Source organism: Pleurodeles waltl, chromosome 3_1 (genome assembly GCF_031143425.1).
Source record: "Pleurodeles waltl isolate 20211129_DDA chromosome 3_1, aPleWal1.hap1.20221129, whole genome shotgun sequence".
Classification (NCBI taxonomy): domain Eukaryota; kingdom Metazoa; phylum Chordata; class Amphibia; order Caudata; family Salamandridae; genus Pleurodeles; species Pleurodeles waltl.
The window spans coordinates 1,926,966,064-1,927,254,421 of NC_090440.1; positions in this window are offsets into that span (position 1 = coordinate 1,926,966,064).

Sequence of the window (288,358 nt, forward strand, 5' to 3'; positions counted from 1 at the left end):
TGGCGGTAGCAGTGCCCCTTCCCGTTCCCTGCCGGATGACCTCCTCACCAGACAAGGTAAGTCGGGTGTCTGAGAGGGGAGGGGGCTGAGGGTGGGTGGGTGTGTGTGTGCGTGTCTGCGTGTGTATATGAATGTGTGCGTGTGTGTGAATGCATCTGTGAGTATTGTGGTGTATGCGTGGCTGTATGCATGTGAATGCATGCGTATATGAATGTTACAGTGAGTGTGTGACAGCATGTCAGTGTGTATGCGTGTGAACATGTTAGTTTGGGTGTGTGTGAGTAAATGCGTGCATGGATGAGTGTGAGTGAATGTGTGTATGAAAGTGGAGATGAATGGGTGCATGCGTGGTGCGTGTGGGTGTGTGTGTGCATGATTGCATGGAGGGGGTGAAGGCGCTGTGACTCAAGGGGGTGGAGGCGCTGTGACTCAAGGGGGGTGAGAGGTGCTGTGACTCAAAGGGATGGTGGGGGTCTGGTGATTGTTGGGTGGGTGGGGGAGCCATCTACCGGTGACAGGGAAGAAATTCCCTGTCACTGGTAGCCCTACCTCCACTGTTTTCGTGGCAGTGCTACTGCTGCGAAAACCATGGCAGTAGGCCGGCTCACTTTACCGCCAGCGGTCTTGTGTGGACCGCCAGGTCAGAGATGCACATCTCCCGCCCAGTGGTTCATACAGCCATCGCGGTATGAGTGGAGATGTGGTGGGTTGGCAAAGGCCAACCTGATACACTCATAATGTGGCGGTATACACCGCCAGCCTGTTGGCGGTGATATCGCCACATTAACCCTGGCGGTCAAAAGACCGCCAAGATCAAAATTAGGGTATTTGGCACAACAATCCACTGTTAGAGACCTATTGGCTTTAACATATGCTGTTCACAATAAATGAGCAAGGATTATTGCCTTTGTAATATCTCTTCATAATAAGCAGGCCAGAACTATGGCATCGAGCATAACATTTCCCAGCACACCAGTCAAGCCTGTAGCTGTTATTAGTGGCTTGGCACCACAACTATCTCAAACCTACTGTACTGAGAGTAAGCTTTCCCACAAGGCAAACATCAGGCAAACGGCCATATAATTGCAAATGTAAGGAAAATTATGGCTGGCATAGTAAAATTCTACTATCTCCTAACTGGCTTACAAAGAATCCACTCCAAATATTCTATACCTATGGTTTGTCAGAAGGAGTAACAACACCAAAACCCTTGCCTACTAAGGTAGTAATACCAATCCACTCTTAAATACCTATTGAATTTAACATATACTTTTAGCAATCAATATGCCAGGCCTAAAGCCTTGATTGTAACTATTCATTATAAACAATCAACATATAGCCTTTATCATTGGCTTGTCACTGTAACTAACTCAAGCCTGAGTTTATGCTTTCCACAAGACAACCATCCGACATAGTCATAAAAGTATAAATGTATAAAATTACAGTTTGCAAAGCAAAATACTAGCTCTCGTAAAACATCCTATGAAGGATTACTATAGTGCATATCTTCTATCTCCACCATTTGCTCTGGTGGATCAGTACAAATCTGCCTACTACAGTACTCTCTGAAATGTCATGTAACAAAATACCTGCCTATAGGCTTTAGCACAGTGCAGTAAGAATCCATCTTTAAATGGCTACTGTTTTAATGCATGCTTTTCATGATAAGAAGCTCAGGCCTACTGGCTTTGTCATAACATTTTATAAGAAACATATCAAACATATGAATTCTGGCATGACTTTTCATGAGGAAACAATTAAGTCTTTATCATTTCACATTGGCTTAACAGTTGACCGAACACTGGCCTATTCAAGTGCACATAAACTACCAACCTTCATACATACAGTTATGAAATTACAAATATGTAGAATAATACACCTTACAAAACAACACATGTCCTTCTCAATAGGGACAAACAAGAATCCTCATAGTGAAAACTCCCAGGGTTTCTCAGGGTGGGTGGCTAATGCCAAAAAACCCTTCCCTACTACAGTAAACTTTGGGATTAAAAGTAGCAAAATACCTGCCTATACCCTGTAAAACAATGTGAAAACAACCAACTGTTAGAGACTTACTGGCTTTAATACATGCTTCTCACAATTAATAAGCTAGACCAAATGCCTTTGTCATAATGTTTCATAATAAGCAGGCCAAACCAGTGGCACCAGACACAGCGTTTCCAGTGCATCGAACATGCATATAGCTTTTCACCATAACCAACTCAGACTTACAGGTTTGAGCGTAAGCTTTTCCACAAGGCAACCATCAGGCACAAATTCATAAAATTAGAAAGGTATACAAAATTACAGTTTGCTAAACAAAATACTATTTCTCCTTCAACGGTATAGCAAGGATTCTCACGGAGCTAACATTTTATACCCATGGTTTGTCACACTGGATAACCAGCACCACAATCACTACCTTCTAGGGTAATCTATTAGATTCCATGTAACAAAATACTTATCTGTAGACTCTAATATGAAGTAATAACACTTCTCTTTTAAATGCTTATTGACTGTAACATTTGCTTTTCACAATAAATATGCCACATCTGGTGCCTTTATCCTAACATTTCACAATAAATATATCAGGCCTATAACCATGATCACTGGCTTGCCCCCATAACCAACTCAGTCCTTCTGTATTGAGTGTAAACTTTGGCACAAACCAAAACGAACAATACAAGCAGTCTTTATAGTGGAAGAACAAAAATTTCGCTCAATCATATCCTGCACTTTGGGAACCAACATGTGAATGGAGCCTAAGCCCCTCTCTCAGTAGGAATCTGAAAGCTCATTTATCTTGCGCATATAAGGTCATAGACATTTGCACTGTCCAGCCAGACCTAAAAATACACATAGATAAATGTAGCCCCTGGGATCTCAAATAAAAGACTGTATTCTGAACTCTAAAGTTAATGACTGCTCTCCTCTCATCTGTGCTGCTGCCAGAGAAAAACAAACACCGTCAATTATCTAGCTATCTAAAACACTTTAATAGCTTTACAGTGTCATGTAAGTGCTCCGAAAAGTTGAAGCACAGCTGCTTACTGCTTCTGGCTCAGGCAGCTGGATAAATACACAAACGTATCACAGCTGTGTAGATGGCTAGCACTTCCTTGGGGAAGCATACAACTTCAGCCCAATCAAAACATATAATTCTGGTTAACAACAAGTGGGTGGAGCCATACTCCTCTCCCGGGAGTGCTTCCTAAAGCCCTTTTTTTAGATTACACACATAGGGCCTCATTATGACTTCGGCTGTCGAAGCCGCTGCAGGCAAAAGACCGCCAGTTCTGGAGGTCTTATGCCCGCCATATTAGGAGTGTTCCGCTGCACCGGCGGGCGAAAACAGCGTTTTCACCTGCTGGGCCAGTGGAACACTCACCACAACACTGACAATTTTGAGCCGGCGGCAATGTTGTGGTGCGACAGCACCTGCCACACATTTTACTGCTCGTAATTCGGGCAGTGAAATGCGCGAAGGGGCTGTGCATCGGGGCCCACCCCCATATAAAAGTGATCTCTTTACATATACATATATATATATATATATATATATATTCGCCGCCACCAGTTCTCTTGTAGTTGCAGTTTGTGTCTTCAAAGCAATGCACATACTTCAACTGACACGTTTCAACTGTAGCTTTTAGGCAGCAATAAAAAAGTCAAGTAACTTTGGTGAATATGTTTCTGCAACAAAAGGATCTGACTTTTGTCTAGTGGCAGTTTTGATGCCATAAAGTAGCGCAGAAGGTTTATATGCCTACTGCAAAGATCAAATCTGTACTTTATGTAAATAGCTGAGTGGAATAGTAAAGCCAGCCATAACCTGCGCTATAATACAAATGGAATGTATGTGCGAGAGGGGCTATGGAGAGATGACGGGCATTTTCTCTGGGTGGTAGTGAGGGAACCCGAGGAGGAGGTCATGAGAGTGAGAGCATCAATAATGATTGTTGGACTGGGCGCCAGAGGCGTTAAAGACTGTGACAATTGCTATGTGACAAGGTGAAGTAATAGTGTCTTGAGAGAACGTGCTGATTGAGGGAAGAAGCGAAGGTAAGGTGACTGACTTTTACTGTTGCACACATCTCACACACACCCAACAGCAATTTTGTGACTGTCTACATAGGCTAGTGTTTTAGAGCAAGAGTTTTGCCAGCAGCAGAGATGGCGCCTCATTGGATGACTGCTGCTCAAGCCCTAACTTGGGTTATACAGGCCAGCTCTGACACAGGATCAGAGACTGAAACAGCAGATACTGAGACAGCATCTGACGGATAGGACAATGACACAGACTCTGGGAGTGATTTTTCCGACATCTTCTCTCCCAGTGATTTTGAGGGCGGTGATGAGGACAGTTCTGCTGTCCCTTTGCAAGCACTGTCTGTGCAGCGGGACAATAGCAAGTTAGCCCAACCCAGAGAGCAGGTGCATGTGGTGGCAAGCACAGAGAGAGAGCTCTCTTGGGAGCCCCCTAATTTAGTTCAGCCCCAAATTCCACCACCCAAATCGTATTGTGAAGACATCAAAAATATCTTTCACAAAACAACCTGGTTTTGTAAGGCAGGCACCTGAGTTTTTGGTCCCGGGCTCGGCGGCCATAGAGGGAAACCTACCAGACCCAGACATTTCTGGGAACTAGACACCCGAGGTAGTCCACAGAGGTGTGACTTGTGTGGATTACCCAAAGTTGTCTTACCCAGAATACCCTGCAAAGGTGAAATGTTGAATAAAAACTCTATTTTGTCTTACATTTCTATCACATAAACTACAGGAATATGCTGGGATCCACACAAATCCTACCATCCAGTGTTTCTCCAACTATCCTGATAAAAACGCTACCAACACTTGAGTGCCTGCACCTAGTGCCTGCTTCAGGAATGGGTCACCCGAGGGTCAACTGTTGCACTCATGTAACAACTAACATTGACCATTGTGTGATACATTCCTGACATGGGCACTAGGCCTACACACACAAATGAGGTACCATTTTTATTGGGAGACTTGGGGGAATGCTGGGTGGAAGGAAATTTGTGGCTTCTCTCAGATTCCAGAACTTTCTATCACCGAAATGTAAGAGAAACGTGTTTTTTTGCCAAATGTTGAGGTTTGCAAAGGATTCTAGGTGGCAGAACCTCGTGAGAGCCCCACAAGTCACCCCATTCTGAATTTCCCTAGATATCTAGTTTTAAAAAATGTATAGGTTTGCTGGGTTTCCCTGGGTGCCGGCTGAGCTAGAGGCGAAAATCCACAGCTCGGCACTTTGCAAAAAACAGGTCAGTTTTCTTTGGGAAAATGTGATGTCTCCATGTTGCATTTCCTGTTACAGGCTCTAGGCCTACCCACACAAGTGTGGTACCATTTTTATCGGGAGACTTGGGGGAACACAGAATAGAAGAACAAGTGTTATTTCCCCTTGTCTTTCTCTACATTTTTTCCTTCCAAATGTAAAACAGTGTGTAAAAAAGAAGTCTATTTGCGGAATGGCTTGTAATTTAAATGCTAGTATGGGGACCCCGGGATTCAGAGATGTGCAAATAACCACTGCTTCTCAACACATTATCTTGTGCCCATTTTGGAAATACAAAGGTTTCCTTGATACCTATTTGTGACTCTTTATATTTCACCAAATTAATTGCTGTATTCCCAGTATACAATGACAACCCATTGCAAGGTGCAGCTAATTTATTGGCTCAGGCACCTAGGGTTTTTGATGAACCTACAAGCCCTATATATTCTTACAACCAGAAGAGTCCAGCAGATGTAACAATATATTGCTTTAAAAAATCTGCCATAGCTGGAAAAAGTTATAGAAGAAAACATGGACAGAAACGGTTCTTTTTTCACCTCAATTTCAATATTTTTTAATTTTAGCTGCTACTTTCTGTAGGAAAACCTTGAAGGATTTACACAAATGACCCCTTGCTGAATTCAGAATTCTGCCTTCTTTTCAGAAATGTTTAGCTGTCTGAGATCCAGCATTGGTTTCATATCTGTCACTAACTAGAAGCAGGATGAAAGCACAAAAAATAGTAAGCAGCACTCAAAGTAAGTTGTCGGAACATCCTGTCAATCTGCTGGTATTACAGCTCTAATGCACCTTTTAGCAAAACTGCCCCGATTTGAAAATGCGAGCTACGTTTCCAGCTGATTCACTAATGATGGGCACTTTAGTTTGGTGCCTATACCTATTTTCTGTCCCAGTCCAACCCTGCGGGGGTTGCGGTCTTGTGCCATGAGTGCCACAGAAGAGGTGCATAGCCAAGCAGTGCCTGCCAGGGTCGAACTGGGACAGAAAATAGGCATATAAATAAATGTGCCCCCCATTAGTGAATTATATTACTAATAAGGTTGTCCATGTTTTCACACTGGGGCAGTTTTGAACTTGTACAGACAAGTTGTATAAGTGTTTTCCAAAGTATGGAAGACCACACAGAATTGAGCTTGCTGCAGGCAATATTGGTTTTAATACCATGGAAATTAACAGTGAGTAAAAACGGCCCAGCAGGCCATAAAACAGGCCCATAAACAACCAAAAAACTGGCCCACACTGGCCTGTTAGATCAGCCCGTTGGGCACTGCCTGGTGGCCCTATAGGCCTGCCCAGCCCTTGTGCCTGACTTTGTATGTCAACTGAGGGGAGAGTTGTTAGTGCCCCTGGTAATGAACTGGAAATTAAAAATGTCATTCTCTCATTAGCCAAAGCTGGTAGAAACTTCAATAGAAACCGCCAAAGTTATACGACTGGGAAACAATATGTCTGCTGGGCTGGCGGCAGAACCTGTCAAGAGTCTCGTGTAGGGCATAATATGACTGACCCTATCCAATCCTCATTGTCTTTCGGACTAGCAGGCCTATCGGTCCTTATCAAGTGGCGCATGTGTAGGCCAGCCATCTTATGAGAGATCAAAGGGAGACAAGTGACCATGAGGTGAGAAGGGAAAGAAGGAAGAAGAGGAAGGACACGAGGGAATAGCAGTTTTGAGGTTATCACTAGAAGGATAGAGATAAATAAAGAAGGAGAAAGCTTTCGACACGAAGAAAAGAAAGGAAAATTAGCAGCTGGGGATATAGTCTGAGGTGTAATGAAGACAAACAGGAGAGGACTGGAGTAGAAGAGGACTAGAGAAAGGTAAGTAGGGGAAAAGGTTACGAGGGTTAAGAAAGACAAGCATTTAGGCGAGTAAGTGAAGATGGGAATAGAAGCAAGGAGGTGGAGAAGAAACAAGGACAAAACAACAAAGAAATAGTAAAAAGAGTGAGGCACAGAGGGGAGAAAGTAAAATAAAAAAGTGGTTAGAGAGATGAGGGAAACTGAAGAGTTGGCAGAAAAGAGTGAAAAGAAATATGAAGAGGGTTAAGTAAAATACCAAAAGGGTAAAGGAAAATGTAGACCTGGTAGATAAAGGAGCCTCTAAGGGGAAATGCATAAGGACTGTAGACAGAAATAACAACTCTGATTATGAAACGATTAGAAAACGATTAGAAGAGGACGACTGGCAAATAATATTCAGTTAAAGCTTAGCACCACCGCTAGTGCGCGGCCCAGTGGGTTGAGTACATGCACTTATTTTTCTCCATTTAAAGCACTGAGGATTACTATTTTAAATGGCCGCGTCTGGCAATAACTGGAACTTCATATTCTTAGAAAAAAGGGAGATTATTTCTCCGGTAACACGGCGGTATCCCTGAGGGACTCTCGTCTCTTGATAATACTTGCAAGAAGCGAGAGCCTGGAGCTTGGAAGTTGTCCCCGGCAGCCAGTGGTACTTCGCTGTGCTATGAATCCATCTCCCGCTGACAGTGTTATCATTTTGCATACCTGAAAAATGCACTGCTCATTAATCATTCTGTCTGAGAATCAAACAGCAGCCAGCAGGGCCTTTCCTTTTAAGCAGTCTGTGACATCGACAGCTCTGCACAAGTACGTGTGAGAATCCTGCACACGTTCTGACTAGCAGCGTTTGGTGAATGTACATGGAAGATGTGAGTATACCCATAATCTTTACCAAGTACTCACCAGTGCTGAGCGTGTAGTGAAAGTGGACTGCCGTCCACTGATTGGCGTGTGTAGTCTGACTCGTATACTGCTTATTTGCGCAGTGCCCACGTCTCGTGCCGAAGTGCGTACTGGAAGAAGGGTGGTTGAGGACGAGTGTAGGTATAGAGTTGCTTCCTAAAGGAGGGTGGAGGCGGGGGGTGCCTGGAGGTAGAATGCCGTGTTAAATCGGACTCAGACGCTGCAGGAAGCCGACATAAGAGAAAGCATATCAGGTGCTAAGCGAAGGCGTGTTTCCGGAGCCTCAGTCTGATGAAAAGAGGCTTACCGGAAGTCTGGAGAGAGTGTCAAAAGCAACCCCTAATGTATACGACCTCAAGACCACTGTAAAGTAGGCCTTACCTTTATTGCATAACTCTAACAGAACTAACATTTTCTCAATCATTTAAAATTCGATCTACTAAGCTGATTTACTTAAATACTGTTAATATTTAACGACACTTTGCATTCTGAAGAGACTTTAAAACAAGATAGGGGCTATAATCCCATGATAGAACCTAAAAATGCCCAACGGTATGGAGGTTAAACATAGCAGCGCATTTTTATGATGTGAAATTGAAAAGAAACAACACCCAGGTATATTTAAAAACATACACTCTTTCTCATCTCGACGTTACAGAGGATTTTATCCGCAAATCCAACCCACGTGCTGAATCGTTAAAAGGTTGCGAGCAATGGGCTGGTTTAATTTTTCACACTGTCAAATATGGCGGAAAGCACAACGATGGTTTGAGTGACTATCTTGTGATAACAATAATTATGTAACAGATCCTAATGATTTCAAGTAAGGAACAGGCAACCGAAGAGGTTTGTTGCACTGTCAAAAATCAGAGAATCTTTTTTGACAGCTTAAGACCTGAGAGAGACATACCGGGAGGCTGGGGTTCATGGCCATGGCAACGGTATCGACGAGAGCCGAGCTAGCTTTGCTGAGATTAGATATAAATGCTTACGCCTCCTTGTAGGGTCTGGGAATTAGGACCAAGGTGCTGACTGAACACGTGCAAAAGATGAAGCCCCTAACTGCATTTAATGGCGTTGACCTGTCTGAGAAAGAAAGAGTTGTCGAATTGTTTGAACGTTTCTTCCCTGAGTGAAGAGTGGACAGTTCGCCTTCTTGTTCATGTAGGAGGATAAACTCAAGCAGCCATTACTACTGTTTTTGGATCTTGGTCCTTATTGTCTAATGAAGCTGGCGTTTCAGTGCTGCAGCAATTTTTCAGCTGCTTCCTGCTGATTTGGATCTGAGTTATCAGGCGAGTCCAACTTGTCCTCCTTGGTAACAACTTCACTGAGAAGGGACCAGGTAATGGAAAAAGTGAAAATGATTGATATCTGAGAAGACAGATAGTGATTACTGACTGGTACTCCAGAGGCCTTGTACCTGTGATTAAACTGCTAATCTGAAACAAGACACTGCTGTTGCAAGATCTTGAATAGTAGGGAGGACACTAAGATCATGTACTCTTGGGGATAATACTCTTGCGTTCTTGGGGCAACCTTCCAAGTAGACTGCTGTAGGTGACAAATATTAGAGGTAGACAAGTGTCTCTACGTGCTTCACTTCTTCATGTACTATTTTTGTTTCAGAGGTCTAAAATGTGCCCGAAAAGTGGTGAGGCAAATCTTCCTCAACAGTTCTTGCAACATGACTTGTTTTGCTGGCTGATGGTTGGCCTTCACTCTCTGAATAATCCCTATGTCTGTAAAATGCTCAACCCCAGCAGCAGAAGGTCAGTCAGAATTTGGACTGGTCCAGTCAGGTCAGGACTGCAACAATAGACGTCCCCAGCAGAAGGGAGATTTCAATCCCTGTCCAATTTACCCAGCCCCACAAGGCGTAACTCACGCCTGGTCCCTAGACCCAACGCAAGGAGGCCCTGCTAAAATTCTTGATGCAACAGCTAGTCGAACTGTGTCTAACAGGACGGATGTGTGAAATTTCACAATGTAATGGTGGCTTAAGATTCCCATAAAAATTAAAACAGCAGTTTGATGAAGAATATTCTTGAACTTTTCACTTGTCAGTGACTGGACAAAGTAAGTTATTGTCTTGTTTCCTTCCAAATTGACTCTTTCCATTAACCAAGGTCCCACCCGAAATTAACATACATGTGAAAGCTGTCAGGACTCTCTCCTTATGACAGTCCCAGTTAGGAGGAAAAAGCGCAAAGGGCAGAAAAAACCCTCTAGGCAATATGAGCAGCACTTGATTGACGAAGAAGAGCTTTACTAGAGTTGGGAAGCAAGATGCCAAAACTACCGCAAGTCAGAGTAGAGAAAGAGTCTGTTATAATCTCCTGGAAGAAGAATACAACAGGGAAAAACAGTTGCAGAAAAAAGGAGCACATATAAGGAAAAAAGAATTTGTGGTCTAGCATTGTAATGGAAAATGATGCGACCCTCCTGTAGAATGTGATGAGGGGCTCCTGTGTCTCCCGTATTTCACAGTTATTTATTAGCCTTGGGCTGAATGAGCCCCCCACCCCTGAAGAGTTGGGGCACACTGCACCACAGGGGTTGTGGGGGCTTGTATTCACACCTGCTAAGGGGGTCAATGAACACAATGTATAGGAAGATATAAAAGTGTTAAGATGGATCCTCCTCTGGCAGCACAAACTGGGAAGAATACCATCTTGGATAGAAATTAATATAGCCCTAACCATACCCTAGAGAGCTTGAATGCCCAAAATTCTGCCCTTGATCCTTCTGGTGTCTATCATCTTGCGTGCTACCATACTTCTATTCCAAAATTCTCAGCCCAACATTCTGGTCCATGTGCAGAGTACCGTGCCCCAAAGCAAGTCAATGCCCAGTACGCAGGACTGGGCGAAGGGGTCAGGGAAACCTTCATGCCTCCAAGTGCACCACCTCCAAAGGGCTGCAAGTTTCAGTGGCAAGCATTTAACAAAATGAGCCAGCATGCCTGCTTACAAAAGCATTTTATATTTTTGGTGTCATTAACTACAACAACGTATCTAAGCATTATTACTGTAAGAAACGATTATCTTGCCTGGCACAGCCATTTGTTTGCAGCTCCTTCATAATTTACTAAGTTAATTGCCAGGTTTACAAGTTGCCACTTATGGGATGTCTGTAAGATTAATAGCACATGAGCCATGGTGACAAAACTATACTACAATGCTTGCACAATATACATATATGTCTGCAACAGGTGCCTCAACATCCCTGATCTGTCTTGAAATGCAGTCTGTCACAGATTAAATGTCAGGATAGCCTTGTTAGAACGTTTCCTTTTTCATAAAATAAATGCATATGTACTGCCAGGCATTACACTACACTGTCTTTGACGCTCGTAAATCGTGTGCACTGGGTTTCTCTCACCCCTCAAGACCATTGCTACTGCCCCGGATGCATGCATGTAATCTCAATTCTTCATCCTTTTGATGGAGAGCTAATTTGAGTGACCTTAAATTGTCTAGTAGTAGCAACTTTCAGTAACTTCACTTAGAAATGGCTAGAAAGCAATGTGGTGCCTGTATAAAAACATGTTGTCATTTTTAAAATGCAAAAGTGATCAAGGAATTGGGGCCCTAATGTTCGAAAAAATGGAGCTGCAAATCTGTTCACGACTGCAAAAGAGGTCCTATGTACTGAGAGGTTGAATTTGTTGATTCTTAAAAAATGTACACTGAAGCGAAAAATTAGAATTCGCAAAACTGTGACTCTTATTTTGATTCTAAAAAGGCGAGTGATTAATAGCGAGTAGCACGTTCTGTGTGCATGAAAGTTTAAAATTACGAATAGTAGCAAAACATCCACATTGGGTTTGCAAATTACTACAAACTGGAGCCAGGTGGGAACCAGGAGGAAGGTATAAAAGCGCACCTAAAATCCAGCACAAACATCCACAATAGCTGCCGTCATGCGATGGTAGCAAAGAGGCTTGCACTGGGAGGCCCTACACTGAGAAGGCAAAGATAGAAGCAGATTTCTAGATGGAGAGTCACCCTATTTGATCAGGCAAAAGTGGAAGCATACGCCCGATACAAGATGAGCAAGGCAGTCGTACTTGATATAATTAATTAGTTGTAGCCAATGCTAGTAAGGCAGACTGAAGGCAGCCAAGCCATCCCTATATGTGTTCAGAGTTTGTGCTCCCCACGTCTCCCAGCATCATGGGGTTATGAAGGCACAACCACAGTAGCACAGTACAGAGTGCTGTTTCAAGGGCTTTTAGAAATGTACTGACTACAGTGCTGACCATGATGAATACACATCTCACTTTACCAAGCACACCCGGTGATTTGCAGACAACAAACGTGTATTTTTTTTATCAAACTGCATGTTATCCTAACATCATAGGATGTGAAGATGGCACAAAAATACTCAGATGTCCTGCCAGCTACAGAGTCCATATAGGAATACGAGAAAACAGCACTCATTGAACAGCCATATGGCATGCAATGCAGAATACGTCATTCCAGACATTGTTGTTTGTTACCCTGGGTGTACACACAACGTATTCATCATTCATACCTGCATTTTGCAATTGTTTTACAAGGGCTCGCTCTGTGAGTGGCACATTCTGTGTTGCTATGTCACTCATCCAACAACCTATCATTCATACCTATATTTTTGTTTTAGGTGACAGTGTGTACGCCATCCTCACACCAAATTTACATCCAGAAACAAAAAGGGAGAGCCGCTACTGTTAATATCGGCTCAATCAATGCACATGGCAATACATCTTTATACACAAACAATACATTTTCAGACACAAATCAAGTCACATCAACCCTGTTGGGTTCCCCCATCATGAACTCTCTGTCAACCCCAGCACGTAGGTGCGTGGCCAGGCAGTCTCTGCGGCCAAGGCCTGAAGGTTAATGAATGACAGGTCACAGGTGGGGTAACACTTAACCAATAGCCAAACACATAAGCTTAGTTTAGACCACACAGATAGGCAGCACCACTACAAATGTCCCCAGAGATTAGCCCCTATAAAGCACAAATGGCCAGAGGGACGCATGCATTCCAAAAACGCCATAAAGTTGGATGCCACACGTAGGAAGGCACACTTAGCCAATCAAGATACAGCACACACAGCACATGCCACAACCATGCGCCCCTCAGGCCAGACATCTGCACACGTACTTGCTGGTCCACATAGTGTCCAGGCGAGGTGGAGCGCCCCTGCATTCTCTATCTGGAAATTGTATCTACGACTCCTTGTCAACTGCTCCCATATTTCACCTGGGGAAGATTGTTTTATATATTTATTGCTCCCAGAGAAATGGATAAAACATGGGTCATTTCAGCATGATATTTCAATGTGCTATGAGAGACAGTGCTCAAACCCCGGTGCTGTAGCTGCTCTACGAGCTATAATGTTTAATTAAATGATCCATTTCCTGTTTTGCCAGACGTCTCTTGTCTTTTGTTTTTTAAGGTAAAATCTCATTCGAGCAACACTACCACTTAGCACATCAGCAGACATAAGCAGTCATTGAAGGAATCTTTGGGATTTTATAACAATTTTTACTGTTTTTTCTAAGAATTGAACACTTGAAGAATACAATCATGGTGTCAGCACAGTATACATTATTCCAGACAGCCATTAATAAACAGAAGCACTCTTGCTGTTGTGCAACAAACCACATTTTTGGAACTTTACTTTTGTGTGGCTAATGTGTACGATGTAAGAGGTTGCTCTCTTGGATCCTACTCGAGTTGGTCATTCTCTGTGGGCGTTGTCCTGGCCCCTAACATCTCAAGCAAACCTCACTCCAGATCATGCAACTCACACCATTTAACCAATACTTTTTAAAACTTCCATGGGCATGTTCTGCTCCTATATATTTCTTTCTCATCAAGCACATGCCAGTCCATGTCACAAAGCTATTCTCTATAAGGGGGGACATTCCTCCCACCCCATAATCTGGTGATATTTCTTCTACCACAACCAGACCTATGTCACAGAGCAATGTTTTGTATTATTTGGGTGATTGTTTGCTCCATATTCGTGGAAGCATAATTTTGATGCTCTACTCTATCTGTATCTTTATTGCTTCAGTCTGTTATGCTCCAAATTGTACACAAGTATTTGGAGATTATTGGGCATTCCCAACCGAGTTTACAAGAAGGATCCTTGTTGGCCATATTCCCTCACAGTCCTGCTCTTAACTGGGCACTACTGTGGTATAATCAGTGTGATAGCCTAATCTGTATTAGGCGAAATCTATTTTGATCACCACTTCTCATATAGTCAATTTAGCCTCCTTCCATTCTTCATCATGCTGCAGACATATGTCCTTTTCCCACTCAGCATTTGACAATGCTAATTCTTCTGGTGAGTAATTCACTGGTGTTGTACACACATTTGATATTACTTTACACTTCAGGAGTTCAGTTAATTCTTTGTTTTTGGGGTGGGGGCACAGGGTTTTCAAACTCAATCCCTGTGCTTTATATCTGCCCAGCGTGTGTCATAATGGTACATATTTAAAGAACTGTGTGTTATGTGGGTCATGTTTATTTTTAAGCTGATTGTATGATTCCATTACTTTGCCTCCTTACATGACCCCCCACTCTGGAGATCCCTGTTGTGTCTCGTTTTCTAAAATGCTTGCCGGAGGTAAGTTCCCTCAGGGCATAGCTTTTTACAGAGCGTTGTTTCCGTAGTGATTGTTCCCTGCCCTCCCATCGTCTGTGGGGCCACCCTACAGGCAAGTCTTACCATTCGTTTGGGCTCTGCTATGTGCATGTTGGGCCTTTACCAAGTAGTACAGCCTAGTAACCCTTATTTTCCCATCATTCTCTGATATAACAGAAAAGCCGGATCATCCATGGATGAAACTATTCAGTCATTTACATTTAATACCAACTTTTGAGTGGAACAGTGATATTTTAAAATATCTTGGGGTCCTATACCCCTGTCGTATATATGCACAGTTTTGTTAAGGACATCCGGGGTGGGGGCTTCCTGTACCACAGCATCATCCTTAGTAGCCCTTCTCTCTGAAGAAATAAACCATTTTGCACCTCAAATGTTCAGTAGTGTATTGAGAAACTGTGACAGCCTCACCCAGCAGCAATAGCTGAAGCTTCCACCAGTGTGTCATGTCTGCCCTGAATCTCTCTAATGCAATCTGTAGTTTATGGCTGTAGCGTTTGTTTTCACATCTCTTGTAATATACATCACAAGATTTTGAAAACCTTCCTTTTGGGCTATTAGGTGGTGGAATTTATCCTAAATCCAGTGTTCCATTTATGCGCAGAAGATATCTAAAAAACTGAAAATGTTATTCTTAGGCATCATGCTCAGCATGTATTCAACAATATATCATCCTGGTAAAGTGAAATTCTAGAATCCCAATCTCCATCACAATTTAATTCTGTGATTAAGGTGGGCCCTCGAATCCAGCTTGCCAGTGATTCTAGGGTTAGCTCTGTTGTGCGTCTCGTGAAGTGTAAACACCCCACACATTGTTCACTCAGTCCAAGCTTTTAGGAGCTTATGACATAACTAAGTCCAGTGTTTAAAATTAGTGCTAAGGCCCATCTTTAGGAGAACAACTGCTTTCTAAGAACTCTTGGCTCCATCCCTGTGTGTGCATTTTCTAGGGTCATATTTAGGCTGCACAGATTATGTTTTGTTACTGTATTGGGCCTGAACCCTGACTGGTTTTAGTGCTTTAATATATCTGGGCAGGTGTATGGTTTATTCGCCAGCAACTTGGCCAGGAGCTTAGTCTTCACATTTAGTAGTGAAATGGTATGTAAGAGGACTAGTCCCCCCTGGGGTTTATCTGGTTTCTATATTAATGTTGTAACCTTTAACATTTTAACAGGTTGATTCTGATGCTTACATTAAAGTGGAGATGACTTGGAATGAACCTCCAGTTGGCCCACAGGACTTCTTGAGGACCTCGACCTAAAAGCAAAAGGAGACATTGGTAAACGCATTGCCTAATTTTATATGTATTTTTAAAGTTTTCTCCTATTGATGCCTCTGGTGCGTAATTACACATAGAAACAAGATATTTTCTGAAAATTGAAAAATCATATCTTAAGAAGTAATTACCCGATTTTTATGATCTTGGTCTTAAAAATGTTATAAAAAATTAAAGTATTTTAAGTATTTTTGTAAATTAGTCTTGAGTTTTTCCTTTGAGGGTGTGTCTTTGTTTATTGATACTGTCAGAACACCAAATGCTTTTCACTTCTCCAAGACTGGCTTAACTGCTTGACCAAGCTACCATAAAAATTAGAGCATTAGGTGGTCTGGTTTGTACCTCTGTAAATCAATGTGTGGTTGCCTGGACTCTCTGCAAAGTGTGCCTGGTTTTGTACCCTACATGAAGAGCCATCCTCCTACAACTTGCCATACTTAAAGTTTTGTGCTGGTTCACTGAAAAACTCAGGACTTCTGGTAGTCTCCTCTCTTCACTAAACCAGTGTGACTTTCGGAATTTGCAAATTTTCCAAATCACTGAATGAGATAAGGTATTTTGTGATTGAGAATAATTAGGTATCACAGTACATGCTACATTTGTACATCTAAATGAATGATTCCTATCTTGCATATCACAAATTACGACTTGTTAATTTAGACTTTGATACATTAGTGATGAACAGGGCTGCTCAGAGGAGTGTTCTATGGGACATACTGTTTCCTAGAATCTGGATTGATGCAAAGTAGAATGAAAATCTTAAAGAAGAGCCACAAAATCAACTTCCTAAAACCAAAAAACATTTCTGATTGATTCTGCACAGCCTGCATCATCTCCACGTATTTCCAAGGGAGGATCAGGTAAACTACAACACAATAAAAAAACTTTGAAAATACCACTAACTGAATCCACAGGTTCAAGGATCTCGAACTCAGAAAGGGGACACTTTATGACAGGTTACATAGATGGAAATGTGCAGTTTTTTGCAACAACAAAAACCTGAAAGTTAAAACGTATTTCCAAGTCAAAAATAAACATAGATTTCTTATGGATTGAAAAGCTAGTGAGAGGCTTACAAAGATGAAGGGCAATCAAACTCGAATGAAGAAGTTCTATACTTATCAAGAAGATGTCCGTTTTTCCTGCATTTAATTATAGATGAAAATCATCCAGGTTTTCACTTTCTGTAGACAAGACATAATTGAGTAGCGATCGAACATGGATTTACTAACATCTAGCAAAATCATCAGCGTCTGTAGACCACAAATCGCAATTAGTTGTGCTGGTGGGTTCATGTAGGTATTAAATAGTAAAAGGGATTTTGCAGAAATCCTGATGGGATGGCACATGATGTACAATAAATGGGACAGAAAAATATCGCCCCCACCTCGCTGACAAGGCCTAATCAAGGCAACACTGTTCCTCCACTGGCAAAACGTAATCCAAATGAGCCCAGAGATGCCGGTCGTCTACAGTATCATATTCCACCAAGAAAACTAAAAGAATGAGAGCTGTTGGACCTTTTTTGAGCACGTCGAGTTGATGAAGCTGTTCATGTATGTCCAAAACAACTCTCTCTCTCCTTATACAGTGCCAGACCCAAAACTGAAAATCAGAAATGACGTATTGAACACAGAATAATGTATTAACCTTAAGTAGTTGAAACATATCAGGATAGAGGTGGTGAGAGATTGCACCAGTTTGTACATAAGCAGACTTGAAGTTGCTTACAGAGTGCTGTGGCATCCATACAATTGGAATTGTGATGATAATATACATATATAGTTCATAAGTAGATGTGCAGAGTGCAATATGTTACTTAGTGTGACGAGGGTTCATTTCTCACACGAGTCAAAGTTTTGGGTGTGTGATGCTGCCTCTCCCCTCCCTGACCAATGGTTCTAAATAGCATGTTACAGTCTGGGCATATATGATTTATGTCATGGGGTTTAGTCATGTGCAGCTGTTAAAAAAACAAAGGTTTTAACCAAGACAGGAACAACAATAACACTGAGACTAATCACACTTAGTAGGGCTTATAACTGTTAGCAGTGTTGTTTTCCTGTGTAAAGTCCTTTTTGCATGCAATATGATAATTGTTACATAACCTGTTGAATAAAAAGCAGTATTTTCTTACAACAATTATTCTGTACTGTGGTAATAACACGGATTTTTAAAACTGAGCTAATAAATGTGTGTCTACATGTACACTTTCTATAAATATCATAATGCATTGTCATATTTATTTGCACTGGTATTTCCGTCCATCCATCAGTCCGTCTATATATCTATCTATCTAGTCACAGAAATCCATAAATATACATACACATACCGAGCGGTCACACACACAGAGTGACCTAATTATTCATGACTATTGTAAGCTAAGATATACATATGTGTGTTAGCTAAACCTGTAGCATACGTATGCCTTTGAGCAGAAATTCTGCTGTATGAGCCTGCAAGATGTGCAAAAAAGAAAAAAGTATTCTCAATGTAATTACCTGGGATCTGGAATAAAATCCCCCATACACAACGGGAAAATCAGACTCCCCATTCACCTCTCAGCACATCTGAGTCAAGGGTGATGGATGAGGACTTGTCCTTGACAGCCGGGTATCAAATTAAAGCTACCCCACTTGGGGCATCTGGATCTGATTTCGATTGGGCAGTTTTAAAGAAACTGCCAGCACAATTACGTCTGGTTCTCGCCTAGACTCGATTCCTCCCAGGATTTGGGAAGAGATCTTCTTAGTACTAGCCGAGCCACTCTTAGATGCGCGCAGTCGTTCCTTTCCTGATGCTTGGATCCTTAAAAAATGAAAAAGCCTTGATTGTTCCAATTGCTGGAAAATTCGAAAGCTGATCATTCTGTCCTTCGAATTTTGACCGTTTTTGCTACTGCCTTTTCCCAATAAAAATTCTGGAAAAGCATGCTAAGTTTCATCTCTGGCTTTTCAGAGGAACATCAGATCCTAGACGCCACATAGTCTGGCTTTTGACCAGCACGCAGTATGGAAACATCGCTGGTGTCAGTCCTTGATGAGCTAAAGATATCAGCAGATACAGATCATCCTATGGCTCTGGCATTATTAGATCTATCTGCAGCATTCGATACAGTCTCGCACAATGTCTTGCTAGCCCACCTGCTTCTTCTTGCTCCCGGTGGTGAGGAAAATTCTCTCCCTTCTTTTGCTTTCTTTGTGCTTTGTGGTGGTACAGGTTACTATGAACCATATGTACTAAAGCATTTTCCCATAGGCACAGAATGGGTAAAATCCCTATTCTCCTACACTATTGCAATGCCCTTTGCTTGGAATGCTGACAAGGCCCCAGCAGATTCAAAATGTAGCTACAAGGTTAGCCTAAGGTTTGCCATTCTACGCTCAGGCATTGGCAGTGCTGGACTCCTTACATTGGTCAGGTCAGCTTCAAATCCTTGTGTCTTGTTTACAGAACATTTTATAGCACAGGGCCTGCCTGTTTTAAAAAGAAATTCTCTCATTATGCCCCTACTAGTAATTAAAGAGCTTCCAATAATTTTCTAGGAGTGACCCCAAGTTTAAAGGGGACAAGGCTATGGGGGAGGTCTTTCGCAGTCTCAGCTGCCAAAATGTGGAATGGGCTTCTGGTGGCACAGAGGAAAGCTCGTAGTTCACTATGTTTTTGCGAGGGGCTAAAAGCCTGACTGTATTCACAATAATCTGCTCAGGGCTATTGTTATACCCAGTACCAGGACAACTGTGTAGAAAACAAAGCATTAAAAAATGTATTACCATAGAAGAACAGAAAGTAATATCACAGGAAGGTATTTAAAAAGTCCATGCACGCATACAATTACTATTATCAAATCAAAACAAATACAAACGACTGCCCATTTCTTAAGTGGATACATCTTATGTACAGGTTTACTGAATTATTTCAGTTACTGCCAAAAGCATCATCACTACAGCAAGCAACAGTTGACCTTGTATGGGTTGTGATAGAAGTGAACAAAATACACATTCATTTCAATATAATTTCACCCAGGCAACGTCTAAGTATCACTGTGTAAAAATACATTGCCATCATAAATACACATATCATCAGATCATTGACTTCAACTCGATATGAATAGAAAATACGATTACAACTCATAGTATGTTGTAATAGGCAAATACTGTCTGACTGGACTAACTAACACTACTTCCAGAAGGGGCGTCTAATGATGCTAAGCAGACCAGCAGTAATAACTTGTGCCTTTAAGTAAACAGGTTACAAATATAGAGAACATTCTGATGCTAAATCTTGGCTGAAGGAAGGCTATACGCTTGTTAGAAACGAAGAACAAATATTAAAGAATAGCAAATATATATATGTGTGCCAATAGGTAAATAATAACTATGCGCTCTCGTTAAAAACACTATTCAGAATAAAGATATCTGATACTAGCAATAAAAAAATCTTCCTCCATGAAATGTTTTATTCCCATTTTATGTGTGCAAAGACAGATCAAGTCCCCTAGAAATGTATTGGAACCTAATGGCCAAAACCAAAGCACCATGCAAGATATACTAATGTGAAAGGTGATCCGAACATCTGGGTATAGTTTATTTGCAGGAAGCTCAACAAATAAAATATACTGGCATAGGCAAGTGTGTGCTAGTAGTACTTCAGAGCATATGAATATATATCAGACGTCAAGAAAGCAGGAAGATGCTAGTACATGAATAATTGACAAGTATGGTACAATTAATTAATTTTGGTAATGTTCTTTGGATTGTACAGTGCTTCTTGAAAAAACTCTTCTCTATCATCCATTTTTGCCATTGTAACAAAATAGAATAACAAATGAATGCCCTCCTATGCATGAGATGCTCTCACTCAACCAACTCCTAAATGAGACTCCCCAGCACTAGATTTGTATATGGAATAAAAGGTGCATACCATTAATTATATAAAAGGGCTTACATTGATTAGCAATGTTTGAACTTATGAAAGCGCAAACGTGGACCAGTTGTAATCAGAACATCAATACTTAGCAGCAAACTTCCACTGCTTCTGCCTATCAACCTTGGGAAAACTTTTGAGTGCCATCAATCCCTTCTCCCCGCACTGATCTCACATTACCAACCCTCAAATGAGACTTTATTTAGCTATTATGTTTACATAAAGAATAACACGTGTATACTGTTAATCCTGTAAAAGGGCTTACAGCGAATAACCAAGGTTGAGCCTTTAGAAGTGCAAAGGTGTACTAGATGTGATCATGATTACATGCTTGCAAGTTTATTGTGGTCTTTTCCACGCAGCATGTTAAACAGACTTAAAAGACTGAAAAAGTGTGCGTATTATAAACTTGCAGTGACTGCCCATAAACCTTGTGGAAACATTTGGCAGATGCCTCACACACGAACTATCAATCACATTCAATGGTTTATCTCTGGCCTGCTGCAAACGAGCCTGCAGCCATAATTCCCTACAATCACAAGTAAGAGAAACTCATTTTACAACTAGAAACATCAGTGGCTGGATCACAAAACAATAATTAGGAGCTGGTCATCATGGGATCACATGTGATTGTTGTGAAGGATCACAGGAAATTTTGAAAGGAATCCACGGTTCAGCCGTTACAAAGGAAAGTGAGAAAAACAAGATGGATGCAGGTATGACACCCAGGGCCTCGGTTGGGACAGCATGAAAAGTCAATCAGTGAGTGTGTGCACGACGAGTGTGTCTGTGGTGCAAATCGACATGCCAGCCTGGGGCCTAGAGCTGGGAACGGTAGCAGTCAGCGGCTACAAACCAAAAGCTGCGCCCACTAAGTAATGATTACATTTGGTACATGATGAAGGAGTTGTGTGTGTCCTTTACACAAACACCAGACATCAACAATTTTCATGGAAAATCCCGTTTTCAAACAACCAACATTGGATGCATGTTTACAAACCTTTTTTATTTTTACTTAAAAAGCAAAAATCCTAAAAATGTAAGGAATCCTTACAGTAAGCCACCTCCGTGTTGTGGCACATCAGGGGACAAAGAGGGGTCCATCCGGCGCTCGCCCACATTTAAGGGGGGATAATACTTTACTCCCTCCCCTCCATCGCATACCCCGTGACCACTTCCGGTCACAACCCATTTCAGCCCCCTCCCATGGTGGAGCGACTAATGATGCCCACCAGCAAAATGCGATGGGCTGTTGGCCATGAACTTGTTGCATTATAAATTAATGAACACGAAAGAAAGCTAACAGCTTATCAGTTGTTTGCCCATCCTCCTCCTATGTCCCACAGAAACGGTATCCAGCAGCACTCCATAAGGAGCAGAACTGCTTCCGCATCAGCTCCTCCTCTCCTCTCTGTTTCAGAGAACCAGGGCTCATCTGTGGAGGGCACTGACCTGGATTTCGAGGACTCTGAGTGAGTGTTCTAGTCTACATAAACTCCAGTGGGTGAAAGGAAGGCTGCAGAGCCTTTGTACAAGGCATGAACTCATTTGATTTGTATTGTTCTGACCTTCCAGTGTGTGATGACGCAGAAATGAAGGTTTTACATTTATTAGCGCATAAACGTAGTGCCGCAATAATCAAGTGTGACTTTAACCGAACTAATAAAGATTGTACGGGGACAAATGTGCCCTCAGAGTAGTTCGCCAACATTTATAAGCGTGCTATATATAACGTGATGTATTAGAATTGTACTAATCTGACATAACCGTAAACGTGTGCCATGATTTGCTTGTTTGAAATGTTTTAACTTAGCATAACTTTAGTGGAGGCTTCGGCCTAGTTGCCTTGTCTCACGGTTTAGATGCTCGTGTTTTTCTAATGTGCTAATAAAACGTGTATTCTTGCTTGAAGCTGTACTTTTCCAGTGAGATCGGTTCACATGCTTATCTTTAAGGTTTCGTGCCAGCCTGGCATCTTCTTCTTTGCTCCAAGGTCAATCTGCAGGTGCAGACAATGGAAGCTCTGAAAGTGAGTTAATTGGTAAAATATGTTGCAACTTACGTTCCCGACTCCAAGGATAATGTATGCCTAGATAGAAGCTTGTGAATTGTTGTTTTTGATTGGACAATTTGAAGCCAACCTATGAACCCTCCAATGGAAGACCCTACTGGATTTGAACTGTTGTTTATTTAAACCTGGTGCACAAGAAGAAAGCAGCCATTAGCCATGAGCCATTACCCATTGCACCCATTGAAGAAAACGGACATTATTGCCCATTGCAGCCATTATGGCCCATCTTGCCGACCTCGTCATTTTGCCATCTTCTACGATGCCAATTGATGTTCGACGCCATTTTGAATGAGACTTTGATGCTTTCTCTAATCGAGAGAAAGAGACTTTAAGAGATTCTCGCTCTAGAGACTTTAACTTTGATTTGCCCCTTTGCATAAAGTAGTAGTTTTGTCCTTTTATCTTGCCGCTGTGAGGCAATTGCCCCGTCCACCCTGCCCCTTTGCCCCCGTCCCATGCTGATCGAAACCGGTACCTGTGAGACGAAGACTTCCTTGAATGCTGATTGAATTTGGTAAATATGAAAGGAAAATATACAATTGCATTGTGTTTCTTTTTAGGTAACCAACTGCTGATTTTTGATAAGAGCCCTAGTTAGGAGTTTTCCAAATCAATGTTGCTAAATTGTTTTTGCATGAAGTCCCACATGCAGATGCTACTTTGAGGTTAGATGAGGATTCATTTGTTGCACGATGCAATTTGAGACCTTGTTATGCTGACTAATGTATGCAATTAGCCCATTACAGATTATAGTTTTAGTGGTTTGCGTTGCTATTATCGAATGCATTGTTATTCAAATGTTGCATAGATTGCATCTTTTTCGCCGTTATGGACAGCTATTAATGTTCATTTACATATATCATTTGGTGTTGAGACACATTTATATCGTGCTAGCTTTGTTAATATAGGGAAATAAATTCATTAACTTTGAATGAACTGGTGTGGTTATTCATGGCCGAAAGGTCATGGTTCGCCGAAATGTTTTCTGGATTAATTGTGAAGTGTTATGTTGATCAGGGCATTGCTTATGTTCGTTATTGATTATTGATTTGATTAAATTGACTAATCTCGGGTGAAGAGAGCCCCACTTGGTCAAAGGATTCATCGACCCAAGAGCGTCCAAATACAGGTAATTTATTAGGATGGAACGCTCTATCAGTAGATGGTAGCAGAGGACGGTTTCGCCCTTTGGGACCCCACTCGAGAGGTAACGGTTTCGCCCTTTGGACCCCACTCGAGAGGTAACGGTTTCGCCCTTTGGGACCCCACTCGAGAGGTGACGGTTTCGCCCTTTGGGACCCCACTCGAGAGGTATATGGTGTTGAATTGAAGGTTTCGCCCTTTGGGACCCCACTCGAGAGGTATATGGTGTTGAATTGACGGTTACGCCCTTTGGGACCCCACTCGAGAAGCATATGGTGTTGAATTAGATTTTTCTTGGGTAAAACAGATTGAGAGAATGATGATGCCCTAAGTCCCCCGCGACTTTCCCGGGATCTCGGAGCTTGCGAATGGAGAGAATGGAGGTGTGAAATCGGCGTTGGCGGTACTAGTGACGGTATGAGTGAAGTCAGGATTTTGCGCTTGCACAGCTTATTGCCGCAGATTGTTTGAAAAGGTTGCGAGGATTTTAGAGAATAGCGGAGGTGCGACTCCGAGTGTGAGAGTAGGGAAGTCGTCGAACTTCATGTGCATGTGGCGCTTTGTGCAGAAAAAGGTCCACGTGGTTGTTGTTGTTGAGACGGGCCCTGCGAGGTCAAGAGACTCCGGAGTATGTTGAAAAGTGTATGAGACACTTGTTTTATGTTGTGGTCTGGTCGGTTTAATAGGTTGACCGGGCGTGGTCAACGAGTCGGTACGTGTGTTAAGGGAGTGAAAGAAAACTTCGACTTCGGGCTTTGACAAATTCTAAGTGCACTAGAATAGATCACTGACAAGTTGAGAGCAGAGTCTGCGGGTCAGAATTTGCTTGCGAAAGTGGGGACCGAGAAAGATGGAATAACTGCCGAGGCTAGTGAAAAATCCCTAAGGTCCTGAAGCGATTGTGTTACCCTTCCTGTAGTAAACCGACAGATCTGTTTTATTATTATTTGGTTGCTCGCGATACATGCCAGAAGTTGTTACGAGAGGAGCTGAGTGCAGGAGGACAAGCCGCGAGGCTTTGTCAGCCGCAGTGTGTGTGAGTGTGACGTCACTAGGAGCCGCGCTGGGATAGGTTGGTTGCAGAGAAGGGCCGCGCACGGATTGGACGCAGTCCGTGGGGCTCGATTGGAAGGGGAAAGGCAAGCGAAGAGTATTCCGGGAATTAAAGTCACTTATTGATTACAAACTTTGTGAAATAAAAGATGAGAAAATGAAATTTTTTAAAGCATTAAAGAGTGCGATGAAGGGGGAGTCTTACATTAAAGCGAGCGTAGGAGAGGAGACACCACCCGAAGGTACACCAGCTTACATTGTAATGGAGGAAAGGGGGGTAGCTCCGTGCCTTTGGCTAAAGCAATGGCACAAGCTGACAGAGAGACATGGGAGCGTAGCGTTCCCGATCCATGGGACATTCAATATAAGGATCCTAGAGAATTTGAGATTCGCGATGTACGACATGAAGGTACCTCCAAGGCCAGCACAGTTTGAGGCTCTAGCGATTTGGGAACTAATGGCTAGACAGCAACAGCAAAAGAAGTTCGAGACCAGGATATGAAAGGTAGAAAAGACACTAGCGGACGCTAGGTGGGATAATGCACAGAAGGTGTGGAGGTCAGATATATTGCAGGGGATAAAATTGTTTCCCGCAATTGCTAAGGAAGAAGAGGCGACAGGCAAGAAAGCTACCTGTAAGACAAACAGGAGGTGTTCCAAAGATAGAGAGGACGAGGAAAAGTTAAGGAGAGAAGACGAGTCAGAGGATGAGGAGTTCATCATGCAATTGCTGAACGACCGTCCACCACCTTATGTAGAGAGTGAACAAGGTCCAAGTACCAGTTCTGCCCCTCCGGTACAGAATAATGAAACTCCGAATTCAGAAACGCCATCGGGATCTAAGGACCCGAGTTTACTGTTTACCCCGCAGATACCGCAGGTTAGGAGAATATATCCAGATGTGCCTATATTGAAAACATCAGAAAATTATCAGCCGCAGGTCCCAAGGTACTACAGCAGTGACAACAGTATGGGAATGATTCTAGATCCAACCGTAATGGGAGTACAGAATGGTCGCAACCCAACATTGGCACAAGCTGAATCAACCCAGCTTTTGATGCCTCAAAAGCAGATGCAGGGGGGAACCGCACATGCTCAGATGACGGGGAGTCAGACGGGCATGCCGGCAATGATGACCCATAGTGTGGGAATGAACATGCCTCAGAACCTGGGGAATGGACAGAACCCAGATGCGATATCCCTACCCATTACTGTAGGTCCACCGATACCTTTGTACATTCAGCCTAACTCAGGTATGGGTGGTCAAGGATCAGTGGTGCAGAATGGGACGGAAAGGAGGTGCATAGAAAACACTCCAGAGACAACTCCGATAGCGGCTCTGCCAACTGGATCTGGGTCCTTGATGGAGTTTAGTCCCATATGTGCTCAGTCAACAGTGGTGAGGTCGAGTCCCCCACTGATGATACCGCTATCATCGAACACTGAAAAGTTGCCGCAACCATCAATGGCAGTCGATGTGAATGCTAAACTGATGGGGTTGAATGCGCAACAGCTGACGCAGTGGTTCAACAGTCTGAATTCCACACAAAGCTCAGCCAGTGGGAAGGGAGAAGACTATCTGAATAGGGTCAGGTTGAACATGGAAGCAGAAGAATTGGTGGAAGGGACTATGGGTTTGAATAGGTTAGAGTCCTACTCGGAAGAAGAGCTGAGGTATCTATGTCCCAGGATTACGAGAGAAGTGAACAAGGTACATAGAAGGTTGCAAGAAATAGCTGACAAAAACGGGGTTGAGATAGACAAGACAAAACACTTGAGCAGGAGCTATAGATTGGATTTCGGGACCACAGACTTTGAACACATGAGGTCAGCAGGCATGAAAACGCACCTTAGAGAATTGCTGCAGAGTGCACAAGTGGGGAGGTGCTTAGACAAATGGGAAAGTAGATGGGCAAAGAAAAAGGAAAAGAAGAAAGATAGTGTCCTAGAGCATAAGGAGAAAATACCACAGAGTAGTGATGCAATAACCATGTTACCAATGAGGGAGACAGCAGGGGGAAAATTAATACATGTACCGTGGCACAGAAGCGACATTCAGTCTTTTACGGATGATTTTCCCAAACTGAGAGAGAAACCGATTGAATGGTATCAACAGACTGATAGGTTTGTGAAGCTTGCAAAATGTCTTTGGGAAGACCTGAACACCCTCTTTGAGATTGTGGTTCCGGCAGATTTGTGGGAAGACTGCAAAAGGGCTGTAGGTTGGCCGACAAGTGAACCAGAGAGAGACAGGGATACGGGTGCACCATCACCTATGGTAATGAGCTTGTACTATAAGGTGATTGAGCATTTGAAGACGAAGGTTGCCGCGAAAAATGTGGATTGGCAGAAGATTGATCGAACTGCCCAAGAGGCTAAAGAGTCGATTCATGGTTACTATGAGAGGTTGTTGAAGGCGTTCAAGAACTACAGTGGCACGGAAACAATAGAGGCGAAGGACATGCTTCATTTTGTGTTTAGATTTGTGGAAGGGCTGAGACCAGAGATAAGTCAGATGATAAAGACGCATTTGATTTGTTGGCAGTCGAAACCGATTGATGAGGTGTTGAATTATGCGAAATACTGTAGCGACGAAATTGAAGTGAAACAGAAAAGGTTGAAAGAGAAAGTGATGGTGATGCAACTTAAAGCAGCTCAGACAGGTTTGCAAGGGTTGCAAGGGTTCCAACAGCGGATGCCGCAGCCGCAGCCGCAGGGAAACATGGTGTGTCAGCCACAGGCGAGAGGCAGAGGCAGAGGAGGTTTTGGGAGTAATGGTCCGGATTTGAACACTGTTGCGATTCCGAATGGTGTGCAGGCAATGAAAAGGGTGATGCCGTGTCACGTGTGAGGAATCGTCGGGCATTGGAAACGCGAGTGCCCGATGGTGGTGCAGGAAGGTGCAGGTGTTGGTCAGCAAAACAATGATGTCAATGCATTCCGGACAATGAGGGGACCGAAAATGAGAGGTCCAAACCCAAATTTTCAGACCATAAATCAGCTGCAGGGATTACAGCCCATGCAGCCGCAGCAGATGCAGATGCCCCGTATGCAGATGACGCAAATGCAGCCAATGCAACAGCAGTTTCCCATGGTACCTAATCAGCAAATGCAAATACCTTTGGCACCAGTGAGTCAGCAGCAAGTGATGGTTCCTCCACAGGTCTCGGGTCAGGTGATGAATACAAATGGCACAGTACAACAGTTCCCATTACACAGTGAGAGTGGAATAAACAATGCATGGGAGAGTGAAAGTTCAGATGAGGAGGGAAATTGTGTGCTTGCAGCATCCTTGGAAGTTGATCAAAAGGGTCCATATGTGGAGGGAAGAGTTATGGGTCATCGTGTTTCATTCTTGGTTGACACAGGAGCCACACGTTCAACTGTTAGGAGCATTGAAGTACCAAATTTGCCACTCTCAGGGAGAACAGTTCAAGTAGTGGGAGTAGCAAACAGGCACCTGACGAACCCAATCACAGATCCAGTACAAGTCAGAATTGGTAACTATCAAGGGTCACATAATTTTGTGGTATGTGGCTCAAGCCCGATATCACTGTTAGGGAGAGACCTATTGTGCAAATTGGGATGTTCGATTATGTGTTCGAACGATGGAATTAGAATTCAGACGAGCAGTGATGGGGAAGAAGAGGACAGTGTAGAAGGGGATGAGATGGAAACTGTTGATGAAGAATATCCTCTGATTAACCTTTTTCCGATGATAACTGAAGAAGATATTCCAGCTGAATTACGGGAAACAGTCGGAAAGGAAGTGTGGGATATGACAGGAAAAGAGGTGGGATTGGTGAAAGGAGTGGAACCAGTGAAAGTGACCGTAAAACCCAATGTAACCTTTCCCCAGACCCCACAATACCACATGGCACAAGACACCCTCATGAAAGTCGCCCAACTCATTGACGAGTTTGTAAAACAGGGAGTACTGAAAGAAGTGTTAAGCAGTCCATGTAATTCACCAATCATGGGACTAATAAAGCCGAGTGGAAAGGTCCGAATCGTGCAGGACTTGAGGAAAATAAATGACATCATAATTAAATGCTGCCCTGTAGTACCGAATCCAGCTGTGATAATGTTTCAAGTCCCTTGCGATGCCGAGTGGTTCCCAGTCATCGACTTGTCCCAAGCATTCTTTTCGGTGCCTCTTCATGAGGACAGCCAATTTCTCTTTTGTTTCAAATTCTTAGACAGAGTTTACAGTTGGTGTCGAATTCCTCAAGGGTTTTCTGAGTCACCGTAAATTTTCAATCAGATTCTAAAGAAAGACTTGGAAGCGTTAGAATTGCCATTCGAGTCAACCCTAGTACAGTACATTGATGACTTATTGATTGCATCTAAGACAGAAAGTGGCTGCACAGCCGACACCATTGCTCTACTGAACCATTTGGGAAGGAATGGACACAAGGTGTCTCCTTCAAAGTTGCAGTTCTGTCAGAAGAAAGTGAAATACTTGGGTCATCAAATAGAGAAAGGGTCACGGAGAATAATGAAGGAAAGAATAACAAGTGTACTTCAAATGAGTCCACCAAAGACGAGGAGGGAGGTGAGGAAGTATTTGGGGATGGTGAGCTACTGTCGCCAGTGGATTCCCAACTTCTCAACTCTAGCAAAGCCTTTACTGAAACTGACCCAGAAGGATGCCTTGGATGAAATTGAGCTGAAAGGAGATGAGATGGATGCTTTTATTGAATTGAAAGAATGCATGTGCAGGGCTCCAGCTTTAGGTATGCCTGATTACACAAAGCCTTTCACATTGTTTTGTCATGAACGTGATGCATGTTCTTTGTCTGTCTTGACCCAAGCCCATGGTGGCATAAACAGACCAGTAGCGTATTTTTCAGCTACTTTGGATCCGGTCGCAGCAGCACTGCCAGGGTGTTTGCCCGCCGTAGCAGCAGTTGGTATCAGCCTCACTCAGAGTGAAGGAATAGTGATGGGACACCCATTAACAGTCATGGTCCCTCACTCAGTTGAGATACTTTTGACCCGCTCCCGAACGCAACACATGACTGGAGCAAGACTCACAAGGTATGAAACAATAATTCTGGGCTCACCGAATGTGCAGGTGAAAAGGTGCACTACGTTGAATCCAGCAACCTTGCTTCCCAGTGAAAATGCTGAAATTGAGAACGCTGAAGACGTCGAGCACGACTGCCTTCAGGTGACTGAATTTTGCACAAAACCCCGACCTGATATTAGGGATACTAAGCTTGATGAAAATGACCATATTATTTTTGTTGATGGTTCATGTCTAAGAGAGGGGTTGGGAATTTTGAAAGCAGGATATGCTGTATGTACTGTAACAGGTGTCTTGGAAGCGTCCTGGCTTCAAGGAGTCTATTCCGCACAAGTAGCAGAGCTTGTAGCCCTTACAAGAGCATGCCAACTGTCTACATTGATGAAGGTTACCATTTACACTGACAGTCAGTACGGGTTTGGAATTGTGCATGACTTTGGGCAACTATGGTCACAGAGAGGTTTCCTGACCTCTTCAGGGTCCCCAGTGAAAAACGGGGAGAGAATAAGGGAATTGTTACACGCCATTCAGATGCCAGCCGAAATTGCAGTGGTAAAGTGTAGTGCTCATACAAAAGGACAGGACTATGTTTCCCTGGGAAATGCATATGCGGATCAAGTCGCAAGATTTTGTGCCTTGAACTGTATATTGCTCAGGGATGAATGGAATTTGATAAGTGAGCCAGAGCTCGAACCAGCTGAAGCATTTGCCTTGAAGGTCGTGGATACAATGGATGAACTAAAAGCATTACAGAATAGCGTCAGGGAGGATGAAGGAGTTTCCTGGATTAAGTCACAATGTACAAGGAGACCAGATGAGTTATGGGTTTCAAATGAAGGAAAATTTGTTTTACCAAATAGTCTCTTATCGCAGCTAGCGCGGTTCTATCATGGGCAGGCTCACCTAGGGAGAGATGCCATGATAAGATTGTTCAAAACTGATTGGTTTAACCCCAGATTCCGTCAAGTTGCAGAAGCAGTTTGCCATCGTTGTGTCATTTGTCAGCAGATGAACCCAGGAAAGGGAACGGTTGTGAACGTGAGCCACATTGGCAGGGCGGGTGGCCCGTTCAGCAGAATGCAGATGGACTTTATTGAGATGCCTGTGCATGGAGGTCTGAAGTATGTGTTGGTGATTGTGTGCATTTTTAGTCACTGGATTGAAGCATACCCCACACGTAGAAATGACAGCCTTACAGTTGCAAAACTATTGTTGAGGGAGTTGATACCACGTTTCGGATTCCCGATCTCTTTAGAATCAGATAGAGGAAGTCACTTCAATAACGAGGTGATAAAGTTACTTTGCGCAGCGCTGAACATTGAGCAAAAACTGCATTGTAGCTATCGCCCTGAAGCCTCAGGACTGGTGGAACAAATGAATGGTACACTGAAAGCAAGAATGGCGAAAATATGTGCATCGACAAATTTGAAATGGCCTGCCGCATTGCCTTTGGTGTTAATGTCAATGAGAAACACCCCTGACAGAAAGACTGGATTGTCCCCGCACGAAATTCTCATGGGCAGGGCCATGAGACTTCCTGCAGTTCCCGCAAACACGCTTTTGAATATTACAGATGATATGGTGTTAGACTACTGCAAAGGTCTGGCTGACGTGGTTCGCTCTTTCTCTCACCAGGTGGAAGCAACCACCTTGCCACCGATCCCAGGTCCAGGACACACACTGAAAGCAGGTGACTGGGTCGTGATAAAGAAGCACGTGAGGAAGTCGTGTCTGGAACCCCGTTGGAAAGGCCCTTTCCAAGTGATCCTGACGACCACTACCGCTGTGAAGTGTGCGGGAGTTCCCAACTGGATTCACGCCAGTCATACAAAGAAAGTGTTGTGTCCCACAGATGAGGAAGTTGAAGCGCTGAAACTGCCAGTACCTGATAACAAAGTGCCGAGCGCTGAGACAGAGCAAAACAGAACTAGAAGCGAACAGGCAGAAATAGAGGAGAGAGAAATATTCTCTGAGGACGAAACAACCGATTCACTTGGGGAAGACCAAGGAGAAACCTCAGACAGCGACGAAGCAGCTGAAGGTAACAAAGAGCCTGAAGCAGCTGAAAGTGACAAAGAGCCTGAAGAAAGTAACGGTGACAAAGGGCTCGAAAGAGGTGAAGAAGCAGGAGAGCCTGATCAGAGGAGGGCTTTCCCAGAAGCAGACGGTACAGAAAAAGAAAAGGAAAACCTGATAGACTCCCCAGAAGGAGGGGACAAGGCAGAACAGAACGAAACTGTTCAAACTTTCTCAGAAGAGATCGCAGGTCCATCAAGTGGACACAGTGCAAAGAGAAGACCAAGTATATCACCAGTAAAACTAAGAACTAGAGAAACGTTGAACGACAGTGAAGGGCCAAGAGTGAAAGAGAAAAGAAAGGAAGTGTCTGTCGTGGTACCAACATCAAGTGAAGAAAAAGACTTGGCCAAAGAGGAAAGTACCAGTGAGGCAGAATCGAAGAGAGATGCAAAATTGAAAAGGAAAAGGATGCCAAACAGGAGATATTCCGGTCCAGAATGGGCATATGTAGTCAATGACGATTGGACCGACGAATTTGTATCTCTTAGCCTCGAGAACGAAGAAGAAGAGATACCAATAGAAAAGAAAAGTTTTATGGACACTATTGACTGAAAAACTGATAAATGACATTGCTTGCTATAATCTAACGTGATACAACCAGCTGAGACATTGCTAAATCGGATGAGACATTTGCTAACTTGATAAGACTTTGATAACCTGATTGACTGTTAAACCTGATTTGAGACAACGTTGCTAACTGATAAAAGACTGAGTTATTGCCGAATTGAGACAAATGCTGTTAACCGATAAGTGACTGGGCTCCTGAAGAAAACTGTGTGAACATTGCGCTCGTTCAGCTTTGTAACTAATTGCTAAATCGTTTCTTTATAGGTGCTTCTAGCTCTCTGATTCTATACAGATCATGACTAAGTACGCTACACAAAACAGTAGAGTGAAATATTGTAAATATGCGTGTATAGGCTTGATAACTGCATGTGTACTAATAATAATAGCAATAGTGCTTGCAACGCGTGGTAAGGGTGAGAATGAGAAAATTGATGCTTCTACTTCTGCTCCTGTTACTGTCACTGAACTAACCGCATTGAAAAGACTAGAATTAGATGAGAGACACTTGCATGATAAGAAGGAACTTTCGTATAATGTTTTCTATCGCCTACTAACAGAATATGTTGAGACTATGGATGCGAAAGATTGTTATGTGTGTACACAGATACCGACATCGGTAACGGAAGGGGTGACTTATCACCACATGCCTCTTACATATGGGATTACATGTAGTTTAGTAACTTCTAGATTTTATGGTCAAACTAACATACAGTATTTTTATTCAAATTATGATGTTACCTTTGCATATGTTCCTATAATAACGCAACTAAGCCAGATTGCTAAAGATTGGGATGCTAAAATAATGAGGGAATTTTTCGAGCCAATGCAACCTTTTGAAACAGCTCACGCTCATAGGGAAAACCTTACCTGCTCGCTCTCTGCAGTAGAAATAAGCTTTTTAGATCGCACAGATGATAGAAGGGCACAAATGAATGCGAAATTAGAAAAAGAACTAAGTAAGAGGACTTCAGTAGATAATTATGCTTTTGCCGCAATAAAAACACAAGGAAAAATAGCTTTAGACGCTTGGCATGTAGGGAAATTTTGCATATATCGTGGTGAATCTTATTATGATAACATTTTCGTGGGAGCGAGTGAATGTAAACATACGTTTATCTTTAAGGCCAAATGGACATTCATGCTGAACGGACTTGACCCTGTCATACCTGGTGTATATTACATTTGTGGGCATAATGCCTATTATCGTCTTCCAAAGGGATGGTGGGGGAGATGTTATTTGGGTATAGTGTTCCCAAAGGTTTATCAACTGGATGACCTATCGGTGATTCCAAAGACGCCTGGATCTCATCGTATCTAGAAAAGAGAGACCGCAGCTGCTGTGGTAGGAGATATATTTGGAGCCATGATTCCTTCATTGGGAGTTTTGTTGAATTCCATCAAAATAAGAAAGTTGTCTACTATAGTGGATAACATGTTGACAAAGTTTTCAGGTGCTATAATCCTGATGGATGCTGAACTTGCAGCAGAAAGAGCTATGACTCTTCAAAACAGGCTTGCCCTAGACATTCTTTTAGCAAAGGATGGCGGCGTTTGCAAAATGCTTGGTGCACGTCACTGTTGCACGTATATACCAGACAACAGTGTGAAGATTAAAACAATGCTTGCAAATCTAACAAAAGAGAGTGCAGACTTGAAGGAATTGAAAGAACCAGGAGTTTGGGAGAAGGTTGGAAAGGGAGTTGCTTCAGTGGGAAATTGGCTTGGTGGCATTTGGAATGGAATATTACTAAAAATAATACAGGGAATACTAATAGTACTAATTTGCATCTTTGGGATTTGGGGAATAAAGAGGGGAATACTAATGATCATGGCAAGAATTAAGAGGAGGAAGGAAGAGAAAATGATGAAAAGAATGGCAGAAGAATACAAGGCAAGAACAAGGGTAACTAAAAGGCAAAGAGAACTGACAGAATTTTAATGGAATAAAATTTGTGGGAATAGTTTTGTGTGATGACAAATAGTCATCAGAGGAGGGATTGATGACGCAGAAATGAAGGTTTTACATTTATTAGCGCATAAACGTAGTGCCGCAATAATCAAGTGTGACTTTAACCGAACTAATAAAGATTGTACGGGGACAAATGTGCCCTCATAGTAGTTCGCCAACATTTATAAGCGTGCTATATATAACGTGATGTATTAGAATTGTACTAATCTGACATAACCGTAAACGTGTGCCATGATTTGCTTGTTTGAAATGTTTTAACTTAGCATAACTTTAGTGGAGGCTTCGGCCTAGTTGCCTTGTCTCACGGTTTAGATGCTCGTGTTTTTCTAATGTGCTAATAAAACGTGTATTCTTGCTTGAAGCTGTACTTTTCCAGTGAGATCGGTTCACATGCTTATCTTTAAGGTTTCGTGCCAGCCTGGCATCTTCTTCTTTGCTCCAAGGTCAATCTGCAGGTGCAGACAATGGAAGCTCTGAAAGTGAGTTAATTGGTAAAATATGTTGCAACTTACGTTCCCGACTCCAAGGATAATGTATGCCTAGGTAGAAGCTTGTGAATTGTTGTTTTTGATTGGACAATTTGAAGCCAACCTATGAACCCTCCAATGGAAGACCCTACTGGATTTGAACTGTTGTTTATTTAAACCTGGTGCACAAGAAGAAAGCAGCCATTAGCCATGGGCCATTACCCATTGCACCCATTGAAGAAAACGGACATTATTGCCCATTGCAGCCATTATGGCCCATCTTGCCGACCTCGTCATTTTGCCATCTTCTACGATGCCAATTGATGTTCGACGCCATTTTGAATGAGACTTTGATGCTTTCTCTAATCGAGAGAAAGAGACTTTAAGAGATTCTCGCTCTAGAGACTTTAACTTTGATTTGCCCCTTTGCATAAAGTAGTAGTTTTGTCCTTTTATCTTGCCGCTGTGAGGCAATTGCCCCGTCCACCCTGCCCCTTTGCCCCCGTCCCATGCTGATCGAAACCGGTACCTGTGAGACGAAGACTTCCTTGAATGCTGATTGAATTTGGTAAATATGAAAGGAAAATGTACAATTGCATTGTGTTTCTTTTTAGGTAACCAACTGCTGATTTTTGATAAGAGCCCTAGTTAGGAGTTTTCCAAATCAATGTTGCTAAATTGTTTTTGCATGAAGTCCCACATGCAGATGCTACTTTGAGGTTAGATGAGGATTCATTTGTTGCACGATGCAATTTGAGACCTTGTTATGCTGACTAATGTATGCAATTAGCCCATTACAGATTATAGTTTTAGTGGTTTGCGTTGCTATTATCGAATGCATTGTTATTCAAATGTTGCATAGATTGCATCTTTTTCGCCGTTATGGACAGCTATTAATGTTCATTTACATATATCATTTGGTGTTGAGACACATTTATATCGTGCTAGCTTTGTTAATATAGGGAAATACATTCATTAACTTTGAATGAACTGGTGTGGTTATTCATGGCCGAAAGGTCATGGTTCGCCGAAATGTTTTCTGGATTAATTGTGAAGTGTTATGTTGATCAGGGCATTGCTTATGTTCGTTATTGATTATTGATTTGATTAAATTGACTAATCTCGGGTGAAGAGAGCCCCACTTGGTCAAAAGATTCATCGACCCAAGAGCGTCCAAATACAGGTAATTTATTAGGATGGAACGCTCTATCATGTGCTTGCTGCCACAGATACTGAACCACTATGGTAGAGTTTTATCCAAAGTCAGGAGCTGAAAGTAGACGAGAGCCTGCCTCCGACTCCAGGATCAATGCTTAGATCATCCATCACCCTCCTGCCGCTTCTTAGGGTTGCACTGTGGCTTGTCTGGTTGGAGAGTGATAGAAGGGACAAGGGAGACTTGCCTGAGTATTCTCATCTGCTGATAAATGGCACTCCTCAAGTGCTCTCCTGCAGATAGTATCCAGAGAAGGCTTCTCTGCAGCAAACTGCACACAAAAGGGTTTACTTTGCCGCCTTTCGATTTGTAAGAGCTCACCGGGCTAGGTGCTTTCCTCACTGAGGTGAATGCATAGGTGTTGCTATGTGACAAGGGCAGCGTATCACTCCTGCTCCTTATTCTGCTGGTCTTCTTATTGACCCTTTGTGGCTTCTTTTATGACTACAGCGGGTGAAGGAAGGTTGCAGAGTCTTTGGGAAAGGCATAAACTAATTTGTTTATGGCCGGTTTCCCAGCACCCCGCACATCTCCTCTCAATGTTAATTTCTCAACACCTCCGACCTCCCCTTCCTTGCGGCAAATCACTTTGGAGGTGAAAGAGGCTGTCCTCAGTGACTACTAATGCACACCCCTGTTTTGTCTTAACACAATGTACACAGGCTGTGCGAGACACGCAGAGTGTTCACGTATGCCCCGCATTAGCACAGCCATGCTTGTTCTGTAAATAAGAGCAACTGCCTGGTCCCAGGCTGTGGTTGCTGCCCCTTCACTGCCCTCCCAGACAGGCTTCACGTGCCCTGCTCAGGAGCTGGCACTGACCAGTGAATGGGGCATTCCTCTGGTGAGTTATAATGTAATGCACCTGCCTACACCTGGCGAGCAACAGAAACAACACATGCTCTGGGGGCAGACATGCAGAGATTGTGAACATGCATGTTTTTCAGAATGTGCTCCTCACATTGCAATAGTTTCACTATAGAGGCGGTTTAAACCTATGCCTGTGTTTGTGTATATGTTTGCATGTTGGTACATCTGTGTGTATGTTTGTGTGTGCATGTTTGGCACGCACTTTTATCTGTGTGTCTGGGTATATGTTTGTGTGTGCATGTTTGTATATGTTTAAACTTCTGGTGTGTGCTTGTATGCATGTTTCTTGTGCACACACCTCTGTGTTTCTGTGTGCATGTGAGTAGAATGAAGGGATACCTCAACTCATCAAACTCAAAAGTGACAGGTGCTCTGCCCCATAAGTGATGTCATCAATGACTTAGAGCCCTCTCCGGAACTGACATGGGCTATGATATCATTTGAACAATTGCTAGTCACATGTCGGGGTTCTTGCCATAGTGTGTAGGGCTATGGGATATGTAAAATTCTAACCCTACCAGTGTGCGCAGTGTTTGTGAGCCTAAGAAGGTATGCCTGGACATGTTCAGACAGTCACAGCCCTGTGACAGCTGTCTGGCACATCAGAGCAAGGGTCTGTGTGAATACACAACCAATCCCACTTTTGCTGTCTAACCCAAAGTGGGGCTGGTCAAATGTGGCTTTTGAAAAAAAGATGTGTCTTTAATTAGAACCAACCCTAATGAAACCTTAAAACTCAGATACTTGCTCCAAACTTCCCATGAAAATGATCAAATGTGATTAGCAGATGTGAAAGTATAAAGTGACCACAAAGGTTTACACAATCAATGATTGAAACAGACAGAAACTGTGAAATGAAACCCTATAACCCAATGTTTGCTCCAAAGTTCCTACGAGAATGGTCAAATGTGATTAGCAGATGTCAAAGTATAAAGTGACCAAAAAGGCTTACACATACAAAATGTTGAAGCACACAGAGGCTGTGAAATGAAACCCTAAAACACAGATGCTTGCTCCAAACTTCCCACGAGAGGGCTTAAACATGATTAGCAGATGTCAAAGTATAAAGTGACCACAAAGGTTTACACAATCAGTGGTTGAAGCACAGAGAGGCTGTCAAATGAAACCCTAACACAGATACTTGCTCTAAACATCCCACAATAATGGTCAAATGTGCTTAGCGGTTGTCAAAGTATAAAGTGACTACAAAGATTTACACAATCTATGGTTGAAGCAGAGGCTGTCAAATGAAACCCTAACACAGATGCTTGCTCCAAACTTCCCACAAGAATGGTAAATTGTGATTAGAGGATGTCAAAGTATAAAGTGACAACCCAGGGTGACACAATCAATGGTTGAAGCAACCCCAATGCTATGAAATTAAACCCCAAAATACAAACACATATTTCTGTGCCCAATCCCTCCACAAAGAGAATCCTGTGCATATTTAGCATGCTGTAACAAGTTTAGACCTACCCCCAGGGTCATACAGAAAATCACATTCACAAGCCGCTTTGAACTACTTATTTGAAGTTTGCGGAGAGCAGGGCTTCCCCAGACCATCAAGGAGAAAAAGTATGGCTCAGAAGGGCAGGGCGCAAAGTAAATAACTATGGCATGTTTTATATTTACAATGTAGGTTTGAAAGGTTTTTAACATGGGGGGGGTATTGTATTTATTGTCATGATTTTTGATTGACTATACTATCGCTTCATATTTAATAAGAATCTAAGACCCATATAATGTGCACAGGAAAGCTGACTTGCCTCTTCATTCACTAATGGCGTCGTCGTGGAGGTTCCTAGGAATGTTGCTAAGTTCAAGGTGCTGGGCTCAAGTTTAAAAATGATTGCTTTAAATAACTACCTCTCAAATCACTGATATAATTTCTGATGTATCATAATGAAAAGCTTCAGCACATTGAAGAAATACACTTTTAAGAGTATTTATCATATTTTACAAGATCTTTGTTGCATGACTTGCATACTAAATATTTCCACAGCTGGCTGGGCTGGTGCACAGACTCTTAGAGCCATGTCAGACCGTGGCTGTCCATATTTATTTGTTACCTGGCTCACCTTTAGACATGGGCTTTTAGTTTTACTAATGTTTATATCAGGAATTGGAGAAGCGTCCAATGCTAGGCATTGTGCTGGGCATAAAGGAAAATCCACTTTGCCTTAACGTGTTTATGTAGAGATAGTTTCTTTATACCAAATTCCTCTGCTCATGCGAGGTATCACACAGTTCGCAAGCAGGCAAGCGCTTCAACGCCTCGTCAGGGTCAGTAAGCACTATACAAATGTTTAAGTACAATACAAACAATACAGGCCTTCCGGGTTCTTAGAATGGTGAACGGTCATACTAATCCATGCGTGTATGAGTAATTGCGTAAAAGGTCACAGGGGTATGTCTAGAAGATCTTAATTGCATCATTTCAAGAAATCTTAAAGTTGATATACCCCTCAAAGATCATAGATCAAAGGGTTGTTTGCATAGTACATAAAGAGGTTATTTCACTAACAACTTGGAGAAAGTTGAAGACCGTTATGGACGGATATCTGTGAATGAAATACCACTACTCCACGTTTGGAGGAAGCACAAATAGTTAACTACAACATGGACAGATGATTCAACTTTGTGTTTTCTTTCTCACTTCTCTTGTTCCTTATTTCCTTTCTCTGCAAATTTGTGAGAATGAAGATATGATCTATGTGCTGTTTCTAAACTTTCACATAAGGTGATAGGGTAGGCGACCAGGTGTTAATGTAAACAAGGCCAAATTCGGATTGTTTAAACTAGCACAATGTTAAATCACAGTGCGTCATATCTGAATCCTAAATCAAGAAATGATGGCGAGAAAGGAATATTGGTGAATGCTTACGAAGTGCAAGCAAAAACACTCCATTGTACACCACTGAGTCACTCGTGCTTTATGGGCGTAAAATAATTAGAAAATAAAATAATTTTAAGGACCTTTGAAATTTTTGTTCGTGTGCTGAGAAATTTTACCAGACAGAATTTCGAAAATGCAGTCTTCTGGTTTAATTGTTTTATCTTTTATTTACACATTGTAAACTAGATGTGACACAGTGAATATAATCTGATCATTATAAGAATCTTTACCTGAATGCCTATAAAGCTATACATTTTAAATCAAACTGTGATAACCCAATGGAATTTGGCTCGCTCACTCAGGGAGAGCTCTCCTGCCGAACTTGATTTGTATGCATGGCAACCCTTGCACTGCTGTTGCCTACACGGTATCTGTGCTGTGTGTCTGAATGAAGCTTGCATTTGTGTTGTCAAGGCGAATCCTGTCTTGAGTGCGCAAGGACATTTACAATGCTGATACTTTTTGTTTGTGCCCCTGTGTAACAGTTTAACCATCTTTTTATATTTTCATAGTCTTTTTAATACATGTGTCATGTGCACAATAAATCTCTTAAACAGAAAAGTATGTGTGGTGCAGGGTCTAGCCAGGATCATAATTTAAAACAGCAGTTGAAAGAGACTTCTTAAGGGTCTTGTGTTCATATGCTTAACTTTTCCTGAAAAATATATGGATATAGTTCTGAACCAATAGTGTAAAAACATCATGGCAATAAGTGCCAATTATTTTTAAACTGCATGTGTTTTACTTAACCGCTCAGTCTCCTGGGAGTGGTTGCTTTTCCAGATTATTGAGCTATGGTTTTTAGCAGTATATTACTCTTGAATATCACATAACTCAAAATGAGTCATCGTCAGATGATTATAAACTGTGGCAGAAAATTAGTTATGGTCTAAAGCCACCTGTGCCACAAGAAAAGTGGCACATCACAAGTGATGTGCCACTTTCTTGTAAATATGGCCCCAAGTTTGAACACTTGCACTGCTGTAATCTGGTGAAGGCGCAATATGTTGAAAACTGCAGCTTTGTTATGAGATCCGTTTCGGAGCATGAGTGGCCAGATATGCTAACATCAGATGCGGAACTCACCTCTTTCATTAGGAGTCACAAGATACAGGAACCAATATAGCCCTGCAATGCCTTATTTGGGGGTCGTATAAAAGCTTTATGGCTGTACAGGGCCATGGGTGAAGGTGAGAAAATACATTATTACCATTTCAAGAGTCTGTATCCGTTTGTGAACAAACTGAAGTTATACCCCTTTGTCCATCCCACCATCATATATAGGGACTCTAAACCCATAGGTGAATACTTTGGGCTAGTTAAATGCCAAATCTCTCCACCCCAGAGGCTTTACTTCCCAGTGCTACAATACAGAGTCAATGGTAATCTATTGTTCCCACTATGTCGAACATGTGCCAAAAGTAAAGACACTAGCGAGTGCAGACACAATGATGAGCAAAGAATGCTGGTGGGAACCTAGTGTAGCATTGAGGTACAAGCCAACTTGGTAAGAAAGGATGCCAACTTGGTAAGCTACTGGAAATGTGGCACTTTGAAAGGACTACAACCCAGCTCTTTTGAGACTATATCAATGTATTTCTCAGAGACAAGCAAGGGGCACTGGAATTCCAGAATGGTGTATTAATAAGACCTCTAAGCAAAAGTACATCAGTGACTACTACAGTCATGAGGGTATAAGCTTGAGACCCAAGTTCATCGAGGTCAACCCAGCCACTCCCCAGTTAGCCAAGCTCTGCTTCAACTCCTCTTGGGGAAAATTTGCACAGTGTACAAACTTGTCAAACACAACCATAATAACAGATCCTGCCAAGCTGTTTAAGTACCTTTTTGTGCCGTGTTAGAAGGTCTCCAGCTGCAAGTTTATTGATGATGAGGCTGCAGTTCTGTGTTGGAAATACACAAAAGAGTACCTCACAAAGTGTAACAATATGAACATCTTCATAGCCTGTTTCATAACCGCTCATGCTCGTTTAGAGCTTTACAGGTGGTTGGATAAATTTCAGGACAGGTCTTTGTATCACAATACCTACTCTGTTATTTTTTTTTCTCGCAAAGTAGGGGATGAAAACCCTCCACTAGGTGATTATCTAGGAGATTTGACCAGTGAGCTAGAAACAGGCGAGTACATAGTCAAGTTCATCTCAGCCGGACACAAGACTTATTCTTACAAATCATCTAACAATGTAGTGTGTATGAAAGTAAAAGGCATCACCTTAAATGTTCATAATACAGTCAAAATCAATCAGTCTAAAGGATCTGGTGAATTAATACACTATATTGAGCAACCGTCAAAATGATAAAACAATTGTAAAACAGCCTAGCATAGTCCTGTCCAAAAACCGGTGGGAAATTACAACTCAACCACTGCATAAAACCTTCTGCGTAGTGTTTGATAAAAGGGTCCTGACTGAAGACTACAAAACCTTACTGTCTGGTTATTAAAGGTACATTAAGGGGGTCATTCTACCGCCAACAGGCTGGCAGTGCTCCGCCGGGCATTCTGACCGCGGCGGTACAGCCGCGGCCAGAAACAGAAAGTCGGCGGTGTACCGCCGACTTTCCGCTGCCCATGGGAATCCGCCATGGCGGCGCAGCTTGGGGATTCCGACCCCCTCACCGCCATCCTGTTCCTGGCGGTTCCGCCCGCCAGGAACAGGATGGCGGTGAGGGGTGTCGTGGGGCCCCTGGGGGCCCCTGCAGTGCCCATGCCAATGGCATGGGCACTGCAGGGGCCCCCGTAAGAGGGCCCCACTTTGAATTTCAGTGTCTACTCAGCAGACACTGAAATTCGCGACGGGTGCTACTGCACCCGTCGCACATCCTCCACTCCGCCAGCTCCATTCGGAGCCGGCATCCTCATGGAGGGGTGTTTCCCACTGGGCTGGCGGGCGGCCTTTTGGCGGTCGCCCGCCAGCCCAGTGGGAAACCCAGAATACCCGCGGCGGTCTTTTGACCGCGCAGCGGTATTCTGGCGGTTCCCTCCAGGCGGGCGGCTCCCGCTGCCCGCCGGGGTCAGAATGACCCCCAAAGCCTTGTATCCGCCTGACTATGGACACCAGATTGCAACATCCGTTCTCCTGCGTTTTAGCAGGTCCCTCAGATTGGGGCAAAAGTAATTTTATAAAGAAGCTATTAGAAAATGCTCCTGTGGTTTTATCCCAAATCCCTAACAATATTGTATGGCTTTATTCATGCTGGCAAGATCTTTATAGGGAACTATCCCTAAGGTTCCCCTTCTTCAAATTTATAGAAGGCATACCTAATGATCTTACCAACAACGCATTACTACCTACAAGCCTTGTAAACATGGTAATTGTAGATGATCATATGCGCAAAAGTGGGGATCACCCTGAGATAGAAAAAGCTTTTACTCAATATTCACACCATCGCAAACTTAGCATATGCTACATTGTGCAGAATTTGGTTTACAAGGGTAAGAACAGCTGTTCTATAGCTCTTAATGCCTCATACCTTGTTGTATTTAAACCCTCTATGACAAACAACAGATATTTACCATAGCTAAACAGATGTACCCTGGACACACACAGTTTTTCTTGGAAGCCTTTAAGGACGGCACACGAAACCCCACAGATACTTACTGATAGACTTAAAACCCAATACTCTAAAAGACTACAGACTACGCGCTGGTATATTCCCACCCAATCTCCCCATAGCTTACACACCCAAAACCAAACCCAGAGCCTATAACATTAATTGTTAAAAAGACTTTCGTAACATTTACACTCTAAACCTCATAATGTAAGGTGTTGACCATGTCTGCGTGTCTACGCCATGATTTAGACCTCCTAAAAATGCTTGTCACAGCTAGCTCCTAGCAGAGAAAGGGCTCCCCTCATTTCTAAGAAGAAACTGGTAAAACATTCTGTGGTTTTATAGGTTCTTTGTTGGGCATAGCTATACCATTAGTTACAAGCTTCCTAGCAGGGAATTGATGAATTACGCCCAAAAGATGTACTTAGTGCTGCGCCGGAAGCTGGAACAGTTGGGCCCGTCTACGGGCGACGCCTGGGATATACGGAAAAATGAAACGCTATGTCTAGATGCCAAGATTAAAGAAATTTTGAACCATACTGGTTCAAAACCTCACGACAAAGTAGGTCTTCACTCCAGAGCTCTTCAAAACTTTTTACAATATTACAAGTAACGGAATACTGAAAAAAACAAGCTGATTCTATATATCCCTGACTCTGAATGGCCTCCACCTACCCCTGCAACGCCTGAAGATCAACAAACATCACCACCACCATCCTCAGATGTCTTTGTTGAAGAACTTAAAAAAAATATAAGTCAAAGGTATAGAGGGGCAGTGCAAATGTTGCTAAGTAAAATGTCAGCTTCTAAAGACTTGACCTTGTAGAATGAGCGTGGCAAATTCCTTTACAGAAGTCAGACGGTTGTTGGGTCCCACATGTACGACCTAGTCAAAGGTCTCACACATCCCAAAACACTAGTTCTCCAGAATGCTCCTAGAGGTTGGGGCCAGTTGCTGTGCGCCTCCGCATAACTCAACTTTCCTTCAACTATCGTTGGGAATGCCGATCACAGACATATGCTTAAAAAGTTTGAAAGCCCACATCCCCCAGTCGCCAGCAGCATCTTTCATTGCCCGGCTATGACCTGTCTTTGGAACTTAAAAAAAATTAGATCCTGTCCAAAGCACACCAGTGGCTTACAGCCCTAGTTTATTATTTTTTTTCTAACTTTTGATTCGATGTATATGTGTATAGTGTGTATAGTTTTGCTATAGATAACATATTGAAGGATTTTTCTTCTTTTATTTCTTTAGTAAGTTTATCAGAGTAATGTTTGTACTAAAAACTGATTGTAATAGACACTTTCAACTTTTCAAAACACTCTGTCATCTTTTAAAAGCCTTTAAAAATGTGTGTCCTGGTGTCAGGATAAAGATGTATGTTCTGAATTCAAGTTTAATTTTTTTATTGTAGACATTCATCATTACACAAACAGGTGTTACATGACCTTACACTTTTGACAAACACCGTATTCTGTTTTAACAGAGCTTGATGCAGACATGGTATTTTCTTTCACATATTTCACAACAATACTGTCATTGTTTACTAGATCGCTCAAATGTAGATTTAAAACATTTGTAAACATCATACCCTCAGACATTACACCAATAAAATATATACAATGTTCCCCACTTGTGATGGCTAGACAAACCAGTAACTGCATCTTGTTATACTCTACCCTAGCAGCAGCTTTTTTTACATACTTACTTGAATATAGGTTTTGTGTTGATATGATGTTCGGGGAACACTGCTGAACTGTCGAACACTGTAACCTTGTCGATATCCAAAAATAGGGCCACCCAGTGTGTTCCACCCTTGTAATGCGGATCTGTGTTAAAGATGAGCATGCTGGTCTTTCTACCTCTATTTCCACACGTAGTCCACCACTTGGAAAAACACATGTAAAGTATTTCTTAGCGTATTTAAGACAGCATAAGAACTTGCATAGCTGAACAGTTTCCATTGCTCAATATTTTAAAGATAGTCAACCAGAATCTGTCAGACGTGGTTGACCTGAATGATGCAGTCGAATACAGAGAATACAACCATGTTCACATTCGTAGCCAAGGGTTGACTAAAACGTATTTCAGCTTTTGGATTGCCGTTTTTGATCAAATTATAGTGGTCGCTATCTTACATGTCAGGTGTCAGATAAAAAGCAAATAGTGTGTAGCCAGCTGCATATACTTCTCTTGATACAAGGACTCCTGATTCCCACAGGTGTTTCCCAGTTATCAAAACCAGACCGAGATATTCCCTGATAAAATTAGCTGTTCCAAAACTAGGTGTGAACAGTTTTACAGGAATCACAGACCCCTTATGGACCAGCGCAGTGTAGTTGATGTTGTAACATTTGAAATTCATAGGGTTTTGAGGTATAGAGGCCACTAAAAGCGTTATTGTCCACAAAACCGATGATAATAGGTTTCTGTAGTTGCCCCAGGAATACATTTTGCTGCTGGGTTTATCTGGTACCAGTTGGGATGCTGAATATCTTCAGAACTACTCTTTCAATAGCATACTTGGCGTTCAATAGCTGTAAAGCTTTGGCTTGAGTCAGTCTGACGTTTGGTGACACTTTCACTCTCTTTACGAACAAGCTAGCTGACTGTATGACCTGCTTATTCTGCTCCCATCCCCACTGATTAGACAGAACGAGTTCCTGTTGCGGTTAAGTTTGATCTTAAGATCGATACCATAGACGAGCAGTTTATCTTGGAAGAAAAGGTCCGAATGTTATGTCCAAGGAGGTCAAACTGTCTACTACCTGCGGCAAAGCTTGCTTTTTTTACAAAACCTCGATTGTACCCATTTAGCTCCTTGTCTTCAAAATGTCTGTAAGTATCTTTATAGAAGAGCCCCACTGAAAACTTGGGGGCATATTTATACTCTGTTTGCGCCGAATGTGCGTCAAAAATTTTGACACACATTCGGCGCAAACCTTGCCCCATATTTAAACTCTGACGCCCGACCCCGCGAACGTCAAAATTCCCTGTGTGCGTCATTGTTTGGAGGCGGGAAACTGCCCTGCGTTAATGATATGCAAGGTAGGCGTTCCTGCCCAAAAAATGACTTTAAGGCCTGTGTGCCTTATTTATACTCCAGCGTCATTTTGACGCACAGGAGGGGGCGGACCTTAAAAAACGGCGCACAGCCTGATGTGTGCCGTTTTTTAACACCTGGGTCAGGGCAGGCGTTAAGAGACCAGTGGGCTTGGAAGGAGTCCAGAGGTGCCCTTCCCTGCCCCCAGGAACACCCCCTGCCACCCTCGCCCACCCCTGGAGGACACCCATGGATGGGGGGACCCATCCCAGGTCAGTACAGGTAAGTTGGTGTAAGTATTTTTTTAATTTTTTTAAAGTGGCATAGGGGGAACTAACTTGGGCCCCTGTACATGCCACTGTGCCCAATGACCATGCCCAGGGGACAGAAGTCCCCTGGTCATGGCCATTGGGGAAGGGGGCATGACTCCTATCTTTGCTAAGACAGGAGTCATTTCAATGGGGGTTGTGTATAAAAAAATGGCGCAAGTCCGGTTTGAGGCATGATTTTTGACTGACTTGCACCATTTTGTGACGCACAACCCCCGTTTTCCCCTACGCCGGCGCTGCCTGGTTTGAGTCATTTTGTTTGACTAATATCATTCCTTAAATAAGGCACCTGCATGGCGCGTAGGAATGGCGTTAGCCGGCGGTAACATTTTTGACGCCAGCGCTGGTTTGCGTCAAAAAGTATAAATATGGGCCTTGGTATCCAGGGCGCCACGTCTCTAATTTAGAATACTCTCGATGTAGGCCCTACATGCGTATATGTTGTCACTTTGCATAATAAGTCGGTCGCCAAGGGTGATGTCCACCTGAAATGGGGTAAGCAATTGTTGCCACTTTAGCATCATCTGCTATGTTGGAACCATCCGCTTTTACGATTTTACAGATAAGGTGCAGCAGCATATTGTTAAGATCCGGATACATATCTGTGGACCTGGACACAAAAAAACTCTCAGCGCCAAAGGCGTCAAAGCAGCGATACTTCCATGAAAAAGCTGTTTTAGATGCTGGTCTGGGTGTGTTTTAGAGAAAACAAGTCTAACCCTGATTTGGTGCATTTACGCAATGCACATTGTACGAAGGCAACATTTTAGGTTGTTGCGCTTTAAGAAATATTTACGCTAGTGACCGTCCATCTGCGACTCTACAATGGTACTATACGCATAGAGTGCATAGAAACCACTGTTATTATCAGGGCACGACGGGTCCGGTTCTACTAGGCTTGTTATATGTTGTACTGTTCCTAAAACCCGTCGTAATTTACCCGTACAGCTAAACACGGTATCACAATTTGGAGCTTTATGAAACACCTTCTTTCTAATGTTATCAGGGCCTGTCACATGTAACTCCCAGTAAGAGACCTAGTCCAGGCTGTGGGAGAGTCACTGTGGCTGTGCAGATGTAGGACTGTGCCCACTCCTCGTATATACCAGCAGATCCTGGTATGTGGACAATATAATGCCCTAGTGGCAAAACTTGCCATGAATGTCTCAGTCCATTTACTAGATTAGAAAGATCACAAAGGTCCAGCAGGGGCTTTCCTCCCAATGTGGGTGGGGCGCACATCAGACCATAACCCCCTATTGTCCTGCATCTTGCTGCTGGTATACCCAGCCCTTGAGGGGAGCACAGCAGCCACAAAGGGGTGAATACAGGTCATATTCCTGTCTGTCACATTGCCAAGTTAATGTGTTAGGTTCTGACATCTCCAACTGACGATTAAGGATGAGCCATGTGTGACACAGAAGGTGTGCAGATGTGTCATGTGGTGCATACTGATGTGCCTTGCCTATTGACCCAGTGACCTAGCACACAACTGGGTACAACCCACAAACAATGTGCTCTCCAGGGACAACACATGGCTGTGTACACTGAACAATCAAATTATGTTTGTTGTTGTTGTGAGTGTAAGTTCTATGCTACATACCAGTACTCCTCAGTGTCACAGGCCAAAGGAAAGGAAGTGATGGATTACTGTCCTCAGCCATGTGTCTGGTCAACTGAGTATATTGGTATCTGCCACCAAGAGGCTACTTTTCTTCAGCGTCTGACGGATGCTGGTGCCTCACTATTGTCTGTAATATGAAGGTGGCCCTCATACATGTGACAGAGCATACATTGCTCTTTGGGTGAGCTACAGATCAATACCTTACCTTGGTAAGTGGGAAATGTCAATTGACATGGTTTGTGTGTCATCCCCGTTGTCAACATTCATTGTGTCTACATGTTAGCATGTCTCCCTTTCTCTTTTGAAAACATTTCATGCATGAAACAGCAGTGTACACATTTTTTCGAAAGAGAAAGGGAGACATGCTAACATGTATATACCCCCACTGCAAATGTCCTATTCCAAACACGGGTTGGCATGCAAATATATGTGAGGGAATATAGAAATCATCCCATTAACACAGGACATTTGCAGTGGGGGTATATTTCATGTGGTGCTACAGACAGGAGTGTGTCACCATTGATAGTTGGCTTACACATATCCTCAACTGTTATTGCATGTCATTAGGCATGTCCAACCGCAGTAGCAATGAGGGACATGGCGTGTATGACTAGATTGTTTAGCCACAATGTGCATTTCCATGCCATTGATGTGGTATCATGTGCAAAAGTGCACTGCACATGTGTAATGGGGAAGGGTTGTAGCATGACTGTTGGCATGCATCATGGAGTGACTTGTAGTTATGTTTGAATCATACGTGTTAGGGGACAACAATTCATCCACAGACATCTGAGTTCATAAGACCAAAATGGAGACAGTGATGTAGCTTCTCATTGGGCAACATGTTGAGGGCCTTCTACAAGTACTTGCAAATATCTGTGCCACTCCAACATACAAAGTACTAATGGCATCTACTGATGCAATCGGAGTATGTCATCGTAAGGGGTACCAGACATTAGTGGTGATTTCCCTGATTCATTTTGTTGTGGATTTTAGGGTCATATCTCCCTCAATTTGCACATTTTGTCAAAAGTGTACATTTCCATGCCAAACGTGTGGTATGTCTGAGCAATATTAGTACTACCTCCATGACTTCATGTGGACAAATTTCACTTGGTGAAGTGTGCATTGTTGATATGGTTCCAGTTAAACATGAGTATTACCATGTCACCTTCTCCAGGCTACTGTACTGTTGTCAGCAACATGGCATGTTCTGGGAGCATCATTTCACATTGTTGTGGTGTTATGTATGTGACAAACAAATGTCTGCATGACCTTGTGTGGGATCCGTGTAAATGAACTTGGCATTGGGCTACCATTGTATTACAACAGGTAACTGAGGTATGCTCAATGAGGCAACGCATTGAAGATAATGTGGTCTCCTACTTGTTCAGTAGTTACTGTGATTGCACAACTTCAACCATGCAATTGTAGTTGTTTGGGATCCTGATTTTCCTGTGGGCAACTGTTGACAGTTCAGCTGGCATGCATGCTTATGGAATGGTACATGTAGGAGACACTTTGATGTAGTTTGTTGCTGGGGCCTACTGGACGTCATGGAAATGTTTGCTAATCACAGCTGTTGTTCAAGTGTACTCATAAACATGTGGTGACCTTTTTTTTCTTTGTATTTGCAGCATCATCCCAGGCAAGCAAAGGAGACAGGGCACAATCAAGTGGGGAAGCATCCAGCCATGGTACCTCCGGTCAAGACACCACTGGCAAGGAGGGACCCAGTGGCCCGAAGGGTGAGGGGAGTGCCAAGGAAGGAGACCAGATCTTCATCCTCATCATCGGATTGAATCTCCAGGGGCACTCCCTAGTGGTGGCGGGGCAACTAGGACCTACTCCTGTACCATCTTTGTCTGCCACCCCCAGTTCTATTGCCATCCTCCCTGTTGCTCCCCACCCACTTGGCTGTGCCTGCTCATCCAAGAGGGTGGGCATCCCCTTTGTCATAGGCACCTCTGGCCCAGCCTATGTAACCCCTGCTGCCCTGTGTAAGGAGGCGATTGATCTCCTGAGGAGCATCTCTGTGGGTCAGGCTGCCATTGTGAATGCCATCCAATGGTTGGCCAGCCAACTTCAGGAGACCAGTGCTTTCCTGGAAGGCATTCATAGTGCCATGTCTGGCAAACAGAGATCTTTTCAGGCAGTGGCCTCCTCATTGACGGCAGCCATTTCCCCCCCACATTGCTCCCCCCTCCACCTTCCTCTTCCCAATCCAAATTCCCCTTTCCCCTACCTATCCCAAGCACACAGACACATCTGCACAGACCCACCTCAACACACACAAGCAGTACACATAAACACAAACACAAACACCACAAGACAGACGCAGGCACTCAACATACACCCACAAACAAGACATCACCAGACGCCTCCACCACCCACATACCACATCCAGCATGCCCATATGCACCACCACAACAGTCAGTGACACATCCACCACACCCATCATACCCGCAGACACCACCCTAACAGACACACAAACATCTCCCATATCCACCATACACACATACTCCAGCCCAACAGATACACAGACATCCACCACATCCACCATACCTGCAGACACGCCCCCACAGACACATAAATATCCACAACATCCTGCATATCCACATACTCCAGCCCAACAGATACACAGACATCCACCACATCCACCATACCTGCAGACACCACCCCAACAGACACAAACACATCCACCACTCCCACATCACCCAGCACCTCCTCCACCCAGCCGCAAGACACGCAAACTCCATCACTCACACATGCAACAAGCACCACCTAAATGAAAGCATACCTCACACATGCACACACCCAAGACATCCTCACTCACACACCAGGCGACTACTCCCTCAACATTCAAATCCCCAACCCCTTCTGATGTTCCAAAGGAGAGTTTCCTTTTTGACCTTGCCTGTTCTCCTGTTTCCTGTTATCTCCAAATCCCCTCCCAAACTCAAGAGGACCCCACCCACACCCCAACCCATCTCTTCCACATTCAAGTCCTCCCCTGTCACACCTGCTGCCCCTGCAAGCACCCATAGGCGTCCCCCCAAGAAAAAGCCTACCCCTCCTAAGAAACAATACATCCCTCCCAAACCCACCCATCTCGGATCTGACCCCCTCCACCACAAGGTTGATCCCTGAGGTGCCTGCCTGCCCAATTGATACCCCTACCTGTGGTCAAGCCGATGGCAGGTGAACTGGTACCATGGTTGTGCATGGACCGCCAAACTTGTAATGAGGCCCTAAGTCAATCTAAGCACCTGGTTTTGAATTCACAGTGGCACTTCCCTGGAAATTGTGCCTTTCTGGGCAAATCACTTAGGTCCTCATTATGACCCTGGTGGTCGGCGGTAATATGGTGGAAAGTACTGCCAAAAGGCTGGCGGTACTTTCCACCATATTATGACATTGGCAGTTTGGCTGAAGCCAAACTGCCAATGTACCACACCGCCCACCACAGCGGTAACGGCCGCCAGGCTGGAGATATCAATCTCTAGCCCGGCGGCAGTCACTGTACTGCCTGCAGGATAATAACCCTGCCTACTGCCATGGTTTTCGTGGCTTCTTTACCGCCATGAAAACCATGGCGGTAGGCACTATCAGTGACAGGGAATCCCTTCCCTGTCACTATTAGAGATCTTCCCCCTACACCCATCCCCACATTCCCTCTCACCCCCCTTCCTCTCCAAACCCTTCTCTTCATTCACACCCCTCCCTTCACTCACGCACACACACACACCCATACCCCCATTCATCCATGTATTCATACATCCATTCACACACACATCTGCACACACTTTCATACATACACACACACACACGCATTCACAGAACACAACATACACGCACTCACACATCCATACATGCACACACATATGACACGGAACACACACCTGCATACATGCATGCACATACATTCACACACACACACACAACACCCACCTCCCCTGTCGGAGCACCCACTTACCTGTGTTTTGGGAGTCCTCCGACAGGAGACAGGACGGGGCGCTGCTGCCAGCAGCAGCGTCTGCCAGCAGAACACTGCCAGGACGTATTATTTCTCATAATACGGCTGGCCACAGTCTACTGGCGTGGCGCTGGTACTGGCAGCAGCACCACCTTACCTCCATCTGCTGGCATCGCCACAGCCGGATTTCCACCATGCTTCTGGTGGAAATCCGGCTGTGGTCATTGTATGGCAGACGGCTGGTAGCTGCGGCGACGGTCTTTTGGTGGCTGTCCCCGCGGTGTTAGGCAGTTTTTACCGCCAATATCATTATGAGGGCCCTCATTACAACCCTGGCGGTCGGTGCTAAAGCGGCGGTAATACCGCCAACAGGCCGGCGGTACAAAAAAATTGAATTATGTCCACAGCGGAAACCACCAACACATACAGCCACTTTAACACTCCGCCCGTCACGGCAGAGGCAACAAACACCTCGGCGGTAACTGCCAAAAGTCAGGCGGAACACAATGCACCGCCCACAGCATTACAACAAGCCAATCTGCCAGCTTTTCCGGGGCGGTACCAATGCCATCAAAAGCTCGGCGGAAGCAGTACACAGAAGGGAAACGGCTCACCTCTGGACAATCAGGGAACAACCACGATGCCATGGAGCCCGAACTGCAGATCTTCCCCATGTTGGTACACCTCCCCCTACACCAGGAACACGAACGCCGGCGAAGACGACCACAGTGAGTACGGCACATAGCACACAAGGCAGAGGGGGAGGAAAAAGAGAGTGACACACACACACAACACGCAACACTCCAAACCCCCACCCCCAACACCATACCCACAAATTGATGCAATCACATTACTTATACACCCCGTAAATCCCAGGAATAATGCAAGGGCAAAAGGAATTGATTAAATTGAGTGTAATATTGTAAATTTAGAAAAATACGTTCTTAAAGCAATAACCAGGATGTACAATAAATACAAATGGAGGGACAATGCCCACTTCAAAATGTCTGTGGCCCACAGGGCCATAACACGTAGGCCAAGGCCACACTTGACTCCTGCCTCAATAAGGAGAGAACATTGCAGGGGCATCAGGTCGAAAACACACAGGCACCTCAGGGGGACGGGGAATGGGTGAGCACCTCAACCGGAAGATGGTACAACGCCACTGCTCCTGGAGGGGGCTACATGCCCTCTGCGATATCCTGGGGAGTGCAAGGCCACAGTCTCTCAAGTGGATGGTTTGCCCACTGCTTGGTCCTGGGGAATGCAAAGCCACAGTCTTGCAGGTGGATGGTTTGCCCACTGCTTGGTCCTGGGGAGAGCAAAGCCACAGTCTCTCAAGTGGGTGGTTCGCCCACTGCATGGTCCTGAGGAGTGCAAAGCCACAGTCTCTCAAGTGGGTGGGTTGCCCACTGGTTCTGGAGTGGGCCTTGTGCCCAGTGTGCTTCATCCAGGCAAGGAGGGGGCGAGTGGATACCCTTCTTCCACTGGTTCTGGAGGGGGCCTTGTGCCCAGTGTGCTTCATCCAGGCAAGGAGGGGGTGAGTGGATGCCTTCTTCCACTGATTCTGGAGGGGGCCTTGTGCCCAGTGTGCTTCAACCTGCCAAGGAGGGGGTGAGTGGATGCCTTCTTCCACTGGTTCTGGAGGGGGCATTGTGCCCAGCGTGCTTCATCCTGGATGGTGCAAGGTCACAGTCTCTTACCTGGGTGCCACACCTACAGGTGTTGCAGGGGCCAGGAAGCACTACAGCCCATGTAGTCACGACTACACACTGCTCATCAGGGGTGACGGCTGCTCAGTGGATGGCAGTTGCGGGGCTGGCAGCGGTGTTGTCAGTGGTGGGGGAAGGCTCCAGCCATTCCCCTGCAGCTTTGGACGGCTGCCCACTGGGGCTGCTGCTGCTGGCAGTGGTGCTGCTGGTGGTGCAGGTGGTGGTGCTGGCGGCGGTGCAGGTGGCGGTGCTGGCAGAGGTGCAGGTGGCGGTGCTGCCAGTCGTGGGGTAGGCTCCAGCCCTTCCCCTGCAGCCTCGGATGGCTGAAGTGCCATGGCTGGTCTTGTCTGACCAGATGCAGCTCCAGGCACCAGATCCATCCTGCCTGCGGCGTCAGTTCCTTTCACATTGGCCTTGGCAGCTGTTGTCCCCATTCTGCCCTTGGCAGATGGTGGTGCCTCCTTGCTTCAGCCAGCTGGTGTTCCCTTCCTCCCCCTGCTGGCTGGTGGTGCCTCCTTCCCCTTGCTGGCTGGTCGTGCCTCCTTCCCCTTGCTGGCTGGTGTCCCCTTCTTGCCCTTGCTAGCTGGCGGCCCCTTCTTGCCTTTGGCAGGTGGTGCAGGCACACTGGCTGTGCTGACGGGTGCCTCTTTGAAGCCTCTCACACCTGCAGTAGCTGCAGAAACTACAGTGGCCATGGACTGGGTGGCTGAGGTGCTGGGCTGGGTTCTGGCCACCCTGGCCCGGAGTGAAGGACAGGGGGTGAGGGCAGGGAATAGGTCAAGGGTGGCGAGGAAAAGCTTTTTAGGGACACTGGGGTGGGAAGAGGGTGAAGGTTTGGGAGTGGAGGAAGAGGGAGTGGTTATAGGAGGTGTCTACTGTGTTTGGGTGCAGGTGCATGGGCTGGATGCTGTTGTGAGGTGGATGGCTGTTGGGTGTCTGAGTGCCTGCGTTTGTGTAGTTTGGAAGGAGGGGGAACAGACACATTGGGAGAGGACACAGGGGATGTGTGCATGCATGTGGGGGTGGTGACTGCCAGTGAGGGGCGTGTTGTGATAGGTGTGCTGCAGGTAGTGGATGAGGATGTAGTGCATGCAGGTGTGAGTGGAGACGCTACTGGGAGGGAGGTGGACGAGGAGGAGGAGGGGCACACAGTGGAGGCAGTGGATGTTGGTGTGTCTGCATCTGGATGGTGCTTGTGTGAGGGCCTGTGGGATGAAGTGTGGTGCTTGTGTTTGCCTGAGCCCCTTCTGTGTGTTGATTTGGTTGCATGCAGGTCTGAAGGTGTGCTTGGGATAGGCTGGTGTGGAGAGGATTGGGACTGGGTAGGGGAAGTTGGAGGGGGAGGCTGGAGACAGGGACAATGGCTGCCATCAGTGAGTTGGCCAGAGCCTGGAATGTTCTCTGTTAGGCCGCCACGCCAGAGTGAATGCCCCCCAGGTATGCTTTTGTTTGTTGTGAATGCCCTGCTAGACCCTGGATGGCATTCAGTATGGTTGACTGCCCAACAGAGAGGATCTCAGAAGGTCAATAGCCTCCTCACTGAGGGCAGCAGGGCTGACTGTGGCAGGGCCTGAGGTGCCTGGGGTGAAGGAGATGCCAACCCTCCTGGGTGAGCGGGCACGGGAAACTCGCTGAGGGGGTTGCTGGGAGGGCGGTGCTGGTACGGATGTTGGCGGCTGTACCTGTAGTTGGGGTGGGCACAGAGGTGTCCGCCACCGCCAGGGAGCTTCCATGTGTCGGTACTGTCCCCTCCTGTCTCCGTCGTGGTCCCACTGGTGCCCTCAGCGTCTGTGGATTCAGCCTCCAGGCCCATGTGGGATGCAGCTCCCTCCGTCGCCGGTGCCTCTGCTCCTCCGCTATATGATGCTGATTCACACAAGGACAGGGTGATAAAACAAAAAGTGGGGGAAGAGACAGAGGATACACTTGGTCAATGCCAGAAACAACACTACTGTTGGCATACACAACTCACAGGGAACAGCCCTGTGCACTAGGCCATGCACTACCAGTTACAATGCTAGTCACCAGTTCATGGGGTACAATGCCTAACACCATTAGCTGCACACTTGAAACCCACAGGACCCTGCCCGGTAGTAAATGCCCACTAACATTATTGGGGTTGGAGTGTATCTAAGCTTGCCCATCATGGAACCTACCCTGCCATGTTCGCCCTGGCCTTGGAGCACCCACAGCCCACAGCCCACATCCCCCAACCAGGTAACACCTTAACCCATGCAAAGTCATGATTCTGAATCTGCACTCACCCCCTTGTGGCTGCTGCGATGCCTTCAAGCGCCCATCCAATTCCGGATAGGCCTCCGCCAGGATGCAGAACATCGGGGGGGTCAGGGTACAATGGGCACCCCTTCCTCGTTGCGAGACCAGCCCCAGCTGGGCCTCCGCTGTATTCCTTGCCCAGCGTCACAGGTCCTCCCGCTGTTTGCGGCAGTGGGTGCTCCATCTGTCAAAGACCCCCAGGGTCCTCACCGCCTTGGCGATGGCACATCAAATACCCTTTTTCTGATGGGGCTGACCTGCAGAAAAAGATACAGCAGAAAAGGTATTATTCATACCGCCGGGACTGTTATACTCATGGCCCAACATATCCCTCCCATCCCCTTACGCACCACCATTGACCAGCACTCTGCCTAGGACCCCTTCAGCCCCCTCCTACACAAGGCTTACACATACAGCACTTCATGCCCCATGCATCATGCTCACAGTGTACTCACCTGTTGGTCTGGAGGACCATAAAGTTAACGGTACTGGGGTAAGACCCCATCCACCAGTCCCTCCAACTCCTCTGAAGTGAAGGTAGGGGCCCTTTTCCCTGACACTCGAGCCATGGTCGCTTCCAGACACAGGTCACAGCAGCACTTGCAGTGTAGGTCCTCTCCTGTTGAAGGTCAGGTAGCAAGTGAGCGAACAGATAGAAAATGGCGGTCACGCCGCAGCGGTGCGTACTGTCACCGCCGGCGTACATCACCTCTGGTTCCTGGAACCCGTAGGCCCCAATAATAACCAATGCAGTGTTGCATGGCAGTCATTGCCCGCCTCCCACAACGCATACAATGCCAGGGGAATTACTTCATTTCCACTTGTCCCTCCTCACAGGTCAGGCTCCTCCTCTGAGAACCTGGGGTGTCTTTGTGGTGCCATGGGTGTAGTGTGAGTGGTGTGTGTGAGGGTGTGTGGGGTGATGTGTTGGGGTGAGTGCTGTGAGGTGCGTGGATGGTGTATGGGTGATGGTGTTTTGTGGCTCTGATTCAGTGGGTGCTCCTGGCTTGTCTCTCTCTCAGTAGTCAATTTCTTTTTTTCGAAAAGGGTTGTGGGTAGTGTGGGTGTGTGTTTTATAGTGATGTGGGTGTGTGGGTGTGGTGTGTGTATCTGCGTCAGGTGTGTGTATTTTAAATTGTCCAATATTGTGGTTTTTTGTATGTGTGTGTGTATTTTGAACGCAGCAGTCTGTACTGCCAATGGTTTACCGCAGTTGAATGTCCACCGCGGTGATTCGTGGGTGATAATGCTGTGGGCGTATTTCTGTTGGCGTAACGGAGTGGGTTTTGGTACTGCCATTTTATCACTGACCTTTGGGCTGGCGGACTTGTGTGTGTGTCTGTATAGTGGCTGATTTCGATGTGTGGGTCATAATACACGCAGCGTTATTCTGCCGCAGTAGGGTATGTTTGCGGCAGTCAGCATGGCGGTAAGCGGCACTTACCGCCAATGTCATAATGAGGACCTTAATCTGTTATAATGGTGTTATTGTGTGTAACTGGATAATTCAAAGATATAAACCTGCATGTGATATATACAGTCTCACTCCCCAAAATGTACAATGCTCCGGTACTTCCCAATTTTGTCTGTGCTATATAAATATAAACACATACATGTTTTACTTTGTTTAGTTATCCCACTTACTCCACTCTGTAAATGCCCCTTCCTTTTAAGATCTTTGGGAACCCCCTCATTTTATGACATTCAATAGAAGCCCCATATAACTTTCTTTATCTCAGTACACATTCCACACCTTTAATGAGGTTCCTAAAAGTATAATGCTTGATGTCTGTGGGAGCACTTCATCTTCTTGTTCTTTGGAATGTTTCATTCTTTATGTGTTATATGCTGCTTTTAGTATGAAATTATACACTTCGATAAGGCTGAAGTGCTTTCTTTTTTAAGTGTCAAACATGCACTCAGACACAAAACCTTCTCTGTACCAAACATCTTGCTCACATCCAATGTTGCAGATCTGGTGTAACTCTTAAAGCTCTAGCAGTGCTTAGTGTCTGAGTGGAAATTATTGGCAAAGCCAATAGATCTGTCATTAATTTGCTGAAGCATGAAAATACATATATAAATATATGCTGTTTGCATGCGGTAGTACAGTAAAGTCAGGCATATTGGCAATGTGTGTTCTCATACGGGCTCTGAGGATATCTCTGCCCGCATCACGTGAAGTGGCAGCTCCACCACTGTGACTTTAAATACTACCTCCCCCAGAATTTGGGTGTGGCTGTGCCCCTGAGCACCACCAGTACATTGGCTGTCAAGACTGGTGCTGGTTATCCAGAAATACCAGATAGTATTTTACTTTTTATATTATTTACAATAATCTCGTCATTTACATTTTTTTAAACATGTTATGTCTGTGATTACTATTTACAAACTGAATGAGCATAGATGGCTGATTCCGCAGTTGAGGTATTAATGTGCTAACTGCTTGGTTTGCTGCTGAGGCAGTGACTATAGCATCAGTAGTTATCATCGCAGTACAGGAAACTCAGAAACATTGTGATGTAACCTGAAACCTTTTCTTAATTCAACAGCGTGACAAGGTGGCAGACAATCCCTATGCATAACGAACTGCAGGCCATGAGGATCCCTAGCACGGCTGACTCCACTTCTATTCTTCTCTAGTGGATACATCAATTGCCATTATCTTGGATAATAGAAAAATGGGTAATGCACATCAGTAGCAGATGTGCGCATGAAGTGATATATAAAAATTGCAATTATTAAAAAATCTGGGGAGTGTGGAAGCATTGTACATTTCTGGGAGTGAGACTGCAATCTTTGAATTGTCCAATTACACACAATTACACCATTATAACAGATTAAGGTCCTCATTACAACCCCGGAGGTTTGTGATAAAATGGCGGTAATACCGCCAACAGGCTGGCGGTAACTACCACCAAATTGTGACCATGGCGGAAGATCTCAGTTAGACAGCCACTTTACCACACCGATCGCCAGGGTGGAAACAACAGGCATCACGGCAGTAGCCGCCTATAGCCCACCATATTATGACCCCTGAAACCGCCACCTTTTCTGGGCCTGTACCAACAACATCAAAAGCCTGGCAGAAACAGACCTCAGAAGGAAAAGGACTCACCTTTGGAGACATAGGGAAGAACCACAACATCATGGAGCCTGAGCTGCATATATTTCCCATGATATTTTACGTCCTGCTCCTTCACGAACATCAACGATGGGGAAGACGACCACGGTGAGTACAGACGCCTAGCACAAAGGGGAGCGGGTGAGAAAAAAGAGAGTGACACACACACACACACAACCTCACCCCCACCCCCAACACCATACACACAATCAGATGCAGTAAGACAACATATTTACCCCGTACCCCTCAGGAATAATGCAAGGACAACACGAATAGATGAAAGTGAGTGTAATAATATAAATACAGTAAAAATACGAACATTCAGTCCAAAAGTATATACATATGTACAGTTCAAGGGACACTGCCCAGTCCTCAATGTGTGTAGGCCACCGGGCCACATGACAAAGTCCAATGCCCCACCTGTCTCCTGCACCAGCATGGAGAGAACACTGCAGGGGCATCAGTTGGAAAATAGGCAGGCACCTCAGCCGACAGATGGAAAAAATCCACACGTTCTGGTGGGGGCAGCATGCCCTGTGCTTGGTCCTGGGGAGTGAAAGGCCACAGTCTCTCAAGTGGGTGACTTGCCACATGCTCTGGAGGGGGCAACATGCCCTGTGCTTTGTCCTGGGGAGTGCAAGGCCACAGTCTCTCAAGTGGGTGAGTTGCCCACATGCTCTGGAGGGGGCAACATGCCCTGTGCTTGGTCCTGGGGAGTGCATGGCCACAGTCTCTCAAGTGGGTGACTTGCCCACATGCTCTGGAAGGGGCAACATGCCCTGTTCTTGGTCCAGGGGAGTGCAAGGCCACAGTCTCTCAAGTGGGTGACTTGCCCACATGCTCTGGTGGGGGCATCATGCCCCGTGCTTCTGATCCTTGGGAGGATGGGGTGAGTGGGCGGCATATCCACTGGTTCTGGAGGGGGCATCGTGCCCTGTGCTTCTGATCTTGGGGAGGATGGGGTGAGTGGGGGACTTGCCCACTAGTTCTGGAGGGGGCATCGTGCCCTGTGCTTCTGATCCTGGGGAGGATGGGGTGAGTGGGTGGCATACCCATTGGTTCTGGAGGGGGCATCATGCCCTGTGCTTCTGATCCTGGGGAGGATGGGGTGAGTGGATGACTTGACCACTGGTTCTGGAGGGGTCATAGTGCCCTGTGCTACTGATCCTGGGGAGTGCAAGGTACAGTCTCTCAGATGGGTGTCATACTCACAGGATTGGCAGGGGGCAGGCCACAGAACAGCCCCTGGAGACAGGACTACAGACCATCCGCCAGTGGTGAAGGCTGCTTAGTGGTGGTAGTGGTGCCGCTGCAGCAGCTGGTGGGGGGAAGCTGCTGCCCATCCCCTGCAGCCTTGGATGGCTGCCCACTGGTGGTGGTGCTGGTGCTACTGCTGGTGGCGGTTGTGGGGGAAGCTCCTGCCCATCCCGGGCAGCCTTGGATGGCTGCCCACTGGTGGTGGTGCTGCTGCTGCTGGTGGCGGTTGTGGGGGGAATCTCCTGCCCATCCCCTGCAGCCTCAGATGGCTGCCCACTGGTGGTGGTGGTGTTGCTGGTGCTGATGCTGGTGGCGGTTGTGGGGGGAAAGCTCCTGCCCATCCCCTGCAGCCTTGGATGGCTGCCCACTGGTGGTGGTGCTGGTGCTACTGCTGGTGGCGGTTGTGGGGGAAGCTCCTGCCCATCCCAGGCAGCCTTGGATGGCTGCCCACTGGTGGTGGTGCTGCTGCTGCTGGTGGCGGTTGTGGGGGGAATCTCCTGCCCATCCCCTGCATTCTCAGATGGCTGCCCACTGGTTATCATTCCACGAATGTCCAGATGATGTGCCTGGGGGACCAGTAGATCTCCCGTGTCAATGGCAGGGGCCCGCTGTTGTGAGGCTGCCTCTCTCATAATGTTGGCCATGTCTGCCAGCACCCCTGCAATGGAGACCAGGGTGGTGTTAATAGCCTGCAAGTCATCCTTGATCCCCTGGTACTGTCCCTCCTGCAGCCACCTGTTCTCCTGCACGCTGGCCAGGATCTGGCCCAGAGTATCCAGGGAATGTTGTTATGCTCCAAGGATCTCGGTGAGTGCCTCCTGGAGAGTCGGTTCCCTGGGCCTGTCCTCCACCTGGTGCACAGCACTCCTCCCAGTTTCCCTGTTGTCCTGTGCCTCTGTCCCCTGAACCATGTGCCCACTGCCACTGACCCCAGGTCCCCGATTATCTTGGGGGCGAGGTGTGCCCTGGGGTCCCTGTAGTGGTGGACACACTGCTGATTGATGTGTCCTGGGGACAGAGGTGTGGGTACACTGGGTGGGTGCTGTGGTGATGTTTCCTGATGGGGGAGGCTCTGTGGTGGTGTGTGACTGTGGCTGGGTTACCAACTGTCCAGAGGTCCCTGAGGGGCCAGGTTGGTCATCCAGATCCAGGAGTCCAGAGTCGCTGTCATCACTGTGTGCCTCTTCTGTGGGAAGACTGGATATTGCTGGCACCTCTTCTCCAGTGACATTGGCTGGGGTACCTGTGGGGATGTGAATGCAGTGTTATTGTTTCTGTGTGTGACATATTGTGCATTGGTGGGTTGCCCTCATTGGTTATCATTGCCCTGGCAGCTTTTACTTGTGTAAGTTGTTATGTGGTGGGCTAGCGGATTCTCTTTAGTGTGCATGCTTTGGTGATAGGTGTCCATGCAGGTTTGTGAGTTGTGTCCATGCATTGGTATGGCATGCAGGGCTTGGCATTGGAAGGAGTAAGATGTGATGGCGGGGGAGTCGGAGGTGGTGGAGAGATGATAGTGAGGATGAGGGTGGGGGTATGTGATGGCATGCTGGTAGGGGGTAGAAGTAGTATAAAGTTGACTTAACAAAGTCCAGTCATCCTGCTACTCCTGCCAGGCCCTCAGGATGCATGAATGCCCAGACATGCTCCTCCCATGTTGTTAGTTGTGGGGGAGGAGTTGTGCGCCAGTCCTCTGTACAGCGAGTTGGTGTCTTGCTGCAGTGGAATGTACCTTCCCCCGTAGGTCGCTCCACCTCTTCCTGATGTCATCCCTGGTTCTTGGGTGCTCTCCCACTGTCCATGATCCTCTGCCATAGCTCCATCTTCATAGCAATGGATATCTGCTGCACCTGTGCTCCAAGTAGCAATGGCTCTACCGCGATGATTTCCTCCACCATGACCCTTAGCTCCTCCTCTGAGAATCGGGGGTGTCAATGTGGTGCCATGGGTGTTGTGTGAGTAATGTGAGTGACGGTGTGTAGGGTGATGTGTTGGGGTGTGTGATGTAAGGTGCATGGGTGGTGTATGGGTGATGGTAGTGTGTGGGTATGTTCTTGTCTGTAGTCATGATGCCAGTTTGTTGTCAATGGTTTGGAGTCATAAAGGGTTGTGGGTAATGTGTGTGTGTGTTTGACAGTGGTGTGGGTGTGTGGGTGTGGTGTGTGTATGGGTGTCAGGTGTGTGTAGTTTGAATTGTCCAATGTGGTGTTGTTTTGTATGTGTGTGTGCATTTTTAGCGCGGCGGTGTGTACCACCAATGGTTTACTGCGGTTGAATGTCCACCAAGGTGATTCGTGGGTCATAATGTGATGGGCGTAGTTCTGTTGATGTAACGGTGTGGGTTTGGATACCGCTAGTTTATCACTGACCTTTGGTGTGGCGGACTTGTGTCTGTGGCTGAATAGAGACAGATTGGTGTGTGTGTGTCATTATATGGCGAACGGATATCCGTGGCGGCGGCAGTATGTTAGTGGCAGTCAGCATGGTGGTAAGTGGGATTTACTGCCAATGTCATAATGAGGGCCTAAGTGATTTGCACAGAACTGCACAGCTTATTCATGGAAAAACATATTATAATGAGGACATCAAAAAGGTCGAGCCCATTCTGAAAGGACTTCAAAGATTCTGTGAAATACATTTGTGCATATTTTCAGCAATTTGCTGCATGCGAAAAAAGCAGAGTGTTTCTCCTCCTTGCAAAATCATTTTAGAAGAAACACTCTACCGTGTTTTATCTGTTGTATATGCATTTTTTTCAACAAAAAAATGATATCCCAGAGTTTAAAGGAACTGCACTGTTGGGTGGTTGTTACCCATAACACTTATCTCTAAGATCTTATTTGGTTTCACCAAGGGATTGCCTTAAATACTCCACAAATTAGTTGGAGGTAACCGCTGCAGAGTTGTTAAATGAGACATTTTCTGTCAGAACATAAAATGGTCTAATTAATGACATGCATTGAGCCTCAGTGAAGCTGCCCACTGAAGAGGTGGATGCTCCCATGCTAAAGTGTTCCTTTGTGCTCAGAAGTGAAGGAACTGGCAACAGATGTTAGTAAGCACAGTAGGAGGGGAGAGGGTGTTTAAACAGTCTCCTTCCTGCCCAATTATTAAACTGCAGCGAGTAGCATGTGCACAAAGCAAAGTGAAACTACAGAGTTCTTTCCCCACAGCTTGTGAAAATATAATTTCTTGTCTTCTAACAAAGTTGGATGTGCAGATAGGGATGTTTGTATGTCCCCCGCAGTCCCCAGCCACAGACTGTGGGAAGGAGGAATTCCCCCAACCATCTCGGTTCCTATGGCTATGAGTACTTATGGTAAGTGCATAACTTGTGCTTGTTGTTTCCCGCACTTATTTTGAAGGGCCGGCACTTATTTTTCTGCCTCAAGCATTTACTGCGAGCAAAAGACACATTTGGGAAAGACGGAGGAAGAGAAAAACGACAAAGCGTCTCAAAGGGAGAAAGCAAAAAGCCGCAAGAGTGAGCTGAAGGGGCAGGGAGTGGCTGTCAATGGATTGAAGAGGCCTGAGATGGCTTCAGGATTACCTCACTATTCCGTGTTCGCACATTTAATTGCAACAGCCATGTGCTTAAGAGGAGGGCACCTGCATGTTTTTATTTACAATTTAAGTACTGCTTATGGTAGACCTATATGATACCAAAAAATGTGTTTGCATTCGTTGACATGAAAAGCTGTGTCACTTTAGAACAGGCACACTTCAGCCACTCCAGGTCAAATGCACTGAGTCACAGTGGAAGAACTACCACTCCTCACACAGTTTGTGTGTAGAAAAAACTGCTTTAGTGGAAGCAAGCAGAGCTCGCAACTTCAGCTTCTGGCTTAGATGCACTCTCTAATAACCTGACAATTCTAACACAAATCTCTAAAACTAAGCCCCAGCCTCTAAACATTTCCCACCCCTAACGGCTCTACAGCTACCTTTCCTCTCTTTTTAATATTTCATCTTTTAACCACTGTAATAATACCGAATATTCCACTAGTTTGCCATTGACTCTATCTTCCTTCCTTTTCTACCTGCCTGAATCAGACCCAGACTGCTTCCTCCTCATCTTCAATCATGATTTTCCATCATGACCATCCCCATCTTCTCTTCCCCTAACCTTCCCATCTCTCTCCCTGCCTTATCTTGGGCTCTCTCTTTCCACCTGCTTTCAGTGACTTACTACTCCTTTATGTCCAACAGAACAAATCTACCTTCCCATCTCTAGTGAGCCACCCAGACCCTCCTGTGGTAGCTCACTGCCCAGGATGTGCACCATTATACATCTTCTGTCCAGGCATGGTCAGAGGCTATACAATAAAGGGATCATAGAACGCACAAGGTCTTTCTACTGTACTGTTCCTAGCGTGAGTGTGTATTCATTGATATGACCAGATGTACATGTATAGAGTAGCAGAGGTAGCCATGTGGTGCAAGGGCACCCTGCCAAATTAGTAATGAGGTCTCATCATGCGCTCCCCTGCCATGCCGAGTAAGGTCCATCCAGCAGCGTCCTGTCGGATCAGGCCACACTAGATCACCGTTGCCTCCACAGCCCCACCCCCACTGACACGCAGTCGCTGCACGGAGCTGCTCACACTGTGCCAGGGCACTGCAGAAAAGGCTGATGCCTATCAGCACAACAAGGGTGCTGGGCCTCACCCAGCTCTATATCCCACCAACATCAATTCCTGTCATGACGAACACCACCCTCCAGTTCCAGCAGATGAGACCTCCTACCTGCAACCGCACAACACGTCCCACCTGCAGGGTGACTCTGGGCCATGCTGCACTTGCTGAGACCTAAGCGTGTAACCTTCCCACAAAGGGCACAACCACCTGCCATATTCAAATGGTAAGGCCTGCACATCAGCTGGTCACAAAAGAGAAAAAAGAAATAAAAGTGAACATGAGGAAGAAAAGGAAGAAAGTAGCACAATACCCCACAAAACACTGTAGGCCTACAGCCTTGAACCAAGTGCACGTGCCACAACCCAGCAATCTTCCACATCTAAGAAAGTGAGTGAATAATAGTGAGCCCTGTTGTTGCCCAAGGGATTGATGAATCCTACTCAGAGCACCACACAGCCATGGCAGATGATGCAAGTGCAGTGCTCCTACAAGGGCAACAGCAAAGACAGATCCCCCACCAACATGCACTGGTAGGTGTACTACAACCCCCTTCTGTGAGCTAGTCAACCCAGCTACTGCCTCACCCCAATGGAAAATTTGGGTTGAGAGGCTAGCCAACTTTTTTAATTGCCACCTGAGAGAATAATGGGGTGGTTGAGCACTCACTACTACTCCATTACCTAGGGGAAGAAATGTATAAGCTAGTTAAGCACCTCCCCAACACCGGCGCAGCAAATGACTATGCAGTGAGAGCCCTCAGCACACTTTGACCCACAATTAAACCAGACCTCGAGCGTTTCAAACTTCGCCATTTTTTATGCAAACCTGCATGAACTAGCCACTACATGCACAGCAGACGATCAGTCGAAAGAAATAAGTGCACACATCACACAAGGTTGCTGAGACAATTAGAGGCCTCATCCTAAAAAAACAAAAAAAACATTAGCCTGGACAACATTCTCGTCATGACTAGATCCCACAATCTGTTGCCTGCAACAGCCACCGAGATGGGCATCACTATGATCCAGACACCAGAAAGGACCCCCAATATGAAACTAGAGCGAGCCAACGCTGTGTACACAAGAGGGAAGACAAACAAGCCCAGGATGCCTGCTCCCCCACTGACAGGGTCTTTCTGCAAGTATTGTGGTCACCATGAACATCCCTTAGATGACTGCCCTGCCAAAGGACGCACATGCTCAAATTGTGGCAAGGTCAATCATTTTTTAGTGGTATGTCGAGGGGGGCAAAGAGGAAGAGCTGCCAGAGGGAAGTAGTGCAGCAGCAACACCTGTCCCTGAATGAGCCTGAGCCCCAGGGAACTGCCAAACATCCACAATGACACTGACACCAACTAGAAGACTCGTCATCGGAAGACCAAGAAGAAGTCTTCCTCATCTCATTCACAAATGACCAGAAAAACCACAGAAGGCCAAAATCCACATGCATAGTGGAAATTGCAGGATCTGAAGTCAAAGCTCTCATTGATACAGGGGCATCAGTGAATGTGTTGGGCATTCAGCATTCCTCTAGCCGAAGTCTACACTATCCCTGTCACACTCCAAATATTCACATATGGGAGTGAGTCCCTTCTACCCCATCAAAGGATGCATGACTTTATTAGGGTGATCGAACGACCAAGATATCCTGACAACATTCCATGTAGTCGACAAAGAGATCAACACCCTTCTATTGAGCCATACTGCAGAAGACCTAGGACTTGTATCATTTGCACTAAACATAAAAGAAAATTAAGTCGATGAACTACTAATTTAATTTCCTGAACTATTCAATGTCCTAGGATGTCTGTAGGTCCCACCAATTAGGTTACACATTGACAAATCAGTCAAACCTGTAGCCCTTCGCCATCGATGTGTATCGTTTCACCTGAGTCCACTAGTTGAACAAGAAATGGACAAACTCAAAAGCCAAGGTGTGATCAAGAAAGTGTCCCCCAGGGTTATAGACAAAAAGCCAAAACAACCTGGGAAAGTACGCTTATGCATCAACATGTGCCTCCCAAAAAAAGACCATAAAAAGGGAGAAGCACAGCATACCCACAATGTATGATAATATTGTCAGCGAAGCACGGTGGTTCTCAAAATTAGATTTTTCCGCAGGATACCACCAACTCCTCACAGAAGAAAGCAGGTACATAACATTTTCCATACGCCTTGGGCTACGCGGATACAAAAGACTGAACTTCAGCATTTTCTCAGAGGAAGAATTGTTACAAGATGCCATACGAGAGACACAGTCAGAACTCCAAGGTGTCATGAACGTAAGGGACGATATCCTGATCAATTATACAACTGCTGAGGAGTACTACAAACATGTGGGAGACACACCAGAATACTTATGGGAGCACGGCATTACACTGCACAAAGGGAAAATGCTCATTCTCTCAAACGTCTATAGTATTCTTTGGATACGTTTTCAATATGGGAGGTGTAAATGTCGATCACCGGAAATCACAAGCTATAAAGCATGCACCAATCACCGCATCAGAGGTTCGCACCTCTCTGGGCATGACCACATTTTGCAAAAGGTTTATCCCCAACCTAGCAATGAGCGCTGAGTCCTTGTGAGCCCTTACCAAGGTCGATGCTTGCTAAATGTGGCGCCAACATGAAGAAGAAGCATTCCATAAGAAAATGACAGCTCTCCTGAGCAAAATAACAATGACATCTTTTGACCCAAAGAAGAGAACTGAGCTACTTGTCAATGCAAGTCCAGTGAGCCTAAGGACTGTGCTCAAGCAAGACTTTGAACCAGAGAGATGGGGCCCATTGGCGTTTGCCAGCAAGGAGCTCACACCAACAGAAGCATAGAATGCCCAAATCGAAAGAGAAGCCCTAGCCATACAATGGGCATGTGGACCTTTCCAACTATACCTCTGCAGGAGGCCGTTCACAGTGGTCACAGATCACCAGACACTCGTCCCACTGTTCCAAGGTACGGCACCCCATCCACTCCCTCGAGTCAAATGCTGGGCCATTGAGCTACAACATTACCACTTTGAAGTCCTCTCTCAGTAAGGGTCCAAAAACCCAGCAAACTTCCTCTCATGGCGATGATGGCACAGGGACAACTGAAGAATACATCTGAATGGTGTCCGAAGGCGCATGCCCAAAAGCATTGAGTTTGCGTGAAATCGATGAAGCCATTATGAGTGATGCAGTGCTGACAAAGGTGGAAGCTGCCCTACAGCAAGGCTTGTGGAATGACTTCCTACGTGAATGCCAACAGCTGGCCTGACCCAGATAAATAGAGACTCACACAAATGTGGGGGGGGTGCATGATGACCTCAGCGCCACCCATGTCAGCCTCATACTGCAAGGCTGCAGGCTAGTGATCCCCGAGGGTCACAACACCAAGTAACACTAGCCTATGTTGAGCATCTAGGAACAGCAAAAAAATGAAATCACATATGTAGGAGAAACTGTGGTTCACAAACCACAGTTGATGACTTGGTGTGACGATGTCCTGCATGCCAACTCACAGCTCCCAGGAAGCCTCAGCCACCATCACTACAGAAGAACCCTGCACTATCCCATGGTCCAAAGTGAGTATGGACTTTGGGAGTTTCCCAGACTGGAGAGTTGCTGTGGTTCTATTGGAGCTCATATTTTTGTCCAACCTTCAGCTTAACCACATACTCTAAGAACCACTATCATTATTCTTTAACACCCATTCCTCTACCCCTAAACCTTCCCCATCCATAACAGCTCTACCGCCTCCACTTTTTTTTTAACATCAATCTTTAAGCCTCAGTGGTGGTGTGGTCTGCAAGATGGCAGATGACACATACTGAATGAGGGCTCCAGTTGACCTCTGTAATAGGCCTCAAGAAAAAGAAAGATGGTCCACTCTGGTCAACACATGGCTTAAGAGGGAAACCTGCAGAAGTGTACACTGGGCGAGACAAGTACAGGCCTAAACCTGGGTACCATGTTAGAATGGAGTACAGGGACAGACAGGAGAATGGAGGGGAAGACCAGGTGCAGGGAAAAGCAGTTACAGCCGGTCCTCCCATACCACAGATAATTTAGAAGGTCACACACACGCAAGCAAGCCTCAGTCACTTTCTGATATCAGTGTTAGGAGGAGGTGTAAATCATGGCAGACCTGAAAGGGAGACACAAGATGTTTGTGTGTGTCAAGGTTGGTAGAGGGAGGAGGCCGTAAAACCTTCAGAGCATGGAAGTAGCGTAGGGAGGATACACTTATAGAGTTCCAAGAGTGAGATCAAAAGACACTGTGCTTGTTAGAGGATGCATACATATATGATATATGCCACAGCTGCATTTTAGTGACAAGTAGTCAGATGCTTTTTAGAGAATTATTGCTTGTGCCAAGGATGAATAAGATAACAAAATATCGAGTTACTGTGCTAATTGGGAATATAATAAGGGATGAGAAGTTTCCTTTGTGGACTAAGACTATAAAAGATGCTGTTTGTAAGAGCTGAGTTGAGTGTGGTTTCAGTTACAGAACTGAGGTGTATTCCCAGACGTATTTTTATTTGATATAAACATATACTATATTGCCATCAGAGTTGTGTCACTTCTTTATTTCTTGAAATTCAACTACATTTTGGGCGAGTGGCAGCCAGGAGCCTCGTCTCTTCAAATCCCTGGACTTCAGCTGAAGGAGACACCGCCTGTGTTGCTTGAATAGATTATTGCACTAAAGTCAAGTGAGCATACACCTGCCTATTCGAGAGGGCAGTCGGGGTTCCAGAGGTTGCTGTCCTAAATGGCGAAGAGAGGTTGGGCTTCGAACTTTATTATTTAAACTGCATGATTCTGTGGCAAATGTAATATTGTGGAATTAGTGCATTCGGGATTTGTGTGTTTTTTAAATACAGTGGTGATGCAGAAATGACATGTGATTTCCCGGGCAGGCCGGAAGACTACCTAGTAGGGATTTAGGGATTCCCTAGTAGTGTACTACCCAGGAGATAGCTCCTGGAAGAAATAGTTTTGGAGTAGTGTATTACCCAGGGGACAGCTCCTGGAAGAGGTAGTTTTGTACTAGTGTATTACCCAGGGGACAGATCCTGGAAGAGATAGTTATGTGTACTAATGCATTACCCAGGGGACAGCTCCTGGAAGAAATAGCTAGGTACTAGTGTATTACCCTGGAGGCAGTTCTTGGAAGGGACAGTAGTTTGTTTCCATGAGGTATCCCGGTTCGATCCAGAGGGTTAGAGTAGAGAAAGTGTGGTGAATCGGGTAACGCGCACGTAGTCTGACGCTGCAGGAGACTCTCACTTTACCGGTGCCGGCAGGCCTTTCTCTAAAAGGTCCACAAATCCCCTGATTTAAGATATCGGGAAGGCACCTTTGAGGGAGAGCAATCGAGGCTGAGGTATCAGTGGGGAGTCTGACGTTTAGGTAAGGGGACGACCGAATGGTCGGTGTTAATTGACTTTACCCTGAGCACGGTCAGAGCCTTGGTTGCAAACCTGAAAAAGCGCAACAAATTTGGTGTAAATAATGAGTAATAGGGATGATAAAAAGAATACAATAATTCATAATCATAATAGTCAAATTAAAGAAAAAAGGGAAGGGTATTCGGCAGTGGTTATACAATCTAAGATACGTGAGGAAGAGAGGGTGCGAGATCTCTGCCACATTTTTTATATACCGATAGAAAAACTCAAAGGGTCCTGGAAGGAGGAAATATTAGTGCAGATAAAACTCAAGAATTAAAAGTAGAAAATATAAAAATAAGTGGAAATAACTAAAAGGATCTTATGAGTGAGATTGATAATTCTCTGTGGCTGGAAACAGACACCCTTGACCTAGTTCTAACATTTAAATGGGCTCGTGGCTAACCCCCATGCCCATGTGACACGCCTTGGTTTCACCTAATAACGCAGGAACCTATTGTATTAGAAGCCCTTCTTGATGCATTTTTCACAGACGTGTATGATTCTGGGCTATTAAATGATATAAGGGACACCACATCCCCAGACACCACTAATAGTCATTTATATTTACGATAATGTTATAGCTCGTATTGCGTCAGGCACAACTCCACTTAGGTCCCCCATAAATGCACCCGCAACCAATATCAGCATAGAAGAAGTGCTGCAAAGGTTAGTGATAAGTATCGCTGATGTTCACCAATACGGTCTCACAATGATGTATGTCAAGTCAGGTAACACTGCATAAGAGCACTTTCCCACCCAGATCACTGCTATAGGTTAGCGACATTGATAAGGGCATGTACATAGCAGTGAGGGAGACGAAGGGCAGAGAAGGGACACAAAGAATGGACAGTAGTAAGAGGTATTTATAGGAAGGGCATGTCCTGGGGGCAACCATGGATGCCCCCCTGGAACATATGTTAAAAACCTTCAGACAAAAAGAAAATACAGAAATATTGTAAGCAATGGCACAGAGATTCTAAGGACCATGCCCAGTCATGGCCAAAGGAAGGGACATTTGACAAAGACATAGTTGAACATACACTGACTTACATTAAATCTAAGTATCAGAAGAAGAGGAAGAAGAGGGAAGCTATTCTGTCATTATGGTGGGTCTTCTGTAATACAAAGACATGTAAAATTGACAGTGCCTAGAGAAGCAGAGATGCAGGCGCAAGAGAAACCCACAGAAAAGGCTCTAGAGAAGCCCCCAACATATGGTCTCTACCCTATTCTGCCAGCTGCGGGGTATCAGGATCCAGTACGGGTTGAACCTGAGGAGGAAGGGACAGATGTGAAGGGGGATGGGGAACACCTGGTTCAATCCCAACAGCTGCTCGGGCAGGCCATGAACAGAAGAGAAGAGACAGGGCAACACCTATGTTGCAGGATGCTGGAGAACAGGCAGAAAGATCCAGGAGCCTTGACCCCTTCAAGGGCAAAGGACTACTGGGCAGGTCGTTCTAAAGTTGGGAGACACATCTGCGGAAACACTGAGAGAGGCAGCTGGAGAATGGATGCTGGAAGAAAGGGATTGGGAAGAAGACGTAGAGAGATCACAATATGGCAAACATCGAGTTGAGATAGAAAGGGGAGCAGGGGCAGAAGCAGAAGACGAGGACTGGAACAAAGGGTCTGATATGAATGAGGATGCACAAGGAACTGACAGAAGTCTTTTTTTTTTTTTACCACACCCTATATGAAGGCTACAATTGATAGCAAGAGACCCAGTAGAGACAAAGAGAAGTTCAATTTTAAAAACAATGAAATTGAGTCTGATACCCATAGAAACAATAGAACGAGAAGAGGGTAGTTATTATTGTCAGCCCTTCTCAGACGAACTGGCAACATGGACTGAAAGAAACGGGAGAAAACCGTGGCCCAGACAGGGATCTTTCCAACCCTATGACTTAGCCACGGCAGAAGACTGTATACGGCAGGGATTGGGTGCCCAAGGCTGGAAATGTCCATACATGCAGGAATGCCTTGAAGTCTGGGAGATGTATGCTGAGGACAAACCAACTGAAGTAATGCATAGCAACAGACCAGACCCGAGGTTAAGTCGCAGGCCAACAGGTCTCCCGCCCATCACTCAACTGCCTCTCATTTTTAAGCGAGGGCAAGTACCGACATACATGCCCTGGCCACAGATGGACGAAGAGATTTTAAAGAGAACACTGCCCCCGCTGTCTGAAGGTGCAGGAAAATGGACAGGATGTTTTGAAAAACACACTGCTGAAGTTAACCTTGCTCTCGGCGACATTAAAAGTTTGTTGAGTTCTCTAGAGGAAGATGAGGTAACTACCATATTTGCAAGAGCAAGACTTCCTCAAGTCACATTGACAAACACACAGTTTGACGGGTCTTCCTTTAAAAATGTCCGCCAGCATGTTTGGGATGCGATTCGGCAGATATACCCAGACAGACCAGCTATTGGAACTCTTATGGCAGAAAGCATTAAGCAGGTTGAGAACATTGCAGAGTTTATCATGAGAATGAAAGAACGATGGGTACAGGAGGTAGGATGTAATTTAGAAAATACAGGAGGAAATGCACTTTTATTTTACAATGTGTTGACGAGAGGTCTTCCCACCGAAATACAGTCAAATTTAGATGGAGTAGTTAGAATTGAGGCTAAACCATGGCCAGAGATACAGGCTCACATAATACATTATTTTAAATGAAAGCAAGAAAAGGATAAAGAGAGAACAGAGCCGGTAGAGAGGGCCACAGCTAAGTTGGTGCAACGGAACCTTAAGAAACCGGGCACGGAAGGGGTACTGGTGGCAGTACCACAAGCAACTGCTGCAACGCCAGTGCAAGGGCATGCATCAGGAGGGCTGATAGCAAATGATATGGGGAGGAGACAAGGAGGTCCATCAGGAGAGCAAGGAACAATGCAGGGGAGAAGGCAAGGAGGATATTGTGTGGGACAGCAGTGTTATTATTGCCGCAAGATGGGTCATTTTCCAAGAGAATGCAGGACCAAGAGAATCAATGGTGCAAGGCATGCAAGGGTGGCCTACCTCGCAAAGACAGGCAGCAAGGCTGCCCCAGATGCAATGGGGACCACAATAATATGTGAGACAAGATTACCCACAGACCCCTCAAGCTCAGTGGGTGGCACCCCAGGGGCCACTGCCACAAAATGGGTCCCCGGGTGGCAGCAACACCATGGGAGGACAAGCTCAGGTTCAAGTAGGAGGGGTATTGGTGCAACGAGGTAACCCCTTTTACGCACTGCCCCAAGCATCCAGTAGGAAACTCTGACACCTAACTATGTCCAATGACAAAGCCCACAGGTAACTACTATGTGTCCAATACTATCGGTAACCCACAGGTCAGAAGAGGAACCCACTCTGATGGTAGCCATAGAAGGTCGCCCTTATTAGTTTTTAATCAACACTGGAGCCACTAAATCTTGCATAAAGGAAGGAACACTACCACTTTCGTGCAACTAAATGGACACACAAGGATTTTCTGGGGCTTTCAGACGGGTTCCTTTCACGAGATCAGTAAACATTAGTTTGGGTGATGCACAAATTGACGGGCCATTGTTGTATTCCCCAGAGTCAACCGTCAACCTTCTAATGAGCAAATTGAATATGACCATCTCGTTCCTGGAAGATGGATCGATGGTGTGTTATACACCCGGTATCACGCCAGGCAGGATACTGTCCCTCATAGCTCATGAAGAATAAAGGCAGCAGGTCAAAGCAGTAGCAGTTGATACAGAGGCTTTTTTGCGTGGCATATATGCTCTGATAGCGCACACACCAGCGCTGCAAGGAAGGACAGTGCAGTTACCAAAAGAACTATTGTTTAGACCTTGCAACCCCATGGACCCAATAACAGAACGAGAGATGGTACTGGACATGTCATTTCTCGAAATAAGACCAACATATGCGGTGCTCATCGCATTCAACAGGAGGCAGGTAATGTGGGCATCATTAGTGTTCACAGACCCCGGGGTCAAATTAAGGGATATCTCAGATGATGAATTGTTCGGTGAACACCCTTTGATTGGAACGTCGTATTTGAAATGGATATCTCCATTAGAATGCAGTTGCACTACAGGACAGTGCCAAAATATGCACAAGACACTACAATTGGAGAGAGAGATTTGGCAAAAGTACCGGAAGCGTTATGGACGAAAGGGCCACATGACATGGGACTGATTAAAGGTGCTGAGTCTGTGAGAATTACATTGAAACCTGGAGCTATATTGCCCAGGATATGTCAGTACCCCTTGTCTAAAGAAGTGGAAGAAGGGATCTTACCTGCAATTCAGCGGTTACTTGAGCAGGGAGTGATAAATGAAAGATCAACACCATGTCATATGCCGATTTTTCCGATAAAAAAGGCCAAGGGAGGAACTTGGAGAATGATTCAGGATTTGTGCTCTCTGAACAATATAGTAATTCCCAAATTATCAGTAGTACCCGATTCATCAGTTATACTGACAAATATCCCCAAAGATGTTACTTTCTTCTCTGTAATCGATTTGAAAAATGTGTTTTTCAGCATTCCATTACATCCCGAAAGTCAATATTTGACTGGATTCCCATTTAAAAATAAGCAATATTGCCACCGGAAGCTCCCACGGCTTTTGCAAGTCCCTGACCATTTTTAATCGGACAGTTAAAAAAGACTTAGTGAACATACAATGCAAGAGTACGCTTTTACAATATGTGGCCGACATTCGGGTTTGAGCGCCACTGAAGACATATGTAGAGACAACACCATTGGCCTCCTCTGCACGCTTGCAAACAAAGGATACACAGTCGACAAAAATAAATTACAATATGTGCAGGCAGCGGTCCACTATTTGGGGCAACTAATATCCAAAGATGCGAGAAAGGTGATACCTGACATAGTAGAAAGCATTAGAAACATGCCCAAGCCCAATACTACCAAACAAATGCAGCAATTTTTAGGACTCTCTAATTACGTGAGGCAGTAAGTATTTGATTATGCTACGTTGACAGCACCACTTCTCACTGCATTAAAGGAGTCCCATGCAACTGCAAACAAAATAAATTAGACAGATGAGGGGGAGACAGCATTCCTGGAGCTAAAGAAAGCAACCATGAATGCTCCAGTGTTAGGTACTCCTGACTACAACAAACAGTTCTACCTCTTTTGTCATTGTAATGGAATGACAATGACTGCAGTACTGACTCATAAGACATCTATGGGACATAAGCCAATTGCCTACTACAGTGGGCTGCTAGATCCTGTCATGAAAGGTCATTATCCATGTGAGGAAGCCCTGGCTACAGCAGCATTTGCAGTGTAGAAGAGTACCACTATAGTGATGAGATCACCATTACCACTGTATGTAGAGCATGCTGTACTTGCTATCTTGCAAAGAGGCAAGAGCACTCTCACAACTCAGAGAGCATATGGGTACGAAGTAATACTTTCATTGCCATCCTTGCAAGTGGTCAGATGTCACACAGTTAATCCTGTGATATTCTTTGCTCACCCAGTTACTGACAACGAACAAGTACATGACTGTGCCAATTATGTACCAGAAGAAGAGAGCAAGGTGGGAGAGGACCTCATCCCTGGGAGCATTCTGCTCTTTATGAATGGATCCTCTATTGTAGATCAGGAAACAGGGACTAGACATTCATGAGCAGCAGTTGTAAAAGCCGGACAGCAGGGATCATCTGATACCTTACGGATAGTGAGTCATATACCACTACCCTCTTATTTTTCAGCATAAGCTGCAGAAATTGTAGCCATTATTGAAGCACTGCAGCATGCTGGGGGGTTAGAAGTCACCATCTATTCAGATTCAGCATACGTTACCACCATTGTACATTCTAGCATTCACAAGTGGGAGAGGAGGGGGTTTCCTAAATTTGATGGGTCCCCCGTGATGCACAGAGATTTACTGACAAAATTGATAGAAGCTTTAACTCTGTCATCCAAGGTAGCAGTGATAAAATGTGCGGCACATACAAACAAGCAGGACCTTGTCTCCAGGGGTAATGCTCTGGCTGACTGGGCAGCCAAGGAGGCAGCCAAAACATCTCCAAATTATACTGAATTAGAAGAGCACACATTGGAAATGATGAGTAGGCAACAGAATGATACTGGATTGCTATCCCCGTACAGAGAAACAGCACAATTACATTCATGTGAATTGCAAGAGCAAGCACAACCACATGATAGGGAGATTTTGGAACAGTGAGGGTGCATACAATCATATAGGAAGGAAAGCACAGAGAAACCTGTGATGCCACAAGCCCTGTTGTATACAGCGCTGGAGCAACTGCATCTCCCTCCACACAAGGCCAAAGAATATCTTCTTGCTACATTATAGGTAGATTGTTTTATGCCACAACTATCTGAAATGATTATTATGTATATTGCCGAATGTGCAGTATGCCAACAATACAGCCCAAGACCCATACTAAAAGGTATTACGTCAACAATTCCCAACCCAACAGGTCCATTTAAAAATCTACATTTAGATGTTCTTGACATGATTGATAGATGTATCCACCACAGGTATCTAATTGTAGTTGTCTGTCCTTTCTCAAGGTGGATTGAGGCAGGACCTGTGTACATAATGATGCCAAAGCAGCAGCTAACTTTTTGAAACGAGAAGTAATACCTAGGTGGGGAATCGCAGAAATGATCCGTTCCAATAGAGGGACACATTTTGTTAATGCCACCTGCACCTCCCTGGGGATAAAATATAAATTATCATCTGTCTATCACCCCCAAAGTAATGGTATAGCGGAGCGCCTTAATGGCCTGTTGAAAAATAAGAAAAGCAAACTCTGCTCTACATTGCATACGAACTGCCTCCACTGCCTTCCGTTAGCCTTGTATGCCCTCAAAAATCAACCAGGAAGTGATCATCACTTGACCCCGCACCAGATAGTAACAGGGCGTCCTCTGCCGACCCCCATGACAATAGTATGACAAAAGACAGATGCTTATAAAACAGCTGAGGTTTTGGGGAATGAAATGAGCTGTTATTTGTCTTGTTGCTGAAGTCTAAGTTCTTTTCTAAACAGGTGACACAACAGCAGAAGAGCACCACACCAACCCAGCAGATCAGTCCAATTCCTGTGGATCAACAATTGTACATGCGCAATTTTTAAGGCAATGGAAAGACAGCAAGTTTCAGGGGCCTTATCCAGTCACCCAGAGCACCCCCACCGCAGTGAAAGTGGAGGGCAGGAAACAGTGGATACACCTATCAGACATTCGACTGGCCCCTGCTCTGTGTCAAACATCGCCATTGTTACAGGATCATTTCGAGGAGAGCGAGAGCGTGGAGAAGGAGGAGTGACACTGTTTTCTTTGAAAGAGCAAGTGAAGTACCTCATTGGCTCTGCCAGCAGACATTTATGGATTACTGTTTTGTTACCTTGCTTATGTTTTATCATATTTGCAGCTGTATTACAGTGGTATCTTAATTCATGTATAGTATCATGTCCAAATATTGTGCGCTTGCAAAGAGAAGCATATGAATATAAGAATGCATCTCATAATAATAACAAATGTACCTCAATTTTAATTCTTGGGATAAACACCTCCCCTCCTTACCTGAATAATACTCGTTTGAGGAAGGGATATTTTTACTAATGGTGTTCTGAGACTCCGATCGCATTTGGTGCAGGAAGTTGGGCCGGTTAGAGCCCACTTCCTGTTTCTGGGCAGAAACCGCGGTTTGCGGTCTAGTGGATCTGCCTCATCAAGGGGGGTTAAATGACGGCTCAAACACGGCCGCGCCGCTGGCGCGCCTTCCTGTCCGCGCCAGAACGGGCCAGAGGGCCAGGAATCTTGCATCTTGCACTGGAAAAATTAGATACACCACAGCAGAACTCAAGAATCTGGCTGGCCCCCAGTGCATTCACACACTTATCCCTGACATTACTTATGCCTGGAGGTGTGCGCAGTGTAATTGGATGGTGCCTATACCATCTATGATGGGAAAGCAGAAAACCCAGGGAGTTCGGGGAGCAGGAGGGAACAATTCAGAACATGTTTTGGGTGGAGTTGTAAGGGACGGTAGAGCGGTGGGCTCTTTCGCTCTTATAAATGTTAGATCCCTCCCTAAACACAAATTTGAAATCAATGAACTTATTCTTACTCTCAACATAGACTGTCTCTTCCTAACAGAAACATGGGCGAGGCCTGATTCGGACCCCGATTTTATTGAGGCGGCCCCTAGCGGCTTCTCCTTTCATAGGGTTGACAGGAATACAGGCAGAGGAGGAGGCTTGGCCATTATTTGCAGGTCTGAGTTTACTTGCACCTGGAATAGTGCTAGCCACATACCAGAGGTCTGTGAAGCTATGGCCTTTAAACTACTCCTTGACAAATCTCTAGTCTTTGAAGGCCTGTTAATTTACCGGCCCCCCGGCCCCGTCTCTAAGTTCCTCTCGATATGGACTTCACTATTGGAACCTTTAATTATGGCCCCTAAAGCAATTATCTTGGGAGATTTTAACATCCATTTTGATAATACGAGTGACTTGCTGGTTGTGGAATTCCTCAACCTTATGGTGGTTCTGGATTGGGTCCTAAAGGATGGGATGGCCACTCATAGAGCTGGCCATATCCTAGATGGGATTTTCACCCACCCCGAGGAAGAATTGTATCTCTCAACGACCCCGTTAGAGTGGACGGATCACGCTCTCCTGACGTTTAAATTTCTGGCCAGGCAGCAGCCTATAATACCTATTCCCCAGAAAAAACTGACAAGATCTTGGAGAAATATTGAAGCAGAACCACTGAAAGTAACACTAACACATAATTGGAATGATCTAATGGCGTCCACGTTGTCACCACTTGCTAGATTCAATCTGGGCATTAAACAGGCAATGGACTCGCTAGCACCGGCGAGGATCTCTGTTCCTCGTACTAGGAAAAAACCCAATCAACCTTGGTTCTCTCAAGCCCTCAAACTTTTACAGAGGAAATACCGGCAGAAGGAGCGCTGCTGGAAACTCAGCCCTCAAGAAGCCGAGAGGGTGGAGCTAAAGCTCGCATTAAACATTTACAAAGAAGCCTGTCGGGCTGCCAAATCGGACTATTTTACACGTAAAATTAGCGAAGCAGCCAACTCTTCTAGAGAGTTATTTAGAACCGTTAATGATCTTACCACTCCCTTAGGCACTCCCAAAGTAGAAAATTCCCAAGACTTCTGCAATAAAGTAGCTAAATTTTTTGAATGTAAAGTCCTTGACATCTACTCCAGCTTTAGGTTGGACAAGGAACAAGCCAACCCTTTTCCCTGGTTAATTACACATCTGCACCCTGTGGTGACAATAAACGGGTTGCCAGACAAGCCACTCTTACTCTCAAGGTTTAAGATGCCCTCTCAAGAGGTTTTGTGTAAACTGCTCTTGGAAGTCAAATCAGGTTCCCCTATGGATCCCTGCCCCTCTGCTATCCTCCAATTAGTACCAGAGCTAGCGGTTTCTATGCTGGCCCCGATTTTTCAGGAAGTTCTTGCAACTGGCTTGTATCCTAGGGCATGGAAAGAAACCACTATTATTCCGCTAAAAAAGAAGGCAGCTGGTAAACCCGATGACCTGACGAACTTACACCCTATAGCCCTTCTCCCCTATGCGGCCAAAATCTTGGAAAAACATCTTAATAAAGAATTGGTTGATTTCCTGTCTGCCTCTAAGGGCTTAGACAGCTCGCAACATGGCTTTCGGAAATCTCATAGCACTGAATCAGCTCTCATTGCATCATCTGACACCATACGCAGATTGGTGGATAAGGGGCAGGGGGTCTTTCTGGTGCTATTGGACCTGTCGGCAGCTTTTGACACCATTGCTCCCCACATTCTGCTAGACCGTCTTTATCAGGCAGGTATTAGAGACCAGGCTCTTAAGCTGATTGAATCTTTTTTATCAGACAGGTGGGCCACAGTTAGTAGTGGTGACTTTAGATCCCCTGCCTACCTCTTGCCGTGTGGGGTCCCTCAGGGCTCTTCTCTAAGCCCGACGCTATTTAACGTGTACGTGGCACCGCTGGCAGAGCTGGTTCACTCTTTCGGCTTTATTCCTTCTTCATACGCAGATGATACTCAAATTATCATCCCTATTAATAAAGATCTGGAAGAAGTGGCCATCCGCTTCAATGCCTGTATGACAGCAGTGAATCACTGGATGAAGATCAACTGGTTGAAACTCAATTGTGAAAAAACTGAGATTTTGTGCTTTGGAATTGGAAGGGAACATTGGTCTTCTAGTTGGTGGCCTGAAGAATGTGGGACGGTTCCTGTTCCACGGTCTACCTCAAGAAACTTAGGATTTGTGTTCGATGAGCAATTGTCATTCAAACCTCAGGTCAATCTGATAATCAAGACCTGTATGTGGACTATGAAGAAATTAAAAAAAATATTTCCTTTTATTCCACAAACTTGCAGAACTACCGTCATTTTGGCTTTAGTCATTTCCAGATTGGATTATGGAAATGCGCTTTTGCTCAATCTGGATAAAGAATCTTTGAACAAGTTACAGTTGATGCAGAACACTGCTGCCAGGCTTTTATTAAAATTGCCTCGCGGGGCCTCTGCTAAGAGGTGCCTTAAAGATCTACACTGGCTTCCGGTAATCCAGCGGCTCTCTTTTAAGGCTCTCTGCATCACCCATAAGGCTGTCCATGGGATTGGGCCTAAGGCTTTAACCACCAAGCTGCAATGGTACAGGCCTAATCGGCTGTTGCGCTCGGCCGGTGCCTATCGAATTCAAACATCCCGCACTAAGAAAGTAAAATGGGGAGACAGAGCATTTACTATTGCGGCTGCTAATATCTGGAACTCTTTACCATTGGACATAAGGCAAGAACATAACTATCTTAGATTTAGGAAACTGGTCAAGACTTGGCTTTTTCCGCAATAAGTCTGGGAGTCTCCTTGTTTAGTCAACTCGCCTCACCCAGTTAGCGCTTCGATGCCCTTGGGCCGGAATGCGCTTTATAAATACCCAATACATACATACATACATACATAATATTCATGATAGCTTATTAGATAATATGTGGTATCAGCATATGAAAGAGGTAGGCATGCAAAGCACTAACGAGTCTTGCCTGGTATGCTCCTTAGTTCCGCATGCCAGTGATTCAGATAGATTACATTCATCTAAAGAAGTACTTCTGAATGTCACACAGTGTCTTTTACATCTTTTCCTGTGTAGAATGAGAGCACAGATGCAACCTTCACAGGTAAAACAGGGAACATTTTTTGTAAACATCACACAGTATGAGGAAGAGATAGCTGACATAACTGATGTCTTGACCAACCGTAAAGAAATAGAAGTGAAGGTAGAGGTAATGGCTGGGACAGGGGTTCTAAGGTACAAGGGGGATAGGTGGAAGGCTAGAATATTAGTGCAGGGATTCCTGGGGGTATCACGACCTACTCTCTTATGTAAGGACTATTCAGCCACACCTAGGCCCCATGATTGTCAGGAGAGGCCATATCTTAAGGTAAATGACTCAGTATACGTCCATGGTCAGTGGCACCATAGCACAACATTTGCTTGCAGAGCTCTCTCCTCATGGAGAGGGAGTAAAAGCAACACTAACACACAACAGAACTGTCAGGCTATAGGAAATGTGAATATACAGAGCCTAACCTGTGTAGACACACCTTCAACTCTTTGAGTGGGCCGAACACCCATTGTCTTTTCCTTATGTTTCAGGGGAAATGGAACGGTCTCGGTAGCGAAGAATATCAATTGCATCACCACAAAGTATAATGCTGACATGAAATGGGTCACCTCTAGTGTGATGGACTACTATTGGCAGTGTGGAGAATGGCTATATACGCGACTTCCTGCAGGATGAAGAGGTCTGTGTTCCTTTTTTTTTTTTCATTAGCAGCCGGGACATTTCGGGGGTCATTACAACCCTAGCGGACGGTGTTAAAGCGGTGGTAATACCGCAAACAGGCCGGCGGAACAGAAAAGGGAATTATGACCGTGGCGGAAACCGACAACATAGACAGCCACTTTAACACTCCGACCGCCACGCCGGTACAGACAAGCAGAGCGGCGGTCACCGCCAACAGACAGGCGGAAGACAAAGTACCGCCCACAGTATTACAACAGTCCAATCCGCCACCTTTTCTGGGGCGGATTCACCGTGGATAAAAACACGGCGGAAACAGCTTTTGCAATGGGAAAACGCTCACCTTAACACACTCCAGGACGAAGGAGGGCACCATGGAACTCCAAATACTCCCTGCGCTTGTCTTCCTGCTCCTCTACGAACATCAGCAACGGCGGCGCCGTAGACTACGGTGAGTACTGCACCTACGACATAGGGGAGGCAAAAGTCAGAGACACACACACGCAACACCCCCACCCCGACCCTCGCACACTACAACACACACCAATGCATTTCCAAACATCACAGTAACAACCCACAACCCCCCCGGAAGAATGCAAAGACAAAAAGGAAGTCAGTACAACCATTGTAATGTATCAAAATACAGTAAGCTCATATATACATAAATATATACACATTCCAAATATATATATCAAGATTAGTAGTGCAGGTATGCACATTTAAATGTCCGTGGACCACTGGGCCCAAAATGCATGGGCGAGGCCCACACACGATACCTGTCCAGAAACGGAGAGAACACTGCAGGGGCATCAGATAGAAATACAACAGGCACCTCAGGGGGAAGGGAAAGGGGGTCACCTCAGCCGGATGAGTGCACCACGCTAGATCCACAAGGGGGCTCTATGCCCATTGATGTATCCTGGGGAGTGCAAAGCCACAGTCTCTCAAGTCTCTACAGTGGGTGGTTTGCCCACTGTACCATCCTGGAGAGTGCAAAGCCACAGTCTCAAAAGTCTTTGCAGTGGGTGGTTTGCCCACTGAACCATCCTGGGGAGTGCAAAGCCGCAGTCTCACAAGTCTTTGCAGTGTGTGGTTTGCCCACTGGACCATCCTGGGGAGTGCAAAGCCGCAGTCTCACAAGTCTTTGCAGTGGGTGGTTTGGCCACTGGACCATCCTGGGGAGTGCAAAGCCACAGTCTCACAAGTCTTTGCAGTGGGTGGTTTGGCCACTGGACCATCCTGGGGAGTGCAAAGCCACAGTCTCACAAGTCTTTTCAGTGGGTGGTTTGGCCACTGGACCATACTGGGGAATGCAAAGCCACAGTCTCACAAGTCTTTTCAGTGGGTGGTTTGCCCGCTGTTCAATCCTGGGGAGTGCAAAGCCACAGTCTCTCAAGTGGATAACAGTCTCCACTGGTTCTGGAGGGGGGACTGGTGTCCAGAGTGCTTCATCCTGCCAAGGACTGAGGTAGTGGATGGGATACTCCACTGGTTCTGGAGGGAGCTTTGTGCCCAGAGTGCTTCATCCTACCAAGGACTGAGGTAGTGGATGTATCTCTCCACTGGTTCTGGAGGGGGACTGGTGCCCAGAGTGCATCACGCTCCCCATGACGGTCCCAGTTCCGTCACTGCCCCTGCCGCTCATGGGCAAACGATGCTTGAGTTGGCGGTGCTTGCCCTGTTCAGCGGTGCTTTCCATGGCGGTGCTTGCCCTGTTCAGCGGTCTTTGCCCTGTTCAGCGGTGCTTGCCATGGCGGTCTTTGCCCTGTTCAGCGGTGCTTGCCCTGTACAGCGGTGCTTGCCCTGTTCAGCGGTGCTTGCCATGGCGGTCATTGCCCTGTTCAGCGGTGCTTGCCCAGTTCAGCGGTGCTTGCCATGGCGGTCTTTACCCTGTTCAGCGGTGCTTGCCATGGCGGTCTTTGCCCTGTTCAGCGGTTCTTGCCCTGTTCAGCGGTGCTTGCCATGACGGTCTTTGCCCTGTTCAGCGGTGCTTGCCATGGCGGTCTTTGCCCTGTTCAGCGGTGCTTGCCATGGCGGTCTTTGCCCTGTTCAGCGGTGCTTGCCCTGTTCAGCGGTGCTTGACTTTGCTGTCTCTGACCTGTGCAGCGGTGTGTGCCATGGCGGTCCCTCATTGCCCAGCGGGGCTGTGGCTGCCGGGGCCCTCCTGGGCACTGACTCTGGCGGTGGTCTCCGGACCAGTGACGATTGTGCTGCCCTCCTGGGCACTGACTGTGGCGGTGGTCTCCAGACCAGTGACGATGGGGCTGGCGGTGGCGTCCTAGGCAGCGGGGAGGATGGCGGCCTTCTCCGCCGTGCTGCTCTTCCCAGACTTTGGAGACTTCTTCTGCCCCTTCACCACCTTGGGAGGAGTCACAGCTGACTCGACACTCCCCGCGGGACCCTTGTGAGCGGCTTTGCCGGCAGGAGTCTTCCCCCTCTCCCGTCGGGCACTGTCCAACTTCTGGTGCTTCACAGGGGGTGGACTGGCAGTGCTTTGGCTCCGTGTCACACTGGCTGCCCTGGTGCCCGGTTGCACTCCACATACCTCTAACAGGCACCACTGGTACCGGAATCTTTTTGGCTGAGGTGCTAGTAAGGGACCTATGAATTGGAGGGGGGGTGGTGGGACAGAGGTCAAGGTTGCTCAGGAAAAGTTTCTGACGAACACTGGGACGGGTAGCTGGAGGGGGTCTGGGAGTGGAGGAAGAGGAGGTGGTTGTAGGAGATGTAACTTTTGATGCTTTGGGTGCAGGGGCATGTTCTGGAGGCTGTCGTGAGGTGGATGCATGTTGGGTGTGTGTGCGCCCACGTTTGTGTACTTTGGGAGGGGGCGTCACAGACACACTGGGAGAGGACACAAGGGACATGTAAATGGTAGTGGGGGTGGTGAGTGCAGGTGAGCGGGTGTGTACATCAGAAGAGTGTATCTATGTGGTTTTTCAAATGATGCATGTGCTTTGATCGTATATTTCTGTATATATTCGTTTTTTTTAGAATAGCTTAATTTGTATCTATATGCTCCAGAAATTGCATTTAGACAACTGTCGCCCTGGTTCCCACCTCTCAAAATAGCGAGTATATTTTGTTTTAGTTAGATAGGTCCTCCAGGGGTGACTTCCTACGTGTGGCCAGCTGTTCTTTAACCCTAGTGAACAGATGATTTCACTGTGGGTTAGAACCCCCCCATATTTTATGTATGGTAGTGGGGTATATGCGGCTAAAAATCATTTATTCCAGTATTTCTGATTATTGTTATTGATGATTGATCTTCGTTGATGAGCAGCTGATAGTCACTCTGTATTTGTTAGATAACGTTCAGGGTTGAACGAGGTAGGGATACACTCAACATTCCCGTTATATGTTACACAGGGTGTTTTTTGTTTAATGGGGATGTTTAAGTAAATATGTTTCAACAGTATGCATTAGTACACAATTGTTGCATAGTGCTTGGGAAACGGTATCGTGGATGATCTGCAGCCCAGCCCAGGTACTGACTCTTTCCCAAGATATTTTTTGAGTTTGAATGACAGATATAGGTCAAAGGTTTAGACTCATATCATAGAATGGGAGGGGTTTTAATGATCACATTTAACGGGATAAGGTGCTATCTTATCTTAGAAGACAAATTGTCAAAGTGGCCAAAAGATGCATTGAATTGATGCAGTGTGGGACAAGGTTTGAAAAAATTGAAGAGGACAATAGTATTCTTCCACCTATTTCTCCTTTGCTAGAGGTGTCTCTGTATGGTTGGCACTGGGTGTCCCATTCCTGCACTGTTACATTAAGGCAGACATACCAGGCAATTATATATGTTGATAAATGGCCTTTTAGATGGGCTGGAGCTTAGCTTTATTAATATATATGGCCCAAATGTGGAAGATGGTACTTTTTCTGCGAAGTTATGGGGGTGGTTCTGGGCCTCATTCTAAGAGCCATGTCTTGAGTTTCTTTCTGAAGATGGAGAGTGATGGGCTTTGTCTGAGGTGCATGGGTAGGTTGTTCCAGCTCTTGGCTGTGAGGTAGGTGAAAGATCTTCCTCCAGCGGTGATTTTCCGGATATGTGGAATGGCGGCTCGTGCCTGCTGGGCGGATCGGAGGGGTCTAGCGGGGTTATGAAAATAGATGGGATGATTTAGGTAGGCCGGTCCGATGTTGTGAAGGGCCTTGTAGGTGTGGGTGAGTAGTTTGAAGATGCTTTGTTTCGCCACCGGGAGCCAATGGAGGAGTCTCAGGTGTTGGGAGATGAGTTCCTGGCGGGGAGGTTCAGGACGAATCCAGCAGCTGCATTTTGGATGAGTTGTAGTTTCCTGATGTTCTTTGTCGTGGTGCCGGCATAAAGTGTGTTGCCGTAGTCAAGCTTGCTTGTGACTAACTTGCATCAGTCATCCGGGATCCTTTTGAAGATTTTGCGGAGTTGGCGGAGGGTGTGCCGGCAGGAAGAGGTGATTGTGTTTACTTGTCGAGACATTGAAAGGGAGGAGTTGAGGATGATTCCCAGGTTGCACACATGGTCAGTTGGAGTAGGTGGGACGCTGAGCAATGTGGGCCACCAGGAGTCATCCAAGGCTGAAGTGGAGTTTCCGCAGATGATGAGCTTGGTCTTGCCATATATTAACTCATGGGACTTATAGCAGATTAGACTGCTTCCTGGTAGCTCTAGATATAGTAGTGAAAATAGAAGCCACAAAATACCAATACAGATATTTATTGAATCACTACCCATTGATATTAGAATATTTTGGTGCACTAACTAGACCCCTGGTGCCCCTGTGGAGGTTAAGATGCGAGGCCTTACAGAACTTGTTGTTCTGAAAAGAGATAGGGGGGTTATGGCTAGATCTTTTGAGATAAATTGGGGATTGACACCCACTAGAGTTAATAAATGAGAGGCATTCAAAATAGTGGTGAAGTGCCCGTGCATCAACAAAGTTGTTGAAATACAACAACAACTTGAAATGGTGTTGTTGCACCAGCACAGTGGAGAGCATCTGGATAATGCTGTGAAGTCTGAGTTGCTAACCAAGAATAAAATTGAGTCATATATGGAATTAGCTAGGTTTACACTCATGGAATGTAGACAGAAACTCTACTTGGCTAGACCTCTAGTGTAGGTATTGCGTAGAAAGCAGCCACATCCCCAGATATTATCGCTTGTAAAGCTGGACAGCATGAGAAGAGTATCAACGCTACATTGCAACATTAACTAGAGTAGGTATACAAAAGCCCTACAATGCTACATGACCCTATTCCAGAAGGTTATCTAGCATTGATCTCAGTAATGAAATTCACAAACACACACAAAATTGGAGAAGCTTGATGTGGACATTACAAAAATAGAGCTCCTGGCAGTGTTAAAAGATATGCTCCATAATAAAATACAGGGGTTAGATGGTCTACCCCCAGAGTTTTATCTATCATTTGCACATTTACTAAGTGGACTTTCAGAACTGTATATAGAAGCCATACCTTCAGGATTGCTCCTGGGTACAATGCAGGAAGCAATAATTTTGATGGTCCCCAAACCAGGCAGGGATCCCATGAATATGTGGTCATACTGGTCCATTTCCATGAAAAACACTGAATTTAAGCTCCTGACAAAGATTCTAGTCTATAGACTCCACCTTGTAGTGAGAACATTTGTGCATGAAGACCAGTGTATCTTTATACCAGAGCGAAGCACATAATTTAATATTGGCAGCTACAAGCACCCTCATACTACACTCTACCCAACATATGGACAGAAACAGTCCCTTGGTGGGAGTGGGACAGTTTCGCGACTTAGGCACACAGGTGGCTCATTCCCCGGAGTTGCAGCATGCCAGAAATACAGGTACAATCATCCGGGGACTTTTTAACTCGATTTTGTTTTGGAATACTCTCCCTCTCACACAGTTATTGGCCATGTGGCACTTGAAAAGATGATACTCCTGCCTTGTTGCCTATACCAGCTATATGATTTACAAAATAAGCTATGTGAGATCCAACAATCCAAGTTCAAAGACATACTCTCCTGATCTCTTTGGCTGGGGCAGGCAAAAGAAGCAGAGTATGTCTTGATACTCCTAAATTAGACCGGGAAGAGGGCGCTCTGGGCCCCTCTGATTTGGAGCTGTATTATATGGCAGCACAGCTCCACCATGCAGCACAGAGGTGCAATGAGGAAGAGAAGCATGAGAAGATTCTATTCCATGGGTGTTGCAAGGGAGTATTGTTCCCTGTTTCATTAATGCAAGGTAAGGGAGTGCCTAGACACTACCCTTATGTGGTTCAGCATACTACCACTGTTTGGAAAGTTGTGGAATATAGAGTGATCAAGATTTCTGCCTTCTATTGCTCACTGGAGATTTGGTAGCTGCAGTCCTTTAAAAGAAATTGCACAAGATAGTCTGTGATCTAGTGGCGAGAATGAGGGTGCTCCGCATTGGGTGATCTTTATCCTGTGGATACGTTTCTGACGTTTGATGAAGCAAAATGTCAGTTTGGGGTGAGATCCAGACAGTTCTTTCAGGCAAGGATAAATAGGACGGCATAAGAGATCTGGTTGGGTATTCCGCAGGATCCTGCCACATCGGTAGTGTTGACTGAGCTTTTAGCAACGGTTCAATTTACCCATGCAGTTTTATACAGTACTGAAGGCTGATATTTTTTTTTTACCGGTTTAGCAAATATGGGATAATGAGCTGAAGACGCCACTGACAGACGGGGAGTGGACTCAGTCATGCAGCCATGCCCAGTCGAGTAATGGTCGATTTAAGCTGGGCCATTAACATTTTCTGCTCCGTCTATACTTGACACCTCTGAAGTTGTCTAGAATGTATCCAAGTAGTTCATCTGAGCATCCCAAATGCTGAGAGTGAGCGGCAGATTTTCTGCATATATCATGAATCGGAAAGTCCAGTAAGTGAATTAATGCAACGCAAGGTAACCGCCCAAAATCCGTGTACTTGGAACGATGATTGAATGTCGTAAATTGCAAACAGATGGACCATATCCAAATTGCTCAGTCTGTGTATCTCGTGTCCCAAAAATGAGAGATGGAATAATAGCCCTGCCTCAGTTAGCAGACCATCCAGACAGCAAAGCCCGAACATTATTTGAATATTCAGTATCATAAACGTATTTAAATTTGAAATGAAAAGTAATGTCTAGTTGCATTAAGTAACAACGGATAACCTCACACAGAATGCAGTACTTGGAAAGTTCCTATCAACAAGTGACCTTGATAGTCACGTGTCTATAGTCATACGGGGAAGTAAAACGCGTCCAAAGTTGCGTCCAAAGTTTTTCTCAGAGCAATTTAGATATCGTCCATCTCTTTACAATTAACGATTTCCAATCACCGTTCCAAATACACGTATTTTGGGAGGTTACCTTATGCTTATGCTACATTAATTTACTTACTGACCTTTCTATATACAGTGGCCTTGAGAAAGTCACGCAGGTGACGAAACACATGTTGGCTGTGGATGTATCTACATATGGCCCCTGGGTCCTGTTCCCTGGAGGACAACCTCCTCGCCAGAGAAGGCAAGTTGATTGTCTGATAGGGGAAGGGGTGGGCGGGTGGGGGGTGTTATGTGTGTGTGAGTGGGTGTATGTATGCGTGTGTGAATGTAAGTGTGTATGCATGTGTGTTTGCATGTGTGATTGTGGAAGTGAGTGTGTGTTGGTATGTTTGTGTGAATGTGTGTCTGTAGGTGCGAGTGAATGAGTGTATGTATGCATGTTGGTGAATGAGTGTATGTATGCGTGTTGGTGAATGCGTGTACGTATGCGTGTTGGTGAATGCGTGTATGCGGGGTGCATGTGGGTGTGTGTGTGTATGCGGGGAGGGTGGTGCTGTCATGGAAGGGTGGTGAGGGAGAGGGTGCTATAATGGAAGGGTGTGGAGGGGTCAAGGAATCAAAGGGGGGGGTTTGGGGGAGTCATCTGCCAGCGACAGTAAAGGAATTTCCTGCCTCCGGCAGCCTTTCTGCCAGGGTTTTCGTGGAGGTGCTACCACCACGAAAGCCCTGGCAGAAAGGCAACTCATAATACCGCCGCCGGTCTTCAGTGGACAGCCAGCCCGGAAGTGCTGTCCTACCACCCTGCCAGTACCAGCAGAGATTTGGCGGTTTGGCAGAAGCCAAACCGCCACACTTGTATTGTGGCAGTCTTCACCACCCGCCCGTCGGCGGTGAAACCGCCACTGCGGCCCTGACGGTCATCGGACCGCCAGGATCATAATAAGGGCCTACATGTTTTTTCAGCACATTCAAGGCTATGTATTGGTGCAAACGTCATATCACCATCTCATTGCAACCTGAAGATATAAAACATGTGCATATATTTTCATTTTTAACACATTTGCGAATATTTTGTTGCATTTCTCAAATGGACAAACTTAAATCCCAGACCACTAATTAAGGAATGTTCCCCTGAATGTCAGATGTCTGACAATTCCAAATATACATGAGTGTTCCTAGAGATTGTAGTCTTTGCAATGAATTATGATTTATAAGCACAAATGAGTAAATTGGTGCAGAATGACTGTTATGGTGCATTATTTAATGACAGATATCAATTTTATAGTAGAAATAACACTTTATATATTCTAATTCTGTACCACCTAACAGATCTACCGATGTTTAAAGGTTAAGGGGGTCATTCTGACCTCGGCGGTAAAAGGCCCTTACCGCCGGTCAGAAGACCGCCATAACACCGCCGCGGCCGCGGTCAACCGCCACGGTCATTCTGACCCACAACGGCCAAACCTCCAAAAATCCGTCCTCCACTGCAGCCCGCCACATCAGCGGGCAGCGATAAACTGGAGATGACCAAACCTCCACCGTCACGCCAACAGAAATACGCCCATGCCATTACGACCCACGAATCCACACGGCGGTCATTCAAACGCGGTATTCCATTGGCGCTACACACCGCCGCAGTCAGAATACACACACATCACCAAAACACAGCCACATTGGACAATTTGAAATACACACACCTGATACACATACACACACCACTCCCACACAATCAACCAACTATAAAACACACACCCACATCACCCACAAACCCCTGCGACCATAATTACTGAGAGAAGGAGAGAGAGACACAGTAGACAATCCATAGCAAGACACACTGAGGCACACTACACCATCACACACACCACATAGTAGCACAAAGCACCACTCACCAACATACTCCTCATCACATACACCACCCCACACCTCACCCACACCACCCCATGGCACCCCAAAGGCACCCACGCTTTTCGGACCAAGAACTCCGGGTCATGGTGGAGGAAATCCTAAGAGTGGAACCCCAGCTCTTCGGCTCGCAGGTGCAGCACACCAGTATAGCCAGGAAGGCGGAGCTATGGCAGCGGATCGTGGACAGGGTCAACGCGGTGGGACAGCATCCCAGGAATAGGGAGGACATCCGCAAAAGATGGAATGACCTACGGGGGAAGGTCCGATCGATGGTCTCCAGGCACAACATCGCGGTCCAGAAGACTGGCGGCGGACCCCCACCCACCCCTCCCGAATTTACATCGTGGGAGCAAGACGTCTTGAACATCCTGCATCCTCAGGGCCTCGCTGGAGTAGCCGGAGGAATGGACTCTGGTAAGTCCAATCTCAACTACTATATCCCCCCCACCCCACCAGCATGCCAACCCACACCCCCACCCTCACCCCCAACCCCCCAGCACACATCCTCCCTGACAATGTCTCACCAGCACAACCCACCCATCCCAACACCAACTCCTGCATGCCAACACAAATCATGGGCACCCATCACCTAAGCATGACCACTGCACTAACTCCCCCCCCACTAACTACCCTCACAACACCTCCCTCAAGGGAATGCCTGCACTGGGGGACAAGGGCACCCATAACACGCACGCTATTGCACACACAGAAACAATAACCAAACTCTCTTACCCCATGCAGGACCCGAACGACAACACACCAGCCAGGAGGGTCCAGAAGTGTCCATCCCACCACCGGAACAGGCCCACACTGAGGATAGCAGCTCTGTCGACAGTGAACCTGATGACCAGCCCGGACCATCGGGGACCTCTGGGCAGTCGGTTCCCCTCAGGCAGCCACAGGCCACACCAGACCCGACCCCCTCTGCCAACACCAGCACAGCTCCCACCCAGCGGGCCCATGCCTCTGTCTCTAGGACAGCTCAATCAGCGGTGTGTCTGCCACTACAGGGCACCCAGGCTAACCCAACACCCCAACAACAACAGGGACCTGGGGGCAGTGGTAGCGGGCACACCGTCCAGGGGACAGAGGCCGGGGGAAACCGGGCAGCTCGGAGGGCTGCTGTGCGACAGGGGGGGGAGGAGAGGCCCAGGGAACCCACTCTCCAAGAGGCCCTCACCACCCTCATGGGGGCCTACCACCACTCCCAAGAAACGATGGCGACGGTACTGGCCAGGTTCACTGAGATCCAGGCACAGCAGGAGGAACGCTACATGGGGTTCAGGGAGGAGCTGAGAATCATCGGGACCGCAATGGGGACCATCGTCCTGGCCCTCAACAGGATAGAGGACGCGTTGCGGGACCATGGTGCACCACACAGGGCCCCTGTCACTAGCCCGGACCAGGAACAGCCTACCACCTCCGCCGGCGCTAGTGGACAGGAGGTCCCAACACCTCGACAGCCCCCCAGAACCCCACCTCCTGCTGAAGAACAACCACCACGTAAGAGGAGCCTGAGACCAAAAAGAAAGACAGAGTAGGATGTCAAGACCCCCGCCAGCAGGACATACCCCCTCAAGTGTTCCCACTGTCCCACATTGCCACCCTGTCCAACCATGAACTGCCTATGCTCCATCCTTCCACAGGCAAAAGGACAATGCACCTGTGAGACTGAGATCTGGACTCTGCCATGGATATTCCTCCACCCCCACCCATCACCCTTAGAATCACATGTACCGATGTCTAGCACTGTAAATAAATCACATTTTGCACACAAATCTGTTTTGAGTCATGCTGTATTATTAACAAATGTATTACATATTACTGTTCAATTTCTGTTCTGTCAATTAGTCATGACAACATACCAATGTCAATACGCTGTATTTCATGGGCGAACCAAGCAGAAGTCAGGTACTGAGTCAGACAGCACTGAGAAGGGAAGGGAAAGGCAAAAATTAATGAAAAACATCTGTGGGGAACTACAGAAAGTACAGATGCAGGAGGCTATAAGCAATTGTGAAATGTCGTGGGTGATTCTTACCTGTGTGTTACTGGAAATACTGTTGTATCACTCTGTCCCTATTGTCTGTGTCGTCCTCAGAGTCTTCCTCCTCTTCACTCTCCACAGGCTCCACGGCTTCTACAACACCACCATCTGGACCATCCTCCTGCAGGAAAGGCACCTGGCGTCGCAAAGCCAGGTTGTGAAGCATACAGCATGCCACGATGATATGGCACACCTTCTTTGGTGAGTACATTAGGGATCCACCTGTCATATGCAGGCACCTAAATCTGGCCTTCAGGAGCCCAAAGGTTCGCTCAATCACCCTCCTAGTACGCCCATGGGCCTCATTGTACCGTTCCTCTGCCCTGGTCCTGGGATTCCTCACTGGGGTCAATAGCCACGGCAGGTTGGGGTAACCAGAGTCACCTATTAGCCACACACGCTGTCTCTGTAGCTGGTCCATCACATAGGGAATGCTGCTATTTCGCATAACATACGCGTCATGCACTGACCCTGGGAACTTGGCATTTACATGGGAGATGTACTGGTCAGCCAAACAGACCACCTGGATATTCATTGAATGGTAATTCTTCCTGTTCCTGTACACCTGTTCATCGTCATTTGGGGGGACTAAAGCCACATGGGTCCCATCAATTGCACCACTGATGTTGGGGATGTGTCCAAGGGCATAGAAATCAGCTTTCACTGTAGGCAAATCACCCTCCTCTGGGAAAATGATGTAGCTCCGCATGAGTTTCATCAGGGCAGACAACACTCTGGATAAGATCTTGGAAAACATAGGCTGAGACATCCCAGATGACATGGCCACTGTTGTCTGGAATGAGCCAGTTGCAAAGAAATGGAGGACAGACAGAACCTGCACTAGAGGGGGAATTCCTGTGGGTTGGCGGATGGGGGACATCAGGGCTGGCTCCAGCTGGGCACACAGTTCATGGATGGAGGCTCGGTCAAGTCGGTATCGTAGTATTATATGGCGTTCTTCCATTGTCGACAGGTCCACCAGCGGCCGGTACACGCGAGGATTCCTCCTTCTCATCGCTAGTCCCAGCGGACGGTGCCTAGGAAGGAGAATATGGAGTACAGAGTCAATCCACTCACAGGTACGTACAACACAGCTTGCACAGTACAGGTAAATGTATGGTTTGATATGTTTGTATGTGTGCCATTGCAAGGCCTAGGCCTGTGTGACGCATTAGAAATTAAGCCATGTGGGCCCTTGAAATGGCCGATGCCTGACCTGTGAAGTGGGACAATGGGATGTGAGGTCACTGCGCTGGCGGGGCACACCATGGCGGTAGGCGGTCGAAGACCGCTGTGCGAAGACGCATTGGTTAACATTGAAGCCTATGGGTTTCAGGAGCCAATGACGATGTGCGCCGGCGGTCGCGGTACGCACCGCCGCGGTACGCACCGCCGCGGGCGTGACCGCCATTTTCTATCTGCTCAATCATTCGAGACCTGATCATCCACAGGAGAGGACCTATACTGCAAGTGCTGCTGTGAACTCGGTCTGGAAGTGACAATGGCTGCTGCTACTGGTGAAAGGGCCCCCGCCTTCAGTTCAGAAGAGTTGGAGAAGCTCGTGGACGGGGTCCTCCCCCAGTATGCGCTACTCTAACGTCCTCCAGACCAACAGGTGAGTACACTCAGTGCACATTGAATGGGTTATGCCTGCGTGGAGTGGGGGGGATGTAAGTTGGTGGGGTGTGGAGGGAATGAGGAGTGCAACGCACGACAGATGAGAGAATGGGAACCATGGCAAGGTTGGGGAGGGGGGGCATGTACTCCAAACATGCCGATATGTGACGGTTTCTCTTTCCCACCCTGTACATGTCAAACAGGTGAGCGCCCATCAGAAAATCGATATTTGGCGTGCCATCGCCAAGGAAGTCCGGAACTTGGGGGTCTACAACAGACGGGGTACCCACTGCCGCAAGAGGTGGGAGGACATCCGCCGCGGAACGAGGAAGACCGCAGAAACACTGCTGGGGATGGCCTCCCGACCTAGGAGGGGTGCCAGTCGCACCATGACCCCCCTGATGTCCCGGATCCTGGCGGTGGCCTACCCTAATTTGGATGGGCGCTTGAGGACAGCACAGCAGTGTAGTGCTTTCCTCTTATTTAGTTTCTAAGCACTAACATAACACAACAGAAATGCACTTCTGAGGTCAAAGAAGACTTTTATTGTTGTTAATTCTTCCCCAACCACAATATTTATGAATGACGAATTAGTAGCTTTCAAGTCCGCGTTAATCAAACAAAATATATCAGTTTGCAAGATACACAGCAGGTTATATTTATAAGATATTGAATGCAAAGCAAAACAAATACTTCACCGTGTGGGAACTATCTACAGCTTCATCTTTCTAAGGTCTGCAAGCTGATGACCCCTGTCAGCCGCGAGAAAGAGAGATTCATCTACCCACACGGGATTGCTGGCAGCCTGCGCCAAGCTCCAGCACGAGGTCCGGCAGATTCGAATCTGACTCTCTGCAGCCTGTTACATTCGTTACAAAGGTGTGCCCCCTCCTCTCAGACCTGGGAAACTGAGCAAGCCTTTTGGAGACTGGCCAGGTCTCCAAGACTACTCCTGTTCCCAAGCTCAAGCAGAGAGAACAACACCCATGTACTCTCTCTTATCATGTCTAGTCTACTGTGAGAAAAACATCTTGGTTCTCTTGTGCAAAAACACAGCTTGGAAAAATACAGCTTGGATTCTCAACTGCAATGTCTAACTCCACGTTAAAGGCAATGGGCAGCTAACCTAAATATCAAATGCAATGTCTAGTGTCATGTCAAAGCCAATAAGCATCTAAGCTGAATACAAAATGCAATGTCTTATATCATGTCAAAGCCCATAGGCAGTTAAGCTGAATATAAAATACAATGTATAATATCATGTCAAAGCCAATAGGCAGCTGAGCTGATCATGTCAAAGCCAATAGGCAGCGGAGCTGAATACAAAGTGTAATGTATAATATCATGTCCAAGCCCATAAGCAGAATATCTAATAGCATGTCAAAGTCAATAGGCAGCTAAATTGAATACATCATGTCAAAGTCAATAGGAATGCAATGTCAAAGCCAATAGGCGGCTAGACTGGATACAGCATGTCAAAGCCAATAGGCAGAATACAGAATGTAATGGCTAATGCAATGTCAAAGCCCATAGGCGGCTCAACTGAATACAGAAAGTAATGGCTAATGCCATGTCAAAGCCAATAGGCAGAATACAGAATGTAATGACTAATGCAATGTCAAAGCCCATAGGCGGCTAAACTGAATACAGAAAGTAATGGCTAATGCCATGTCAAAGCCCATAGGCGGCTCAACTGAACAAAACATACCATGTGCTACTGGTGAACATTGAGCAACTAATATGAGCAGTGGTGAAACACAAAGTCATTGGTCAAAACAAACTTTATCAAATGGCAGTACAAGCAGACACAAGGGGGTGAGTATCTGCACATTCTCCTATCTGTATGCGCAGTGGAGGCGTCTGGGTGGGGGAGGAGGGCTGTGGGTGACATTAGGCCAGGGCGCTCTCTGTAGTGTAGTCCTCTCCCTTAGGCATGGCCCTGTGCCCCCGCCCCCCACCTCTGTAGGGTGCCAAGTGCAGCTACCCATGCTCCAGCATCACACATGTGTGCGTCTGTTGTCCCTAGACCTGTTTGCCTAGTCAGAAGTACTGAGTAGTGTACCCCAAGTTCGCGACTTAGTGCACGAGGCACCTGTGTCTGTCCTCTCCGCAAAGGGTATTGCTAAGGCATGCACTCAACTTTGTTTAATTTCTCCCCCCACCCTAAATCTTTGTCTTCTTGTGTTTTAGCATCATCAGGCGGAGGAGATTTGGCGTCGGAGCAGGAGGGAGCTGCAGGTCACCAGGCCCCGGTGGGCACTGACACAGACACCGAGGGCACCAGTGATCCGGAGGGCGAGGGGAGCACCACAACGGGGGCCGGTGGAGACACCAGCGACACGGACACGTCCTCGTTTGGGAGCTCCCTAGCGGTGGCGGCACCATCTGTGCCCCCCGCAACAACAGGTACAGCCGCCACCCAGCGCACCAGCACCGCCCTCCCAGCAGCCCCTCAGTCTTCGCTCCGTGGCCGCTCGGCCAGGAAGGCGCGCGTCTCCTTCGCCCCAGGCACCTCAGCCCCTGCCTCTGTTACCCCTGCTGCCCTCAGTGCGGAGCTCATTGACCTGGTGAGGACGGTCATTGTTGGGCAGACTACCCTTCTGAATGCCATCCAGGGGGTGGAAAGGGAGGTGCATCGGAGCAATGCCTACCTGGAGGGCATTCATTCGGGTCAGGCTGCCCATCAACGAGCGTTCACTGCTCTGGCCTCAGCACTGACGGCAGCCATTGTCCCTGTCTCCAGTCTCCCTCTTCTATCTGCCTCCACCCTTTCTCTGTCTCCTGTACCTCAACCTATCCCATCCACACCATCAGACCAGCCTGCACACACCTCAACACCCAAGGCCAGCTCATCCAAACATAAGCACCACAGAAAACACAAGCATTCACCCAAGCAACACACAGATGCAGACATATCAACAGTCACTACCACCTCTGTGTCCCCGTCTCCCTCCTCCCTCCCTGTGACGTCTACACTCACACCTGCATGCACCCCAACATCAGCCAGTTCTTCCACCACCAGCAAACCCTCCACTACAGTCCGCACACCTGCAGTCACCACCCCCACTGGCATTTACACGTCCCCTGTGTCCTCTCCCACTGTGTCTGTCACCCCCTCTTCCAAGACACATAAACGCAGGCAGACACCCAAACAACAGCCAACCACCTCACCACAGCCTACGTCCCAGTCACCTGCACCCAAGGACAGCACACCTGGCTCTCATACAACCACATCCTCTTCCTCCACTTCTCTCACCACTACTCCTACCCCTTACCTTGGTCCCAAGAAATATTACCTCTCCAATTTTGACCTCTTTCCCTCCCCCGACCCACCCCCTCCAACTGGGAAAAGTCCCAAGGGCACCTCAGCCACCACCAGCCCAACTTCTACAGTGCAAGTGGTGCATGGCATGTGGAGTCCACCCTTTGGCGGCAGTAACACTTCGGTGAGCAGCAAGGGGACAGCCAGCCCCCCCCCAGGCAAGAGGACCCGGAAATTGAAGGGCCGCCGTGAGCGGACAGAGACGGCTGCCCCCAAGGAGGTGACTCTGGCCACTTCACCGGCCACAGCAGCCAGGGGAGGCAAGGGGCCGAGAGCCCCATCTAAGGAGCGGAAGGACAGCAGGGCGGAGAGGACAACCACCAGGAGCGCGGAGCAGGAGGGCCCCACAAGCCCCATCCCGGCTGCAAGGGACAACACCAAAGGGCCCAGGACTCACTCCCCGAAGGGGCCTGACACAGCACGGTCGGAGGGCGAGTGAACAGGGTGTCCAGGCCAGGTCTGACTCCCTTGACATACTGCAAGAGCACCGCTGAACAGGGCCCCGCCGTGAAGACAGGTACCGCTGAAGAGGGCCCCGCCGTGCAGAAGAGCACCGCTGAACAGGGCCCCGCCGTGAAGACAGGTACCGCTGAAGAGGGCCCCGCCGTGCAGAAGAGCACCGCTGAACAGGGCCCCGCCGTGAAGACAGGGACCGCTGAACAGGGCCCCGCCGTGAAGACAGGTACCGCTGAACAGGGCCCCGCCGTGCAGAAGAGCACCGCTGAACAGGGCCCCGCCGTGAAGACAGGTACCGCTGAACAGGGCCCCGCCGTGAAGACAGGTACCGCTGAACAGGGCCCCGCCGTGCAGAAGAGCACCGCTGAACAGGGCCCCGCCGTGAAGACAGGTACCGCTGAACAGGGCCCCGCCGTGCAGAAGAGCACCGCTGAACAGGGCCCCGCCGTGAAGACAGGTACCGCTGAACAGGGCCCCGCCGTGAAGACAGGTACCGCTGAAGAGGGCCCCGCCGTGCAGAAGAGCACCGCTGAACAGGGCCCCGCCGTGAAGACAGGTACCGCTGAACAGGGCCCCGCCGTGAAGACAGGTACCGCTGAACAGGGCCCCGCTGTGCAGAAGAGCACCGCTGAACAGGGCCCGCCGTCTCAAGCACCGCTCCGCTGGGCCCTTCCTCTCAAGCACCGCTCCGCTGGGCCCTTCATCTCAAGCACCGCTCCGCTGGGCCCTTCATCTCAAGCACCGCTCCGCTGGGCCCTTCCTGTCAAGCACCGCTCCGCTGGACATCGCCATGTCATGCACCGCTGCGCTGGGTCCCGCCGTCTCAGGCACTGTTTATGGTTCACTGTGCCCACCATGCCTCCTCCTTGACCAGTGGAGACTGTCATCCACCGGATGGACTGTGGCTTTGCACTCCCCAGGATGGTGCAGTGGGCAGCCCACCCACTGTAGAGACATTGAGAGACTGTGGCTTTGCACTCCCCAGGATGGTGCAGTGGGCAGCCCAACCAATGTAGAGACATTGAGAGACTGTGGCTTTGCACTCCCCAGGATGGTGCAGTGGGCAGCCCACCCACTGTAGAGACATTGAGAGACTGTGGCTTTGCACTCCCCAGGATGGTGCAGTGGGCAGCCCACCCACTGTAAAGACATTGAGAGACTGTGGCTTTGCACTCCCCAGGATGGTGCAGTGGGCATGGTGGCTCCTCGTGGATCTGGCGTCGTGGACTCATGTGGCTGTGGTGGCCCCCCCTTCCCTTCCCCCTGAGGTGCCTGTAGTTTTAACATCAGATGCCCCTGCAGTGTTCTCTCCAAAGGACTCAGGTCTCGTGTGTGGGCTTTGCCCTTGTTTCGCAGAACATTGGCCCACGGACATGTTAGATTCGTAGGATGTGCAGGACTTGTTACTTCAGTGATACACTGATGTGTATATATTTTTGGTTTTTGTAAATATTTTTCACGGTTGCTCAATTATTTCCAGGTGCTTTTTTTGTACATAAATATTTATTCCAAATTTGGTTGTGTCATTGTATTTTTAAAGGGTGTTTGTGTGGTGTCACTGTGACTTCCTGCTCTGCATTGGTGTGTACATATTGGGGGGGTGGGGGGGTCGCATATGTGTATGCCCGTAACCTTTCGTCCTCCCCCCTCCCGTGTGTCGTAGGTGCAGTACTCACCGTTGACCTCTGCGCCGGAGTTCGTACTCGTGGTAGATGAGCAGGTAGACGAGAGCAGGTATGATGTTCAATTCGGGTTCCATGCTGTCCGGATTCCGCGTGGAGTGTCTCGAGGTGAGCGTTTTCCATTGAAAATGTCTGTTTCCGCCGTGTTTTTATCGGCGGGGCTCCCGCCCCGGAAAAGGTGGCGGATTGGTGGGTCGTGATAGGGTGGGCGGTACATTGTCTGCCGCCTGGCTGTTGGCGGTGACCGCCGCGCTGTTTGTTTGTTCCGCCGTGGCGGTCGGAGTGTTAATGCGGCGGGCTGTGTTGGCGGTTCCCGCCAGGGTCAGAATTGCATTTTTTGGACCGCCGGCCTGTTGGCGGGTTGGCCGCCGCTTTATCACCGACCGCCAGGGTTAGAATCACCCCCTAAGTCTTCTTGGTTAAATCTGTAATTGGCTTTGCAATTCAGAAAGAAAATTCTCAATGAATTTCCTGTAAAAGTTGGCCAAACCTTGGAATTTCAGGATCCGTTTACTATTTGTAGTTGCTGATCTTTCTAAAACAACCTTGATCAGGTGATGTCATAGAGCAGAAACCAACATGGCTGCACTTTGAATTTGCTCCATTGTTCAGAGTACATTTCTGCTCACATTCGTCATCCAAAACAGCAATTGGTACCTTTAAAAGCACCACTCAAAACATGGGGAAAGCCGCAGCTGCATCTGAGTAGGTCCTAGCCCGCTGGCCCACTGGGACAATGCGGGAAGAGCTGGAGGAAGTTTCTTCCAAGCAGGGCCTTTTGGCTCCAATCACATGCCTGCTCGAGTTCCCTGCACAACTGCAGGTCATGAGGGCTGAGCTCTACAAAGTTGATGCTTACAGTGTGACTGATGAAGCAGGGATGACTGTCTCATTACCTAATCCCCACACTGGGATTGTGGCAAGGAAGCAGGTGGCACAACCTTTCGCAACGACATGACTGCACTGCATCGCATTGCTCCTGGAGTGACTGGCAAGCGGTTTGCTAGGATGACCGTGGTCGCAGCCAGTGATCTGCACATTGGGAACAGCATCTACCTCTAGGCAATGTGCGGGAACTTGATTCATTTTCTAACAAACGGTTAAAAATTGCTACCCCTGCCACACAAATGTGTCTGCTGCAGAGAACGAAACCAAACTTGAGAGAAAGGTAAGGGGGCCCACCTTTGCTGCTGAGTTTTGTGGATGGCTCTCTTTCGGGTTCCTGTCTGTGGCAGAGGCCTCCTTACTGAGATTGGGGGTTCAATGGCTGTGACATTGTTTGGGCTGTGGAACTCCTCTGTAGACTGATAGTGTAATGGCTTGGCCACTCACCTGAAAAGCAGGTCATCTGCAGGGGTTATGAAAACCCCTCCTGTCCTCTTGGGGCACCTCTCAGCACTGCTGGAATGTCTGAGGACTTACAGCAGGTGTCCCAAAAGGGAAGGGGGATCGGAAGAGAGAGAGAGAGAGAGACACCGTCACTGCCGCCTGGTCCAGCTGGGCACCCAAAGCTTCGGGAGTGCAGGGGGTTGTCAACAATAGTGCAGTTGGAGAGATTCAGCTTCTATGTGGGGGAAAAGAACATAGGTATGAATGATATGCAGGTGCTGCAGAGTGACTAGCACAGACCATACATTTACACAATAATCACCTGATACTCAACACTGTTACATGTACTCTCTCACACAGTAGAAGTGTTTCAGAACAAGATATTACGGCAGTGCCCTGTAAATGCCTTCAGAGGTTTCCAGCTATTTTTATGTCTCAAAGTTGTGGTTTTCTCAGAGTGATTCATGACACACTGCACATTATGACATGAACACAACAACAACAACAAAACATCAGGAGGGGAACACCTCCCTCAGCAGAATGATCAGAGTGTTGCTAGCAGTCTAAATATGGCAAGGCTAACCTAAAATATGCCAGGAGTGTTCATACAATTACCATTATTATTCCAACTTGAATAGTCTGAAAGGCTCTGCTTTCAAAGCGCACTTCGCACAGTTCCAGGATGTGGGTAATAGAAGGGCAAGTCAGTACATCATAGCAAACAACAATTTGAGAAATGCCCTGTAATTCACATGCTAGTATGGGGACCCCAGAATTCAGAGATGTGCAGATAACCACTTCTTCTCAACACCTTATCCTATGCCCATTTTGGAAATACAAAGATTTCCTTGAAACCTATTTTTCACTCTTTATATTTCAGAAAATGTATTGCTGTATACCCGGTATACAATGAAAACCCATTGCAAGGTGCAGCTCCTTTATTGGCTCTGGACACCTAGGGGTCTTGATAAACCTACAAGCCCTATATATCCTGCAACCATAATAGTTCAGCAGATGTAACGGTATATTGCTTTTGAAAATCTGACATCACAGGAAAAAGTTACATAGTAAAACGTGGAGAGAAATGGCTGTTTTTTCACCTCAATTTCAATATTCTTTTTATTTCAGCTGTTATTTTCTGTGGGAAAACGTTGAAGGATCTACACAAATGACCCCTTGCTGAATTCAGAATTTTGTCTACTTTTCAGAAATGTTTAGCTGTCCAGGATCCAGCATTGGTTTCAGACCCTTTTCTGTCACTAACTGGAAGAAGGCTGAAAGCACAACAAATAGTAAAAATGGGGTATGTCCAGTAAAATGGCAAAACTGTGTGAAAAATTTAGTTTTCTGATTCAAGTCTGCCTTTTCCTGAAACCTGGGAAGATGGTGATTTTAGCACCGCAAACCCTTTGTTGATGCCATTTTGAAGGGAAAAAAACATAATCCTTCTTCTTCAGACCTTTTTTCCCATTAATTTTTTTAAGCAACATTTTTGCTGTATTTTGGCTTATTTCTTGGTCTCCTCCAGGGGAACCCACAAACGCTGGATACCTCTTGAATCCCTAGGATGTTGGAAAAAAGGAAGCAGATTTGGCATGGGTAGCTTATGTGGACAAAATATTATGAGGGCCGAAGCGCAAACTGCCCCAAATAGCCAGAAAAAATGCCTGGCACCTGAGGGGGAAAAGGCCAGGCAGCGAAGGGGTTAAACAAAACTTTAATGATTTTATTCATACATCAGTGGAACAAGGCATTGCGGCTTCTATGGATAAAATGTCCAAAAATATTGAAAATTCTGTAATGAATATGATGTCTAAGACTCTGTTGGCCCAGTCTTCGAGGGAAAGCAGGAAACTAAAAATGGTATCCTTACCTATAAAAAGAAAATATATAGATCAGTAAGGCTTCCTCACGTTAGGCTGAGGATGTCGTTCCTCCCAGGCTTCCTTCTAAGGGAGGAAATATTTTGACACACTCAAAATGCGAAAGTAAATCAAAACATATTAATGAGGTGACTAAACAAATAACTATTTCAAGAATTGTGGATATCGATAATGAGATGTGTGATCTAGATGATTATGCAGACAATTTTGGGGACAATGATCCGTCTTCTCCTCCATCAAAGAGAGCAAAACTGCTTCCTTTCACGTCTGACTCTTTTCTTTCCAATAACATTCTGGACTCTGAGGGAACTTCTATGTTCGACCCATCCCTCATTCACCATTCCAACTCTACTTAATGGTTTCCAGCTGCCCATGTAGGGGACCATATATCTTCTAGGCTTCTAGGCACACCAATAGGTAAAGAAGCAAGAAACAAATTGAGGTCAGAGTGCCCTACTCCTTCCCTGGCTTTGAATATTACAGCTACTCCAATTATTGACCAGTCTCTTCTTACCTTCTTTTTTGGCAAAGACCCCAATAAGGGCGTTGATAAAGCCTGGTCAACTTGCCAGGACAAATTGCTTGACTTGCTGGGTCCTATGGCACTCATCTTTGACATGGCGGAAGCAGCCTGATTAGAGAACATGGACATTGATCTGCTAGATCTCTCTTTATAGGCACAAAGAGCATTTTGCTTACTTGCTAATGCCAAAGCAGTAAAAACTCATGAAAGAATAAAGGGTCCATTATTAAAACAGGATCCAAAATGGGCAAATTTAGCAACTCTCAATCCTGGTATCAAAGCAGATGGTCTTCTGATATGTTACTAATTTTTTATCAATTGATAAGGCTCAACAGTCCTTGAAGAAAGTATTGTTTTTGCACGGGCCGGTAGAGGCAGAGCTGTTTTACCAGCCATTCCTATCATAACCAAGGAACCAGAGGCTCCTTCAACACTACCAATGGCTACCAAGACAACAAGCCTCAAATCTATCCCCAAAGAGGGAGAGGATTTCAGGGCTGGGGACAACGAAACGTCAAATCCAACAACCTGCAAGGTAAGCCTACCTTCTTGCCCTTTTCCAGTAGAAGGTCGTCTTAAGTATTTTCAAACAAAATGGCAAACTATAACATCAGATCCTTGGGTTTTAGGCACAATACAAGGTTAACTCATAGAGTTCTACGCAACCCCTTACCAAAATGTATTTCCCCCTCCTCCAAGGTTTTCTTCTGACATGGACAATCTAATCTCTATAGAGATTCATTCTCTCTTACAAAAGAAAGCAATTCAGATTTCCGTCCTAGATCCGTCAGGTTTCTTCAGCTCCCTACTTTTAGTCAAAAACAAAAAGATGAGACTGGTTATCAATCTCAGACTCTACGATCAGTTTGTGGTTTACCGCCACTTAAAAATGGAAATCATTATACATCTGAGAGGCATTTTGCTTCAATCTGATTGGATGGTAAGACTGGATTTACAAGATGCCTACCTCACAATTCCCATTCAGCCATTGCACAGAAAATTCCTCAAGTTGCAGGACCAAACGTACTATTTTTCTTCCCTTCCTTTCGGTCTCTCTTCAACACCTTGGTGCTTTACCAAAATAATGAAGCCTGTAGTTGCACAGGTCTCTGGGTATGAGACTGATAATTGACTTGGATGACATTTTTCTAATGAGCCAGAATGTTCAAACTCTTTATGCTCATCTTGATCTTACTTGTTCTCTTCTTTCTCTTCTTTCAGAGTTAGGTTTCGTGGTAAACACAGTAAATCTCTCAGGACTCCCAATCAAACAAATCGGAGTTTCTGGGCTTTATAGTAATGTCTTCAATCAGTACGCTTCATCTTAACCACACAGAGGTGAAAGCATTCAAAAACGAAATTCTTCACACACTCCACAGCAGTCAAATCTCACTCAGATCCCTGGCAAGAATTGTAGGCCTACTCTCTTCCATTCAAACCATCTTTCCAGGTCCACTACACTAACGGGTTCTGCAACGCCTAAAAATTCATCATGTGCGCAAAGGTCTCGCCTATTCTGATCTTATACACATAGAGCCGGAGTCCCATTTAGAGCTTCAATGGTGAATAGACCATTTAGACCAATGGGCGCCCAATGTGGACCAACCTTGACTTGGGGTAGATGGCCCAGTGTTCCAGTGTCTGTTCAACAAATGGAGTCCTTTCAACATCGAACTTTTTCCATCCCACTTAAACTCTCACTTAGCTCACTTTTTCAGCTGGCACCCACATCCACTGGCCTTAGCAACAGATGCTTTTCTACAAAATTGGTCTATTTCAGTCAACTACACCTTTCCTACCTTTATCATGATCAACAGAGTTCTGGCTCAGGCCAGACGTCAGCAGGCCACCTTAGTGATAGTGGTCGCCCTCTGGCCCCCTCTGCTTGAACTAAAAATTGACTTCCCAATCCTCCTTCTGTCCTTTCCTTCTCTTCTTCTAGATCCATCAAGACTTCCCCACACCTGGTACTCAACAACTACCTCACTCGCTGGGCCTGGAAAATAGCAGGCATTTCCAAGCTGTCAACCTCATTTTGTCAGAAGCTTCAGAATTTATTAGCAAAGCCTGGACCCCAGGAACAAACAAGGCTTACAAATCTGCATGGGCTCTATGGTCAAGCTGGTGTTTGGGAAAATGTCTTGATCCCTTTTCAGCCGATATAGCTTATATAATCAGTTTCCTGGAGGCTGAAGCTAGTGTGGGTAAGTCTTATAGGACCATTAATCTATACAGATCGGCAATTTCCATGAACCATCCCTACATCAATGGAAAACGAGTGGAAGAACACCCACTCATCTGTCCATGTTATTGTGCCTTATTTCCATTAAACGTTTGTCAAATGTCAAAGTATTAGATGTGTCTTCTCGCCAGTACACTCCTACGTGGAGTACTGTTCTCTGTTAATAAATGCACAGCACAAAGACTAACTCACAAACAGTATTTTACCCTTACTTTCAGAATCAACCCAAACTTTCTATTAGACTACGTCTTAAAAAGTATAGACAATTGACTTTTTGTCTCAGAACGTCCTCTCAACCCCAACTCCTAATTTCTTTTAGCAAACCACATATTCCTATATCTTCTGCTGCTTTGGCTTGCTGGGTCAGATGGGTCATGTTCTTAGCAGGCATTGGTATTTCTGCTGTCAGAGCACATTTACTAGGGGTGCCATGGCCTCAAAAGCTTTTTGGGCGGGTTCCAGACTTGAGGACAATCTGAGATATGCTGACTGGTCTAATGATAATGTGTTTAGGACTTTCTATTGCAAACCTGTTCAAACTGCAAATTCTGTTGTCATTAAAATGCTTTAAACAAAGCATAATAGATCGCTCCGGCCTTCACATAAAATTTAGATTTTCCTGATAATTTATGAAGAAAAGTCTTCATTTTATTAAAGACACTGAGGTGGGTATTATCGCACTGCAACACTTGGTAAGTGATGTCGTTTTCCCTCTCTAACAGTGACTCCAGCCTTACCACCTGCTTCCTCCTAAGGACATCATGATACCAACACCATCCTCACCTTCCTCTACTGTCTCCTGAACCTATCTCCTCCTGATTTGTTGGATCATCATAGGAACTTTCTGTTCATGAACTCTTGCCAAGAACCTTTCTTGTTCACTTTAGTAGTTGCTATTATATTTTCTATATTTCCTTTGTTTTCTGTTCCTATTTAACTTCTTATACACAAAAAGTAGGTTTTTCCCAGTCAAGTATGTACGTTCTACTGATTATAGGTATCCTATTGGTGGTTAGTTTGGTTACATTTTTTTATCCCATTGACTGGTCATTTGCAAGGCCTCTTGGAAATTGTAGTTTTCTTGACTGCTGCTATAAGAATAAAGCAAGAATAGAAAAGCATAATATTCGCCTCCGTGTCTTTAATAAAATTAAGACTGTCCTTCATAAAGTACTAGGAAAATCTACATTGTTCGATAAAGGACGAGGCACATTCGCCTTACTCTCAGTCAAAACTGTGATGCCCAGCGTTGTTGGTAGATTGGATTTGTTCCCACACAAATGACTGATGTTTATGTTTTTTGCCAGATGTGGAGGAAAGAAACAAGAGTGGTGGGTTAAATAGTAGCGGGCCAATTTGTGCCCTGTACGTGTGGTTTTCCTGGTTAGGCACTGCCCCCTCCAAATTCACTCATAAGGAACTTCAAGGCACTGCTAGCAGGCAGGCAGCCTGGGACTCATGCATGCTGAACATGTGCTGCATGGGCTAGCAATTCATTGGAAACCACCTCCACCTACTAAAGGGCAGTTAATATGCATTGTGTGCATTAGCACTACCAATGATATCCCCGCTTCAAGTTGCTATCAGGCTGTCCCTTGGTGACACACCCACTGTTTTGAAATTATCTTTTGCATGCCCAGACCCTTTTCCTTTGGACCATGGAGTAGACGACGTGACTTGCAGCAGTTGCAGAGTGTCACAGATGAGACTACCCATGCCCTGCTTCCATCACCCATCCCCTGCCAGACACACAAGTAGAGCTCATGGTCAGGCTGGGCTCTCTGAGGAGAAGGAGTACATGACTACCAGTCACCCACCCCTCACCCAAAATGAGGCACATGTCTGGTCTGGAGCCACTGAGGTGAGGCAGGCACCCTTTCAGTCACTCAGTTCACTTCTTCTCAAAAGCATGACACACACACTGTTGTGTAGTTATGTAATTCTTCTACATTTTTGTGATGTTGTGTAATTTTTCTCCATGATTATGGCATCATTATCCATTCCAGAATCAAAACATTGACTGGAGACCTGATCCTGCAAGTAGAGGCTCTGTATTAATGTCCATATCATTACATAAGAAAGTGTGTGAATTTAAAACTGTCTTTATTCAGATTATACTTCAGAACTGCCAATGAGGGCAGAGGCCTTCACAGAATACCCACGTGTACCTGGTGAAAGATTTGATCTGGAAACACAAAATCTTATTGCGGTTTGATTGATCTGATTCCATATGATTGTGGAAAACTGTTCCTGACTTGCAGGTAGATAGACGTTCAGGTAAAGAGAATAGAATCAGACTCCAGTGGGCCTTACGGTTTGATGGCTCTTGAACGCTGTGGTTGAAGGAAGGCAACAGGTTTCAAACATTCCGGCGACTACTGGCTGTGATGCGTAATTTTACTTCCTTGTGTTCCAGTTGTGTGACGTGAGCTTCACGTTCTACGTGACCAAACGCATCCACCATATTCGGAAAAGCAAATCCAACGAAAGAGTTCTCCAAGTCTAATTGGGTTCATTTTTACTTCCTTACATGAAAATTGAAGTTTTCCAGAGATTTTTATACATATAGGCCCTCGTTATGAGATTGGTGGTCTTTTCCAAAGACCGCTGTGGTGACAGCCGCCAACAGACCGCCACGGAGGTAGAGATCCACCCGCCAGATTATGACACACAAAAACAAAACTGACAGAAAACAGCCACAACAACAATTACGCCAGACCCAATGGATGCGAAAAACTGTCAGATCCACCACCTTTCCCACCACGCCAGCAACACACCCCCTCCAAATTATGGACCACAAATCATTACAGCGGACACTCAACGGCAATCACCTATTGGCAGTGCAGACTGCGGCAGTAGAATTGGGCACCCAACACCAAGAGAAGCTAACACATATACACACACCGTACACACCCACTCACAGCACTATAAAACACACCCCCACACAGCCCACAATTCTTTGCAAACATGAAAAAAGAACTACACCTTGCCAGCAAAAGATGATACAAGAACTGCAACACAAACCACAGCCACCTACTCACCTTTCACGCATCACACACCACACACCATACCCCAACACCCATCACACACTGCACAACACACACATTACACCCACCACACAATAGTAATGTCCCCACAGAAGAGTGATGGTGGAGAAAATCGTCAGGATAGAGCCACAGCTGTTCAGTGCACAGGTCCAGCAGATATCCATTGCCAGGAAGATAGAGCTATGGCGGAGGATGGTGGACAGGGTGGACTCTCTGGGAATCTATCCCTGCACAAGGGATGACATTTGCAAGAGGTGGAATGACCTACGGGAGAAGGTGCATGCAGTGGCCTCCAGGCACCAAGTTGCCATCATGAAGATTTGCGGTGGACTCCCACCTTCACACCCACAGTTGACAGCATGGGAGGAGCACGTCCTGGCAATCCTGCATCCTGAAGGCCTCACTGGAGTCACTGGAGGGCTGGACACTGGTAAGTCACCATTACTACCATACCACCACCGATACCTGAATGGCATGTCACTCCCTCACCCGGACTCCCTTCACCCTACTCCATCCCATACAGTGAACCACCCCCATAAGCTCCCAGCTTTGCATGCACACACAACAGTAATGCATGGGCAGTGTGTAGCACTGCCAACCCCACAATCCACCACCATACACTAACCAAGTCTACCACAGGCCCCCCTCCCCAACCGACTACAACGCCACAGCAGCCACTGAACGTCCCCAAACCTCTGTCCCCAGGACGCGTCGATCAATTGTGTGCCCACATGTACAGAGCCCAGCAAGGTCCTGGTATAAGTGGGAGTAGGCACACCATTCAGGGGATAGAGGCAAAGGGTGCCAGGTCCAGTGGGTGGTTGCAGTGCGCCAGGGGGAGGCCCACCCTACAGAACCGACTGCCCAGGAGGTACTCACACATGTCCTTGTGTCCTACCAACACTCCCAGGACAGGATGGGTGAGGTGATTACCATCTTGCAGGAAATCCAGCGGCTGAAAGGGGTATACCACCAGGAGGTCATGCAGCAGTTGCAGGACTTAAATGCCAACATGGCATCCATTGCAGGGGTGCTGGGTGACATGGCCAACACGATGCATAAGTACAAGCACACCAGCAGGGCCCTTTCACTAGCCAGTGTACTCACCAGCCAACAACATCAGCTGCAGCTAGTGTACTGGAGGACCTGCCATATCACTCACAGGCCACCAGCACCTCTCCCCCTGCAGAAGGTGAACCACCCTACAAACGTTCCATGCGACCCAGACAGACAACGGAGACTGTTGCCAAGACCTGAACCACCACCAGGAAATGAGCCCATCCTGAATGGCTCCCTTGTGTGCCAACTGAGACACCTTGTTCACTTTAGACTGCCATTGCTCCTTTTGCTATGGCCCCATAGACACTGGACCTGTGCTACAAACTAACTGGGCCACTACAGTGAAGATTTTGTCCACTTTCATCCCACTTCATTGCACTATCCCTTCCTTTTTTGTCACTTCAATATACACCCTTGAACACAACTGAAGTGTTTATGCTTTATCATACAATAGTGTGCAATGTCTTGACCTGCATTATCCTGTGCAAATGTCCTGTAATGTGTGATTCCATCCAAACAATGTGAATAAGCAGTCTGTAGTCATCATATAAGTACACAGTTGTGACCACACCAAAATCTGCAAAAGGGGAATGCATAAGTGACAGTCAATTGAGAAGTAAAAGTAGTAGAGCAACATGAGCCCCTGTAACATAACAGCCTACAATCATCTGGTCACTTCTACTCAGTAATTTGCACAGCATTTGCCTCCAGACACCATAAGTGATGAGATACAACTCATTCAGGCCCTCACACAAGATGCCACAGTAGTAGCCATGTTATGTTGTCAGCATGCCAATCCCTCCTCTGGACCACTTAGTCTGGGCCACACTGTCATGGACATTTAAGTCACAAAGCGGTTGTGGAAACACATTGTAAGTCACATGACATTCCTCGTAACATATGCTAAGTATTGCATGGGATGAGGACACAGTTTGCAGTGGGCATGTATCTGAGAAAGCTAAACTACTTTGCTTAGGCAGAATATGCCTATCACCATAACATTGGAATGACTGACCACAGATGGAACAGTGTCAGGTCACATAATGCATACATTTGTGCTTGGCACAACACAGCAGCCACACAGCGCTTAACTGTAATGGAGGTATGAACAGTATTACAATCTTACCTGCGTGTCAATGGAAGTATTGCTGTGTCAGATGTGTCCTGTTGTCCACATCCTCCTCCCCCTCATCCTCATCACTGTATTCAGTGTTCTCTGCTGCCACAGGTGCATTGTCTCCCCCTCCTCTGCAGGAAGGGCACATGGCATCAGAGGGCCAAATTGTGCAGCATGCAGCAAGCCACCACTATCTGGCAGGCCTTCTTAGGGGCGTAGAGTAGGGATCCACAAGTTACATGGAGGCACCAGAGACTGGCTTTTAGTAGCCCAAATGTACATTCAATAACCCTCCTGGTACGCCCATGTGCTTCATTGTACCGATTTTCTGCCCCTGTCCTCGGATTCCTCACTTGTGTCAACAGCCAGGACAGGTTCGGGTAGCCGGATTCACCTGCTCCTATTCCTGTAGAGCTGCTCATTTGTCCTGGAGGGACCAAGGCAATATGGGTCCCGTCAGTGGCCACAATCACATGTGGTATGTGTCCCATGGTGCAGAATCCAGCCTTCACAGTGGGAACATCTTCACTCTGGGGTAATGAGATGTAGCTGCTCATGTGTATTAGCAAGGCAGCCAAAACTCTTTCAAGCACATTCGAAAAGAATTGGCTGCGACATTTCTGTAGCCAAGCCCACAGTTACCTGGAAGGAACCACTTGCCAGGAAGTGGAGCACTGACTTACCTGTACTGCAGGGGGTATTGCTGTAGTGCTACGGATTGCAGGAGTCAGATCTGGCTCCAATTGTTGACACAGCTCAGTAATTGTGGCCCTATCTAGATGATAGGTCATAGTGATGTGCCGTTCCTCCAGTGTAACCAAGTCGACTAGGGGTCTGTACACAGGTGCTTGCCTCCTCCTCAGCAGTGTTAGGTATCTAAGTAAACCAAACATGAGACGTGTCTGACTACAGGAAGGATGGACACACAATATCAAAGTACACAGAGCAGTCACATCCGATTATACCAACAAGATTGTGAAGTGCACTGGTGTCCTCTACATGCAAACAGACTTCCTCAAGTACACCAATTCTTTTAATTGGCCTTTGTGTTTTAGTAGTCAGAGTCATGTGTCATGTGTCGTGATTAGTATATTCCCATAATAAATGTGCTGTTAACTAGTCATCTGCCAGCAGTGCACTGGTATGAAATCTAATTTGAGTGCCAGAGTCTACAAGCAAGCCAAAGTATGTAGCGGACTGGAATTGCCTTGGTGTATACCATCGGTACCTATGACGCACATTAAATTGTCTGCCATGAGTACCAGCATTCGGAATTGACAACCACCTGTCCTGTATGCAGGGACAGGTGGAAGTGACCTCACTCCAGTGGTGTTTGGCGTCATGGCGGAAGGCGGTCTGCACCGCCTTGTAACTCCTCATTGGTTAACATGGAGGTCTATGGGGCACAGGAACCAATGATGATCACTGCTGGCGGTGACGGTGTTCACCACCGCGGATGTGAACACCATTTTCTCTGTCCCACTTCACTTGATTCCTGACTCTCAACAGATCAACTCCTCCTCTGCATGTGCTGCTGTGTCCTGTGTGTGGAACCCACGATGGCCCTTGTTACAGGGGAAAGGGCCCCAGCCTTCACATCCGAGGAGTTAGAGAAGCTTGTGGATGGGGTCCTACTCTTACATTGGCAGTTGTATGGGCCTCTGGAACAGCAGGTGAGTCCCTTATGGGTACTTTGGATACGACATGGCTGTATGAAGATGTATGTGTGTGCTGGCAGTGTGTCATATGTGGAGTGTATTTTTCCTGCATGCAATGTGTATGCAGAGGTACGGGTCATGCGTGGACTTAATTTGGGATCTATGCAGTATGTAAGCCATTTCTGTAACAGAATGGAGTGTTGAGTTCACGGTGACCATTCGTCTGTATTCCCTATGCAGGTCAGCGCCCATCAGAAGAAAGGATTGTGGCATGCCATTGCCAAGGACGTGGTGGTCTATAGCCGGGGGAGCACCAGTGCAGGAAACGGTGGGAGGACCTGAGACACTGGGCCCGGAAGACTGCAGAGGCCCAGCTGGGGATGGCTTCCCAATGAGGGAGGGGTGCCCATTGGACCATAACCCCCTAATGGCCCGCATACTGGCGGTGGCTAATCCAGAGTTGGATGGGCAGTTGAGGGCAGCACAGCAGCCACAAGTGTGTGAGTACACACTGTGTGGAATTATTTTATGATCCCTGCCATCTTGTATGGGTGCAAGGTTCTAGTCAGTGGATGCCTCAAAATGCTGGTTTAGCTAATCCTGTGGAGTCCAGCTTAGCAATGTAGGGTGGTATGTATATTTGATATTGGCAAGTAGCTGGCATACCATGGCTGACATGGCTTAGTGAGTCCCAGTAGGTGTGCAGATGACAGTGTTTGGGTTCATTTCTGCTGTTTTTCCAAGGCAATGGTTTGGCATTGTGATTTATACTGCACAGTGTTAGTCCCAGTAAAAGTAAGTGATTGTGATGTGTATGCCATATGTGCTGTTGTTGCTGTAATTGACCCTGTGCTCCTTTTCTCTCTCTCCCACTCTCTCTCCTTTTCTCATCCTGTTCTTGTGTGCATTAGCATCATCTAGTGAAGGAGCAGGGGCACCGGTGAGTGGGGGAGCTACAGCCCATGGGACTCAGGAGGCACAGTCTACAGATGCCGAGGGGACCACTAGGTTCGAGGGCGAGGGGAGCACCACGAGGTGAGACAGAATCTACGATATCTGACTCTGATTCCTCCTCCGATGAAAGCTCCCTGGTGGTGGCGGACCCCGCTGGGACCACCCCAGCTACATAATCTTCCGCCACCTCCTGTACCAGCATCGCCCTCCCAGTAGCCCCCCGCCCAGTTGCCCGTGGCCGATCATCTAGGAGGGTGGGAGTCTCCTTCGCCCCAGGCACCTCAGGCCCTGCCCTAGTCAGTCCTGCAGCCCTCACTGAGAAGGCTACTGACTTCCTGAGATCAATCACTGTAGGGCAGTCAACCATAGTGAATGCCAGCCAGGGGTTGGTATCCCAGATGCAGCAATGTAATGCTTACCTGGATAGCATTCACAGTGGCTTGGCTGGCCTACAGAGATCATTTTAGGCTCTGCCCTCCTCTTTGACGTCAGCCAGTGTCCCTGGTTCTTCCGCCCCCCCTCCAACTATCTGTTCCCTGTCCCAAAGGCCTCTCCCCCACCCATCCCACGCACACAATCAGATGAGCATGCACCCAAGACAACAGACAGGACTTGCACAGACAAGCACAGGCACCACACTTCACACCTCAAGCATACACACAGCCAACACACAGAAGCACATACAACAACAGCTACTGCCTCCACTGTTTCCCCCTCCTCCTCCTCCTACTCCTCCTCCTTCTTCTCCTCCTCCCTCACAGTCACATCAACACTCAAGCACTGCATCTTCAGTCTCAGATCCTGACACCTATACAGCCTTGCCCACAGTCACCACAATATCAGACAGGCAGACTAGCACCCCATTCACCACATGTGCAGTCACCATCACAACCACATGTAGCACACCCACCTCACTTGAAGACACCACCACAACATACATACACATGCCCTGTTTGTCCTCCCCCAACCTGTCTGCCCACCCCCTCCAAAGACGCATGAACGCTCCCACTCAGACACTCAACAGCCATCCACCTCACACACGCACACTGTACATGTACCTGTAACCCAGTCCAGCACACCTACTCCTCCTTCAACCACTCCCTCTACCTCCACTCCCAAACCTCCTCCGACAACCTGCAACATTGGACCTAAAAAAAAATTCCTTGCCCACTTTGAACTCTTCCCTGCTCCTCCACCCTAGTCCTGCCCAGAAAAGGAAGGTCCCTCTCCCCCAGACCAGTAACTCCAGCTCCCAGTCCACTCATGCCCCCCCTGCAGCTACACCTGCCACCAAAGGGCACAAGACTGGCACTCTGGCCTCCTGCTCCACGCCAACACCTCCGCCCCCTAAACAACGGAGCAAGGTCCTGCCCCCTCCCAAACCCAAGTACCCCCTCAAAAGAAAACCCCCTACCCCCTGAGGTGCCTGCCTACCATCAGCATGATCCCCCTGCCCAGTGGAGTGACTTGGGCTGGCAGGAGTCAAGTTGGGCCTTGGACTTTGCCCTGTGGGTTTTCACATACATTGAACTAGTCAACAGCCCTTTAGGTATATAGTTCATTTATTTTATTGTGGTCGCTGTTCCCACTGACATACGGTGGTTGGACCAAAGGTATGTGTCCTGGCTTTCTTTACTACTGGCTTATGTTGTTGTTGAATTTCTCTGCAGACAGTTTTCGGTGTATGGTATGCCATAATATGGTGGGCGGGTGTGGTGTTCCGCCAGCCTGAAGATGGAAACCGCTGTGGTCAGTGGATGGACCGCACTAGCTGTTCAGGTGGTACTTTGGCTGTCTATGGGAGGGATCACAGCCATGGTCATAAATTGGTGGTCTTCACCGCCAGCCTGGAGGCTGACCTACCGCCATCGCTGTTGTGGCGGTCAGCTTACCGCCAATGTCATAATGAAAGACCATAGTTCTTTTGGATTTAAGGTACTGTTCCTTTGTGATATCCACAAAAGGTTATTTTTACAGCTACATTATGGGAGTTCTTGTTTCCAAGATATCTTTTGAAACACTTTTTTATATTTGATATGTTGGGGTATGTCTGGTGTTGAGTGGCTAATTAAAAATCTATTATGTAAAGAAGAACATTGAATCAGTCCTTTTTCTTGGGTGGGGCAAGGCAACTAAACTAATCCACTCAGTTATTCCATTATGACCAGGTTTCTCAACATACACACCTCAATGATTCTGGCTAGCTCCCAGTGATCTTTGTTGGCAATGAAATAATATTTTTTATTTACTTGGCTAATTTGGAGTAAGGGAATGTCATGTCTGCTGAGCAGAAAAAAGACTTACATTCCCCTGGTCCTGCAGATTGAAAGATTTACAACAAAATTATTAAAGAGTGTCAGCTTTGCTGATTATGATAAATATTTTATGCCAAGAATAAGCATTTTGATTACAAGTTATGAATTCTTTCACAGGAAGCAAGGGAAAGATGATTCAATTGATGAGTACATTTCATCTCTCAAAAAGGTCATTGAATTGTAATTTGGTAATCTACAGGGCAGGATGGATTAATAACGGGTCAAGGAAGAAGGAATACCCGTGACCCTACAACTCAGGAAAGATTATGGATAAATGGAGATTCAGATTTAAAAGAGATGCAGGTGGCCATAGGGGGGCCCCTGCACTGCCCATGCACTTGGCTGTGCAGACAGTGAAAATTGAGAGAGTGCTGGTGCACCCGATTACGAGCCGGAGACAATGCTGTAGCCTGTTTCCTGCTAGGCTGGCAGGCAAAAACCGAGGTTTCCACCCACCGGCCTATCGGGAAACTCTGAATGAGTCCAGTGGGGTGGTCACCACTAGGGCGGCGGCCACACTGTCGGGGGTTTGGTAGACCAGCTTTCCCATCCGCCAAACTAATAATGAGGCCCAAAGTCATTGTAAAAGAGACTGCTGTGCCAAAAGTTCATAAACTTCAGAATCTTCCCTTATCAGCTAGGAATGACATTTCTAAAGAATTAGAAAAATTAGTGGAGTGTAATATTGAAACTGTGGAAGCCTCTGGATTATTTCTGTCATTGTGACTCACCGTGGTAATGGAAAAATTAGGCTTTGCATCAATCTTCAACATTATTGTGAACCTGTTTCCTTTTCTAAAAAAAATATCAGATGATGTTTAGTGACGGATGCCAAATAGTTTTCAGAGACTGACCTGTATTCCGTTTACCACTAAATTCCCTTGGTGAAACTAAATATTTTATTGCCTGATTCAAAATATGAATGACCCTTTCTTTGAGCAATGCCTGGAGGGAACTGACCCAAACAAACCAATGACTGAAAGGGGCTGACCTAGAGTACCTCTCTGTGTATGTTTTTGATGTTGATCTGAAAGCACTCTACTGTCCTTGGGCCATTTCAGAAAGTTATGGAAGCGACATGGAGTGTCCCCCAAAGATCACCAAGTTATGATGGAGCACTCCATCATCACCTCAAGCACAAGAATATTGTATTTGACGTGCTATACAGATAATTGTGTCATTTTGATGGATAGAATAGGTTTTGTTGTTGAACTGCGGTCCTGGTATGGAGAGTTGAGGGAAAAAAGCTAACAAACTAACAGTGCAACAGGCAGATCTTGAGTCATTGGCTGTTCAAGTGGATGTAGAAACATGGGGGCATGACAACACTTAAAGAGTATTTGATAGTTTCTGGGTCAACTGTATTGAACAGGTTATGTGTCATACAGTGGAAGGATTCTCTTTTGTATTAGAGAAGGGTTCCCTTTTAAAGCGAACACAGTGAAGGTAGATAGTGAGTGGGGATATGTGCCAGTGAAAGGCATAATGGATGGCATCAAATTGGTATTTTGCTCTATATGTGCTTGTAATGTAAACCAACACGATTTTTATAAACTGCTAAGCTCTTCTGTTGATATTGGGTGGGCGACTTTAATGTTGTCTTGGTCATACAGCTAGATTATCTCCATTCTCCACTTTGGCACACATCTGTAAATAAAGGGGTTAGAGCATAGGAGGACTGGCTGACAGGCTGGTCCCTACTGGATGCCCAGCCATGCAGGAACTCTTTTGGCAGAAAACAAGAATACTACTAAGCAGTTCAGAAGTTACATGTACAATTGGACCAACAGTGTGCTTCACGGCGCTGCTGGCAGCAGTACGGCACACAATATATTAAGATAAGACATTCTCAAACCACATCCCACAATTGCTGGGGGTTCAATTGCATAGCTATATATCTTTGATACCTTTTTTGGAGGTTGCAGAGAGACAAGCTGTAAGACCTAGCATTTCATGGTACTCAGTCAGAGGCAAAAGGAGCACACTTTCAGTAAGACTCATGGACAGCTTACTCTCCATTGGTCGAATGGGAGACCTTCAAGTTTGTGATTGTGGGCATTTTCTGAAAGCTATGTTTATGGGGTGGGAGGGTTATGGCCCTCATCATGACACTGGCGGTAAATCCCGCTTACCGCCATGGTGACGGCTGCCAACATACCATCACGGTGGCGAACATCCGTTCGTCATATTATGACACACACACACCAAACCGACAGAATACTGCCACATGTACAAATCCGCCAGCCCAAAGGTCAGTGTTAAAGTGTCGGTACGACCACCCATACCGTTACGCCAACAATACAACACCCACCACATTATGACCCACGAATCACCACAGCAGACATTCAATGGCACTAAACCATTGGCGGTACACACCGGCTCTCTCAGAATGGCCACCAAAATACAAAACAACACAACATTGGCCTAAACGAAAATCACACACCTGACACTGATACACACACCACACCCACCCACCCACAGCACTATAAAACACACATCCACATTGCCAATACACACAACCCTTTACGAACACCAATTATTGCCACAAGACTGACACAAAGACCACTGGGACAACTATACAAACACCACAAACACCCATTCATCCGTCACACACCTCACATCCCACACCCCACCACATAACTCAACACCCTCTGCACAACACACACCACACAATACACATGTCCCCACAAAGGCACCCCCGTTTCACTGATGAGGAGTTGCAGGTCATGGTGGAGGAAATAGTCAGGGTAGAGCCACAGGTGTTTGGAGCACAGGTACAGCAAATATCCATTGTCAGGAAGATGGAGCTATGGTGGAGAACATTGGACAGGGTGAATGCCGTGGGACAGCAGCCAACAACAAAAAGGGACAACATCAGGAAGAGGTGCAAGGACCTATGGGGGAAGGTACGTTCAGTGGTAGCAAGGCACCAGCTCGTCATCCAGAGGACTGGCTGTGGACCACCAGCTCCTCCCCCACAGCTCACAGCATGGGAGGAGCAAGTCTTTGCAATACTGCATCCTGAGAGACTCAATGGAGTAACCGGAGGACTGGACACTGGTGAGTCAAGATTTACTACATAGCACCCCCATACCTGCATGCCATCTCACCCCCTCACCCTCACTCCATTACTCCACTCCATCCCACACACTGCACCTACACATATGACTAACCCCAATGCCAAGCCCTGCATGCCATACCACTGCATGGACAGCCCTCCCAGCCCTGCATGTACACCCATCAGCAAAGCATGCACAGCAGGGAGAACTAACAATCCCACAATACATCACCATAGACAAACAAAGGTGGCAGGGCAACAGCAGCGATAGAGGGGAAGCTAGGGATGTACAATTTGTCACAGACATGAAGCATAATACATCACTTACATCCCCACAGATTCCCCAGTCAATATCAGAGATGAGGCGGTGCCATGACTATCCAGTCCCCCAACTGAAGATGCCCCAAGTGATGACAGCAACTCTGGACTTCAGGATCTGGAATAACTACCTGGCCCATCAGGGGCCACTGGTCAGTCGGCTACCCCAGCCCACTCACAGTCCACCACAGAGCCTCCCCTGTCAGTATCCAACACCATAGCACCCACCCAAAGTCCCCACACCCCTGTCACCAGGACAAGTCAATCAGCAGTGTGCCCACCTGTACAGGGACCCCAGTCCACACCTCACCCCCAAGACAATTAGGGACCTGGGGCTAGTGGCAGTGGGCACACCATTCGTGGGACACAGGCACAGGGGAACAGGGACACATGGAGGTCCACTATGCACCAGGGGGAGGACAGGACCAGGAAACCGACTCTCCAGGAGGCACTCACTAATGTCCTGGGGACAAGATGGGCCAGATCCTTACCAACATGCAGGAGAACAAGCGGCTGCAGGAGGAACACCATCAGGAGATCAGGGAGGATATGCAGGCCCTCAACACCACCATGGTCTCCATAGCAGGGGTGCTGGGAGATATGGCCAACATCATGAGGGAATGGACAGCACACCAGCGGGTCCCTACCACTAACCAGTGTGCTGACCAGCCATCCACTTCACTGCAGTTAGTGGGCAGGAGGCCCTGCCACAGGACCGACAGGCCACCAGCACCCCTCCCCCTGCAGAAGGTGAACGACCCTGCAAACGTTCCCTGCGACCTAGACAGAAACCAGAGACAGTTGCCAAGACCAAGACCACTGCCAGGAAATGAGACCTTCCTGAATGTCCCCCTTGTGTCCCATCCTGTCACCTTGTCCATTTTGAACTGCCTTTGCTCCCATTCCTATGGCCCCTTGGACACTGGACCTGTGCTACAAACAGACTGGAACAATACCTGGACTTTCCTCTGCCATCACCCCATTCCATTGCACTTATCCGTCAATTATTTGCACTACAATAAACACCCTTGAACACAACTTAACTGATAGTGTTTTATGTGATGAAAATGTGCAATTATGGAAACAGTCACATCATGTGCAAATGATCTGAATATTGTGATAGCATAAAATTAATGACCTGTAGCTGTCTTTAATCAGTACACTGTTGTTATATCACCAACATCTGCAAAATGAGTAGCCATCGGTGACAGTAGGTTGAGATGCAAAGGAAGTGAATGCCATCCTGCTACAGTCACACAGAAAACATCAATATTCAGGGGAATGGTCAGTTCCACTGTCTCACCTGTGTTTCATTGGAAGTATTGACGTATAATTGATGTTCTGTTATCCACATCCTCATCCTCTGCCTCCTCATCCTCACTGTCCTCATGGTCCACTGCTGCCACAGGGTAATTTCCAGTCTCCTTCTCCTGCAGATAAGGCACATGTCGTCTGAGGGCCAGGTTGTGCAACATGCAGCATGCCACTAGTATCTGGCAGACCTTCTCGGGTAAGTAGCACAGGGATCCACCTGTCAGATGGAGGCAGCTGAACCTGGCCTTCAGGAGGCCGAAGGTCCTTTCCTGGATCGTCCTTGTGCATCATTATAACGATTCTCAGCCCCTGTCCTGGAATTCCTCGCAGGGGTCAGGAGCTACGATAGGTTTGGGTAGCCAGAGTAACCTGCAAATATTGAGGGACAAACATTAGCCTTACACAATGGTAAGTGGTTAACAGCAGGAGACATATACTGACATACATTGGGTGGGGACTCAGGCTCACCTATTAGCTACATCCTGTGCCTCTGTAGCTGTGCCATCACATTTGGGATGCTGCTATTCCTCAAAACAAGGGCGTCATGCACCGACCCAGTATACTTGGCAGTGACGTGGGAGATGTCCTGGTCCGCCAGGCAAACCATTTGCACATTGAGTGAGTGGAAACTCTTACAATTCCTGAACACCTGTTCATTGTGGCGGGGGAGGACAAATGCAATATGTGTACCGTCAATTGCCCCAATAATATTAGGTATCTGTCCCATTGCATAGAATACAGCCTTCACAGTGGCCAAATCTTCCACCTGCGGGAAAGCAATGTAGCTGCACATGTGTTTGATCAAGGCAGACAAAACCCTTGTCAGCACAATGGAGAACATTGTCTGTGACATTCCTGCTGCCAAGCCCACTGTCACTTGGAAAGAACCAGTTGCCAGGAAATGGAGCACTGATGGAACCTGGAGATTAGGCTGCAATTGGGCACACAGCTCTGTGATTGTGGCCCTGTCCAGTCTATAGGTGAGTATTATGTGCCTGTCCTCAAGTGTAGTCAAGTCCACAAGGGGTCTGTACACGGGGGCTTGTCTCCTCCTCCTATTCATCTGCAGTGGTAGGTATCTAAGGGACACAAGAGTGAGTAGGCTGTCACAGTTTGAACAATGGAATCACCACCTCAGTGAACAAAGAGCATTAATGTGATGGGACAATGGAAACGGCAAGGTATGTGCAATTTTCAGCAATGACGCAGTTATGGAATATCTGAATGTTGTCCACCACCATTAAATGGTGACCGCCTGTCCTGTATCTAGGGACAGGTGGAAGTGCGCTAACTCTTCAGACGATGGGCGTCATCGCTAAAGCCGGTCTTGCACCGCCGTGCAACTCCTCATAGCTAATATGGGGCTCCATGGAGTACAGTGGCCAATGGGGATCAGTGGCGGCGGTGATGGTGTACACCGGCACGGACATGATCACCGTTTGCTATCTAAATCCTCATGTGATTCCTGACTTTCCCCAGGACAACACCTACAGTGCGTGTGCTGCTGTGACCTGTGTCTGGAACCTATCATGGCCCATGTGACCGGGGAAAGGGCCCCTCCCTTCACTTTGGAGGAGTTGGAGCACTTGGTGGATGGGGTCCTACCCCAGGATAGACAGCTGTATGGGCCTCCAGACCAACAAGTGAGTACGCCTTGGGCACAATGCATGAGGCAAGGTTGCATGGAGATGTGTGTGCAAGTATCATGTCATTTGGGGGGTGGTATGTCTGGTGGTAGTGTACATGGTGGGCGCCGGGTGATGTGTGTGCCAGTGGAGATGGAAACGGGATTTGTGGGCCATATGGGTGACAGGCTGAATTGTATGTGTAATGGTGTCCTCCTGTCTGTATTACCTCTGCAGGTCAGCACCCATCAGAAGAAGGGATTGTGGCGTGCCATCACCATGGACGTGCAGACCCTGGGGGTCTACAGCAGGCAGACACCCACTGTAGGAAAAGGTGGGAGGACCTGAGACGCTGGGCACGGAAGACCGCAGAGGCCCAGCTGAGGATGGCCTCCCAACGAGGAAGGGATGCCCATCGGAACCTGACCCCCCTGTTGGCATACTGGCGGTGGCCTACCCAGAACTGTATGGGCGCTTGAGGGCATCACAGCAGCCAAAAGGGGATGAGTACAGTGGGGGTTACTAAAATAATTGGTAGAGGGTGGTGGGTGTGAGTTAGTGGGTGCCTGTTATTGCCAGGTCAGACATTACAGCGTGATCCAGCTCAAGGGTAATGGGTGTATAGCAAAATCAGGTAACCTAGCTAGGTTGCATTCCATGACAGACAGGGCTCAGAGGGTCCTAGCAGGGGTTCAGTTGGCGGTGGTTGGCCCTCATCTTACTATGGCACATAGTCAATTGAATGCCAGTGTAGTGCATAGTGCTCACTCCTGATCCCTGTGTGTCATCGTAATGTGTATGCCAACTGTTGTGTTTGTGCTGTAATTGACCCAGTGCTCCCTTTCTCTCTCTCCCCTCCCTTTATTCTTCTGCCATCCTGTCCATGTGTGCATTAGCATCATCTGGCAGAGGATAAGGGGCACCAGTGACATAGAGAGCTGCATCCCACAGGACCCAGGAGCAGAGTAAACCGACGCCGATGGAACCAGTGGGACAGAGGGCGAGGGGAGCACCACAGCAGAGACAGGAGGTGACAACACTGACTTTGATTCCTCCTCCGATGGTAGCTCCCTGGTGGTGGCAGGCATCTCTGGGACCACCCCAGCTACAGGTACAGCCGCCACCCCCAGTACCAGCACCGCCCTCCCAGTAGCCCCTCACGAAGTTTCCAGTGCCTGCTCACCCAGGAAGGTGGGCATCTCCTTCACCCCAGGCATCTCAGGCTCTGCCCCAGTGAGCCCTGCTGCCATGAGTGAGGAGGCTATTGACCTGCTGAGATCTATCTCTGTAGGGCAGTCAACCATTGTGAATGCCATCCAGGGTCTGGCATCCCAGATGCAGCAATGCAGTGCATTCCTGGATGGCATCCACAATGGTATTGCGGCCCAACAGAGATCGTTTCAGGTTCTGTCTCCTCTCTGATGGCAGCCTTTGTCCCTGTTCCTACTGTTCCCCTCCAACTACCACTTCCCAGTCCCAGTCTCCTCAACCCCAACCCATCCCATGCACATATAAAGACAAGCACACACACAAAACATCACACAAGAGTGGCACAGACAAACACATACAGCACACTTCAGGCCACAAGCACTCATAGAAACAGACAGTTGCACACACAACAACATCCACTGCCTCCACTGTCTCCCCCTCTTCCTCCTCCCTCACAGTCACATCCGCACTCACACCTGCATGCAATGCTTCAACAGCCACCACCACCATCACCACACCAAGCAGCACACACACACTAGCAGACACCACCACAACATCCATCCACGCGTCACCGTGTCCTCTCCTACGCTGTCTGTCCCCACCTCCTAAGGGACACAAACACGCGCACTCAGACACCCAACAGCCATCCACCTCACATCAGCACACTACCCATGCACCTGTACCCAAGTCCAGCAGATGTACTCCTCTAACAAACACTCCTCCAACATCCACTCCCATCCCTTCTCCCTCATCCCACCCCACGTCCATAAGAAGCTTTTCCTTGCCCAACTTGACCTCTTCCCTCCCCCTTCTCCCCTCCATCCTGCCCGTCAGAGCAGGGTCACAACGACCTCGCCTAGCACCTCAGCCAAACAGTCCACCGGGACAGTGGAGGCCCCTCCTAGTCATGGAGGCAAGAAAGTGAAGGATCCCACTCCACCAGCCAAGAAGTAGAAGAATCCCACTCCACCAGCTAGGAAAGGGAAGGATCCCACTCAACCACCAATGAAAGGTACCCACTCAACCACCAATGAAAGGCAAGAGGCCCACTCAACCACCAATGAAAGGCAAGAAGCCCTCACCCACCTCCAGCTGAGACACAGCAGCCCTCACCACCAGCAGAAACAAAGCAGCCCTCATCTCCAGCAGAGGCTGCCAAGGAGACACCTCCACCAGCAGAGGCAAAGCAGCACTCATCTCCAGCTGAGACAAACCAGCTCTCACCTCCAGCAGAGGCTGCCAAGGAGACACCTCCACCAGCAGAGGCAAAGCAGCACTCAACTCCAACTGAGGCACAGCATCCCTAACCTCCAGCTGGGACAAAGCAGCCCTCACTTGCAGCTGAGACAAAGCAGCCCTCACCTCCAGTAGGTGGCATGTAGGCCACCCTCCAGGAACTGTTGTACAAGGAGTTCCCTCCAGAACCAGTGGGCAAGTTCCCCACCTCAGAGACTGTGATGTTGCACTCCCCAGCATTGGGAAATGGGCATGTAGCCCCCTCCAGATCCAGTGGGCTAGTTCCACACTTCAGCTGAGGTGCCCCCACCCCATTCCCCTGAGGTGCCTGCCCATTTCCAAAATGATGCCCCTGCACAGTTTAGTGTGGACCTTGTCAGGAACAAGTTGGGGCTTGGACTGTGCCCTGTGGCCATGTGGGCCTTTTGTACTTTGGACTGGCCATTGGCCCTTTCTGGACATTTGTTCATAAATATTTTTATCACATTGGAACATATGGTGGCTGTTGGCATACAATTACATACAATGGCATACAATTACAATATCAGTACTGCCTAAATGCTGTCCTTGCATTATTATGACGTGTGTCCTGTGACATTATTTCCTCTGTAGCTGGTTGTGTGTATGGTATGTGTGTGAATGGTATGTGTTGTGCATGTGTGTGTGTCACTCTCCTTTTCCTCCCTCCCTCCCTTTTGTGCTAGGCGGCTGTACTCACCGTTGTCATCTTCGTCGGCGTTGGTGTTCCAGGTGGAGCATGGGGTAGAAGAGCATCAGAAAGATTCCGGTTCCATAGAGGCATTGATCTTCTCTGTGTCTCTGATAGTGAGTTTTTCATGTTCTCTGTTCTGTTTCCTGAGTCAACAAACACAAGGTCCCTGACCAATTAAGGATTGAGATCCAGGGAAATATACAAAAAGTAAATCCTATATCACTCTCCTATATATACAAAAGAACAGTTAAGTGTTAATAAGACATGGTATTGAACTCTCACAGATTTATTGATACAAAAAAAACCTATATATATATATATGCATACAATATAAATAATATTCAGAAAAATAGAACAAAACCCCCCTTAGATGTCAATCCCAAATGAACTAAAACAAAACAGATATCTGAATAAACAACAAATACAGACAACAAAACCAACACAGGACACACATAAATATACGCAAAGTACTAAAGAAACAAATAAGAGACACACAGACAATAATAAACACATCCAACTAACACCACAAATATTGAATATATTCAGTAGTACATATATTGTATATCTCCTAAATATTGTTATCAAATGACCTTAAAGCAAAACAAACTTTCAATATCAAACTGATGTATAATTCAAGGATATCTTTTCAACCAATGTAATAATGAATGTCCCACAGGCATATGTCAATCATATGCACACAGTTTTAGCAAATATAGTTCAAACCGGCTTGTCCTTAGTATGAAGTTGTCACGCGTTTCGGTGGGCTTACACCTTCTGATAAATTCCAATTTATAAAAACCACCTTCATCAGGGCACTACATCGGGCTTGGGTATCACATCATATGTTTTGATCTGATGTACGCCAAGATGATACGCAGCAACCAAACACAACCTACGTGGGTCGGGGGCTGTAACCCTTAAATACTGGTCTGAGAACCAGCTCCAAACAGCTGGATGAAATGGTCTGACCTGCTTAACATATCCAACGCGGTCACTCTACACGTTGTTTTAAATACTCTCTGTTCTGTTTCTGCCAGGCTTTTGATGGTGTTGGTATCACCCCGGAAATCCTGGTGGTTTGCTGTGCTATGATATGGTGGGCAGTACCTTGTCTTCCGCCTGGCTGTTAATGGCTCCCACCATGGTGTGTGGTGTTAGCGCCCTGGCAGTTGGTGTGGTATATTGGCTGTCTATGGAAGGTACCACTGCCATGGTCATAATTTGGTGGTAATTACCGCCAGCCTGTTGGTGGTATTTCTGCCACTTTAACAGTCACCGCCAATGTCCAAATGACCACCTATATCCTGAGAGTAAAACATGCAAGAAGAATAGCTGGCAAGGCTGGAACTGTGAGGTCTGCTGTGCGACAGGGGGAGGACAGGCCCAGGGAACCCACTCTCCAACATCATGGGAGAGTACCATCTTTCCCAGGAGACGATGGCAACGGTACTGGCCAAGTTTCAGGAGACCCAGCGGCTGCAGGAGGAACAGTATTTGGGGTTCAGGGAGGAACTCATGTCCATCAATACCACCCTGGGCACCATTGTAGGGGTGCTGAAGGGCCTTGTGAGCACTAGGAGGGACACTGTGGCACAACAAGGGGCCCCGGACGCTAGCCTGGACGATGAACTGCCCACCACCTCCGCCGGCGCTAGTGGACAGGAGGCACCGCCACAGGACCACAACACCAGCACCCCACCCCCTGCAGATGGAGAACCACCCCACAAGCGGTCCCTGAGATCCAGGCTGCCCCTGTCAGCCCTGCTGCCCTAAGTGAGGAGACTATTGACCTCCTGAGATCCCTCATTGTTGGGCAGTCTACCATTCTGAATGCCATCCAGGGTGTAGAGAGGCAGTTGCAACAGACAAATGCATACCTCGAGGGCATTCATTCTGGCCAGGCAGCCCAACAGAGAGCATTTCAGGCTCTGGCCTCTGCACTCATGGCAGCCATGGTCCCTGTGTCCAGCCTCCCCCCTCCAACTACCTCCACCCAGACCCAATCCCCAGTACCTCAGCCTATCCCAAGCACACCATCAGACCAGCATACGTACACCTCAACACACAAGGGTGGCTCTGGCAAACATAAGCATCACACATCCCACAAGCACTCACACAAGCATCATACCCATGCACACATACCAACATCAACTGCCTCCACTGTGTCCCCCTCCTCCACGTCTCCCTCCTCCCTCCCTGTCACATCTCCACACACACCTGCATGCACTACATCTTCAGCCACTACCTCCATCACCAGCACGCCCATCACCACACACCGCTCACGTGCACTCACCACCCCACCACCATTCACACATCCCCTCTGTCCTCTACCAGTGTGTCTGTGAGCCCTCCTCCCAAAGTACACAAATGCAGTCACACACCCACCCAACAGCCATCCACATCACGACAGCCTCCAGCCCATGCACCTTCACCCAAAGTCAGCAAACGAACACCTCCTACAACCACTACATCTTCCTCCACTCCCAAACCCCCTCCATCTACCCTTCCCAGTGTGTCTAAAAAACTTTTCCTCTTAAATGTTGACCTCTTCCCTACACCTCCCCCCCCGTCTGTCCCCTAGGGCCCGCCTTTCCAGGTCCCAACCCAGCACCTCAGCCACCACATCACCAGGCACAGTGGTGCCAGCAATACCCGAATTTTGGAGTGCGCCAAGCAACAGGGCTGCCAGTGTCCCAAGGAGCGAGGCCAAGGACATTCCCCCACCTCCAAAACAGAAAAAGTTGACCACATCCCGGAGGGAGAAGGCCAAAACACCTGCCACCAAGAGCTCAGGCAAGACAATTGGGGAGTGGCAAGACAGCTGCGCCACCATCCAAGGTGGGGAAGGGCCTGAAAAATAAAGGCAAGTCAACGTTGCCGCCAACCTGCACGGCGGACAAGACCACCACAGCACCGCCACATGCACCGCCGTCACTGACACCGCCGCGTGAAGCCCATATACTGAGCCCTTCACCAGCACCGCAGACACTGTGCCCTTCAGCAGCACCGCAGTCAGTGAGCCCGACACCAGCACCGCCGCTACTGACACCGCCGCCAGCACCGCGGTCAGTGAGCCCGCCACCAGCACCGCCGCTACTAACACCGCGCCAGCACTGCGGTCAGTGAGCCAGCCACCAGCACGGCAGTCAGTGAGCAAGCCACCAGCACAGCAGTGAGCCAGCACCGCAGTCAGTGAGGCTGCCAGCAGCACCGTCGCAAGCACCGCCGCTAATGACACCGCCGCCAGCCCCGCCAGCGGACCCGCGACAACCTGAGCCAGTGGCACCACCGCAGACATGGCTGCCATCCGCAGTGGTCATCCATACGTGGCTGGTCGTCAGTTCCAGGGGCCTGGGCAGCTTCCATGTTGCCCCACCGTCAGTGGACTGTCACATCCACTACCTCAGTCCTTGGCAGGATGAAGCACTCTGGGCACAAAGCCCCCTCCAGAACCAGTGGAGAATCTCATCCAGTACCTCAGTCCTTGGCAGGATGAAGCACTGTGGGCACAAAGCCCCCTCCAGAACCAGTGGAGAATCTCATCCACTACCTCAGTCCTTGGCAGGATGAAGCACTCTGGGCGCAAAGCCCCCTCCAGAACCAGTGGAGAAAGGCATCCACTACCTCAGTCCTTGGCAGGATGAAGCACTCTGGGCGCAAAGCCCCCTCCAGAACCAGTGGAGAAAGGCATCCACTACCTCAGTCCTTGGCAGTATGAAGCACTCTGGGCACAAAGCCCCCTCCAGAACCAGTGGCGACTGTTATCCATTTGAGAGACTGTGGCTTTGCACTCCCTAGGATAAAGCAATGGGCAACCCACCCACTGGAGAGACTTGAGAGACTGTGGCTTTGCACTCTCCAGGATACATCAATGGGCATGGAGCTCCCTCGTGGAGTTGGCGTTGTGCACTCATCCGGTTGAGGTGCACCCCCTTTCCTTCCCCCTGAGGTGCCTGTTTCATTTAAATCTGATGGCCCTGCAGTGTTCTCTCCGTTTCGATCGGGTATCTTGTGTGGGCCTCGCCCATGCATTTTGGGCCCAGTGGTCCACGGACTATATAGGTGCATTACCTGGACTTGAATTCTTGGTGCACATATTTGTTTATAGTGTATATAAATTTTGGACTAATGGATGTTTATTGATTACAACGGCTACAATCAATTCCTTTTGTCCTTGCGTTCTTCCAGGGGGGCTTGGGGGGTGTAAATGTAATGTTTCAGCATGTATTGGTGTGTGTGTTGTTGTGGGTGAGGGTGGGGGTGGAGGTGTTGCGTGTTGTGTGTGTGTGTGTGTGTCGCTCTCTTTTCCCTCCCCCTCCCCTGTGTTGTAGGTGCAGTACTCACCTTGGTCGTCACCCACGTCAGTCGTGCTCCTGGTAGAGAGCAGGAAGACTATCGCAGGGAGTATTTGGAGTTCAGGCTCCATGGCGTCCTGGTTCCTCATGGGGTGTAGAGGTGAGTGTTTTGCCTTCCAAGTCCTGTTTCCGCCGTGTTTTTGTTCGAATGGAATCCGCCCCGGAAAAGGTGGCGGATTGGCCTGTCATAATAGTGTCGGCGGTACATTGTCTTCCGCCTGTCTGTTGGCGGTGACAGCCATGCTGTTTGTACCACTGTGGCTGTCTGAGTGTTGAAGTGGCTGTCTATGTTGGCGGTTTCCGCCATGGTCATAATTCCATTCTTTTTACCGTCTGCCTGTTGGCGATTTTACCGCCGCTTTCCCACCGACCGCCAGGGTTGTAATGAGGGCCTATATTTTAAAAACAGCAGTAAATTCAAGTCATTGGGTGAAACACTATAAAATTGTGGTTATATGATGTATATTTTCTAATGACCCTAAAATATCGTTCCAGTATGTCCTTCCCCTTAGCTGTCTAATCAGAGGGCGATAGGTTTTCCGCTTACTCTACCCCCTTTATCTAGGATTTGCTACCCAAACTAGTAATAAACTAGGGAGGAGAAACTGGAAGAGAGCGTCTTCCGAAATTCTGATTAAAATTTTAGAAAGTATGTCTCTTGAGTTCTCAGAAAGTGTGGATAAGGGAGCAGTGGAGTTTGCCGCCTGGTTGGATGAGGCTTCTAGTAGGGTTGCTCCTATCAGAAAAATCAAGCTGAGAAGGTCCACCCCCTCATACCCTTGGTTTAATGAACCAGTGAGAACTCTTAGACAGGCCTGCTGCGGCCAAGAGCGTATCTGCAGAAAAAAACCTTGAAGATCGAGAAAAACAGGCAAATAAGAGAAACATAAGGGAACATAGGTTTGCTATTAATCTTGAAAGATTCTTTATTGTTCCATAAAAATAGAAGCTACTACATCCTCTAGAGAGCTCTTTAAGGTTGTGCAGCAGCTCTCTACCCCTCAGTCAGCTGGTGAATCAGAGGGTTCGCAAGTATTCTGCAATCAACTAGCAACCCTTTTCCAAAGTAAAATTACTGACATTTATTAGGGATTGGAGTCTGCTAAATGTAAAAATATTCTTAGCCCTCAAATGGCTAAAGAAAGTCTGGTGTCAGAATTGCTGGGGCCTCAGAGATTTGGGAACCAAGAAATGAAGTTACTTACAGTATTTCCTCCAATTAACACCACAGGGCTTCTCCTTGAGCCAGACACTTTTTAATCTATATGTGTCCCCCCTTGCGGTCATCATTTAGGCATTTGGGCTGAATACAATATAATACGCAGATGACACCCAAATTATTGTATCAATCCCCAGGAATCTGGGTGATGCTGCTCATATTTTCTCTCAATGTATGTCATCTGTGGCTGTTTGGAAGGAATGTAATTTCCTTAAGCTGAATGGGGAAAAAATGAGGTGTTGCATTTTGACACGCAAAACTCAATCTGGAATGGCAGTTGGTGACCAGACCCCCTAGGTGGTCCTGCGACTCCCGTTAAGAAGGCCAAAAACCTTGGGTTACCCTAGACACTGAACTCTTCTTGAACGGGCAGGTGAGTCGTACGGTAGCAAATTGCTTCAGGCTTAGGAGGAAATATTTCCGTTTCTTTCCATACCAGCGGAAACAGGTTGCAGTAGCCTTAGTCATGTCTAGACTAGACTACTATAACTCCCTTTACCTGGAGTCTACCTTGGGCACCGTAGCTAAGCTGCAGAGAATACAGAGCGCACTAGCCAGAGCCGTGCTGGATATTCCAAAGCACCACACGGTCGCTGCTGGGTTGGGTGTGTTGCATTGGCTCCCTGTAAGGAAATGCATTATGTTCAAGGCCATCTGCATTGTGCAAAAGTCGCTTTACCATCATAGCCCTGTAGGAATCAGGAACATGTTCTGTGGTTATTCTGCAGGCAGAAACCTCCATTCAGATGATCATCTTTTGGTCTCCCTGCCTAGAGTTCGGAAGAAGAGATGGGCAGACAGAGCCTCCTCAAATGCAGTAACCAAACATTAGAATGCGCTCCCCCAATCACTGGCTGTGATTGGCAAACATTTTTTCTTGGGAAAGGCACTTAAGATCGGGCTCTACACCTTATAGTTGATGTTAGCTTAGTTGGTGGAATGGCTTTATAGCACTACGCTGCTGATGGTCGGCCCTAACTATAGCATCTTGATGCCCTTGGGTAGATGCCTGCTTTATACATTGAAATCAAATCAAATGAAAATCAACCACAAAAGTATTGTGATACTAACATTCCAAATACAAACACTCAGTACGAAAAAAACAACTTTCTTAAATGCCAATTAATTTATCATTAAAATTGACTGTAAATGTATTGTAAACAAAAATATTGTAAACACAACAATACAGATTACCAAAAACATCAAAAAAGCATTAAAATAAATACAAAGAAACCGAAAAAGGGATAATCAAACTAGCAATGACTAAAACATCATTTTAAGTTACTAAAATAACACATGAAATAATCTATTGAAAAAAAAAATCTCAAAACAAAGTATTCTCTATGGCATGACCAGCCACTAAAGCAGCTAGCCGCACGAGCCTGCCCTCCAGTACCGAGCTCAATAGAGTACTTCTGCATCCCCGGAGTTCCGAACCAGAGGCAGTAATCCACAGCGGGAGCCCCCGGGACCCTAACAGCCATCCGAGAGAGGCTGGGTGGAGACCTAGGGGGTCACCGACCGCCAGGGCCAATGACCGCGGAAGCACCGCCAACAGGCTGGCGGTGCTTCCTGGGCCATTCTGACCGCGGCGGTAAAGCCGCGTTCAGAAAAGGGGAACCGGCGGTTTCCCGCCGGTTTACCCCTGGCCCAGGGAATCCTCCATGGCGGCGCTGCTTGCAGCGCCGCCATGGGGATTCTGACCCCCTTCCTCCATCCTGTTCCTGGGGATTTTTACTGCCAGGAACAGGATGGCGGGAACGGGTGTCGTGGGGCCCCTGGGGGCCCCTGCACTGCCCATGCCATTGGCATGGGCAGTGCAGGGGCCCCCTAACAGGGCCCATAATGATTTTCAGTGCTTTGCAGACACTGAAAATCGCGACGGGTGCCACTGCACCCGTCGCACCCCAGCAACTCCGCCGGCTCCATTCGGAGCCAGCTTCATCGTTGCAGGGTCTTTCCCGCTGGGCCGGCGGGCGGCCTTTTGGCAGTCGCCTGCCGGCCCAGTGGGAAAGCCAGAATGGCCGCCGCGGTCTTTTGACCGCGGTGCGGTCATTCGGCAGTTCCCGCCAGGCGGGCGGCTACCGCCGCCCGCTGCAGTTGGAATGACCGCCCTAATCGCTGTTCTCATTCTCAGCCCGATGATGGAGGCTACTGCGGCTTCCAAAATAGCCACAACTCCCACAGCCACTAGGGCCCAGCCGGCGCCACAGCCAGCAGTTGAGTTGGAAACAGGCAGGAGGGCCCTAAGCAGTGACTATAGAGCCCCCTAAAGAAAGGGGGACCAACCTGACAAAAATACCCATGGCAGCGCAGAAGCGGGGAGATGACCGCTGTGAATGCCGTGGAAAAGCAACCTGAATAGACAGTGGCATCCGAGGACCCGTAGTAGCGACTGAGAGATGTCAGCCCCCCCCTCCCCCCCCTTGAGGTTGACTGGCGATCTACAGAACCAAGAGACTGCGCCCAGCAAGCTGCCTTGGGGATTTTCAGGGGGGCAGAACAGAGGCACTGAAAGACGATGGGGTGGGGATCGACGGTCCCTCTTGAAGAGGTGAACTGTGGTGCTCGTGGCTGCTGGGTGTTCTTTTGTCATCCTCAAGGTTCCTGATCTGTTCGGCCTCTCGGGCCCGGCCTCTGTGGGGCCATCTGATTGGCTCATGGGAGGGCCAGTGCAGAGGGGGCTGGTGTCCTCAGGTGGTGCGGGGGCACCCGGTGTAAGGCAGCTCCGAGAAAGGCAATAGTGTAACGATTGGGAACCCCGTGGATGGGGAGCCACCAGTACGGTGGACTCAGCGGTGGTTCAATGGGAAGCCTACAGAACAGTAATACAGGGACAACTCATTATACAAATAGGGAAGCAGAAGCAGCGTGACAGAGAAACTGAAGACATGGAATCAAGACTGACACACTGGGAAAGGGATTATGTGGCCCCCTCACAGAAGTTGGGACATAAAATAAAAAACCTCAGACAATACCTGCAAAGGCACATCGAACAAGAAATGAGGGTTACATTCCACACGCAGCAGTGCTGATTCTACAAGGGAGGTGATAAAGCAGGGAAAATTCTTGCCTGGCTGGCAAAATAGGAAAAAGGTCAGCAATGGGTGAAGGGAGTGAGGACGGACTCTGGTGACGTAGTTGAAACCAAAGCAGGGGTGACACTATTTGGAGGACCTATATGGTGCTAGACCGGCAGTTGTGACAAGGACCTGGGGAAATTTATAGGAGACCTCCTAGTTCCCCAGCTGGGCCACAAAGCAAGGCTGGGTTTGTAATGGGAGATCAAAGAAGCGGTAGCATCTGAGGGAATATCCCAGATGAAAAAGAGGAAAACCTGCCTACTGAATTCTTTAAATACCCGAGGCCCTGCTTAGTGGGTCCTCTCTGTGAACTGTTTCATAGAGCAAGATGGGCTGGTATACTACCTAAGGACCTGAGGCGGGCAACGATTGTATTGATCCACGAGGCAAGAAACCCACCTACGGATTGTGCTACTTACAGGCCTTTATGAAGATAGAGACCAAGATTCCCATGAAGGTCTTGACCAAACTTTTGATAGAGATGGTCGACTCGGTTGTGAGTCTGGATCAGACAGGTTTTATACCATACAGGGTGAGATGAGACAGCCCGGGCAAACTGGCTGGGTGCTTAGCGCACAGGTGTCATACAGCCGAGCTGGTGGTTTTGCTCACCTGGTACTCTGAAAAGGCATTTGACTCACTAGAGTGGTCACATATGTGGGCGGTCCTATATAAGGTGGCTTAGACCCAGGATATTTGTCCTGGGTGAGACTGCTATACACCAACCCATTGACTAGGTTTAAAGTCAATGGGGCTTTCTCAAGAAGAGTTCATGCTAGACAGAGGCAATCAGCAAGGATGCCCTCTCCCTTCTCTGTTCTTCTCAGTGGCACACGAGCCACTGGCCACAGGTAGGGAGAGACTCAATACTGCATGGGCTACATTGGGGGTAGGGGTGGGAAGATGTAATCTCCCTTTATGTGGATAATATCCTAATTTATCTGGCAGACAGGGCAACCTCCAGGCCGAGGACCCTGCAAACTTAAATAACTTTGGATCCTACTCGGGATTTGTATGAACTGGCGTAAATCTGTGGCATAACCCCTGGCCCCATCTGCACCAATCTGCAATGAGATAACCCCTTCAGACGGGAACCAACTGGTTTCTTATATCTGGGCACCTTCATGACTACGGATAGGGAGGTCTTCCTCCAGAAAAAATGCACCAGAATTCTTGAGAACTATAAAGCAGATGTAAGCTGCTTGAGTAAACTCCCGCTTTCACTGAAGGTCTTGGCAGCTCTAAAGTAAATGATCTACCTGCTGACATTTTTGTATGTGTTACAGAACACTGTTGAAGGTCCCAGACATTTTATCTGGTTAGTGGATGATGTCACAGGAACCCTGCTCTGGGATGGAGGGGTCCCACGGATTGCCCTGGCCACATTGATTAGAAAACCTTTGAAAGGGCGAGTTGCCCTTCCCAATTTACGTTTGTATTACTGGACGACCCAGCAGCAGATGGTTAATGCTTGGGTGTTTTTGTCACAAAAACCACTGCCGATGGCAGACTGATGGGTGATGAACCCGATGGGCTGCATCTGATGCCTTTATGAGGGACAAGGGCCATCACCATCCCTGCTCCAATGGATGTGGTGATAAAAATATGGAACAGGGTGACAGCCACCCTGGGCTTGAGGGGAAAGGTAATGAAGGAAACCCCACTATGGGATTCTGACCTGCTGAAAAGTCAGTGAGTCATTGAAGGGCATAGAAAGTAGGACCAGATGGGGATATCAAACATTTGAGACATATGGCAAGCCTTCAAGATGATCTAAAAAATCAATACCTTAGGTATGGACAGCTAATACACATCTTTGGTCAATACCCAGAGCTACCCAGTGACGTAACTGATGAAACAACACTAGAATACAGGATACTGGGGACATCTCTGACCGGCCCTGTGGTGTCCCAAATCTACTCCATGGTATTACATAACAGCCTCTCAGCACTGGATGTCCTGAGGGGAAAATGGGATAATTACCTGGGCAAGTCAGAACACAACCACTGGATGTGGCATGGCGATACACACAAGAGGTAGCAATAAAAGCATTGTTTCAGTTGATTCAGCTAAAAGTGCTTCATAGGAAATATTATACCAAAACTAGGTCATTCAGTATAAGAAGGAGTGACTCTGACCTTTGCTCATGGGGCGGTAGGCAGAAGGATACACTGCTACACACAATCAGGGCTGCCCAAAAATACAGCCACTCTGGGAAAAGGCTAGACGTAGGAACTCAGAGGTGCTGGAGTTGACAATGGAACTCATGCTGCAGCTGGTGACTTTGGGAGTCTGTGATGTCCAAACTTTTAATAAATACACACTCCTATTTTGCAACGTGGCCTTGATGGTGGCCCAACATGATCGTATCTAGGTGCTACTACAATTCCAACACCGCGAGACAGGGAGAGCAACATGGATTGGTGTATGAGAGCTGAGAGACTGGTCTGTCAGTCCAGAGATGGTCACAGGAAATTTGAGAAAATCTGGGCCCCCAGGATGGCAGCTGCAGGAGCCAAAGTATAATTCTGCACAATGATGATAACCCTCTACAGAGGTTAAAATTGTGGGTGGACACGAGGAGTGGAGTGTCGAAGGGTCGCCTTATGAAAGATGGGTGGGGATGAAAGAGAGCCAGGTAAACTGTCTGTGAGAAAAGCAAATTGTGATGTATTTGAACATGCAACTGGTGTGCCTAGGTTGTTGTGTTTTTTAAATTCCCAGATGCCTGGGTTTTGTTTTACAAAAATCTCAATAAAATGTGATTTAAAAAAAAGGTGTGTTCTAAACAAACCAACAAACATAATTAACACTTTAATTAGCGTCTTCCGTATAAGGAATAACTTGGAAAATATTTCTAAATAAATCTTCATCCAATGGAATCTAAACCCGAACCAGTTGATAAACAGAAAAACAGTTGTAATTCAATAAACACTATACATATAAATATAGAAGACGCCACACACTCCAACTGCTACACATCTAGCCCACACCAAAAGAGACCATCACTCATGCTTGAGTGCAAGCCTGCCAGCATCTTGAAGCCTCACTCTGGACAACTTAGAGAACTGCTTCCAGAAAAAGTAAGATTATTAAAAAAAAAAAAAGAACATGTTCCAAATCAACATAAACTATAATTAACAATAATTCACATTTTAAAAGGCAACTAAAGACATTTTCTTTTTTTCTTTGTGTTTCAAATATAGATTCAAATTTGGAAACAGCAAAAATCAAGCAAATGTTTTTTTTTTTTAAATCCTTTAAATTCCTGTGCAAATCAAAATCACACCATAAAATGAGAAAGAAGAATGTACACACTAAATGAAGACTGTATAAAAATGTATATAATTAGACATAATTTTAATCTTATTCAATTAAATATACATTTTGCAAATTTATGTCATTCACAGATACCACAATGTCTAATGTAGGTTCCCAGATGACTTCACAAAATTTAAAACCACTACTTACATATATGGTTTACAACAACAGAAATGAAAGCACCACTAATGAGTGAACTTATTGAAAATGCATAAAATAATAATATACAAATGGCTGCTATGTTCCTGCAAGTACCATGAATGGTACTGCTGAAAGTATGAAAGAACACCTAATAAAGCTGAGGTCCAAATTTGTAATATAATCCAAAACTTGAAGCAAAAACTAGTTCTATTTTACGAACAAGAACAATACATAAAAGCTGCAGTGTAGCAGTAGTGCAGTAGGACTAATTCACAAATAACAATGCAATTCGCAAACATACAGTTGGAGAGCTCCATTTTTGCCTCTCCTATGTTCTCTGTGAAGAGAGCTCCACCCTGGTGGCAGAGGTCTCAGCACACATTTTAGTAGTAAATGTGGGAGGGGCAAAGGGAAGTGGAGAAAATGGGGAAAAATTACTACTAAATTGGAGGGATTTAGGAAAATTTAAGGAGCTATTTGGGAAGGACATGCGAATAAAAAACACACACTCACATAAGGTTAAACTAATTGCTAGTCACAAAATACACTTCCAATTATAATACAGCCTTTATAGTGAGAAAACAGGCTTATATCTATGCCAACCAAGCTTTGGAATAGTTCAATCACCACATATGTCCAACCACTGGTACTGCAGCACACTGCCACAGAAAACAATAGAAGCTGGTTATAATACCAAGACCCCACAGGAAAAAAATAAAATAAATTAACTTAATTCTAAATTTAAAATATATACATACTTTAAAGTTAAAAACCTGAATATGCTAATATTAAATTGTATATTTTTTATTTAATCTTGCACTTGCATTTTGAGCAAATTAAAGTAAATTTGTAACGGTTTAAAAAGTCATAAAATGATTACAAATAAAGCATAATGTATAACCAATTTTGCTACAAATTAAGTAAATGTAAAAATGTAAGTGAGAATGGGTGATATACTTAAAAAAGTTGTTCAAATATAATATTTAAATAATAATTAGATATTTAAATTATTTAGCAAATTATTGGTTAATTTTCAGAGGTAATACATTGTATCTTGTTCTTCAAGTAGTCCAGTGTTAAAATTGTTTGTTAAAAATGTTTTGAAATTTTTATTTTTCACTAAATTAATTCTATTTACTTTGTTGCTAAAAATTAACTTAATTAAATGTCCTATATTTTCCTATAGGGAGATCACTGTCCCGGTGGTGGAGATCTCCCACAAACAGGTGGAAAGTTACTAATAGTACCTTGCCTCCATAAATATGGGTGTTGCTTAGTTAGTAAGATTGGAAGGGGGTGGTGAACTTCAAATTTCCCAACAATCATGCTGGCATATCAGAGTAAATACATTATTTGTGAAGCAGGGCATGAGAGGGCATAACGGGTGGTGGGAAGGGATAACAATGCAGATTGTTAGGTTTACGTAAAATAACCAACAGTTTTAAGAACAGTTTTAAAAACTTCAAAAAGGAGAGGAGAGAGAAATAATGTATGTGTATGTTCTTGTCTGTGTGCATGTAACAATCCTAGGTGAAATCTATCAGCCTCCTCACCATACTTGACTTGATCTGACCTGATCTGTACCCAACTATTTACTAGAAAATGCACTTATTGTGGGGATATAATACCTTAAACACCCCCTGAAGCTACACCTCTCCTATACATTCAGGTGTAGGATTCTCCGACCCCCTCAGTTGAGGGGCAGAAACACTTAAATCTGCACCTAGATGTGACTCTCCAGTCAGAGAGAGTGAAACCTAGGTGTAGGTGTAGGAGTAGATCTACATGTGAGGAAATGCAAACTTACCTTTGTGAATCAGGCTCTTAAATCTACACTTAGTCATAAATCTCCACTCAGAAACTGTGGATAGTAAAAAGGTTAACAGTTACTCCCAAGTGCAGAAGTAGATTTACATGTAAGGAGAGCAACTCATGTACACTTACCTTTGTGAAAGAGGCATTTTTTACTAGAATTTCTAAAAAAGTAATGGGACAGTTACTCTCATACAAATTTTAGAAAGGATAATGACTAGAACCTGAAGAACAGAAAGACAAGTCACAAAAGCATCTAACAGATTTGAAGAGGTAGATATTACTGAGCATTTAACAGAAACCCATACAAAAGAGAACGCTATTCTATACGATAATGACTCTACAACCAATAGTCAATTATCTTTTGAAATAAAAAACTCATAGCCCTAGCATATGTTACACCAACTAAAGTAACAAAACATTACAACCTACTGCTAGAGTCATCATTTTAGCACACCAATAAAGAAAAACGAACCCCCTTCTTTGATTATTTTGAAGACACTTCTTTTGGTTGCATGTACCCCTCAGGGCACAGGAGCAAATCTAAGTACTTCATACCACAGTAGAATGTGTATTGCGTCTCACGAAATACTATAAACCAAGAAGCAAAAACTAATAATGTAGTGAAAGAGTAGCATAATTATTTCCTTGATACCATCAGAAGAAGCCACCTTACTCAATATCTATAGTTTAAAATATCACTAAAAGAACATTGTTAACAGGACATATGCCAAAAGCAGACCAGACCCCAAATACTACTCCCTGAGCTAACCAAACTAACCAAATGTGGAAAAGATTTACTGCAAGAATCCAACTTTTTGAAAATAAACAAAGACTTCACTGCATGGAAGCCATGGTTCAAACATTACTCTAACCCATTCCATCTAACGGCCCATAGAACACCAGCTTAAAAATGGCGATTCTTTGAGGTTTACTGTATAAAGAATAGTGATTTTTATTAAAGACTAGGGGGCCAGCATTATGCATTAACCTTTTATTTACTCTTTTGAGCAGCAAACCATTGAAAGAACAAAAAAGAACGTTAACAACATCACAAAGAAAAACAGAATGTTCATGTCCATATAATCCAGGTGTCCTCCATTTTCTTCCTCTTTTGTTTGAAAACCTTCTTCATCTCCAAATCTCCCAAACGAAAAATTATCCTCTCTCACGAATCTGCAATAAAGACGAAAAATAAAAAACTCAAACACAGAACACTATTCTCTTTCATTCATCTCCCTTTTCTTTTTTCCCTTTTCTTTTTTTACTTAAAAAAAAATAGACTGAACCAAACCTTTCCTTAATACATTCTAACACCTTTCAGAAAAAACAAGTAAAACACACCTCCTCTACTTCTTGGGAGGGTGGGTGGGAAATTAATAAAATCACAATTCTTTATACAGTAAACCTCAAAGATTCACCATTTTATGTCAAGACAGGAGGCTAGCATTATGCATATTTAAAGTCATGCAACACACTTTTCGAAACATGGTCAATATTCCTGAAATAAAAATTTCTAAACGTTTCTGCAGAAGACCAATCTGCAGCTTTCAGAATAAGATCCAGATTTCCTCCCAATTTAGAAACTTTACTTGCCATTGCTCCCATACACCGAATGTGCTGAGAATTTCAAATATCTACACCAACCTCCCTCATTGCACATTTCACCCATCTAGCAATAGCAGCAATAGTAGCACTTGAAACTCCTTTAAATGATTTTTACCTAAGAAATCAAAAGTTGCTGATTACCTGCTCCCCTTCTTTCCAACATTCTAGTTTCATATTCCTTTATGCAACATACCACACAAATCTTTGGACATTCATCAAAATATGGATAAAAGATTGTTCCAGTCATAGTCTTAGTACATTTACACACCTCAAACAAAACTCCAGTTGATTGAAAAAATCTATGATTTACCTCCAAAGCCCTTACATCTGAAACCCTTCTGAACGAAATTAAACAAAGTAGAGTTGCCAACTTCCAAGAAAGTTCCCAGTCGCCCAAATACTTATTTACTGGCCACCTTAGAAATAAAGCAAGGACTAGATCAACATCCCAAAAAACTTGATACTTTGTGAACGGTGGATGTTTCAATTGAATACCCTTCATGACCCTGCAAATCAAGGGACTCTTACCAATTGAAACCCCCTGACAAAGGGTGTGACCCGCTGCAATTGCAGATCTGTAACAATTAATGGTTCTGTAAGACAAGCCTCAATCAAACAATTCTGCTAGGAAATTCACCACATGAACTTCATCCACCTCCATGGGATCCAAATCCCTTTGTAAGGACCAACTAGACCAAATCTTCCAAATACTTCTATGCCTTCTTTTTGTTCCTGGTGCCCATGACTCATCCAATAATCCTGCAGCTGAATCCGAAAGGCTTCCTAATCCTCCCGAATCCCTGATATCCTCCAGACTAGAAGGTTCAATGGATGCTCCTCTCCTTCTGCCCCTGACAAAGTCCTCTGCAACACCTTATTAGAATCAGAAACTCAACAGCTATCTCCATCACAGATGGAAACCAAGGCTGTGTTTTCCAAAATGGAGTCACTAGAACTAACCGACACTGCTGCCGCCTCACCTGCAGCAAAACTCTCTAGATCATCGAAAAAGGAGGAAATGCATAACCTTTTATTTTCGACCAGTCCTCCATAAACGCATCCACTGCCATAGCATCTGGATCGTGCCTCCAACTGACATACTTTTGCAACTGAAAATGCAACTCAGAGGCGAAAAGATCTACTTCCAAAGGACCCATAACCAGATTTATTTCCTTGAATAGATACTTGTTTAATTTCCAATCGCTGAAATCCCTCATCTGACGAGAATTCCAATCTGCTACTACATTTTGCACACCTGGCCAAAACTCTGCTTTTAAACTGATTTTGTGCTCTAAACAAAAATCCCACAACTCCTTCGCCAATTCTGCTAAATTTCTCGAACAAGCACCTCCCAATTTGTTTATTTATGTCACCGCAGTAACATTGTCCATCTTCAGGAGAATAGATTTCCTTTTTAAAACATCCCTGAAACTTTGTAAAGCAAACATTACTGCTTGCAATTTCAAACAATTTATATGTCTTTTTTTTCCAAATAATTCCACATTCCACCTGTCTCCAAACCCAGACAATGAGCACCCCAACCAAGCTTGCTCGCATCTGTTTCTAATACAAATTCTGTTTTTATGCCAAAAATCACTCGACCATTCCATACCTCCAAATTCTCCTTCCACCAAATCAACTCCTTTATTGCCTCCTGTGAAATCGAAATTCGATCTCCATACCATAGACCTTTCCTTAGCCCAAACATCTTTAAACGCTGTAAGGCTCTGTAATGCATCTGACCTGGAAAAATCGCCTAAATGGATGAAGACAAAAGTCCAATCACACGAGCTAGATCTCTCAAAGTCAAGTCTCGCTTCCTTATCAAAGACTGTACTTCCTGCTTTATTTTCTTCACTTTCCTTGTTGGTAACACTAAATGATATAAATTTGTGTCCACTTCGAATCCCAAAAACTCCAACCTCCTGACAGGAATCCACACTGAGGGCCAGATGTAGCAAAGGTTTTTACCCATTCTGTGTCTATGGGAAAAAGTGTTCTTACATATGGGCCTGAGTTCTCCAGATTTATCATAAAACCCAGACTCTCTAATAAATCCTTTACCAGGCACAACTGTTCCCTTAAGATTCCTTCTTCCTGGTTCAAGACCAAAATATCGTCTAAGTAAATAATCATTCTCACACCTCTTTCCCTTAGAAAACCAACCACTGGTCGGAAAACCTTTGTAAAACATCATGGTGCCAAAGCCAGCCTGAAAGGTAAACTCTGAAACTGATACAACTGGTTTTTCCACCTGAACTGCAAAAACCTCTGAATGCACTGAGCAATTGGAATCGTAAAATACGCATCCTTGAGATCCAATTTCATCATCCAACCCTGTTCCTGCAAAAGATCTTGTAACAGATGAATTCCCTCCATTTTGAAATGATTGTAAGTCACAAATTGATTCAGGTTCCTCAGGTTTATTACCAGCCTCCAACCCTTGTCTTTCTTCTCCACCAAAAACAAAGTGCTTACGAAACCCTTATCCTGATCCTCCAACTTCACAATCGCATTCTTTTCCAACAATTGTCTTATTTCCATACAAACTATCTCCTCCAGCTCTTTCTGGAAGTTTAACTGTTTTGGCTCTACCACCTGCACCGGTTCTTGATCGAACTCTATAACATAACCCTGAACCGTTTGCAGAATCCATGGATCTTGAGTGATTAATTCCCAATTTTCTTTGAAAAATGTCAACCTTCCTCCTACCCTTCATGGGAAAGAAGTAGAAATAGTCTTCGTACTCACCTTGACTTTGCACATGTCCCATACTTCCACCTCTCGATCTCGCAGACCGAGCACGCTCCCTTCCTTTTTGAGGGTAAAACTGTGTACCTACAAAGTTTCCTCTGAAACATCCGGCTCCGTGATATTGGGCTCTAAAATGAGCCCGGCCGGTAAGCTGCCCTCTCCTACCTGCCCTACCATATAAATTATTATTTGAAAAAACTCTTCTCATAGAAAAATGTGCCTTGTCAAGACTCGTAAAAGTACGAACATACTTCGTCAAGGCTTTCACCATGCCGTCTCAGAACAATAATCCTTGAGCCTCCTCTGAAGACTCCTTGCTTGCTAAATCAGCCAATTTGGGATTTATGCGCATCAAAACCGTTTTCCTCCTTTCCACCATAAGCCCTGCATCGGCATTACCAAGAAAATAAATTGCTCTCTGAAACCAACCCCAAAGAAAATGAACATCCAAATCCTTTCCTTTGAAATATGCGTCCTCCACTATGTCAAAAATTCTTGCCAGAGGACCCAAATCATCAAGCAGTTTGTCCTGCACTTGTTTTAATGGTTTTTCCAATCCTTTCCTAGGATCTCTACCCAATTTAAACAAGTAAGTTAACATATCCGGGTCCAAATTAGTATTCATACAGAATTTGTCATCAATCATGGGCCTAGAACATTCCGCCCTCATAACACTTCTCTCATCCTTCTCTAGAGGCTTACACAGCCTGTCTTTAATATAACCTGCCACATGTTCCAATGGCCACCACTCCTTTCCCCGAGGGTGTCTAATATCCTTGGGCTCAAACAGTTTTCCTCCTAAAAGATCCAATAGTTCTTCACCAGAATTTGCCCTAAAAACAGTTCCAAAATCATCTTTCAAATCATCCTTGTACTCCAAATCTAAGACATATTCGTCATCATCCTCAATCATAAAATTTCCACCACAACCCACATTATCAGCGTCGAGCTGACTTTCTATTGCACCGCTTAGGGTACCTTTCGATTTCGAGCCGCCAGGGACTCCTATCTGTCTCATATCCTTTGACAAATGTATTCTTTTATTGTAACATTTCCCACCTGGACCTCTCAAACGGTCCTCATCCTCAGAAAGAGAATAAAACTCTTCCTCATCCATACCTTTTCTTTTGCCCAAGGCCTGCCTCATAGACTCCTGGACCACTGCCTTAACCTCCTCAGAAACGATCCTACGAATAAAATCCTCCTGAGATCCTTCCTTTTTCACATTTAAGTCAGACATGTCTCCAAAAAATCAATATATATAATATATATACAGAATCACAATAAATATAAATTCTAAATAACCTAAAACATCCAAAAATACCAATAGTAACAAGAGATTATCGTCTCCTCGAACCAAAACACCAACAGTGAAAATGACAAACAAAGAGCAATCCGCTTCAGAAACAAGCCGAAATGCTTGAAACGAAGCGGAATGCTCAAACGAAAACAATGTGCATGAGCGCACCGAGGTGCGCAGCTAAAATAAAACAGACGCCATTTAAAAATAACCCTCAAAAGACCTCCGCGTCTCCCTCAGTGCGCGCAGTAAATAGACCAACTACCGTGCTGACGTGCAACAGAATACCTCTATAAAGAATAGCTGCGCTAACAGCACGATCAATAAAATTAACATACACGCGTTGAAGCGTGAAACATTTTCCTAAAGGCGCTCGTTGAAAAACAACGTAGCGCGACTAATAAACCTGAAACATATCGAAATCAGAAACAGACGCGCTATGAACACAGTGCGTCTAACAAGTGACGGCCCTTCCATCTGTAAAAATATTTACTAACTACATAACAAACATCAAAACAACAGCATTACTAAAAATAAAAAACAGCAAATTCATACAACCCATAAATTGGGTTTTCCAAAGATAAAAACAAACATACCAAACTGCTATAAAAAGTATGAACGTTACCAAAAGCATATACTTATCTGCTCAGAAGCAGCAAACAAAAGAGAAGGGACACCTGGATTTTATGGACATAAACATTCTGTTTTTCTTGGTGATGTTTTTAAGGTTCTTTTGGTTCTTTCAATGTGAGAGAGCGTAGTTTAAATATTACATATTATAGACGTGAAATGCTTATGTTTTAACAATGCCGCATTAACAATATTATTCATTGAAACGTATTAAACATGGAGAATTGTTCATATGTGTAAACTAATGTCAACTATAAGAAATAATCATTCATATTATGCCTAATTGAAAACATTAACGTGTATAAAACTGCATTCATTAGAATTCGTATATCTTAAGTTAGCGTGAGTCGAGAACTAGCTGTGTAACTCTCATATTAAAGCGTATTTTTCTGTTTCTCCAGTGTGCTGACTTGCAAAAGACCATGACCCAGCAATTGTTCTTTTCCTCACTTGTTTGCAACAATGCTAGATTTTCTCATCCGCATGCTAGCAGCTTTTAGTATAAAATTATGGACTTCGAAACAAACATGGACACTTTCAAGGACATTAAAGCGTGGAGAAGAGAACTCTTGACCTGATGTGTGTGCCAAGGAAATGAAGTAACCCCAGATATGCCACCTACGAAAAACGTCAATTATGAAGACCAATTAGAAACTCAAGATATATCGTGAAATGACAAATGCATTACTTAATGTATAATTTGATAGGTTACAGATAGTGGGGTGTAGTGACTGTCCAATAGAATTTTGGGGGAATGTATTTTGGAAAAGGGATAAAAACCCATGACACAAGAGACAAAGGGCATTAGGTAGGGAATGATATCGATTGCATCCAGAAACTCTGTCACTCTATTTGGTGATTTGAGACTTAGAAAAATATCCTCACCCATTAGACTGCCCCATTACACTTTCCTCCTTATGAGGGAAGTGTCCCTTGTCCATAGTTTAGATAGACTGACGGCGATCTAACTGATGTCCTGAAGACGAAGACTGATCCTGTATGCTGACCTATTCTGAGGAGGGTAATTATGTAATTGCTAATGGAAATTTTGTTTAATTTGCCTTTTCTTTCTAGGTACCAACTGCTGTGTGTTTTTGATTAGAGACTTTAGTTAGATGTTTTCCAAATTGATGTTCTAAATTGTTTTGCATGAAGCCCAACATGCTAATACTAATTTGAGGTTAGATGAGGCATTCATCTCGACTGACTAAACTGAGGTGACTGACGTAGTGCTATGCTGAACTAAGACCTTTAGGAGGTTCTATGTATCGCGATCTGCTTATATTCACATGATGATCTTATGCTTCTGATCTTTGCATTATTGAAAACTTATCATAGTTGTCGCCTTGTGATTATGTTCATTTGCTTCTTGGTTTTGAGATTAATACATTTGCTATTAGATTGTAATCAATAGGGAATAAAATTCACAAAAACTCCATTAAGGTGTGGTTATTCATGACTGAAAGGTCATGGTTGCGCCGAAGGTTTATTGATGCATAAAGTGAAATACATTTTGGTGCTATATGTTGACAATGTTATTGACATATTGATTGATATATTAATCAGTTATCTCGTCTTACGGTGTCTCACCACTGGGTCCAAAGATTAATCGACCTAAAACGAGTCCTGATGTGTATAAATTAACATAGACGGATGCGTTATCAGTTCTGGTAGCAGAGCGACGGTTTGGCCCTTGGGGGCCCTAGGACGGAGTTTCATTGTTTAATTTGTTTTTCTGTCATAATGCAATTTGGAGAGATGATGAGTTGCTAGGTTCGCCATGGCTTTCCCGGGATCTCGGAGCCTGCCTAAATGAGTTGGGAATGTTCTCGGCGCCATAGTATGCGTGGTTAGGGTCTTTGCGCTTACTAAATCTTATGCATCTTGCAGGTGGTTGTGAAAATGTGCGTGTATTTAGGCCAAATTAAGTGTTGTCTAGCAGGAGTGGGCGTACTCCACAGTGTGAGAGTAGGGAAGTCGGCGTACTTCATGTGAATGCAGCGCTTATTGCTCAAAATTATCCACGTGGTTGGTTGTTGTGTACGGACCTATTGAGGTCTAAGACTACGGAGTATGATGATAAATGTGGTTTATGTTGTAATCTGTGCGGTTTAATAGGTCAATCGGGCGTGGTTGACAAGTCAAGTTTCGAGTTATGATGCATGTGTGAAACCTTCGATGGAGATTTGACAAGTTCTAGAAGGAGTCATTGACAAGTCAACAGTAGGATTTGCAGGTCGAATTCTGCTTGCGTATGTGGGAACTGAGAAGGAGAGAGTAGCAGCCGAGGCTTCAAGTGAAATCTCTGTAAAGTTCTGAAGCGAATGTGTTACCCTTCCTGTAGTAAACCGGCAGATTTGTGTTGTCATTTTAAGTGCTCGCAATAATTCGCATTAGTTTGTATGAGTTGTGTAGAGTCAGTGAAGTGTGGATGAGCCGCAAGACTTTGTCAGCTGCAGTGTGTGTGAGTGTGACGTCAGTGGTGCCGCGCTGAGATAGGTCAGATGCCGAGAGGGGTCGTGCACGGATTGTCTGCCATCTGTGAGAGGCAATAGGTTGAGAAAGGGTAGGTGAAGAGCGTCCTGGGAACTAAGCCATTTTCTGATTAAATATGAAATAAAGAATTGCAAAAATTAATTTTGTCAAGGCATTCAAAAGCGCTTTGAAGGGAGATGTATATATTGTTGCAACCGATGGGGAACCTACACCACCTGAGGGTACTACAGCCTATACGGTTATGGAAGAAAAGGGTGTTGCACCTTGTTTATGGATGAAACAATGGCGCAAATTAACAGAGAAAGAGGGGTGTCTAGCGTTTCCAGAACATGGGACATTTAATCCAAAGGTGTTAGAAAATTTGAGGTGGATGTTAAGTATACAGAAACCGCCTCCGAGACCGGCACAATACGAGGCTTTGGCGATTTGGGACTTGATGGCTCTTAAACATAGGCAAGAAAGGTTTCACAGAAGACTGAAAAGAGCAGAATAATCCTATGCAGAGGCTAGATGGGACAATGAGAACAAAATGTGGAGATGGGGAATAGTAGATGGGTTAAAGTTGTTCCCGGCAATAACGCAGGGAGAAGAGACACAGGGAAAGAAAGCTTCCTGCAAAACAGACAAGGATTCAGGCAAAACCACAGAAAATAAAAGGTCCTGGGAAGAAGAAGATGATTCAGATGATGAGGCGTTTATGGATAGATTGTTACATGATCGTCCACCACCGTATGCGGTGAGTGACAGTGCTCCAAGTACTAGCTTGGATCCTGGGAACCAGACGCAGGAGAAGGGAGTTACTGATACGGTACAGACTAGCGATACAGCCTCGATACAGAATGGTGTCAGTGTACCCACTGCACCAAACTTGCCGCTACAGTTGCAGCCTCCACCGCAGATAAAAAGAATTTACCCTGATGTCCCAGTGCTTGAGACTACTACAAACTTGGTGTTGCCGCCAGACCCGATATATACAAAGCCAAGGTTGATACAGATTGAGTCAACTCCGAAGTTAGTGTCTCAACCGCCACAGCTGATACCTGGGTATAACCCCGTAGCGGGTCCACTGATAGAACTTGTACCAGGTACACTAGAGCAGACCTATGGTGTTGCAGCTCCAAGAAGCTTGGGACCAGGTCAGACACCTGCCGCTATATCGTTACCTATTACTGTTGGTCCCCCGGTGCCGTTGTATGCACAGGATAAAACAGGGACATGTGAACAGGGAGTTATGACTCAGGAAGCGATAAGAGGAGGTCCTATGAGAACTCCACAAATAATGGCCCAGGGAGAACAGGTATGTGAACAACCAAGACCCTTGATGGACCTTAGTCCGGTAGGGGCACCTCTTGAAGCGATGCGTCAAGCAGGGTTGGGAGTCTTGACTCCCCAAACCATGAGTACGAATACCTCACACACTCCAATGATACATGCAGGGAACATTTCACTGCAGGGTTTTACAGTACAACAGCTAAATGAGTGGTTAGAGAAAACTTGTACTTCGCAAAAGACTACAGTGACCACAGTTGAACCGGAGAAAGAAAACCGAGATGAATACTTAAATTTTGTACGACTAGGAGCAGAAGCTGCCGAGTTAGTGGAAGGAACAATGGGAGTGAATAGGTTGGAAACATACACTGAGGCAGAATTGAGGTACTTGTGCCCTAAGATTACCAAAGAGGTAGGCAAAGTACACCAGAGATTAACAAATTTGGCAGACAAATACAATGTCGATATTGGAAACACTAAACATTTGAAAAGGAGCTACAGATTAGATTTTGACACTAAAGATTTTGAGCACATAAGATCTGCAGGCATGATCGCACACCTGAAAGAGCTGTTGCAAAGTGCACAAATTTGGGGTGCACTAGAGAAATGGGAAGGCCGATGGGCAAAGAAAAGAGATAAGGGAAAGGGAGATAGCCCAGGGTCTAATAAAGTCGCGACCACATCCAAACTAGGCACAGTGAAAATCTTGCCTATGAGAGAAACAGCTGATGGTGTCTTAGTGCATGTGCCTTGGTCTAGGGGAGACATTTTATCCTTTGCAAATGATTATCCTAGGCTAAGAGAAAAGCCGATCGAGTGGTATCAACAGACAGATAGGTTTGTGAAGCTTGCGAAGTGTCTCTGGGAAGACTTGAATACTTTGTTTGAGATCATTGTTCCGCCAGATTTGTGGCTCGAGTGCAAGAGAGGGGTAGATTGGCCCACGAAGGAGCCGGCAAGAGATAAGGTGACTGGAGCACCTTCTGAAGAGGTGATGAAATATTATCATAAAGTAATTGAGTTTTTGAAACAAAAGGTGTCGCTGAAGGTGACCAATTGGCAGAAAATCGACCGGACCTCTCAAGAGGTTTAAGAGCCAATACATGCGTATTATGAGAGATTGTTAAAAGCATTCAAACATTACAGTGGTACTGAGACTATCGAACCGAAGGACATGAATTATCTTGTGTTTAGGTTCGTCGAAGTGCTGAGACCGGAGGTCAGCCAGATGATTAAGAATCATTTGATTTGTTGGCAAGCTAAACCGATTGGTGAAGTGTTACAGTATGCGAAATACTGTAGTGATGAGATTGAGTTGAAGCAGAAAAAGTTGAAGGAGAAAGTGATGGTGATGCAGATAAGGGCTGCACAAGCTGGAATACAGGGAAATGGTGTTCAGCAAATGATACAGCAACAACCGCAAATGAATGGTGTGTTTCAGGCACAGCCGAGAGGGAGAGGTCGAGGTTTTGTGAACCGTAATTCGGATATGAATAATGTTGTTATTCAAAATGACGGTCAGGGAATGAAAAAGATGTCACCATGTCATGAGTGCGGGGACATGGGGCATTGGAAACGGGATTGTCCGAATATGGTGCAGGATGGTGCAGTTCAGCAGAGCATTAATGTTGGCACATTACAAAATCCACGAGGTCCAAAAATGAGACATCAGAACCCGAATTTTCAGAATAATTTGGTGCAAATGCCAGGGGTACAACCCATGCAACAGATGCAAATGCCGCGTTTCCAAACAGTGTCAATGCAACCAATGCAGCAGCAGATTCCTATGGTGCCTAAACAGCAAATGCAGTTACCCATAGCTCCGATGGGACAGCAACAGGTGACGCTTCCTCAGCAGGTCACAGGCCAGGTAACAAACCAAAACAACACTGTACAACAATTCCCATTACGAGGTGAAAGTGACATGAATGGGGATTGGTCCGATGACAGCCCAGACAGTGAAGAGTGCAGGCTTGCAGCATCTTTAGAGGTAGATCAGAGAGGCCCATATGTAGAGGGAAAGGTAATGGGCTATAAGGTTTCATTTTTAGTTGACACAGGAGCTACACGCTCTACAGTTCGAAGTGCAGAAGTCCTGAGATTACCTCTTTCAGGGCGTACCATACGAGTGGTCGGTGTGGCAAATCAGTACCTGACTAATCCAATTACTGACCCAGTGCAGGTTAAAATTGGAAATTTCCAAGGCCTGCATAGATTTGTTGTATGCGATTCAAGCCCAGTATCCTTACTAGGGAGAGACTTACTATGTAAGACCAAATGTTCGATTACCTGTTCCAATGATGGAATAGAAGTACAGACAAACAGTGACGATGAGGGAGATGAGGGTCAATTCATAGAAGAAGGAGGAGAGACTAACGAAGATTACCCTTTAATTACTTTATTCCCAGTGTTTACCTTGATCGATCTACCTGCTGATCTACAAGGGTCTGTAACAGAGAAAGTGTGGGATTTGACTGGAAAAGAGGTTGGATTAATCAAGGGAGTAGAACCAGTCAAGGTACAGATAAAGTCAAATGCTGTGTTCCCACAAGTGCCACAATACCACATGACTCAGGATGACCTCATTGAAGTAACGCAGATAATTGCAGATTTTCTCAGACAGGGAGTTTTGAAAGAAGTTTTGAGCAGTCCGTACAACTCTCCTATTATGGGTTTGAAGAAGCCCTGAGGGAAGGTTCGAATTGTGCAGGACTTGAGAAAAATAAATGAAATTGTGATAAAATGCTGCCCTGTGGTACCTAATCCAGCAGTAATAATGTTTCAGGTTCCATGTGATGCTGAATGGTTTACTGTGGTAGACCTATCACAAGCATTTTTCTTGATACCTCTTCACGAAGACAGACAATTTTTGTTCAGTTTCAAATTCCTGGATAAGGTGTACAGTTGGTGTAGAATTCCTCAGGGGTTTTCTGAGTCACCATCCATCTTCAATCAGATATTGAAGAAGGATTTGGAACCTCTTGTGCTGCCTTTCAATTCGACTCTTGTGCAGTACATTGATGATTTGTTGATTGCATCTAAAACCAGAGACAGCTGTAAATATGATACCATTGCATTGTTGAATCATTTGGGAAAGAATGGACACAAGGTGTCACCCAAGAAGTTGCAATACTGTCAAAAAGAAGTGAAATATTTGTGACATCTGATTGAGAAAGGGTCCCGAAGAATATCAAAAGAGAGAATAACAGCTGTTTTGCAAATGAATCCCCCAACAACAAAAAGAGATGTCAGAATGTTCTTGGGAATGGTGGGCTACTGTCGTCAGTGGATACCCAACTTCTCGATCATCTCAAAACCCTTAATAAAATTGACAGGAAAAGAGGTCAAGGACAAACCATACACAATCACTTTGACAAAAGAGGAGCTTGAATCATTTCTAGAATTGAAGGAATGCATGTGCAGGGCTCCAGCATTAGGAATGCCTGATTATGAGAAACCTTTTCTGTTGTTCTGTCATGAACGTGATGCTTGTTCTTTATCTGTTTTAACACAGGTCCACGGAGATGCAAATCGCCCTGTAGCATATTTTTCAGCTACTTTGGACCCTGTCGCAGCAGCCTTACCGGGTTGTTTGCGAGCAGTCGCAGCAGTTGGTCAAAGCCTTTCACAATGTGAAGGCATAGTCATGGGATACCCTCTGACAGTAATGGTTCCACATTCAGTTGAAATTCTGTTGACACGAACTAAGACGCAACACATGACAAATGCACGACTTACTAAATATGAGACGATTATTCTGGGGTCACCAAATGTCACACTAAAGAGATGCACTGTGCTGAACCCGGCAACCTTACTTCCCAATGAGAATACAGAAATCAAAGAGGGGGAAGAATTTGAGCATGATTGTCTTGAGGTGACCGAACTCTGTACCAAACCTCGCCCAGACATACAGGATACCCAGTTAAAAGAAAACGATTGTATTATGTTTGTTGATGGGTCCTGTCTAAGAGATTCAGCAGGAACATTGAGAGCCGGTTACGCAGTATGTACCATAACTGGCATTGTCGAAGCCTCCTGGCTCGAGAAAGTGTTTTCTGCACAGGTGGCAGAATTAATAGCTCTTACAAAAGCCTGCCACGCTGCTGTAAATTTAAAAGTCACTATCTATACTGACAGCAGATATGGATTTGGAATTGTGCATGATTTTGGCCAACTCTGGTCACAGAGAGGTTTCATGACCTCCTCTGGTTCACCTGTGAAAAATGGAGAACAAATAAGAGATTTGTTACATGCGATTCAGTTACCTCTTGAAATTGCCGTGGTGAAGTGCAGTGCTCACACCAGATCACAAGATTTTGTGTCAATGGGAAATGGTTATGCAGACCAAGTTGCAAGATTTTGTGCATTGAACTGTATATCATTTAAGGAGCAGTGGGAATTGTTACCACAACCTGAAAATGACACGAGTTTAAGTCTAGCATTACGAGTGGTTGATACCTTAGATAAGCTAAAAACATTACAAAGCCGTGCTAGCAAAGAAGAAAAACGTTCCTGGCAGAAAATGCAGTGTGTACAAAGAGCAGATGATATGTGGGTTTCAGAAGAGGGAAAATTGGTTCTGCCAAATAGTCTTTTGTCACAATTTGCCCGGTTATATCATGGGCAGGCACATTTAGGAAGAGATGCCATGATCAGATCCTTTAAGATTGATTGGTTCAATCCAAAATTCAGACATGCCGCAGAAATTACTTGCCACAGGTGCGTCATCTGTCAACAGATGAATGCTGGAAAAGGAACTGTGGTAACTTTGAGCCACATTGGGAGAGCTGGAGGTCCATTCAACAAAATGCAAATGGATTTTATTGAAATGCCTGTTTGTGGAGGACTGAAGTACGTGTTGGTGATTGTGTGTGTTTTCAGTCATTGGATTGAGGCATATCCCACACGTAGGAATGACAGTCTTACAGTTGCAAAATTACTACTCAGAGAATTAATACCAAGATTCGGGTTTCCGGTTTCTATAGAATCAGATAGGGGGAGACATTTCGACAATGAGGTGATTAAACTTCTGTGTGCCGCACTCAACATTGAACAAAAGTTGCATTGTAGCTATTGCCCTGAAGCATCAGGACTAGTTGAACAGATGAATGGTACCTTAAAATCAAGAATAGCAAAAATGTGTGCAGCAACAAACATGAAGTGGCCAGATGCACTACCTCTAGTACTGATGTCTATGAGAAACTCCCCAGATAAGAAAACTGGACTGTCCCCCCATGAAATCCTCATGGGCAGAGCAATGAGGTTACCAGCGGTACCTGCAAATGCACTAGTGAATATTACAGATGATATGGTGTTGGATTACTGCAAAGGTTTGGCTGACGTGATTCGCTCTTTTTCTCACCAGGTGGAAGCTAACACGTTGCCACCAATCGGCGAACCAGTACACTCCCTGCAAGCTGGAGATTGGGTGGTTGTCAAGAAGCACATGAGGAAATCGTGTCTTGAGCCACGTTGGACGGGTCCATATCAAGTAATATTGACGACCACTACTGCTGTCAAGTGTGCCGGGGTTCCCAACTGGATACATGCCAGTCACACAAAAAGGGTAACGTGTCCTGTTGAAGAGGAACTTGAAGTTTCTGGTACAGCAACTTCAGGAGGAGAAGTCTCAGAGTCAGAGATCAGTCAAGAAAGATCTGAGACTACAGGAGAGCCCACTGAGAACAGCCTTGTCCCTCAAGCTGTCAATGAGTTCGAGAGAGGTGACAGAGTGCCTATCTCAGTTGAGGCAGCAGGAGAACTAAGTCAAGGAGAGGTTCTCCCAGAAGTAGACGAATACGATTTAGAACCCGAACTCAGCATAGAACCGGAAGACGAAAGAGAAGGAGAAGTTGTTAGTACAAATCAAAACGAGTCAGAGTCTCCTGAACCAGTTGCAGGTCTGTCAAGAGAAAATACCATATCACAAGAGGAGGGTGCTGTCCAACGTCCTGAAGGGAAACACCGAAACAAGACACTCAGAGGCGATAATTGGCCAGACAAGTCACATCCTAGAATAAGAGAGATACCGAACGAGACAATAATAGAAGAAAGCGATACTTCACAGGCAGGTGATCTGAGTGAAGGAGAACAACAAGGTGAACGAAGGCTAAAAAGAAAGAGAATAGCAAACAGAAGATATACAGGTCCTGAATGGGCATATGCTACAACCTCTGAATGGCAACAAGAATTCTTAGCATTCTGCTTTGATCGAGAAGTACCAGGTCAATACTACGGTACCTGAAAATATTCAAAGGGAAAATTCGGATAAGATTGAATTTGTGAAAGCTGAAAAGAGAAAGAGTCTTTTAGAAACTACCGGAAAGTGACACTAAACCTGGATTTGACTTTAAGAAACCTGATTGCGACAAGCTGCTAACCTGAATTGACGAAAAGGGTCCTGGAGTGAGTGAAGACGCTGTAAAATACGCAGAAAGAGTTTTGCCTTCTTAAGTTGATTGTTGATCTGCTATTCTCATTCTATACAAACATGGCTTATAGTAGCAAAGGAAGTAAGGTGTGTGGTTGGTTAGGTCTTATGATAGGTGTTGTATGTGCAATAATGATTGTGGGAGTGATTGTAGGAATGCCATGGAGAGAGAAAGAAACTATTAATGCAACTTCAAAACCTGAGACTACTACTACTAATAAACTATCACCGTGGGAGAGATTTGAGCAAGACGCAAGACATATGCATGAGGGAACTAATGCCAAAGGGGAACTTTCTACTAATGTCTTCTATCGCATACTAAATGAGTATGTGGAAACTATGGATGCGAAAGACTGTTATGTGTGTACTAAAATTCCTTCATCTGTGCAGGGGGGTGTTACTTATCATAGCCTCCCTCTTACTTATGGAATTAGCTGCAGCTTGCTATTAACAAGATTCTATAATCAAGAGCATGTGCAATACTTTTATTCAAATTTGGATGTTCTGTTCTCTTTTGTGCCTGTGATTGAATTCTTAAATAAGTTAGCTAAAGAGCATGATATTAAAATAGTTAGAGGATTCTTTGAGCCAACACTTACATTTGGAACTGCTTATGCACATCGTAATAATTTCACTTGCTTACAAAGGCTTAGAAAAACGTACTTATGCAAATTATTATGCTTACACCGCAATTAAAACCCAAGGCAAATTAGCTGTAGATGCATTACACGTAGGTAGACTCTGTATATATAGACCAAAATCTGATCAAGACAATTTGTTTGTGGGTACGAGTGAATGTAGGCATGTGTTTTTCTTTCAGAGTCAATGGACCTTTATGTTAAATGGACAAGATCCAGCAATTCCTGGAATCTATTATATTTGTGGACTGAATGCATATTACCGTCTCCCTAAGGGATGGTATGGGACATGTTATTTGGGAATAGTATTTCCAAAGATATACCAGATTGATGACTTAAAACAAATACCTAAAACGTCTGAATTACAACATCCTAGACAAAAACGAGAATCAGTGGCGGCTGTCATTGGTGACATATTTGGAGCTATAATCCCATCATTAGGGGTTATTTTAAATTCTATGAAAATTCAAAAGTTGTCTACTATTGTGGATAACATGCTGACAAATTTTACAGGAGCTATACTTCTGATGGATACTGAACTTGCTGCAAAAAGAGCTATGACTCTTCAAAATCGGCTTGCTTTAGACATTCTTTTAGCAGAGTGGAGGTGTGTGCAAAATGCTTAATGAGCGTCATTGTTGTTCATTTATTCCAGATAACAGTAAGAAAATTAGAAGCATGCTTACTAACCTTACTAGAGATAGTACAGATTTGAAGGATCTAAAAGAACTTGGTGTTTGGGAGAAATTTGGAAAAGGAATTGCCCGAGTGGGAAGCTGGTTTACCAACATTTGGAATGGGGTACTTGCAAAAATTATGATGGGTCTATTAATTGTTTTGATTTGTCTATTAGGATTATGGGAGGGATGCAAAATTAATGACAAAGTAAAAAGAAATTGGACTAAAAGAACCAAAAGAAATGAAGAAAGTGAAAGAGAGAAAATGTTCAATGAGATATGGGAAAGCTCACATAAAGGGCAAGATGTTGAAATGCGTATTATGCGTAAGACGCAAAATTAAGATCAAAGATTGTGTGATGACGAGCGTCATCAGAGGAGGGACTGAGAGAGCGTAGTTTAAATATTACATATTATAGACGTGAAATGCTTATGTTTTAACAATACCGCATTAACAATATTATTCATTGAAACGTACTGTATTAAACGTGGAGAATTGTTCATATGTGTAAACTAATGTCAACTATAAGAAATAATCATTCATATTATGCCTAATTGAAAACATTAACGCGTATAAAACTGCATTCATTAGAATTCGTATATCTTAAGTTAGCGTGAGTCGAGAACTAGCTGTGTAAATCTCATATTAAAGCGTATTTTTCTGTTTCTCCAGTGTGCTGACTTGCAAAAGACCATGACCCAGCAATTGTTCTTTTCCTCACTTGTGTGCAACAATGCTAGATTTTCTCATCCGCATGCTAGCAGCTTTTAGTATAAAATTATGGACTTCGAAACAAACATGGACACTTTCAAGGACATTAAAGCGTGGAGAAGAGAACTCTTGACCTGATGTGTGGGCAAAGGAAATGAAGTAACCCCGGATATGCCACCTACGAAAAACGTCAATTATGAAGACCAATTAGAAACTCAAGATATATCGTGAAATGACAAATGCATTACTTAATGTATAATTTGATAGGTTACAGATAGTGGGGTGTAGTGACTGTCCAATAGAATTTTGGGGGAATGTATTTTGGAAAAGGGATAAAAACCCATGACACAAGAGACAAAGGGCATTAGGTAGGGAATGATATCGATTGCATCCAGAAACTCTGTCACTCTATTTGGTGATTTGAGACTTAGAAAAATATCCTCACCCATTAGACTGCCCCATTACACTTTCTTCCTTATGAGGGAAGTGTCCCTTGTCCATAGTTTAGATAGACTGACGCCGATCTAACTGATGTCCTGAAGACGAAGACTGATCCTGTATGCTGACCTATTCTGATGAGGGTAATTATGTAATTGCTAATGGAAATTTCGTTTAATTTGCCTTTTCTTTCTAGGTACCAACTGCTGTGTGTTTTTGATTAGAGACCTTAGTTAGATGTTTTCCAAATTGATGTTCTAAATTGTTTTGCATGAAGCCCAACATGCTAATGCTAATTTGAGGTTAGATGAGGCATTCATCTCGACTGACTAAACTGACGTGACGGACGTAGTGCTATGCTGAACTAAGACCTTTAGGAGGTTCTATGTATTGCGATCTGCTTATATTCACATGATGATCTTATGCTTCTGATCTTTGCATTATTGAAAACTTATCATAGTTGTCGCCTTGTGATTATGTTCATTTACTTCTTGGTTTTGAGATTAATACATTTGCTATTAGATTGTAATCAATAGGGAATAAAATTCACAAAAACTCCATTAAGGTGTGGTTATTCATGACTGAAAGGTCATGGTTGCGCCGAAGGTTTATTGATGCATAATGTGAAATACATTTTGGTGCTATATGTTGACAATGTTATTGACATATTGATTGATATATTAATCAGTTATCTCGTCTTACGGTGTCTCACCACTGGGTCCAAAGATTAATCGACCTAAAACGAGTCCTGATGTGTATAAATTAACGTAGACGGACGTGTTATCAAATGGTTTGCTGTTCAGAAGAGTAAATAAGAAATTAATGCATAATGCTAGCCTCCTGTCTTGACATAAAATCCTAAATGTACAATACAAAAAGAAAACCTGAACAGAGACGTAATATTTTAACTCAAAATCTCTTCATTGAAAATGTTTCAAGTCAGTCAGGCATAATGCAACTGTATTATTACAAACATTGCAATTTAAGTGGTGATCAAATAGCACAGATTAGCCAGGTTAACTGTAAGAGGAAGGGTTCTTTAAAGGAATCATAAAACATTGGCCCTCATTACAACCCTGGCGGATGGCGGTAAAATGGAGAAATGAACTGCCAACAGGCTGGCGGTATATTTCCCCATATTATGACATTGGCGGTTAGGCTCAAGCCAAACCACCAATGTACCATTCCGTCCGCCACGGCAGTAAAAGGAGCCAGGCTGGAGACTAATCGCGGGATTATGACATCGCCTACTGCCATGGTTTTCGTGGCTTCCTTACTGCCACAAAAACCATGGCGGTAGGCACAATCAGTGACAGGGAATTCCTTCCCTGTCACTGATAGGGGTCTTCCCCCCCTCACCCCCCCTGGTTTCCGCCCACACCCCTCCTCTCACTCCAGACTCCCCAAAACATACATGCACCTTCACGCACCATCTAACACATGCATATACACACTCATACCCACATTCATCCATGCATGCATACATACATCAACACACACTCACATACATAAATGCACACACACATTCACACAACACAACATGCACGCACTCACACATCCATACATGCACACTCACATCCACGCACACACAAACATACAGACTCACACCCACACAACACCCCCCACCCCCTCCCCTGTCGGAGCAACCAACTTACCTGATTTCAGGAGGTCCTCCGGCAGGAGACGGGACTGTGCTCTGCTACGAGCAGCAGCTGCCGCCAGCAGAACACCGCCAGGCCATATCATGTGTCATGATACGGTCTGTGGCGGTCTACTGGCGTGGCGCTGCTGCGGGCAGCAGTGCCACCTTACCGCCATCCGCTGGCATGGCCACAGCCCGGAATTCCGCTATCCTTCTGGCGGAATTCCAGCTACGGTCATAATTTGGCGGACGAGTGGTAGCCACGGCGATGGTATTTTGGTGGCCGTTGCCGCGGCAGTAGGCGTTTTTTACCGCCAATGTTATAATGAGGGCCATTGTGAGCACAACACTGTACAAGATCTTCCACAGCATTACAGGTCACCAAATGGAGTAACATACTAATCATGACAAATGAACCAGGGGATATATCCAAGAGATGGTAAGGGGGCTACAGGTCAACACTAGTAGTATAAGGGGGTGTCACTAATGCAGCGATGTCACAATGTGCAGCATAGGCATTCCCTACAGTAAGAAAATGAAATGCTTAGCGATGAAGCAAATCCCCAGCGGTAGTACGTCAGTCAAAGAGCTGGAGTGACCTGAGCCTGGGCAGATTGAAACAAGTAAATTCTGCATGAGTAAGGTAATGTATCAAGGATTGCCGCACAAATTAGAACCTAGTTTCTATCTTATTGAGGTTGTGTGAGAGTTGTTCCATCACCATTACATGTCATAAGCGAGCAAACCACTGAGCAGCAGAAGGGGAGATGCTTTCTTCCATGCCAGAGTCACCAATTGCCTGGTGGCTTAAAGCATTTAACTAATAAGTGTCCATTCTGCGTGGGTTATCGTTTTCAAGGCTAGTGATCAAATCCTAAGGATGACCGTGATTTAGGAAGCGGAAATGGGATATCCCACAGTGTCTCTGATGTGGCTCAAAATTTATTTCCAAAAGGTGGCAATGAGGCTGCAGGACCACCAAACATGACAAAAATCCCCCTTATCGATCTTGCATTGCCAGCAGGGATAGAACGTGCCAGGATAGTACCTCTGGATCATGAGCTGATATGCTGTTTGCTTGAGGGGCATACTACAATATGTCTTGGGAATGTCTCACCACAGTGTATCCCTTTTTGTAGGCGATATGCAGTGAATGAAATTTGCAAATTGAAAATAAAAAATCGGAATGCTATAAAATTCATTAATATTTGGCTTCCTTTAAAATGATATTTTTCTGATAAACCAATAAACATAAACATATCACTAACATTATACAAACAAAAATATAAATAGGATATTTAATTGACGGTAAATTCCATAAATGTATTATTAAAAAACACCTACAAATTCAGATGTTCAACATATATAATACTATGAAATGTACTATATTATCACACAATGCAAACATATCATAGGATACATCTTCAAGTAAAAATAACCAAATAAAATTATATCCCAACTAATCTACAGTGTTGTTGCTGAAGATGCTGTGTAGCACAAATCCTAGTCCAAATTCAGTAATCCACCTTAAAAAAATGCAAAATAATCTCCACTCTTTAAAAAATGACCATATATCAAAACCTTGGAATTTCTCCAAAACCTGTTTTTTTTTTTTTTTAAATAAGTGCCAAATGATAACTGAGAAATCTAAAAGAAAAGTTAAAAATGTTTGGATCTGAAATATGCCAAACTATTTACATTTACTAAAGAAGAAATAAATGCATGAGCAACCTCAAAAGCTTCTTTCAAAGCATTTGGCTGCATCCATCCCAAAATACATTCCCACCCACAAAATTATAAAATCCCATTTTAATAAAAGCATACTGCAGACATGTCCTATATAGTATAACTACATTATTCACAATACCCTAGTAAGAAACACTTACTACAATCTACACTAGGCTGTAACAAACATATAACATGTAATCTAAGACAATTCTAAACTTTACTGACCAAATCATTATCTCTAAAGTCACTAATGTTAACAAATATCCCTATACACCTACCCAACCCACTAATGTAAGTTGAAAAAAATTCATCTCAGCAGATACATAGAGCCACATTTCTGAAACTGCTATCCTCATCAACTGCTGCTACATACTAAATAAGAAAAAAGATTACACAGGAGAAAGCTGTGAAAAACAGTGTCAAAATGAAAAAAAATAAAAAATGGACATACCTCGAAGCTAATGAACAAACGTTTTGAAAAATGTTTATTATTTAGCAAATTTGGTGTATAAAATGCTATTTTGTAAATAAAAAGTAAAAGGTATTGAATGTAAAAAATCATTAATACACTTTAATTTTAATAGTAATAAATGAATGACAAAATTACTTATCTACAGTATTTATTAAATTAATTGTATGGCTTCATTTGTGTTAAATGTGGTTTTAATATTAAAGATAACTACTTTATAGAAAGGTTATATTATTAAAAATACAGTATAAGATTTTTGTACATAGAGTTTTACTGTAGGTAAAATGTTTTCTATTACTCCTAAATATTTTGTTAAAATATATATTATTCTTGTGATCAAAATGTACACATAGGCCCTCATTAGGACCTTGGCGGCAAATGCCGCCTACCACCACGGAGACGGCCGCCAACATACCGTCGCCGTGGCTACCAACCTTACATGGCATTATGACCATAGACGGAATACCACTAGCAGGCTGGTGGTATTCCACCGACGGTCATGGCAGCAGACGGCAGTAAGGTGGCGTGCTGCCAGCAACAGTGCCACACCAGCAAACACCACCTACCATATCATGTTCCATGATACGGCCTGGCGGGGTTTTGCTGGCGGACGCTGCTGCTGGCAACAGCGCCGCTTCCCGTCTCCTGCCGGAGGACCCCCTGCAAGCAGGAAAGTAGGGTTCTCTGACAGGAGAGGGGGTAGGGGGTGTTGTGTGCGTGAGTGGGGGTGTGTGACTGTGTGTGAATGCGTGCATGCGTGTGCTATGTGTGTGTGCATTAGTGGGTGTGGGTATACGTGCATGTTGTGTTGTATTGTAATCATATTTATATAGCGCATACTACCCCTGACGAGGCGTCGAAGCGCTTTTTGGTGAGTAGCACGCTACTCTGGAACCCAACAAGAATTAGTGATGGATTAGTATCGGGAAATAATGAGTACAGTTTTAGTATTATTATGAGTTAATTTGAGCCACGGATATGAGAGTTTGTTAGTTAGATTGACTGGAGTAATGGAGGTGAGGAGGAGGAAAGAAATCCAGAAGTGTTACTTGGGAGTATATCCTTCATTTACTCAACCCAAAGGCTTGCATGAGTAAAGGGGGATGGAGGGGGGAAGAGTATGTGGAAGGGTTAGGGAGAGCATAGTAGCAGGGTGAGATAAATGCAGGAGAATTTAGTAGAGTTGTGTGGGAGGTCACGGTAGTAGAGTGAGGTTTGGTGAGTTAGATGTGGAAGCGGAGAGAAGAGCTTAGGCAGAGTTATTTAGGAGATGAAAGTAGTAGAAAGGATTTGGGATGAGTCAGAGTGAGAATGGAGGATAGTTTGATAGAGACATGACATATGATGATCGGTAGATAAGTGTGATAAGATGAGAGCAGGAATTCATAGATATCTAGTATAACAACCCACCCAGGAGCCATGCAATGACCCACGAACATGCCAAGCACAGAAACAACATATACACATACATACATATATATATATATATATATATATATATACACATACACACATACACATACAAAAACACATGAATACACACACATATGCACATACAATACATAATTAGAACCATGGGTAAAATATACTTAGTCAAACAGGTTTGAAGAGTGTGTGTGTATTTTATTGTTATGACATAGTAGCGATACATATTTTCTAAAGAACTATACATAACTAGAAACATACACATAATCTGAAAAAAAAATATTTATCAACATAGGCATATGCAGTCCATAGTTGTTTGAATATGGTGGTTATGAAGGAAAGAGCCAACTCTTGAGTAGTTTTCTGAAGACAAGAAAGTTATCTGTGGCTCTTATAGTTGGGGGTAGTGAATTCCATAGTTTGGCTGCTTGAACGGAGAAGGATGTACCACCTATAGGGGGTCATTATGACCCTGGCAGAAGGCGGAGAACCGGCGGTAAGACCGGCAACAGGCTGGCGGTCTTACTTGGTGGAATTTTGACCATGGCGGTTACCGCCATGGTCATCCGCCGGTTCTCCGTTCTGCCCGCCTGGGCGGAGACGACCGCTGGGCTGGAGACCTGGGTCTCCAGCCCGGCGGCCGTCACTATACCGCCGGCAGTATTTTGACCCGGCTTACCGCCGTGGATTTCCAGCGGTTTGAACCGCCATGAAATCCATGGCGGTGAGCACTATCAGTGCCAGGGAATTCCTTCCCTGGCACTGATAGGGGTCTCCCCCACCCCCCACTCCCACCCTGATTCCCTCCCCTAAACCCCCACCACCCCTGCCACCCCCAAAGGTGGCAGGGCCCCCCTCCCCACCCGACCCCCAACAGCACATCACCCATACCCACACGACACGCACGCAGGCACCACCTACACACTTACACGCACACACGCCGACATACATGCCTACATCCACACACACAGTCAGACACGCACATCCACATTCAAACATACACGCACACATCCATACAGATATACCCACAGACATACATGCACTCATTCCCATACACACAACACCCCCGCAGGCAAACACGCACTCACACACCCCCTCTACATACACACACGCACACCCCCATGCACCCACACAACACACAACACCCACCATCCCCTCCCCTCATGGACGATCGACTTACCTGGTCCGACGATCCTCCGGGAGGGGACGGGAGCCATGGGGGCAGCTCCGCTGACACCACACCGCCAACAGAACACCGCCACGGCGAATCACAGGACATGATTCGCTGGGCGGTGTTCTGTTGGCGTGGAGGTGGAGCAACCTCCACTTCCCCGCCTCCCGCCAGTATGGCTGTTGGCGGCTCTCCGTCCGTAAAAGGATGGAGAGCTGCCAACGATTATAATAGGCAGAGCGGCAAACCGCCAACACTGGCGGTCTTGCGCACGGCGGACCCTCAGCGGTCTTTAAACTTTAAAAAAGACCGCTGAGGTCAAAATGACCCCCGTAGTCTTTTTCTTGTATGGTGGTGTTCTAAGGCGGGGTGCCAATCTTGAGCGGAGGTTTCTTTGTTGGATGTATTTTGTTATTTTGTTCCTGATAAAAAGCGGTCCTGTTCCATGTATAGCTTTGTGGGTGATACAAAGCAGCTTGAAGGTGCATCTTCTGGCAATGAGTAACCAGTGTAGTGCTCTCAAGGCAGGGGAGATGTGGGCTTGCGGCTTTACGTGTAATAGTAGCCTGGCTGCAGAATTCTGGATACGTTGTAGTTTTTTCATAATAGATAGAGATAATCCATGGTAGAGGCCATTGGCATAATCCAGTTTGTACAAGCGAGATAGTAGCTTGCACCTTGTGTGGAAATCCAAGGTGGGGGAAGATGCGTCGTAAAGTCTTGAAGGTGATGAAGCTTGTTCGTGCTAATTGTGTGATTGCGTGTCTGCCTGGATGTATGTTTGTGAGTGTTGCTGTGAGTGTGTATGAATGTATGAATGCGTGGGTGAATGTGTGTATGCATGTGTGTATGGATGTGTATGTCTGTGCGTGTATGTGTGTAAATTTGCGGGTGGTGTCGGGAGAGGGAGGGGGGAAGGGTGGGCAGGAATCCAGGGAGTGGGAGGGGGCGGGCGAGACCCCTATCAGTGCCATGGAAGGAATTCCCTGGCACTGACAGTGCCTACCGCCATGGTTTCAGTGGCAGTACCGAAACCACTGAAACCATGGCGGTGGGCGGGGTCAAAATGCCATGGGCTGCCTAGTGATGGACACCGGGCTGAAAAGTGACGTCTCCAGCCTGGCGGTTGTTACCGACGAGGTAGGTACCGCCAGCCTGTTGGCGCTAATACCTCCACTATACCACAGACCGCCAGAGGTCGTATAAATAATTAAAATGATATACATAAAACTACTTTTTCTTCCAGACATATCTTTAATTTCACATTTTATATAAGTATGTTTACAGACATATTTAGAATATATTATTCAATTTTAAAATGGTAAAAATATCAAAATGACGAAGATTTTCTGAATTATGTTTTAAAACAATAAATCAATGTTAATAGTTATATATTTCCAAATTACTTGATAGAAATATAACTAAGGGAGTCATTTAGATCCAGGTGAGCTGTATTCAATTCTGGCAGGGCAATAGAGGGATATACTCTGCTGTCAGACTACAACCTGCTATTTAAGTATTTTGTTAAGTAAATTATTTTATTTTTAAACTCTTAGCCTTTATGGTCTGTATTTCTTCATGATTTGACTGTGGCATTACACATAACAATTCACACATTATGGGCCCCATTATGAGTGTAGAGGTCTATTGACTACCACACTAGGGTGGCTGTCTGGACCGCCGCCAATGCGCCAGGGAATAGCCAGCTCTGCCAGGATCCTAGACTCTCTGCACAATCACATTAGTTATTTTAATTCCTTCATTTCCAGTGCTGTTGTTTAACTATGGCTGTTTAAATCCTGCAAAGCGTGAACTTAGTATGGCTATTGTCTTTGGCAGGCATTGAATAGTGTATTTATTTAGAAAGATTTATATTGGTGTGAAGTATGTCCATAATGGCATCACAGCATCAGTGTGCCTCACAAGAATTATGTGAATTTGTAGGATTTACATGCCTATTTTGGTATGGTTGTTACACTGAAAACATTTAGGCCAGGACTAGTAATAAAGAAAAAGGGACAAGGTTTAACATCAAAGCACATACACCTAATACTATCCTGGTACCGCTTCAATTAAACACATTGCCACAGCTGCAATATTTGCACACTATACAAAATTTGAGACAACCCAATAAGATTATTGATCTGACAGGTCAAATCACATTTCAGAACCAGCTTAAATAAATAAACTTTCTCAAAAAATGGTGGAAGCCGCATGTGCCACAAGAAAGCCAGAAAATCATGGTGGTGGTGGAAAAAGATTACCAAAAGCAGTAATATATACAGTCATAAACAAGATACCAAGATTGCCCCAGGAAAGAATGGTGCATTGAAAACAATTCAGTCAGATCTGTGAGTATTCACGGTTCCTGAATAGTTCCAAAAAGACCCCAGAACATGGCATGGAAAACAAGTTAAGATGGGCAAAATAAGGCCCTCGTGAGTAAGCACAGCAGGGAACTTGGCAACAAATGATGGACTCACAACCTCATCTAAGCTCAAGATTACACCATCAAAAGCTAAAGCTACTAAAATGGTGTTATTAGATCTGTCAGCTCTTGGCCTGATTTCCTCTGCCTTTTTGCTTGTGACCTGGTTTTGATCCTATGCTGAATTTAGTTTTTGTTTGCTTTAGGACTCTGAGCAGTTTACCACTGCTGACCAGTTCTAAAGTGCAAGTGCTCTCTGTCTAAATTGTATTGGTGATTGGTTTATCCATGATTGGCATATCTGATTTACTAGTAGGTCCCTAGTAAAGTGCACCATGTATGCACAGGGCCTGTAAATCAAATGCTACTCGTGGGCCTGCAACACTGATTGTGCCACCCACATGAGTAGCCCTGCAAGCATGTCTCAAACCTGCCACTGCATTGTCTATGTGGGCAGTTTTAAACTGCCATTTCGACCTGGGAAGTGCACCCACTTGCCAGGCCTATATCTTCCCTTTTACTACATGTATGTCACCCCTAAGGTAGGGTCAAGGTAGTCCCATTTGCAGTGTGCACTGTATTTAAAAGGTAGGACATGTACTTGTGCTTCACATGCCCTGATACTGAAATACTACTAAATTAGGTTTTCACTATTGCAAGGACAATCTCTTCCATAAGGGGATTGCCTTGAAATATCTTTTTAGTGTAATCTGCCCATTGGTAGCAGATAGGGATATGGAGTTTGGGGCCTCTGAACCCACAATTTAAAAATACAACTTATGGTGAAGTTGGTTTTTGAATTGTAAGTTTGAAAATGCCACTTTTAGAAAGTGGGTATATTCATAACCATGTTGTGCCTTTGCCTGTCTGTGGAATACATGTCTTCGGTCAGGATGACAGTTGGGCTGTTTGTGAATTCACTCTAGACAGTCACACAAAAGGAGAGGAGGTGTGCCCTGCATTTCCTGATGGCTTTCACCTGAACAGTGCTGGGCCTGTCCTCACACAAAGCAGTCTCAACCCCCCTGGGGTGTGTCTGGGGCTCAGGCAGAGAAAGGTAAGGGCTTGTGAACTGCAAAGACTCCTATTTGAAGTTTGCTTACTTTAAAGACAGAAAGGGGTATAAGTACTGGACCGCTGACATCACATAGGGCCTGATTCAGATCTTGGCGGGCGGCCTCGCCGACAAATGACCGCACCGCGGTCAAAAGACCGAGGCGGCCATTCATACATTTCCGCTGGGCCGGCGGGCGCTCTCCAAAAGAGCGCCCGCCGGCCCAGCGGAAATGCCCCTGCAACGAGGATGCCGGCTCCGAATGGAGCCGGTGGAGTTGCAGGGGTGCTACGGGTGCAGTGGCACCCGTCGCGTATTTCAGTGTCTGCATAGCAGACACTGAAATACTATGTGGGGCCCCCAGGGGCCCCGCGGCACCCCCTACCGCCATCCTGTTCCTGGCGGGAGACCCGCCAGGAACAGGATGGCGGTAGGGGGTGTCAGAATCCCCATGGCGGCGGAGCGCGCTCCGCCGCCATAGAGGATTCTGCAGGGCAGCGGGAAACCGGCGGTTTCCCGCATCTGACCGCGGCCGAACCGCCGCGGTCAGAATGCCCTGCGGGGCACCGCCGGTCTGTCGGCGGTGCTCCCGCCGACCCTGGGCCCGGCGGTCTATGACCCCCATAGTTAGAACACTTATGAACTGAGGACATTTGACCAGGAAGAGGAGCTGGATGCAGTAGGAGCGACTGCCACTCTGCCTGTTGCTTTGTTGTGCTGGTCTGCTGCTTGCTTCCTCTGTCCTGGGAGTGAAATGACTGGACTTTGCTTTCTATATCCTGCTTTGCAAGGTTCTCAAAGGGCTTGACAGGAGCTTACCTCCTATTAACAAGTCTCAGGGACATCAACAACTTCATCTGTCAGTGCCTGGGCTCTTCTGCTGGGAGTCCTGACTTCCCAAGTGGTGCCAAATCCAGTCCCTGGGCCCTTGGAAGTGTACGCTGGTGACCTGAAGGAGAAAATCTATGCATCGACGTGCCATGGAGGAAAAATTAAAGCAGCACCTGTCCTGTGGATAGAGAGTTGACGCAGCACCTGTTTCACCAAAGCTCCATCAGCACAGCGTGTCTGGATTTTCCATGCATCGTTCTCAGGCGTCAATTTCTAATAAACCCCGCCCCACAGTAAGAAACTGAGGCTGCAAGTCCAGAAGTCAACCCATCACCTTTCCTGGGAGAAAAGAACTGATGCATCACCTCCCCTGCCAGTTAGGAGCCAATGCATCTCCTCTCCTGTGAGGAAAGAATTGATGTATCACCTTCCCTGCGCAGTAAGGAACCAACACATTGCTATGCTTCTCTGCAGCTCACCTCTTCTGCGGCCCGCATCGTCTTTGTTTTTGACGCATCCCTGGTACTTTAGCTAAAAAGATAGAACCATTGATTTTTAGGGACTGAGGGACATATTACGAGTTTGACGGTCGTACCACCAGTCTGCCATGTTGGCGCTCTTACAGACTGCCCTATGATGAGTCATACAGGCAGGTCCGCCGACCGCCAACCAAAAAAGGCAGACCGGCAGTGGTGCAGAGGGCCAGAAATAGGTGTACTGACCTCCAGCTCCAACAGCCCAGAGACCAACCACTGACCGTATTACAAGACCAGTGTCATAGAGGGGGGCACCCATGGTGGTCAGCCAATGGCAGTCCAAGCCACGGTGGTCCACGGTCCCCAAGGTAACACACAACAGCACATTTGTTGAATTTGAAGACAACACAGCTGACACACTTTACCACACTCAACACCCCTGCAAAGCACACTATAAAACACACCCTTTACACACCACAATCCTTTGCATTTACACAGAAAGACCCAGCAAGACAGAGCACCATCCCTAAAAAAATATAGCGAATAGGCACCCCTTCAACTTTTTCATACAACACATACCACACCCTGAACACAATTTTTCCAGTCACACACTTCTGCAATGCCCCTCTTTAATAAGGCACTGTCACCACTGTTTTTTTGTATCATCGTGCTACCATGCAATATCCTTATTTTTCTGATGATGACTTAAGACTCATCGTGAATGAAATCATAAGAGTAGAGCCACAATTGTTTGGGCAAAAGTCCAGCACACTTCTCTCAGAAAGAAAATCAAAATGTGGGACAGGATAGTCGACAGAGTGAATGCTAATGCCACCACCCTGCACACAAGGGAGGACATCAGGAAGAGGTGGAACGACCTCAGGGGCAAGGTCCGTTCCATGGTCTCCTGGCACCAGCTGCAGCCTAAGAAGACTGGCGGTGGCACCCACACTCTGCCCTTAAAACTCACTTCCTGGGTGTTGGTATTGGCCATTCTGCATCCTGAGGGCTTTACAGGGCGACTGATTGACCAATGACGTTGACGATTTATCTTCACCCAGTAAGTGACTATCTAGCACTTGTTGTTGCATTTTTGAATAGGAGAGGTAGTGGCTACCGTCCTGATGAAGCATCATGGGATCATTTGCTTACTATCAAGACGCGAAACATGTTGACCATATTACTATAGGATTAGGTACACTACCTTTTTCCTCCGTGTAGAGTGTAGTGGGACATTATCCCCGTATTCACTCCCTTTGTCTTTTTAATCTTGGCCTGAACCTTTCCTTGATTCATTAACGTGATGTTTAAGGCTCAGAGCTAATTTTAACTATTTCAGTCTCTCCTATATATGTATATCTTTTCACAGTCAGTATTCGTTTCAGACCTAATTTAAATTTGGGAAACAATCTTCGGTATAGTACCATCCCTATTTTAGGGATGGTCCGCCAGACATTGCAGCACCGGTCTGACGAGGAGATTTCCCAGTGATGAAGCTTGGCATCCTATTGGGTGTTTGAGGGCTCTCCTGATATCACTGACTGATTTCGACCCTGCATTCTCATTACTATTTTTTGGAACAGTGTACCATTTCTACTTTACAGTAAGCCTTGGGAGACTGTACACTGGACCATCAACCTCCCAGTCCCTCTTCTTTTGTTGATAGGCTTAACAGGCATATCTCAGGGAGTGGAGTCTGGTAAGTCACAACAATCATGCAGGCCCACTGCTCACCTACTGCCACCTTTACTATCATCCCACTCACCAATCCAGTGTCCACTTGTCCAAAGACCCCTGTCTGGCATCACACAAGTTAAGTTTACTCACCTGGTAGAATATATGTATAGTGTGTGTAGTACAGCGACTGACAGGACTACAACTCCCAGCAGGCACTGTTATGATGACTCCTTACATCAGCACAGTGTCCTCTCCTCAAAGGGCTCCTGTTTGCGAACCGAGCACTGAAGTGTATACAACTGGGAGGGTAACATATACATAGTGTGTGTAGTACAGGGACTGACAGGACTGTAACACCCAGGAGGCACTGATCCTCCAACTTTAACCACCAGACCAGTGTTCTCACCTCAATAGACACTTGCGTCTCAACTCCCTATTGAAGTTGACCCACCTCTGATGAAACAAATGTATAATGTATGTAGTACAGGGAGTTACATGATTGCAACTCACAGGAGGCTCTCTTACTGTCACTCCAATTACCAGTCAAATGTGTTCTTCTCCAAACACTCATGGTTGGGTATTCACACATGGATTGTACTCACCTGGGGGGATGCCATTTACCAAGTGCATGAGGTAGAGGGAGTGACATGACTGCTAAGACCAGGAGGCTCTGTCTCACCAACTACAAACACATGCCCAGTTTCTCATGCCCAAATACCCCTGGGTGCCATTTCTCAAATGCAGTTTACTCACCTGTGAGGATTACCACTGTATAATGTGTGTAGCACAGGCAGTAACATGACTGCAACTCACAGGAGGCCTTGTGTCTGTAACCCCAGACACCAGCTCTGTGCCCATCTGTCCAAAGACCCCTGTCTGGCATCTCACAAGTGAAGTTTACTCACCTGGGAGAATAGCATCTGTGTATAGTGTGTGCAGTACAGGGACTGACAGGACTGCTTTTGCCAGGAGGGCCTGTGCATGTACTTCCAACCACCAGCCCAGTGTACAATTGCCCAATTATCCCTTTTTGATCAGTACCAATTGAAGTTTACTCATCTGGGAGGATAACATTTGCATAGTCTGTGTAGTAGAGCGAGGTAACTGACTACATCTCCTAGCAGGCACTGTTTCATAAACTCCAAACACCAGACAGTGGTCACTTGTCCAAATACAGCTGTCAGTCAACTCTCAATTGAAGTGTGCTCACTAGGGGGAGAACATTGGTCAAGTGCATTTATTAGAGTGAGTGACATAACTGCAACTACCAGCACACACTGTATCTGTAACTACAAACACAAGCACAGTGTTCTATTCTCAAAACACCACTGGATGACAGTTCCCAAATGAAGTCCCACTGACCTGGGTGGATAACATTGAATGCCATGCACAATGTGCCCTGTTTTGGTAACTACAATTACCACCCATTAGTCCACTTGCCCCAATGCATATGTAAGTGAACTCTTAAGGAAGTTTACTTCCCTGGGAAAATAACATTTGGATATTGTTGGGAAGTAGAGGGAGTGACCTGAATGCAACTCACAGGAGGCACTGCTCAGGTGGCTCCAAATAGCAGAACAGTGGTCACCTGTCCAAAACTCTTGCCTGATCACTTTCAAAAAATAATAAGTGGTTTAACAAAGATTGTTCAAAGGCTAAATCAGCATTAAAGATAACAGTTGTGTCTTGTTCACAGTGGTTGATTAGGTCGGCTAGAGCTGCCTACAATAAAACCTTAGTGCAGGTGAAGAAAAACTGGGGTGTTACTGTTTGGCAGAATTTGCTTGAAGCAACTAGTTTAAATGACAATAGGGCTTTTTGGAAGTTACTCTCCCAAAGTCATCAGAAGGGAGGCAGTCTCAACCATTATCACATCCAACCAAAGAGATGGGTTGGCCACTTTTCCAATCGTTATGCCTTATATAGTGATAAAATTAGTGGTGACTCTTTTTCTTGTGGCAGATTGAACTGAACCCTTTGTTCGGAGAGCCCCGGGAGGCTTTAGTACTCCTGATGACCGCATTGTTTTTTCCATGGGAGAAACTAGCGCTGCAGTTGCTTCTTTGATGTCTTCCAAAGCCCCAGGTTCTGACAACCTACCTGGGGATCTGTATAAATCTGAGCAGGACATCTGGTGTAGTTACATCAACATGTTATCCAATGCTATAGCAGCCGGGGGCCCTATTCCTGCCACCTGGAAGGGTGCCAAAATTATACTTATCTACAAAAAGGGTGAAGTGAGCTCCCCTGCTAACTACAGACCTATCAGCCTTATCAACAACTTACAAAAAATATTTGCAAAGCAGGTCTTGGATAGCCTTTTAGAATGAGTTGATGATAATGATGTGGTGTCCCCCCTTCAGGCGGGTTTTAGACCTCAAACTAGTACTGTAGATCAAGTCTTCTGGCTGGCTCTTTTATATTGGAAATATGTATCACTTGCTAAAAAAAGTTTGTATGTCACCTTCGTGGACCTTCGGTCCGCATTTGATCTGGTTCCCAGATGAAAATTATGAGAGGTTTACGACAAAGTGGGTATACCCAGGAACTTAATTCACCTTCTAGTGCAGCTCCATGAAGGTACAATGCCCAGGTGAGATGGATCAAACAGGGAGAATTAACTGACCACATGCCAATACAGCGGGGGGTTTGACAAGGTTGCGTTCTGGCACCTTTACAATTCACCTTGTACATAAATTGGGTGGTGCAAGTCCTGTCTTCTTGTCAGAATGATGTCCCCACTTTAAATGCTCAAAAGACTCCCATATCATTCTTTGTGGATGACTCTCTCCTCATTTCTAAAACCCCAAAAGGGTTACAGATTCCTGTGGAAAGGTTTACAGCTTTTTGAGCAGACCATGGGCTGGAATTGAATGTTAGTAAAAACGAAATTGATGGTGCCTAGTCCTGGGCCAGCCAAGAGATGCACAACTTTTATAGATGGTGTTGACTTGGATAGGGTTGGCTCCATAGACTATTTTGGTGTTAGGATCTCAAACAATTTTAAATGGGAGGATCAGATAAGTAAGAGCGCTTTTATTTGACAACATAGGTCAGGTACCATTCTGCGTTTGTATAAGAGTACTGGCGCAAGGACTGTTTCCTAAGCCCGAAAGATTTATACAGCAAAAGCACAGAATGCTGCTACTTATGGTGCAGAGGTGTTGGGCTATTGGGAAGCTCATAGATTGTGTGTGAGTGGGAATAGCTTTGTTAGAGGATTAATCACATGTCTATGCAGTACTTCACTGGTTCCTATTTATCTTGGCCTTAATTGGATTTAGATATGTTAGTTTTAAAACCCTTGTTATATTGGATAAGGATATGGACCACCCAGGAGCTTAGTACTTACAGAAACTCACTTTGTGCATTTTTAAAAGGATTTAATGTTGCCTCCATCCCTTGGTTTAAACATGTGTCAAACAGGTTTCATATTTTGGGTCTATGGAGTTTCTGAGAGAATCTCCAGGGATTAAGGAAAGCCCAAATCTTATCCCTGAAATCAGCTTATTGGGCTTATGTTAGGAACAATCGTCTTTTTATCACAGTTCATGGGCGACTGACCAATCAATTTCTTGATCTTAAGTGGTACACCCGGTATAAGTCCTTTTTAGATATCATTCTTGATCCTATTGCCAAGAGCTTATACATTCGCTTTCACAATGGGTGTTTGCCACTAATGTCTTTGATAAGTAGTTGGAGAGCAACACCTGCATCAAATATTTGCACGGCCTGTGGTGCAGCCCCTGAGACTGTTGAACATTTCTTGTTTTTTGTACAGCTTACGTTTTTCCTCGACACAAGTGGATCATACCCATTTGCCGGAACCTGAGCACTAGACAACATGCCACTGCCCTTAGGATCCTAAAAAGTGATACTTCTACTGCTATGGTGCTGGCAGTTGGCAAGTTCCTTGTGGCTGCTTGGTGTACACGCACTCGTTTTTTAAAAGACTGTAAATGAATTATTTTATAACTTGTGCTAATTTCACACGCATGATGCACACACGCTAGTTTCTTTTCTAAAATGTTAAATGAATCATGTTTAGTATGAAATTATGTACGCTTAGTGGCCTGGGCTTGGGAATTGATATGGTTTTATTTTCTTGTTTGTGTTTGAGCTTGGTTCTTGATCCATTGTATTTATTAATGTAAATTATGTGGTGTCCTTTGCTTGGTTGCTTAGATGGTTTAATGACCTAATAAAGCTTTGTATGATGATGATGACTTTCAAATTACATGTGCTCACCTAGGAGGGACAAATAGTCAGAAAAGCCAAAATCAGCAGTTGCTTGAAGTCAATGGAATTTGCATGTATCAATAATCTCAGGTCAATACAACCAATACCATGGGTACCTGTCACAATAGGATACCTGCAAATCAACTAACTACAAGGTCTTTGCTGAATGTCACAGTAAATTTTGGAGGTAGATGTCACAATACAACCAGTAACATCGTACCTTTCATATCAACAGGTCATGCTGCCACTGGGCACACAGAGCACACAGAAGAGTCTGCTACTGTCCCCATGGATAAATCCTCAGTGACAACAACACTTCTGTACATCTGGGCATGGAGGAAAGTTCTGGCTCATCTGGGCAACCTGGTCAGGCAACAACAGTGACTATCAGTGTGTCCACATCAAGACCTCCCAGCCCGGTTGCATCAACCTCACAGGCAGCCATTCACCCCCCAACTTGTGTCCCTAGAACAGTGGCAACCAACTTGTGCCCCCCAGTCCAGGATCCTGAGCCACATCACTACACCTTGGACAATGATGGTCCCGTAATCAGTAGTAGGGGGCACCCTGTGGCAAAGGCACATGCCTGTGGGGATTGGGTGCGTAGGAGGGATGATGTGGGCCAAAGGGCTGTGGGAATTGGGGGTGCCCGTGGCTAGGGCACCATCAGCCAAGTCTTGGGGGTCTATCAAGAGTCCCAAGGCGTGATGGGCCAGGTAGTTGCCGAACTCCGGGAGTTCAAGCAGCTGCAGAGGGACATGCATAAGGAAAAGCTTCAAAAGTGGTAGGCCACAAAAAGCATCCTGGCCTCCCTAACATGGATGTTCTGGGAGATTAGCATTAACGTGATCAAGGATCATGAGTAACACTATAACCCTTCCTTTGGACCAACAACACCAGGCCCTTCATCATCGGTGCCAGCCACTGGAAGGAAGGTCCTGTCAGGGGAAGAACCCACAACAGATACCCCTGCCTCTGTAGCATCACTCCCATACCCTGCAAGTGAGGATGTCCAGCTAAGAATACAGGAGGTGCAGATGGCAAGACACCCACCACTGCCAGCAAGTGACCTCTTCCTGAAGGAACTCATTTGTGTACCACATAATCACTCTGTTGACTGTCTTTCAACAACCTTCCATTTCTTCTGGAAGGGGTACACTGGACGTTAGACTTCAAATGCTGCGGCATCTAATATAATGGTTTTATCAACCATGATTGAACCCCTCACCGTTCTGTTCCATCTTGTACCTTATTTTCATCCTATGCACTTATGCACAATAAATACCACCCAAATGCTACTCAGTGACGTAACTGATGAAACAACACTAGAATACAGGATACTGGGGACATCTCTGACCGGCCCTGTGGTGTCCCAAATCTACTCCATGGTATTGCATAACAGCCTTTCAGCACTGGATGTCCTGAGGGGAAAATGGGAAAATTACCTGGGCAAGTCAGATGGATGTGGCATGGCGATACACACAAGAGGTAGCAATAAAAGCATTGTTTCAGTTGATTCAGCTAAAAGTGCTTCATAGGAAATATTATACCAAAACTAGGTCATTCAGTATAAGAAGGAGTGACTCTGACCTTTGCTAATGGGGTGGTAGGCAGAAGGATACACTGCTACACACAATCAGGGCTGCCCAAAAATACAGCCACTCTGGGAAAAGGCTAGACGTAGAAACTCAGAGGTGCTGGAGTTGACAATGGAACTCATGCTGCAGCTGGTGACTTTGGGAGTCTGTGATGTCCAAACTTTTAATAAATACACACTCCTATTTTGCAACGTGGCCTTGATGGTGGCCCAACATGATCGTATCTAGGTGCTACTACAATTCCAACACCGCGAGACAGGGAGAGCAACATGGATTGGTGTATGAGAGCTGAGAGACTGGTCTGTCAGTCCAGAGATGGTCCCAGGAAATTTGAGAAAATCTGGGCCCCCAGGATGGCAGCTGCAGGAGCCAAAGTATAATTCTGCACAATGATGATAACCCTCTACAGAGGTTAAAATTGTGGGTGGACACGAGGAGTGGAGTGTCGACGGGTCGCCTTATGAAAGATGGGTGGGGATGAAAGAGAGCCAGGTAAACTGTCTGTGAGAAATGCAAATTGTGATGTATTTGAACATGCAACTGGTGTGCCTAGGTTGTTGTGTTTTTTAAATTCCCAGATGCCTGGGTTTTGTTTTACAAAAATCTCAATAAAATGTGATTTAAAAAAAAGGTGTGTTCTAAACAAACCAACAAACATAATTAACACTTTAATTAGCGTCTTCCGTAGAAGGAATAACTTGGAAAATATTTCTAAATAAATCTTCATCCGATGGAATTTAAACCCGAACCAGTTGATAAACAGAAAAACAGTTGTAATTCAATAAACACTATACATATAAATATAGAAGACGCCACACACTCCAACTGCTACACATCTAGCCCACACCAAAAGAGACCATCACTCATGCTTGAGTGCAAGCCTGCCAGCATCTTGAAGCCTCACTCTGGAAAACTTAGAGAACTGCTTCCAGAAAAAGTAAGATTATTAAAAAAAAAAAAAAAAAAAAAAAAAGAACATGTTCCAAATCAACATAAACTATAATTAACAATAATTCAAATTTTAAAAGGCAACTAAAGACATTTTCTTTTTTTCTTTGTGTTTCAAATATAGATTCAAATTTGGAAACAGCAAACATCAAGCAAATGTTTTTTTTTTTAAATCCTTTAAATTCCTGTGCAAATCAAAATCACACCATAAAATGAGAAAGAAGAATGTACACACTAAATGAAGACTGTATAAAAATGTATATAATTAGACATAATTTTAATCTTATTCAATTAAATATACATTTTGCAAATTTATGTCATTCACAGATACCACAATGTCTAATGTAGGTTCCCAGATGACTTCACAAAATTTAAAACCACTACTTACATATATGGTTTACAACAACAGAAATGAAAGCACCACTAATGAGTGAACTTATTGAAAATGCATAAAATAATAATATACAAATGGCTGCTATGTTCCTGCAAGTACCATGAATGGTACTGCTGAAAGTATGAAAGAACACCTAATAAAGCTGAGGTCCAAATTTGTAATATAATCCAAAACTTGAAGCAAAAACTAGTTCCATTTTACGAACAAGAACAATACATAAAAGCTGCAGTGTAGCAGTAGTGCAGTAGGACTAATTCACAAATAACAATGCAATTCACAAACATACAGTTGGAGAGCTCCATTTCTGCCTCTCCTATGTTCTCTGTGCAGAGAGCTCCACCCTGGTGGCAGAGGTCTCGGCACACATTTTAGTAGTAAATGTGGGAGGGGCAAAGGGAAGTGGAGAAAATGGGGAAAAATTACTACTAAATTGGAGGGATTTAGGAAAATTTAAGGAGCTATTTGGGAAGGACATGTGAATAAAAAACACACACTCACATAAGGTTAAACTAATTGCTAGTCACAAAATACACTTCCAATTATAATACAGCCTTTATAGTGAGAAAACAGGCTTATATCTATGCCAACCAAGCTTTGGAGTAGTTTAATCACCACATATGTCCAACCACTGGTATTGCAGCACACTGCCACAGAAAACAATAGAAGCTGGTTATAATACCAAGACCCCACAGGAAAAAATTAAAATAAATTAACTTAATTCTAAATGTAAAATATATACATACTTTAAAGTTAAAAACCTGAATATGCTAATATTAAATTGTATATTTTTTATTTAATCTTGCACTTGCATTTTGAGCAAATTAAAGTAAATTTTTAACGGTTTAAAAAGTCATAAAATGATTACAAATAAAGCATAATGTATAACCAATTTTGCTACAAATTAAGTAAATGTAAAAATGTAAGTGAGAATGGGTGATATATTTAAAAAAGTTGTTCAAATATAATATTTAAATAATAATTAGATATTTAAATTATTTAGCAAATTATTGGTTAATTTTCAGAGGTAATACATTGTATGTTGTTCTTCAAGTAGTCCAGTGTTAAAATTGTTTGTTTAAAAATTTTTGAAATTTTTATTTTTCACTAAATTAATTCTATTTACTTTGTTGCTAAAAATGAACTTAATTAAATGTCCCTATATTTTCCTATAGGGAGATCACTGTCCCGGTGGTGGAGATCTCCCACAAACAGGTGGAAAGTTACTAATAGTACCTTACCTCCATAAATATGGGTGTTGCTTAGTTAGTAAGATTGGAAGGGGGTGGTGAGCTTCAAATTTCCCAACAATCATGCTGGCATATCAGAGTAAATACATTATTTGTGAAGCAGGGCATGAGAGGGCATAACGGGTGGTGGGAAGGGATAACAATGCAGATTGTTAGGTTTACGTAAAATACAATTTCTTGTAAAATAACCAACAGTTTTAAGAACAGTTTTAAAAACTTCAAAAAGGAGAGGAGAGAGAAATAATGTATGTGCATGTTCTTGTCTGTGTGCATGTAACAATCCTAGGTGAAATCTATCAGCCTCCTCACCATACTTGACTTGATCTGACCTGATCTGTACCCAACTATTTACTAGAAAATGCACTTATTGTGGGGATATAATACCTTAAACACCCCCTGAAGCTACACCTCTCCTATACATTCAGGTGTAGGATTCTCTGACCCCCTCAGTTGAGGGGCAGAAACACTTAAATCTGCACCTAGATGTGACTCTCCAGTCAGAGAGAGTGAAACCTAGGTGTAGGTGTAGGAGTAGATCTACATGTGAAGAAATGCAAACTTACCTTTGTGAATCAGGCTCTTAAATCTACACTTAGTCATAAATCTCCACTCAGAAACTGTGGATAGTAAAAAGGTTAACAGTTACTCCCAAGTGCAGAAGTAGATTTACATGTAAGGAGAGCAACACATGTAAACTTACATTTGTGAATGAGGCATTTTTTACTAGAATTTCTAAAAAAGTAATGGGACAGTTACTCTCATACACATTTTAGAAAGGATAATGACTAGAACCTGAAGAACAGAAAGACAAGTCACAAAAGCATCTAACAGATTTGAAGAGGTAGATATTACTGAGCATTTAACAGAAACCCATACAAAAGAGAACGCTATTCTATACGATAATGACTCTACAACCAATAGTCAATTATCTTTTGAAATAAAAAACTCATAGCCCTAGCATATGTTACACCAACTAAAGTAACAAAACATTACAACCTACTGCTAGAGTCATCATTTTAGCACACCAATAAAGAAAAACGAACCCCCTTCTTTGATTATTTTGAAGACACTTTTTTTGGTTGCATGTAACCCTCAGGGCACAGGAGCAAATCTAAGTACTTCATACCACAGTAGAATGTGTATTGCGTCTCACGAAATACTATAAACCAAGAAGCAAAAACTAATAATGTAGTGAAAGAGTAGCATAATTCTTTCCTTGATACCATCAGAAGAAGCCACCTTACTCAATATCTATAGTTTAAAATATCACTAAAAGAACATTGTTAACAGGACATATGCCAAAAGCAGACCAGACCCCAAATACTACTCCCTGAGCTACCCAAACTAACCAAATGTGGAAAAGATTTACTGCAAGAATCCAACTTTTTGAAAATAAACAAAGACTTCACTGCATGGAAGCCATGGTTCAAACATTACTCTAACCCATTCCATCTAACAGCCCATAGAACACCAGCCTAAAAATGGCGATTCTTTGAGGTTTACTGTATAAAGAATAGTGATTTTTATTAAAGACTAGGAGGCCAGCATTATGCATTAACCTTTTATTTACTCTTTTGAGCAGCAAACCATTGAAAGAACAAAAAAGAACGTTAACAACATCACAAAGAAAAACAGAATGTTCATGTCCATATAATCCAGGTGTCCACCATTTTCTTCCTCTTTTGTTTGAAAACCTTCTTCATCTCCAAATCTCCCAAACGAAAAATTATCCTCTCTCACGAATCTGCAATAAAGACGAAAAATAAAAAACTCAAACACAGAACACTATTCTCTTTCATTGATCTCCCTTTTCTTTTTTCCCTTTTCTTTTTTTACTTAAAAAAAAATAGACTGAACCAAACCTTTCCTTAATACATTCTAACACCTTTCAGAAAAAACAAGTAAAACACACCTCCTCTACTTCTTGGGAGGGTGGGTGGGATAATTAATAAAATCACGATTCTTTATACAGTAAACCTCAAAGATTCACCATTTTATGTCAAGACAGGAGGCTAGCATTATGCATATTTAAAGTCATGCAACACACTTTTCAAAACATGGTCAATATTCCTAAAATAAAAAATTCTAAACGTTTCTGCAGAAGACCAATCTGCAGCTTTCAGAATAAGATCCAGATTTCCTCCTCAACTTAGAAACTTTACTTGCCATTGCACCCATACACCGAATGTGCTGAGAATTTCAAATATCTACACCAACCTCCCTCATTGCACATTTCACCCATCTAGCAACAGTAGCAATAGTAGCACTTGAAACTCCTTTAAATGGTTTTACCTAAGAAATCAAAAGTTGCTGATTACCTGCTCCCCTTCTTTCCAACATTCTAGTTTCATATTCCTTTATGCAACATACCACACAAATCTTTGGACATTCGTCAAAATATGGATAAAAGATTGTTCCAGTCATAGTCTTAGTACATTTACACACCTCAAACAAAACTCCAGTTGATTGAAAAAATCTATGATTTACCTCCAAAGCCCTTACATCTGAAACCCTTCTGAACGAAATTAAACAAAGTAGAGTTGCCAACTTCCCAGAAAGTTCCCAGTCACCCAAATACTTATTTACTGGCCACCTTAGAAATAAAGCAAGGACTAGATCAACATCCCAAAAAACTTGATACTTTGTGAACGGTGGATGTTTCAATTGAATACCCTTCATGACCCTGCAAATCAAGGGACTCTTACCAATTGAAACCCCCTGACAAAGGGTGTGACCCGCTGCAATTGCAGATCTGTAACAATTAATGGTTCTGTAAGACAAGCCTCAATCAAACAATTCTGCTAGGAAATTCACCACATGAACTTCATCCGCCTCCACGGGATCCAAATCCCTTTGTAAGGACCAACTATACCAAATCTTCCAAATACTTCTATGCCTTCTTTTTGTTCCTGGTGCCCATGACTCATCCAATAATCCTGCAGCTGAATCCGAAAGGCTTCCTAATCCTCCCGAATCCCTGATATCCTCCAGACTAGAAGGTTCAATGGATGCTCCTCTCCTTCTGCCCCTGACAAAGTCCTCTGCAACACCTTATTAGAATCAGAAACTCAACAGCTATCTCCATCACAGATGGAAGGCTGTGTTTTCCAAAATGGAGTCACTAGAACTAACCGACACTGCTGCCGCCTCACCTGCAACAAAACTCTCTAGATCATCGAAAAAGGAGGAAATGCATAACCTTTTATTTTTGACCAGTCCTCCATAAACGCATCCACTGCCATAGCATCTGGATCGTGCCTCCAACTGACATACTTTTGCAACTGAAAATTCAACCCAGAGGCGAAAAGATCTACTTCCAAAGGACCCATAACCAGATTTATTTCCTTGAATAGATGCTTGTTTAATTTCCAATCGCTGCAATCCCTCATCTGACGAGAATTCCAGTCTGCTACTACATTTTGCACACCTGGCCAAAACTCTGCTTTTAAACTGATTTTGTGCTCTAAACAAAAATCCCACAACTCCTTCGCCAATTCTGCTAAATTTCTCGAACAAGCACCTCCCAATTTGTTTATTTATGTCACCGCAGTAACATTGACCATCTTCAGGAGAACAGATTTCCTTTTTAAAACATCCCTGAAACTTTGTAAAGCAAACATTCCTGCTTGCAATTTCAAACAATTTATATGTCTTTCTTTTTCCAAATAATTCCACATTCCACCTGTCTCCAAACCCAGACAATGAGCACCCCAACCAAGCTTGCTCGCATCTGTTTCTAATACAAATTCTGTTTTTATGCCAAAAATCACTCGACCATTCCATACCTCCAAATTCTCCTTCCACCAAATCAACTCCTTTATTGCCTCCTGTGAAATCGAAATTCGATCTTCATACCATAGACCTTTCCTTAGCCCAAACATCTTTAAACGCTGTAAGGCTCTGTAATGCATCTGACCTGGAAAAATCGCCTAAATGGATGAAGACAAAAGTCCAATCACACGAGCTAGATCTCTCAAAGTCAAGTCTCGCTTCCTTAGCAAAGACTGTACTTCCTGCTTTATTTTCTTCACTTTCCTTGTTGGTAACACTAAATGACATAAATTTGTGTCCACTTCGAATCCCAAAAACTCCAACCTCCTGACAGGAATCCACACTGAGGGCCAGATGTAGCAAAGGTTTTTTCCCATTCTGTGTCTATGGGAAAAAGTGTTCTTACATATGGGCCTGAGTTCTCCAGATTTATCATAAAACCCAGACTCTCTAATAAATCCTTTACCAGGCACAACTGTTCCCTTAAGATTCCTTCTTCCTGGTTCAAGACCAAAATATCGTCTAAGTAAATAATCATTCTCACACCTCTTTCCCTGAGAAAACCAACCAGTGGTCGGAAAACCTTTGTAAAACATCATGGTGCCAAAGCCAGCCTGAAAGGTAAACTCTGAAACTGATACAACTGGTTTTTCCACCTGAACTGCAAAAACCTCTGAATGCACTGAGCAATTCGAATCGTAAAATACGCATCCTTGAGATCCAATTTCACCATCCAATCCTGTTCCTGCAAAAGATCTCGTAACAGATGAATTCCCTAAATTTTGAAATGATTGTAAGTCACAAATTGATTCAGGTTCCTCAGGTTTATTACCAGCCTCCAACCCTTGTCTTTCTTCTCCACCAAAAACAAAGTGCTTACGAAACCCTTATCCTGATCCTCCAACTTCACAATCGCATTCTTTTCCAACAATTGTCTTATTTCCATACAAACTATCTCCTCCAGCTCTTTCTGGAAGTTTAACTGTTTTGGCTCTACCACCTGCACCGGTTCTTGATCGAACTCTATAACATAACCCTGAACCGTTTGCAGAATCCATGGATCTTGAGTGATTAATTCCCAATTTTCTTTGAAAAATGTCAACCTTCCTCCTACCCTTCATGGGAAAGAAGTAGAAATAGTCTTCGTACTCACCTTGACTTTGCACATGTCCCATACTTCCACCTCTCGATCTCGCAGACCGAGCACGCTCCCTTCCTTTTTGAGGGTAAAACTGTGTACATACAAAGTTTCCTCTGAAACATCCTGCTCCGTGATATTGGGCTCTAAAATGAGCCCGGCCGGTAAGCTGCCCTCTCCTACCAGCCCTACCATATAAATTATTATTTGAAAAAACTCTTCTCATAGAAAAATGTGCCTTGTCAAGACTCGTAAAAGTACGAACATACTTCGTCAAGGCTTTCACCATGCCGTCTCAGAACAATAATCCTTGAGCCTCCTCTGAAGACTCCTTGCTAAATCAGCCAATTTGGGATTTATGCGCATCAAAACCGTTTTCCTCCTTTCCACCAAAAGCCCTGCATCGGCATTACCAAGAAAATAAATTGCTCTCTGAAACCAACCCCAAAGAAGATGAACATCCAAATCCTTTCCTTTGAAATATGTGTCCTCCACTATGTCAAAAATTCTTGCCAGAGGACCCAAAACATCAAGCAGTTTGTCCTGCACTTGTTTTAATGGTTTTTCCAATCCTTTCCTAGGATCTCTACCCAACTTAAACAAGTAATTTAACATATCCGGGTCCAAATTAGTATTCATACAGAATTTGTCATCAATCATGGGCCTAGAACATTCCGCCCTCATAACACTTCTCTCATCCTTCTCTAGTGGTTTACACAGCCTATCTTTAATATAACCTGCCACATGTTCCAATGGCCACCACTCCTTTCCCCGAGGGTGTCTAATATCCTTGGGCTCAAACAGTTTTCCTCCTAAAAGATCCAATAGTTCTTCACCAGAATTTGCCCTAAAAACAGTTCCAAAATCATCTTCCAAATCATCCTTGTACTCCAAATCTAAGACATATTCGTCATCATCCTCAATCATAAAATGTCCACCACAACCCACATTATCAGCGTCGAGCTGACTTTCTATTGCACTGCTTAGGGTATCTTTCGATTTCGAGCCGCCAGGGACTCCTATCTGTCTCATATCCTTTGACAAATGTATTTTTTTATTGTAACATTTCCCACCTGGACCTCTCAAACGGTCCTCATCCTCAGAAAGAGAATAAAACTCTTCCTCATCCATACCTTTTCTTTTGCCCAAGGCCTGCCTCATAGACTCCTGGACCACTGCCTTAACCTCCTCAGAAACGATCCTACGAATAAAATCCTCCTGAGATCCTTCCTTTTTCACATTTAAGTCAGACATGTCTCCAAAAAATCAATATATATAATATATATACAGAATCACAATAAATATAAATTCTAAATAACCTAAAATATCCAAAAATACCAATAATAACAAGAGATTATCGTCTCCTCGAACCAAAACACCAACAGTGAAAATGACAAACAAAGAGCAATCCGCTTCAGAAACAAGCCGAAATGCTTGAAACGAAGCGGAACGCTCAAACGAAAACAATGTGCATGAGCGCACCGAGGTGCGCAGCTAAAATAAAACAGACGCCATTTAAAAATAACCCTCAAAAGACCTCTGCGTCTCCCCCAGTGCGCGCAGTAAATACACCAACTGCCGTGCTGAAGTGCAACAGAATACCTCTATAAAGAATAGCTGCGCTAACAGCACGATCAATAAAATTAACATACACGCGTTGAAGCGTGAAACATTTTCCTAAACGCGCTCGTTGAAAAACAACGTAGCGCGACTAATAAACCTGAAACATATTGAAATCAGAAACAGACGCGCTATGAACACAGCGCGTCTAACAAGTGACGGCCCTTCTATCTGTAAAAATAGTTACTAACTACATAACAAACATCAAAACAACAGCATTACTAAAAATAAAAAACAGCAAATCCATACAACCCATAAATTGGGTTTTCCAAAGATAAAAACAAACATACCAAACTGCTATAAAAAGTATGAACGTTACCAAAAGCATATACTTATCTGCTCAGAAGCAGCAAACAAAAGAGAAGGGGCACCTGGATTTTATGGACATAAACATTCTGTTTTTCTTGGTGATGTTTTTAAGGTTATTTTGGTTCTTTCAATGTGAGAGAGCGTAGTTTAAATATTACATATTATAGACGTGAAATGCTTATGTTTTGACAATACCGCATTAACAATATTATTCATTGAAACGTATTAAACGTGGAGAATTGTTCATATGTGTAAACTAATGTCAACTATAAGAAATAATCATTCATATTATGCCTAATTGAAAACATTAACGTGTATAAAACGCATTCATTAGAATTCGTATATCTTAAGTTAGCGTGAGTCGAGAACTAGCTGTGTAACTCTCATATTAAAGCGTATTTTTCTGTTTCTCCAGTGTGCTGACTTGCAAAAGACCATGACCCAGCAATTGTTCTTTTCCTCACTTGTTTGCAACAATGCTAGATTTTCTCATCCGCATGCTAGCAGCTTTTAGTATAAAATTATGGACTTCGAAACAAACATGGACACTTTCAAGGACATTAAAGCGTGGAGAAGAGAACTCTTGACCTGATGTGTGTGCCAAGGAAATGAAGTAACCCCGGATATGCCACCTACGAAAAACGTCACTTATGAAGACCAATTAGAAACTCAAGATATATCGTGAAATGACAAATGCATTACGTAATGTATAATTTGATAGGTTACAGATAGTGGGGTGTAGTGACTGTCCAATAGAATTTTGGGGGAATGTATTTTGGAAAAGGGATAAAAACCCATGACACAAGAGACAAAGGGCATTAGGTAGGGAATGATATCGATTGCATCCAGAAACTCTGTCACTCTATTTGGTGATTTGAGACTTAGAAACATATCCTCACCCATTAGACTGCCCCATTACACTTTCCTCCTTATGAGGGAAGTGTCCCTTGTCCATAGTTTAGATAGACTGACGACGATCTAGCTGATGTCCTGAAGACGAAGACTGATCCTGTATGCTGACCTATTCTGAGGAGGGTAATTATGTAATTGCTAATGGAAATTTTGTTTAATTTGCCTTTTCTTTCTAGGTACCAACTGCTGTGTGTTTTTGATTAGAGACCTTAGTTAGATGTTTTCCAAATTGATGTTCTAAATTGTTTTGCATGAAGCCCAACATGCTAATACTAATTTGAGGTTAGATGAGGCATTCATCTCGACTGACTAAACTGAGGTGACTGACGTAGTGCTATGCTGAACTAAGACCTTTAGGAGGTTCTATGTATCGCAATCTGCTTATATTCACATGATGATCTTATGCTTCTGATCTTTGCATTATTGAAAACTTATCATAGTTGTCGCCTTGTGATTATGTTCATTTGCTTCTTGGTTTTGAGATTAATACATTTGCTATTAGATTGTAATCCATAGGGAATAAAATTCACAAAAACTCCATTAAGGTGTGGTTATTCATGACTGAAAGGTCATGGTTGCGCCGAAGGTTTATTGATGCATAAAGTGAAATACATTTTGGTGCTATATGTTGACAATGTTATTGACATATTGATTGATATATTAATCAGTTATCTCGTCTTACGGTGTCTCCCCACTGGGTCCAAAGATTCATCGACCTAAAACGAGTCCTGATGTGTATAAATTAACATAGACGGACACGTTATCAGTTCTGGTAGCAGAGTGACGGTTTGGCCCTTGGGGGCCCTAGGACAGAGTTTCATTGTTTAATTTGTTTTTCTGTGATAATGCAATTTGGAGAGATGATGAGTTGCTAGGTTCGCCATGGCTTTCCCGGGATCTCGGAGCCTGCCTAAATGAGTTGGGAATGTTCTCGACGCCATAGTATGCGTGGTTAGGGTCTTTGCGCTTACTAAATCTTATGCATCTTGCAGGTGGTTGTGAAAATTTGCGTGTATTTAGGCCAAATTAAGTGCTGTCTAGCAGGAGTGGGCGTACTCCACAGTGTGAGAGTAGGGAGGTCGGCGTACTTCATGTGAATGCAGCGCTTATTGCTCAAAATTATCCACGTGGTTGGTTGTTGTGTACGGACCTATTGAGGTCTAAGACTACGGAGTATGATGATAAATGTGGTTTATGTTGTAATCTGTGCGGTTTAATAGGTCAATCGGGCGTGGTTGACAAGTCAAGTTTCGAGTAATGATGAATGTGTGAAACCTTCAATGGAGATTTGACAAGTTCTAAAGTGCACTAGAAGGAGTCATTGACAAGTCAACAGTAGGATTTGCCGGTCGAATTCTGCTTGCGTATGTGGGAACTGAGAAGGAGAGAGTAGCGGCCGAGGCTTCAAGTGAAATCTCTGTAAAGTTCTGAAGCGAATGTGTTACCCTTCCTGTAGTAAACCGGCAGATTTGTGTTGTCATTTTAAGTGCTCGCAATAATTCGCACTAGTTTGTATGAGTTGTGAAGAGTCAGTGAAGTGTGGATGAGCCGCAAGACTTTGTCAGCTGCAGTGTGTGTGAGTGTGACGTCAGTGGTGCCGCGCTGAGATAGGTCAGATGCCGAGAGGGGTCGCGCACGGATTGGCTGCCATCTGTGAGAGGCAATAGGTTGAGAAAGGGTAGGTGAAGAGCGTCCTGGGAACTAAGCCATTTTCTGATTAAATACGAAATAAAGAATTGCAAAAATGAATTTTGTCAAGGCATTCAAAAGCGCTTTGAAGGGAGATGTATATATTGTTGCAACCGATGGGGAACCTACACCACCTGAGGGTACTCCAGCCTATACGGTTATGAAAGAAAAGGGTGTTGCACCTTGTTTATGGATGAAACAATGGCGCAAATTAACAGAGAAAGAGGGGTGTCTAGCGTTTCCAGAACATGGGACATTTAATCCAAAGGTGTTAGAAAATTTGAGGTGGATGTTAAGTATACAGAAACCACCTCCGAGACCGGCACAATACGAGGCTTTGGCGATTTGGGACTTGATGACTCTTAAACATAGGCAAGAAAGGTTTCACAGAAGACTGAAAAGAGCAGAAAAATCCTATGCAGATGCTAGATGGGACAATGAGAACAAAATGTGGAGACGGGGAATAGTAGATGGGTTAAAGTTGTTCCCGGCAATAACGCAGGGAGAAGAGACACAGGGAAAGAAAGCTTCCTGCAAAACAGACAAGGATTCAGGCAAAACCAAAGAAAATAAAAGGTCCTGGGAAGAAGAAGATGATTCAGATGATGAGGCGTTTATGGATAGATTGTTACATGATCGTCCACCACCGTATGCGGTGAGTGACTGTGTTCCAAGTACTAGCTTGGATCCTGGGAACCAGACACAGGAGAAGGGAGTTACTGATACGGTACAGACTAGCGATACAGCCTCGATACAGAATGGTGTCAGTGTACCCACTGCACCAGACTTGCCGATACAGTTGCAGCCTCCACCGCAGATAAAAAGAATTTACCCTGATGTCCCAGTGCTTGAGACTACTACAAACTTGGTGGTGCCGCCAGACCCGATATATACAAAGCCAAGGTTGATACAGATTGAGTCAACTCCGAAGTTAGTGTCTCAACCGCCACAGCTGATACCTGGGTATAACCCCGTAGCGGGTCCACTGATAGAACCTGTACCAGGTACACTAGAGCAGACCTATGGTGTTGCAGCTCCAAGAAGCTTGGGACCAGGTCAGACACCTGCCGCTATATCGTTACCTATTACTGTTGGTCCCCCGGTGCCGTTGTATGCACAGGATAAAACAGGGACATGTGAACAGGGAGTTATGACTCAGGAAGCAATAAGAGGAGGTCCTATGAGAACTCCACAAATAATGGCCCAGGGAGAACAGGTATGTGAACAACCAAGACCCTTGATGGACCTTAGAACGGTAGGGGCACCTCTTGAAGCGATGCGTCAAGCAGGGTTGGGAGTCTTGACTCCCCAAACCATGAGTACGAATACCTCACACACTCCAATGATACATGCAGGGAACATTTCACTGCAGGGTTTTACGGTACAACAGCTAAATGAGTGGTTAGAGAAAACTTGTACTTCGCAAAAGACTACAGTGACCACAGTTGAACCGGAGAAAGAAAACCGAGATGAATACTTGAATTTTGTACGACTAGGAGCAGAAGCTGCCGAGTTAGTGGAAGGAACAATGGGAGTGAATAGGTTGGAAACATACACTGAGGCAGAATTGAGGTACTTGTGCCCTAAGATTACCAAAGAGGTAGGCAAAGTACACCAGAGGTTAACAAATTTGGCAGACAAATACAATGTCGATATTGGAAACACTAAACATTTGAAAAGGAGCTACAGATTAGATTTTGACACTAAAGATTTTGAGCACATGAGATCTGCAGGCATGAAGGCACACCTGAAAGAGCTGTTACAAAGTGCACAAAGTTGGGGTGCACTAGAGAAATGGGAAGGCCGATGGGCAAAGAAAAGAGATAAGGGAAAGGGAGATAGCCCAGGGTCTAATAAAGTCGCGACCACATCCAAACTAGACACAGTGAAAATCTTGCCTATGAGAGAAACAGCTGGTGGTGTCTTAGTGCATGTGCCTTGGTCTAGGGGAGACATTTTATCCTTTGCAAATGATTATCCTAGGCTAAGAGAAAAGCCGATCGAGTGGTATCAACAGACAGATAGGTTCGTGAAGCTTGCGAAGTGTCTCTGGGAAGACTTGAATACTTTGTTTGAGATCATTGTTCTGCCAGATTTGTGGCTCGAGTGCAAGAGAGGGGTAGATTGGCCCACGAAGGAGCCGGCAAGAGATAAGGTGACTGGAGCACCTTCTGAAGAGGTGATGAAATATTATCATAAAGTAATTGAGTTTTTGAAACAAAAGGTGTCGTCGAAGGTGACCGATTGGCAGAAAATCGACCGGACCTCTCAAGAGGTTTAAGAGTCAATACATGCGTATTATGAGAGATTGTTAAAAGCGTTCAAACATTACAGTGGTACTGAGACTATCGAACCGAAGGACATGAATCATCTTATGTTTAGGTTCGTTGAAGTGCTGAGACCGGAGGTCAGCCAGATGATTAAGAATCATTTGATTTGTTGGCAAGCTAATCCGATTGATGAAGCGTTACAGTATGCAAAATACTGTAGTGATGAGATTGAGTTGAAGCAAAAAAAGTTGAAGGAGAAAGTGATGGTGATGCAGATAAGGGCTGCACAAGCTGGAATACAGGGAAATGGTGTTCAGCAAATGATACAGCAACAACCGCAAATGAATGGTGTGTTTCAGGCACAGCCGAGAGGGAGAGGTCGAGGTTTTGTGAACCGTAATTCGGATATGAATAATGTTGTTATTCAAAATGACGATCAGGGAATGAAAAAGATGTCACCATGTCATGAGTGCGGGGGCACGGGGCATTGGAAATGGGATTGTCCGAATATGGTGCAGGATGGTGCAGTTCAGCAGAGCATTAATGTTGGTACATTACAAAATCCACGAGGTCCAAAAATGAGACATCAGAACCCGAATTTTCAGAATAATTTGGTGCAAATGCCAGGGGTACAACCCATGCAGCAGATGCAAATGCTGCGTTTCCAAACAGTGTCAGTGCAACCAATGCAGCAGCAGATTCCTATGGTGCCTAGACAGCAAATGCAGTTACCCATAGCTCTGATGGGACAGCAACAGGTGACGCTTCCTCAGCAGGTCACAGGCCAGGTAACAAACCAAAACAATACTGTACAATTCCCATTACGAGGTGAAAGTGACATGAATGGGGATTGGTCCGATGACAGCTCAGACAGTGAAGAGTGCAGGCTTGCAGCATCTTTAGAGGTAGATCAGAGAGGCCCATATGTAGAGGGAAAGGTAATGGGCTATAAGGTTTCATTTTTAGTTGACACAGGAGCTACACGCTCTACAGTTCGAAGTGCAGAAGTCACGAGATTACCTCTTTCAGGGCGTACCATACGAGTGGTCGGTGTGGCAAATCAGTACCTGACTAATCCAATTACTGACCCAGTGCAGGTTGAAATTGGAAATTTCCAAGGCCTGCATAGATTTGTTGTATGCGATTCAAGCCCAGTATCCTTACTAGGGAGAGACTTACTATGTAAGACCAAACAGTGACGATGAGGGAGATGAGGGTCAATTCATAGAAGAAGGAGGAGAGACTAACGAAGATTACCCTTTAATTACTTTATTCCCAGTGTTTACCTTGATCGATCTACCTGCTGATCTACAAGGGTCTGTAACAGAGAAAGTGTGGGATTTGACTGGAAAAGAGGTTGGATTAATCAAGGTGTTGGAAAATGGGTTATTGGTAAGGGCAGGTAGGTACCTACACCTAGCAACAAGCCACTAACCTCCACCTAGGTACAGTTAGGTCTCAGTAAATTAATCCCAGCTCAACCCTTGGTAGCTTGGCAATGAGCGTCAAGGCTTAATTTAGGAGACAGTGTGTAAAGCATTCAAATATCACAAAACAGTAATTAAATAAAACACAGGAAACAGTTTAAAAATCCAAAACCAATTTATAAAAATATTTTATATTTTTATCTTTAAAATGACACAAAAACGAATAAAATCGGATAAAGGGAACCGGAGATATGAATTTTTAAAGAATTATTATTTTTCTAGCGCTTAGAAACAAAAAGCGCCTATCGGGTCATCTGGTTGCACCTCGACCGGGGCAAAGTCAAAGTTTCAGGCTGACCGCGATGGAGCCCTGCTCGGCTACAAGTCGCGGGAGGCCTCGGTTAAAAAGTTACCTTCTGACTTAGTCTTTATTTTGAAGTTTTTCTTCACCGGGACGAACCTGCCAGTTGAATCCGACCTCCTGGAGCCCTTGTCCGGATACGCGATGTGGGTTTCCTCGGTGGAGATTTTTACCTTCGGACTTAGTTGTTTTTTCGAGATGAAAATCCTTCAACCGGGGTAAACCTGGATCTTGATCCGATGTCCGTGGAGCCCTTCTCGGATACGATGGCTGGGAGGTCCCGGTCAACTTTTTACCTTCGGACTTAGTCTCTTTTTCAGAGGTTTTTCTTTACCGGGACGAACCACCAAGTCAGGCCGGGTCGCGGTTGAGGCAAGCCGGCTAGAATTTCCGCGGCGGGTCGGTCCCTCTCTGGAGCTTTTTTACAAAATTTTTCAAATCTTTTCAAAACTTCTGGGGCTTCACCCAGATGTTCTTTTAAGGTTCTTTTGGGGTCCACAGCTCACCCCAAGGGTCCAGAAGTTCTGTGATGGTCCTTGGGGGGTGCGGACTTCAACTCCCAGAATGCACCTGGCGCAAACTCCTTTTTGGCCACTGGACAGTGGTCAGCTGGTCACTTTTCAGGAGTTGGTGCAGGGGGACTCTGGATAGCAATTTTTCACCTGTAGCAAACAGGGAGTCCCTCCTTGAACCAGTTGAAGCCAGGCAAAGTCCTTCTTGTGGTGAAGCCCAAGTGTGCAGCTGGTGCAGTCCTTCTGAGTGCAGGTTCCAGGTGCAGGCCAGGGGTCCAGCAGGGCAGTCCTTCTTCTCCTTTAGTTCTTTTCTTCTTGAAATCTGGCAGGGATCTGAGGTGTGGGGGCAGGTCTGCCAGTTTTATCCTTGCTCCTGGGTGAAAAGCAGGGGGGTCCTGGTCCTCCAATCAGGTACAGGGTCGTCCCCCTGTGATGACTACTTCCTGGGAAGTGTGGCAAAAATCCATCCCAAAAGGCAACATTCTCTAAAAATCCAACATGGCTGAATCTGATTTTTGGAGGTTACATCTGGCTGAGTCCACCCACTGGTGTGGCTAAAAATCATAAACACACCCCTCTCCTGCCCTCTCCTAATCTAATCAAGGGGGCACCTAGTTGTCTGGGGTTGCAGGATGTGGGGGTGTTGCTGGGTGCTCCAGATGTCCTTCTCTGCCTTTGAAGACCAGTTTGGCAGCCCTCCCCCTTCCTGCCTCACCATCTGCTGAGGGGAGATTCTCTCCCCCAAGCACATTCCTTTGTGTGAAGCCAGGCCACTTCACACCTCATCAAGGCAGCTTTGACTAAGCTGCTGCAGGCTGGCCAATCAGAGCACAGCAGCAAAAACAATGCAGGGCTGAAATTGGCAACTTTTTAGGTAAAGTCTATAACTCTTTACCTGAACAAGTTATATTAAATCCAACAACTGGAAGTTGTGGGATTTATTACAACAATTAATTTGATACCAAATCCTTGGTATGCAACATTTAAGGAGACTTTAAAATTTAAAACAAAGTCTCCCCATTCTAGCCTATGAAGGCCATTTACTTCAATGAGGGAAAAACGAATTTGGCTGTTTTTACCTCACCAGGGTTTATAAATCTATTTTTATAAAGTCCCTGCTTATAGTTACATGGCACCCAGCCCTAGGGGCACATAGGGCACACCTTAGCGGTGACTTATATGTAAAAATAAGGTAGTTTAAGACTTTGGAAGTACTTTTAATTCCAAAGTCGAATTTGCATATAACTTTAATTTAAAAGCAGCCAGCAAGGCAGGCCTGCCTTTAAAATGACACTGGGCACCTCAGCACTGCACCTAGGTGTGCACCACCTATGGTGTGGTCCCTAAACCTACATGCCCTACCATATACTAGGGACTTATAGGTAGGTTAACTTAGCCAATTATAATTAGCCTAATTTGCATATCCATTTTACACAGAGCACAGGCCCTGGGACTGGTTAGCAGAACCCAGGGCACCATCAGAGTCAGGAAAACACCAGCATAAAGTGGAAAATGAGGGCAAAAAGTTAGGGGGCCTCTGCAATCAGCCCTGTTTTCTCACACAAGGGAGTAGAACCAGTCAAGGTACAGATAAAGCCAAATGCTGTGTTCCCACAAGTGCCACAATACCACATGACTCAGGATGTCCTCATTGAAGTAACGCAGATAATTGCAGATTTTCTCAGGCAGGGAGTTTTGAAAGAAGTTTTGAGTTGTCCGTACAACTCTCCTATTATGGGTTTGAAGAAGCCCTGTGGGAAGGTTCGAATTGTGCAGGACTTGAGAAAAATAAACGAAATTGTGATAAAATGCTGCCCTGTGGTACCTAATCCAGCAGTAAATAATGTTTCAGGTTCCATGTGATGCTGAATGGTTTACTGTGGTAGACCTATCACAAGCATTTTTCTCGATACCTCTTCACGAAGACAGCCAATTTTTGTTCAGTTTCAAATTCCTGGATAAGGTGTACAGTTGGTGCAGAATTCCTCAGGGGTTTTCTGAGTCACCATCCATCTTCAATCAGATATTGAAGAAGGATTTGGAACCTCTAGTGCTGCCTTTCAATTCGACTCTTGTGCAGTACATTGATGATTTGTTGATTGCATCTAAAACCAGAGACAGCTGTAAATATGATACCATTGCATTGTTGAATCATTTGGGAAAGAATGGACACAAGGTGTCACCCAAGAAGTTGCAATACTGTCAAAAAGAAGTGAAATATTTGTGACATCTGATTGAGAAAGGGTCCCGAAGAATATCAAAAGAGAGAATAACAGCTGTTTTGCAAATGAATCCCCCAACAACAAAAAGAGATGTCAGAATGTTCTTGGGAATGGTGGGCTACTGTCGTCAGTGGATACCCAACTTCTCGATCATCTCAAAACCCTTAATAAAATTGACAGGAAAAGAGGTCAAGGACAAACCATACACAATCACTTTGACAAAAGAGGAGCTTGAATCATTTCTAGAATTGAAGGAATGCATGTGCAGGGCTCCAGCATTAGGAATGCCTGATTATGAGAAACCTTTTCTGTTGTTCTGTCATGAACGTGATGCTTGTTCTTTATCTGTTTTAACACAGGTCCACGGAGATGCAAAATCGCCCTGTAGCATATTTTTCAGCTACTTTGGACCCTGTCGCAGCAGCCTTACCGGGTTGTTTGCGAGCAGTCGCAGCAGTTGATCAAAGCCTTTTTACAATGTGAAGGCATAGTCATGGGATACCCTCTGACAGTAATGGTTCCACATTCAGTTGAAATTCTGTTGACACGAACTAAGACGCAACACATGACAAATGCACGACTTACTAAATATGAGACGATTATTCTGGGGTCACCAAATGTCACACTAAAGAGATGCACTGTGCTGAACCCGGCAACCTTACTTCCCAATGAGAATATAGAAATCAAAGATGGGGAAGAATTTGAGCATGATTGTCTTGAGGTGACCGAACTCTGTACCAAACCTCGCCCAGATATACAGGATACCCAGTTAAAAGAAAACGATTGTATTATGTTTGTTGATGGGTCCTGTCTAAGAGATTCAGCAGGAACATTGAGAGCCGGTTACGCAGTATGTACCATAACTGGCATTGTCGAAGCCTCCTGGCTCGAGAAAGTGTTTTCTGCACAGGGGACAGAATTAATAGCTCATACAAAAGCCTGCCACGCTGCTGTAAATTTGAAAGTCACTATCTATACTGACAGCAGATATGGATTTGGAATTGTGCATGATTTTGGCCAACTCTGGTCACAGAGAGGTTTCATGACCTCCTCTGGTTCACCTGTGAAAAATGGAGAACAAATAAGAGATTTGTTACATGCGATTCAGTGACCTCTTGAAATTGCCGTGGTGAAGTGCAGTGCTCACACCAGATCACAAGATTTTGTGTCAATGGGAAATGGTTATGCAGACCAAGTTGCAAGATTTTGTGCATTGAACTGTATATCATTTAAGGAGCAGTGGGAATTGTTACCACAACCTGAAAATGACACGAGTTTAAGTCTAGCATTATGAGTGGTTGATACCTTAGATGAGCTAAAAACATGACAAAGCCGTGCTAGCAAAGAAGAAAAACGTTCCTGGCAGAAAATGCAGTGTGTACAAAGAGCAGATGATATGTGGGTTTCAGAAGAGGGAAAATTGGTTCTGCCAAATAATCTTTTGTCACAATTTGCCCGGTTATATCATGGGCAGGCACATTTAGGAAGAGATGCCATGATCAGATCCTTTAAGATTGATTGGTTCAATCCAAAATTCAGAGATGCCGCAGAAATTACTTGCCACAGGTGCGTCATCTGTCAACAGATGAATGCTGGAAAAGGAACTGTGGTAACTTTGAGCCACATTGGGAGAGCTGGAGGTCCATTCAACAAAATGCAAATGGATTTTATTGAAATGCCTGTTTGTGGAGGACTGAAGTACGTGTTGGTGATTGTGTGTGTTTTCAGTCATTGGATTGAGGCATGTCCCACACGTAGGAATGACAGTCTTACAGTTGCAAAACTACTACTCAGAGAATTAATACCAAGATTCGGGTTTCCGGTTTCTATAGAATCAGATAGGGGGAGACATTTCGACAATGAGGTGATTAAACTTCTGTGTGCTGCACTCAACATTGAACAAAAGTTGCATTGTAGCTATTGCCCTGAAGCATCAGGACTAGTTGAACAGATGAATGGTACCTTAAAATCAAGAATAGCAAAAATGTGTGCAGCAACAAACATGAAGTGGCCAGATGCACTACCTCTAGTACTGATGTCTATGAGAAACACCCCAGATAAGAAAACGGGACTGTCCCCCCATGAAATCCTCATGGGCAGAGCAATGAGGTTACCAGCGGTACCTGCAAATGCACTAGTGAATATTACTGATGATATGGTGTTGGATTACTGCAAAGGTTTGGCTGACGTGATTCGCTCTTTTTCTCACCAGGTGGAAGCTAACACGTTGCCACCAATCGGCGAACCAGGACACTCCCTGCAAGCTGGAGATTGGGTGGTTGTCAAGAAGCACGTGAGGAAATCGTGTCTTGAGCCACGTTGGAAGGGGCCATATCAAGTAATATTGACGACCACTACTGCTGTCAAGTGTGCCGAGGTTCCCAACTGGATACATGCCAGTCACACAAAAAGGGTAACGTGTCCTGTTGAAGAGGAACTTGAAGTTTCTGGTACAGCAACTTCAGGAGGAGAAGTCTCAGAGTCAGAGATCAGTCAAGAAAGATCGGAGACTACAGGAGAGCCCACTGAGAACAGCCTTGTCCCTCAAGCTGTCAATGAGTTCGAGAGAGGTGACAGAGTGCCTATCTCAGTTGAGGCAGCAGGAGAACTAAATCAAGGAGAGGTTCTCCCAGAAGTAGACGAATACGATTTAGAACCCGAACTCAGCATAGAACCGGAAGACGAAAGAGAAGGAGAAGTTGTAAGTACAAATCAAAACGAGTCAGAGTCTCCTGAACCAGTTGCAGGTCCGTCAAGAGAAAATACCATGGGCCAGATGTAGCAAACGTTTTGCGACTCGCAAACGGCAAAATTTGCCGTTTGCGAGTCGCAAAACGCGTATCCCAATGCAGAAATGCATTTTGCGAGTCGTTACCGACTCGCAAAATGCATTTCAGACTCACAAATAGGAAGGGGTGTTCCCTTCCTATTTGCGAGTCGCATTGGGATGCAATACCATTTGCAACCGCATATGCGGTCGCAAATGGCATCGCAGTTACCATCCACTTCAAGTGGATGGTAACCCAATCGCAAATTGGAAGGGGTCCCCTTCCAGTTTGTGACTGGAGCCCAAAATATTTTTTCAGGGCAGGGAGTGGTCCAAGGGACTAACTAAAGGTTTCGTTTTTTTTTTTAAGTGCAGCTCGTTTTCCCTTAGGGAAAACGGGCTACACTTAAAAAAAAAAAAACTGCTTTATTTAAAAGCAGGTCGCTAACATGGAGGTCTGCTGACGTCAGCAGGCCTCCATGTTAGCGAGTGCCTATACTCGCAATGGGGCCGCAATTTGCGACCCACCTCATGAATATTCATGAGGTGGGTCATTGCGACCCCATTGCGAGTTGCAGTCGGTGTCTGAGACACCGTACTGCATAGCAATTTGCGACTTGCAAATTGCGAGTCGCAGGGACTCGCAATTTGCAAGTCGCAAATTGCTTTTTTCCTACATCTGGCCCCATATCACAAGAGGAGGGTACTGTCCAACGTCCTGAAGGGAAACACCGAAACAAGACACACAGAGGCGATAATTGGCCAGACAAGTCACATCCTAGAATAAGAGAGATACCGAACGAGACAATAATAGAAGAAAGCAATACTTCACAGGCAGATGATCTGAGTGAAGGAGAACAACAAGGTGAACGAAGGCTAAAAAGAAAGAGAATAGCAAACAGAAGATATACAGGTCCTGAATGGGCATATGCTACAACCTCTGAATGGCAACAAGAATTCTTAGCATTCTGCTTTGATCGAGAAGTACCAGGTCAATACTACGGTACCTGAAAATATTCAAAGGGAAAATTCGGATAAGATTGAATTTGTGAAAGCTGAAAAGAGAAAGAGTCTTTTAGAAACTACTGGAAAGTGACACTAAACCTGGATTTGACTTTAAGAAACCTGATTGCGACAAGCTGCTAACCTGAATTGACGAAAAGGGTCCTGGAGTGAGGGAAGATGCTGTAAAATACGCAGAAAGAGTTTTGCCTTCTTAAGTTGATTGTTGATCTGCTATTCTGATTCTATACAAACATGGCTTATAGTAGCAAAGGAAGTAAGGTGTGTGGTTGGTTAGGTCTTATGATAGGTGTTGTATGTGCAATAATGATTGTGGGAGTGATTGTAGGAATGCCATGGAGAGAGAAAGAAACTTTTAATGCAACTTCAAAACCTGAGACTACTACTACTAATAAACTATCACCGTGGGAGAGAGTTGAGCAAGACGCAAGACATATGCATGAGGGAACTAATGCCAGAGGGGAACTTTCTACTAATGTCTTCTATCGCTTACTAAATGAGTATGTGGAAACTATGGATGCGAAAGACTGTTATGTGTGTACTAAAATTCCTTCATCTGTGCAGGAGGGAGTTACTTATCATAGCCTCCCTCTTACTTATGGAATTAGCTGCAGCTTGCTATTAACAAGATTCTATAATTAAGAGCATGTGCAATACTTTTATTCAAATTTGGATGTTGTGTTCTCTTTTGCGCCTGTGATTGAATTCCTTAAATAAGTTAGCTAAAGAGCATGATATTAAAATAGTTAGAGGATTCTTTGAGCCAACACTTACATTTGGAACTGCTTATGCACATCGTAATAATTTCACTTGCTTACTGTCTCCTGTAGAGAAAAGCTTTTTAGATCACACAGATGATAGACGCAAAGCACTGAAAGAAAGGTTAGAAAAAGGCTTAGAAAAACGTACTTATGCAAATGATTATGCTTACACTGCAATTAAAACCCAAGGCAAATTAGCTATAGATGCATTACACGTAGGTAGACTCTGTATATATAGACCAAAATCTGATCAAGACAATTTGTTTGTGGGTACGAGTGAATGTAGGCATGTGTTTTTGTTTCAGAGTAAATGGACCTTTATGTTAAATGGACAAGATCCAGCAATTCCTGGAATCTATTATATTTGTGGACTGAATGCATATTACCGTCTCCCTAAGGGATGGTATGGGACATGTTATTTGGGAATAGTATTTCCAAAGATATACCAGATTGATGACTTAAAACAAATACCTAAAACGTCTGAATTACAACATCCTAGACAAAAACGAGAATCAGTGGCGGCTGTCATTGGTGACATATTTGGAGCTATAATCCCATCAGTAGGGGTTATCTTAAATTCTATGAAAATTCAAAAGTTGTCTACTATTGTGGATAACATGCTGACAAATTTTACAGGAGCTATACTTCTGATGGATACTGAACTTGCTGCAGAAACAGCTATGACTCTTCAAAATCGGCTTGCTTTAGACATTCTTTTAGCAAAGAGTGGAGGTGTGTGCAAAATGCTTAATGAGCGTCATTGTTGTTCATTTATTCCAGATAACAGTAAGAAAATTAGAAGCATGCTTACTAACCTTACTAGAGATAGTACAGATTTGAAGGATCTAAAAGAACTTGGTGTTTGGGAGAAATTTGGAAAAGGAATTGCCCGAGTGGGAAGCTGGTTTACCAACATTTGGAATGGGGTACTTACAAAAATTATGATGGGTCTATTAATTGTTTTGATTTGTCTATTAGGATTATGGGGGGTATGCAAAATTAATGACAAAGTAAAAAGAAATTGGACTAAAAGAACCAAAAGAAATGAAGAAAGTGAAAGAGAGAAAATGTTCAATGAGATATGGGAAAGCTCACATAAAGGGCAAGATGTTGAAATGCGTATTATGCGTAAGACGAAAAATTAAGATCAAAGATTGTGTGATGACGAGCGTCATCAGAGGAGGGACTGAGAGAGCGTAGTTTAATTATTACATATTATAGACGTGAAATGCTTATGTTTTAACAATACCGCATTAACAATATTATTCATTGAAACGTATTAAACGTGGAGAATTGTTCATATGTGTAAACTAATGTCAACTATAAGAAATAATCATTCATATTATGCCTAATTGAAAACATTAACGCGTATAAAACTGCATTCATTAGAATTCGTATATCTTAAGTTAGCGTGAGTCGAGAACTAGCTGTGTAACTCTCATATTCAAGCGTATTTTTCTGTTTCTCCAGTGTGCTGACTTGCAAAAGACCATGACCCAGCAATTGTTCTTTTCCTCACTTGTTTGCAACAATGCTAGATTTTCTCATCCGCATGCTAGCAGCTTTTAGTATAAAATTATGGACTTCGAAACAAACATGGACACTTTCAAGGACATTAAAGCGTGGAGAAGAGAACTCTTGACCTGATGTGTGTGCCAAGGAAATGAAGTAACCCCGGATATGCCACCTACGAAAAACGTCAATTATGAAGACCAATTAGAAACTCAAGATATATCGTGAAATGACAAATGCATTACTTAATGTATAATTTGATAGGTTACAGATATTGGGGTGTAGTGACTGTCCAATAGAATTTTGGGGGAATGTATTTTGGAAAAGGGATAAAAACCCATGACACAAGAGACAAAGGGCATTAGGTAGGGAATGATATCGATTGCATCCAGAAACTCTGTCACTCTATTTGGTGATTTGAGACTTAGAAAAATATCCTCACCCATTAGACTGCCCCATTACACTTTCTTCCTTATGAGGGAAGTGTCCCTTGTCCATAGTTTAGATAGACTGACGGCGATCTAACTGATGTCCTGAAGACGAAGACTGATCCTGTATGCTGACCTATTCTGATGAGGGTAATTATGTAATTGCTAATGGAAATTTCGTTTAATTTGCCTTTTCTTTCTAGGTACCAACTGCTGTGTGTTTTTGATTAGAGACCTTAGTTAGATGTTTTCCAAATTGATGTTCTAAATTGTTTTGCATGAAGCCCAACATGCTAATGCTAATTTGAGGTTAGATGAGGCATTCATCTCGACTGACTAAACTGACGTGACTGACGTAGTGCTATGCTGAACTAAGACCTTTAGGAGGTTCTATGTATTGCGATCTGCTTATATTCACATGATGATCTTATGCTTCTGATCTTTGCATTATTGAAAACTTATCATAGTTGTCGCCTTGTGATTATGGTCATTTGCTTCTTGGTTTTGAGATTAATACATTTGCTATTAGATTGTAATCAATAGGGAATAAAATTCACAAAAACTCCATTAAGGTGTGGTTATTCATGACTGAAAGGTCATGGTTGCGCCGAACGTTTATTGATGCATAAAGTGAAATACATTTTGGTGCTATATGTTGACAATGTTATTGACATATTGATTGATATATTAATCAGTTATCTCGTCTTACGGTGTCTCACCACTGGGTCCAAAGATTCATCGACCTAAAACGAGTCCTGATGTGTATAAATTAACGTAGACGGACGCGTTATCAAATGGTTTGCTGTTCAGAAGAGTAAATAAGAAATTAATGCATAATGCTAGCCTCCTGTCTTGACATAAAATCCTAAATGTACAATACAAAAAGAAAACCTGAACAGAGACGTAATATTTTAACTCAAAATCTCTTCATTGAAAATGTTTCAAGTCAGTCAGGCATAATGCAACTGTATTATTAGAAACATTGCAATTTAAGTGGTGATCAAATAGCACAGATTAGCCAGGTTAACTGTAAGAGGAAGGGTTCTTTAAAGGAATCATAAAACATTGGCCATCATTACAACCCTGGCGGATGGCGGTAAAATGGAGAAATGAACTGCCAACAGGCTGGCGGTATATTTCCCCATATTATGACATTGGCGGTTAAGCTCAAGCCAAACCACCAATGTACCATTCCGTCCGCCACGGCAGTAAAAGGAGCCAGGCTGGAGACTTCAGTCTCCATCCAGGGGAACGTCACTAGCCCGCTCGTGGGATTATGACATCGCCTACTGCCATGGTTTTCGTGGCTTCCTTACTGCCACAAAAACCATGGCGGTAGGCACAGTCAGTGACAGGGAATTCCTTCCCTGTCACTGATAGGGGTCTTCCCCCCTCACCCCCCCTGGTTTCCGCCCACACCCCTCCTCTCACTCCAGACTCCCCAAAACATACACGCACTTTCACGCACCATCTAACACATGCATATACACACTCATACCCACATTCATCCATGCATGCATACATACATCAACACACACTCAGATACATAAATTCACACACACATTCACACAACACAACATGCACGCACTCACACATCCATACATGCACACTCACATCCACGCACACACAAACATACAGACTCACACCCACACAACACCCCTACCCCCTCCCCTGTCGGAGCAACCAACTTACCTGATTTCAGGAGGTCCTCCGGCAGGAGACGGGACTGTGCTCTGCTGCGAGCAGCAGCTGCCGCCAGCAGAACACCGCCAGGCCATATCATGTGTCATGATACGGTCTGTGGCGGTCTACTGGCGTGGCGCTGCTGCGGGCAGCAGTGCCACCTTACCGCCATCCGCTGGCATGGCCACAGCCCGGAATTCCGCTATCCTTCTGGCGGAATTCCAACTACGGTCATAATTTGGCGAACGAGTGGTAGCCACGGCGATGGTATTTTGGCGGCCGTTGCCGCGGCAGTAGGCATTTTTTACCGCCAATGTTATAATGAGGGCCATTGTGAGCACAACACTGTACAAGATCTTCCACAGCATTACAGGTCACCAAATGGAGTAACACACTAATCATGACAAATGAACCAGGGGATATAACCAGGAGATGGTAAGGGGGCTACAGGTCAACACTAGTAGTATAAGGGGGTGTCACTAATGCAGCGATGTCACAATGTGCAACATAGGCATTCCCTACAGTAAGAAAATGAAATGCTTAGCGATGAAGCAAATCCCCAGCGGTAGTACGTCAGTCAAAGAGCTGGAGTGACCTGAGCCTGGGCAGATTGAAACAAGTAAATTCTGCATGAGTAAGGTAATGTATCAAGGATTGCCGCACAAATTAGAACCTAGTTTCTATCTTATTGAGGTTGTGTGAGAGTTGTTCCATCACCATTACATGCCATAAGCGAGCAAACCACTGAGCAGCAGAAGGGGAGATGCTTTCTTCCATGCCAGAGTCACCAATTGCCTGGTGGCTTAAAGCATTTAACTAATAAGTGTCCATTCTGCGTGGGTCATCGTTTTCAAGGCTAGTGATCAAATCCTAAGGATGACCATGATTTAGGAAGCGGAAATGGGATATCCCACAGTGTCTCTGATGTGGCTCAAAATTTATTTCCAAAAGGTGGCAATGAGGCTGCAGGACCACCAAACATGACAAAAATCCCCCTTATCGATCTTGCATTGCCAGCAGGGATAGAACGTGCCAGGATAGTACCTCTGGATCATGAGCTGATATGCTGTTTGCTTGAGGGGCATACTACAATATGTCTTGGGAATGTCTCACCACAGTGTATCCCTTTTTGTAGGCGATATGCAGTGAATGAAATTTGCAAATTGAAAATAAAAAATCGGAATGCTATAAAATTCATTAATATTTGGCTTCCTTTAAAATGATATTTTTCTGATAAACCAATAAACATAAACATATCACTAACATTATACAAACAAAAATATAAATAGGATATTTAATTGACGGTAAATTCCATAAATGTATTATTAAAAAACACCTCCAAATTCAGATGTTCAACATATATAATACTATGAAATGTACTATATTATCACACAATGCAAACATATCATAGGATACATCTTCAAGTAAAAATAACCAAATAAAATTATATCCCAACTAATCTACAGTGTTGTTGCTGAAGATGCTGTGTAGTACAAATCCTAGTCCAAATTCAGTAATCCACCTTAAAAAAATGCAAAATAATCTCCACTCTTTAAAAAATGACCATATATCAAAACCTTGGAATTTCTCCAAAACCTGTTTTTTTTTTTTTTTAAATAAGTGGCAAATGATAACTGAGAAATCTAAAAGAAAAGTTAAAAATGTTTGGATCTGAAATATGCCAAACTATTTTCTTTTACTAAAGAAGAAATAAATGCATGAGCAACCTCAAAAGCTTCTTTCAAAGCATTTGGCTGCATCCATCCCAAAATACATTCCCACCCACAAAATTATAAAATCCCATTGTAATAAAAGCATACTGCAGACATGTCCTATATAGTATAACTACATTATTCACAATACCCTAGTAAGAAACACTTACTACAATCTACACTAGGCTGTAACAAACATATAACATGTAATCTAACAAAATTCTAAACTTTACTGACCAAACCATTATCTCTAAAGTCACTAATGTTAACAAATATCCCTATACACCTACCCAACCCACTAATGTAAGTTGAAAAAAATTAATCTCACCAGATACATAGAGCCACATTTCTGAAACTGCTATCCTCATCAACTGCTGCTACATACTAAATAAGAAAAAAGATTACACAGGAGAAAGCTGTGAAAAACAGTGTCAAAATGAAAAAAAATAAAAAATGGACATACCTCGAAGCTAATGAACAAACTTTTTGAAAAATGTTTATTATTTAACAAATTTGGTGTATAAAATGCTATTTTGTAAATAAAAAGTAAAAGGTATTGTATGTAAAAAATCATTAATACACTTTAATTTTAATAGTAATAAATGAATGACAAAATAACTTATGTACAGTATTTATTAAATTAATTGTATGGCTTTATTTGTGTTAAATGTGGTTTTAATATCAAAGATAACTACTTTATAGAAAGGTTATATTATTAAAAATACAGTATAAGATTTTTGTACATAGAGTTTTACTGTAGGTAAAATGTTTTCTATTACTCCTAAATATTTTGTTAAAATATATATTATTCTTGTGATCAAAATGTACACATAGGCCCTCGTTAGGACCTTGGCGGCAAATGCCGCCTACCACCACGGAGACGGCCGCCAACATACCGTCGCCTTGGCTACCAACCTTACATGGCATTATGACCATAGACGGAATACCACTAGAAGGCTGATGGTATTCCACCGACGGTCATGGCAGCAGACGGCAGTAAGGTGGCGCTGCTGCCAGCAGCAGTGCCACACCAGCAAACACCACCTACCATATCATGTTCCATGATACGGCCTGGCGGGGTTTTGCTGGCGGACGCTGCTGCTGGCAACAGCGCCGCTTCCCGTCTCCTGACGGAGGACCCCCTGCAAGCAGGAAAGTAGGGTTCTCTGACAGGAGAGGGGGTAGGGGGTGTTGTGTGCGTGAGTGGGGGTGTGTGACTGTGTGTGAAGGCGTGCATGCGTGTGCTATGTGTGTGTGCATTGGTGGGTGTGAGTATACGTGCATGTTGTGTTGTATTGTGTTGTATTGTAATCATATTTATATAGCGCATACTACCCCTGACGAGGCGTCGAAGCGCTTTTCGGTGAGTAGCACGCTACTCTGGAACCCAACAAGAATAAGTGATGGATTAGTATCGGGAAATAATGAGTACAGTTTTAGTATTATTATGAGTTAATTTGAGCCGCGGATATGAGAGTTTGTTAGTTAGATTGACTGGAGAAATGGAGGAGAGGAGGAGGAAAGAAATCCAGAAGTGTTAATTGGGAGTATATCCTTCATTTACTCAACCCAAAGGCTTGCATGAGTAAAGGGGATGGAGGAGGGAAGAGTATGTGGAAGAGTATGTGGAAGAGCATAGTAGCAGGGTGAGATAAATGCAGGAGAATTTAGTAGAGTTGTGTGGGAGGTCACGGTAGTACAGTGAGGTTTGGTGAGTTAGATGTGGAAGCGGAGGGAAGAGCTTAGGCAGAGTTATTTAGGAGATGAAAGTAGTAGAAAGGATTTGGGATGAGTCAGAGTGAGAATGGAGGATAGTTTGATAGAGACATGACATATGATGATGGGTAGATAAGTGTGATAAGATGAGAGCAGGAATTCATAGATATCTAGTATAACAACCCACCCAGGAGCCATGCAATGACCCACGAACATGCCAAGCACAGAAACAACATATACACATACATACATACATATATATATATATATATATATATATATATACATACACACATACACATACAAACACACATGAATACACACACATATGCACATACAATACATAATTAGAACCATGGGTAAAATATACTTAGTCAAACAGGTTTAAAGAGTGTGTGTGTATTTTATTGTTATGACATAGTAGCGATACATATTTTCTAAAGAACTATACATAACTAGAAACATACACATAATCTGAAAAAATTTTTTTTATCAACATAGGCATATGCAGTCCATAGTTGTTTGAATATGGTGGTTATGAAGGAAAGAGCCAACTCTTGAGTAGTTTTCTGAAGACAAGAAAGTTATCTGTGGCTCTTATAGTTGGGGGTAGTGAATTCCATAGTTTGGCTGCTTGAACGGAGAAGGATGTACCACCTATAGGGGGTCATTATGACCCTGGCAGAAGGCGGAGAACCGGCGGTAAGACCGGCAACAGGCTGGTGGTCTTACTTGGTGGAATTATGACCATGGCGGTTACCGCCATGGTCATCCGCCGGTTCTCCGTTCTGCCCGCCTGGGCGGAGACGACCGCTGGGCTGGAGACCTGGGCCTCCAGCCCGGCGGCCGTCACTATACCACCGGCAGTATTTTGACCCGGCTTACCGCCGTGGATTTCCAGCGGGTTGAACCGCCATGAAATCAATGGCGGTGAGCACTATCAGTGCCAGGGAATTCCTTCCCTGGCACTGATAGGGGTCTCCCCCACCCCCCACCCCCGCACTGATTCCCTCCCCTACCCCCCCACCACCCCTGCCACCCCCAAAGGTGGCAGGGCCCTCCTCCCCATCCGGACCCCCAACAGCACATCACCCATACCCACACGACACGCACGCAGGCACCACCTACACACTTACACGCACACACGCCGACATACATGCCTACATACACACACACAGTCAGACACGCACATCCACATTCAAACATACACGCACACATCCATACAGACATACCCACAGACATACATGCACTCATTCCCATACACACAACACCCCCGCAGGCAAACACGCACTCACACACCCCCTCTACATACACACACGCACACCCCCATGCACCCACACAACACACAACACCCCCCATCCCCTCCCCTCACGGACGATCGACTTACCTGGTCCGACGATCCTCTGGGAGGGGACAGGAGCCATGGGGGCAGCTCCGCCGACACCACACCGCCAACAGAACACCGCCACGGCGAATCACAGGACATGATTCGCTGGGCGGTGTTCTGTTGGCGTGGAGGTGGAGCAACCTCCACTTCCCCGCCTCCCGCCAGTATGTCTGTTGGCGGCTCTCTGTCCGTAAAAGGATGGAGAGCTGCCAACGATCATAATAGGCCGAGCGGCAAACCGCCAACACTGGCGGTCTTGCGCACGGCAGACCCTCGGCGGTCTTTAAAAAAGACCGCTGAGGTCAAAATGACCCCCATAGTCTTTTTCTTGTATGGTGGTGTTCTAAGGCGGGGTGCCAATCTTGAGCGGAGGTTTCTTTGTTGGATGTATTTTGTTATTTTGTTCCTGATAAAAAGCGGTCCTGTTCCATGTATAGCTTTGTGGGTGATACAAAGCAGCTTGAAAGTGCATCTTCTGGCAATGGGTATCCAGTGTAGTGCTCTCAAGGCAGGGGAGATGTGGGCTTGCGGCTTTACGTGTAATAGTAGCCAGGCTGCGGAATTCTGGATACGGTGTAGTTTTTTCATAATAGATAGAGATAATCCATGGTAGAGGCCATTGGCATAATCCAGTTTGTACAAGTGAGATAGTAGCTTGCACCTTGTGTGGAAATCCAAGGTGGGGAAAGATGCGTCGTAAAGTCTTCAAGGTGATGAAGCTTGTATGTGCTAATTGTGTGATTGCGTGTCTGCCTGGATGTATGTTTGTGAGTGTTGCTGTGAGTGTGTATGAATGTATGAATGCGTGGGTGAATGTGTGTATGCATGTGTGTATGGATGTGTATGTATGTGCTTGTATGTGTGTAAATTTGCGGGTGGTGTCGGGAGAGGGAGGGGGGAAGGGTGGGCAGGAATCCAGGGAGTGGGAGGGGGCAGGCGAGACCCCTATCAGTGCCATGGAAGGAATTCCCTGGCACTGACAGTGCCTACCGCCATGGTTTCAGTGGCGGTACCGAAACCACTAAAACCATGGCGGTGGGCGGGGTCACAATGCCATGGGCTGCCTAGTGATGGACACCGGGCTGGAGAGTGACGTCTCCAGCCTGGCGGTTGTTACCGACGAGGTAGGTACCGCCAGCCTGTTGGCGCTAATACCTCCACTATACCACAGACCGCCAGAGGTCGTATAAATAATTAAAATGATATATATAAAACTACTTTTTCTTCCAGACATATCTTTAATTTCACATTTTATATAAGTATGTTTACAGACATATTTAGAATATATTATTCAATTTTAAAATGGTAAAAATATCAAAATGACGAAGATTTTCTGAATTATGTTTTAAAACAATAAATCAATGTTAATAGTTATATATATCCAAATTACTTGATAGAAATATAACTAAGGGAGTCATTTAGATCCAGGTGAGCTGTATTCAATTCTGGCAGGGCAATAGAAGGATATACTCTGCTGTCAGACTACAACCTGCTATTTAAGTATTTTGTTAAGTAAATTATTTTATTTTTAAACTCTTAGCCTTTATGGTCTGTATTTCCTCATGATTTGACTGTGGCATTACACATAACAATTCACACATTATGGGCCCCATTATGAGTGTAGAGGTCTATTGACTACCACACTAGGGTGGCTGTCTGGACCGCCGCCAATGCGCCAGGGAATAGCCAGCTCTGCCAGGATCCTAGACTCTCTGCACAATCACATTAGTTATTTTAATTCCTTCCTTTCCAGTGCTGTTGTTAAACTATGGCTGTTTAAATCCTGCAAAGCGTGAACTTAGTATGGCTATTGTCTTTGGCAGGCATTAAATAGTGTATTTATTTCGAAAGATTTATATTGGTGTGAAGTATGTCCATAATGGCATCACAGCATCAGTGTGCCTCACAAGAATTATGTGAATTTGTAGGATTTACATGCCTATTTTGGTATGGTTGTTACACTGAAAACATTTAGGCCAGGACTAGTAATAAAGAAAAAGGGACAAGGTTTAACATCAAAGCACATACACCTAATACTATCCTGGTACCGCTTCAATTAAACACATTGCCACAGCTGCAATATTTGCACACTATACAAAATTTGAGACAACCCAATAAGATTATTGATCTGACAGGTCAAATCACATTTCAGAACCAGCTTAAATAAATAAACTTTCTCAAAAAATGGTGGAAGCCGCATGTGCCACAAGAAAGCCAGAAAATCATGGTGGTGGTGGAAAAAAGAAGACCAAAAGCAGTAATATATACAGTCATAAACAAGATACCAAGATTGCCCCAGGAAAGAATGGTGCATTAAAAACAATTCAGTCAGATCTGTGAGTATTCACGGTTCCTGAATAGTTCCAAAAAGACCCCAGAACATGGCAGGGAAAACAAGTTAAGATGGGCAAAATAAGGCCCTCGTGAGTAAGCACAGCAGGGAACTTGGCAACAAATGATGGACTCACAACCTCATCTAAACTCAAGATTACACCATCAAAAGCTAAAGCTACTAAAATGGTGTTATTAGATCTGTCAGCTCTTGGCCTGATTTCCTCTGCCTTTTTGCTTGTGACCTGGTTTTGTTCCTATGCTGAATTTAGTTTTTGCTTGCTTTAGGACTCTGAGCAGTTTACCACTGCTGACCAGTTCTAAAGTGCAAGTGCTCTCTGTCTAAATTGTATTGGTGATTGGTTTATCCATGATTGGCATATCTGATTTACTAGTAGGTCCCTAGTAAAGTGCACCATGTATGCACAGGGCCTGTAAATCAAATGCTACTCGTGGGACTGTAACACTGATTGTGCCACCCACATGAGTAGCCCTGCAAACATGTCTCAAACCTGCCACTGCATTGTCTATGTGGGCAGTTTTAAACTGCCATTTCGACCTGGGAAGTGCACCCACTTGCCAGGCCTATATCTTCCCTTTTACTACATGTATGTCACCCCTAAGGTAGGGTCAAGGTAGTCCCATTTGCAGTGTGCACTGTATTTAAAAGGTAGGACATGTACTTGTGCTTTACATGCCCTGATACTGAAATACTACTAAATTAGGTTTTCACTATTGCAAGGACAATCTCTTCCATAAGGGGATTGCCTTGAAATATCTTTTTAGTGTAATTTGCCCATTGGTAGCAGATAGGGATATGGAGTTTGGGGCCTCTGAACTCACAATTTCAAAATACAACTTATGGTGAAGTTGGTTTTTGAATTGTAAGTTTGAAAATGCCACTTTTAGAAAGTGGGTATATTCATAACCATGTTGTGCCTTTGCCTGTCTGTGGAATACATGTCTTCGGTCAGGATGACAGTTGGGCTGTTTGTGAATTCACTCTAGACAGTCACACAAAAGGAGAGGAGGTGTGCCCTGCATTTCCTGATGGCTTTCACCTGAACAGTGCTGGGCCTGTCCTCACACAAAGCAGTCTCAACCCCCCTGGGGTGTGTCTGGGGCTCAGGCAGAGAAAGGTAAGGGCTTGTTAACTGCAAAGACTCCTATTTGAAGTTTGCTTACTTTAAAGACAGAAAGGGGTATAAGTACTGGACCGCTGACATCACATAGTTAGAACACTTATGAACTGAGGACATTTGACCAGGAAGAGGAGCTGGATGCAGTAGGAGCGACTGCCACTCTGCCTGTTGCTTTGTTGTGCTGGTGTGCTGCTTGCTTCCTCTGTCCTGGGAGTAAAATGACTGGACTTTGCTTTCTATATCCTGCTTTGCAAGGTTCTCAAAGGGCTTGACAGGAGCTTACCTCCTATTAACAAGTCTCAGGGACATCAAAAACTTCATCTGTCAGTGCCTGGGCTCTTCTGCTGAGAGTCCTGACTTCCCAAGTGGTGCCAAATCCAGTCCCTGGGCCCTTGGAAGTGTACGCTGGTGACCTGAAGGAGAAAATCCACGCATCGACGTGCCATGGAGGAAAAATTAAAGCAGCACCTGTCCTGTGGATAGAGAGTTGACGCAGCACCTGTTTCACCAAAGCTCCATCAGCACAGCGTGTCTGGATTTTCCATGCATCGTTCTCAGGCGTCAATTTCTAATAAACCCCGCCCCACAGTAAGAAACTGAGGCTGTAAGTCCAGAAGTCGACCCATCACCTTTCCTGGGAGAAAATAACTGATGCATCACCTCCCCTGCCAGTTAGGAGCCAATGCATCTCCTCTCCTGTGAGGAAAGAATTGATGTATCACCTTCCCTGCGCAGTAAGGAACCAACACATTGCTATGCTTCTCTGCAGCTCACCTCTTCTGCGGCCCGCATCGTCTTTGTTTTTGACGCATCCCTGGTACTTTAGCTAAAAAGATAGAACCATTGATTTTTAGGGACTGAGGGACATATTACGAGTTTGGCAGTCGTACCACCAGTCTGCCATGTTGGCGCTCTTACAGACTGCCCTATGATGAGTCATACAGGCAGGTCCGCCGACCGCCAACCAAAAAAGGCAGACCGGCAGTGGTGCAGAGGGCCAGAAATAGGTGTACTGACCTCCAGCTCCAACAGCCCAGCGACCAACCACTGACCGTATTACAAGACCAGTGTCATAGAGGGGGGCACCCATGGTGGTCAGCCAATGGCAGTCCAAGCCACGGTGGTCCACGGTCCCCAAAGTAACACACAACAGCACATTTGTTGAATTTGAAGACAACACAGCTGACACACTTTACCACACTCAACACCCCTGCAAAGCACACTATAAAACACACCCTTTACACACCACAATCCTTTGCATTTACACAGAAAGACCCAGCAAGACAGAGCACCATCCCTAAAAAAATATAGAGAATAGGCACCCCTTCAACTTTTTCATACAACACATACCACACCCTGAACACAATTTTTCCAGTCACACACTTCTGCAATGCCTCTCTTTAATAAGGCACTGTCACCACTGTTTTTTTGTATCATCGTGCTACCATGCAATATCCTTCTTTTTCTGATGATGACTTAAGACTCATCGTGAATGAAATCATAAGAGTAGAGCCACAATTGTTTGGGCAAAAGTCCAGCACACTTCTCTCAGAAAGAAAATCAAAATGTGGGACAGGATAGTCGACAGAGTGAATGCTAATGCCACCACCCTGCACACAAGGGAGGACATCAGGAAGAGGTGGAACGACCTCAGGGGCAAGGTCCGTTCCATGGTCTCCTGGCACCAGCTGCAGCCTAAGAAGACTGGCGGTGGCACCCACACTCTGCCCTTAAAACTCACTTCCTGGGTGTTGGTATTGGCCATTCTGCATCCTGAGGGCTTTACAGGGCGACTGATTGACCAATGCCGTTGACGATTTATCTTCACCCAGTAAGTGACTATCTAGCACTTGTTGTTGCATTTTTGGATAGGAGAGGTAGTGGCTACCGTCCTGATGAAGCATCATGGGATCATTTGCTTACTATCAAGACGCGAAACATGTTGACCATATTACTATAGGATTAGGTACACTACCTTTTTCCTCCGTGTAGAGTGTAGTGGGACATTATCCCCGTATTCACTCCCTTTGTCTTTTTAATCTTGGCCTGAACCTTTCCTTGATTCATTAACGTGATGTTTAAGGCTCAGAGCTAATTTTAACTCTTTCAGTCTCTTCTATATATGTATATCTTTTCACAGTCAGTATTCGTTTCAGACCTAATTTAAATTTGGCAAACAATCTTCGGTACAGTACCATCCCTATTTTAGGGATGGTCCGCCAGACATTGCAGCACCGGTCTAACGAGGAGATTTCCCAGTGATGAAGCTTGGCATGCTATTGGGTGTTTGAGGGCTCTCCTGATATCACTGACTGATTTCGACCCTGCATTCTCATTACTATTTTTTGGAACAGTGTACCATTTCTACTTTACAGTAAGCCTTGGGAGACTGTACACTGGACCATCAACCTCCCAGTCCCTCTTTTTTTGTTGATAGGCTTGACAGGCATATCTCAGGGAGTGGAGTCTGGTAAGTCACAACAATCATGCAGGCCCACTGTTCACCTACTGCCACCTTTACTATCATCCCACTCACCAATCCAGTGTCCACTTGTCCACAGACCCCTGTCTGGCATCACACAAGTTAAGTTTACTCACCTGGTAGAATATGTGTATAGTGTGTGTAGTACAGCGACTGACAGGACTACAACTCCCAGCAGGCACTGTTATGATGACTCCTTACATCAGCACAGTGTCCTCTCCTCAAAGGGCTCCTGTTTGCGAACCGAACACTGAAGTGTATACAACTGGGAGGGTAACATATGTATAGTGTGTGTAGTACAGGGACTGACAGGACTGTAACTCCCAGCAGGCACTGATCCTCCAACTTTAACCACCAGACCAGTGTTCTTACCTCAATAGACACTTGCGTCTCAACTCCCTATTGAAGTTGACTCACCTCTGATGAAACAAATGTATAATGTATGTAGTACAGGGAGTTACATGACTGCAACTCACAGGAGGCTCTCTTACTGTCACTCCAATTACCAGTCAAATGTGTTCTTCTCCAAACACTCATGGTTGGGTATTCACACATGGATTGTACTCACCTGGGGGGATGCCATTTACCAAGTGCATGAGGTAGAGGGAGTGACATGACTGCTAAGACCAGGAGGCTCTGTCTCACCAACTACAAACACATGCCCAGTTTCTCATGCCCAAATACCCCTGGGTGCCATTTCTCAAATGCAGTTTACTCACCTGTGAGGATTACCACTATATAATGTGTGTAGCACAGGCAGTAACATGACTGCAACTCACAGGAGGCCTTGTGTCTGTAACCCCAGGCACCAGCCCTGTGCCCATCTGTCCAAAGACCCCTGTCTGGCATCTCACAAGTGAAGTTTACTCACCTGGGAGAATAGCATCTGTGTATAGTGTGTGCAGTACAGGGACTGACAGGACTGCTTTTGCCAGGAGGGCCTGTGCATGTACTTCCAACCACCAGCCCAGTGTACAATTGCCCAACTATCCCTGTTTGATCAGTACCAATTGAAGTTTACTCATCTGGGAGGATAACATTTGCATAGTCTGTGTAGTAGAGAGAGGTAACTGACTACATCTCCTAGCAGGCACTGTTTCATAAACTCCAAACACCAGAACAGTGGTCACTTGTCCAAATACAGCTGTCAGTCAACTCTCAATTGAAGTGTGCTCACTAGGGGGAGAACATTGGTCAAGTGCATTTATTAGAGTGAGTGACATAACTACAACTACCAGCATGCACTGTATCTGTAACTACAAACACAAGCACAGTGTTCTATTCTCAAAACACCACTGGATGACAGTTCCCAAATGAAGTCCCACTGACCTGGGTGGATAACATTGAATGCCATGCACAATGTGCCCTGTTTTGGTAACTACAATTACCACCCATTAGTCCACTTGCCCCAATGCATATGTAAGTGAACTCTTAAGGAAGTTTACTTCCCTGGGAAAATAGCATTTGGATATTGTTGGGAAGTAGAGGGAGTGACCTGAATGCAACTCACAGGAGGCACTGCTCAGGTGGCTCCAAATAGCAGAACAGTGGTCACCTGTCCAAAACCCTTGCCTGATCACTTTCAAACAATAATAAGTGGTTTAACAAAGATTGTTCAAAGGCTAAATCAGCATTAAAGATAACAGTTGTGTCTTGTTCACAGGGGTTGATTAGGTCGGCTAGAGCTGCCTACACTAAAACCTTAGTGCAGGTGAAGAAAAACTGGGGTGTTACTGTTTGGCAGAATTTGCTTGAAGCAACTAGTTTAAATGACAATAGGGCTTTTTGGAAGTTACTCTCCCAAAGTCATCAGAAGGGAGGCAGTCTCAACCATTATCACATCCAACCAAAGAGATGGGTTGGCCACTTTTCCAATCTTTATGCCTTATATAGTGATACAATTAGTGGTGACTCTTTTTCTTGTGGCAGATTGAACTGAACCCCTTGTTCGGAGAGCCCCGTGAGGCTTTAGTACTCCTGATGACCGCATTGTTTTTTCCTTGGGAGAAACTAGCGCTGCAGTTGCTTCTTTGAAGTCTTCCAAAGCCCCAGGTTCTGACAACCTACCTGGGGATCTGTATAAATCTGAGCAGGACATCTGGTGTAGTTACATCAACATGTTATCCAATGCTATAGCAGCCGGGGGCCCTATTCCTGCCACCTGGAAGGGTGCCAAAATTATACTTATCTACAAAAAGGGTGAAGTGAGCTCCCCTGCTAACTACAGACCTATCAGCCTTATCAACAACTTACAAAAAATATTTGCAAAGCAGGTCTTGGATAGCCTTTTAGAATGAGTTGATGATAATGATGTGGTGTCCCCCCTTCAGGCGGGTTTTAGACCCCAAACTAGTACTGTAGATCAAGTCTTCAGGCTGGCTCTTTTATATTGGAAATATGTATCACTTGCTAAAAAAAGTTTGTATGTCACCTTCGTGGACCTTCGGTCCGCATTTGATCTGGTTCCCAGATGAAAATTATGGGAGGTTTACGACAAAGTGGGTATACCCAGGAACTTAATTCACCTTCTAGTGCAGCTCCATGAAGGTACAATGCCCAGGTGAGATGGATCAAACAGGGAGAATTAACTGACCACATGCCAATACAGCGGGGGGTTTGACAAGGTTGCATTCTGGCACCTTTACAATTCACCTTGTACATAAATTGGGTGGTGCAAGTCCTGTCTTCTTGTCAGAATGATGTCCCCACTTTAAATGCTCAAAAGACTCGCATATTATTCTTTGTGGATGACTCTCTCCTCATTTCTAAAACCCCAAAAGGGTTACAGATTCCTGTGGAAAGGTTTACAGCTTTTTGAGCAGACCATGGGCTGGAATTGAATGTTAGTAAAAACGAAATTGATGGTGCCTAGTCCTGGGCCAGCCAAGAGATGCACAACTTTTATGGATGGTGTTGCCTTGGATAGGGTTGGCTCCATAGACTATTGTGGTGTTAGGATCTCAAACAATTTTAAATGGGAGGATCAGATAAGTAAGAGCACTTTTATTTGACAACATAGGTCAGGTACCATTCTGCGTTTGTATAAGAGTACTGGCGCAAGGACTGTTTCCTAAGCCCGAAAGATTTATACAGCAAAAGCACAGAATGCTGCTACTTATGGTGCAGAGGTGTTGGGCTATTGGGAAGCTCATAGATTGTGTGTGAGTGGAATAGCTTTGTTAGAGGATTACTCACATTTCTATGCAGTACTTCACTGGTTCCTATTTATCTTGGTCTTAATTGGATTTTAGATATGTTAGTTTTAAAACCCTTGTTATATTGGATAAGGATATGGACCACCCAGGAGCTTAGTACTTACAGAAACTCACTTTGTGCATTTTTAAAAGGATTTAATGTTGCCACCATCCCTTGGTTTAAACATGTGTCAAACAGGTTCCATATTTTGGGTCTTTGGAGTTTCTGAGAGAATCTCCAGGGATTAAGGAAAGCCCAAATCTTATCCCTGAAATCAGCTTATTGGGCTTATGTTAGGAACAATCGTCTTTTTATCACAGTTCATGGGCGACTGACCAATCAATTTCTTGATCTTAAGTGGTACCCCCGGTATAAGTCCTTTTTAGATATCATTCTTGATCCTATTGCCAAGAGCTTATACATTCGCTTTCACAATGGGTGTTTGCCACTAATGTCTTTGATAAGTAGTTGGAGAGCAACACCTGCATCAAATATTTGCACGGCCTGTGGTGCAGCCCCTGAGACTGTTGAACATTTCTTGTTTTTTGTACAGCTTACGTTTTTCCTCGACACAAGTGGATCATACCCATTTGCCGGAACCTGAGCACTAAACAACATGCCACTGCCCTTAGGATCCTAAAAAGTGATACTTCTACTGCTATGGTGCTGGCAGTTGGCAAGTTCCTTGTGGCTGCATGGTGTACACGCACTCGTTTTTTAAAAGACTGTAAATGAATTATTTTACAACTTGTGCTAATTTCACACGCATGACGCACACATACTAGTTTCTTTTCTAAAATGTTAAATGAATCATGTTTAGTATGAAATTATGGGGGTGATTCTAACATTGGCGGGCGGCGGAGGCCGCCCGCCAATGTTCCCCCGACAAAATACCGCTCCGCTGTCACAAGACCGCTGAGGGTATTTTGAGATTTGCCCTGGGCTGGCGGGCGGCCGCCAAAAGGCCGCCCGCCAGCCCAGGGCAAATCTACCTTCCCACGAGGACGCCGGCTCCGAATGGAGCCGGCGTAGTGGGAAGGTGCGACGGGTGCAGTTGCACCCGTCGCGTATTTCAGTGTCTGCTTTGCAGATACTGAAATACTTTGCGGGGCCCTCTTACGGGGGCCCCTGCAGTGCCCATGCCATTGGCATGGGCACTGCAGGGGCCCCCAGGGGCCCCGCGGCACCCCCTACCGCCATCCTGTTCCTGGCGGTGCTCCCGTGGTCGGTGACCCTGGCGGTCACCGGCCGCCAAGGTCAGAATGACCCCCTATGTACGCTTAGTGGCCTGGGCTTGGGAATTGATATGGTTTTATTTTCTTACTTGTGTTTGAGCTTGGTTTTTGATCCATTGTATTTATGAATGTAAATTATGTGGTGTTCTTTGCTTGGTTGCTTAGATGGTTTAATGACCTAATAAAGCTTTGTATGATGATGATGACTTTCAAATTACATGTGCTCACCTAGGAGGGACAAATAGTCAGACCATGCTTAACGCAGAGATGTTGCTGTCCATCTAGTTCAACCTTGAACTGCTAAGCCACGATTAAACAATTGAGGACAAGAAGGACAGCACAACCAGTGTGCAACATAAATGAACAACAAGTCCTCAAGATGCATAACCGGAATGATATTGGCTGCAGACACATTCACAATGCACTGATCACATGATGTCTCCAATCACTTCAACAACAGACCACTGGGTCTGCCTGCATAACAATCAGCCAGGCCTCAAAATGAACAAGTCCACATCCTGCCCAGCCACTGTTTTGCCTGCACTGCTGGCGAGATGGCATTCTCAGGCTAAACTCCCAAGTGCCAATGAAAAGCCAAAATTAGCAGTTGCTTGAAGTCAATGGAATTTGCATGTATCAATAATCTCAGGTCAATACAACCAATGCCATGGGTACCTGTCACAATAGAATACCTGCAAATCAACTAACTACAAGGTCTTTGCTGAATGTCACAGTAAATTTTGGAGGTAGATGTCAAAATACAACCAGTAACATTGTACCTTTCATATCAACAGGTCATGCTGCCACTGGGCACACAGAGCACACAGAAGAGTCTGCTACTGTCCCCATGGATAAAGCCTCAGTGACAACAACACTTCTGTACATCTGGGCATGGAGGAAAGTTCTGGCTCATCTGGGCAACCTGGTCAGGCAACAACAGTGACTATCAGTGTGTCCACATCAAGACCTCCCAGCCCGGTTGCATCAACCTCACAGACAGCCATTCACCCCCCAACTTGTGTCCCTAGAACAGTGGCAACCAACTTGTGCCCCCCAGTCCAGGATCCTGAGCCACATAACTACACCTTGGACAATGATGGTCCCGGAATCAGTAGTAGGGGGCACCCTGTGGCAAAGGCACATGCCTGTGGGGATTGGGTACGTAGGAGGGATGATGTGGGCCAAAGGGCTGTGGGAATTGGGGGTGCCCGTGGCTAGGACACCATCAGCCAAGTCTTGGGGGTCTATCAAGAGTCCCAAGGCGTGATGGGCCAGGCAGTTGCCGAACTCCGGGAGTTCAAGCAGCTGCAGAAGGACATGCATAAGGAAAAGCTTCAAAAGTGGTAGGCCACAAAAAGCATCCTGGCCTCCCTAACATGGATGTTCTGGGAGATTAGCATTAACATGATCAAGGATCATGAGTAACACTATACCCCTTCCTTTGGACCAACAACACCAGGCCCTTCATCATCGGTGCCAGCCACTGGAAGGAAGGTCCTGTCAGGGGAAGAACCCACAACAGATACCCCTGCCTCTGTAGCATCACTCCCATACCTTGCAAGTGAGGATGTCCAGCTAAGAATACAGGAGGTGCAGATGGCAAGACACCCACCACTGCCAGCAAGTGACCTCTTCCTGAAGGAACTCCTTTGTGTACCACATAATCACTCTGTTGACTGTCTTTCAACAACCTTCCATTTCTTCTGGAAGGGGTACACTGGACGTTGGACTTCAAATGCTGCGGCATCTAATATAATGGTTTTATCAACCATGATTGAACCCCTAACCGTTCTGTTCCATCTTGTCCCTTATTTTCATCCTATGCACTTATGCACAATAAATACCACCCATCGCAAAGTATGTGTCTGCTTGCTTCTGTTTCAATTATTGCTATGTAGAGATTTAAGACAATGTGAAGCAAAGGAGGAAGAGAGAAGATACTAGTGCAAGGAGGGATGTGTAACAGATACACTGTCCTGATAAGGTTTAATAACAACACACACAAACACATTGGTACAAGTGTCTGGTAACATCAAACATTTTATTTCACTGTACAGCACAAATGCTGGCAAAATGTCTGGACTGCCAAAGCCAAGAATGGCTTACTCATATTGTGTCAAGGTGGATACACCAAGGTACACTCCCCCAGACCACAGAAGGAAGGGTCTTGTCAGACACTGACCTGTAGCATAGGCAAACAGAGAAGTTGTTGATGTCACCAGCTTGAGTCCACACACCAAAGCCTATGTGAAGGGTGAATGCCTGGCGTGCTCCTGATGACAACATATTTCATGCCCACATATGTACACACATGATGCAATTGGCCAAACACAGCACAAAAAAGCAAGTACATTGTGCACTTCAGACCGTCCACCCAAACAATGGCCAGGCTGCCTTGGAATAGGTCTCATACACCCCAAGTCTGTTACCTACATTACCTTGAACAGTCTACGTCCACTTCACATGTCAGCAGAGCACCTGCCAATGTCTCAACTCTGAAATGCCCAAATGTGGATGTCATGGTGAAGGTACCTGGACAAAGACAAAACAAGTAGTATAGATTCAATAACATGCTTACAACACAAATCACATAGAAAGCATTTGGAAATGAAGTCGCATTGCAATGAGACTGACACAAATCAGCTACATCAAGGTGGGGATACGTCAAATGCTAACTTTTAATACACCCTTTGGATGGAAGTTTGATAGCATTAGCCCCGCATTGTCTTGCGAACTAACTCTACTCCACACATTCTGACAACTTCAGTTCTTCGTACAGTCACAATCAGTACATCACATGACATACTTACAATCATGAAAAGTAGTTATTAATAGAATCTTCCTGCAAGTCAAATCCTTTCTCTTCACCACTGTCATCCCCACTTGACATTTCAGGAAACTCACCCAGTGGCACCGCAGATTCCCCCTCCTCTGGGATGTATGGGATATTCTTCTACAGGGCAATGTTGTGGAGCATGCAGCAGGCCACAATGATCTCAGGCACTTTACTAGGTGAGTAGAGGAGGGCTCCACCAGTGCAGTCCGGACACCTAAATCTGGCCTTCAGAAGCCCAAAAGTCTGCTCCACCACCCGTCTTTTTCTGCCATGAGCCTCATTGAAGCAGACTTCCCCTTGCGTAGTTGGATTCCTCAGCGGCGTGAACAACTAAGGAGGGTTTGGATATGCTGAGTCTCCTGTTAAGGAATCAGACATATGTGCAACAATGAGTCCCTGCTATCAGATTTGTGGTACCAGACATTGCACACACACAACCAGGACAGATGTGACGTACCAACCAGCCTGGCCCCTTTCTGAATACAGTTGTGACATCAACTGGGGGACCATGCTGTTCTGCATTATGAAGGAATCATGGACTGAACTCAGATAACGGGCACAGACCTGTGAAATGTGTAAGTCCGCTAAACATACAACTTGGATGTTGATGGAATGGAAGTTCTTTCTGTTGCGGTATACTTGTTCATTGGCATACGGTGCCACCAAGCCAAGATTTGTGCCATCAATAGCCCCCACCACATGTGGGAGGCGTGCAAGGCCATAAAAGTCAGGCTTTACATGGGCTAAATGCTCATGTTGGGGAAACTGGATATAGCTGTCCAGGTGTTTCAGCACTGCTGAGAGGAAATCCTTCAACACCAGACTGAACATAAATTGGGACATTCCACCAGCTAAGGCCACTGTATGTTGGAAGGACACTGTGACTAGGAAGTGCAACACTGACATGACATGTACAATGGGTGGTATGCTGGTTGGATAACTAATAGCTGAAATTAGATCTGGCTCCAACTAGTGAAATAACTCCACTATTGTTTGCATATCCAGGCGGTAATATGTTATGATGTGCCTTAGCTCCATGGTCTGAAATTCTGGCGGTGGATGGCAGACAGGTAATTGTCACATCCTCCCCTCCCTGGGTGCCTATACATGACAAGAAATGAGTTCTGACATTAGTCATTGTGTCCACAGCAACATACATGATGCATGTCAAGGTTTACATGTGACATGACAATTTTGAGTGCATGGACATGGCAAACAGTACGCATCACTACTGCTCAAAACACAAGGGTCACATATTACCCCTTGATTTGCCACACATGTGTACACATCATGTTTCAGGAACTAAAGCAACATTGTGCCTTACAGATGTCACTGGGAATATGACTGGATGTCTTGTGCGCAAAAATGACCTTCGACGGGGCTTGACTGTGCCCCACTGTAAATTTCCATCTGCCCAGCAACACACTACAATGGTGTTTAAGTAGTAGGAAAAATATAACTGACCTTCAAGAGCAGGTTTTACTGCTCAAATCAAAGTTATATGAGGTGTGACACAGTTTATGAGTCCTAATACCGCATTACTGGCCTATAAAATGGCCTACTCCATTGAATATTAGTAACTGTCCACGACTGCCGGCGGAAGTCGTCATGGCGGTAGGCGGTAGTAACCATGGCGGACACAGCCATAGGCTAACATTGTTGCCAGTGGCGGTCTTGGGCCAACGGATATGTTTGCCTGTGGTGACGACAGCATATGTGGCGGACGTGACCGCCATGTTCTGTAAAATGCTTCAGTTGACTCCCGACACTGTTGCCAGCAAGACCTCCACTACTGAGCTGCTGTGTACCGCCTCTGGGAGCAATCATGCCACGTCCAGCAGGTGATAGGGCCCCAACCTTGACACAAGAGAAGCTGGCGATCCTGGTGACTGAGGTTCTAACCATGTATGGACACGTCTATGGTGTACCATGGGAGCACGTGTCTCATGTGCACAGTTTTGTTGTACCTCACCATCCTTTGCTTCCTCACAGGCTAGATTGTGCCCATGTGTGCCAGAGTTTATACTTATGTGCCTGTTGTTGCAGTCTGTGTGGCATTAATGGGAGAGTCAATGTGCAGGTATTGGTGGCCAGTGCCATATGTTCAGTACATTCACATTGTCGTGTTCCTGTTTCTTTTGTTCCCTAAACAAACTTGGGTTGGATGCACAGAACTAGAAGAGGTAACATCACAGCCATTCACTGACAAATATTCCCCCCAATGTGGGCGGGATGCCCATTTGACAATGACCCCCCTAATGGCCCGCATCCTGGCAGTGGCCTACCCGGAGCTTGATGGATGTTTGAGGGCAGCACAGAAGCCATTAGGGGATGAGTACAGGGTATGTTCCTGTCTGTCCAATTGCCAAGTCATTGAGTGAGGTTCTGACAGCTCACCCCGACATTTAGGGATGAGTCAGGTGTCACACAGTGGATGAGGGATTCTTTTTGTTGACATGTCATGTGTTTTATACTGATGTGCCTTGACCTATTGTACCAGGGAACTAGGACTGCACTAGGTGGGAACCTCAAACCACTAGCTATAACAGGACTACATATGGCTGTGTACAGTAATCAGTCATGCACTGCTTGTGGTTGCGGTGTGTGTATTTTCTATGCAACCAACCTCAGTATTCCAAGTCAAAGGTAAGTAGGTGATGGATCACTTTCCTCAGCCATGTGTCTGTGTAAATGTGTATGTTGTCATCTGCCACCCAGAAGCTTACTTTCTTCAGTGCCTGATGGGTTCTGGTGCCTCACTGCAGTCTGTCACATGAAAGTGTCCATTGTACATATGACAGGGCTTACATTTTACTTTGTATTCAGCTATGGATCACTACTTTCCCTTGGTAAGTGGTGACTGTCCATTGACATTATTGATGTGCCATGACTGTTGCCAACATTCCTTGGGCCTACATGTCAGCATGTGTCCCTTTCTATTTGGTAGACATTAATGAGCAGATGGGGCTACATGTCATGTTATGCCACAGACAGGAGTGTGTTGCTATTGTCTTTTGGCTGACACATACCCTCAAGTGTCTTAGCATGTCATTCGGCATGTACAACTGCAGTAGCAATGAGGGACATGGCAGGTAGGCCTAGAGTTTTGAGCCACAATGTGAACCTCTATGCCCTTGATATGGTATCATGTTGATAAGTACATTGCACATGTGTCATGTTTAAGGTTTGTGCCCTGACTGTTGGCATGCTTTATGGAGTGATTTGCATTAATGTTTCAGTCACATGTGTTTGGGTGCAGACATTCATCCACAGACAAACATCTGGGTTTGCATTACCAAAATGGGGACAGTGATATAGCTTCCCATTGGGCAACCTGTTGAGGGACCTCTACAAGTCCTTGCAACTTCTGTGTCTCTCCAACATGCCAAGGACTAACGGCTTCTACTGAAGCACTCAGAGCATGTCATTGTTAGGGGTGCTAGACATTCGTGATGATCACCCTGGGGCTTGCTGATTCATAGTGTTGTGTATTTAGTGGACATATCTCCCTGACATCTTAAACATGATGTCTACAGTGTTACTTTCCATGCCACATGTGTGGCCTATCTGAGCAACATCAATGATACCTCCTTGACTCTATTGGGACACATGTCTCTTGGTGAAGTGTGCATAGTCGAACAGCTTCCAGTGTGACATGAGTATTCTCTGTCACCTTCTCCAGTCAATTGTACTTTTGTCATCAACATGGCAGGATTTTGCAACATCCTTATGTATATGAAAAATAGATGTGTGCATTGCCTAGTGTGGGAAATATAGGAATACATTTGGCATTGGCCTATAACAACAGGTAGCTGAGGTCTGCTCTATGAGGCAAAGCATTGAAGGTGGTGAGGTCTCCCACTTGTTCATCTTCAGCCATGCAATTGTAGTATAGTGAGATCCTGATTTTCCTGTGGGCAATGGTTGAAAGTTCAGTTGACGTGTGTGCATATGGTATGGCTCATGTATGCACCACTTAGGTGGAGTTAGTAGCTGGGGCCTACTTGACACCATGATAATGTTTGGGAATAAGAGCTGTTGTTCAAGTGTGTTCCTACACATGTGATGACCCTATTTCTGTTTGTCATTGCAGCATCTGCATCGGCAAGTGAAGGAGATGGGGCTGAGCCAAGTGGGGAAGCATCTGGCCTTGGGACCTCGGGTCAAGACACCACTGACACAGAGGGACCCAGTGGCCCAGAGGGCGAGGGGAGTGCCACAGTGGGGGAGACCGGATTGACATCATCATCATCATCCTCCTCCAGTGGCTACTCGCTAGTGGTGGCGGACACATCAAGGCATCCTCCAGTACCATCTTTGCCCGCCACCCAAGTTTTATCACTGCCCTTCCTGTTGCTCCCCACCCAGTTGGCTGTGCCCACTCACCCAAGAGGGTGGGCGTCTCCTTCACCGCAGGCACTACCACTCCAGCCCTTGTTACCTCTGCTGCCCTCAGAGAGGAGGCTTTTGACCTCCTGAGAAGTATCTCTGTGGGTCAATCTGCCATTGTGAATGTCTGTTAGGGACTAGTGACCCAACTACAACAGACCAACGCATTCCTGGAAGGCATTCCTGGTGCAATGGCTTGCCCACAGAGATCTTTTCAGGCTCTTGCTTCCTCACTGGCGGCAGCCAGTCACCACCCACCTTCCGTCCCCCCTCCAACTCCCTCTTCCCAATCCAAATCCCCCCTTACCCTACCTAATGAAAGCACAAAGACAGAACAGCCGACATTCAACTGAACACCCAAAAGAGAGCACACAAACACAAGCACCACAAAACACACCGGCACACACACAAACAACATCTTCCAACCTACACAACAGCACTCACAACTTCCCCAGACACCCACACCACACCCAGCATCACACACACAAAATCAAGCATTCCCACCGGCACCACACCAACAGTCGCTGACACACCCACTACACCCATCCTACCTGCAGACACTACCCCAGCAGACCCGCAGACATCCACACAAGGACCACACCCACAGACCCCACAACTACAGACACAGACATCCACCACATCCACCATACCTGAAGTCACCACCCCAACAGACACCCACCCACAAGCATACCTCCCAGAAGCATACACCCAAGACATCAACACCTACACAGCCTACTACCACTCCCTCAACCTCCAAATCCTGAGTCCCTTCTGATGAACGTCCCTGTATTCCCAAAAAATATTTTTTGTTTGACCGGACCTTTGTGCTGTCTCCTCCACCTCCTAGCTCAAACCCAACAGGCCCCCATCCAGCTCCCAGTCTGTCCCTTCCACCTCCAAGGCCTACCCTGCCCCCCTGCAAGCACAGATACCTCTCATATTGCAAAGAGGAAGCCCAACCCTCCCATGCAGAAGCCCACCCATCTCAAGAAGAAGACCACCCCTCCCAAGCCCAAACACCCCCCTTCCCAAATCCCAACCTCCCCCTGGATAATCCGTCAGGTACTTGCCTACCCCCTTGATGCCTTTCCTGTGGAGGTGCCATGGCAGTTGCGAGTCTAGTTTAGGCACAACACTGTGCCATTTTATAAAGGATTATATGGACTGGCCAGTGGGCTTTTGACTATGATATTTTTCAATTTAATAAATTCCAAATAGTTGTTTTTATAGTATACATTTGTCCTGCAATTCCTTTGCTATCTTAAAGTTGTTCCTGAGTGACTTGTGTTGTGTGCCTACAGTTGTGTGTGTGTTTTGGTCTGCTTGCTGCTCCTTTTGCCATTGTTATCATTATCTGACTTTGTGTGGGGTGCTGGTGTCCCTCAAGAGGATGGTATATGTTGAGTGTATGTATAGTCGGGTGTGAATGCCATGGTGGTGTCATGGCATTGTTTGGTGTTTGTTATGGTGAGTATTTCATCTTGTGTTGTCCAGTGTGAGCATGTACGGTGTTGGACTTGTCCCCTGATACGGCTTATGTATTCATCTGATATATATCAGCTTGAGTTTTGTCAGTACAGACATGAAGTGTGTTCAATTGTGCTAGCTTGGTTTGTAGTTGCCTGCTGCATGTGTCCATTTATTTGTGTGTGTTCATTGCAGTTGGTTCCTGTAGGGGTATGTCCCACGCGTAGTTGTGTGTGATTTGTTGACTTGTACTTCCACATTGTGCAGATGAATACTACTTTTGTGTATGGTATTGTTTGTCCCTGAGACACATGTAGGGCCCTTTCCCGTGCACATGTTGTTTTATGGGCATTTGCAAAATTATATGTGTCCCAGTGCAGCCTCCTTCCCTGAGTGTTCTTGGTGCCCCATCCCAATAGTGCAAGTATTGTGTGGATTTTTCTCTTTGTTTATTTGTCTCTCTGTGTATTGCGCATAGCATTTTCCTTCCATTATGCTGTGATGTGTGTGTCCATTGCAGGGTTGCTTGATGGATGAGTTGTTTGTGTTCCATGTCACATCCATACACTTGTGTGTTTCATGTGTGTCAGTCCTTGGCCTGTGTGGAAGGTGGGTGTGTGAATTGTATTTGTATGTGTGATGTGTGTGTTGTTGGTGATGTGTGAGAGAATGTTGTGTAGTCTTCACTGTCCCTGTTTTTGAGATGTGTGTTTTTGTGTAGTGTTGCGGTGCAGTGCGATTGACATGCCCAAAGAGAGCATATTGTGACTATGCATGTGTCCTTCATGGTATCTAGTTCAGACGCGGGACACAATGACAAGTGTACTTGCCGCCCGTAGCGTGCCCCCCCTATGGTGTAGACAACGGCACTATGATCTGTTGTTAAGGTTCATCACACAGGTAGGTGTGTGTGCTTGCGATCGGTGGCATCCATGACGGTATTGATTTGGGTCTTCTTTGATGAACACCAGCAGCGGCAGGATGTACCTGATCGGTTCCATGGGGGCACTGGACACGTAAAGCTTCCTGGAGCTGAGTGTCTCCCTTTTTACTGCCCCTTCCACCTTCTGAGACGTGGTGGTTGGCCTGCCACAGTAACATTGGCGGTGTGCAACCACATAAGGTGTCCGGCTGAAACACTGTCTCCGCCAGCCTGTTTGTGCTTTCCAGTGACCGTGGCAGTCTGTGTTGCCTGGCAGTGCCAGCGGAACTGCAGTGGTCTTTGCTCGAAAGGCCTGCATGACTCGTAATCTGCCAAACTTGTAATGAGGCCCTAAGACTAATTTAAACATGTAAAAAGTGATATCTTTACTTGTGTATGTTGCATTTTTGTCGTTTTGGTCTTGTTTGACTCATAAATACTGGCTATTTTTCTAAACTGGTGTGATACTTTTGTGGTACTTTCACTGTGTTACTGTGTGTGTGCACAAATACTTTACACATTGCCTCTGAGATAAGCCTGACTGCTTGTGCCAAGCTACCAAGGGTGTGAGCAGGGGTTATTGTAGCTGTGTGACTCCTCTACCCTGACAGAGAATGAGGGTCCCTACTTGGACAGGGTGCAAACCACTGCCAACTAGAGACCCCATTTCTAACAGGTGTCCCTAAGAGAAATCCTGCACCCCCCATTGCTGAACATATTGCAATCCCAAATTAGCACTGACCCCTCTCAAACTAGTAAAGACATTCATCTCAGTACTTAAGAGGTACAAGCACCTGCCACCAATAGAGACATTCAGTTTCTCCTGCACAGATTTCGAGGAATATAGCTTCATTACAACATGATTTTGTAAGAGCACTCTCTTGGACCACGCACGCCAGAATGTGAAAATAAGATTCACCCACGATCAATCAATCAATCAAAAAAATGTATAGAGCGCGCTACTCACCCGTAAGGGTCTCAAGGAGCTGGGGGTGGAGTTTGGGGGGGGGGGCTGCCGTTTTACTGTTCGAAAAGCCATGTCCTGAGGTGTTTTCTGAAAGACAGGAGGTCCTTGGTCTTGTGGAGGTTGGTGGGGAGGGAGTTCCAGGTTTTGGGGGCAGGGTAGGCGAAGGACTTGGCAGAACGGACATACAAGAGAGATGAACATGCAACCAGACTAGCATTACTGGAATGAAAAAAAAAGAGACTTGACTGACAAACTGGATGACATTTAATATAGGTCCCGGTGAAATAATAGAATAAGGGGCGTAAATGGTGAAATCAGTAACTCAGACCTAGAGGCTAGAGTGAAAGTCCTTTTTAGATATTCCCTGCAGTAACCTGAAGATGAAGAAACATGCCTGGATCCTACATACACAGTTCTCTCCATACCAATAATTAAAGATTCGGGCACCTGATGTATGCATTATTTGAAAGAAAAAGAAAATAACTTGATGCAGCCGGCAAACTAGACCCTTTGAGTTTCCGTGATGCCATAAGGTTCCTCTTCCAAGACTCTCCACCACAACGTTAGCAAGGTGGCGAAAGTTGAAGGACGTCAAAATCCATCTACAATGTGAAGAAAACGGCATATCTATGGGGATATCCATTTAGACTACACTTCTCATGACAGAGCAAATAACACACAGTAACAAAACCAAAGGGAGTTTGAGAAATCTTGGGCATTACTATGCCAGAAGAACACTTAAAACCGATAGAGATTAAGAATTACAAGAAGGATGGCGAAACTCAGAAGTCTAACAATAAGCACAAAAAAGACAAAAAGGACACAGGTAAAACAGGAGAAAGAAGACTTACAAGGAACTGCAAAAGAAGGCTAAAGTGGGGTCTTTAACACAACACCCAGATCCTACCCTCCTAATGATAGACAGCAGGCGCAAAACCCAACAGTCTTGATGAACCTGAAATCAGTTTCTTCCTACCAACTGTAAATCATTAATCTGGGAGAAGAAATAAAGCCAACAATCGAGGAGTCCACCAACAAAATCCCGGCAGCAATGAAGCCCATTGGATATCGAGTATTCTGCAACTACCAAAAAGACTTTGCAGAGGCACCAGGATCCCAGACTTTTTACCCGGATATCACACTCCCCTCAACAATGGAGGCTTTATAAACCATTACTTTTGTAGTAAATAAATGGTTAAAAATTAAGATGTGACACATCACTTATTACAGTTTTTGTTAATTGTTTACAGTTTAGATTATTTTCTTTCACTATTACTGTTATGCATTGCAGGGAGTGCGTTACAGGAAGAGGTTGCATGAGATGAGAAACTAGTAAAACTCAAACGGGGGATCTGAATGAGAACCTGGCTACTTGAAGCTGGCAAATGGCATGTACAGGACAACAAATGAATCAGGGGAGGAAGGGCAATATAATCTCTCCCCAAGAAAGGGTATGAACACCTGTATATGTATGAACACCTAGGATCAAAATGAGAGTTTTATTGCAGTGGATTAAATCATACCTATAGATGTGGTTTTCTTACAGGAAACCTACTGAGGCCATAATTACGAGTTGTGTTATTTCACCCAGAGTTGACTTCTGAGTGAAATTACACAAGTCGCAATTAAAAGTTGTTGAGGGGCTGGAAACATCAGGGCCGAATTCTCTGGACCTAAGAAAACATTTTTTGGGAGTAAGCAGTGGTCGCATGGACTGCTACCTACTGCTATAAAATCTGTTTTCAACACTCACAAAGAAGAAGAGGGCATTTTGTGACCCCTTAGGTTATGAGTGCTTGGAAGTGTTGATAAAATAATATTATGCGGGGACCATATTCGATCAGAAAACATTAATATATACCTTTAGGAATCGGTTTTAGAAAGGGACGTCCCTTCTAAATACCGATTCAGTATGGTTTCCTAACCTATTTAATGATTCAGAAAAAACTTTTCTGAATCTTTGAATGGACTTAGTACTTTTGAAAAATGGTTTTAGCATTCACAATCACTCTGACGTACTGAATCAGAGAGCTTGGGAGCACTGAAGCCCCTTGTACGTCTGGCCCTTAGTGGATTATCATTCACTCATTCATGATTATGATTCTATGTCAAGATCAGAAGAGAGACGTGAAATCAACGGTGATCCATTCGTATAATTATGATATCTTGACAATGTCAACTCACTAGCTCGAGTCCTAGATGTTTCTGGATGACCCCCACGATGTCAGCCACTGTCCTCAAAGTTAGTATTGCCAAGGTACCTCCTGATCCAGCAGTTATAAAGAAAATAATTATGTTAAATGATTATTGATTAACCATTAAAGTGATTTTGACCACAAATGCTGACATGTTAGAGATAATTACACGAAAGGGAAACACTAAACACTGCTAAAAACATTTGTAGCACTTTATGTAAAATAAACAATCTAACAAAAAGTTACTGCAAGGATAAATGATGAGATATGCAAGTAAAGACTAAGGCCCTCATTTTGACATTGGCGGTAAGTCCCGCTTACCGTCATGCTGACTGCCGCCAACATACCACAGCCGCGGCGGTTTACCGCTACCCATATGATGACTCACACATTGCAATCTGTCACTATACAGCCACACCCACAAGTCTGCCAGCCCAAAGGTCGGTGATAAACTGGCGGTAGCAAAACCCACACCGTTACACCAACAGAACTACGCCCACAGCATTATGACCCACGAATCACCGCGGCGGACATTCAACTGTGGTAAACCATTGGCGGTACATACCGCCGCGCTCAAAATACACAAAACCTAACAAAACAAAACTACATTGAATAATTCAAACTACACACACCTGACACACACACACACACCACACCCACACACCCACAACACTATAAAACACACACACACTACTCACAACCCTTTACGACTCAAATAAATTGACAGCAGAGAAAGAGAGACACCAAGAGCACCCACAGAACTGAGCCACAGAAAACCATCACCCATACACCATCCACGCACCTTACAGCACACACCCCAACAAATCATCCCACACACCCTCACACACACCACACACACTACACCCATGGCACCATAAAGACACCCCAGGTTCTCAGAGGAGGAGCTAAGGGTCATGGTGGAGGAAATCATCCGGGTAGAGCCACAGCTATTCGGATCACAGGTGCAGCAGACATCCATTGCTAGGAAGATGGAGTCATGGCCGAGAATCGTGGCCAGGGTTAACGCCGTGGGACAGCACCCCAGAACAAGGGATGACATCAGGAAGAGGTGGAACGACCTATGGGGGAAGGTGCATTCCATGGTTGCAAGACACCAGATAGCTTTACAGAGGACTGGCGGTGGACCCCCACCTCCTTCCCCAACTAACAACGTGGGAGGAGCAAGTCTTGGCAATACTGCATCCTGAGGGCCTAGCAAGAGTAGCAGGAGGACTGGACTCTGGTAAGTCAAATCTCTATTACTATCACCCCCCCTACCTGCATGCCATCCCATACCCCCCACCCTCACCCCATCACCCCACCACCTCACATACACCCCACCATCACAACCCACCCATCCCAATACCAAGCCCTGCATGCAACACCAATGCATGGGCATCACTCACAGCCCTACATGGACACCCATCGCTAAAGCATGCACATTAGAGAGAATCACATAGCACACAAAATCACTACTCACACAAGGCAAAGCTGACAGGGCAATCACAACCATACAGGGCTATGCACCCATGCGCAAGATGTCAAACGTAGAAACAATAACACTGCATTTACATCCCCACAGGTCCCCCACACAACGTCACCGGAGAGGAGGTGCCAACAACATCCAGTCCCCCACAGAAGAGGCCCACAGTGATGACAGCAGTTCTGGACACCTGGATCTGGATGACCAACCTGGCCCATCAAGGATCTCTGGACAGTCGGTTACCCAGGCACAGTGCCATACCACCACAGAGCCTCCCCCCTCAGGAAACACCACCACAGTACCCACCCAGCGGGCCCATACCTCTGTCCCCAGGACATGTCAATCAGCAGTGTGTCCACCACTACAGGGTCCCCAGGCAACCCCACAAACACAGGACGATCAGGGACCTGGGGTCAGTGGCAGTGGGCACACGGTTCAGGGGACAGAGGCACAGGACAACAGGGAAGCTGGGAGGACTGCTGTGCAACAGGGGTAGGAGAGGCCCACGGAACCGACTCTCCAGGAAGCACTCACAAACATCCTGGGAGCATACCACCATTTCCAGAAGACAATGGGCCAGATACTGAACAAGTTGCAGGAGACCCAGCGGCTGCTGGAGGGTCAGTACCTGGGGATCAGGGAAGACCTGAAGGACATCCACACCACCCTGGTCACCATTGCAGGGGTGCTGGCAGACATGGTCAACACCATGAGCGAGGCAGTGGAACACCACTGGGCCCCTGACACTAGCCACACCAATGAACAGCCCTCCACCTCTGCTGCCACTAGTGGACAGGAGGCCCCGCCACAGGACCAACAGGTTACCAGCAACCCTACCCCTGCAGAAGGAGAACCACCCCACAAACGGTCCCTGCGATCCAGGCAGAAGCCAGAGAACATTGCCAAGATCCCGGAGAGGAAATAAGACTTTCCTGATTGTCACCCTTGTGTCCCACTCTGTCACCCTGTCCACCTTGAACTGCCATTGCTCCACTTCCTATGCCCCCTTGGACAATGCACCTGTGATACCAATAGACTGGACTCTATCCTGGACTTTCCTCCACCATCAACCCAGCCCATTCCACTAGCCCGCTACTTCTTAGCACTTAAATAAACACCATTTAAAAAATACAAGTATGGAGTCTGTCAAATGATTGAATAAAGTATTTTTTTAACAAGCTTTAAACACTGCAATACAACTGTACAGGAATAAATGCATAGGAATGACCTGTATTAGGCTGCAGTCAACACACCATGTGCCAGAGTGGGGCACAGATATCTGAAAATAGAGATGCCAAAGGTAAGTGGCCATAGAATTGGGAGAATCTGCCTGCCATGTACAATGTCAAATACAAAACTGTCAATGCAAAGTGAAGTTACAGTGTTTTACCTGTGTATCACTGGAAGTACTGTCGTATAGTAGCTGTTCTGTTGTCCTCATCCTCATCCTCTGCCTCCTCATATTCACTGTCCACAGGGTCCACTACTGCCACACGCCCATTCCCAACCTCATCCTCCTGCAGAAAAGGCACCTGGCATCTCAAGGCAAGGTTATGCAACATGCAGCATGCCACAATGATCTGGCACACCTTCTTGGGTGAGTAGTACAGGGATCCACCTGTTAGATGGAGGCAACAAAACCTTGCCTTCAGGAGGCCGAATGTCCTCTCTATTATTATTCTTGTTCACCCATGTGCCTCATTGTAACGTTCCTCTGCACTTGTCCTGGGATTCCTCACAGGGGTCCGCAGCCATGAAAGGTTGGGGTAACCAGAGTCACCTGCAAATATCGAGGTACCCTTATGGCCAACACCACACCCATACACCAACATATACTGGTTGAGAACCATGGGCTCACCTATTAACCACACCCGGTACCTCTGGAGTTGAGCCATCACAGGATATAGGCATCATGCACAGACCCGGGATACTTTGCATTGACATGGGAGATGTACTGGTCCGCCAGGCACACTATCTGCACATTCATTGAGTGAACGTTCTTTCGATTTCTGAACACCTGTTAATTTCTCGGTGCGGGCAAATGCAATATGTGTACCATCAATAGCCCCAATAATGTTGGGGATATGTCCCATTACATAGAAGTCAGCTTTCACTGTGGCTAAATCCTCCACCCGGGGAAAAACAATGTAGCTGTGCATCTGTTTAATCAGGGCAGACAACACTCTGGTCAGCACTATTGAGAACATTGGCTGAGACATTCCTGCTGCCAAGCCCACTGTCACTTGGAAGGAGCTACTTGCCAAGAAATGGAGCACTGATAGGACTTTTACCAGAGGGGGGATCCCAGTGGGGTGACGGATAGCAGATAAGAGGTCAGGCTTCAATTGGGCACACAGCTCTGTGATAGCGGACCTGTCCAGTCTATAGGTGACGATAATGTGCCTGTCCTCCATTGTTGCCAGGTCCACCAGGGGTCTGCACACAGGAGGATGTCTCCATCTCCTATTCATCCACAGCGGTTGTAATCTAGGGGGCAAAACGGTGAGCAGCTGGTCAGTATTCCACATTTCCAAACACTACACTGCATTGCATGTTGTGACTGTAACAGTATGTCGTTGGATAGGCCAAAATGGTGCCTATGTGTACTGTGACGCAGTTCGGTGGCAAGGCCTGCCCTCCCTGAACTGGCGTCTGCCTGTCCTGTATGGATTTACATGTGGAAATTAGGTTATGCCTCTGACGTTGTGTGCCATTGGGGGAGGCGGTCGAGTACCGCCGTGCAACTCCTCATTGGCTGTCATTGGGCCCTATGGGTTACAGTGGCCAATGGTGATGTATGCCGGCGGGGACTGTACACACCGACGCGGACGTGACCACCATTTTCTATCTGTCCACTCACTTGCTACCTGACTTTCAACAGGAGAGGACCTACACTGCAAGTGCTGCTGTGACTTGTTTCTGGAACCGACCATGGCTCGTGTCACTGGGGAAAGGGCCCCTTCCTTCACCGCTGCAGAGTTGTAGAGACTGGTGGATGGGGTCCTACCCCAGTACCGAATGCTGTATGGGCCTCCAGACCAACAGGTGAGTACACTGTCAGCACGATGCATGGGGTATGAATGCATGGAGTGCTGTGTGTGAGGGCCACGTGTAGGGGGCATTGGTGGAAGGGTTCTGGGCAGCGTGATGCATGTATGGTGGGCAATGTCTGTGGGTAAGGGGATGTGAGGGCTATGGTGGGCCATGAGTGTAACAGGTCGGACGGTATGACTGATACCTTTTTCTGTGTTTCTTTTTCTGCAGGTCATCGCCCATCAGAAAAAGGGTAGATGGCATGCCATCGCCAAGGACGTGCGGACCCTGGGGGTCTACATCAGGTGGAGCACCCACTGTGGTAAACGGACTTGAGGCGCTGGGCAAGGAAAACGGCAGAGGCCCAGCTGGGGATGGCCTCCCAATGAGGAAGGGGTGCCTGTCGAACCCTGACACCCCTGATGGCCTGCAAACTGGCCTATCCGGAGATAGCTGGGTGCCAGAGGGCAGCCACAAGGGGGTGAGTACAGTTTCCCAGTATACTACTTGCACGTGGTGGGGTGGTCACCGGGTGGGGTATGTGGGCCTGTGGGTGCCCCTAGGCCAGGCTGGGCATTGCAGGGTAGGTCCCATGTTGGGCAGGGTTCTGATGTAAAATACCTCCAACCAAGCTAGTAGGCATCCACTACTGGGCAGGGGTCTGTGGGTCTCAGGTATGCTGCTAATGGCGTTAGGCATTCCTGTCCATGGGCTGGTGACTAGCATTGTGACTGTTAGTGCATTGCCTAGTGCGTAGGGCTGTTCCCTGTGTGTGTGCATGTCGTGTACACCAACGGTGGTGCTGTTGCTGCCATTGACCAAGAAAATCCTTTGTCTCTTCCCCCCTTTTTGTTTTGTCATCCTGTCCTTATGTGCATAAGCATCATCTGGCAGAGGAGCAGAGACACCAGCGACAGAGGGAGCTGCATCCCACTGGGCCCAGGAGGCCGAATCCACCGATGGTGAGGGCACCAGTGGGATGGAGGGCGAGGAGAGCACCACGGCGGAGACAGGTGGGGACAGTTTGAACAGTGATACCTCCTCCGATGGAAGCTCCCTGCTAGTGGCAAACACCTCAGTGCCCACCCCAACTACAGGGCACAGCCACCACCCCCGTACCAGCACCGCCCTCCCAGCAGCCCCTCAGGAGAGTGGGCATCTGCTTCGCCCCAGCAACCTCAAGCCCTGCCCCAGTTAGCCCTGCTGCCCTGAGTGAAGAGGCTATTGACCTCCTGCAATCCATCTCTGTTGGGCAGTCAACCATAGTGAATGCCATCCAGGAGCTGGCAGGCCATTTGCAACAAACAATGCATTCCTGGAGGGTATTCACTCTGGCATGGCGGCCCAACAGAGATCAATCCTGCATTCTGACCTCCTCCATGATGGCAGCCATTGTCCCTATCTCTAGCCTCCCCCTCTAACTTCCTCTACCCAGTCCCATTCCCCTCAACCACAACCTATCCCAAGCACACATTCAGACCAGCATGCACCCAATACAACACACAGGAGTGGCTCAGGCAAACACAAGCACCACACATCATCCCACAGGCACTCACAAAAACACCATCCCGATGCAGACATACCAACATACATTGCCTCCACTGTGTCCCCCTCCTCCTCATCCACCACCCTCCCAGTAGCGTCTCCACTCACACCTGCATGCACTACATCCTCATCCACTACCCCCATCAACATCACGCCTATCACTACACACCCCTCACTGGCAGTCACCACCCCCACATCCATGCACACGTCCCCTGTGTCCTCTCCCACTGTGTCTGTGCCCGCTCCTCCAAAAGTACACAAACGCATGCACTCAGACACCCAACAGCCATCCACCTCACAGCAGCATCCAGCTCATTCACCTGCACCCAAACACAGAAGACAGACACCTCCTACAACCACTCCCTCTTCCTCCACTCCCAAACCTTCACCCTCTTCCCTCCCCAGTGTCCCTAAGAAGCTTTTCCTCTCCACAGTTGACCTCTTCCCTACCCCCGTCCTTCACGTCGGACCAGGGTGGTCAGAACCCAGGCGAGCACCTCAGCCACCCAGTCCACGGCCACAGTAGTGTCGGCAGCTACTGCAGGTGGTAGAGGCTCCAGGGAACCAGCCATCAGCACTGACAGTGTGCCTGCACCAGCTGCCAAAGGGAAGGGCAAGGAGGCACCACCAGCTGCCAAGGGGAAGGGCAAGGAGGCACCAATAGCTGCCAAGGGGAAGGGCAAGGAGGCACCACCAGCTGCGAAAGGGAAGGGCAAGGGGCCTTCACCTGCAAGCAGCAAGGACAGGAGGCCTGGTGCTGGGACTGATTCTGAGCCCCTACCACCAACCATGGCGGTACAGCAATCCGAGGCTGCAGGGGAAGGGCTGGAGCCTACCCCCACCACTGGAATTGCCCACACCAGCACCACCACCAGTACAGCCACCAGCACCGCCACCAGCACCACTGTCAGCAGCAGTCTGCTGAGGAAGGGCTGGAGCCTCCCCCCACCACTGCCATCACCCCCACCTGCACCGCCACCAGCACCAGCACCACTGCCAGCAGAAGCAGCCCCAGTGTGCAGCCGTCCGAGGCTGCAGGAGAAGGGCTGGAGCCTTCCCCCGCCACTGCCAGCACCGCCACCTGCACTGCCACCAGCACCACTGCCAGCAGCAGTAGCCCCAGTGGGCAGCTATCCGAGGTTGCAGGGGACGGGCTGGAACATCCCCCCACCACTCGCATCCCCGACACCAGCACCGCCACTGCCACTACTGAGTAGTAGTGGCAGTGTGTTGTCCTACCTCCAGGGGCTGTAGTGTGTCCTGGACCCTGCAAATCCTGTAGGTGTGACAGCCAGATGAGAGACTGTGACCTTGCACTCCCCAAGGGCTACATCACAGGGCACAAGGACCCCTCCAGAACCAGTGGAAGAAGCCATCCACTCACCCCCTCCTTGCCAGGATGAAGCACACTGGGCACAAGGCCCCCTCCAGAACCAGTGGAAGAAGCCATCCACTCACCCCCTCCTTGCCAGGATGAAGCACACTGGGCACAAGGCCTCCTCCAGAACCAGTGGAAGAAGCCATCCACTCACCCCTTCTTACCAGGATGAAGCACACTAGGCACAAGGCCCCCTCCAGAACCAGTGGGTAAACCACCCACTTGAGAGACTGTGGCTTTGCACTCCCCAGGACCAACTAGTGGGCAAACCACCCACTTGAGAGACTGTGGCCTAGCACTCCCCAGGACCAAGCAGTGGGAAAACCACCCACTTGAGAGACTGTGGCTTTGCACTCCCAGGACCAAGCAGTTGGCAAACCACCCACTTGAGAGACTGTGGCTTTGCACTCCCCAGGACCAAGCAGTGGGCAAACCACCCACTTGAGAGACTGTGGCCTTGCACTCCCCAGGACATCGCACAGGGCATGTTCCCCCCTCCAGGACCAGTGGTGTTGTACCATCTTCCGGCTGAGGTGCCCCCCGTTCCCGGTCCCCCTGAGGTGCCTGTGTATTTTCGACCTGATATCCCCTGCAGTGCTCTCTCCGTGTTTTTGCAGTAGTCAAATAGGGCCTTGGCCTATGTGTAGTGGCCCTGTGGCCCACGGACATTGAGAACTGGACAGTGTCCCTCCATTTGTATATATGTATATACTGTTTTGATTTTGAAGCACAAATTTCTACTATTTTATCTTATTACACTCACTTTAATCTATTCCTTTTGTCCTTGCATTATTCCTGAGGGATATGGGGTAGATATGTGATGTTATTGCATCTGTTTGTGTGTATGGTGTTGGGGGTGGGTGTGTTGCGTGTGTGTGTGTCACTCTCTTTTTCCTCCCCCCTCCCTTGTGTGCTAGGCAGCAGTACTCACCGTGGTCGTCTTTGCTGGCGTTGCTGTTCGTAATGCATGAAGAGGTATACAATCATGGGGAAGATGTGCAACTCGGGCTCCATGGCATTGTGGTTGTTCCCTGAGTCTCCAGAGGGGAGTCCTTTGCCTTCTGTGTACTGTTTCCACTCTGCTTTTGATGTCGTTAGTACCGCCCCGGAAAAGGTGGCGGATAGGCCTGTTGTAATAGTGTGGGCGGTACATTGTCTTCTGCCTGGCTGTTGGCGGTTACCACCACAGTGCTTGTTGCTACCACCGTGGCCGTCGGTGTGTTAAAGTGGCTGTCTGTGTGGGCGGTTCCCGCCGTGGTCATAATTTCATTTTTTTATCGCCGGCCTGTTGGCGGCATTCCCAGTCTGAGCAGCGAAGCAGGCAGCTCAGACCAATCATGACACCTGTGTTCCCGGGAAGAGGAAGGGGGCGGAAGGGAGACAAACCTATCCCCCCTCGAAGGTAAGTGTTTTTTTTTTTTTTAAATTTATTGTTTTGTGAACCCCCTCCCCCAAGGCCCCTCTGTCCCATTGCGCCCTGTCCCACCCTGCCACCCCTGTTCAGTGGCAGCCATCACTGTTGGGGGAGTCAGGATCACGTGGCAAGGCCGCACTTGCTCAACTGACCAGGAAGTTCAGCGATGACGCCAGGAGCATGCTGATGACGCCAGCTGCCTTGACCCTTACTGGCCAACTGTGGCCTGGATCTGGCTCACCTGTGACCTGGATCTGGCTCACCTGTGACCAGAGGGCCTCATGGAGCAGTGCTCCTGCTACATCCTTTCCCCCATTGTGCCCAGGGGGCAGTATCATGAACCGCTGTGTTGCCTTATTAGGTCTTCTGAAGCTGAGGGAGTAAAGGGGTGCAGAGCACCCCCTAAACCGGTGAATGACTCCCCCCTGGCCCATCGCATCTAGAGTGGTCTTCTCCACTCCCACTTGTTGGGAGCCTGAACATTTGGCTCTCTGGCTTCTTGTGCCCTCCGGTGGGGTGTGGAAGACCTCGGGAGGAGAGGATCTAGGGTCCCTCATTGTTGTGTTTGCCCTGGGACTCCACTGCCTACTTCACTGATGACTGAGGGGACTTGCAGTCTCTGGGCTGACCACTAATTACACTTTGATATTCTTCTGTGGACCCAACAGCTAGTTTAATTGGTGCCTAGCCCTTGCCTCCCACATGCTCAATTCACCCTGGCTGCTTATGCCCCTGCTGTGCTCTTGTATATCAACACAGTTTGAGGCTGGACAGGGTCCACATCTTGCTTGGGGCTGAGTAACCACTGGACAGCGACTCTGCTTTGACACATCCTCACAGGCCCACTATTTAATATTTGGAGGACTTTGCATCGTATGGGCAAAACATGCGTCTCCTGGAGGTGCGTTTGGCAGCCAAACACCCACTCTCAGCTTCCTGTGAGTCCTGGGACCATGGTCTTGCTAGAAAGTCCCCCAAGGCTGCTTCTCAACCACAGGCTGTGATGCTCAACACTATTGCTGGTGGCAATTGCAGGTTCCTAGGCCACTTTGAAATCCAAGGTTGATGCCTTGACAACTGACTTTATGTTGCTCTGTGAGAAGCAACAGAAACTGTCGGTGAAAGTGGCTTCTAACGCTGCTGACATCAATAGTTCAAACCCCCGCATTTAAGACCTATCATAGCACACTCAGCATATCCTGGAACGCCGTAGGTTTTTGGAGGACAGGCTCGATGGTGAGGAGGACCAGTCCCACTGCAACAATATTCACTGTATCATTCTGCAGTAGGGAATGGAGGGGAGGACCAATCGCGTTTTATAGAGTTCTGGTTGGAGAAACTGGTGGCCCCTAACTCTTTGTCATCCTGCTTTGTCATTAAAAAGGCCCACAGGGTCCCGGCCCGGTGCCCCTCTCCTGGGTCACTTCCAAGACATCTGATTGCTTGGCTGCTCAACTTCAAGACTAGGGACATGGCTGTATCGGAAGCCTGGAAGAAGTATCACCTCTGGGGCAATAATGCTAGAGTTATACTTTTTCTGGGTTACACACTTGCTGTTCAGTGCAAACTATCCTCCTTTATGCAGGTTAAAATGAGACTGGGCTTTTTGGGATACAAATACACCTTGTAGTTTCCTGCAAAGTTGAGAGCCATGGCCCAAAAGTGATCACACTTTTTCAGAGACCTGGAGTTTGCATGGGTTTGTTCAGAGGTTAGGGGAAATCCAGTGCTTCCCTCCTCCCTTGTCCCACCATCGCAGGACCTGCCCCTGGACAGACTTGCCAACAGTTGCGATGCTGTGCTTCCAGGGACAATGATGCAGAAGCCCTCTGCCCTCTCAGACTTGACAGGAGCAACAGCCCGCAGTGCAGGCATTAGCGCTGCTGCAAGATTTGTCTGTCTTTCCTCAGTTGCTATTATCCGATTCCAGTATCTCTTGTGATGATGTTTCCTCAGAAGTGGTGGACCTGGATGCTGTGCAGGTGCTGGTGATCACGCACACACAATTGGTGGAAGACTTGAATTAGCTTCTTCTTGATACCCTTGGTGACATGGCCTTGGCTCCGACTCCTTCCGACGAATGGCATCTAATTAAAATACTACTTATTGAATGAAGCACTGATTGCAGCATCCAGCAAAATAGACCCCTAAAACACTTCTCTAGACTGTCAGTTTTCAACATGGAGTGCATTTTGGAACTTTCATTTTGAGCTGGCAAGCTAAGCCACTTCTCAGGCACAAAACAAAAATAATCTACTCCTAACTCAGTATTATAGTTGGCCCTAACTGCTCGGAGGGTACAGTGCATAGTCTTTCGCATTGTGAACATGTTTTTCATGGTTAAAACGTCCCACTAATCAAAATCAACTGAAAGCACTTTTCAGTAGTGTATGCCTAGCCTTCCCATGCAGTATTTTGACACTACTAAAAGCTAGCTGTAGTTTGGTGAGTGGCACTAGATATTAAGATGGCACTCTCAGAAAATGAAATCAGGACACTCCTGGTTCTATGAAGACCAGAAGAAGGACTGAACTGCTGTTTGAAATTTGAATGGTAGTCTTGACCTGTTTACCTGTCTGAAAATATACCAGAGGTTACTGTAAGGGCCAGCCCCACATCCTATTTGAGCTACAGGGCCATAACAAGTCTCCCTACACCAACTCATGCAAACAGAACTGCAACTTTTCAACTACAAAAACTGCCCGGGTAACCTCTAGTGGAGGTCTCAACTGCACCTTCACTAGACTCTTGAGTGGCGCCTGTTGGAGTGAGTCTTAGCCCCCAAGAGGTGTCTACCCAGGTAGCGGACCCTTGGTGTTGTGATAAAGTGTACTCCTCCTACCTAAGCCTAAAAGTTGGGACTTAGGAACTTTTTACCAAAAAGTGCTCAGAGAAACAGGAGAAGACCAGGGCCAACCTGAAAGCCATGCTGTAGAAGGTGCATTGCTGGTGGTACTGACTTTGCTGCAAATCTTGCTTCATTCTTTTCCTCAACAGCAAATCTCATTCAGCAATAGTTTTCAACAACGTATCTGCCCTTGTGGAGCCCTCTTCGGCTAATATCTGCGGACTCACGTCACTGAAGAACTTACCTTTTCAATTTCTTCTAAGTCTGAAGCTAACTTAGTAACCCACAACAACCTGGACCTTGTATCCAATCCACCTTTATTGTGATCAGCCTTCATTTTTGGCTTTGTTTGGTTCTAGCGTGAGCAGATACCCACAGTTGGCACTTTGTGCTTTTGGCACTATATAAACTTTTAAAAAATCCTAATTCCGCTTCCGCTTATTTGATTTGTGTTGTTTTGTTTTGTAATTTTATTTACTAAAATATTCTATGTTTTTAAAAATTGGTTTGGCATTTATCTTGAGCTTTGTTTTCACTTTATCACTGTTTGAGTGTTTAAAAAATACTTTTCAAATTGCCTGAAAGTTAAGGCGGACTGCTTCTTGCCATGCTAACATGGGGTTAAGCAGAGGTTTATTTTTAGGCATTTGTGGATCGCCCTTAGCAGGATTGTGTTTATTATTTGAGTAACCCTTCATCTCTCTCAGGTAATAACCCAATGTCTTACAATGGCCATTCATCAAAAAGCACAAATGGACAACACTATTACAAAGTACCCCAGAAAAAGTCACACATTTTTTTATTTTTATAAATTAATGAAAAAAAAATGAATGTAGTGCTTCATTAAGTGACTCTTGTCTTGAACAACATTGTAGGCCACCAAATACATATATTCTCAAAATATCCATTTAATATCCATAAAATGCTAATACTGTTGATTTGATCACATGTTGTTTGCCAATGTAACATTAACCAAAGTACCACAACTGGTCTTTTTTGTATGATTTTATTTCAGGGATAAGCCAAAAAAATAGATAAGCATTTGCACAAATCTCATAGTCTTCACTCCACTTGTGAAACGGTGCATTGGATGTAAGCTATGAATGCCTGACCAATCACATTTATGCAATTCATTTTGACATGGTGGACTTTACATTGTTAGAGTTGTGGCTTGAGTTGTAAGACTGTCACATATTGTGTGACCCTGTTAAATAAAAATAAGACTTTATTGCACAATAAATCAAACACACACTTACTCTTTATTGATGTTCTCTTCAGCTCCCCATCCAGTTGTGGATAGGTCACCACCAAGATGTGGACCATTAACATCTGCACCCGCGGTCTCCTGGGAAGACTTTTCAAGCTGGTTCTCTGCTGTAATTTTGATCCAGCATCGCAGGTCCTCCTAACACCTCTCGTAGTGCACGTAGTGGCATTTATTAACCCACCAGGATCCCCACTTTCCTCCAGATGGCCCGCCAGATCTTTTTCTTATTATGGGGCTGACTGGGATATAGCACAAAACATGTATAAAAATAAAGTAAAAATTCAATGTGACATAATTCTAATTATACAACTTTAATTTCAGAGTGCAGTTGATTCCAAACCCAAGACATCATCTAATATGTCTTATGGAATATCCTCTCTCACTCTTTCTCTTTCTTGATATATATATATATATATATATATGTAACTATAACTTGCGCCCTCGCCATGTAAAGTTTTTTCATCAAAAATTTGACTGCAACTATTACATTGATATTTTCAAGGATGTCATCAAAGATGTCATGAGTAATGTAATTTGTGCAATTCGAGGGTGCGAGTTATAGTTACCTTAGGGCACGAGTTATAGTTACTTGAGATAACTCTAACTATTACTTGTGAATTTCTATGGTTTGGTACATTTAAAATGTGAGCCTAACTATAACAGCTCTGTAATTTTTGGGTTTTTTTCAGTGAATTTCTATGTTTTTTTTTTGTGTCTAGTAATTTTCATTAAGATACGTTAAACCAACCACCGCCTAGTGCGGCTGCTGTTGGCTGCAGGGCCTGAGGCCGACCCCTATAACAACCCAGGCTGCCGCCTCCTCCTTAGGCCCATGAGTAGTACATAAAGCAACGCATACCGCCCGTCACTGTCCGCCCAGGACTGTCTGTGATGAAAGGGCATCTGCGGGTGGCCGAACAAATTGTAGTTTCTCTGGCATAAGAGTAGTAGGTGGAGGAGAATATTTACCCTCTGATTTCATTTTTACCTTGCCTGCATCCTCATCTGTCAGATGAGTCTCCAGAAGCATGGCAATCTCCACCCCATGCTGCCTGAGGTATATAGGTGTGCCAAAACATTTTGTGGATGCAATTCAGTCCTCAAACGTTTCAGGTGTCTATCTGCAGTTCTTTGGTAAGTACAGTGATCATTCGTGTATCTGAACAGTACCTAGGGTGTTTACGCATCCCTTCCCCTTCATATGTTGCCATGTAAATTCCAGACCATAGATGTCAATGCAGGCTTTGCTCTGGTTTCTTTGTATGTGATGAGCTTGTAAGATCCATTTTGACCTAGAAGCATATAAGCCTCCCACCTACCCCTTGGATAAGCACCCCAAGAATTTATAATCTGGTACTTTCCCATATTACTCCAAACAGTTGAGCTAAACTATAACTGCATGCTTCCTATGATACCAACTGGCACAACGTGTGCCTAAACTAAGCACTGTCAAGTGTAAAATTTGAAAATGCTTGATCACTCCAGAGACTCTAAGCTCTGCAATAACCCATCTAGACTCCCAGGGATTAGACCCTCAAAAAACATAGGCCCATACTTATACCCATTTTTTTAATGCAAATCCAGCGCAAACTTACCTCCATATTTATATTTTGACACTAGAGCTGTCTAGCGTAAAAAATATGGAGTCTGCATCATTTTAAGGTTGGGTGAAACCGCCTTGCGGCAATGAGATGCAAGGTAGACGTTCCTGTCCAAAAAATGACTCAAACACCTTAGCACCATATTTATCCAACAGGGCAAAAATGATGCACGGGTGGGAGGCGGACCTGAAATATGATGCGAAACCCGATTTGAGTCCAAATTTAACGCCTGGGTCAGGCCAGGCGTTAAAATGAGACAAACACACCACTACTTAAGGAAAACACACACAAACAACATCACAGCCCAACAGGACAACATGGAGGTGCTACTGATGCAGCTTGCAAGACGACGCCGAGCACAGGACCAACAGCAGCCACCACCACCCCAACAGGGCCTCCAAAGGCAACGCAGAAGGCAGGAGAGGGTCTTCAGGAACAGGACAACCCTCCATGACCTCAGGGAACAGGACATCATCCGGAGGTATAGACTGAATAACAGCTAGCCTGCAGACACCAAACAATATACCACCGGTGACCAAGCTGCTAGCTGTCTTGCATACAACATTTCAAACAATGGGTGCCCTGGTTGCTGGGATATCACACCCTTCATTCTCCGCCTTCCTGCCCAAGGTCTTAGATGCCATCATCTCCCACACACCCCGCCACATCAGCTTCCCCAACACCCATCAGAAGCAGCAGGAGATAAAACAGGGGTTTTATCAAATCCATGGCTTCCTGCATGTGCTCAGTGCAATTGACTGCACCCATGTCCGGATCGTACCACCTGCAGCAACAGAGCACCTATTCTGGAACAGAAAGCACACGCACTCCATCAATGTGCAGGTCATAGTTGACCACCAGGGATTGTTCACCAACAACTTGGCCAAGTATCCTGGGAGTGCACGTGATTCCATCATATTCCGCCACAGCACGATCAATCAGCACTTCCAGGATGGACAATACGGCAATGGCCTTCTTGTCGGTAAGTCCATAAACCTAGCAATATACACACAGCACAGCAATCCTATAAGACACACAAAACATACAACATTACATTGACAAATGGGCAGGATGACACTAAGGTGTGACACTGGTAGTTATGTTGAACACCCTGACACAATGGGATAAACACCTATGGACAAATGATGGCTGCCTCAAATATTAGTTGCTACTCTAGAGCAACAAGGGACCAATGTCAAAGCACACAGTGACAATGACATGGCATGCACTGGAAGTACAACTTGGAAGCCGAACCATTTACAATTACATTAAGCCACATAGTCAGTCCAACACCCTCCCAGGCAATATGTAGCGTGGAAGGGGTGTGCAAATGTGTGTTGCTGCAGGTCTAACACCGTGAGACACATAGCATGATGATGCTGACTTGCATGTAGGTGACATGGAAATACTGAGGCAGTCCAAACATCATACATCACTCCTGGGGTGCCGTTGCCAGGTAGCAATAAGGAAGTGGACTGTGCTATGAACACATATTGATGTGCCACTAATGCAAACTGCACACTGCTCTACACAGTGAAAGAGCCAATTGTTCATCAAAATAACATATGTAGAGGGAGATGGCCCTTCCTGCACAGATACATCCACCTCCACAAGGTAGTTAGCCAGGTTACTTGGAGCAAGTTTGGTAGTGTAGGTGCACAGTTGCACATGAGCCACTGGCAAAGGGAACTACAAAGGTTTGCCTAGAACCAAGTCACACATGGGACAATTGTCATTGTCAATACTGAACACCTCAGTGCCGCCAACTTCTGGAGATGTGTTGTGCATTGTTACCAAGCCAAATCAAAGGGCCTCACTGTTGCATTTCATCTGCAATTACATATGTCTAATTGGATGGGTTGTCCAGACCATGTAGTGCAATCATGTTACCACCACATTGGAATCTATAGTTTGTGTGGAAGTATCATGTCCCCTGCAGTGAAAGCACACTAATACATGTTGGCCACTACACAACGCATGGTACATACATAATGATCAGCAGTTAGGAAACAAAATCATAGATCCCAGGTCAATGACCCAAACACAAGTTGTCAAGTCAGACAACCCACTGCAGAAAAAACTTCACAGAAGCCCAGGATCTCACACAATACCACAAACACATATGAGTCACAGACAACACAAGATACCAACTGCCATGCTACATGACATTCCTGTTGCAAGCATTAACAAAATACTCACTCCTGTTATCTTTTGCAGCGGATCAGGGTTACGGGATCCAGCCATGGATCATGACCCCATTCCCCAACACAAGCACAGCAGCAGGGAGCGCCTATAATGAGGCACATCGTGGGACACACACCATGGTACAAAGGACCTTTGGCATCCTGAAGTCCAGATTCAGGTGCCTGGACATCACAGGAGGCAGCATCCTATAAGCCCCACACATTGTTTGCAAAATCATACTTACATTTGCTATCCTGCACAACATTTGTATGAGGCAGAACATCCCTCTATATGAGCCAGAGCAAGAACTGCCTGAGGAGGAGGAGGATGGTGCCAGGGAAAATGAGGAGGAACAGCAAAACACAGCTGCAGGAATGCGCCGCAGACTGCTAATTGCTCAAACGTTTTTCAACCAATGGTCATTCCACACACCTTGTTAGGATATGTAAATAAACACCTTACTTGAACACACAATCTTGCTCTGGTTTCTTCTTTCTCCATCACATGTTGTTTAGGAATGTATTATCTCACGGAGCATGTTACAAAGACAATTCTGGCTACTCCTGACGCAACATCACATGTGATGTGTATGATTGTACAGCAAATATCACACACATATAAAAAATAGTCATCTTTTGAATTTAACATATCAAGGACAAAATCAGTGGACCACAGCATATGACACACATCCACATTGCCAACATGGTCTACTGTAGCACATGACACACAACTATGACATCTCCAATCATAAGGTAAATAAGTGCCCCATACATGAGACAGTGGATGTGAAATATCAATGGAAACAGGAATGTATGAACAGACCCCTGACATTATTAACCCCTTCCCCGCCACGGACGTAATGGTTACGTCCATGGCAGCGCCCGTGTGGCGCCATGGACGTAACCATTACGTCCAGGGACTGGCAGTCGGGGGAAGCGCTAGCGCTTCCCCCGAGGGCCGCCCCCCAACACCCCCAGGCCAGGGCTGAAAGGGGAATCCCTTCCCCTTTCACGCCCCCCCCCCCCGCCCCCCCCCCCCCCATGACGTCAGCGCGCGATCGCGCGCTGATTTCATGGAAACGGGGATTGACGCGCTGGAAGCCATTTGCTTCCAGCGCGTCAAGGGAGAAGGTGAGTATTTCACCTTCGTGCGGGGTGGGGGTGCTCTCAGAGAGGCATCGAGGGAAAGGAAAGGGTTTTCCTTTCCCTCGATGTCTCTTTGAGCATTCCTGCTGCCCGATCGCGATGCGATCGGGCAGCAGGAATGCCCACTAGACACCAGGGATTTCTGTATGTGTGTGTGTGAGTGAATATTAGTGTAGGGGAGCGACCCCTTGGGCAAGGGTCGCTCCCCTTTGGGGGCACATGCTTTTTACGTCGTTTCTGCCCCCCCTGGGGGCAGATTGGCCCTATTTTTAGGCCGATCTGCCCCCAAGGGGGGCAGAAAGCCACTAGACACCAGGGATTTTATTGTTGATTTGTATTTTTTGTGTTGGGGGGCGGCCCCTTGGGCAAGGGTCGCTCCCCTTTGGGGGCAAATGTATTTTACGTTGTTTCTGCCCCCCCTGGGGGCAGATTGGCCCTATTTTTAGGCCGATCTGAAAGCCACTAGACACCAGGGATTTTATTGTTGATGTGTATTTTTTGTGTTGGGGGGCGGCCCCTTGGGCAAGGGTCGCCCCCAGGGGCCCTCATGTATTTTTGGGCAGTTCTGCCCCCCTTGGGGGCAGAGAGGCCTATTTTTTTTAGGCCTTTCTGCCCCCAAGGGGGGCAGAATCCCAATAGCGCCAGAAATAGTATGTATGTATGTGTGCTTTGTGTTCGGGGGTGGCCCCTTGGGCAAGGGTCGCTCCCCCCAGGGGCGCAATGTATTTATTGTCGTTTCTGCCCCCCTTGGGGGCAGATTGGCCCTATTTTTAGGCCGATCTGCCCCCAAGGGGGGCAGAAAGCCACTAGACACCAGGGATTTTATTGTTGATGTGTATTTTTTGTGTTGGGGGGCGGCCCCTTGGGCAAGGGTCGCCCCCAGGGGCCCTCATGTATTTTTGGGCAGTTCTGCCCCCCTTGGGGGCAGAGAGGCCTATTTTTTTTAGGCCTTTCTGCCCCCAAGGGGGGCAGAATCCCAATAGCGCCAGAAATAGTATGTATGTATGTGTGCTTTGTGTTGGGGGGTGGCCCCTTGGGCAAGGGTCGCTCCCCCCAGGGGCGCAATGTATTTATTGTCGTTTCTGCCCCCCTTGGGGGCAGATTGGCCCTATTTTTAGGCCGATCTGCCCCCAAGGGGGGCAGAAAGCCACTAGACACCAGGGATTTTATTGTTGATTTTTATTTTTTGTGTTGGGGGGTGGCCCCTTGGGCAAGGGTCGCCCCCAGGGGCCCTCATGTATTTTTGGGCAGTTCTGCCCCCCTAGGGGGCAGATATGCCTATTTTTTAGGCCTTTCTGCCCCCAAGGGGGGCAGAATCCCAATAGCGCCAGAAATAGTATGTATGTATGTGTGCTTTGTGTTGGGGGGTGGCCCCTTGGGCAAGGGTCGCTCCCCCCAGGGGCGCAATGTATTTATTGTCGTTTCTGCCCCCCTTGGGGGCAGATTGGCCCTATTTTTAGGCCGATCTGCCCCCAAGGGGGGCAGAAAGCCACTAGACAACAGGGATTTTATTGTTGATTTTTATTTTTTGTGTTGGGGGGTGGCCCCTTGGGCAAGGGTCGCCCCCAGGGGCCCACATGTATTTTTGGGCAGTTCTGCCCCCCTAGGGGGCAGATATGCCTATTTTTTAGGCCTTTCTGTCCCCAAGGGGGGCAGAATCCCCATAGCGCCAGGGATACTATGTATGTGTGTGTGTGCTTTGTGTGGGGGTGTGGCACCTTGGGCAAGGGTCGCCCCCCCCCAAATGGTGCAATGTAATCTGGGTGATTTCTGCCCCCTCCCCTTGGGGGTAGATTGGCCTATTTTTTTTTTAGGCCCATCTTCCCCCAAGCAGAGAAGACTAGACACGGGAAAATGAAAAAATGGTTAGTGGCGGAGTGTTTGTCAACTGGCGAAGTATTTACTTTTATGATAATAACAGTTTTTCTCCTTTTTGTTTTAGTTCAAAGCTTTTGCTGACTTTGCTGTGGCTTGTTGCAGTTTTGGCAGTAGTTGTCCTGCGGTTTGCGTAGTTGCATGTTTTAGGTAAGTAAATACATTTACTCCAAGTGAGTATTGTTGCAATGCATGAATGACATGTTTGTAGATGGTGTACTGAATGCAGGATTGTGTGTGAAATTGTCCTTAGAGTTATGCACAATGATTATTGTGTTGTCTTATGTCTAATTTGCTTTTTTTTTTCTCTTTTTAGTGGGATATCGTTGGTGATTGCTGTGGCTGTGCAGAGTAGTTGCTGGTGAGTCAAGCTTTTTCAGGCAAGTGAGCAGTATAGTTTTTGAGTTTATAATTCTTAGTGATAAACCTATACTTTGTTACTTATCTTACACAGTGCTGGTTGTTGGTGGTGTATTTGTCCAGTTAATTTTAGTAGGAAGGATCATGGCCAGCCGTAGGATGACCGTTCAGCAGGTTGTTAGTGTGCTTTTTGAGTCATCTTCTGACCATGAATATGAGACTGACTCTGCATCTGAGGCAGAGGAGGAAGTGCAGGATTCTGGAAGTGAATTTTCTGTCAGAGATGAATCATCTGATGATGAAGCCACTCTCAGTGCTGATGAAGGGCCTGTTTTAGAGGAGGACAGTGATGTGCCAATGGTGCAGGAGCCAGCGGCTGAAAGGCTTCCCATTGGAAGACCTGACGCATGGGTTGCACCAAACATGGAGCAGCCACAGTTGCCTGCGTTTACTGGTTTTCCAGGGTGTCGAGTTAATACGGAAAACTTTTTGCCCGTCAACTTTTTTGAGTTGTTTATGGACGATATATTTTTGGAAGAGATTGTTGAGCAGACTAATTTGTATGCAGAGCAGTTTTTGAGGGACAACGCTGCCAGACTTAGGCCACACTCTAGAGCTAGCCGGTGGATTCCCACAAATCTGGAAGAGTTGAAAAAGTTCTTGGGTTTAACTTTTTTGATGGGGCTGATAAGGAAGCCGTCGCTGTCTTCATATTGGTCTACTAGTCCCTTGATGGCAACTGCTATATTTCCTGCCATCATGAGTCGTAACCGGTATGAGCTTCTTCTTCGGATGTTGCATTTTGTAGATAATGCTTTAGCCTTGCCACGAGATCATCCTGATTCTGACCGTCTTTTTAAGATTAGACCTGTCCTTGATCATTTGGTAGATCGGTTTTCAGAGATCTATGTTCCAGGGAAAGAAATATCTGTAGATGAGTCTTTGGTCCTGTTCAAGGGTCGTTTGGTTTTTAGGCAGTACATTCCTAGCAAGAGGGCACGGTATGGAATTAAATTGTATATGCTGTCAGAAAGTAGTACAGGATATGTTTATAATTTCCGGGTCTACACTGGTAGGGATTCCAATATTGACCCCCCTGGTTGTCCTCCCACTTTTGGAGTTAGTGAGAAAATTGTGTGGGAACTTGGTAGACGACTGTTTAACAAAGGTCACCATTTATATGTAGATAACTTCTACACTGGAGTTCGGTTGTTCAAGGAGTTGTTCAGAGTGGACACTGTTGCTTGTGGCACAATCCGCTCTAATCGGAAAGGCTATCCAAAAGAGCTTGTCTGTAAAAAACTTGAGAAGGGACAGTGCAGTGCCTTGCGGAATGATGAGCTGCTAGCTCTGAAATTTGTAGACAAGAGGGATGTATACATGCTAAGCACCATCCATGATGAGAGTACTTCACCTGTGGCTGTTTGGGGTCAGGTTGCCGAAGTGCGCAAACCTGTGTGCATCTTAGACTATAATAAGCACATGGGTGGTGTTGATAGAGTAGATCAGAGGTTAGAACCTTACACTGCTGCTCGTAAGTCTTATGTGTGGTATAAGAAATTAGCGCTTCACTTGTTCCACTTGGCAACTTTTAATGCTTTTGTTGTGTTTAAGGATAGTTCTCCAGAGTCAAGGATGACATTTGTGAAATTTCAGGAGTCTATCATAGCTAGCCTTGTTGTGCTGGAACAGGCAAGAGTTCCTAGAGAAGCAGTGGTGGAGGATGTGGCTAGATTGAAAGATCGTCACTTTGCTGAGCACATTCCTCCCACGGCCAAAAAAAACTTTCCTGCTAAGAGATGTAGAGTCTGTGCTCGAAGAGGTATCAGGAAGGAGACTAGGATGTACTGCCCTGATTGTCCTTCAAAGCCTGGGCTGTGTGTGGGTGGCTGTTTCAGGAGCTACCACACACAGAAGAATTATTGGGAAATTCCGTGAGCGTAAACTGGTGTTTTATATTTTTATATGTTCGGTTTCACGGTTGGCATTAGTCATGTATTCAGTTAGAGCTTTTGTGTTTGTAGTTTTGTACTAATTTATGATTAGTGGTTTCTTTGTTGTTTAAAAACAAAAAAAAGGGGATGGCATGTGTAGAGTGGCGCTTGGCTGGCGGCGTGGGTGTGGTGGCGCTTGGCTGGCGGTGTGTGTGGGGTGGCGCTTGGCTGGCGGTGTGTGTGGGGTGGCGCTGGGCTGGCGGTGTGTGTGGGGTGGTGCTGGGCTGGCGGTGTGTGTGGGGTGGCGCTTGGCTGGTGGTGTGGGTGGGGTGGCGCTTGGCTGGCAGTGCCGGCCAAACGCCAGTCCACACACTCATCAGCTGGTGTGATTGCTGTATCAGGCATGTGGGCGTATGAAAGTGATGGGCCCTTGACTGGCGCTGTCTGTGAATGCGAGTCTTGTAATGTGCTGGGCCCGTGGCTGGCGGCGTGAATGGTCTAGTGCATGTCATGTATGAAAGGTGTGTGAATGGACTGTAAAGCGGTTGGTGCCTTGTCGTGGCTTTACAGCTCACGAGCTGTGAGTCATTGGTTCAGTTTTTTGTCCTTTCAGTTATTACCAGTGCATTTCACTTTTGTGAAATCTCTTGTTAATAAAATTTGATCTACTGAACCATCACTCACCCTCGTGCCAAATCCAACCAGTATGTGTGGTACAAATGACAAAACCTGCTCCGCTGTAATCAGGCGTCGCAGCACACTTGAGACACGCTAGGTGCCTCAGGTGGGACCCCGATGATGAAGCATGCCACCAACTTGGTTGGTGGGTGAGGGGTCTTCTTCACATAACCTAAGTGTGTTTCTTTTCACAATTTTAGTGTTTGGCACATCACGGACGTATGTGCACACATCAAAGTGATATATTCCAAAAATACCTGTGTTTGGGGGGGAGGGCCCACCTATGTTTTTGGTCCTGGGTGCGGCCGTCATGTAGGGAAACCTACAAAACCCAGAAACTTTTTAAAACTAGGCACCCCAAGGAGTCTAGGGAGGTGTGGCTTGTGTGGCTCCCCCAACATTTTCTTACCCAGACTCCTCTGTAAACCTCACAATTTGCATAAAAAAGCATATTTTCCTGATTTTTCTTAGTAGGATCACCGCTCCAGCACAAAATTCCTACTCCCCAGTTTTCCCCTCAGTCTCCCAAGTAAAATGACACCTCACTTATGTGGGTCCCCAAAGCAGAGTCCGTCTAAAGATGTATAAAAGAATATGCCCTTATAAACTTGCTGTGCTATCCCTTCTATCCCTTCAGGTTTTGGGCCTTATTATGTTGCAGGCACCTGGGCCACCCACACAAGTGAGGTATCATTTTTATCGGGAGACTTGGGGGAACGCTGGGTGGAAGGAAATTTGTGGCTCCTATCAGATTCCAGAACTTTCTGCCACAGAAATGTGAGGAACATGTGTTTTTTTAGCCAAATTTTGAGGTTTGCAAAGGATTCTGGGTAACAGAACCTGGTCCGAGCCCCGCAAGTCACCCCTCCTTGGATTCCCCTAGGTCTCTAGTTTTCAGAAATGCACTGGTTTGGTAGGTTTCCCTAGGCGCCGGGTGAGCTACAGGCCAAAATCCGCAGGTAGGCACTGTTTTCTCCCAAAATTGTGGATGTGTCCACGTTGCGCTTTGGGGTGTTTCCTGTCGCCGGCGCTAGGCCTACCCACGCAAGTGAGGTATCATTTTTATCGGGAGACTTGGGGGAACGCTGGGTGGAAGGAAATTTGTAGCTCCTCTCAGATTCCAGAACTTTCTGCCACAGAAATGTGAGGGACATGTGTTTTTTTAGCCAAATTTTGAGGTTTGCAAAGGATTCTGGGTAACAGAACCTGGTCCGAGCCCCGCAAGTCACCCCTCCTTGGATCCCCCTAGGTCTCTAGTTTTCAGAAATGCACAGGTTTGGTAGGTTTCCCTAGGTGGCGGCTGAGCTAGAGGCCAAAATCTACAGGTAGTCACTTTGCTAAAAACAGCTCTGTTTTCTGTGATATGTCCACGTTGTGTTTTGGGGCATATCCTGTCGCGGGCGCTAGGCCTACCCACACAAGTCAGGTATCATTTTTATCGGGAGACGTGGGGGAACGCTGGGTGGAAGGAAATTTGTGGCTCCTCTCAGATTCCAGAACTTTCTGCCACAGAAATGTGAGGAACATGTGTTTTTTTAGCCAAATTTTGAGGTTTGCAAAGGATTCTGGGTAACAGAACCTGGTCCGAGCCCCGCAAGTCACCCCCCATTGGATCCCCCTAGGTCTCTAGTTTTCAGAAATGCACAGGTTTGGTAGGTTTCCCTAGGTGGCGGCTGAGCTAGAGGCCAAAATCTACAGGTAGTCACTTTGCTAAAAACAGCTCTGTTTTCTGTGATATGTCCACGTTGTGTTTTGGGGCATATCCTGTCGCGGGCGATAGGCCTACCCACACAAGTGAGGTATCATTTTTATCGGGAGACGTGGGGGAACGCTGGGTGGAAGGAAATTTGTAGCCCCTCTCAGATTCCAGAACTTTCTGCCACAGAAATGTGAGGAACATGTGTTTTTTTAGCCAAATTTTGAGGTTTGCAAAGGATTCTGGGTAACAGAACCTGGTCCGAGCCCCGCAAGTCACCCCTCCTTGGATCCCCCTAGGTCTCTAGTTTTCAGAAATGCACAGGTTTGGTAGGTTTCCCTAGGTGGCGGCTGAGCTAGAGGCCAAAATCTACAGGTAGGCACTTTGCTAAAAACAGCTCTGTTTTCTGTGATATGTCCACGTTGTGTTTTGGGGCATATCCTGTCGCGGGCGCTAGGCCTACCCACACAAGTGAGGTATCATTTTTATCGGGAGACGTGGGGGAACGCTGGGTGGAAGGAAATTTGTAGCTCCTCTCAGATTCCAGAACTTTCTGCCACAGAAATGTGTGGAACATGTGTTTTTTTAGCCAAATTTTGAGGTTTGCAAAGGATTCTGGGTAACAGAACCTGGTCCGAGCCCCGCAAGTCACCCCTCCTTGGATTCCCCTAGGTCTCTAGTTTTCAGAAATGCACAGATTTGGTAGGTTTCCCTAGGTGCCGGCTGAGCTAGAGTCCAAAATCTACAGGTAGGCACTTCGCAAAAAACACCTCTGTTTTTTTCCAAAATTTAGGATGTGTCCACGTTGCGCTTTGGGGTGTTTCCTGTCGCCGGCGCTAGGCTTACCCACGCAAGTGAGGTATCATTTTTATCGGGAGACTTGGGGGAACACTGGGTGGAAGGAAATTTGTAGCTCCTCTCAGATTCCAGAACTTTCTGCCACAGAAATGTGAGGAACATGTGTTTTTTTAGCCAAATTTTGAGGTTTGCAAAGGATTCTGGGTAACAGAACCTCGTCCGAGCCACACAAGTCACCCCTCCTTGGATTCCCCTAGGTCTCTAGTTTTCAGAAATGCATAGGTTTGGTAGGTTTCCCTAGGTGGCGGCTGAGCTAGAGGCCAAAATCTACAGGTAGTCACTTTGCTAAAAACAGCTCTGTTTTCTGTGATATGTCCACGTTGTGTTTTGGGGCATATCCTGTCGCGGGCGCTAGGCCTACCCACACAAGTGAGGTATCATTTTTATCGGGAGACGTGGGGGAACGCTGGGTGGAAGGAAATTTGTGGCTCCTCTCAGATTCCAGAACTTTCTGCCACAGAAATGTGAGGAACATGTGTTTTTTTAGCCAAATTTTGAGGTTTGCAAAGGATTCTGGGTAACAGAACCTGGTCCGAGCCCCGCAAGTCACCCCTCCTTGGATCCCCCTAGGTCTCTAGTTTTCAGAAATGCACAGGTTTGGTAGGTTTCCCTAGGTGGCGGCTGAGCTAGAGGCCAAAATCTACAGGTAGTCACTTTGCTAAAAACAGCTCTGTTTTCTGTGATTTGTCCACGTTGTGTTTTGGGGCATATCCTGTCGCGGGCGCTAGGCCTACCCACACAAGTGAGGTATCATTTTTATCGGGATACGTGGGGGAACGCTAGGTGGAAGGAAATTTGTGGCTCCTCTCAGATTCCAGAACTTTCTGCCACAGAAATGTGAGGAACATGTGTTTTTTTAGCCAAATTTTGAGGTTTGCAAAGGATTCTGGGTAACCGAACCTGGTCCGAGCCACACAAGTCACCCCTCCTTGGATTCCCCTAGGTCTCTAGTTTTCAGAAATGCACAGGTTTGGTAGGTTTCCCTAGGTGGCGGCTGAGCTAGAGGCCAAAATCTACAGGTAGTCACTGTGCTAAAAACAGCTCTGTTTTCTGTGATGTGTCCACGTTGTGTTTTGGGGCATATCCTGTCGCGGGCGCTAGGCCTACCCACACAAGTGAGGTATCATTTTTATCGGGAGACGTGGGGGAATGCTGGGTGGAAGGAAATTTGTGGCTCCTCTCAGATTCCTGAACTTTCTGCCACAGAAATGTGAGGAACATGTGTTTTTTTAGCCAAATTTTGAGGTTTGCAAAGGATTCTGGGTAACAGAACCTGGTCCGAGCCACACAAGTCACCCCTCCTTGGATTCCCCTAGGTCTCTAGCTTTCAGAAATGCACAGGTTTGGTAGGTTTCCCTAGGTGGCGGCTGAGCTAGAGGCCAAAATCTACAGGTAGTCACTTTGCTAAAAACAGCTCTGTTTTCTGTGATGTGTCCACGTTGTGTTTTGGGGCATATCCTGTCGCGGGTGCTAGGCCTACCCACACAAGTGAGGTACCATTTTTATCGGGAGACTTGGGGGAACATAGATTAGCAAAACAAGTTCTATTGCCCCTTGTCTTTCTCTACATTTTTTCCTTCCAAATATAGGAGTGTGTGTAAAAAAGACATCTATTTGAGAAATTCCCTGTAATTCACGTGCTACTATGGTCACCCCGGAATTCAGAGATGTGCAAATAACCACTGCTCCTCAACACCTTATCTTGTGCCCTTTTTGGAAATGCAAAGGTTTTCTTGATAGCAATTTTTTACTCCTTATATTTCAGCAAATGAATTGCTGTATACCCGGTATAGAATGAAAACGCACTGCAGGGTGCAGCTCATTTATTGGCTCTGGGTTCCTCGGGTTCTTGATGAACCTACAAACCCTATATATCCCCGCAACCAGAGGAGTCCAGCAGACGTAACGGTATATTGCTTTCGATAATCTGACATTGCAGGGAAAAGTTACAGAGTAAAAAGTAGAGAAAAATTGATGTTTTTTTCACCTCAATTTCAATATTTTTCTTTTTCAGCTGTTATTTTCTGTAGGAAACCCTTGTAGGATCTACACAAATGACCCCTTGATGAATTCAGAATTTTGTCTACTTTTCAGAAATGTTTAGGTTTCTGGGATCCAGCATTGGTTTCATGACCATTCCGGTCACTGACTGGAAGGAGGCTGAAAGCACAAAAAATTGCACAAATGGGGTATGCCCCAGTACAATGCCAAAATTGTGTTGAAAAATTGGGTTTTCGGATTCAAGTCTGCCTGTTCCTGAAAGCTGGGAAGCTGCTGAGTTTAGCACCGCAAACCCTTTGTTGATGCCATTTTCAGGGGAAAAACCACAAGCCTTCTTCTGCAGCCCCTTTTTCCAATTTTTTTGAAAAAAACGAAATTTTCACTGTATTTTGGCCAATTTCTTGGCCTCCTTCAGGGGAACCCACAAAGTCTGGGTACCTTTAGAATCGCTAGGATGTTGGAAAAAAAGGACGCAAATTTGGCTTGGTTAGCTTATGTGGACAAAAAGTTATGAGGGCCTAAGCGCGAACTGCCCCAAATAGGCAAAAAAAGGCCTGGCACAGGAGGGGGAAAAGGCCTGGCAGCGAAGTGGTTAAGTGTGACAGTTGCTATCTCTGCAAGGAGCTTGTGTGACAAGGGGGGCATCATTTCTGAAAATGGATAACATGAGTGTCCCTGGTATGACAAGCAATGTTCACAACACATGCCCTGCGCAGTTCATCCCTGGAAATAAGTCCTGCCACTGCCATGTGTTACATCTCTGCCCTCCCCTCTCTAGGGGGCGCTGTAAACGGACTATCTGTACCCTTGGAATCATCATTAACACTCACCCAGAGTCTCTTTCTGACTCCTGTTTGCTTCCCTTTTCCATATGGCATGCTATAGAAGAACTCCATTAGTTTTCATGGACTTCGGGTCCCATAATTCACTGCCTGGTAGTCGGTAAGACTTGTAATCTTCTGTCCATTGCTTCCTATTGGAAAAGTCTGGTTGTCCCTTTCTACTGGAATCTCTCCTCTAGGACTTGTGAGAGACTTCAGCTGCAGACACCTGTGACCTCCCTTGTGCAGCCCAGCCATGTGACTCTGCCCTGGCCTTGCTGCTGCCTGGAACTGCTTATAAGCTGCCATTCCCTTAAGCTCCTCGTCATCCATCGGAGTATGATAACTTTGTGTTCCAGACCCATTGCTGGATTGTGTTACAGTCCTGATTCAGCCTGAACCTGCTCTATGTTTACCCAGTCCTATTCCTGCTTGTTCCAGTCAGAATCTTCTCATGTTTCTCAGCCTTGTTCAAGTTTGTTTCTGCCAGAGCCTGCTTTCTGTTTCCCAGACCTGTTCCAGCCTTTGCGTCAACCTGAGCCTGTTTCCTGCGCTTGGCTTTGCCTCCTAGTTGGTTCCCTCGCTTTCTGTTTCCTCTTGGATTATCGTGTCTGGTAAGTGTCCTATCAGTCCTCACCTGTCTAGAAGTGTTTTTATTCATATTTGGGCTGGCACCTGGTTTCCAGGAGGCAAATCCAGCCCCCATCCTTTGTCAAGTGTTGCATGTAGTCACTAGTGCCTAACAGTGACAGTGTGCTATGGCTGAATTCCAGGAATTGCCACTGAGTCTCCAGCCGGACCCAAAAGGCTAGTCTCGTGTATGTAAGTACAATCCTTTTTTGTGCCCTAAGGGTCCAGACACAGAATCACTTCTGCTGCCTCCTTTCTATGGGGCTTGCGTGGTGACTATCTGTAAGATTAATCTGCACAGAGGCACTGACATTCCCTGTTGCTGTGGAAAGTTCTGAGCCCTACCCTGTGTACAATCTTAGTGATAACCCCAGCGTGTACGTCCATTACTGACACGTTCCATATTTGTTCACACTAAGGTTGCTCTGCCTTTACGTTTCTGTTTTCTCTGCCTTACCATAGCTGGCCTTTCCCCTTGTATGCCTTTAACTTCTCTTCTGCTTTGGCACTCTACTTCCTTGCGAGATACTCTGTGAACTCAAGGGGTGCCCCTAACAGAGTCCTGACTAGACCCTCCTGAAACCTTAACACCATGGAGCCCAAACCTGACACAGGGTACACATGCCCACACACTTGAACTGGACACTTCTGTGGAATGCGCATCTGAAAATATGTTGACACATGCAGCCAGGGCAGCAGGTCCACCACAGCAACATAAGTAACATAGGTAATTCTTATGAGTCAAGCTGGCGTGTACTAAACATTTTATGGGTGGAATTAAGGCACAGTGTTTCAAACACAGTGCGTACCAAACATGTACACATGGCCGACATATGGGTAGTTCACACACAAGTCACCATAAAGTCGTAACTGACAGTTAATGACATATGAGGGAGGTGTAACATATCTGACCTAGCACTCATCAGCCATCCTCAGTCATGCCTGAGTTGTGTTTGTCGTGTGAAATGTAATGTCCCCAAAATCAAACAACTACACACATCACATGAGTAAACACATGACTGTTGTAGATCACTGATTTCCATCACAGTAACTCAGTGTCCCTTGATGCACAAGCCACAATACCTGAGTCACTAGTATTGCAGTGCACCAGGGAAGTGCCATTACAGTTGTCACCCAAATACAAATCATGACATGAAGTACCATCTGAAATGGACTATCCACAAATGTTTGTAGTCGGGATTGGCACTACATGATTGTTAGGCCCAGTGCATGTGTACAGATGTGTGTCTATCACTCACTGGAGTGTCAGTGTCAATGTGAGTTTGCAGTGGTATGTCTGTTGGAGTGTCTACATGCAGGATCAGCAGCTCACTCATGTAAAATGTTACACACTGTGATATGGTGGCCACACATTTGTACAGTGATCTGACATTGAGCATATATTTCCTTTCCATGTCTTACAGGTGGACCTATACTATTGGGGAAGTGGATCGATTTCAGGACCCAGACATATCCAGTAAGAGTGATAACGTCTGTCCTGTGTAGTGAGTGCAGCTGTTGAGTGAGTGACTCTTGTGTGTTGCGCTCATTGCATGATATGAATACCTGGCACATGATCTGATATATTACTTGACTGGATGTTGACATAGTGTTCCGTGCAAGGGTTAGACATTCACAGGCAAAGAGTCACATCTAGGGATCCTTGTGCTGTGCAATAGGAAGCAGATATATGAACAAGGTGATTACTAGCCACATGTAGGACCACTTGTGACTTGGAAGTGCTCCAGTGTCAGTATGTTGTCACCGGGTCATACCCTTATTCTCACAACACATTGATGCATCAGTTTTCCGCACAAAATTGTGAATCCCTGTTTTGTAATGTACATGTGGGACAGTATGGGTAACTGACCCCCAGCATCTGGCCCCATAAGTTGTACTCCATTTATGTGACACTTATGTGGTATGCAATAGGCGTGCATGCAGGTTAAGGCCAGACGTGTGCTGGCATCAATGTGGGTGTTTAGTGAATTGTGTTGGCAGATCAGGTGTTGATGGTTGTCCACAACTGGACACATGAATGTAGATGTGAATGACCAATGGATACCTTATTCCTAGGTGGCAGCCCTCCTTACATGTGTTCCACTCACTAAATCCATGTACAAGTGGACATGCCTTCGTGGTTGTCCTCGACAGTTGTGATGATGTATTGCATGCCCATCCCCCCTGAGTCACAAGGGTAGGGGAACAACGTATATGTAGGTAGATGTGATGGTCACAGTGTAGATGACAGTCATCTAATTCAAGCATGCATATGTCCCAAACAACACTGACCCCTTATGATTAGCAACTGCATACCATCCTGCCAATTACATCTACAAGTCACTGGTCTCAGATGCCTTTAAGTTGACTCAGATGACGAAGGTTAGTCAGCCTGGCCCACATGAAGTAGTTGCTGCCTTTGCATTGTGACACATTGCACTACATCAATGCACAGATCACTTTATTTGGTCCAACTGTTGTTGTGCTTTGCTGTGGTGCAAAAGACATGATGGGTAGGCAGCGTTGCCATTACATTCATCAGTGACATTGTATCATCTGGACTGTGATTTGGACTGCATGTGCAAATTGAGGCAAAGTGTTAGATTATCATCTGTACATGCATTACACAATGATGACACCAATGGTTGCCTGTCTCATTTTCACAGCTGCCAACATGGAAATAGCGGATATCAGGGCTTTCCATAAGCAGGCAGTGAGATACAGACACATCTTGGATGTCGAGTCAGGGTACCGAAGGATGGCAAGGCGCTAACAGAGAGAGAGAGTCACAGGAAAATGGCGGGCTTTCAGCCAAGGGGGACTCGCATTGGCCACAAAGGTTGTAGCCACCACCACAACTGCACCCAGTACCACAGCAGCCACCCTCACATCTGCCCCACCTGCTGCACCGTCAACCTTTGCACCACCGAGCACCACACCTGCTGCACCATCAATGTCTGCAACACAGACCACCACACCTACTGCAATGAACATGGCCGCAATTGCTGAGCTCCAGAGGGACATGAGGAAAGTGTTAAAAAAACTAAGCACAATACAGAAGGATGTGGACAAAAATACCTGAGGCTGAAGGCAATTAAAAAGACCCAAAGGGGGGCAAACCTGTGGACGCTTGCCTCCCCTCACCCCTAATTCATTTCCCTCTCTCCTCATTCCTCATCCCGTTTTGTAGTGGGTTTAAGGGGGTTTAAAGATAGGTTAAAGTAGTTTAGTTGTTTAAATAGAATAAGTAGGTTTGGGGGGGTTTCATAATATTACATGTTAGTTTGTGGGTGGGTGGGTGGTGGTTAATGTTGGGGCTGTTCAGTATTTATTAAAAACAAAAATCACCAAAAATATATAATTGTTTTTCATTAGGTAGTATATGTTTAGATTAGTATATGTTGTCCTACATGTGTTTCGTCATATAAGGGAGGAGGGGGTCAAATATTTAGAGTGTGCTTTTAAATGTAGTAAGTAAGCTTAGCATAGGGTAGTTAGGGCCAGTTGTGGGTATTGTATAGTTAGGACTGATTAGGTTAGTACAGGCGTGTTACATAGTTTTAAGTTTTGTTTTATACATAGTTATTAAAGATTTAGGTCCTCCCTTACTGCATGTGTCATATGCTTGGGGCTCAGGGTCTTTGCATGAGTGTACAATGCCAATTGTCTGTTGGCCTGTGAATTCTGTCCTGCATCCACATCCCTCTCTTGACATGTAAATTCCCAATTCCAACTGAGCTGTCATATTGACAGCTACAGCAAATCTAAATCTCAATGCATCTGCCATACATTGTACCCACCATTCAACGTGACTATAGTTCCCATGTATTGGACATGTAGGCGTGCTTTTTAAATTGTAATTGTGTTGATCCTGTGTCGTGATGTTGGGCACTTTGGGACGTCTGCCTGCAGCCTGAAGGTCATGTCAACACTGCTAAAATGAGTATTGCCAATTTCAGAAGACGTTAAGTATACAAATTTCACGCCAATGTGTTTCACTTGTATTCCCAGCTGACGTTATTGGCCAAACACTCTTACACAGCCATTCCTGCTGTATGTTGTGGGTGAGGCATGTATGTTTTAAAGCAAATATCACATAGACAATGACTTGCTTGTAGGGGATGTGGCCAGCATTGACTTTCATCTTGTAGACACCTTGGCCCTGATTTATACTTATTTTGCGCTTCATTTGTGTCATGTTTTTTCGCAAAAGCAGCACAAACTTGCAATATACCATATTTTGTAAGTTTGAGCCACTTTTGCGTCAAAAATGACACTAATGCAGTGCAAAATAAGTATAAATCTGGGCCCTTGTGTGTAGGTATCTGCGCACATTATTTCTGCATTCTGGTATTGACACTCTGTGACCATAGACATGTTACATGCATCAAAAATCTCCAGCAAAGTAGATGTGTCACATTACAAAGAGAGAAAGTGTGTGTGTAGGTGATGTTTATTTAAAAATACTGTAGTGCAATATTTGCATACTACAGGTCTGTGACCCCATTAGTGTAAAGCATTATACTGTGACGCAACACAAGTGCAAGGTTGAGGGACATGTCATTGGACATGCTGAGATGAAGTGTCCTTCAGTGCGGAGGAAGAAGAATGGCCAATGGAGTAGTGAGAGACAATTGCAGTCCATAGTGGAAAGGTTAACAGTGTGTCGGTGAAGAGTGCATGTCACCAACTGTAGCGACACTGGCATGTTGTCAAGCACAGGACAATGGAAAATCAGTACCCATGTGGCATGTACTGGTGCTACTGGGTACTCCTACGGTGAAGGTGATCTGTTCCACATCTTCTTCCTCTGATGTGTGTGTCGTCTCCTCTGCCCTTGATGGTGGTGCTGGTTGGGCTGAGTGGGCAACACACACTTCAGTGGTTGGAGAAGTGGACACCAAATTCCCGGAAGCTGCCATCTGTGGAACTACATATGGCATAACTGTAACAAGAAGGAGCTGCTGATTATTTAGTATGGCAGCAACATCCCTGTGGTAGGCAGCCATGTCTGCCCTGAGGGAGGACAGTTCCCAGTGCATGGAGTCCAGCTTGGTGTCATGCATGCAGCAGCACGATTAGGAGGCCAGGTGTTGTGGCAATTCCTTCACAGCAGTGGCTAGGTGCCTCACACACTGTTGGACTCCTTGCAGTAGGGATTGTGTGACTTGTATGGCTGTCTGTCCTGCGGACGTTATCATGCACATGCGCATCCCCTCAAGGCTGGCTGCCATAGTTTGCATTCCCACCCCAACCTCCTTGGCCAGCTCCTGCTGTACTCCCACTACTGTCCTCTCAAAGGTGGTCCCTGTGTCATCAGTGTCCTCAGCTGTGTTTGAGCTGGCAGGTCGTACTATTGGGGTGGTGGGTGGGTCCTCTGGGATGGCTGCTTCATGAATGCTCCTCCTTGCGACTGGAAGTGGTGCCTGTAGGGTTCCCAGGACATCTTGGAGGGTTTCCTGGCTGATGGTTGTCAGCTGGTCATCCAGGTCTTCAGGGTAGTCCAGGACAGACAGATCGACATGAGAGCCATTGTCCTCTGCAATGAGATAACGTACAATTAGTGTGTCTGTGTTGCGCCAGTTGTAATGTGACATCACTGACTTCCTTTTGGTGGTACATTGTCATTTTGGTTCTCATGCATTGTTCCTGTCATTAATGTTTGCAGTCTCTCAGCCCTGTACCCCACTTGCATGTCACATGTAGTGTGGGCAGTTTGGGCAATTGTCTGTGTCACAACTTCTAGGTGTGGGTTCTGTTCAAATTGTGGCTTGCCATCTTCTTGTCCTCATCAACCCTTCCTCTGATTCCATTAGCATGGTGAGGCCTTGCAATGATTGTTAGTGTGCTGATGCCACAGCACCACACATACCAATATGGCCCTGTCCTAGTCTATCATTTTTCACATACACCTATGCGGTGCTGAGACCTAGCACCATACCATGTATTCCATGAGACAATACAGGTATTACCATTGGTAGTTTCTCATGCAGATGTTTGCGTATGTGTGCTACATTGCATTTCACTGATGGGCCTGGCAGAGTTCCATTTTCTCTTGTGACTGTGCGGGAGTGCTTGCCTTCCTACACACATATGTCCTCCCCCTCAATGCAGTTGTCTTAGCACTATGACACCTGAGATGTTGCATGGTGGCATTGCAGCTATTGTGACACAGGCACAGGGGTAAACCCAGGAATGGGCAGCATGGGTTTGAGATTACTGCTGTGTACATCATTATGAATGTGACAGTGCCTGATGGTTATTGTTTTCATGGACATGAGCATTTGACAGGAGTTGCACATGGATAGGGATTGATGGGGATTGATCACATAGTCATACTGAACCCTCATTTTGAGTGTGTTTGTGCCATGGGCACCTTACTGCCATTTCCTAATTGACCAGCGCACATAGCACAGGTAGTTGTGGCAACTGTTGTCAATGGTAAATGCAGCTTGAGCCAATGGCCTGAGACTGGGCATTGTCCTCTAGTTTACATTCTGACAATACCAGCTGTCCTGTGACACCAGACCAGTTTTACATTTTACCCTACCCTCCTGGTCTGCTTCAGCATTTCCCGCAGCGGTGTACCCCCATGCAAAGGTTGTTGGCGTTGTGTTGTGCTGTCCCCCTCGATGCCCCTGCACAGCCCATGCACCTGGCATAGGCAGTGCAGGGAGTCCCATGTTGTGCCCCTTTGCCTTTTCCACTGCCTGATTTGCAGGGCTGACATGCATTGTGTAGTAGGTATGTGCCTCCTCCTTCTTGCACTTGGCATTTAGGCATTTTGGTCACCCATGCAACTTACCCTGCATATGTGTAGTTTCCTGGTAGTCTGTGCTGTCCTGTCCTGAGATACCAGTGACGTTTCCTCCGGGATGACGGTTGCAACCATCTCCTCCCTCTCGTCCAAGTCCTCTTGCGGTGCTGGACTCCCACCTCCGATCTGCAGTGCTGCCTTCCTGTTCCTTGCCATTTTTTCCTTTGTCCTGCGCTTGAAGTCATGCCAGTGTTTCTTGCACTCAGTGACAGTTCTCCTGACCTCTGCCAAACTGTTCATTTTGTCCACAATCTGCCTCCCTCCTCCCAATTGGCAATTTAGAGGTGATGAAGAGTTGATGCTGGTGCTCCGTCACCTCTCTCATTAGAATTTCACGCTCCTCTGCGCTGAAGTGACACTTCCTCTTCTTGTCTCTCCCCTGGGTCTTGTCTTTGTCCTCCTGGCTGGTTCCTGGTTGTCTGGGGTCTCCCTGGGGTCTCTCCTGGCTTGTGGGATCCATTTTGGGGGTCCTTAGCACTGTTTGCTCCGTTTGCGTACCTTTTTGACGATATTGCGGTGAAAAATGGCGCATATCCGTTTTGCGTAATTTTTCATGTTGTAAACCGGATTAGAGTTATTTTTCCTGCATTAACGTCATTTTGCCTTACGACAAGGCGCAATGGTTAGCGTCAGGAAAAATGACTCTAACCTATTCTTAGAGCCACCCAGCATCAAAATATAAATTTGACGCACGGGTGGCGTCAAGAAATGGAGCTAGCCAGCGCTAAAAGTATAAATCTGGCCCATATAGTTCTATGCTACAGGGGTGCTTGGGTGGTGGATGGAGGGGGAGGGAGAGTCAGTCAGTCCTGTTATCCTCCAGTACCTTCCCAGTAGGGGGAAAGCCCATCCTCCACAGGCCCCCATCTTGTCTCATACCCTTCCCATACAGACAGGACAAAATATGTGCAGTTTGGAATTATGGTGAATATGTCATTATCATGTGACTCATATTTGTAGCAATATTTTGTTGTTATGTCCCCCCGTAGCCTCACACCCACACAGGGATCTATGATTATTAATTATTTTATTAAAAATATTATAACTTCTTTTAACCATTTCAACCATTATAAATAATATATCATACAATTAATGTTTCTAAAATATTGAACAATAAAAATATGTAGTAAATAATTAAAGATAACACAATAGAAAATGAATAGAAAATATTTAAAATAAATATTTATTTTAATTTTAAAACAAATATAAGATTAAGTAATACATCACAACCTAACTCCATTCCAAAATAATTACAAAAACAATTCAGACACACTATTCTGATTCAAATTTTACAAAAAAATGGAAAATATATTAGGGTGCTAAAATATACTATTCTAACTCCAATATAATAAACACTGTCAAAAGTGCATACATTGGAGATGGTCATTTAATATTGTAACAAACATTGGGGAAAGTGCACACACTGGAAAGGCCGGATTTGCTATTCCAACTCCAATATAATAAACTGGGGACAGCTCACACAGTGGGAGTGGAGAAGGCAGATTTACATTTCTAACTCCTATCTAATAAACTTTGCGGAAAGTTCATACATTGGGGAGGTCAGAGACAACCAAAAAAAACAATTTGGAAAAGGATGCAGCAACAGAATAATGCTGTGGGTTTCACAAAGAGGGAGGTGGAAAAGATCAGGCAGCTGTGGTGCAACTTGCGTTCCCACACCAAGAAGAAAATGGCAACAAGAAATCAGGCTGCAGCCACAGGCGGAGGACTAAACACGCAGCCACCACCCACCCCTACAGAAGAATTGAAAGAGACAGTATACGTAGCATACCTGTCTGAAGTCATCTCTGCATTATATTGAGTATAGACCCAGCAATCCCTGTATCTGATGCTCTAGGTTAGTTCTTGACAATATACCTATATAAATATATTTAGATTTCGATTAAACACTATTTTTAAGACTTGTAAGAAAAGTAATACCAGAAGTTATTTATTTGAAGAATAATTGAGTAGTATTTCTTTAAAAAGATTCAAATGTTATTAATGTTTACATTTCAGATTTTTATTGTTCAAAATAATGCACTGTGGTTAATGTAAGTCACATGTAGAAAATCAACACTTACATAAAACGCATGTATCTTTACATTTCTACCTTGATGGTTGTTGGAAATTACTATCTTTTTGCATGTTGTACCCCCCGATTTTAGCCTTGACTGTTTTTGTTGGCTATGATACTCTGTAAACTTTTCCACTGCTAACCAGTGGTAAGGTGACTGTGCTTCCATTTTCAAGATGATGAAATTTGCATACCTATGAGGTACCTGTAAGTACCTATAAGCACCTGTAAGTCTGTAGTAAATGGTACAAAACGATACCCTGGGTCTATAAGTTAAATTTCCCTAATGAGCTGCAGCACTTATTGTGCCACCCACTGCAGTAATGGTGAAACATGACTGTAGTCATGCAGCAGCAACCCCCCCTTTCCCCTAGCGCCTTGAGACCCGCATGGGTGAGTAGCGCGCTTTATAAATGTTAATGATTTGATTTGATTTGATTTGATTAGTCCTATGACATGTAGTATGGCTATGCAGTTTAGGACCTCATTATGAGTTTAGTGGTCGGAGGAGCCGACTGCCAAACTCGCGGGGAGGATGCCACCATGATACCGGTGGAGTCCCTCCAAGCCTATTACAATGTTCTCACCGGGCTGACCTGGCGGGAACATTGTATTGCATGTTACCGCGGGGCTGACCGGCACAGAAACAATGCTATGATATTGGTCTCAGCTCTCAGCTTTTAAGTCTGAGAATACTAAAATGAAAAGTTACTTTTGATTAAGTTAACTTTTCATTTTGATTGTCTTTTTTTTTCAAAGTGTTACATTTACAAACAACAAGCCTCTTGCTCCACATTATGAACATTTTTGCTCTTTAAATTTCTCACATTTAAAACAAATGGTTGTATGATTGTGTTATACATGTAACGGTGCCACATATGGTGAAAGGCACGTCCTGTGCCACAAGCACATACAACACAGGCTCTCACTTACCCATAACATATATCCCATACATGTTCATACATCCCCAAAGACCACACTGTCACTGACACACATGAAAGCCCTGTCATAGAGCCCCTAGTCAAAGCAGTTTGTTCAAACCATAGAATCTGGCTCTATGGTCATTAGGCTTAAAGTCAAGGAAGCTGGGTGTGGGGGTGTCTGGTAATAATGCGTGAGTTGTTTAGCCTTCAGTAGCTCACAATGATTTTCACAGATCAGAAATAGCTGTTGTTACAGAAAAGGTTGGAGAACCCTGGGTTAGAGGCCTATACTTAGCTTTGATATTTTTGTACACAATGTTTTTGTAGTTGTGATATTTTACCCACAACAATACAGTCAAAATATATTTTTGGTCAATATTTAGAGGGGGTAACACCATAACCATAGTAATCCAAGTATCATATGGAGCAATCAATGGACCCCTACTGGGCATTATGTGACACTACAGACCAGTGAATGGAGCACAGAACAATGGAAGGTCCTCCCCAGGTTTGCGGTTCCTCATCCAGGATATAGTGTTCTGTGGATGAGCCAGAAAGCCCCTGTCAAGCCTAAAGTCACCCCTGTGACACCATCTTGACTGGGAGAAGGATCTGGTTGGTATGGCTGTCCTTCTCTCTCCCTCAAGTTCCCGGGAGACGTTAACTAGACATTCTTGTAATTTGAGTACCAAGGGGAGAGAGTGTGGCTACTGAGAAATGCATCTCACTTCATAGTGCCATGGCTATGTATACTTATTCATGAAAATGTGAGCACATATGTAAGGGTCTTAATTGTGATGGGGGCAATAGCAGCATTTTCCTATCCTTATCTGAACCATACAGTTTTGACTTCACATGGAGAGTTGACATCTAGTGTGCTTCCTCATAGCACATCTTCCATGTGTGCACTGCTTCACATGACTCAACAGCAGCAACTTGTGATGAAAAGGTGCCTGCCCTTGACTGCAAGAGACCAAGTACAAGAAGGCATGACACACCACCACAAATCACACAACACAATATGTGACATTTTCAGTCCTGCTTCCTGCCAATACCCCCTGTATTTGCTGTCTTGATGGTGGAGCTCCTGATTTATCAGGATGTCTTGCATAAAGTGTGCAATAAGTATAGCCTTCCCCTTATAATTCTTGCATCCAAAATTATATGCAACCCAAATTGGTTTTCTGAATTTACTTCCACTAGCAGGTAAAGCAAGATGTGACCTGAAAAGCTGGGTGAAATGTCATAGACTGAGGCAAAATCAGTTTAACACCAACTGTATTCACAATCTTCTCTATCACAAATAGACCCACAAAATTGCTTTACAAGTTAGAGGGATTTTTTCAAATGGAAGTTCTTTTATAAGTAACCACACCTTCTCAGTTAATATTCTAAGGTGCAGGGCTTCTTTTTTGATCAGGATAAAAGGTATAAGCCTCCTTAACTTTTTCAAAGCTTCTTGTAAACATTCCTGAATGTAAAATACCTCAGTTAAATGTCCTTGCAAGGAGATAGTCTAAAGAAAGTTGACATGCCAATAGATTTTATTGCATGTAAATTCTGCTAACCACAACATCTTGCACTAGTCATATTCTTGTGTTGGCATTTGGTATCTCAAACATTGTTCAACACATTGATTCGACCTTTCTGTCAGTCCATCCATTTTAGGATGAAACTAGTAGACAGCCAAACTTCCATGATCAATTCCTTACATAAAGTGCCTTGAGACCCGCACGGGTGAGTAGCGCGCTTTATAAATGTTAATGATTTGATTTGATTTGATTTGATTAGTCCTATGACATGTAGTATGGCTATGCAGTTTAGGACCTCATTATGAGTTTAGTGGTCGGAGGAGCCGACTGCCAAACTCGCGGGGAGGATGCCACCATGATACCGGTGGAGTCCCCCCATGCCTATTACAATGTTCTCACCGGGCTGACCGGCGGGAACATTGTATTGCATGTTACCGCGGGGCTGACCGGCGCAGAAACAATGCTATGATATTGGTCTCAGCTCTTAAGGGAGCCGAGGCAATACCATAGCACACCAGCATCATTGGGATGCACACTGTCTGCAGAGCAGACAGTGTGCATTCTGATGGAGCTGGGCAGGGGGCCCGTGCACTGCCCATGCCCCGGGCATGGGCACTGCAGGGCCCTCCCTGTGGTCCCCGGCACTGGCTTTCCACCAACCTTTCCATGGTGGGGTGACCACCGTGGAAAGGCTGGCAGAAAGCTGAGCTGTGATCAGTACGGTGGTGCTGAGTTCAGCACCCCCATGGCTGAGTACAACTCAGTCCGCCATCAGCCCATCGAGAATTATGTCCCTGGCGGGTACAGCAGTCCCCTGGTGGGCAGTTTGTAATGTGGCAGTCCGACCACCTACAGTGCGGCGTCCCAACCAACACACACTGTAATGAGGCCCTCAAACTGCAAATTAACTGGTCAAAAACATCCTTTTAAAATTAATTAGTCACCCCTAAGTAGGCCATAATTGGCCATTAGAAAGGGTGCGTATTATTTGAAATTAAGACATGTAAAAGTTGAATGTTATACATGTCTTTACAGTGAAAAAGCGCCCAAAGCTACACTCACTGTAGCAGAGGTGGCTTCCCCGTAGTAAAGCAATGGAATGCAATATAAATGTAAAACTGTTGTTATCTCCAACTAGGAAACATTTACAAATATTTTTTAAATATATCTTAAAAGCCCAACTAATTGGCAAAGTTGGATTTGTAATAACTATTTTGGAAAAGGTACTTTAGAAAGTTACCTTTTCCCACCCTAAAGCTTTGAGGGCCCAGTTGATTTAGCTCCAGTTGTCACCTGGCAGCTGAATAGCCCCCTTGATGAGGTGTGAAACTGCTCCCGGAGCAGGACAGAAGCCTTGAATGCGGGTAGGTGTGTCTGTTTCGGTAGTAGGATAGCCACCTGGACTGTACCCAGGAACTTGATTAAATTTGCCTACCCTGTCACAGGAAAATGTTAGCTGACACCTGAGCAGGGCCCTCATTTGATTTCCCAGTCAAGCAGGCACTACTCCCAGTGGGGATCTACCCCTAGATCTGGTTTAGATTGACCACAAAAGAGGAGTTGCTTATTTCATTTCCCTGGCCACTCCTCTGGGGTGCGCACCCAAGCTCTGCATAGTATTCTGCCATCTGAGTTTTAGGTCACAAATGGAACTGTGGATTGTTTGCAGTAGGGCACACAGGAAAGGTTTTAAAAGTGAGTAGGGATACCATAGGAAGTTTTTTTCCCATCAGTTAGGGAAGAGAAGGGAGTCACCCCCACCCACAGGCCATTGCCAGGCATAAATGTGGCAACCACAGTACCCTCCTCAGAACCATTTCTGGCCATGCAGAAGAACAGAAAGATTGGTCCTGCTGCTTAACACCTGAGAAGAGCCTAGGCAACTGGACCTGCTCCCCCTCTAATACCTTGGATAAAGACGTGGACTGCAAGGGTCATACCGCTGACCTCCTGTTCAGGCAACAGGGACATAACAAGCTGCAAGAGGTCTTTTCCCACTACTGCCCAGATGATCGGTTCCAATTGGACAGGCCTGGACCAAGCTGCTGGCCCCTGCTGGAGTGAGACTTGACCCACAAGTGTTGTCTGTAAGATTCTGAGCCCTTGGCTGGTGTCAAAGTGTACTTCTCCTATCATCTCCTGAAACCTGGGATTTTTGAAACCTTTTGGCTTCAAAAACCTCCAGAGGACTAAGACCGATATGCCAAGCCATTCTGAAGAAGGTGTGTTACCACTGGACCAAATATCCAAGTTTATCCCATTTTGAGCTTTATTGCAACAAATATTATCCAGTGGGACCTCAACGGTATCTGTTGTCATGAAGCTCTCTTTGTCTAAAGCCTCGGAGCTATGAAAGTCTGAAGGTAGAAATCTTGACTGGGCAATGGTGCCAAAAGTATCCAGCTGGCAAGGGGCCTTCCGTTGGTGTGAAACTGAAACTTCTCTGGCTAGGTTTGGCACCAATAGTCAACTCTCCACCGGCATCTCCTGCACCAGCTATCCGACTTCTTGGAGTCCTCTTTGGTCACAGTCTCTGAAATGGAAGTTGAAAATCCTCAGATGGTCAAGGCAGATGACTGTGGTTGGCGCTCAATGCTTTTTGCATCTAGTATTATATTTAAACTTTAACAATTCATAACTCCAGTCTTCCTTTTTGGATTTTTGTTGTTTTGGCATCATTTTATTCATTAAAGTTTAGTCTGCTTCTAGCCTTATAGTTACATTTTAACAATTCATGAGTCTGGTATTCCTTATTGAACTTTTGTTGTTTTGGTGTCTTTTTATTAATTAAGGTTTAGTCTAATTTTCGAAATTTGTTTGAGATTTATCTTGTGTGGTTTGCTTTATTACTGTTTTGGTACTGCATACATAATTATCTCTAAGTTAAGTCGGTATAGTTATCAGGGAGTTGCATTCAGGTTTATTTAGAGACTTTGATCATTTGTATTCAAATAATATTTCCATTGTATTTTGCTCTACAACAGCCCAAACCTATATTCAACACCATCAGAAAGAGAGGATGATGGTGAAGCATCCTGTCCCACAGAAGCTGAAACTGAAAGTCAACCAATCAGTCAAAAAACAACACCTACTTTAGGACACCCAACTATATTTACTGCTTACTCTCCAGTAACTCAAAAAAAACAATATGATATTTTTTATTTTGAAAGAAACAAAAGCTCTTTAAGGCCTATTGTAAGGTCCAGAATTAGGGAACCCGGGAAAGCTCCCCTGACCCAGCACAATTCCATGCAGTGAAGCAATCAATTTTATAAATTCAATGAATGCAGCAGAGGGCTACTTCTAAATTGAGTTGACGGGTAGCAAAGTTAAATATACCCATTTCTGGAGGTAATGCAACAATTAGAGCAGGCTTTGAAGAGTTAAGTATGGCTGTATAGGACATGAGCACACAAATGGCTTAAGACGCTGCATCACACAGGAGTCAGAAGAGACTTATGAACAATCACCTCCAAACATTTGGCTGTTCTGTTGAAAGGTGTGCTGCAGTCGCCTCATCCATGTGTCACAGAACTTAAAACACTCTGGTAGAGTTAGTTGACCACAGTGGTGATGTAGCAAGGAGCGTAGCTCAAATAACAAAGTCAAAGTTATGTTATGTGCATTTTCATAGCACACGATCATCAATGAGGGTATCCTGTTGCTTTGGTAGGTGTGTGAGGCTCCCCTTCAGGATATTTATTGTAATAACTAAAGGTAAGTATGCAGTTCCCACAAAAAACAAAAGCACTGTGTGCAGGTCAGAACCCGACATGGGAGTAGCCCCTTTCAGAAGCAAGAGCCCAGTGGTGCCCGCTCAGCATTGTAGCGCCGGCCCAACGTGGAGCTGCCCGATGATGAAGCATGACACCCCTTGAGTGAGGGCTCTTGCTCCTGAAAGGGGCTACCTAATGTGTGGTTCTGACCTGCACAGAGTGCTTTTGGTTTTTGTTGGAGCTGCATATTTACCTCTAGTTATAGTTAGGTGGGGGCATGTATGCTGGACCTTTAACAGCCCTCAGTCCCTTTCTGTTATGAAATATTTATTGTAATGACCTGGTCCACAGCTTTTTGCAGAGTTCAAGAAGTGAGGTGGAGGCTCTGATGTGGTGTCGGAGGTTTGTTCCACATTTTAGGAGCAATGAAAAAGAATTCACGATCTCCTGATCTTCTTTTGCTCATGCGTGGGACGTGTTCTAGAGAGAGTTCAGCTTAGCGGAGGTACCTTGTGGATGCATCTGTTTAGGTAGGCTGGGCCTGTATGTGTATTGCTTTGTATATATGCAGGAGAGGAGCTTGAATTGCAGGTGCTTATCTAGCCATCTTAACTAGTGACGTTCCCTTAGCTATGGTGCAATCTGAGACCAGTGGGGGAGGTTGAGGACCAGTCTTGCAGCAGTGTTTTAAGTGGTCTGAAGTATTTTTGTGAGTTGGCTGGTTATTCCCTTGTGGAGGGTGTTCCCTTAGTCTAGTCTGCTAGTGATGAGGACTTTGGTGATGGACTTCCTGGTGTTATTGGGTAGCCACTTGAATATCTTTTTCAGTCTCCTCTAGGTGTGCAAGCAGAAAATGGAGACTGCTTTGCGGATTTGTCCACCTTGTTGTTGATGATGATTCCAAGGTTTTTTGTTTGTGTGCTGGGGATGGGAGTGGTTCTGAGATCTATAGCCCACCAGGCTGACTCCCATGTTAAGGCATTTCTTCTGAAGATCACCACTTCATTCTTGTCCTTGTCCAGCTTGAGGCAGTTTGACTTCATCCAGGTGGCCACTTTGATCATGCACGTGTTAAAGTTGATCCTGGTGTTAAATATTTTTGTCTGAGAGGGACAACATCAGTTGAGTGCCATCAGCATAGTTGCGTATGTTGATGTTGTGTGCATGGATTGCGTCTGCCAGCGGAGCAATGTGTGAATTAATTCTAGCCAACATTTCATCAAGAAAATTCCTAAACACCCTGCATACGGCACTCTGTGCTAGCCATCCTGCAAATGCAACAGCGTGTTGATAGCTACACGAAGCTAAAAGGTGTAAACTACACAAAACCTGAATGTGTGTATAGGAGAAGCACCACTGTGTTGTGTAAACCTAGTCAGTACAGGGTACAAATCACCTGTACCTAGCATAAATCTCATCTGTTTGTTCAAGCAGAGAGACCCTATGTCTGCAAAGACTTTCTCTTCTCCGCCTTCTCCATTGAGCTGCAAGAATTAGTATTGTCCTCACTTCAGGATAGAGTGCAGCCATTGTGAAAGACTGAAATCCATTGTGGTGCTCCTTTTATACTTTGCACATAGTTACCACCTGCTTCTTATTGATGGTATTCTCCACCTGCAAAATGCTGTGCTTTAATGAATCTCCTATTTATGAATGCTTTATACATCAAAATAGTAATATGCTATTTGGCAATCACATTTGGCGATTCAGTATTTTCTATCGCAAAAATCATGCATCACTAAATATTTGCCATTTTAAGAACTACGTGCCGTACTTGCATCACTTTTATACCACACAACTTGGTACAAATGCACGACACAAACCTTCAGTCAGATTTATGAAGCCATACAAGGCAACTTTGCATGGCCCCGAGTTGCTCCATAAATCTCAAGTAAAGCAACGCAGTGAAAATCACTGCGTTACCTTACTCTGCGGTAGGGAGACTTTCCATGGCCATTGCATGGGTGTTTTGACGCACCTCCCATTGTTTTTGACACATTACCAGAATGACCAGAACTAGTAAACCAGGGAATGTGACAAAAACATATGCCTCCCCAGAAGAGACGTACCAAGGAGAAATATTTTTATTTCTCATTGTTTTTTCCTCTTTCTTTGTGTGCTGCACTTTGAGGCACATATATAGAAAGAGGAAAACGCCTCTTAGGATTGTTTTTGTGCAGGAAGGTGTCTCTTCCTGCACAAAAACAATCCTGCATACAACGCAGGCATCTTTGCACCATGGTACAAGGGTGCCTGCATTGATGCTAAGCAGCCCATTGTGCACCAGCGCAGGGGAAAGGACAGGAATGTGCCATGTGGCCTTAAATATGACTCTTTCCTGCCCTTTCGGTGTCACGCAGTGCAGCAAGGTGACTTGCTGCTCTGAGCTGCGCCACAATTTCATAAGTATACCCCTGTGCCTTTAGTGAATCTTTTTAAATCAAAAATACCCTATTTAGTGGTTGCTAACCAGTTTCTGACTGTTAGAGCACGTGTCGCCAACCAGTTGATCGCAAGCTACCAGAATTCTTCAGAGTAGTTCACAGCCTGGAGTTCATTTTTAAATAACCGAAGGGTCACAATTTTCCTCATAAAGTTAAAGGAAGGCTTTGTTTATTTTACATTATTATCATCAGGCTGCAGATAGCATCACCCATAAGGAGCAGTGCTGGAGTCAGATTTATGGACAAGGGCACAGAGGTGAAGACCTGAAAACATCATTTTGTTCTCACCTCCAATATTGAGTTGACAAAGGCCTTTTGTTTAAGATTTAAATCTTAAACAAAAGGCCTTTGTCAACTCAATATTGGAGGTGAGAACAAAATGATGTTTCTCAATGCTTTTAAGTCTGAGAAAACTAAAATGAAAAGTTACTTTTGATTAAGTTAACTTTTCATTTTGATTATCTTTTTTTTTCAAAGTGTTACATTTACAAACAACAAGCCTCTTGCTCCACATTATGAACATTTTTGCTCTTTAAATTTCTCACATTTAAAACAAATGGTTGTATGATTGTGTTATTCATGTAACGGTGCCACATATGGTGAAAGGCACGTCCTGTGCCACAAGCACATACAACACAGGCTCTCACTTACCCATAACATATATCCCATACATGTTCATACATCCCCAAAGACCAGGCTGTCACTGACACACATGAAAGCCCTGTCATAGAGCCCCTAGTCAAAGCAGTTTGTTCAAACCATAGTATCTGGCTCTATGGTCATCAGGCTTAAAGTCAAGGAAGCTGGGTGTGGGGGTGTCTGGTAATAATGCGTGAGTTGTTTAGCCTTCAGTAGCTCACAATGATTTTCACAGATCAGAAATAGCTGTTGTTACAGAAAAGGTTGGAGAACCCTGGGTTAGAGGCCTATACTTAGCTTTGATATTTTTGTACACAATGTTTTTGTAGTTGTGATATTTTACCCACAATAATACAGTCAAACTATATTTTTGGTCAATATTTAGAGGGGGTAACACCATAACCATAGTAATCCAAGTATCATATGGAGCAATCAATGGACCCCTACTGGGCATTATGTGACACTACAGACCAGTGAATGGAGCACAGAACAATGGAAGGTCTTCCCCAGGTTTGCGGTTCCTCATCCAGGATATAGTGTTCTGTGGATGAGCCAGAAAGCCCCTGTCAAGCCTAAAGTCACCCCTGTGACACCATCTTGACTGGGAGAAGGATCTGGTTGGCATGGCTGTCCTTCTCTCCCTCAAGTTCCCGGAAGACGTTAAATAGACATTCTTGTAATTTGAGTACCAAGGGGAGAGAGTGTGGCTACTGAGAAATGCATCTCACTTCATGGTGCCATGGCTATGTATACTTATTCATGAAAATGTGAGCACATATGTAAGGGTCTTAATTGTGATGGGGGCAATTGCAGCATTTTCCTATCCTTATCTGAACCATACGGTTTTGACTTCACATGGAGAGTTGACATCTAGGGGGTTATTCTAACTTTGGAGGAGGTGTTAATCCGTCCCAAAAGTGACGGAAAAGTGACGGATATACCACCAGCCGTATTACGAGTCCATTATATCCTATGGAACTCGTAATACGGCTGGTGGTATATCCGTCACTTTACTGTCACTTTTGGGACGGATTAACACTCCTCCAAAGTTAGAATAACCCCCCTAGTGTGCTTCCTCATAGCACATCTTCCATGTGTGCACTGCTTCACATGACTCAACAGCAGCAACTTGTGATGAAAAGGTGCCTGCCCTTGACTGCAAGACACCAAGTACAAGAAGGCATGACACACCACCACAAATCACACAACACAATACGTGACATTTTCAGTCCTGCTTCCTGCCAATACCCCCTGTATTTGCTGTCTTGGTGGTGGAGCTCCTAATTTATCAGGATGTCTTGCATAAAGTGTGCAATAAGTATAGCCTTCCCCTTATAATTCTTGCATCCAAAATGATATGCAACCCAAATTGGTTTTCTGAATTTACTTCCACTAGCAGGTAAAGCAAGATGTGACCTGAAAAGCTGGGTGAAATGTCATAGACTGAGGCAAAATCAGTTTAACACCAACTGTATTCACAATCTTCTCTATCACAAATAGACCCACAAAATAGCTTTACAAGTTAGAGGGATTTTTTCAAATGGAAGTTCTTTTATAAGTAACCACACCTTCTCAGTTAATATTCTAAGGTGCAGGGCTTCTTTTTTGATCAGGATAAAAGGTATAAGCCTCCTTAACTTTTTCAAAGCTTCTTGTACACATTCCTGAATGTAAAATACCTCAGTTAAATGTCCTTGCAAGGAGATAGTCTAAAGAAAGTTGACATGCCAATAGATTTTATTGCATGTAAATTCTGCTAACCACAACATCTTGCACTAGTCATATTCTTGTGTTGGCATTTGGTATCTCAAACATTGTTCAACACATTGATTCGACCTTTCTGTCAGTCCATCCATTTTAGGATGAAACTAGTAGACAGACAAACTTCCATGAGCAATTCCTTACATAAAGCAGACCAGAATTGTTAAATAAACTGATACCCTCCATCTGTAATCAGAACCTGTGGATTCCAATGCAGATGAATACTATGTTCTGAAAAAAACTGTGCTAATTCTTTAGATGAAGGTACACTAATTACATATATGAAATGCGCCATTTAAATCAAATGAGCCACAGTCACTAAAATTACTGTGCATCCTTGTCTCTTGGGTAAATCTAACAATAAAATCTATTGACTTTATATTCGGAGGTCTAGGTGGGGCAGGCAAGGGTCGCAACAAACATTAATTTTTACTATGTCTGGTCTTGATTTGGGTGCAGATTGAGCATATTTGTAAGTAGCTTTTGACATCAGAAAATATCTTTCAACTGCTGACAAAGTCCTAGCAATTCCATGACACCCAGACAGCTTAGAATAATGAAGACAATTCAAAGATTTTTTTCTTAACTGGTTTGATGGTAAATATTCAGCTTTTTCATGATATATCAATCCATCTTTTTCAAGTTTATTCTCTCATTCTGTTAAACAGATTTCTTTAGATTAACTTCCTTCACAAACCTTAGTCAAAAAGAATCTATAATAATCAAACCTATGGAATGTTCAATCCATTTTTGGGAAGTAAAATAATGGCAGTTCTTTGTGATTGTGATTCTCCAAATCATCTAGTTGCAATAAGGCAACTTCCAGTTCTTCAACCTGGCCAATAGTTAATCACAAAATCGTTGCCAGAGAAAAACAGAGGTCATCTGAGTTGTGTAGGAAGGAGTAGGTACTTGAGCTGACTTCAAAAACGGAATTCCTGTAATCCTTGAACACCTCTACAGTGTTTTCTGTCCTCACCAAATAATGCCTCCATTCCCCCATTCCTCAAACAATCTCTTTATAGCCAAACTCTATTATCGGTGATGTAAATTTTAACTCTGCTGGGTGAAAATATCTTGGAAAAGTAAGCTATTGAGTGGACCTGACCAGTCTTTGGTTTTCTCTTAGACAAAACATTTTTTATTACTTGATAAGAAGCAGTGGTTTCATCAGTGAACACTACACAAACAGATGTTGCAAAATCAAAGCATTAGAAAAAAAAATCTTTCGAAAACAAAATGCCTAATCTACTCATTTTAACCAGTCAAAAACGACAACTTTCCTTTATATCTTAGTAAAGGGTATTACACTTTTTAGAAAACTGACAAATTAATTTCTTATAAAAATTGGCAAAACCCAAAACTCTGCAATGCCCTGGCTGAGGTGGATGTAGGCCTCTACACACTATTGCTGCTACTTTCTTTAAACCTAAATGTCATTTTGTGCAATGATGTAAAAAAGTCCACTTCAGTGATATGAAAAAGGTATTTATTCATCTAAGAAAACAATGGTGCTCTCTCAAATGTTGCAATACTGTTTGGATGGTAAAATAAGAGTCTACAAGGTATCAGAGTAAACCAAAATGTCATTTAGAGAGACAACAAAAAAACAAAAGCAAAAATCCTTACAACACCCTATCAATAAAATATTGGCATGCCACAGGAGCATTGCAGAATCCAAAAGGCATGGCTTGATATTAAATTAACCCAAATTTAGTGACAAAAACCCAGTTTCAACAGCTTGAGATAAGTTCAAATGCAAAGTTTGTTTTCATCAACAACACAAATGTAAAGTGTTCTCTGTCTCTATCCAATAATTAAACTGTATTTTCACTAGCTGAAAACTACTTCAAGTTCAAAGTTCACTTTCATCGACCTTACAGTTTCACAATACTCTTCTGTGGTCCGCTTGTTGATATAAATGATCTTTAACAGGGAGCTGGCCTCCAGTAAAGGAAATTCAGTATGAAGAAGCAAGTCATGGCTTCAGCAACATTTTAGCATGATTGCCTATGGTGGATGCCACCAGCCAAGAGGCTAGTTATACCCACCAATCTAAGACAGCCACTGTCTCCTTGGAACACATGAAAGCTCTGCCTACTGATAATCGTAGTTCACATCTAGTGCCCTGCCTTGCAGTGTGTCCTCCATGTGTGCACCGCTTCAGTTGACACAGAGATCTGTGATCACCTCTGACTTTTCCCTGACTACAAGGCACCCAGCACAAATGAGCTTCATACATTGCTTCCACGCGCATCAGTCACACAGAGCAGTAAGCAACACCTCCAGGTCCGCTATCTGACAATAAGATACATGCGAGCAATTCATTTATTGTGAAGGTTTCAACTTTGATTTCAAAAGTTGGTTTGTCGTTTATAAATCATTTATCTGTAGAAAAATGGTTGCAAAGTGTCTGTGATCAGAATAACCTCCATTGTCTAACAGAATTGGACCCCATGCCAGGGATATGAAGGTAGGTTGTCTCCCAATCCTTCTGAATGTCAAGGGCTATCGGCATCCTGTAAGTGCAGGGTAGGACAGGGATGTTGCAGCTCACCAGTTTATCAAAGAAAGGCACATTTCCATTGGTGTAGCTCATTGCTCTTTTTCTGCCGGTCCAGCTGGGCTGCAGGAAACTTGTGGCTCATGAGAGACTTTAGTTTATTGGGATATCCTCTTGTCAGATGGGCTTTGTGCAAGTGTTCCTGTAGTCAGTTTGCTTCTTCCTACCATGAGCAATCTAGCTCGTTGTATGATCAAGAAAGCTTTTCATCTCTCAAATGCTTCACACAAGATTTCTTAGGTAAAGTCTAGTCTGGAGGGAGAGGAGCACTCTAGGAAAGGCCACTCAGTTGATAAGGTGTCCTTCCTACAATGGTGTGTAGCCCTCTTCTATGTCCAGATCTACCAATCACTGGCTCAAGGGGTTCAATAATGGCCGTGGTAGGAAACGAGAGCTAATAAGAGATGATCTTTATTTAAAGGTTCAAAACCTGTTCCATTCTTCCAGGAGCGTATTTTCCTGTTATTCATGTTTCCCAGGTACGGAGGTTAAGCATCAGAGGTCAGACCAGATTGGACTGACCCAAGTGGTTTGTGGATTACAGCTCAGATACAGCTCTGCTTCTACGTCCCTTTCCTTGGAGATCAACAATTTAGGAAAAAGAAAGAGATACCTTGAGTTCACTCAAGGGGCGGGAAATGTGACTCTGAACACAGGAATAGTTAGTGACTTGACCCATCCACCAGTTAGAAACAGTTTTTTGAAGTGGGACTGGGATGAGCACATTAAAGCTGGCATACACATTATGTGGAAAGCCATTCTTCCCAAAGAAGATATAGCATTTTGTCACATGTAGAGCCCTGATGGAGCACACTAGAAACTCTGTTTCATGTAAACCATGTACACCAAACTCACGCATACCACCTACATGTGTCCTACACACAATAAAGGCCAATGGCGTGTTATGGGGACTGGACTAACATTTAATCGAGGAAAGCCATTAGGCATCCTTCCCAAGGAGTACAGAATAAGAGTCCAGTGCTTCCAGAATATAAATGACCTATCACCACTGCTATTCGCCACATGACCTAGCAAGGGTAAAAGGGGCAATAGACGCCCTCAATTAGAACCTGGGGCACTGTTTAGGTTTCTCATAATCATTATAGTACAGCTCTCATTACGAGTAGCAAAGAAAAACAAGCTGCACCTCCCGTGGAGTCACATAATTGCCACATTCACTTAAGGAGAAACAGAGCTAGTTACAAAGAAACAGTCGTACAGGATGCACAGTTCCTCCAAACTGTACATGGGATTTTGTCCCTCTGTCGTTAGTTCTATACCTGACAGTCTTTTTGGTTGAAGACAGGATGGTCAGGATGCCAGGACTGCAGGTCTTGAGTTAGAGGTAGCAGAATGCAAGATGTATAGATCTTTGGCCATTAACTCACTAAGCTTCCTCGCAGTGATAAAAATTATCAAAACTGTTATATTAAAATCGCCAATATTTCAGGAAAATACTGCTATAAATGCAATTGTGCAGCAAACATTCCTTATTTTGTGCCACAATACCCTGGGGGTATGTTTATTGATTAATTAGTTAGGCTTAGACAGGTGCTATTTCTGTAGTACAAAGAAGTTGAAATAAACCACTGAGACTTAGTACGGAAGAAGAGGCTTGACAAGAAATTGCTAACTTGCTTTAGCACAATAAAGCAACTTTTGAAAACAGTGCTCTTCTTGGTGCAGGGAAAGATCCCTTTCAACCTACAACCCACATTTTTTAACAAAATGCTGGGTACTAGAGAGGGCCCTGTCTAGAGACAGGAAAGTTATCTGACAACAGTTAACGGAAGTTCTGATGATGCAATGCACTTTCTAATTTTGTCGGGATACTCATAATTGGTCAACATCCATCATACCAGAATAAAAACAACAGAATGGATGTCGAACAAGGTATCCAGATTTAGTATTGGTTCCTACAATCAGTTGATCGCCATTCATTTAGATGGAAAATAATTGCTACGTAGACAGTTTGGGTACTTTGTTTTTCATAGTAATCCTTAACACAATGTCTGAGCAGTAGACTAGGGACCTCTATGAAGACGCGTATGAGGAGCAGACTTTCTTACTCAAGGAGGAAAATCATGCAGAGGTCATAGGATCCTCTGTCGAGAAAGCTGTTATTAACACACTTAGGCGGTCATTCTGACCCTGGCGGTCAAAGACCGCCAGGGCGGAGGACCGCGGGAGCACCGCCGACAGGCCGGCGGTGCTCCAATGGGGATTCCGACCGTGGCGGTAAAGCCGCGGTCGGACCGGCAACACTGGCGGTCTCCCGCCAGTGTACCGCCGCCCCATTGAATCCTCCAAGGCTTTCAAGGGATTCCGACCCCCCCTACCGCCATCCAGATCCCGGCGGTCCAACCACCGGGATCCGGATGGCGGTAGGGGGGGTCGCGGGGCCCCTGGGGGCCCCTGCAGTGCCCATGCCACTGGCATGGGCATTGCAGGGGCCCCCGTAAGAGGGCCCCTAAATGTATTTCACTGTCTGCTGCGCAGACAGTGAAATACGCGACGGGTGCAACTGCACCCGTCGCACAGCTTCCACTCCGCCGGCTCGATTCCGAGCCGGCTTCATCGTGGAAGCCTCTTTCCCGCTGGGCTGGCGGGCGGCCTGAAGGCGACCGCCCGCCAGCCCAGCGGGAAAGTCAGAATTACCGCCGCGGTCTTTCGACCGCGGAACGGTAACCTGACGGCGGGACTTTGGCGGGCGGCCTCCGCCGCCCGCCAAGGTCAGAATGAGGGCCTTAAGCTCTTAGGAAAAAAGACTGTACTCTAGGTGGCATCCAGAATGTACTCCTCATGCAAGTGAAGAGCCCCAGGCCCTTGTTGCTCCAGACCAACAGAGCTTCCCAAGACAAACAGAGAAACTACCACAGGACAACTTAGGCTCCACTTTAGAGGAGATGCCCATTAGTGACAACCCCTGATGGTGAGGAGGGGTGGATTGGGAACAGGTAGAGGAGTCCGAGGATAAAACTCGACTGACCAGAACTTCGCATGTGGCTTCTGCAGCTAATCAGCCACAGTTATAAGGTTAAGGTAATCGGACCTCTGGGGAGTGGGTTTTGACGTGCTTGACTCCAAGAACATTTACCACCCAAAGCCCTCCGAATGTTTGCCTCAGACAAAGTTTCACTTTATGTGATTAATAGTCACCTTATGTGAGTAATAGTCACAAGAAACCACTGGACAAAGAGGTATGAGGCACCTTGGAGTGGAGCACCTTTGCCAGGCTCTAAGGAGTAAAAGTGCGCTCACACCAGAAATTTACATGGTGATGGCCACCATTAAGGCCAAGTTTATCAAAGATCCCAAAAAAGAATAGAGTGAAAGCACTTTCCCCTTATCAAAGTTGATATAAACTGGGAGAAGTGGCCACCTGAGAAGGAGAGCCATGTGAAGACAGTGGCGTTTCTGCTGAATCATTTTTTAAGGAATTTGGAACTTTCATCACCACATTTTCATTATTGTATTAGGACCAACGGTTAAATTAAGATGGTTGGGGACGGTCATGAGTTGATTAAGATG